The sequence below is a fragment of the Artibeus jamaicensis genome, unplaced genomic scaffold (assembly GCF_021234435.1).
Source record: "Artibeus jamaicensis isolate MK-2021 breed Jamaican fruit bat unplaced genomic scaffold, CSHL_Jam_final contig_465, whole genome shotgun sequence".
Taxonomy (NCBI): domain Eukaryota; kingdom Metazoa; phylum Chordata; class Mammalia; order Chiroptera; family Phyllostomidae; genus Artibeus; species Artibeus jamaicensis.
In genome coordinates, this window is record NW_026521843.1 from 21,791,632 (window position 1) to 22,079,989 (window position 288,358).

At 39.3% G+C, this 288,358-nt stretch overlaps 6 protein-coding genes and 1 non-coding gene across 10 annotated transcripts; 4 read left to right on the forward strand and 3 right to left on the reverse strand.

The window, feature by feature from the left end:
- Positions 1 to 5,042: 5,042 nt before the first annotated feature.
- Positions 5,043 to 25,179, reverse strand: SULT6B1 (sulfotransferase family 6B member 1). The gene is made up of 7 exons (XM_037165387.2): positions 25,080 to 25,179; positions 23,983 to 24,095; positions 21,554 to 21,643; positions 12,559 to 12,685; positions 10,120 to 10,214; positions 7,205 to 7,361; positions 5,043 to 5,173 (listed from the first exon to the last, which is right to left on the reverse strand). The coding sequence occupies exons 1-7, from the start codon at positions 25,162 to 25,164 to the stop codon at positions 5,043 to 5,045; spliced, it is 798 nt and encodes a 265-aa protein (XP_037021282.2). The 5' UTR covers positions 25,165 to 25,179.
- Positions 25,180 to 33,480: 8,301 nt separating this feature from the next.
- Positions 33,481 to 39,190, forward strand: CEBPZOS (CEBPZ opposite strand). Of its 3 annotated transcripts, none has more exons than XM_037165408.2 (5): positions 33,481 to 33,561; positions 36,279 to 36,394; positions 37,397 to 37,441; positions 37,863 to 37,947; positions 39,000 to 39,190. In XM_037165408.2, exons 2-4 carry the CDS (start codon positions 36,280 to 36,282, stop codon positions 37,943 to 37,945), a joined length of 243 nt encoding a protein of 80 aa, XP_037021303.2. In that variant the 5' UTR covers positions 33,481 to 33,561; position 36,279; the 3' UTR covers positions 37,946 to 37,947; positions 39,000 to 39,190. The 3 variants fall into 3 exon arrangements, with proteins under 3 accessions (XP_037021303.2, XP_053522976.1, XP_037021304.2); XM_053667001.1 differs by lacking the exon at positions 33,481 to 33,561 and adding an exon at positions 33,582 to 33,604; XM_037165409.2 differs by lacking the exon at positions 33,481 to 33,561 and adding an exon at positions 33,698 to 33,827.
- CEBPZ (CCAAT enhancer binding protein zeta) lies at positions 37,942 to 58,764 on the reverse strand. The gene is made up of 16 exons (XM_037165407.2): positions 58,559 to 58,764; positions 55,044 to 56,539; positions 50,511 to 50,742; positions 49,734 to 49,929; positions 48,101 to 48,189; positions 46,537 to 46,590; positions 45,897 to 45,999; positions 45,721 to 45,789; positions 44,236 to 44,302; positions 43,204 to 43,304; positions 42,520 to 42,577; positions 42,090 to 42,268; positions 41,608 to 41,697; positions 38,709 to 38,770; positions 38,535 to 38,616; positions 37,942 to 38,121 (listed from the first exon to the last, which is right to left on the reverse strand). Exons 1-16 carry the CDS (start codon positions 58,712 to 58,714, stop codon positions 37,982 to 37,984), a joined length of 3,174 nt encoding a protein of 1,057 aa, XP_037021302.2. The 5' UTR covers positions 58,715 to 58,764; the 3' UTR covers positions 37,942 to 37,981.
- Positions 58,765 to 58,817: 53 nt separating this feature from the next.
- Positions 58,818 to 73,698, forward strand: NDUFAF7 (NADH:ubiquinone oxidoreductase complex assembly factor 7). Its single transcript, XM_037165392.2, has 10 exons — positions 58,818 to 58,914; positions 59,222 to 59,385; positions 61,910 to 61,990; positions 63,155 to 63,265; positions 64,202 to 64,415; positions 65,674 to 65,732; positions 66,435 to 66,545; positions 68,992 to 69,135; positions 71,063 to 71,236; positions 71,953 to 73,698. Exons 1-10 carry the CDS (start codon positions 58,860 to 58,862, stop codon positions 72,166 to 72,168), a joined length of 1,329 nt encoding a protein of 442 aa, XP_037021287.2. The 5' UTR covers positions 58,818 to 58,859; the 3' UTR covers positions 72,169 to 73,698.
- Positions 73,699 to 73,798: 100 nt separating this feature from the next.
- Positions 73,799 to 138,735, reverse strand: PRKD3 (protein kinase D3). 2 transcript variants are annotated; one of them, XM_037165390.2, is made up of 19 exons: positions 138,589 to 138,735; positions 130,070 to 131,000; positions 113,512 to 113,650; positions 111,822 to 111,953; positions 110,461 to 110,618; positions 106,507 to 106,699; positions 103,041 to 103,118; positions 100,129 to 100,312; positions 98,640 to 98,763; positions 96,288 to 96,365; positions 94,817 to 95,093; positions 92,136 to 92,188; positions 90,601 to 90,673; positions 89,362 to 89,468; positions 86,182 to 86,343; positions 85,545 to 85,643; positions 83,066 to 83,333; positions 77,514 to 77,599; positions 73,799 to 76,639 (listed from the first exon to the last, which is right to left on the reverse strand). In XM_037165390.2, exons 2-19 carry the CDS (start codon positions 130,355 to 130,357, stop codon positions 76,466 to 76,468), a joined length of 2,673 nt encoding a protein of 890 aa, XP_037021285.2. In that variant the 5' UTR covers positions 130,358 to 131,000; positions 138,589 to 138,735; the 3' UTR covers positions 73,799 to 76,465. The 2 variants fall into 2 exon arrangements, with proteins under 2 accessions (XP_037021285.2, XP_037021286.2); XM_037165391.2 differs by lacking the exons at positions 130,070 to 131,000; positions 138,589 to 138,735 and adding an exon at positions 113,075 to 113,166 and having other exon boundaries at positions 113,512 to 113,594.
- A 20,389-nt stretch (positions 138,736 to 159,124) lies between these two features.
- On the forward strand, positions 159,125 to 185,196 carry QPCT (glutaminyl-peptide cyclotransferase). The gene is made up of 7 exons (XM_037165417.2): positions 159,125 to 159,253; positions 166,791 to 166,937; positions 172,645 to 172,923; positions 176,784 to 176,954; positions 179,335 to 179,434; positions 183,566 to 183,682; positions 184,872 to 185,196. The coding sequence occupies exons 1-7, from the start codon at positions 159,125 to 159,127 to the stop codon at positions 185,015 to 185,017; spliced, it is 1,089 nt and encodes a 362-aa protein (XP_037021312.2). The 3' UTR covers positions 185,018 to 185,196.
- A 93,689-nt stretch (positions 185,197 to 278,885) lies between these two features.
- LOC119063860 (U1 spliceosomal RNA) lies at positions 278,886 to 279,049 on the forward strand. Its single transcript, XR_005085256.2, has one exon. It is a non-coding gene; the product is annotated as a U1 spliceosomal RNA (small nuclear RNA).
- Positions 279,050 to 288,358: the final 9,309 nt, after the last annotated feature.

Consider the following 288,358-nt stretch of genomic DNA (forward strand, 5'->3'; position numbering starts at 1 on the left):
GCTTCCTGCTCCTATGACAATGGGCTCTGTCTCCACTAGAGGGCATAGAATTCCTTGGAACAGGAATTTGAAACTGTACCTGGATATTGCAGGTTCATCATGCCATTAAGTGGTCAAGAAAGTAAGGGGATTACTGAACTGGCTGGGGAGACCGATTTGAATTACCAAGGGGAAATAGTGATGCAACCACACAATGGAGTCAGGCACTTCTCTGGGGTTCCCTCTAGTAATCCTGTTTTCAGTGGTAAATGTTAATGGAAGTCCGAAGCTGCCCAACACAAGCAGGACTGTGAGGGACCTTCAGGTCCTTCAGGGTTGTTGATCTGTATCGCCCTACTAGCTGGGGAGGCACCTGAGGACAAAGGGAACAAATGAATAAGGAAGTTACAAACACCAACCATGGTCTCGTGATCAGTTGCAAAATAAAGGACCACAGAAGCTATGCATGGTTTTTTTTTTTTTACTTGCTTTGCTTTTGTATGTATTAATGAATTTTTTCTTTGCTTTCCTCTTTTCTTTTATATGAAAAGGGGGTTTCCCTTTCCATATAATGAGATCTGCTCATGGTAGTTAATTTTATAAGGCAGTCTTTACATGAGAGTGTCTTAGAGTGGAATTGTGAATAAAATACAAGAGGGAGGAACATCACATTACAATGGGTATAAAGATTTAAAGGCTAGGATGGGCATGTTTTCCTTTGAAGGAGTGAATGAGTTAGGTGGGAATATAGTGTTGTCTGCTTCAAAGATTATTGGTAGAAGGAGTGGACTGTACTAGATATTGTTCGTTTTTATTTAGCTTCCATTTACCACATTTTGCCATGTATAATACACACAGCTTGCCCAAATTTTTGAGGGGAAAATAAGGATGCACATTATACATGGTTAGTACCTGAAATACCTTGTATCTGTTCTTGTGTTTTGTAATTATTTGTTATATAAAATTTCTTGTACCATAATATATTCACAAACAAATGCTAAAATCCCTTTACAATACAAAAAAACAAGTATCTAAATACTAATTAATTAATTAATTAGTTAAAAAATTAAAATGAAATATTTTTTCCTGAAGTTTGGGCCAAAAACGGGGTGTGCATCATACATAGCAAAATACAGCATTCCCTTCTGTCTCATCATCTCCTGGATTGTAACATATACAAGGTTAACAACATATATTCCAAACTTCTATGCAGTTGAAGTTATGGGTATAGTTGGAGTTCTGCCCAGGACTGGTGAGCAATGGCATGAGATTTAGAAGATGGAAGTGAGGGGGGTAAGGCCATCGTTTTTGGCACAACAAGTTGACAAGCAAGTTCCCATGCTCCGGAGTGTTTGCAAGAGCTGGACGACAGGTTCCTTGTCATTTCTCCAAGGATCTGAGCATCTGTGGTGGCAGCAGTGGAAGTGGCAGGATCCTGAACTTTGGGTAGCAGCTGCCTCGGAGGTCTCCTGATTTCCATCCTGCCATTCATTGGAACGATTATGTGTTGATTTCCTGCCAAACCTTTTTGTTAGACATGTGTACCGTGGTTTGTGGTTCCTGTCCTGAACAAGGAGAAGCCTCTCTGGAAATGGAGCCTACCCCGAGGGATTATAGTTGAGAAGTGAAGATTAAAGATCACGTCCTTATTTGAGCCCCAGATCAAGTCTTACCCGGAGTCTAGCCCCATTCCAGACTCATCAGAGCTCCCTCTCTCCTTTTCTTTGTGTTTGATTTTTCTGATAAATACATCAGAAACATGATCTGATATACTACAGACACACTTTTGGGGGAAAAACCCCTTCATTCATTAATTTATTCAATAAAAATTTATTGAGTGCCTCCAATGTGAAGCACTGTGCTGGAAATACATCATGGCCAAAAATAACACTGTGTCCTTGAGTATTAATATAGAAATTAGTTTCCTAAGGACAGAGTGTTTATAGGAAGAAAGCAACTTTGTGTTTGATGGAATGGATATGTAGATAACATAGATACATAGACAGAGCAAAAGCATCTTTGATAACTTTTGTTAATTTTCAGTGATGGTCTCATTTAATATATAACTCCCTGTGAATTCCCATTTGATTATTGACCTATAGTTAGTGCCATAGATCTATTTTTTGATTTTCACACTCACAATGACTTTAGATTAAAGGTATAACAGTACAACTAATCACATACACATAAAAGAATCTTGCATGTATCAAGTATTTTTAATTTTGTAACTAGCAAATGTAACTTCCTACATTGGGAGATTGCTGAGTAATATAGCTTATAAACAGGAAGTGCAAAACCTCCAGCTTTGTTCTTCTTTCTCAAAATCACTGGCTATTTGGCACCTTTTATAGTTCCATATGAATTTAAGGATTTTTTTTCTGTTTCTGTGAAAAATGACATTGGAATTTGGATAAGGATAGCATTGAATCTGAAGAGTGCTTTGTGTACTGTGGCTATTTTAAGAATATTAATTCTTTCAATCCATGAACGTGGGACATCTTTCCATTTCTTTGGGCCATCTTCATTTTTTTCACCAATGTCTTCAGTTTTTATTGGAGAGATCTTTCACCTCCTTTGTTAAATTATCTCTATTTTATTATTTATGATGTTATTGCAAATGGGATTGTTTTAATTTCTTTCCTATAGTTTTTTATTATTGTATATAAATGCAACTGATTTTTATATTAATTTCTATCCTGTAACTTTAATGAATTCCTCTATTATTTCTAATAGGGGTTTTTTGTGGAGTCTTTAGGATTTTCCATACATAATAGTATATTATCTGCAAACTTCTTTTCTGATTTGGACAACTTTGATTTCTTTTTTCTTTCCTAATTGCTCTGGCTAGGACTTCTAGTACTATGTTGAGTAAAAGCATAAAGAGCTGGCATCCTTGCCTTTTTCTTGATGTTAGAGGAACATCTCTTAGTTTTTGTTAAGTATGATGTTATTCATGGCCTTATCATATGTGACTTTTATTATGTTGAAATACATTCTTTCTATACCCATTTGTTTAGAGATTTATTATGAATGTTGAAATTTGTCAAATGCTTTTCAGCATCTATTGAGATTGTCATATGGGTTTCAGTTTGTTGTTGTTGTTGTTGTTGTTTTAGAAAGAGGAGAAGGGAGTGAGAAAGGGAGAGAAACACTAATGTAAGAGAGAAACATCGATTCAGTCAGTTGAATTGATGTTTCTTGTACAATTCTTCTTGTACGTGCCCCTGGCCAGGGACTGAACCACAGCTAGGCATGTGCCTTGACTGGGAATCCAACCAGCAACCTTTTGCTTTGCAGGACAATTTCCAACCAACTGAGCCACACCAGTCAGGATCTCATATGGTTTTTATCCTTCATTTTGTTAATGTGGTGTATCACACTTATTGAACCATCCTTTCATTCTTCAAATGAACTGCACTTGATCCTTTCAATGTATTTTTTAATTCTGCTTGCTAATATTTTGTTGAGGATTTTTGCATCTATTTTCATCAGGGATATTGGCCTGTAATTTTCTTTTTTTATAGTGTCCTTGTCTGGCTGTAGTATCAGAGTAGTTTGGAAGAGTTCCTTCCTCTTCTATTTTTGGAAAGATTTCAAAAAGGATTAGTATTCATTTTTAAGTGTTTGGTAGAATTCATGAATGAAGCTCTCTGACCCTGGACTTTCTGTTGTTTTTACTAGTAATTGGTCTGTTTAGATTTCCTATTTCTTCATTATTCAGTCTTGGTAGGCTGTATATTTCTAAGAATTTTTTTCATTTTTTTTCTAGGTTGTCTAATTCGTTGTATAACTGTTTATAGTAGTTCCTTATGGTGCTTAGCATTTCTTTGTTGTCAGTTCTAATGTCTCCTCTTTCATTTGTAAATTTACTTCTTTAGTTCTTTCAGTTTAGTTTGTAAATTTCTCCCTATTTACAAATAACATTGCAATAAACATTTCTTTCATGTATTCTTATGCAAATGTGGGAAAATTTCTCTAGGGTTTTGCTTAGGTGTATAATTGCTGACCATAAAGTATATAGACCTATGACTTTACCAATTTTCTTTCCAAAATGTAAGAGTATACTTTTATTCCTCCTCTCCCATCCTTTGTGCCATTTTTGTCATACATTTACTTCTACATACATTATAAGCCACAAAGGGCATTGTTATTATTTTCACTTTGAATAGGCAATGATCTTGTAAAGAAATTTTAAAATAGTTCTTTTTTTTTTTTTTTTAAACATTTTATTTATTTATTTTTAGACAGAGGGGATGGGAAGGAGAAAGAGAGGGAGAGAAACATCAACATGCGGTTGCCTCTCATGTGTCCCCCACTGGGGACCCGGCCCGCAACCCAGGCATGTGCCCCAACTGGGAATCAAACCTGTGACCCCTTGCTTCACAGACCGATGCTCAATCCACTGAGCTACACCAGCCAGGGCTAAAATAGTTCTTAAATATACCCACATATTCACCATTACTCTTTATTCCTTTGTGTAGATTAAAATTTCCATCTTGTATCATGTTCCTTTTGCCTATACCCACTTTATCTAATATTTCTTTTTTTTAAATATTTTATTTATTTATTTATTCATTTATTTTAGAGAGGGGACAGGAGGGAGAAGTGAGGGAGAGAAACATCAGTGTGTGGTTGCCTCTTGCGCACCCCCTACTGGTGGCCTGTGCCCTAGACTGGGAATCAAACCAGTGACCCTTTGGTTCGTAGGCCAGCGCTCAATTTGCTGACCCACACCAACCAAGGCTCTAATATTTCTTATAGTGCACGTATGTTAGAGTATTTCTCCTAGTTTTTTAAATATATAAAATGCCTTTATTTTTATCTACATGTTTGATAGGTTTTTAAAATCCTTTTTCTAGATAACTGGTCTTAATTCAAAAAGTGAACAAACAAGCTTTTGCTGAAAAACTTTAAATATTATCATTATTGTTAGATTTGTATTTTTATCCCTATATGTTATTTACCATCATTATTTGCTTATTTGACCAATTTATTATTTAATTATTTAAATTCAGTTATTATTAAGGAAAATAAAGTACCCAAGCTTGAAGAACTGGCCAGAATCAAGCTTGGCAATATGATTCATACTTCAACTTTGCTCCTAGGGCTGTGCCTGCTAAGCACTCTTTGAATTTTTGATCCATTTCCTGGTTCTGAGTTTCATTGAACAGATGTTTCCAATCACCAACTTCACCTACAACAAAAAAAACAGTAGACTCAGACACTTGTTAGAATAGTTTTTCTTAATTTTACCATTTTGAAGTGTAGTGCTTCACTTTGAAATGAGAAAATGGACACATGAAAAATATAGGGTGTCTTAAAAAACTAATGTAGTTCCTCTTATAAAGTTAACCATATCCACTGAGGCTTCCCCATGTGTGGTGTGGCAGGTGACATGCTTTCTTTACATCACTGAGCGGACCTTGGGCTCAGTAACCCCCCATCTGCACCTCCCTCCCCACACTCATGACCTAAACGTCTAGTGTCTTTTCAGAGCCAGTTTATTCTTCTTTAAAGTCTTTTAAATACCTTAAATGCTCCTTGAGGAGTGATTAGTTTACAACAGGTTTCGTTTAAGACTTCAGATCCTGAAAATTTTGCACAAAAGTGATTATTTTGCCTGGGATTAGAATGTGTTTTCATACTTGCTTTTAAATGTAAAGGGAGTTACTTCTTCCTTTATCATCTTTTGATGATTTGGGTGGAGGTTATAAGTTCCTTGTTGCATAACCATTAAAATGTATGCTTATAAAAGAGGGTTTAAAGATCTAAAAAATGCTTAGCTATATGAAGGAAATAAAATAAAACACAGCTGTTTACACATGTCATAAACTGTGTAAAATATCACAGAATAAAGCTGGAAGAAATACGCCAAAAAGTTCAACCCGCCTCTGGTGAGGGAAATATGGATACTTTTTAATGCTTTTTCACATGTTCCAATGCTTTCTGAATTTTCTATAAGAAATAGTAGTAAAAATCTTGTTACCACATTATATACTTTAGGATTTTTCTATTCCATACAGTATTTGATTAACAATGTGTAGAAAAGTTGCATTTTTCCCCTCCTTAAAGCCATAAGACTAAGCATTAAAATCAGGATTAACATCAATCAGGAAGCAAACCAAAGTCAGAGTTACAATCAATGTTCCATTCACAGTGGATTTTAAAAATAGGTTTGTATTTGACAAAATGTATAGAGTTAGTCAACGAAACTTAAGTTCAAATCCTGACTCCATCATTTATGAGCTTCTGAGCATGCTGGCCACATTTGTAAAATGCAGGATTCAGTATCTTTTTTTTTGCTATAAAATTTAAGCCCAGCAAGGGCCAAATACATGAATAGATGCCTAATAATTGATAGCTATTGCCTATCAATTGTGTGCTGCCTCTAAATCACATTATACTTTCATTACATATGCAATAAAATAAACCAGCAATCCCTGAGCTATGCCATTATAAATTTCCACAGGGCATTGGAATACTATAATGAAATCATCAGTGCCAGGGACAACTAGTTGCCTATCCAATATCATTTTCTTTTTCTTCCTCACTTGCAAAACCTTAATTTTTTTTTAAATTTTACTTATTTATCTTTAGAGGGGAAGGAGAGAGGGAGAGAAACATCAATGTATGGTTGCCTCTAGTGCATCCCCTGCAGGGAACTGGCCTGCAGGGAACCTGCCTGCAACCCAGGCATGTGCCCTGACTGGGAATCGAACTGCAATCCTCTGGTTCACAGGCCCGTGCTCAATCCACTGAGCTACACCAGCCAGGGCTGCAAAACCCTAATTTTAATTGGGTTATGTGCCCACCTTTAGAAAACCACATTTCCCAGCCAAGGGTGCAGTGAGAGGTGGCCAGCAGACACAAGAAGTCACAGAATAGCGAGGCTTCCAGGAATGTTCTTAAAAGGGGTCTCACTCAGCTAATACGCAGGATTCTGTCTCTTGCCTTTCCTTTTTTATTTTAATGAAACAATCCTTTAATATTAACGTAATGGGGGAGCCCTAGCTGCGCCCTTGTCATCAGAAGGTGACAAGCAGAAAGGTAAAGAAAATTATTATTTTAAAAGACACCATAGGCTGCCAGTTCTGGCTCTGAACTATGGCCAGACTTCTTGTTGAGGGAGAGAAAAGGAAAAAACCTGTCATATTTGAGGAACAGTTGTATGAATGGCCTGTTACATGCCAACTGACGGGTGGCCTAGAAACCAACGCAGCTTCACCTTTGCGGAACAGAAACGGGCCCACGGCCCCGTGCGTCTCCCGGGACTTGGCTCTCATCGCCTGGAAGGTGCTCTGAGCAGAAACCGTCTGAATCTGCTCCCCAGTGAGCGAGAACCCAAAGAACTCAGCGATGTGTTCTATCCCAGCAGCCAGATTCTGAAAACAAAATGATAAAGCATAACCTTCTTTCTACATGAATAAGCAAAGACATAAACAAAGACAGATTTCTTAGACGGAATGGATTTATTAAGCCTGTTTAATTCATCTGTTTATCTCTTTACTCAGGTTTACTTTGATATCTCTGTATAAATAGTTGAGTGGTTTCTAGAAGATATTTTTTATCAATGTTACCTTATAGTTTAATTTATAACTCTTTTAAACTATTTAGGATATAAATAATGACATTAAACATTAATTAATAGGTTATCATTTTATTTAAGATGGTAGTCATTTTTTTTAAAGCACCAGTCTAATCTATCTAGCTGAGAAAATCAATGTATTCATATATGCTCATTTGAATTCTCTTTTCTTCTGAATCCTATTTATAGCTAGTGTTTAATATCATCAAGGAAGTATGATATTTAGAATCATAACAAATAGAAGGGATTTTTAAATTTATTTTTGTCTAAATACCCTCATAAATCATGAACCTCACCCTCACCCCCATCAGTATCCCCAACAGGGCAGGTTCATTACATTTCTTAAACTATATTCTACAAAAACACTCGTATACCTCAGGACGGTTATAGATGTTTCATGAAAAAAAAAGAAAAGAAGGGTGAATAGTTGAGGTCAAATAATCTTGGAACCTTTTGGGTTAAACAAAGGTAAGACCTTTTTTCCCCTACAGGGTCTCTCAGTCTTTAATATGCAAAATGCAGTGTGAATCTCCCAAAGGAGCAGACTATCTAATACAGCAGTTCCCAAATCAATCTGAACAAGCAACTTTCTTCCAACCCCCATGAGAAAAGACTAAATAACTATGTTCTTCCCTGTTATATAAATGCATCCCATAAATGGAAGAGTTACATTACATTATACTTTCCTTGGATAAGACAGGAGAGACTTGTGTTAAAAACACAATTTGGTTAGAGGACATTTGAGCATTTGACGCTCACCCTTCCCATTAACACACTTTCTTCGTGGAGGGGGGTGGCTGTTCCAGCACTCTGGTTACCTCCTGCCTCATTAGTCACTCCTGCTTAGTCTCCTTTGCTGATTCCTCCTCGTCGCCCCCGACTCTTTTGTCAGAGGGCTCCGGGCACAGTTCTGTCTTCTTCCTTCTCTATCCACATACATACATAAGTAGGTAATCTCAGGGCTGTGAATGCTGTCTATGGCCCAGTGATTCACAAATTTCTATCTGTAGGCCAGAGCTCTTGCCTTCAAGAGTTTTATGCCCAACTGCCTCCTTCACCTCTCCATTTGGTGACTAACACACATCTCAAACATAGCAAGCCCCAAAACAAACCCCAAGTCGTCCCCACAATCCTACTTCACCCGCCATCTCCTACTCAGATGATGGCAATTCAATCTTCCCAGTAAGCTAGGCCAGTAATATTGGAGTCTATTTTGATTCCTCTTTTTCTCTCACTACTCTTATCCCCATGCAATCTAGCAGCAAATCCTACTGGGTCTTCTTTCCATATACACTCAGAATGCAACCACTTTTCACCACCTCCGTTGCTTTTTCTGGTCTGAGCCACCATCTTCCTTGGCTGGCGCCACCTCAGTTTTCCCTGCACTGTCTTGGCCCCTCTCCAGTCTGATCTCACACACCAGGATGATCCTATTAAAAACGAAGCAGCTCCTATCGCTGTTCTGCTCGAATCCTAGAAGGACTTTCCATTCCACTCAGAGCGGAGGCCAAGGAGATGTCAGTCCTCTGTCCCGCCATTCCTCATACTCCACCCAGCATGGGCGGTGATCTTACAGGTTACTCTCCCCTTGCCTCCCTCCTGTCCGTTAATCATACAGGAAGTCCCCCCTCAGGGCCTTTACTCCAGTCATTCTCTCTACCTGTTCTTGTGCCAGTTACCCGCTTGGCTCATTCTCTCACTTCCTTCAGATCGTTCCTTAAATCCAATCCCTCCCGTGACATTTTCCGTGACCATCCTATTTTATACTGGGGTTTGTCCAGCATCCTAATCCCCCACCCCCAGGCATTTCCAATTTTCCTTAATCAGCTATACCATTTTTCCTTTTCTCCTCACATATTATATACCTTTTCATTGTTATTGTGTTTATTATTTGTCATTCTGTCTTTTTTTTCCTCCGGTGAGAATGTGAGCTTCTCGGGGCAGTGAGCTTTGGTCTCTCACTGGTATATCACAAGGGCGTAGAACACTGCCGAGCAATCACTCACTAAATGGTTATGAATAAACAATTATAAACTGCATGGAAAAATCAATTCACAGAAAAATACATGTTCAATTCAATCTCAGTTAAGACCTACCTATTGTTTTTCATATTTCTAATTTGGCCCATCTATCATAAAAGGAAAATAAAGCAGCAACTCTTAGTAATAAATAGCTAAGCATTATTTATTTCTGTTAAATAATCAACCTAAGCATTTATGCATTGTTTGTTTTTTTTCCCTAGCACTATATCATATACATGAAATATTCTGTTTTTCCAGCAGAAGTAAGGCCTGCTCGAGTGTGGTTGGTAGGGTAATAATAATATGGGTGTAATCATTTATAGCTTTAACTTGAACATTTCACCTAAAATGTCACATGATATGCTTGAATGTGATATCGTTATGTTACAGACTTACATGCCTATAATTTCATAATTAAAAAGGGGCATTCTTTATGCTAGACCCTGTGTGTGTTAATACAAGCAGACATGTTAAGTGCTCTGTGTTGTAGTTCATACTAAATTGTGTTATAGAATATCAATAATCATATCTTACCTCTTTCAGGTCTTCATATAATATGAGCTTAACATTTTCATCATCAAGATGTTTGTTCCAATTAATTGCAAAATCAAAATAGCTTCCCCAAGAAACTAAAAACGCAAGAAAAAAACTTCTTAAGGAACTCTAAATAACTGAGGTTAAAATGATAGATGGTTAATGTATGCGCTAAAACATAAGCTCTCTATATATGAGTGAGCTCCAACAACAGGTTTGGAAGTTATCACAAGTCCATGCTCCACGAGAATTGGCACAAGCCAGTCCTTGTATTGTATCAGATTTGTATTGTATTGTATCAGATCTGGCACAAGCCAGTCCTTGTATTGTATCAGATCTGATACAAGCCAGTCCTTGTATCAGATTTGTATTAATTTTATCTTTGTAAATAATAACACAACTAAGCAAGCTGTACATTGGTTTGATAAAAAACTACAGACATTCATGAATATTTAGGTGAATAAAATAATTCAGAAATAGTGAATGATACATGAAAACTGACAGTAATGCCAGAAAGAAATGATGAGACAGATGTTATCTAGACCAGTATCATCCAGTGAAACTTTAATGTAAGCCACACCTGTAATTAAATTTTTTAATTTTTTCCTAACCTTAAAATGTTTTAGTAGCCACAAGAAGAAAAGCCAAAAAGAAACATGTGGAATTGAAATTAATATTTTCTTTTATTGAGCTTCCTATATAGCCAAATATTATTACTTCAGCATGGAATCAACATCAAAATTACTAATGAGTCATTACACATATTTTTGTACTTTAAATCTTAAAGCCAGTAATTATTTTGTACTTATAGAGAATCTTAATTTGAATGCTAAGTTTTTACCTGAAACACTTGATACCTTTTTGGATTTCACAAAACTTATATTTGGAAAAGTGGATTCATACATTCGAGTTGTGCCAAACTAACTTAAAAAGTTTCCAGTAAATGCATGGAGCAGTTTTTAAATCTAAATTTAAAATAATTAAAATAGAATAAAATTTTTAAAATTCACTTCTCAATTGTGTCACCTTTCAAGTGCTCAATTCCCACACAAGGCTAGTGGCTACCATACTGGACAACATGGAGCGAGACAAGGACCAGCCGCGTTGCCTACTAACCGTGTGACTTGGAGCAACTCCCCAAACCTCTTTGTGCCTTCCTTTCCTCAGCTGTAAAGGGGTCTGGTGTATGAGGTTTCAATGATGAACACATGTCAAATGCCTAATTAATACTACGTGCCAATTCAATAAATTATGGCCATTATTATTTCATTAATAATAAAAATAATTTCATAATTACTATAGTTATCATCCTTATCATGAAACCCTTGTTTTCAGCCAGGCAGTTTCTACCTGTTTTATTTGTTGTGGCAAATATAATAAGTTTGTGACCCTTTATCCAATACACTCCCTTATTTGTTGCTAAACAAACCCCTTCTGTGACTCCCTTAGAAGAACTGTGATTGGTGACGTGATGGTCTGGCCAGTGAGACACAAACAGGAACCATGGATCGAGGGGTCTGCCGGAAAGCAATTGCTGTTCTAGTGAGCATTCTTCATGATTTGAAGGTGATGGTTAGAGAGACAGTAGCCAACTTGAGAGCACAGTGTAAAAAGCAACAGTGCGAGCCCAAGGGAGTATCAGAGGTTCTGGCCTTCCTCGCTGGGCTGCTGAACCAGTTGCCTACCTTCGGACTTCTTGTTAGGTGAGAAAAAGAAAACCTGATGTGTTTAGGCCACTGTGGTCAGGATTTCTGCTCTTCTAAATGTAGTATTAATTAACATGCATATACTTTACACTTCAATCTTTAGAGCAATCCAATGAGACAGGTACAATTTTTATGCCCGTTTGGTTAACGGGGAAATAGAGAGAGAGTGTAAGTAACCACTTTAAGCCCACACAGGTGGTAAGTTATGGGTATTGTACATTTCAAAGACAGTCTGACACTAGACCTTGCGTGGCCAAACAAAACCTATGCTGTCACACCTCCAGTAGGTCAGATACTCTTACGTGTGCTTTACCAGTAAGAAAACCAAAGTTCAGCCCTGGCTGGTGTGGCTCAGTGGATCGAGTGCAGCCCTGCGAACCAAAGGGTTGCTGGTTTAATTTCCGTCAAGGCACATGTCTGGGTTGCAGGCCAGATCCCCAGTAGGGGGCACGTGAGAGGCAACCACACATTGATGTTTCTCTCCCTCTCTTTCTTTCTCTCTTCCCCCCTCTCTAGGTATAAATAAATAAAACCTTAAAAAAAGAAAAAGAGTAATGTTATTGTGTGATGCACAGACTAGTTAGTTGTACTATAAAACTTCACTGAAAAGTTATTTCTGATTCCTGCATCCATCTTGATCTCCCTTCTTTCTTTACCCTAAAGCACACTTGAATTTTCTTATTTATGTAGTCATCTGTCAAAGTAAGAAGAATTCTTTCACCAAGAGCCATACCTTGTCCTTTCATGAACTGTCTGAAGAATTCATCCCAAGAGCCATAGCTTGGAATATCAGGGACGTCATTGTGGAAATGGAAGAAAGATACTGCTGTGTCTTTAGGGTTTCGGAATATCACCAACATCTAGGGAGATAAAACTAAGTTAACTGATTCGTGACATGTTTTGAACTTTGAAAAAGTGAATGGGTGAGCGACATCCTGTGTCCTTTTGTAGGCTGCATAGTTTTTTAACATATAGAGAAAGAGTGACGGTAAGAAACTGAGGAGTAGGAGGCGATAGCTGGGCATACCCCTGGAGACAGGGGAGAAAGAAGAAGAAAAAGAACAGCGGTGTTACAGGAGGGGACCTCTGGTCATGAGTTTAGCCAGTAAAGAGGCATACATAGAAAATGTACAAAAGGAATGAGGGCAAGCTCACAGGCCCATGATCTGAAAGGTTAAACCCCTAAACGAAGTGAAAGATGCAAAATACTATTAAGGACAGTTAAGATAACGGTTAAGTTGGGTGGGAGAAGATCAAAGAATGGCAGGCCCCCTCTCTGGGCCCCGAGGTGCGCCAATGGGTGATGCAGATGCAGCAGTACCTCTGATGTCCTACCTTAAACCTAACTTCTCTGACGAGGAGTGAGTTTATTCTTCTGAGTGAAAAGTGTGAAATACACATTGTAAAGAGAAAACTGAAACCCAAGCAAACCAAAAGATTACAGGAGAATTTCTGGCCACTCCAAGTGGATTTAGCTAGGCCTTCTGTCCTGACGTGACGAATTCCATAACAAGACTGAGGAGACTGCAGAATACAGTATTGAGCACTGTTAATGGTCACCGAGGAATCTGAGATGACACCCAAGTGCTTCAGGAGACTAGAAGTTGGCAGATGTCATTTCAGGGTCAGAAAGGATGTAGGCATGGATTTGGAAAGCACAAATTTGTGAACCTGACTTCCATTTGGAGGAGGTTTTCTAGAATTGACTGAAGTGGATGATTTAGGGCCACAGAAAAGAGGAAGAAGTAACCACCAGGGGCAATATGGGTTTCTCTAAGAATAAGGCACTGCTAACACCAAGTTTTTCCTAGACATACTCATAGTTTCTAAACTAGTTTCTACTTTAATTTCATAGTTTCTATTAAATTTGTTGCTAATTATTTCTCCCACAAAGTGGAACTCATAAGCTGAAAGAAGCAATTAGGCATATAAAACTCATGTGCAAAGGATATAATTAAGGTAAGCATGCCTAGAGGTTTTTTTATGGCATTTCCACTGTCCTGATAAGGCCATTATCATTTTAATGAGTTATTCGGGTAAATATAGAAGTGTATTTACCAAATTTGTAGATGACATGAAGCCGAGAAGGAATCGGGATCTCAAAACACCTTGTCAGTCTAAAGAAATGAACTAACGCCAGCAGGGTACAACTGAATGCCGATAAGCAAGCTGAGGTCTATGTCTTTCATTTAGATCCACAACACACCCCGACCCCTGAGTCCAGATATAGCAGATATTTGCCCCTTGCAGGTGTTATTTTGGGGCTCTGACTATCGCTCATTGGTTGCCTCGGCTTGTGGCAGTTACCACAAAGCCACAGATTTGAACAGCGAGGGCCAGCTGCAGTGTGGACAAGCCCCAGCCCGGCATCAACCGCTGCCCTTGGCTGCCTTTCTTTTCTTGCCCTTGCATTCTTGCAACAGTGAAACTGTTTCACTCCAAACCCAAATGTTTTATAAATTACTTCAGCTCTGTTTCTTATGTAATAATTAGAGGCCCCAAATCACCTAGATTTGTGATTATATTTAACCACATTAAACTGGAGAGATTATATGTTAAAGTGATATTTGGGCTTTGGGAGATTCTCAATACAAAGACTTATACAGAGCTGTCCAAAGCTGGCGTGAGTGATAGAGGGGCTGGATCATGGTCCAGACAGCCACTTAGTGGAATATGAACACTTCATGGGGATTGGAGTAGCAACCTTTAAGGTATTTTCCAATTCAAAGCTCCTAGAATCCTATACCCTGGCCACAAGGCACTAATGCTAAGCCTCCACTTCCCTAGTGATTTCTTTCCTCCTCCATTATTTCCCCTCCTTTCTCTTACCATTGTAGTTATCTTAGCTGTTTTCTTCCTTCCACTTTCTTTGCTATTATTATACTATCATCTCTGTTTTATTTGTGGCATTCAAGCATTTAAATCCTGGATTCGTAAGTTGGCAGCCAAGTAGGTGGGAGCGGGGTCTTGCTCTTGCACCCAACGCGGACACTTAGCTGATCTTCCAAAAAACAAAGTGAACAGTCCATGGGATCTTAGCTGATAGGAATTTCGGAAGCCAAAGCGTACAGAGGACACTTCAAAACGGGCGTTGAGGAGGTTTTATAAATGGATGGGAAAAGTCCCGGGAGGGGCACCTGCATCTGAGGAGAGCCTGGTCAGAGACAGCAGCCTAGCGGCTCCCTCCCCTCCCGTGAGGAGGCCCCAGGCCTGGGAGGGGAGCGACTTGGATACACAAAGTGGTCAGGAAGAACCAAGCAACACACACACACACACACACACACACACACACACACACACACACACACCTAGCAGCACGCCTATAGCTGCGGCGGGAGAATACCTGAGAGTGAGCCAGACACACACACACACACACACACACACACACACACACACACACACACACACCCTAGCAGCACGCCTATAGCTGCGGCGGGAGAATACCTGAGAGTGAGCCAGATACTGTCCGCATCTGGTTCTGGTGGAGGAGGAGGAGGGCCGTGACTGGCCCTGACTTTGATAAACTCTTGGCTTTTCGGAGAGGTGGAGGGTGTTGCAAATGGGACAGAGGCTCGGCGCTGCAGCGGGAGCGCACAGAGAGACTTTTTTTTTTCAAAGGGGAACTGAGGAAACCTGGGCAGGGACCCCAGCACGCAGCTGCCAGGCCAACAAGGGAGGACTGTGGGTGTAATTTACTCCCACTCAGCTGGGCAGATTGATTAGAGGTGCGAAGTGAGATGGTGCCTCGGACCCAGCCCGGTGCAGTGCTGCAGGGTGGAGGGGGCAGGCCACAGTGTGCCGTGAGGACGGTGGGCTGGGAACTGCGCACCCGAGATTATTTGAGGACAGACCGGGCCTCCTTCCTTGGTGGAACGTCCAGGAAGGGAAGATTGAGCCCAGCCCCCACCTCCTGCGAGAGCAGGGGAAGATCTGCAAAACTGGCTCAGTAGGCCTCGCAACTCTGCAGGGGGCATTTCCAAAAGAGTAAGACAGCAAGACAAATGCCCCAAAGGGCCCATTTTGAAGGACTCGCAGGGAGACAAAAAAACACTGGGTCCTAGGGCCTATTTCGCTGTGGCCGTCACAGCAGGGAGTTCAGAAAGTGTGCAGCAAGGGGCAGCAAGGCAGATTCAGGGCACCGCCAGCCCCGGCTGGCACACAGAGCTGCCCTCTACACCAAGCAGGAGAGAGCTGACACACACAGATTGTCCCCTACCCTGTGAAAGGGACAAATGTGTAATGAGAAACTATACAGTATTGGAAATAAACTGGGAAAGACTAAGGACGGAGGTGTAGGGGCAGGGGGAACACACCCACAATTTTCCTAGAAGATGGAACAGTGCCTCCCAGGGGAGACTCAGAGGCCTCACCCTCTGCATCGCAACAGAAGCTCCCTCTAGAGGCAGGTGAAGGAGATACAGGTGGTGTAGCCATAAGTTGGATGACCCACCCCAGGGCTCTGAGCTGATGGAAAACCAGAGACGGATCCAGAGAAAACTCGGAAGGCAAACACCAATGACTGAGACGAACTTCACCTCACTCTTCCTCAGAACTTGTGTTTTCTTCTTTTTTGCCTTTCACATAGCCTTTTAATATTGGGAAATATCCTCGCTTTGGGTGAGGACACCATGGTTATTGCTGTTCTTCCCCAACGGTATTCCTATTTGTTCACTACTTGTTTGCACTTCGAATCCCATTGGCTACTCTCCCCCTTGTCTCACTCCATGTTGCCTTCCCCCTGCCTTTGATCAGTTGAGTTAGGGATTCCCACCCCCTTTCTTAGCCTGGGTTCTATTTCTCACTCTTATTGGTATTTCTGCCCCCTCCTCTCAAAATCATTTTTATTTACTGCAGACATCTCATATTCACTTCTGTCTTTTGTATAATATTCTTCTTCCCTTTCCCCCTTTATTGATCTTTGCGCAGCTGTCACTGTTATTGACCCTGCTGTGGTTTTTCTGCAGTTCTGTTCCCATTGGTTCAATACCTTTTTATTTGTGTCAGACCTCATAGTATACTCTTCCCTTCTCTTGCTCTATTTTTGCCATCACCCTGCCCTGTTTCACTTACGTTTTAAATTTCATTCTCTGCCTTTTTTTTTTGCCTGGTTTCTATCCCTACTCTTATTATTTCTCCCCCACTCTTCCCACTCAAAATCATTTTCCCCCTTTAACACCCCATATTTCCTCTTTCCTACCTTATAATATTCTTAATCTCAACCTTTATTAATTTTCGCCCAATTGTTGTTGATATTGCTGATGTGGTAGGGGTTTTCTTATTGCTGTTGGCATGAGTTCAGTTTTCTGGCAATATTGTTTTGTTAACCAGCATGATATACACAAAGTACAACAGCATATAAGATATGGTGGGAGGTGTGACTACCAGTCAGCAAGCTGGAGGGGGGAACCCACCAATGAATGAGCCACCAACAAGAAAACCCACACAAACTGAATAATGGGCAACCCCAGAGCATCCAGATCAGGAGATCAAAGAAACTGCACCATTTAGGCCCCCAGCACTCCTGCCACAGAAGTACATCCCACAAAGACAGGCAGGCAAAGCAGAGCATCCTGAGATGCAGAAATAGATGCAGAAATAAACAAAAAGAGCCACCGGAAATGGGGAAGTAAAGGAAGAAGCCCCAGTTGAAAGTAATGGTGGAATCCACAGAAAAAGAGCTAAATGAAATTGAGGTGAGCAATCTATCAGATTTAGAATTTTAAAAAATGGTTATAAGGATAGTCAAGGAACTCACTGACAACTACAAGGAACTGAATGGGAATTATGGCAGCATGAAAAAGGACATAGACACTACAAACAAGAACCAGGGAGAAATGAAGAATATAATATTTGAAATGAATAATAGACTAGAAGGAATTAAAAACAGGCTGAATGAAGCTGAGAACCAAATCAGCAAGCTGGAAGGCAAGGTAGAAAGAGATACCCAGGCAGAGCAACAAAATGAAACAAACAAAAAAAAGACTCAAAAAAAAATGAGGATAGTTTAAGGGACTTCAGGACAACATGAAATGTAACATTTGCATCATAGGAATATCAGAAAAAATTACAAATAAACAACCTAACCCTACATCAACAAGAACTAGAGGAGCAACAACAAAGCCCAGAGTGAGTGGAAGGAAAAACATGATCAATATCAGAGCAGAATTAAATGACATAGAGACTAAAAGAATGATTCAAAGGATCAATAAATCCAGGAGCTTGTTCTTTGAAAAGATAAACAAAATCGACCAGATTCATCAAGAAAAAAAGAGAGGACCCAAATAATTAAGATCAGAAACAAAAGAGGAGAAATTGCAATTGATACCAGAGAAATACAAAGGATTATCAGAAACTGACAAACAACTATGTGCCAGGAAATGTGACAACCTGGGTGAAATGGACAAAGTTTTAGAAACTTATAATCTTCTAAAACAGAATCAAGAAGAAGCAGAAAGCTTGAATAGACAAATAACAACTTGTGAAATTGAAGCAGTAATCAAAAAACTCCCTGCACACAAAAGCCCTGGACCGGATGGCTACACAGGAGAATTTTACAACACATAGGAGGGAAGAGCTAACTCCTATCCTGCTCAAAGTATTCCAAAAAATTCAAGAAGAGGGAAGACTCCTAAACTCTTTTCATGAGGCCAGTATCGTCCTAATTCCAAAACCAGGTAAAAACACAACAAAGAAAAAAAACTACAGGCCAATATCTCTGATGAACATAGACACTAAAATCCTCAACAAAATATTGGCAAACTGAATCCAGCAATACATTAAAAAGATCAAACACCATGATCAAGTGGGATTCATCTCAGGGATACAAGGATGGTATAATATTTGCAAATCAAGAAACATAATAAGCATAAACAAAATGAAAGACAAAAATCACATGATCATATCAAAAGATGCTGAAACAGCACTGACTTATCATAAAAACACTCAACAAAGTAGGAGTAGAGGGAGCATTCCTCAACACAGTAAAGGCCATATACAAGAAAGCTATAGCCAAAATCATAGTCAATGGGCAAAAACTAAAAGCGTTCTCTTAGGCACAAGACAAGGATGTCTGCTTTCACCACCTCTATTCAACATAATATTGGAAGTTCTAGCCACAGTGATCAGACAAGAAATAGAAATAAAAATCATCCAAATTGGAAAGAAGTATAACTGATATTATTTGCAGATGACATGATAGTGTACAGAGAAAACACCATAGACTCCACCAAAAAGCGACCTGACCTATTAAATGAATTTGGCAAAATAGCGAGATACAAAGTCAATATTCAGAAATCAAAGGCATTTTTGTACACCAACAATGAAATATCAGAAACAGAAACTAGGAAAAAATCCCATTTTATACAGGAATAAGAAAAATGAAGTACCTAGGAATAAACCTAACCAAGGACGTAAAAGACCGGTACTCAGAAAACTTCACAACACTTTAGAAAAAATTAAGGAATACACAAATAAATGGAAGCATATACCATGTTCATGTTTGGGAAAATAACATTATCAAAATGTCCATAGTACCTAAAACAATTTATAGATTTAATGCAAAATACCAATTAACATATCTCACGGATATAAAACAAATATTTCAAAAACTTATATGGAACCATAAATGACCCCAGATAGCCTCACCAATTTTGAGAAAGAAGAGCAAAGTAGGAGGGATCATAATATTTGGTATCAAACTATACTACAAGGCCACTGTAGTCAAAACAGTCTGGTACTGGCATAAGAACAAAAGGATCAATGGAATTGAATAGAGAGCCCAGAAATAAATTCATGTCTCGACGGTCAATTAATATTTGACAAAGTGGGCAGGAGCATAAAATGGAGTAAAAATAGCTCCTTCAATAAATGGTGTTGGGATGCCAAAAAAAAAAAAAAAAAGAAGAAGAAACTACATCACCAACTTACACCATACATCAAAATAAACTCAAGATGAATAAAATACTGAAATACAAGTCATGACACCATAAAAGCACAACATAGGCAGTAAAACCTCAGATATCCCATATAGCAATATTTTTGCCAAAATATGTCCTAGGGCAAGGGCTATAAAGGAAAGAATAAACAAATGGGACTACATCAAATTAAAAAGCTTCTGCATGGCTAAAGAAAACATCGGCAAAATGAAAAGGGAACCAACTGTACAGGAAAACATATTTGCTAATGATACCTTGGACAAGGGTGTGATCTTCAAAATATATAAAGAACTAACATGACTCCACTCCAGGAAGACAACCCAATTAGAAAATGAGCAAAGGACCTAAACAGATACTTCTCCGAGGAGGACATACAGAAGGACCAGAGACATATGAAAGGATGCTCAGCACCACTAGCCATCAGAAAGATGCAAATGAAAATCACAATGAGATAACCGCTTCACATGGATCAGACTGGCCATTATTAATAAATCTACAAACAACAAGTGCTGGCGAGGATGTGGAGAAAAGAGAACCCTGGTTCACTGTTGGTGGGAGTGCAGACTGGTACAGCCACTGTGGAAAACAGTATGGAATTTCCTCAAAAAACTAAAGATGGAACCACTGTTTGATCCAGTGATCCCATTGCTGGGATTATACCCTAAGAACCCTGAATCACCAATTCAAAAGAACCTATGCACCCCAGTGTTCACAGCAGCATTATTTACAATAGCCAAGTGCTGGAAACAGCCAAGTGACCATCAGTAATGAGTGGATCAGAAATCTGTGGTACATTTACACACTGGAATTCTATGCAGCAGAGAGAAAGAAGGAGCTCCTACTCTTTGGGACAACACTGATGGAACTGGAGAGTATTACGCTAAGTGAAATAAGCCAGGAGGCGAAAGACGAATACCATATGATCTCACCTATAAGTGGAAGCTAATGAACAAAACAAAAAATGAGCCAAATAGAACCAGAGACATGGAGATAAGGGACAAATTGACAGTGATAAAAGAAATAGGGGGAGAGGAATAACGGGGAAGAAGGGGAACAGTCTAGTCAAGAAACATGAAAAAAGAACCCATGGACATGAACAGCAGGGTGGAAACTCAGGGAGAGGGTGGAGGGTGGGACAGTGTAGAACAGTGGGGGAAACTGGGACGACTGTAACTGAACGACAACAACAAAAAGAATTTAAATCCTTCTTCCAATTAATTTTCATCTTTGCTCTTGAGACAGAGGAAAGAGGTACCCTGAAACAAGGAAATGGGAAGAGACCAGGTGAAAACAAGAAGGACTGGGTAAAAACTAATAGGTGTAAAAACAGATCAATAATGTTTAATAAAACAAAATTTTTAAACAACTAAGAATAGCCAAAGCACATACAATTATTTACGCATGATATGAAGTTTGCTGTTATATGTGAAAATCAGAAAGGAAATACCAGACTTTAGATAAATAGTGCTCACCAGATATAACAAAAGGAATAATTTGAGCTCATTTTCCTAGGTTGTGTTCTTTTGGTAAATGCTAAATGTCCCAGAGCTGAAATCTTTTCACTATAAAACAGGTTTTTAAAATATGTATATGTTTTATATCATAGTTGATGATTCCACAAATGTGAATGTAACTATAACAGATATATCCAAAGAAAGAAACAAAGAATTACTTACATCTCACACTTCATTTACTAAAATTCTATGGTGAGTAGCAAACTCATAATATAGTTCAGAGCCAATCACTTTACATTAAAAACTTCAAACTGAAATACCACTAGGAAAGGACACTCACCTTGGCTTTATTCTTGACGATGGACCCAGGTAATTTGTCGTAATGGAGGTGAGTTGCCAAAATCCTTGGTGACGGAAACTGTTTCATTCTCTTGAAAATATATACAACAAGTTGAAAGCAAGTGTGTGTGTGTCTGTGTTTATAGTAAATTACTCCTAAGTTTCCTATATCAATGGTAGTGGGTTTGTTTTTTATTGTTGGTTTTTTTAGATTTTATTTATTTTTAGAGAGGGAAAAGAGAGGAAGAAAAGAGAGGGAGAGAAACACCAATGTGTGATTGCTTCTCACACCCCCACTGGGGACCTGGCCTGCAACCCAGGCATGTGCCCTGACTGGGAATCAAACCAGAGACCCTTTGGTTTGCAGGCTGGCACTCAATCCACTGAGCCACCAGCCAGGGCTGAATGACAGCTCTAAGCATTACTATTGCTGTGTCTTCTCCTCTTCCTCCTCCATTTTTTTTACTTCTATTTCCTTTGTGGGTACAAGGAATGGAGAATCATAAATGAATAGTTAGAATTTTCCTTTTGAACTTCCTTGTTGGATACTGCTTATCATTTTTTGGTTATTTTTTTAATTTACCTTTTCCCATAATAATGCCAAATATTTTGTTCAAGAAACCTCATAATGTGCAATCTACCTTTTCATTTAATTTGGATCTCTCTACATTCAAGGTTTTTAACAAAAATATTCAAGTCTTCCCATAGTTCCTTCAAATCCATTTTTCACATCTAGATCTATTTTGTTTTACAAACAAAACTCCATTCAATTAAATGCTCCAGCAGAACCTGAATGTGCATAGTCACTGAAATATCTGAGAAATAATTTATGAGAGAAATTCTTGTCAGTATAAGGACTCAGTGATTGATTCTTTTTCTTTTTTTTTTGTAAGATGCTTCTACTGATTGTTTTACTTATTATTTTATTTTATTTTTCAATTACAGCTTATATTTAATACTACTTTGTATTCATTTCAGGTGTACAGCATGGTGGGTAAATGATCATGTCCTTTACAAAATGATCTACCAGGAATTGCAAAAGTGAGTTGTAACCTGTTTGATCTGCCAAGGTTCAGGGTTTCATCTTGATATCAGATGTTTATTATATGTTATGTGGCAGGAAGGGGGAAGGTGTCAAATATTCATTTCCATGCTTGTAGACTAGGTTACTCACTACTTGGTAGCATAATTTTCAAGTGATAAAATGATACTCTGATATTTATAGGCAATTGTTGTGTAAAAACTTAGTGGAGATTTCAGCTCAAGCAAGGAGGCAAAAAATGAGGTTTAAAAAATTAAAAACAATTTAAATCAATGATATGGGCCCAACTGGTGACTAGGAGTCATACCACTTGGCTTACATAAAGTTGCACTTTGTAGATTTGGACATACTTCTGTAATCATTCACAGTAATCCTCTCAGGCAGACAACACGGTAACCCCCATTTTAGAGATTAACCATGGCTTTGAGGTTGTAAACCCTTTTCAAAAAGTCACACAGGTAGTAATTTTCAGATTAAGTGATAGAGTCCTTTTTCCACAAACTACATGTCCAAAAATCACACAAAGACATATGAGAAACAGTAAAGTTCCTAAAAGAATTAGAAAAATATCCAAGGGGAAAATGGGAGTTAAATGTAACAAAACTGGATAAACATGTAATATGTTCATGAAAATGTGTGATAGAATCATACTGTAAGCAATGCAAAGACTAGATATAGAGACATCTCATCTAAGAAAATACATGTATTTTAGAAAAGTTTTTTTGGAAAGTGAACTTTTATGTAGAGTTCACCCTCTCTCACTTCCATTTTAAAACAAAAGGCATATTGCATAGAAAAGTATCTGTGTTGTTAGGTATGATGAAATTACAAAAATACAAAAAATGTTTTTAAAACTACCTGGAGAAAAATATATAAACATTTCTGATAAACTACAGATATTCAAAGCCCAGATATCATACCGAGTTAAAACATTTTCCAGAAACCCTGGAACTGCAATCTTATGTCTCAATCTTATAGAACATTTTAATATTAGTTTAGATGATTTTAAAGTCTTCCTTTTTACTAAAGGGTTCTCTTTCTTTATTTCTTTCTCTTCTTCTTCATTTTTTAAAAAATAAGCTGGCTATACTGTGTAGAGGTTAAGAACCCTGATCAGGAAACTTGGGTTCAAATCTTAGCCCTGCCTTTTATTTCCCCTTGACCTTGAGCAAATGTCTAACAGTTTTACCTTTTGTAAAATGGTGATAAGATTATTCTGTAATAAAATGAAACAATCTCTGAAAAGTGCTGGGGATAGGATAAGCACACACTAAGTTCCAATAATTATTAGTATTATGCTTTCTGAACTCAAAGCTCAAAGATACTCAAACCAGAAGAAATCTTTCTCTGATAATTTGCTATAAATTTAAAGGTTATTTTGTACTAACCTGATATTTTTCTGGGTCCCCACATTCAAGAACCGGGAATTCTGGATATTCATACTTTTTTTTAGAATCAGCAAATATTAACTCCCTAATAATGTGAAGAATCCAGTTTGAACCTATAGGGAAAATCAGACATACAAAGCTCATTAAGGAGTCTTGATATAGTAATGACATGTTACTTTAGCAAGCCCATCCTAAAAATTAGAATCTGCCATCATTTCCTGATGTGTGTGGTCAGCTCTTCTGTGTTTGAAGCAACCTGGGCTGTGCAAAGGAACAAAGGCTTGTGGAAAACGTTATTTACTGACATTAATATAAATTCAACTTATCTCTCAGACTTCTCCTTTAATAAGAAATAGTACTTCTTTCTGAACCTACAATATGTTCTTTACAGAAACACATTATGCTGTGGCAATGACTGTTTAACATGCATCACGTGTTATTTTACATTAATGAACGTTTTCAATAGGAGTATATAACTTTGATCTTATAAAAACCCAGCATCAGTGAAGGGAAAAAATATGAAATCAGGTTGGCTTTAATAAACACTTAGAGATAAAATAACTGTTTAAAAACATCAAAAGTTGATGGTATGAAATTGGATAATTTATATTCTTAATATTTTATCCTCCATCGATGATCGACCATTGTAAGACTGGTTTGAGAAACTGGAGGGTTGATGTTGTATCCTGAAAAAGTAACTGATTACATGGAAATCACATAAATTATGGACGCAGCTGCGTTTTTACTTTGGTCCAAAATCAAGATGACAAACGACTACTACTCTCAGTGCTGCTTAGCAACTGGACTTCCCCGTCCTGTTTCTGTTTGCCGGCCCCTCTGAGCATCTGTCTCCTTCCACCCCAGCCCCAGACCAGCCCAGCCCACCCGCCTTGCTCCTGACACACAGGCCTCCTTCCTCAGACCCTGGGGGGTTTCTAAATCTAGCAGTTTCAGTTGGTGACTCTACATTCTGCACTTTGGCCCACCTTGGCCGTCCTCCGCACTGATTTCTGGCTGCCTTCCTGCCACCTTTGCCTCGCACCCTGCCCAACCTACTCACTGTGTAAAAGTGGCCTTGTAGAAAGCGAGTTATTTACCGCACTTCGGATAGGATGCTAGCACGATGTCATCACTTCGGGCTTCAAAGGCATCCAAGGCTTGGAACGTTTCTGAGGTGCACATGGTGACCGGGTAAGGAATCCCCTGATAGGTGAAAAACAAGCGAGAAAGTGCAGTTTCTTTGGATTTTTCCAGAGCTTCATCAATGTAGTCAATAAACTTGGACTTATCAGTGGCCATGCTGGCTGCCTGGTAATGAACCTGCTGTGTAGGGGCAGTGGTAGCTTTTAATGGAGCTTCTCAGGAGGTGGAAGAAAGCGCTCCTCCCGTTCAGATGAGGAGGAAGTCATTTAATTCTCATGCAGCCTCCCACCCCAGCCTTTGTGAATACCCACCTCTGACAAAAGGCAAACCACAGGTGCAAAACAGGCTGAGGATCAGGGAATATTACCCCAAGGGTAGATTATATTACCATTATAGGCACCCCTCCCAATGAAAGTAAGAATGGAATCTGTTAATAGACAATAATAGATATTGAATGTTGAACAAATAGTTATTTGATTGAATCAGGCATACAATATTCGTATTTGCAAAAAAGCAATTCATGGAATGAAACCTCAGCCCTGTCTTCAGTTGATAGCTTTGCACATACATCCCATGTGGCGTGACAAGGAAGTAATGGGGTGGAAGAGAGTCCATGATTTGGGGGCAATTTTAGACACTGGGCTCAGATCTGCCGTTTGCTGGCTCAATAAATTTAGAAGTCTAAAGACCTGAGGTCGAATCTTGGCTCTACCATATGCTAGTTGTGTTATTCTGAGCTCGTAATGAACTTGCAAGGGCCACGTGGAATGGAGATAATGACAGCTGCTCTTCCTGACCTGTTTAACAGTAGAGCTGTGTGGTTCAGAGAAGGAAGATGCTTTTGTCAAGGGGAACGGATGCACTGGTACTGCTGTGCTCCAAGCTCCTTCCCTGAAGGTCGAAGTTTCTAGAGTGAGACAGACGCTCACTCTCTGCTATCCAGCTTCTCCCCCACAGTCTCTTTTCTTTTCAGGGGTGTCCAACCTTTTGGCGTCTCTGGACCACACAGCTCCAGAAGACGTTGTCTGGCAGAAGAGTTGTCTTGGGCCACACATTAAATTCACAAACACTGACAAAAACTGATGAGCAAAAAAAAAGAAAAGGTTTAAAGTAAATTTATGATTTTGTGTTGAGCCACATTTGTAGCCATCCTGGGCCACAGGAGGCCCATAGGGCTGCATGGTGAACACCTCTGCATGTTTAGAGAAATTGAACTGTAGTCTTACCTCCTTTGCAGCTTGGTATGGCCCTGGGGCTGGTGGGAGTTGAGCAGAGATAATGCAAGCAACTCCTTGGTCTTGTCCTTATCACAGGGAGTTGATTGTTCTCTAATTCTTCTCTTTCCCCTTTCTCACATCTGCAGGACAGACAGATGCTAGCCAGCCAGATTTGCAAATTCAGAGAAAGACATTCTTCCAGGGGATGGTAGACCAAGACAGAAGGAACTTGGCTCACTGGACAACCTGATGAAATAAAGCCACTCTGCAAATAACCTACCTCCTTCTCACCAATATTTGAAAGAATACGATCATCTACCATGTGGGACCCACTGAATCTTTAGTGTCCTTGTTACAGTAATTTAGTCTATATTCTAATTACACTTTCTGGGTCAAAATTTACTCCTTGTCCTCTTCTTAACTCAAGTATCCTTGAACATACCCTTGTATATTGAGTTTTCTTCTTTCTCTACCATTTTCTTCTCCACATCATTCTTCTTATTCTTCCATTTTTATCCCCTCTAACCCCAGGGACATATATTTTTTGAAAACTATATTTACTTCTCTCTAACTAATGCTTAAAACTTAAGAAGTTAATTCCTAGGCTAAACCTTAAGAAGTTAACTCTTAGTTATGCATAGTTACTTAGCTGCTACAGTTACGTATGTATTGGTTAAAATGACAGCTAATATCATTGAATAATAGCTAACAAAAATGGATCACTTGTATGTACCAGACATCCTGCCAAGCTGGTAAGATTACATGGATGATTGAATGTAACTTCATATTCGTAACAGCCCTATGAATGAAACCAGTGTTAACTACTGTTACCATTCCCCAGGTAGGTTCATTGGAGTTTTACAGAGCTGAGTTGAGTTAGCTGTTGAAGGAGGTGGGCTTGGAAGGCAGGCTGAGTTTCCTGGCGAAAAGGCAATTGCAGCAAGATCCTTCTTAGAGGTCCCAGGTTTAGTTAGCGCCACTGCATTCCTGGCGCTTCTTCATCTGCTGCAAGAAACAAGGCCACAGGACTTTTTAAGGAAAAACAACTCTTACCTTCTGAGGAGAGACTTTTTTTTTGTGACCCCAAGGGAAAGAACTCTCCTGGATTCTAGAACATTTTATTTAATAATAGCATTTTGAGAAATCACTATGTCAAGTGTACACAGATTGTAAGATGCATTCCAATTTCAGAAATGGAAACATATGCAGCACAGAATTGAGCAAATGTTATATGTCACTGAAAGTATCTTACTGGTGGCTGTGGGAAGGCAACTTTTCATCTCCATTTTGAGAGGAAAGGAATAAGTATCTGGGTTTTGTTAAAATTGTGACTATTTTATTATTATTATTATTATTATTATTATTATTATTATTATTTTAGAGAGAGGGGGAAGGGAGGGAGAAAGAGAGGGAGAGAAACATTGATGTGAGAGAGAAACATTGATAGGTTGCCCTTCATACACGCCCCGATCAGGGACTGAATCCACAACCCAGGCATGTGCCCTGACCGGGAGTCAAACCAGTGACTTTGCTCTTTGCAGGATGATGTCTAAGTCACAGTGGTCAGGGCATGATTTTTTTTTTTTAAGTTTGTAAAAAGGTAAAACTAGAATGTGTGAGTGTCTATTTTTTAATTTCCATAGAGCACTTCCTCTTCAAGGTCTTATTACTTTATATAATAAGAAGATGGTATTCACTGGAGGTGGGCAGGTTGTGTATTTCAGAATTTCCTTGCCCCCAAAGAAAATGGGGTAGGACTGGACTTTCTGCCAAGCTGCTTAGTGGGATTGTACCTTCCATTATAAAGAGTCTTTGTTTCCCTGGGGAAGATAGAATTTAAGACATTAATCCGAACATTGTTATTGTCCTTTCTTTGGCACTTAGTGAGTAAAACATTAAAAAAGACAGTACGACTGGATCCTGTTCTGACACTAATGCCTGTAATTATAGGAGGATTCAGGGGCTGTTTTGAATTGTAATATCAGCTTTCATTCTTGTTTGTCTCCCTAAGCTCAGGGCAACCTGTCAACCTTATAATTCCATACACTCAACTCTAATTGTCTGGGATGCACGAGGGGAGGAAACAGTCGCATGAATAATAGCGAAATACCCAGGCTGCATGACGCATTTGCACTGGCGTGCCTTTGAGTGCAGGTGGGCCTCATGCTCTGTGAAGTCTCAGCTTGCTGTTCAGCTCCTGGGGCTATTCAGACCGGGGGCAAGTGGTCTCAGACAGTGCCGGCCTGACTTGGCTTCATGGCCTTGGTGGCAACAGCATAGGAGGCTTATTTAAAGCATTTTTCTTCAAGATTAAAGATTGTCCCTACTTACCTCCTTTCTGTTATTTTCTAGGCTATCAACTAAGAAAGAGAGAGAGAGAACAGGTGACAAAAAGAAAAAAAAGTCTAGGGTTATTGAACTCAAGTCCGATTAGTAAACCGGGAATCAAGTAGCATGTGGCTCTGGTGTGCCCACTGGTCCAAAGCTGGTTTTTCAGGGCAGGGAAATTGGCCCCTTCGATTCTGTCTTCCCGTCTGTGTAGTGGGGTGGGGTGCTTTTTCCCTCTGTTTTAGCAAAGGAAGTTCAGGATTGAAATTTACCTTGGAATCCTGCAGGTAGGGAGAAGGGTATATCCTCTTTGTAGTTTGGGAGTTTACTAAAACTGGCTCCCCTCTTCAGAAGTTGAATACCAGGAAGGCAGGATGGAGTCCAGGACATAGTGGATGCTGGACACATTCAGGATCTCAGGCTGTTTGTCTGGTAATGCTTTGTCCTTCTGGATAGAAGGCGATGGAGAACCCTTCCACTCCAGTGCTGCCAGCTGCCTGTGCAAGGGTCCTGCCCTCACTTCCCTGCCTTGGGCACAGTGTCCCCAGCAGCTGCAATGCTCCACTTCTCTGTGTGTCCTGTGGCCATCCAAGGGAAACCTGGGCCATTCCAAGATCCTGGGCTCTCTTGTCTGTAGGTGCCATTTGGCACCCAGCATCAGTGGGTCATCTACACAAATCTAGACTAATCTCTGTGGCCTCATGTCAGGTAATTAAACGAGCTTTACCTTGAGGATCCCAGCCAGGTTAGCTAGCTGCTCTCTCTCCAGGCCAGCAGTGAGAGAATGGACAGCAAGCGTCCTAGGTAGTGTTAATGTCGGATCACTGCGGCTGTTGTACCTGTGACCACTACAGAAGGCTGGGATTTTGGCCAGCTTCTGTGAGTGGGGTGGGGTGTAGCAAGGAGAATTTCCTGTTGACCACTTGCTTCCCTCTGCCAGAGTTAGCAAATCAGGATCAAACTGCGAAAACACAGCCCTCAAAGGGACACTTTTGGGAGGGGTACTGGAGAGTTGGAGGAGGATCAACTAGACTTCTGAATGGAGGAGCTTGAGCATTTGCCTCTGGGTTTGGGGCTGGAGCAGGTTAGTTACCCCTCACCCCAATTATGTGCACGCATAGCCCTCATGCCTGCTACTTTTCTCCACTTGACACTTGTGAGAATCAGTTCCAGTTTGAAAATCTGCTACCAGTCTCTCCCACCTGCCCTCAAAACCCTATGCCCTCTACCGCAATTCACTGATCAAAGATTGAATCAACTTGACCACAGCCTCCACTAGAGTCTAAACATTTCCTGCCCTAAACTTTGTGGCCAAATAATCCTTACCTCAAAACATATTTGTGAAATCTATAGTGGGGTACAGGATGTGTAAGAAATGAATATGAGGATGTCAAGTTTTGTGTGATACTGGGAAACGCCCACCCCAATTAAAAACCTCCCTTAAGTTATTTTATATATATTCCCCAGTGGAAATGATTGAGTTTCTGTGGAATTGTTTCAGTCTGTTATCAAGTTTTTTTTCCCTTTAGTCTGAACCATTTCAATGACCTTTTCATCTTGTTTTGTCATCCTGGTATCTTTAACACCAATGCTCTGGCATCTCAAACTGAAGCAGGGCCTGGCACACAATAAGTGATATATACAATGTACATCATGTCACTTAACTATATAATACATATTTTAAACAAATTGTTGAAGTAATAGGGGTGGCTTTTAAAATGAGAAATACTTATTGTGGGTGAATCCCCGAATGGGCTGAATCTCTAAAGACTGCAGAAGTCCTGGTTGGGGAGGAGAGGAGAGGAAACTCAACAGAGCAGGCAATGCCTCACAGTTCTGAAAAATGTTTGAGAAAAACGGGTTATGGCAGCAAAAACAATAACGGACAATAAAAAGAGATCTTATGAGGAAAGCTTGAGAGAAAGTCAGAGACTTAGCATTAATAGAATGGAGGTTCAGGCCAGACACAGTTTCAAAAGAGCAAACAGGAGCGGTCAGGAGACTGTACGTACCCAGGAGACTGTACTGTACTGTACGTACCTCTTCATAGAGGTCACCAGAAACGTTGACATAGTGGAAGAGGCTGGGGCTCTGGGTCTGCGTAGACCTGAATGATCTTGACTAATAATGACATTATTACCTTTAAATGAATATGGTTTACGTATCCACATTTCCCACTATTTATGATAGTTTAGTTGCGCAAATGAACCACATGTGGGGGTTGGATAAAAAAATTGGGGGCATCGACTTCTGCCAAGATGGAGGCATAGGTGGAGACGTTGTGCTTCCTCACACAACCAAGTTTAGAGACAACTAAATATTAGCAACAGAAAACATAGCTCGAACACAGAAAATTGAACTTTTCATAAATCTGATAACAATATATTCTTCAGCCTGACCAGTAAGAGGGGCAAAGCCAGCAGCTGGAGGAGCGGGGTTGCGCAGGAAAACTCGGTCAGATGAACTCAGGCGCACGGAATCCAGGTGCAGGGTTGGACCTGGTGGGCAACTCAGCGAGCGACCGCGGGGAAACAGCAAGGGAGCAGGGCTGCGGGTTGACTGTGGTCGCACATCCGTGCGTGGATAGACAAGCGAGGGAGTGGGCAATTGGACGGGAGCCAGCCGGCCCCAGTGGCGAGCGGCAGCGGAGGGCGCCGCCATTTCCCCGCTCTGACCCCGCCTCCACATACAGCGTCATAACGCAGCGACCTAAGAGGCCCTACCCCGTGAATCACCTGAGGCTCAGCTCCTCACCCAGTGGCAAGAAACGGCAGAGGGGGCCGCCATTTCCCTGCTCTGACCACGCCCCCACATACAGTGTCACAACCCAGCGTCCTGGGAGTCCGAGGCTCCCCTCCTTAACGGGCGTAAACAGACCAAAAATGGCTCAAGAAAATCTCAAAGCCCCAGAGCCTATAAATCTAAGCAATGAAGAAATAGCAAAACTCTCTGACACACAGTTTAAAACACTGGTGGTCAGGATCCTCACAGAACTGGTTGATTATAGCCACAAATTAGACAAACATATGAAGGCGAAACTAATTGAAATGAATGGAATTGCACAGGAAACCAATAGCGATGGAAAGGAAACTGGGACTCAAATCAATGGAGTGGACCAGAAGAAAGCAAATAATGGCCAAACAGAAAAGAGTGAAGAAGCAAGAATTCAAAAAAATGAGGAGAAGCTTAGGAACCTCCAGGTCATCTTTAAACGCTCCAACATCCGAATTATAGGGGTACCAGAAGAAGAAAAGGAACAGCCACCAGTGGAAAACTTATTTGAACAAATAATAAAGGAGAATTTCCCCAATCTGACAAAGGAAATAGACTTCCAGGAGATCCAGGAAGCTCAGAGAGTCCCAAAGAAGTTGGACCCAAGAAGAAACACACCAGGGCACATCATCATTACATTAGCCAAGATTAAAATGAAGGAGAGAATCCTACAAGCAGCAAGAGCTAAGGGGACAGTCACCTACAAAGGAGTTCCCATCAGACTGTCAGCGGATTTCTCAAAAGAGACCTTACAAGCAAGAAGGGGCTGGAAAGAGGTATTCCAAGTCATGAAATCCAAAGACCTACATCCAAGATTGCTCTATCCAGCAAAGCTATCATTTAGAATGGAAGGACAGATAAAGTGCTTCTCAGATAAGATCAAATTCAAGGAGTTCATCATCACCAAGCCCTTATTGTATGAAATGCTAAAGGGACTTACCTAAGAAAAAGAAGTTTAAAAAACATGAACAGTGAAAGAACAGCAAACTCACAGTTATTAACAACCATACCTAAAACAAAAGCAAACTAAAAGGACAGCTAGATCAGGAGCAGAAACATAGAAATGAAGATCTCAAGGAGGGTTAGCAACAGGGGAGTGGGAGGAGGAGAAGGTACAGAAAATAAGTAGCATAGACAGTAGATAGAAAATAGATGGGGGTCAAGAACAGTATGGGAAATATAGAATCTAAGGAACTTGAGACACATGGTCATAAACTAAAGGGGGGATAATGATGGGGATGGGGGGTAGGGTGGAGGGGAATGAAGGGGGGCATAGAACAACTGTAATGGCATAATCAATTTTAAAACTAAATAATTAAATAAAAAGAAAAAAAAAGAAAAATTGGGGGCATCAGGGAGTGCTTCTCAGAGGCACTTCCTTTACTTGGCACTGACAAAACCTGCACCAGCCATTACCCCTTCTCTCGAAGCTCATGGATCTCTCTGGTCTGAAGCAAGGCCCTAATTACTGTGAGCTTTTCATTAGTTATTTGCAGACATGTTTTGTTTTCCTCTAGATTACATCATCAGTGAAGGTAGATCTGTGCCTATTTGGGGTAGTCCAGGCTTTCTTTTGCACCTGGTGCCTTAATAGACCTTTATATTCCTTTTCTCCTCCTCCCCTTCCCCCTCTTCCTCCTCCTACCTTTTGGGCATTAGAGGCAGTGCTTCTCAAATTTTAATTTGCAATAGGGATCTGGCTAAAATGTAGATTTTGATCCAGTAGATCTGGGTTTCTAACAAGTGAAGCCAATATGCTGATTCTTGGACACTATCATACTTTGGGTTGAAGGGTGCAGAAAAGCGAGCATAGGCTTTGGAGTTGGCGTCCTTGGTTCAAATATGAGCTGTATCTTATTAGTTGTGCGATTGTGGGCAGGGTAAGCCTTTCCCCTTCTCTGTACAATGAGATATTCACAGCACAGACTTATTTTGAGGATTCAATAAAATAATCTATGTTGTCCGCAGTCAGAACAGGCTCCTAGCAAGAGTACAATAAATAATTACGGTGGGGGCGGGGCCAACGCCGGGAGGGGCGGGGCTCCGCCAGCGGAGCTCGAGCGCTGCGCTGCGTGAGCGCAATCCGGCCGAGACGGCGGCGCGGGGCTCTAGTTCGCAGGTGTGGCTTGGGCTACCCGGAGCCCGGAGTGCGGCAGGTTTTGGTGGGACGTCTTTATAGAGTTTTGGGGCCGCGCTCAACACACTCGGGTGTCACGGTCTCGTGTCCAAGGGAGCGAGCGCGGGACTAGCCCGAGTGTTTCCGGGTCGCTCCGACGTCTGGGCTGCGCGGCCGGGGTGGTGCAGGCCGGCCTGGAACTTCTCGGGATCCCGGGCCACTGAGAGTCGGGGGCTGCCACGGTGCACCGGGCTGCTGGGGTGATGACGGTGGGAGCTGAGCGCCTCGGTGACGCGGGGCGGCGAGGGGCCGAAAATCGTGGGTAGCCAGCCTGAGGGCCGCGGCCCTGGCGCCTCGCAGGTTGCTTTGTTCTTGACGGTGGGAACCAGAAAAAAACGGCTCTTGCTACTGAAACCCAGAGTCGAAGCTGAGAAAGCTTGTTCTGCAACATCTAAGCTGTTGAGAGACCTCGCTGTGTGGAATCATGTTGCCTGGACACACCGAGTCTGTCTGATTTCAAGCTTTGGTGCACAGATGCGGGGTTTCGGAGGCAACACTGACCTTTGTCTTAGCTTGTGCGCCTAGAGTGGGCCTCTCGGCCCCACGGGTGTTAACCCCGTGGCGCACAGCCCTGCTTTTCTGCGAGCCCGTCAGAGGGCGGCTTGGTTTTAAACTTCACCTAAGTTCCACCTTCAAAATCTCGGCTACTTGTGCTCCTCCTCTGCCAGTTAGTAATCTAGCTTTGTCCTGGACAGTATGGCTTTCGTGGTCTTAACAAATGGGCCTTATCAGTCGTTATAAACACCTCTCGTGAACTGAGGGACTTGGAATGTAAAATGTGTGTGTGTGTGAGAGAGAGACACACACACACACACATTTTCAAAAAAGGCGAATGGTTTATTTTACAGTGTTGGATTTTATTGCTTGAATCCTTAACCTCACCCTCTCCAACAAAACAAATCAAAACAAAGTTTTACTTGGAATTCTTACACTGTGGGTCCAGCTACAGACAGGCCTTGTTTTGTTCTTTTCACCTTTTGAACATTAAAATAACTCAGGAGAGCTCCCAGTACTGATCAGGATTTACTTACCGTCAGTAATGTCCAGCATTGTAGTAAATAGCAAAATAACTCTCCCTACCCACTCACCTGCCTGATGTTTGTAAGTTCTTCTCCTCCTTTATTTTTTTTTAACTTCCTCTGCTTTTCTTTTAGGGAAGAATAATAAAGTTTTAGTCTTTTAGTCCCCAGGGTGATCACATTATCAAAATGAGAGAAGGGAATTTTCGGAGCAAGGACACCTGATAACGATATTAGTAGGATAATCCTACAAAGGTAGGGTGTTTAGTTACCCCCACCCTTGGGCACTGTGAGGAGTCAGAGGTGAATGGAGTAAACGCTTGATTGTGAGCAGAGCTGGGACTGCTGAGTATTAGAGCACATACCATCTGTACAAGGGACAGAGAACTATGTGACAAAGAGCATGCATAGGATAATATCAAAATACTGAGATTAAAAACAACGGTTCTCTTGGAGGCAGAGTAAAAACTTGGGTTTACATTCATACATGCAGTAAGAGTCAGATATGCTATTTTCTTACTGTACAGCCCTTTAACTTGCTTAACTTTAGAGAAAGAATAAAGACTCAAATCTTCTCTTTTTTGATTAGCTTTTACTTTAACTTCAGGAAGAGAATCAAGATCTAAACTCTAGTCTTGCCACTTATTGGGTGATGTAGGTCGGGTTTTCTCCCTCATTTGGTCCTGTGGCTTCCTGTCTAAATGTTAATTGGAGTTACCTGCTAAAAGGCAAATTATTGGGACACCAACCCTGGAGTTGCTAAATCCGAGTCTGGGGATTGGGGAATTGCAGGTCGAGGCCCAGGAATGTGCATTTTAAGATGCTTTTGGGTGATGTAATGAGTTAGAATAGCAGCTATTCAGGAACAAGAACCTGTTACTGCTCAGCTTTGTATAAACTGCCTGGGCTGTGGCACAGAGTTCAATATACACTGTATAAATGAAAAGCTCCAGCTATAAACATGTACAACCACTTATAGAGTAACCTTACTTTTGTAGGGTATTTTACAAGCTTTCATGTACTGTTCCCAGTAGATCATACCTTAATTCCTAGTTCAGCTAAAGAATTATTTACTCTATCTCCCACTATTTTATATCCTTAGTTTTAAAATCGTAATTCCATAAATTTGTTTTTACAGTGCTTTCTTTTATTCTCCTCTCTGCTTTATCCAATCATGTCTTTGGTCCGTTTCGCCCCGAGGGTAGCGATTTTGAACACTTTTCATCTCATGGTACACATAAACTAATAAAATTCTGCAACACACCACAAGATACATTGTTGCCAATCTGACTAAAAAGGTGTAATTTATAGGTATGATTATTCATTCACACCAGATGGTTACTGTGTTAGCAGTTGTCATTTCTTTATTGGACAATTTTAGGGAGAAGAGGTCAGTGCCCCTGACTAAATAGTCAGTTATTGCACCTTAAATATTCTTGCAGCGCAGTTGAACATTGCTGCCCTCGGGCACAGAGATCGAAAACTAAGAAGGTGGGACTTCTCTAATACAAATAAGTAATCAGTGACTGGGTTTTTTTCCCTACACAGCTAACCATTCAAACTGTAGGAATTGATTTTTACAGATGCAGTACTACGTTTGAACATGCTCAGTTAGGTTTACATGTATTTGTTGTTAAGCAGAATGGCTCGCACTTTGGAACCACTGGCAAAGAAGATCTTTAAAGGAGTTTTAGTGGCTGAACTTTTGGGAGTTTTTGGAGCCTATGCTTTATTTAAAAAGATGGACACAAGCCAAGGTAATCATAGATCAGAAGTTATTTTGTGGGGGGTATGCAGTTTGCTGATGCATTTTTAGTGCTTAACATTTTTAGAGAAACTTTCAGATTCAGTATTAGACATCTTTATGGCCAAAAGAGGGAGTTAGGTATTATTGTAAAATTATTAATTTCCTCCTTAAAAATTAATGTTTGTAGACCAAAGATTTCACACTTCCCTCAAGTCTTACTAGTGGGGGGGGCGAAGAGTGGTGTCTTTAGTATGGCTTCTTTTGGGAGCACAGATGGAGCAAAAATGCACTTCGTTTGGCAGACCGAGTATAGTTGAATCGTCAAAATCATGTTTCCTAGGTTCACCGAGTTCTGTCTGCATCAGTACTGGGCACCAAAAACCCCCTCCATGACACATTGGCCATCATTGAAAGTGCTCTGACATTTTGTGGGGCTAAATTTTATATGAGCTCAAACATTTTTAATTAGGAAGCGCTACTTTCTCTCACCGAAGCAGTCCTGAGCGGTGGCCAAGTCTGAACGGTGTTTTATTTCTTGAAAGTACTTCACTGGACACTGTTCCATGATAACATTGGATATTTACAAAGTCTCCACACTTTTAAACTGTGTAAGTAAGGATATAAAGGAAAACATCCAAAACAGTACTTAAAAGCAAGTTAAAGTTTAAAATCAACTTAAAAAACTGGGAAGTCTTATTTCTAAATCCAAAACAAGTTAAAGTTGCATCCATAAAAATAATTCAGTTACATAAGGGTATTGCACATTAAAAAATTGCTTTTAAGTATTTCTAAATAACTTACATTGAATATACAGGCTAAAGTTACAAAATAACTACAGATGACTATATGTAAGGCAAGTACAATTAAGACCCAAAAGGATATAGTTCCTGGATTAAGAGAAGGACCTTAAGAAAAATTTCTAATCTGTGGAATTCCTATTTTATAGACCTATTTTTATGCGTTAATACCATGAATTTCTAATCCTGTCTAATTAAAACAATTTTTTCATCAGATTTCAGGCAAACAATGAGCAAGAAATTTCCCTCCATCTTAGAAGGTATGTTCCAGGGAACTTATTGATCCTATAGGTATTTATCTAAACTAAGTAATTATTTTCTTTATGATCAGTTAAGAGCTAAATGACTTTATTGTGTGATGTCAGTTTCCAAAAGGAGAAAGATACTCTTCATACCTGTTTTAGCTCCTTCTGAGAACACAGAGTAAGTTCTCACCAAGGGTAACTGAAATGAGAGCAGTGAGCTCATGGGCTGGATATTTGAGGTGGTGATGGAATCAAACCACAGCCTAACACTATGTAATCAGCACAGTATTTGCCTAATAAATACTGTTCATTATAGTGATGTAGGTGCTTCTACATGAAATATGTAGCAAGAAAGCAAATAAGCTTGATGTTTCTCAATATTGTTTAATTTTAACATTTTTACATAATTTTATAACTGACAAGTTTTTATTTATAGTTTACTACAAATCCATTGAATATTCTGGAATGTATGGAATCAGACAGCAAGATCAAGAAAAATGGCTGAACAACAAAAGTTAGGAGTAAGTAGAATTTTGTAATTTATTTGGAAAACACTCATTTTCTTTGCTTTTTAATTTTTTGAGTAGTTTTCGGTCTCCTCTTTTTGAAATTCTTCTTTTTCTTGATGATACTTTTCACATCTCTGTTGTGTAGCCAGTCATCACGTTCAGCCTCCCATCTAAGCTGTTTGACACCTGTGGGGGGGTGGGAGGAGAAAGATGAACACACCACACTGTAGACTCTCGGGAGGCCCCACGGAACAACCTACTGAGTAACAGGAACTTCTGGTCTGCCGGGGCCTACAGCTGTTTCCCACCCACTATGCGAATCCCCTGCTCATCGTCATTTTCCTTCTGTATTTAATATCAAAGATGACCATTTTATAAGTAAAAGACTAGGACAGGAAAGGAACAAATGCTCTGAAGATTTTATTTGCTCTAAACACTTTTACTAGAAAAGAACCAAAGCCAGTAACTATCAATGGTGGAAAAAATTAAAATGTCTATGAAGCATTTTTAAGGTCACTTAGCCAACTCATACTATATAATCTTCAGAAGTTCTAAGTATGGCTATTAAAAAGCTTCAACAAAAAATTCAAGCTACTTACTTGCATTGTCTTTGTTAGCCATGGCATTCATGCCAATGTAATCGAACTTGGATCCCATATTTTCATCCAACAGGTGGCCAAACTTAAAAAGGCAGGGGGGAGAAGATACACTTACTAGAAAACCTAAAACAATGTTGAAATAGGTAACTTCTTAAAATAGTATATTAGTCTTACCTCTTCAGCAGATACAAATAGGTTGGAGTCACTGAGATTTCTTTTCTTTTTTTTCCTGGGTCCTAAAAAGTATAAGCCAAGATTGTTAAATTGTAAATCCAATGATTTTTGAAAAATATAAACCTTTCAATACGGTTTTGTTAGAAAAATTATATTTGGGCTAAAATATACACTAGGTAGCTGGCACTTAAAAGGTAGAAATACATTTAAGAGTTAGTATACACTATCTTTTAAAAAGGTAGTGTTGTAATAGAACTGTTCATATGACTTTTATGTCTTCTTGCCTTTCAGGTTTGGCCACCGATCAAAGTTTACCCTATTTCATAGTATCAGGCAAGATTAAAATTCCAGAACTGACATGATGGATTTTGGAATATTTAAGGCAAAATGTAAATTCTAATTAAGCCAGAGGTTTTATTCTTTGGACTATTAAATACTGAAGGTATGTTTATTACATTATAAATAAAGTTTTGTTTATATCACTCAAAGTGGTTTTCCTTTAAACATACCTCACCTATCATTCTGAATATATAAACTTTTCCTAAATAGATGAAATAGTAAAACATCTGGTTTTAATACTTACTAAATTCTAATTCATACATTTAAAATCCACCTATCTAAAAATACATTAACTAAACGTTTTTTACCCATTTCCTGAAACAGTATTATGCAAACTCTTTGCATCTTTGATACCAATGTCTCTAGCACTACTGGAATCACCTTTATTTACTTCTATATTTTTTAAAGATCTTATTTATTTTTAGAGAGAGGGGAAGGGAGGGAAAAGGAGAGAAACATCAATGTGTGGTTGCCTCTAGCATACCCTCTACCGGGGACCTGGCCTGCAACCCCAGACAAGCCCTGACTAGGAAATGAACCGGTAACCTTTTGGTTCACAGGCCGGCACACAATCCACTGAACCACACCAGCCGGAGCCTGGAAATCACTTAAACAAAAAACCCCAGCTGTATTTAGGAATAAAATTTGCCATAAAATCCAGCTGTTTAAGTGTATAATCCAGTATGTTTCAGTAAATTTAGAGTTGTTCAGCTACAATTTTAGAGTATTTCCCTCAACTCCAAAAGATCTGTAATTCCCATTTGTAGCCACATGACCACACCCACGAAGGCTTTGCTTTTTTAAGTGGAATCACAGTGGTTTTCCGTATCTGGCTTCTTTCGCTATATGTAACAGTTCTCAGGCTCACCCACATGACAGCATTATCAGCATGTCTCTCCATTGTATTGCTGTGTAATGTCCCACTATGCAGGTAGACCATACTTTATTATCCAAGCATCAGTCAGTGGACTTTTGGGCTGTTCCCACTTTTTGGCTATTCTGAATAATGCTCTTATTAACAATTGTGTACAAGTCTTTGCATGAATATACCAGAGCCACTTTTAATAAAATCATTTCTAGAGCATTTCATCTCAATTTTTACCAAGGTGAAATGCATGTTATATTACTGAAGGACTGTACATGATGCTATCACTGAATGCTTTAGTTTAAGCTAAAATGCTCATTGGTATAGGATTAGAAAAGGGCTTTTTTTGGTTTTCATTCATCTTATAGGTATACACCTATAACTTCCATTAGTAAACACTTCTGCTGTACTGCCTTCTTAAAGACAGTTTCCTTTCTTTATGCAGCATTTGTCAATGTAAGGGAAACCCTTCAGGATCAGTGAAGTCTGTGTGAAATTCCTTTACTCCTTTGTTTTAACCAATTCTGTCATGTACACCTGAATTTGCATCCAAAACTATTATTGATTGAGATGTGAGATTCTTTCAGACTACCGTCTTCTGAAATAGTACTTTATTAAAAATAAGGTTGTTGAGAGAGAATTTTTTAATATGGCAGGCTCAGCAGGACTGGTGATAAAGCAACATTTCTAAGATGATTTTGAGGAAAACTTTGCCTTATATTTGAGCATATGACACTATTAAAGTGACATTACTCAATCAAAAAAAATCTGGAATGTATGTTACAATTTAAATATGTATCAGGTAAATCAATCTAAATAATGGAACTATTTGTTAGCAGTGTTTTATCAGCTTTTGGACCTGATAAAAATTTTGTAAGCATAAAAATCTCTTGAGAGACTACTACCAATATATAGCTTTTATTTTTATATATATTGTCAAATATTTAATGTCAAGTTTTTTAGTATTATTTAATTTTAATCAAGTATTGTTAAGTGTTTTAATTATTTTTAACTTTGCAAGTCTATTTTTATTCATCAACATTTACTAGTAAGCAGAATCCAAAGAGGCAAAGCATGAAAAAAACCTGCAAGCCTGCATATTTGTCCACAGGGTTATGGGATGAAGCATTTATTGTAGTGCTGTCTGTATTTTCATCAACAACTTATAGTTGTCACAAAGTGTTACATTAATATGGATAATCTGTTATGATATACTTTAAACAACGTTAGAGAACAAATTGACAGAGAGAATTCCTACGTGTTTTATGTAAGATATTTCTGAGATTAGAACTGCTTTGTCATGGCAACAAGATGACAGATCTCACAAAAAAAGAAAATGAAGTTAATGAAGAGCATGGATTTTCAGAAGGGTCAGGTGACAAAGAAAAAGAATTGGTTGAGAAAAGGCAAAAGGTGTTTATGGAAAATGTAGGGCTTAAATATAATTCAGTGATTTAAACATGAATGAATAAAATCATCTAAAGATATCCAGATGTGTGAATTTAGGAAGAGAAAATTGTTGAAGATATATGGGAAATAATTTTTACATATTAAAACATAAAACTTATTTTCCATTGTAAAAATAAACTAAATTGTACCCACCAATGATTTAGAAAAATTTCCAAAATAATAATGAGTAATATCTTTCATATATACACTGCTTATGTTTCAAAAAGAGTAAATGCACTTTCTTACCTTGAAATGATCCAGCAAAGTCAAAATCATTTGCGCCTTTCCTCTTGCTTTTCTTAGAATTGACTTTGGAGCTGACTTCATCATCAAGTTCTGTTACCAAAAAAAGTGCTATTAAGTAATTTAAAAACAGGACCACTCTAGGGTTAGGATGATGAATACCAACTTTTAGAAACTGCTAATTACTATTCTAATAATATTAAAAAAGCAACATAATGGCTCAACAGGTATCACACATATAGTCTAATTGTTGATTAAAATAAAAGTTCAAAACTCAGCACTCAACTGCTTTAAAAAACACCTTTCAGTTTCAAATGTGAGGGAGAAAAGGTCCTCTTTAAATGTCTGGCCTGAGTATTAATCTGAATACAGAGTAATATTAAAAAATATTCAACAGAAAAACAAGCCTATGCTGAAGAAGGAAGATATAGTTTGTTTCAGTCTTGCATTTAAAAAGAAGCCTCGCCAACCCCGAATGCCCTCACCCTCATCATCCAGCACATCCATGAATGTCCCTCCATCTTCATCCATTTCAGCAAATTCTTCATTCATACTTCCTAAAGAAACCTCATCATCATCCAAGTTATCAAGGTCATCGTCACTCTCTTCTGAATCTTCATCTTCTGGCTCACTTTTAGCTCCTTTTTTTTTCTTTTTCACATTGCTGAAGAAAAACAACTTGTAATGTAAAAGAGGAAGCTGTTTTTTAAAATGGGGTTTGATGACTACCAGGGTATGAGGCTACACACAGCTTTAAAAGAGTCACAGGAAGCTCAGAGCCTTTATTTAATATGCATTATAAAAGTCCCAAATGGAAGTACACGATCTATTTCCCGAGCTTATTCAAGAGGGACAATTTGGGAAATGCTGAGGAAACAGTGGAAAAAAAAAACATACGGAAGAAATGTATTTTACCCAGCAAAATCAAGATCATCCTTTCCAGGGGTGAAACAATTATCCTCTTCAAATGTATCTGCCAGAGAGCAATATACAAATTGGTAAGATATGGCAAAGAATAACGAAGTTGACATGTCTTCTAAATCAATTAACAGTCAAGATTCTTCTGTTCATGACAAACACCAAAATAAACCTAAGACTATACTGACCTTAATTAAATTCCTAAACTAAAATGGTTCCAGTTAATTTCAGGTTCTATCTACAGTTCTTTTATAGCAAGAGGGTAAATATCAAATAAAATATTTAGCAACTGCAGTCCTTTTTACTTTATTAGAGCTATTGAAGTGGACTTAATGTAAGTCTTTCTAATTTCCCATGTTTTTTGTTTCAGTCTAAATTTTAATCTAGCTCTATGCAGTATAAAGATAAAATAGTAGACTATTGCTACCAATAACGGAAGATTAGGAACATCAAACTGTCTCTCTTTTATAAAAGATTTGGCCTTAAGAATAAATATATTCATGCAAATAAAATTTTTTCTCCATGAATTGTCATGTGAATTATCATTATCCCACCAAAATATTTTTTAATTCTCCATTGTGATTTGCATGGTATTCTTAGTTAAGTGATTTTTTAAAACTAAGGTCGCTTCTACCACTAACGTAATAAATTATTTTGCACATTGAAGAGTCAACAAATTACCAATCATCTTTTCAAATTCCTCATCATCCACATCTTCTATACTTTCTTCGTCTGCATTCCGTTTTTGTTTCTCTTTAATGACAGCGATTTTTTTATAGTACCTAAAATAAAATTCATGTCACATATTTGATAATTTTACTAACTTTATTTATAGCCAAAGCACCTATGACCATTCACCAAAACAACTGTAAATGCTGTTAACTCTGTTGGATATAATTGACTAAAATTTGTATTTATTGTAGAAAAAAGTTGAATTCTACAAAAACAGTTGGAGACTTCTAAAATGTCAAGTATAAATTTTAAATATTCAGGTTTGGTTCCTCATAAAAACACCTCAACTCACCTTAATTAAACAGCACGTGTAAAAGGTTGTTTCAGGGTCAACAGTAATGATGAAGTATTAGAATATCACAAAATGTGCTGACTTCTATTCACAATATTGTATCAGACCTATTGTCATATTAGGATACAATAAAACTTGGCACTTTGCAGATGGGATCATGCCCTTAAAATTCTTCACGCAAAAAGCATCAATAGAGCAAATCAAATCAAACCAAAGTAACAGATGAGATACCAGTTCCTGTACGACTGTGAGGCATTTAGTAATAATAACAGGAGGTTCAGGACTTATCTCTATAGCAACAGTGAATCTTCCTAACTCTGCTTAGAGTCACATTTTGGACTAATTACTCATGATTTGTCTCTCATTATGTTAGAGTAATACAGATTTAAAGCCTCTTAGAAAATTACTGTATTAAAAAAAGGAAATTAAGATTAAGTTCCCTAAAGTCAAGATTCATAAAAACAAAAAATTACGCTAATTAAAAACAAAACCCCCAAATTTACTTGATTCAGTTCCACTTAGATAATCTTAGTATCAGCAAAATGACTGATTTACAAATTATCTTCACAAAAATGGATACTGGTATGTCCTTTGATCTTTTCAAGGTTGGCCTATGTTAACAGCATTTTAAGGATAATAAATTTTAAATTTTAACAGTTCCCCGAACAAAACCGTATTAAGTACATTACCTATAGAAAAACACTTGATCCACTGGTATTTGGCTTTCTTCTTTTGCAAGGAACTCCTTGCTGTTCACTAGAAAAATTCAGTTAAAAAATTGGATTTATTAAAGAAATCCTTTTAATGTTACTCAGGCTCAAAGACTAAATACAGCATACCTACACTCCTAAAGTCTCACAGTGTAAGGAAGGCAGGCGGATGGGAACCTAGGGTACAGAGGACAATTCCTGGGAAAGCCTGTGGCGTGGGGCCTGCATTCGAGACTGATCGGCGGCTACCAGGAAAAGTAGGTGTGCTAGCCACCTGCACATCGCAGTGAAAGGACAGGCTCCCTCACTGTCCTCCAACTGCATCCAGATCTGAATGCCGAGAGACAGAAAATCCTAAAAGTTCTCTTAATATAGAATCACTTAAAAACTTGCCATTTTCATCTCCAAAAAATGACAATGCCAGTCATTCTGGGAACAGAAAGCAAAGGCAAGCACAGAGTTATCCACACTTTTACTTAATGCCGAGGAAAACTGAAAAATGAGTAGGGAGTACAAGCACATTAGTTTTCTATCTTCAAAGTAAAAGCTTCTCATTCATCTTGAATAAAAGGGAATTTGGCTTCTAATTCTATTAACTTCAGGCAGGTCTTTTCACACCTCTGGACCTCTGTGAAGTAAGTTGAAAATGGTATGATTTATAAGGTGTGTCTTAGCCTTAGAACAGAAAGGAGCTGGGGTCTGGTTGCAAAGAAACGTTGGCTCTGAATAGAAAAACAAAGACTCAGACCCCAGGATGGGTAAATACCCATAGAAATAGTGTTACCACTCAATTAACATGTGTAACATGTTACCCATGTTACAGATGTTGGCTCTGTAACAAAACTGCGTGGGTTTCCTGCTAAGCTCATATTAGAGAGCTTAAGATGGTCCGAAGTGCAAAAGATAGTAAGTGCATAATATATACTGGGGCGGGGGGCAGGTGGTTCACTGATAAAGCCACAGGTGATACCAGGATGGCAAAATATTGATAACCGTTAATGGCCACTGGGGGAGAAATTACACATACTATTTATTTATTCACTTTGGATATGAGTGAAATTTTGTGTAATAAAGTTTTAAAAAAAGGTGCAATCAGACACAGTGGACTTAGAAATGCCTACACATTCTTGCGAATAAAAGATGGCTAATGTCTCTGGTGCTTACGTTTTATTCTAACTGGGGAACAAATGAACACACTTTATATGTTACTGACTTGTACTATCTTGTAAGTTTCAACTGTCCAGACTTTTTATAAACTATTATAGCCTTGACTAGTGTGGCTCAGTGGGTTGAGTGCCAGGCTGCAAGCCAAATGCTCACGTGGGGATGCGCAAGAGGCAACTAAGTGACATTTCTCTCACACATCAAAGTTTCTCCCCCTCTTTCTCCTTTCCTTCTCCTCTCTCAAATAAATAAATTAATACAATCTAAAACACTATTATAAAGTACTTTATAAACACTTACCAGCGAGACTATGACTATCCTTCATAAAATGTTTTCTTTTTGGCTGCATGACGACACTGTCCGTGTTTTCTGAAATGTAAAATCAAGACCATGTAATGTAAAACCTAGTCACATGTTCATACTGTTTATTAAATGTTAACACTGAAAACCAAATAATTCATCAAGTAGAAGCATACCTTTGCCTTTATGTGGCTTTGGATTTCGGTATACAAATCGATCCAAGAATCTCATTAGTGTAAAATCCTGCAGCGGGTCCCCTGAATACTGAATATAATTCCCCTGAAAGGTGAGGAGAATTTCAGGACTTAAATTATATGCATGCATTCAGATGAGGAAAAAACAGGAAACTGTAAGCATCTGCTACAATACATAGAAGGCAAAACTGCAATAAATGACTTCAAATATTTCTGTCATGCATATTACCCTTAAATAAATCAAACACACTCATACATATTCTATGACACATTGCTAATTATATGAGTAAGTAAATAATATTAATACTATAGGTCATTTAACCATTAACCAGGAACCAAGTGCTGTAGCAGCCAAGAGGAAATGAGAGGGCAACATTTCTCCAGGAGAAAAGCCAGAAGGTACTAAGTAACTGTGTGGTTTCCTAAAATCCTGTATTCCCATTCATCTCAGACTGGGAAGACTTAAATGCTGCTCTGTATTAAACAAGGCATTACTCCTTTACAAAGCAGGCAAATGGACATGATCTACCTGGTGGAGAAAATATTGTACAACCAGTTACTTATCATCTGAATCTAGATCACTTACTTTTCTTTAACGCTCTTTTGCATATTTTACACTTACTTGAAGGATAGTCTTTGCAAATAGAGCCACAGAGGGATGAAAATGTTCAGACAGCTAAAAAAAAGAAATGAATGAGGTCAATTCTTACTACAATAATTGATTATTTAAGGAAATCCAGAGACTTGTAAGTTAGGCCAATACATTAAGAGTGATTCTCAGTATTTTGGTCTCAGGGCTGCTTAAGCTTCCTTTATTTAAGTGGGATATATCTACTGTTATTTACCTAGTTAAAAATTACAACAGAAACATTTTAACTTGAAATAATAGTAAACCTATTACATATTAATAGCCTACTTAAAGTAACAATAAACCAAATATATATTAATAATATATTTCATGAAAACTTTTGAAGAACAAATAAGTATTAGTGAGAAGGGTTGCATTATTTGAGTTTTGTAAATCTACTTAATGTCTAGCTTAATAGAATACAATGGATTCTCACATCTGCTTCCACATTTTGTGTTATTTTAGTTGAAGTATATGAAGAAACTCTGGCCTCATACAGATATATAGTGGAAAAAAGAGGATTTACTAAGAGCCTTTCACAAAATTGTAGACTTTCTTCATGTTCAAGACAATGGCTCTCATATACCCAAGCCTGAATAACCAGAGTCTTGTTCAGCCAGTTTTTCATGAAAGTAGTTAACTGAGTTTCCAGCAACCACACAGACACTTGTCCTTGGGAGATGAGACAACCTTCACACTTAGGTACGCAGCAGGATGCATCGTGTGTTCTTGCTATATACACACGCAGAATATTAAAAACAAATGTACATTAGGATCAAGATAATAAAATCAATAATTTTTCCTGCCTCGTCATTCTCACATGATACTGGCTTTTTTTAAACTGAAGGTATGCGACAGTAAAGAATACAACAGATGCGAGTGTATCTTAGTGTTAGTCTTTGTCGTGCTAAGGCGGCAAGTTTCATCCGTCATTTCCTCTATACCATCCGTGCCACTGTGAACATAGTGACAAAGGTAAACGCTGTCTCAGTAAGATTCTGAAAGTAGCTATGACCTCGCAGACTTGCTGAAAAAGAGTTGGGGACCCCCAGGAATCTGTGCCCACACTTGAAGTGCCATGGTATAGGAAGACTTATTTGCTTTACAAGAAAAACCACAAAGTATGAACTATGCATTTATAAAGTAATTTGCAAAAAGTATTTTTATCACAGAACTTTACAGGGGTATCTAATGCATAAAGCAAAATTTACCTATTTTACAGAGCTGTTATATGCAATAATCTACCTAAAAAAGCAAACCTTACTTATAGCCATGTACAAACTCCTTATTTTGCATATACATTATTTAAGAATTTTCTGCATGTGAATGCAGAAAGGTATAAATATGGACATTAATGTTTATCGGAGGCAACAAGAAATATGGGTTATAAAGTATTACAGCTGATTGATATACTTCAAATTGCTTCCTTATGACAACTCATGTCTAAATAATAACTATATTAATTACTTGCAAGAAAAATGGATATTTCAAGGTGTCAAGTCCATGAGGACAAATATACCACACAAATGAATCGAAAGATAAAGTGAAATTATCTTACCTTTTTGAGTTCCCAAAAACTTGTATTTTCAGCTCCACAGAACAAAGGGTTTCTACTGAATGGATCATATGTGTTTAAGCGTTTGCCACCTGAGACCAACAAAAAAACCCAGAATTTCTCAGATGCTAATTCCTAGCCCAAGATTTAACTAAAGCCACTATCACTGATGTTGTTACCAAGCGATATAATTTCCAACATTCTTAATTAGGTATCCTATCTAGACTATAAACTCCAAATCCCTTCAAGAATTTATCTTGGTACCCACACTAACATTTGCCGTTGAATAAATCAGGCAGTGTTTTATCTAAACTACTAAAAGGTCCCCTTTGAAACTTCTCTCCTTTTAAAATAACAACAAAAAGTGCCCATTTCTCAATTATGTCGTAAGTGTTAAGATGGCAAATGACCTGAAGATGAAATAGATCTAAAGTCTTCTGGAACTTTAGAATGCTCTAAATATTTACCATTAGATTATGCCCCAAAACAATTCTCATTTGGAACAGGTTTTACATTTTCTTCATGTTTTCAGAAACTTGGGATTAAAATATGGAAAACAAAGACCTTTCAGAACATACTATCAACTGTCTATTTCACAATGTATGTGCAAATCATCCTTCTACAGAATTATTTCCAGTTTAGCCTTAGGACATTTCAAGGATTTCTTTTAAGAACTTTGCTTTGGAGGAACAAATAGGAAGCACACAGGGACGAGAACTAAGGGGGGTGGAAATGGGAGGGAGGTGGGGAGCACGGGGCGGGGTGGGTTGGGATGGGAGAAATAGACAAAAAACTGTACTTGAAAAATAACTAAATAAAATTAATTAAAATTAAAAAAAAAAAAAAAAAAGAACTTTGCTACCAGACTTGTCTCTGGTACTGCACAGACAAACCAAAATTTCGAGAGCTAAAGTAATCTGACCCCGAGCCCCACAAGTTTGAAGAAATAGATCTGGCCTATTTCTTGATTCTTAGGCTAATAATCTTTTCTTTACAGACTCAAATGAAGAGAATGCATTTCTAAGATTTCTTTTGCCCCTAGTATTCTATTAATAGACTTAATTCAATTTGTATATGTAAAGTTTCTATCTCACAGAAAATTTTCAATCCTGAAACATTATTTGAAGAAACTGTAGAGGGTGAATATGATGCTCACACAATAGAACCAAACTTCCACACAATTCACATCTAACCAATAATTTCGTTTATAAATAAAACTTTCATGTACACACATTTGGTATCTTCATGTATGTTCCATGTTTGAGGCCTTTACATACATACATATACAGATAAAGATCAAGAAACTAAAGCTGGTTCAGAGGTACCAACTTTTATTTTAATAGCTAAAGAAAATGAAGGTTTATTGTGCCTCTAACATGTCTACAGTTTTCTCCCTAAATCTTCGAAGTTCTGAAAGTATTTGCTTTAATTTCTAAGATTGAAATTATTTTAAAATATATATTTACCATCTGTGGTATCATTAATAAATAAATGATCCACTATATTAAACATGTACATCTAAGGTCTTGATTGTATCTGGTTATGAGACCTCCCATTTTTAAGAAAGCAGGATGAGGACTTCCAAGCCCCTCTTTTAAAAATTCAAGAGAATCATTTGAAGATTTAAAAAACTCACCTTTCAAATTATCAAAGTGTACCCACGATGCAGACTCTGCTTTTTGGGTTCCCGTATCACTTTCTGACACAGTTTCTTCTGTCTCAACGTTTTTCTCCGTGCCTTTTTCTTTATCTGTATCAGCATCTGCATCGGTAAATGTTTCTATGTCTTCGTCATCTCTTACGTCAATAAAATTTTCTTCATCATCAGACTCCTGAAAAAGTGATTTAATGAATCTGAGTCAATTAACTGGAAGTATGTACTCAATCACATGAGGTAGTTTTAAAGAAGAAATACACTTACTGCAATTCTGGTGAAACATGTATCAGGAAGATTGAGATCGAGGGAGGGGAGAATATATCTTTACTTCTTAATGTAACAGAGTTAAGTTTTGAGCCAAGAATCCCTGAGACTTTGGGACTTTATTACATAAAGACATTCAACCCTGGCATGTTTTAAATAACCCTATCAGGCAGGTGTTACGATGTTCATTTCGCAACCAAGGAAACGGGTTTAAGAGATCGAAATGAGTTCAAGAGATCCACTAGCTCTAGAACCATCCATAACTATCTCACATAATTGTAGTTCTGTGTAGTGCAGTTATTTTGAGTAACGGGTCAAGCAATACACCCGCCTAGTAAACTTGTACACTTGGGACTAAAGTCCAGGTCTGTCCGAGTGCAGGAAAAGTCTGACATGCTCCAAAAACCAAGAAAGTTACTGTCATTGAAGCAAAGTAGAAAAACAGCAACATACTTCAGAACCCACTCAATTTAAAAATGTTGTAAAATATACCGGATGATCTTCTAGTTGACTTCTTAAACCTGGTTTTGCTTTAAGGATCTCAGACACCAGATATAAAGCTCCACATATGAACGGTGGCATCTGTTCACAGGTAACTTGAAGTAACCTCTTCACGAAGGCCTTCACCCTGCGCAACACGATGTCAGCTTTCAGAGATTTGTAGACAAGGTTAAGAAACATGGCTTGCTTTGAACACACCATCAACCCTGGATCCAACATCTTCCTGTAAAACAAAAATAAGATCAAGCGTTTGTTTATTCATATAACATTTCTTCAACCAGCAGCCACATCTCAGAGGTAACTACTAACCTCATCTTAGTTAGGGATAACTTTCCTACTTATTTTAGAACAAGAGATCATTTCTGACAAGAGGTAAAGTGCAAGTCAATGACTGATACAGAACAAATGATGATGATAGGGGTGGGTGATCATAGGAACTCTTTGAGTTTTTTTTTAAACTCTTTCCCAAGTGGTTCTTCACACTCTAGACTAAGAGGGCACAGCCCTAACAGGGTAATTTTTATAGATACAGAACCACACATGAAAAGCTAATCCAAGACCAAACAATGAAGACTGACGGACGGGAGCAGCACACTGGATCTGGGTTCTCATCCTTGCGTCACTATCTACTAGCTGGGTGACCAGACACAGCCTCCTCCACATGTTTCCAGTGAGGACCACACAAGTATAGTAGAAAACTGAACTGTGAGGGCTTCAGAGAATCTTCAGTCCAACGTACTAGCTGTGTAGCATCCATACATACCATTCTCTCTGCCCAGAATGTTCTTCCCCAAGTGTCTTCATGCCCGCAGTATCTAAAACAGGTTCCTCCACTGTTCTCTGTTATCAGATACATATTTATGTCCTTCACAGTTTAACACAGTTACCTTTTTCTCCCTCCCATCCCAAGTCCCATGAACAGGGAGTGGGCCTGTGTTATTCACTGTTATAACCACAGTGCCTGGCACTTAATTTATTGAATGAATGAATGGTTCATTCTATGCTAAGTGGTTACACATCTCTAGTGATTGCAGATTGTTCACTCTCGTACTAGGAACCCAATCCAATTCTGGACAAAGTTTTACTAGAAAATCTCTCTCTTCTTAACCCACAGCTGAAATCCGCTCCTGTGTAATTTCCAATCATTACTACTGCCTCCTAAAATAACACAAAATAACCTACACAAGCAACAAAAGCAAAATAAGTGGAACTACATCCAACTCAAAAGCTTTTGCACAGCAAAGGAAACAATTGATAAAAAGGTAACCTATGGAGTGGGGGAAAAATAGTCGCAAACCATAATAATAGAGAGTTAATATAAAAATATATAAGGAATCTTGTTGAAGAGCAAAAAAAAAACAAACAAAACAACCAACTGATTTAAAAAGTGGGCCAAAGACCTCAATAACAACAAACATTTTCCCAAAGAAGAAAACCAGCCAACAGGTATGTGAAAAGGTACTCAACATGACTAATCATCAGGGAAATGCAAATCAAAACCACCTCACACCTGTTAGGGTGGCTGTTGTCAAAAAGGAGATAACAAACTTTGGTGAGGGTGGGGAGAACAGGGAATCCTTGCACACTGTTGGCAGGAATAGAAATTGGTGCAGCCATTATGAAGAACAGTACACAAGGTCCTCAGGAAACTAAAAACAGAACCACCACATGACCCAGCAGTCCTGTGTCTGGGTATGTACTCCCATGAAATGAAATCAGCATCTCGAAGAGGTTTCTGTGCTCCCATGCTGACGGCATTTTTCCCAAGAGCCAAAGTATGGAAGCAACCTGAGAGTCTGTCGACAGATGAATGGTAAAAACGTGATGTATACATACAATGGAATATTACTCAGCCGTGAGAAAGAAGAAAAGAAATCCTGTCGTTTGTATCACGGATGAACCTGTAGGACACATTATGCTAAGTGAAATAAGTCACAGAGACGGACAGCTACTGTATAACTTCACTTACATGCAAAATCTTTAAAAATAAAACTCGAACTTAAACAGAGAACACAGGTGGTTCGTAGCGGCAGGGGGTGGGTAGGATGGGGGGGATGTTGGTCAAAGGGCACAAACTTTCAGTAATGAGTTAAGTTCCGAGGGTCTAATGTACAGGATGGTGACTGTAGTTAATAAATACTACGCTATACACTTGACATTGATGAGATTAGATGTTAAGCATTCTCGCTACCAAAAAAAAAAAAAGTAGTAACTACGTGAGATGAGTGAGATGACAGATGTTGAGTACAGTAATCACTGCAATGTATATATGTATATGAACTCATCACATTTTACACTTTAAATCTATAGTTTTATTTGCTAATTATACTTCAATAAAGTTGGCAAAAAATAGTCTAATTATATTTTACATGACAGCCTTTCAAATATTTGACCCTATAAAGTTATAACATCTTCTCTCCCCAAAGTCTCCCTTCTGCAGGATTCTCAACTATCACCTTGTATAAATTTTAAATTCTCTCTTCATTTTAGTTGCTCGATCCTGGAGATGAGAGACGCTCCCACTGATCTGAATCTCCAGCCACAGACCAGCAGGGATTAAATGTTCTTCAGATACACTAACATGGAACCATTACTTCCTGTTCGAAATACTTCTACAACCTTTTCCCCATTAACACTAGAAATGAAGACATTTAATGCTGCGAAGCACGGTTACACTGCTCTGCATGCCCAGTTTCCCCATTTGTCAGTCCCATACTTCTAGCATCTATTGGTGATATTTTGACATCTTGCATTATTCAAGCTTCAATATTCAATCTTCACATTAAAATTTTTCAACTTTTTCATCCATTTTGCAACCTATTTTTAATTATTAAGTTCCATTACACATCCATGGAAACACTGAGGAGAGTTTACACAGCTTTATTTCCATTTGACAAGAGAGCATGTTCCTGAAGCTTTTCATAAAGCGCATTTTTGTAAACCAGTCATTTACTCATTCTTTTATCCCAAAACATTAGGGACTTTTTATTTAAAGGTTCTTAATAAAACCAAGAGGAAGTAAAGTCTTTTAAGAAGTCTTTTGAGCCCTCTGAGGAAATCCATCTGTAAGAGCCCTTGGCAAGCAGTAACTTAAAGAATTCAGGAACATACTTCCTCTCCAGAGATGTGAGACTGTTGTGCTCAACGCTGAGATGTTGAACAGCATTAGAAAAATGTTTTCTGATAGATTTCAAATGTTTTCTAAAAACTGTAAGTTCTTGCAACCCTCAAAAGTTACAAAAAACTAAAGATACTGAAATCATAACACTTTCAGCATTGGAATCTTTCAAAACTAAAAAAGTAAAGTTTTTATTACTTGAAAAAATTTTAGACTCTTAAGTTATGCATAAGCCTTGAAATTCTTTTTAGTGCCCCAGTGCCAACAGTACCATGAAACATCATGACCTCCAACACGAGTTAGGGGGACCTGCCACCTAATTCCATCTTGTATTGTCTGTGTTGACCTTGCACAAATTACTGAACCCAGAGTGGAGGGCCGTTAAGAGGATTAAACTGAAGAAAGCCATGTGAACAACATTACTAACAGCAGCAGCCAACACTTACAGAGAACTTGCATGTGTCAGGCACTGTTAAGTGCTTAACATCCATATGAAGATTACACGGGATAACATATATATTAACTCATTAATCTTATCAAGGCCCTCATCTTGTATTTCCTAACTGTGTAACCTTGGGAAAGTTTCATAATCTTCAAAATAACCCTCAGAGATAGGTTTCATTCTCCATTTTATAGACAAATAAACTGTAGCACAGTAAACAGGATTAATCATGTTTACCAATAGGGCTATAATGAGGATTAAGTAACTTGTCCAAAGTTACACAGCAAGCTAATGGCTGGGCCTCAAATTTAGACAGTGTGGCTTAGTCCAGGAGTTAACCACTACATTACATTTCTCAGAAGACAAGTGATTGAGAAATTACAAAACTTAGACAAAATGCAAAGCTTGTTGGTATACCTGACACACTGTTCAACAGATCATCCCTCAATGATGCACTGTAGGCCAATTGCAAAGTTCGGTAAACAAAATCTCAATTCCTCAATTTTGGAATTATTTTTCATACATGTGTATTTTTATACACGGGTAGTAGTAATTCTGTATCCATGTTTTTAATTCTTTTAATTTCATGTGTTAAAAGTGTAACTCTAGAAAGCAATGATATGCGTATGCAAAATAATTCTCTGAAATATGATCATTGGTTTTGTTTCTAAATACAAGTAAATAAAAAATTGAATTAAAAAATTAAAACGTAAGGTTTTTTCCCCCTGAAAGTTTGGGTCAAAAATGTGGGTGCACATTATACATGGGAGCATATTATACATGGTAAATACGGTAGTTGTCCAACAGGTAAATGAAGATTAAGTGGCTTGGTCAAAGGGAGTGAGTAGCAAGCCCAAGGGGAGCCTAAAATCCAGTTCCGTGAGTCTCTTCTCTTGCCCCACAGAGGGGCACCTGTGTGTATAACATTATTCCTCACAGTCTCATATTGGAAGGGATTACTTACCTGTATAATGCTGCGTAGTATCGATTCGATATTGTCTGCTGAGAATTCATTACTTGGAAAAGCAGCATTAAAGCCTGCACACTGGTATTAAAATTCACAATATGTAACACTTTAAACAGCGTATCAACCTGCTCCCTCACTTTGTCATCACCGGTCTGGGCGTAAGGGTAGGCCCTATTCACTCCTGTTAAGAGGGCACTAAGCATTTTTGATTCAATATCTTTTTTCTTGATACAAGTCCGAAAAAAACAAAAATAGAGAGTTATTAACTTGTTAGCCAGTTCACTTTCTTCATGGGAGAGAACCATTTGATTTAAAAAGCAAATTGCATAATATTGTGCTTTGGCGCTGATATTTGAGCGAAAGAGCAGTCTTTCTACTTCGCCACACACAACGCCTTTCATATTGGGATGTTTACAAAGCAACGTCTCTAACAGATGGGAGGCTTTCGTGGCTATTCTGTTCTGCGGATCTCCCAGTTTATTTACCACTTGCACAAGAAGTGCCTTTTCTTCCTCAGGTTTGTTACAGAGCAGCTCATGAGCCACTGAAAGGGCTCGGGTTTTGGTGGCTACTAATGAATCATGACTTAAAGTTTCTAGGACCTGCACAAATTCAGCCACTAAGTGTTTCAGCTGGTGTTCAAAATACCATAAGATCAACCTCCTGTCTCTCGAGTCCCTGTTGCCACTGGACAATTGTTCTAGTTTGTTGAAAGGATGCTGGCTGAAAATCCTTAGTTTTCGATGGTCTGGCAAAAGGTCTGTAATGAGTAACTCTTTGAAAGTATCCAAAGCCACAAGGCACTGCTGTTTGCTGCCCTTCTTTTTCACCAAGTTTACAAGAGTTTCTACAAACTGGAGTGTGTGAATAGCATCATCTTGAATAAGAAGAATCATGGCTGCCATCCTGTCACCCAGGGTCCCCGATGACACAATTGCCTTCATCCAGGTAGAAGAGGCTCCCTTTTGATTATTTGTCTTACTTTTGTATAAGTTAATTTCATGTTCATATAACTTCTGAGCCAAAGTTTTGTACTTAGACACAACATCCCGAGGCTGGGGTTCCAACGAATATTCACTGCTATACTCAAGATCATACCATTTGCCCCCAGGCTTCAGTAACAATGCCTGTCTCTCAAAAAACTCAAAGACGTCCTGTTGTCTGTCTTTCTTTACTTTTGGTACTGCATTGTTCTCATCAGAACGTTGTTCTGGTCTCCTCTTATTTTTCACCTTACTCGCTGATGTCCTTTCACTTTCCGCTGCATTTTGCTTTTTGTTACCTAATTTAGATACATTTGCTTTTTTGTTGGCATCTTCTTTGTTGGTTGGTTCATCTTCTTCAATTACGAAAGCTTTTGCATACTTGGCCAAACTCAGATTTTGAATAAATGCTTCCAATTCACCTTGTTGAAGGTCATCAATTGCTCCTTTTCTACCTCCATCCACAACTTCTTCATTCTCGTCCAAAGCAGCCAGCATAAGGTAATCTTGCTGCATAAAAACATAAAGTTCAAAATAAACTACAAATCCAACACTTTAGTTAAAACTTCAAAAGTTCATGTGAAACCTATGTATTTTTTCTTTTTTTAATTGTCATTCAAGGGCAGTTGCCTCCATTTTTACCCCACCATGCCCCCCTGGCCTTATCCACCCCCCCCTCCCACCCTGGAACCTATTACCTTTGGCTTTGTCCGTAAGTCCTTTATACATTTTCCTTGATGGCCCCCCATTATCCCCTATTATCCCTCTCCCCACTCCTCTCTGGTACCTGTCAGTTTGTTCCTTGAAACAAACTGTATCTTTGAAATCAAAACTGTCATGGTATTGCCTGGTCTCCCAAACTACACAAAAATAAATACTTGAGGGATCAGAGATTTAAATGTAAAAAAATAAAACCACAAAATAATGGGAGAAAGCACAACATAATTTTTAAAAGAATTCCAGAGTGGGGAAAACCTTTCCAAATTTGATGCAAAACTTAGGGCCCATAAAGGAAAGAATGGGCAAATTTATCACCCTCTCATACACAAATCAAAAGACAAATAATAAACTGGAAAATAATACTGGCAACTCATATCAAACTAATTTGGCTTAATAATTAATATAAAAGTTGCTACACGTCAGTTAAGGAAGTGACAAATAACCCAACAGAAATATATGAAGATATGAAAAGACGTTTAGAGAAATTCACATTAAAATCACAATATCTATTTTTTAATCTGTCAAATAAGCAAAGATCAAACTATGACAGGCAGTGTTAGGGAAGGAGGAGGGGACTCTTTTCACGGCTGATGGGAGTGCAAACTGGCAAAACCTCTAAGGAGGCAATTTGCCATCTTCAATCAAAATACACAGAAGGCACAAATCCTTTGTGTGGATGTGGAACCCAGCAGTTCCATTTCTACATATCTAGATTAAATCTACACTTACAAGTGTGAGAAAACATATTCAAGGTTATAGCTTAAGCATCATTACTGACAACTTACATATTCTACTAAACGGCTGATAGAAAATTAAGACAGACACAATGATTTATGCAGACATTAAACCAATGACAGAACTTTCCACTTTGATATGGAAGGACAGAAAAAAACGGATACAAAAATATTATACACAGATGTAGTATGGTGCCCTTTGTGTAAAAAATAACAGATGCGCGTGCACTTTCTTGGAAGATATGAAAGAAACTTATTGCATGGCTTGAGCTAAAAGTGGGGAAAAAGTGTTTCTCACTGTGTATTCATGTACCCTTTCCTTGAAAACGAAGCAAAACAAAACCTCTTTGCAGCATGTACATACATATTTAAAAATCAAACCCTCGCACAGAGGAACCTGGGAATCTGTTCCTGTAAGATACACTCCCCCTGCGTCTATTCCACGCCCCATCTCCAATTCCAGTCTCAAAACACTTAAAAAATAACCCAAATTCTTTCACGTATTTGCTCCAAATCCTCTAATGGTTTCGTCAAACTCAGAGTACAAGCCCACTCTCGTGCCTCGTTTCTTACTACTCTCTTCTTACCTCACTCCGCCTCAGCTAAACTGACATTTTTGTTGTTCCTGAAACGCCCTGGCTCAGTCCGTATTTTCCTGAAGGTTTTTTGCTCGAACATCTATCTATCTCAGTAATGGGTTCCCGGATCCCCTCAGCGTCCGACATACTATGTATTCAAAAGTCTGGTGACTGTTCCTTTCCCAAAATCAGGATGTAAATCCCAAGAACTTATTGAGTATACAGTGAGCATGTGCATGTACTCGGTGAGTACACAATACAAATACCAACACCACTCGAGTTCAAAACACTGATACCACGAGGTCAAGGCCAAAAACGTCAGGTCCTGTCTGACCTGATATACGTCAAACCAAATGAGAGGATCGTCTACATTCTAAGGCTATACCATAAAAAATGCTCGACTCGACCTTTATCTTGTAAAGAGCAATGGTAAAGAAGGGGTGCGAGACCACTCCGCAAGCCTCGGTGCCTCTTAACCTGTAGCCCAAGGCCATTACCTTGGTGCCTCCAAGTCGTAACACCTCCTCCATGGAGAACCCATTCTCGGCTTCATCGTTATCATCGTCGTCGTCCTCATCCGTCCCCTCTGCCCCCTGGGGAGGACCCCAGGGCCTCTTGGGGTGGAACTCCAAAGGTTTCTTGCCAGGCGCCATGGTTAGCAACGCACGCGGGAATTGTCAGGAGGTTCCTTCCGCTGGGCCTAGTGCCGTACTTCCGGCGAGTGTAATCCATCCCGGAAGTGGCTGTAATCCCCACCCCCGGGCGGCGAGCGGCTGGCGGCTGCTTGGCTAATTCAAAATGTGTGTCCTAGGGAAGGCCGGCGCAAGGTCGCTGTACGCTGCGGCGCGAGCGGGTAAGAGTTCGCCCCGACCGGACCCCGGTTGCCGAGGAAACCGCGAGGGGCGCCCAACTCAGTCCCGGGCGTCAGGGGCGCTTCGGCACGGATACAAGTTCAGCTTCCGACGGAAAATGGCTGTGAGGTCGACGGCAAAGTGCTCGCCTGCCTGCGCCCTGTGTGCGTGCTGCGGCTGGGACACTTGCTTTCCCGGCTTCGAACGAGTTTAAGCGTTGACGAAGCCAATTTGAAAGCTCTCAGACAGCTGTGCACATGTAAATACTAAGGTTTTTAATAGGTCCTATTTACTGGGTGTTTTTCGCAGTCATTCCCTGCCTTTGGAGAGGAAAATATTTCAGCTCCGGGAGAGACCCGGTAGAAAACAACCCTGTGACTCCGATGATGCGGCATCTTGTGTACAAAATCAAGTCTACTGGCCCCATCACTGTGGCTGAGTACATGAAGGAGGTCTTAACCAACCCTGCCAAGGTATGTGGGTCGGGACCCCGAGGACCGTGCCCGCTCTAGCAGGTTTGCGAGGTGCGAGTCTGGAGGGGAGCCTGAGCGTCTTCAGCCCAGGCTGCCAGGGTGCCTCCCAGGGGAAGAGCCACCCACAGGATTGGAGACGGATAAATTAATCTGTCAGCTGATTCGGGGCTGGATCATGTCAGCGGCAGGGCCAGTATACAGACGACAAATTTCAAAGCTGTTCAGGAGACAATGTAACCGATTGGATTTATGAGATGAGGGAAGGGTGACAGTTCGACCTGGGTTGATGGGAGATGGTAGAGTCATTTCTTTGGGATAAGGGAATGGAGGAAGAGAAAGAGAGCAATAGCCGACTTAGGAGGGAGGGGAAGGATAGAGTTCAGTCCGATATATGAATTTGAAGCTTAGGGACTCTGAGGTGGAAATAGGTGATTGGAAGTAGGAGTTTAGTGCCCGGAAAGTTGTCCGTATTGGGATGGCTTCAGCAGGCATTGGAAGCATATTCTGGTTTTTCTTTTCGAGAATGGAAGGCCTGGGTCTTTGCTCTTCTGTAATTCAGTATTGCAGCTTTCTGGCCTGTATTTCCTTGTCTGCTCCACAAAGCCACTCGTTGAAAGTCTGTAGTCCTTTTACTGTAGAATGTTTCACTATTTGCTGAGTTGAAATGTGAGGTCTGTGGAATCCGGGGGTTTGGTATGGCTTGTTGCAGGATGTGGTGGAGCACACACAGTCCACTGCCCAGAAGTTTAGGCAAGGCAGTTATTTTAGTTGACTTCTAACCAAACTTTAGCTTTTCTCTGTGAACACACCGGATGACCAGTAGCATCAGCAATACCTGTGACTTGAGTTAGCGTCAGTGCAACGACTGACATTGTCACCTCATGACAGTGATCAATCACAGCTGTCTCCACATACCATTGTGCTCGTCCGTGCTTCAGAACTTTGTTACTTATTCGACCTTTGGCGTGATTTTGGTTTTTAATGCTTATAAAGAAGCATATGTATTAACTGCATCACCAATTTATTTTTTAAATATTTGATAAGTATTTTTCAGATAATTTCCTTTGTAATCCTGTACGTTTTATGTCCTGTGCATTTGAACACATTCTCTAAAGGAGTCCACAGGCTTTACAATACTACCAAAGGGACTCATAACACTTAAAAAATGCTCCTGAAGTGCTTGCTTATGAAGGCAACGAGAAAGGCTAGTGGGTAGATGCTGCACGACCCTTACCTGAGGATATGTTTATTGATTGTAGAAAGAGAGAAAGGAGAGGAGAGAGAGACAGACAGACAGACATGGGTTGCCTCCTATACCCAGGCACCATCTGGGCATCAAACCGGCAACCTAGGTATGTGCCCTGACCAGGAATCGAACCTATAACCTTTCGGTGTATGGGATGACACTTCAACCAATTGAGCCATCAGGCAGGGAAAACATAATTTTTAAATTTAAATATGTTTCTAATGCTGAGAGGGAAAAGTTGAAGCTGTGAGAGAAAGGAAATCAGGTGATGAGAAAGGTACTGACTGGCTCATGAGAGCTGGGTGAGGAACTGTGACCGATCCAGAGCACAGGAGGGCTCGGGTTTGGATAAGAACCGAAGGGGCAGGCATTTCATATTTGAGTCCCAAGCAGGTGGAGGCCAGGTGGGGTCAGGAAGTTGAGAAGTTGTATTTAAATCCTGTGTGGGCAGGAACACAGGTCATCTGCCATGAGTAAGGTGGTAGAAGAAGGGGCATGAGGACCATAGGGAATTTTTAAACAATTCCTGAGTGTTTCTTGAAGGTCAGGCATTATGATAAAACTTGGGATATGAAAGTAAATATAGTCCTCTCCCGCAACTAACTGTGCCTTCTAGTGAAGAATGGACATATAAATAAATAAGCTCAGAAAAGGGAGCACTGGATTTAGTCTGAGGTTGGAAGGCTGGGGGAAGAAGAGATCAGAGAAGATGGCATTTCAGCAGGTTTGATGGATGCATATAAGATTGCCAGGAAGTAATGGAAAAGGAGAGCGGAAGGCGTTTCAGTGGCATGGATGTGTGGGCAACGAGGGCCGATTAAAAAATAAAACCCAGGCACTGTTGAGCTATGACATTCATATGGAGCATGCGTAAATCACAAGTATATGGCTTGATGAATTTTCACAAAGTGAATAAATACTCCATGGAACCCACACCCAGGTCAAAAACACCATGGCCAGCAGGCATGGCTAATTTGAAACAAAAAGTATGAGAATTTGGGGTGGGAACGTGATGGAAGCAGGGAAAGGGAAGGAGGGGGGAGGCAGAGATGGACACTGCATGGCATCTGGCTTTCTCGTCAAGAAGGCACTGGTTTTCCACCAGTTCTGCAAAATGACTGTCACTTTGTAAAATTTACCTTGCTTATTTAGAAGAGAGAACTTTCTTACTACAAAATTAATTATTTTGTTGTACACATTTTGTAAGATTCTGGAGGGGTGTTTAAGAAGCCTTATTTGCAAATTAATTTGTTTTTTCCACTTTCTCTTTTTACTCAGGGATATTATGTGCACCGTGACATGCTAGGAGAAAAAGGAGATTTTATTACTTCACCTGAAATAAGTCAGATCTTTGGGGAGGTAATATCAATCTAAACTGTAAAAGAAACTAGTATCACAAACATTTGAAAGCAGATTAAGGTGTCCTATTCTGTAATAGTATTTTACAGCTTTGTTTTTGTGATTCATCAAAAGTTTTAATTATTTAGTAATTTATATATTGAGGTAATAGAAAGGGAACAGAGGAAAGAAAGTGGTAAAATGGGCATTTGAAGAGTGTATACTTTGCTGTAGAAAAGGGTATGTAGAGGTAAGAGAGACACAAGGAAAGAGATGGAGGGAAAGAGGGAAGAAGAGAAGCGAACCAGATGACATAGGAGAATGGGAGAAGGACGGGAGGCAAAGGCAAAGGCGAGGAAAGGGGTAGAGTGTACCCCAGAAGGAATTGCGGGGCTCAGAGTGAGCTCTAAAGCCCCCTCCCCAAACATGATTTAGCCATAGTTACAGTAGACATCTCTCTGTAAGAAACTTCAGATTCTTTTTAAAAAATTCTACTTTATTTTCATATAGTAACCTTTGATCAGTTTAGAAATATGAAACAGTACATAAGAGGAAGGAGAATCCAGGTATTAAAAATACATTGCTTGTGTCTAAGAGCCATATAATTATTTTCTTGAAAGATTCGGCTTATTTTTAGAGCGAGGGGAAGGGAGGGAGAAAGAGAGGGAGAGAAACATCTGTGTGTGAGAGGAACGTCAACTGGTTGCCTCTCACATGCCCCCCAACTGGGGACCTTGCCTGCAGCCCAGGCATGTGACCTGACTGGGAATCAAACTGGCGGCCTTTCAGTTTGCAAGTTGACACCCAAGCCTCTGAACTATAGCAGTCAGGGCAAGCCATGTAATTATTGAAATCATATGAATGTGAAGAAATGGCCTAGTTATAAAATTATATTTCATATGTCTGTTTGCTTTCAAATACTAGTACCTTTCTGTAAGTGATGTTGTCTGTGTCATGGGACCTTTTGTAGTGGAGGGTGCCTTTCAACTATGTGCTGTAGTTATTTAAGCTTTCTAACTAGCATGTGTTGTAACACAGTCCCAATGAAGTTTCCTTTGTTAAATTTATATGGCTGTTTGTAAACATTTTGCTTTCTGACATAAAGTATGCATTTTCATGGAGTTTTATATTGTGGTATGCTTTTATACTTTACAATACTTCAATGTGTTTTCTTCCTTGTCACAGCTGCTAGGGATATGGTTTGTTAGTGAGTGGATGGCCAATGGAAAAAGCGCAGCTTTCCAGCTGGTAGAACTGGGCCCAGGGCGGGGTACCCTGGCAGAGGATATTCTGAGGGTAGGTAATAAATGAGTGTCTTCAAGTCTCGCGTATGTGTATCTGAGTTTGCAGATTGTTGATTTGCTTCACCTTCGGTCCCACCACTTTATTCTTGTATTTCTCAGCTAAAAGACAATGTCAGAGTACTATAGTGATTGATTAGTTGTTGTTTGTACAATTAAAATACAGCAGTGGAAGAGAATATAAAAGCTAAAACTATAAAACATTTAGAAGACATTACAGGAGATATTTGTCTTCTGAGTAGGGAAAGTGTTTTTAAATTATACATAAAACAGAAGCCATAAAAGAGAATATAGTAGTAATGTCTACTATATTAAAATTAAGAACTTTGTGTTCTTTAAAGAAACTAGGAACTCTTTGTTCTTCAAAGACACCATGGCGAGTGGTGAGACAAACCACAAGTTAGAGAAGTTATTTGCAATACATGTAACCAGCAAAGAACTAGTAGTCCTTTAAGTCAGTAAGCTGACAAAGAACTCACGAGAAAAACGAGGCCAAATATGTGAACAAGCCTGTCATGAAACTGAAAATCCAGATGGCCAGTAAAAACAAATTGCTCGGACTCATTGGGCGTCAGGGAAACGAAAGGTAGAATCTGCGAGATACTACAACGCCCTCGAAATTAGACAGTCTGACAACAGCAAGTGCTGGTGAGGATGGGGAAATCTTATTTTCACTCGTTAATCGCAACTCTAAATTTTATCATTAGGAAAGCAGATTGTGTCCTGCCCTTTTTTATATAGACTATGTTTAATAACTCCAGAAAGTTATGATTCTCATAGGCTTTTGGAGAGTGGTTTGTGTGAGAAACAAATTTCTCTGGAAGCAAGTATAACTTGTGCTGTGACGAGCAAATTATTGAGGCCAGTGGTTAGAAAATGTAAAATCTGCTCAACACGTATTTTTGCCATTTTTTCTTCTTTCTGTATGTAGGTGTTTAGCCAGCTTGGATCTGTGCTGAAAAACTGTGAGATTTCGATGCATCTAGTAGAGGTGAGCCAAAAATTAAGTGAGATTCAAGCGTTAACTCTGACTGAAGAGAAGGTTCCCTTAGAGCGAAGTGCTGGAGCCCCAGTATATATGAAAGGTGTTACTAAGTCTGGGATTCCAATTTCCTGGTACCGGGATCTGCAGGATGTTCCAAAAGGTAATGATTTTACATTGATGAATAAGAGAATTTTGATTATAGCCCCTCACAGTAGTGATAGGTAATCACAGCCTTGTAGAGCAATATACGGACTCTCCCAATTTAACAATGGTTCGATTTATAATTTTTCAATTTTACGATGGTGCAAAGGTGATACGCATTCATTAGAAACTGCACCTCAAGTTTTGAACTTTGATCTTTTCTGGGGCTGCTGACAGGCAGTACAATACTCTCTCATGCAGGGCAGCAGTAGTGAAATGATGTTGCCCAGTTGGATGCTAATGTAAGTGTGCTCAGCATGGTTAAAGAAGGCTGGGCTGAGCCGTGATGTTTGGTAGGTTAAGGGTACCAAGTGCATTTTTGACTTAATGAGGTTTATGAGGAGGTAACCCCAACAAAAGCTGAGAAATATCTGAAATAGATTGAGTTAGTACAGCCAGGTCCCTTACAAAAATAGTGAACTTCATTCTATAAAAAATCCACTGTAGCCCATACTGGTGTGGCTCAGTGGGTTGGGCGTTATCCCAAAAACCTACCGGTTGCCAGTTTGGGGCACAAGCCTGGATTGTGGGCCAGGCCCCTAGTTGGGGATGTGTGAGCGGCCACTGATCTCTGTTCCTTTCCTTGTCTCCCTCTAAAAATAAAAATAATTAGGAAAAAAACATTCTATTAGAAAATAAAATTGCCTACCATTAAGGAACAGTGAATTTCATGTAGTTTTGCCCTACCCCTAAGACAGTACTGCTGCCAAAGCAGCCCCCGGCAGCAGGGGCTGGAGGAAGCGGTGGTAGGTGGGTCTCGCTGCATTATCTCATCTTGAAGGTCGGTGCCTGTGCCCTTCAGGAACCTTCCATGACCCACTCCGGCTCAAACCTTAAATGGTCTGATCTGGGCAAGACACCTGGGCCATTCCTGGCCTTGGGTGATTTTGGGAAATTCAAGTCTTCTTTCAGCTACCAAGTTTGAGTTCTGATTTCTTTCAGGCCTAGTAATGAATAAGAAATTAAAATGATAGTCGAGATATTTGGCTCTGTGATCCTGGGGTGTGGAAAGCGAGAATAGTAGTAATTGACCCTCCATATTTTCCACAGAGTAGCTCTGCTGTGAAGAGCCTGGTAGTTCTGTGCTGGAGATGATTCTGGAAGCATCACGGGTTCCAGTACAAAGAACCAGGCATTTTTTTGGTTAATGTTCAAAAGAACCAATTCATTATCTTAAAAATGCTTAACCATTAATTTTCTCTTCCACTTTTAAATAGGATACAGCTTTTATCTCGCACATGAATTTTTTGATGTTCTTCCTATCCATAAGTTTCAGGTATGATGGAAAAAAAGTCATGTTTATAATTGACCAACAAGGGGGCTTGTGTTGTAAGAATGAATATTTTTGCTATTTAATTAGTATATAAACACTACTGGTTGAAGTTAACTGCATTTGGAATGCCTCGTGAATATAAATAATTGAAAAGCAATAATGAAATATTAAGTGGAATTCTTAATTCTCATAGGATAAGTATTAAGAATTCTTCATTCTCCTAAGATAAAGATGCATGAGAATGTAAGGTGGTAAATGGCTTTAGTACAATAAAGATCTTTCTTTAGCAAATATTTTTAAACTCCCAAGATTAAAATTTGTCTTTATTCCTTCTATGAGATTTAAGATTTGGTGGTAATGTATGTGTACTGATAACTTCTAAGGCTAAGAGTATGCATTACTATGTAATAATTTATTAGCAACAGCTTCTGATTAGTCTTCCCAAGTCTGTTTCCGGGTTGGAGGCGTGCTGCTCATTTTATCTTCCCGGGCTCTACCTCTTATCTCAGCTACATTATCCGTTTGTATCTAACAGCCTATTCGTATGGTTTAGGAGAAGTGAAGCCTCGAAATAATTTCAGGTGGTAAAGTGCTCTGTTATTTACCTGTCATATATGGTAAGAGGAGAACACTAATAGTATTTTTTGCTCAAGACAGTTTTGAGAACTTGCAAAAATTGGTTTTTGTGTGTTATTTTATGTTTAGAAAACCCCACAAGGATGGCGAGAAGTGTTGATTGATATCGACCCACAAGGTTCTGATAAACTGAGGTTTGTTTTGGCGCCTTGTGCCACCCCCGCAGAGGCCTTCATCCAGGTAAGAATACGTGTCTTCTTCTGTTTGCCAGCCAAGTCTTACTTTCTGAGTCCCTATTTTAGAGCTTCTTTACACAGGGGGACGGAGTCGCTCACAACATGTGAGATGGTTTTTATTAATAAGGAAAAGTGCAGAGGGTCTAGAGTCAGAAGAGTCATTTCTTAGCCGTGTGACTTTATCTGTAGTGAGAGATAAGTGGGACATGCTCACTCAGCAAGTCCCTTCTCCGTTTGCCTGTCAGAATTGTCTCTTTACAGGAAGGGTTTGATGTCTGTGAAAACAGTGTGGTACAGTGTATGGTAAAGTGACAACAAGAAGTGTTTCTTGAGTCCTTTGTGTGTATTACTCTGTATTTCCTCACTTCATTCTCAAAACAACTTCATTACTGGATAGAGTGTACGTTCTTTCTCTGTTTCCACCCAGATCCAAATTTGATTCTAGATTGCCAGAATAGTATTTGACTACTCTTGGCTCCAAGGAATAAATCACAAAGAGCTCATCATGAGGTTATGCATAAAGGTTAAAAAAAATCCTGTCCTTCTCAGGAGTGTTTGGGCTCTAGACTGTGTTTCGTTCCTTTCTTTTCCAGTTCAGAAAAGAAAGTTTCTACTTTTTAGAGCATAACTAAGAACTTGTAATCCAGAAGTTATCAGTTTTAAAGGTTTTATTTTTACTTATTTTTAGAGAGAAGGGAAGGAAGGGAGAAAGGGAGCAACATCCATGTGCGAGAGAAACATCGGCTGGTTTGCCTCTTGCATGTCCCCAACTGGGAACCAGGCCCGCAACACAGGCATGTGTGTGCCCTGACTGGGAATCGAACCAGCGATCTTTAAGTTTGAAGGCTGGCACTCAGGCCACTGAGACACACCAGCCAGGGCCAGAAGTTACCAGTTTCAAAAGCACAGGATCTTTGAAACATGAATCTATGAATTAAGTTGTCTTTGCAGAACATAAGCCTAGGCACTTGTGGACATTTCTATTTTTTTCATATTCTGGCTACTTAATTTTACCTGAATGAGAAACAAATTCATAAAGCTACCAAGAGCTAAGCCCCAGGTCCTGGGTCTTGTGATTCTGTTTAGTTCTTAACCCGAGTAGTACTCATTTATGAGAGAGGGAGTAATGCTTTCTCCTCGTGCGAACAGGGCAAATGGTAATAGACTCCATCATCTTGAAGATAGGCTAAGATAGTAAGAGTGCCAGCAAGGTGCACTGGGATGTGTCAGTTATGCCCAGAGGTTTGTAATTAAGCCACATTGACTTAATTTATCTGCACCTGAGGATATTTTATTACTGATTTTAGAGAGAGAGGAAGGCAGGAAGGGACACATTGATGTGAGAGAGGAACACTGACCGGTTGCCTTCATATACACCCTGACTGAGGATTGAACCTGCGACCTAGGTGTGTGCCCTGGCCTGGGACCGAAACCACAACATTTTTAGTCAGTGCTCCAACCAACTGAGCCACTGGGGCAGGGTGAAACACAGTAATTTATTTAATAGCACCGGGGCAAAACAAAACAAAAAGAAAAACCTAAAGAAAACAGGTAGCACCGGGGCTGAGTGGTTTATTCTTTCATTTAATCCTCACAAACCTAGTACACATGTGATGCGGGAGGGGACTCCAGGAGGTTAAGTAACCTGTCTCAGGCTAAGCAATGGGAAGAGCTGAGACCAGAAGCTGACTTTGTCTGACTTTGTGCCTGTTGGAACTGTGTCCCATTATAGGCAGAGACATCAGGGCAGGACAATACTTCATTTTCAGTGGGGTGTTAGGAGAGGGCAAGAGTCAGTGTACATTTTACTTACAAAGAAAAAGAAATTTTCCATTATCCTAGGAGCTAGTGAAATTTCATATATACTAGTCAAGTTGGCACATATTCACACTGCTGTTTCACTTTTAAGTGGATAGGCACTTATGGAGGATACTTAGTTAATACTCGAACACCTTGGGAAATAAAGGTCTCAGGCACATTGGTATTAATTCATAAGCTGATGTTTCTAGATACGAAGCATATCATTAGGATGCCTTTAGCTCCAACGGAAGGCATCATGATATACTTATTTAATATGGTCTGTTTTTGAAAATCGGCTTTACATCATCTGTTCATCGAGCACAATGTTTTGAGTACCTATTATGTGGCAGGCACTGGAGTGACAATGTACTTGGCCACCTGAAGGGTTGGGAGGTCACATGCATTTTTAAAAAAAGGATTCATGTTGAAATATCTTTGTAAGCTTAGTGCATGGCAACAAAAACCAAGGAGTTTTATATAATAAAGAGGATGTTGTGTGAAAAGTTGAGTGTAGAGAACGTGATTCCTATTGAGAACAAATTTATTTTTATTGTAGCTAAGTAATGCTCCCTGTAGAAAAACCAGAAAAACCCGGAAAACCCCAAGGAAATAGTTGAGTGATGCATTTTCTTTCAACTTTTCCTTACTAGCGTGATGAAGCAAGGGATCACGTGGAAGTGTGTCCCGACGCTGGTGTTATTATTCAGGAGCTATCTCAGCGCATTGCACTGATGGGAGGGGCTGCGCTGATTGCTGACTACGGTCACGATGGGACTAAGACAGACACCTTCAGAGTACGTATAACTCCATAGTGTGACTTCTCCAAAGTTGGCAGGTATGATTCATTTAGGTATCAGTTATTAGGGTTGAGGTCCATTCAAGGTCTTTATTTTTGCTTTCTGCAGTGTATATAGCACTGTTGTATTACATTATTTTATAATTAATATTAATTTATAATTACTCTTAATTCTAGATCTTATTCCTAAGCCTAAATCCACTGTCCAACTTGCCTTTGAACAGGGTCTGAATTGTCTACATTATTCCTTAAGTTGCAGAACCTGGGTCTGCATAGATCCTAATGAACATGTAAATCATACAAATGGAAAGACTTTCCTAAAGTTTTCTACCCTCTCTTCATTTAAAAAAATTTTTTTGGTACATCTTTGGAATTTTGACGTAGCTGCTATAATCAGACTTTTTCTACCAAATTTTCAACATCTTTTTTTCTTCTCCAGATGTGTTTTTTTATTCTTCCTAAACATCCATCCTTAAGTTCTTTGAATGTGATCAATTCTGTTGAATAAACTTTAACTGAAATACATTTAACTAGATGCCATTAGTCATTTTCTACATTTGTGGTTCTCAGTTTTTAACTTTATCATACCTAAGAAAAACCTGGGTATGTGTTTAAAATGCCGATTTCCTAGCCTCACCTTCACGATTCTGATTCAGTAGGTCTGGGTAGAGTCCAGGAACATAGAGGGTCTGTCCAGAAAGCATCCAGCCATGTATTATGAAAAAGAGACACATTTTTAGAAGAAGATACAAGAAACACTATATACAGGACAATGATGCCTCAGTCCCCTTCTAAGTAGGCATCTTCGGACCTCACACAGTTCTCCCAATCGCCATCAGCTGCCCCATTGTATTTTCCTGAATCTCATTAACAGTCTGAAATCTCTTCCCTTTCAAAGGTGATTTTAGTTTTGCGAAAAGCCAGAAGTCACAGGGTGCCAAGTCTGGGCTATAGGGGGCCTGAGCCACCTAGGTGATTAGATGTTTCACCAAAAACCTCTATACAAGACATGATGCATGAGCAGGCACGTCGTTATGATGAAGCTGCTGATCACCAGTTGCCCACAGCTGCAGCCTCCTGAATCATCCAAATTTCTGTGGGGGAGTGTTCAAGCTTAACACAAAATTTGATGCAGACTCATTGCTCTATTCACTTGTCATTTTGAATGCAATGGCCACACAGTACACATGCTCACTCAGTGGGAATCTCCTACCCTCACTGACTAGTACAGTGAAGTCATCATTGTTCACTCGTGTGCATTGCAGTTCAGTTCCCTTGTTGAGCACACTGCCAGGTTACATCCATGTCAAGCAGTTCTCATTATATCAACAGTGGTTGGACTTTTTCTGGACAGACCTTGTATTCTTAGGTGGTTCTGATGGGTTGATGGTTAAGACTTTGTAAAACACCATCTGAGAATTAATGAGGTCTCCTCTATCCATAGGCATTAATAAAAATGTTAAATGTGTTAAGGGCAGCAACATCTTCAGGTGCTCCAACACTGTCCTTTATATTGGGTTTTCCACACAGCATCTCATTGGAGGAAACGGGTGCTACTACAGTAAGAGTTTGTACCATTGACTTTGGCCAGCAGTGTCAAACTCATTTGCACCGGGGGCCACATCATCCTCGAGGCTTCCTTCAAAAGGCTGAATGTAATTTTAGGATTGTATAAATGTAACTACTCCCTATCTAGGGGCAAGGAGCTTGGCACTGCTGCCGGGTAGAAACAAGGTGCCGGGTGGATAAAACAAGGTGGAGGGTGGGATTCGGTCCTTGGGCCTTGTGTTTGCCACCTGTGCCTTAGGCCATATATTCCCTAACAGTTCTTATATAAAATGTGTTAAAATGATGGCATTTCTTTAATTTTGATAATAGCATGAAAGGATAAAAACTCATCACTTTATTTAAAAATTATGTTCAAGGGGTTTTGTGGCCACCAGCTTCATGATGTCTTAATTGCCCCAGGAACAGCAGACCTAACAGCTGATGTGGACTTCAGTTATTTGCGCAGAATGGTACAGGGAAGAGTGGCTTCTCTGGGCCCAGTAACACAACAAATGTTTTTAAAAAATATGGGCATTGATGTCCGGCTAAAGGTACGATTTATTTCTCTATCATTAAATATTTTTTAAAAGATTTTATTCATTTATCTTCAGAGGGTAAGAGAAGGAGAGAGGGAGAGAAACATCAATGTATGGTCGCTTCTCATGTGTCCCTGCTGGGAACAGCCCACAACCCAGGCATGTGCCATGACTGGGAATCGAACCTCGATCCTTTGGTTTGCGGGCCTGCCCGCAATCCACTGAGCTACACCAACCAGGGCTTCATTAAATATTTTAATTTCACAGTATTTCCAGCAAATATTTTAAATAAGTTTACCTGGCCTTAATGTTCTTGCAGTTAATCAGATCCCTGGCGTTCCATCCAGCCTTTTCAGTAGTACAGGACTTAGTTTCACCAGATGGCCTGCAGACTCTTGCATCTCCGTAAGATGTAGAGTTAAGATGTTCAAATAGTGTTCATGTCCATTAAGAAAACTTGACTGCAGTTAGAGGTATGAATTTTAGAACTGCCCCGAGGACATCTGAACCCTTCAGTGTGTTCAGACCTTCTGGGAATACTGGTTAAGCATACAAGTTCACAAGGTTGTGTCATAGCAACCTATGTTTTTATAGGGACCCATGATTTCCAGGCAGTTGGTTAGAAACCACAGTTCAAAAAGCACTGCTTTATTGAACAGCTGATTAGTATTGCTGCATCTAACTGGAAATCTTTTCTTCTGTTTTTACTAAGAATTTTTTTTTCTTTTCAGGTTCTTTTAGATAAATCAACTGAGCCATCTTTGAGGCAGCAATTACTTCAGGGGTATGATATGTTAACGAATCCCAAGAAGATGGGAGAAAGATTTAACTTTTTCGCCTTGCTGCCTCATCAGAGACTTTGTGGTAGAAGCCAACAGATAAATGCACGTCAGTCAAAACCCTCTCCATCACCTGTAGCTGGATTTAGTGAACTTGCTTGGCGGTGATAGTTCAAGTTTGGACTTTTTGTCCCCAAGTCTAAGAAACCAAAATAACGGGAATTAATTTCATGTATCACAGGTAAAATAAGTATTTTATCTCTTCAGTCAATAAAAATGGTCCATTTTATATACAGTACAACTGAACATTGATTTTTTTAAAGTTGTTTAACTGTGGGAATAATTGTGTGTTCTTAGAAACTGAATTTCCTTTATTAAGAAAAGCTAGTTGCTGTCTTTTTATTTTAAAAAGTAGACATGAACACTAATTGGCTCAATAAAAACTGGAAACAATCTAAATGGTCACTTACAGGGGACTGATTAAATAGAACTGTCCATGTATTATTTTAAAAAATGATGTAGTATGTTCTAACACGGAAAGATCTCTTAAGATTTATTAAGTGAAAAGAGTAGGTGCAAAATGTTTTAGAGTAATGATTCCATTTTTATTGAAAAAAAGCTATACTTAAATGCTTGTAGGTAACTCCATAGAAATGTGTATTTTAGTGAAGACTGGTTGTTTTCTGTTCTGTGATATTTAGTTGCATGTATAAAAGAAGGGATCCCCAATAATCATTATTAAATTTCCCAATCTGGAAGTGAGTTTTAGGGGTAGGAAGACACTGAATTTATTTGTTCTCCTTCGAGGTATTTGAATTTTTTACACCATGTGCTTCTGTGAATTTAGAATTTAAAATGTTTAATAATCACAGTAAAACCAGTAATGCTGACATGTACTTAAAATATGAGTTACATGTAGACTACCTAGGATGAATAATTTTCTAAATTGAACTGCTTCTCCCTTATTTTCAGATAAATGTCAAATTTTAGTCTATGAAGTTCTCATGTCTTGGTTCATAGAACTTTTATGTTAATACCAGACACGTCGGCTTTGTGAAGAACTGCTGTATGAACAACACAAATTTCCATGTGAGATTAAAGGAAAAGAGTATTAGCTATGTGTCCTGAACTTCTGGCGTAACTATATGGAAGGTCATTGGCAGAGTGATGAACTGCTGCTTTTTATTGGTTCTTTGGCCTGAGAACAGACTAGTGTTCTCTATCTCACTCTAAAGTAAAGGGTGACCGAAGCCTTATCTTCCAGATGCCGTCCAGCCTTGGGCCATCCCTAGTCATCCTTATTCTGCTTCCATATTTTTTTCCCCAAAGTCTTGGGACAATTTTTGTAAGATGAAAATGCCCATGGTTTGCTCTTCTCGGTTATTTAATAGTTTTTATAACTAAGGGGAAAGAGTCAGGCAATGCCTTGTATCTTAAAACCTAGGAAATTTACTTTGGTATTAGGTGTTTAACTTACTTAAGTTTCTGGCAGTTGCAGAAGTGGATTATTTGATGGAAGCTCCTGAAAATTTATAATTATTCCAGACTTTCATTCCAAGAAATAAGACCTCCAGATAATTACCTCAAATTGCATATAAGATTATAAAAATGAGTAGTTTTTTATTTTAGGCAGTTAAAAAAATCAGTGTTCTTAAATATAGCATTAGTTCCATTTACAAATACTATTTCCAAAATAGTTCTCTTACCAAGGCCTGAGAATATAATACAACCAAATAAAATTTTCTTTGGATACCTTGACTAGGAAGGTAGGCTCAGGTTTTCACATGGAAAAGCATGGTGATATGGAAATATATTTTATTATTAAGCTTCTTCGAGGATATTTACAAAAAGTGGGATGTAACAAAAAATATAAAAATGTACTGACAGTGTCATTATAGACTACTTTGTACATTATCAAATGTTTCTCACAATTATTTCTTATATAAACACGGCTTCAACACCCAAAAAAAGGTTATACAGGTTATACAGTATCTGGAGTAATCAGTTAACTCCAAATTATCTAACAGTGCCTTTACAAATTCAGGAAACTTCTTAGGCATTTAACAACAAAAACAGAAAGAGTGCAATTAACTTCATGGCTTGTAAAGTTTGATTATAACTCGTATAAGTATAGCCAACAAACACCATTCCAGTTAATTTTTACCTTATGCAGTAAAACCACAACAGAGTGCCTAGTGACTCAGAATTACTCCATTTTAGCACGTTCATACAAACAGACTTAGCAGAAATTTGGGGACACCGTCTTCTATCCTAACGAAAACACGTTTCTAAAAGGTTTTGCAGAAGTAACTATAGAGTTCAAATTCATATATGAGAATGAAATACTGAAAGACGTGAATGTCTCCTGGAGACAGAGGGACTCCAGAACCACACTGTTTGGGTTCAAATACTGTGTGACCTTCAGCAGGTAGTTTACTATCTGTCAGACGGGGTTCATTGTGCCACATAGCCCGTGGCAGCTGTGAGGATAAGGTAACAACTAAAGAGCTCAGAACATAACACTGCGTGTTTCCTGCTACTCTCTCTGGTATGTTTTCAGTCCTGGGTAAGGGAGTAGCTCCAGAGATCTCATGAGTCTTTGTTCATATACGACCAATCTTTTTCTTTGCTGCTTCTAATTCAGTGGGCAGTAATAGTTAAATTTACAGTTTTTAGTTTATTGACTATGTTCATATATATCTAACCTTCAAAACACTAAGGTAGAGGCAAGTATTACAATCTTCACTTTACAGACTGAGGAACTCGAGGCTCAAACTGTCACCTGGCCAGGCCTCCGAAGCTGCAAAAGGAGCCAAGACTTATAAGACTTAAACCCAGATCTTCTGATTCCAAATCTTTTTGCTCTTTTTGAGGGGAAAAAGTTAAACAAAAAGCTGTTAGATTTTGTAAGTCCCAGATATTAAACTTCTTTGGGGGGAGGAAACTATTAGTAACTTTTTAAAAAGTATGAAAAAGTCTAACCTCTTAAGTTACATATTATATCTGAGCAGAAAAAAATTTCTTTACCTGGCTACTGGAGCTGAAATGTTAGAGAGTATTTATTTAGTCGTTCATTTGCTCTCCTGAGAATATAGCCCTACCCTTATAAGTGTTTCATGCTCAACTCAAAGTGCTTAAAATAACTGATTTTAAAGACATTCTATGGCAGGAGGTGGGGGGGGTTCATGGTGGAGGGAGATAAGGGGAGAAAAAAAAGGGACAACTGTAATAAGCATAATCAATAAAATATACTTATAAAAAATAAAAACATTCCAGCTATCTCTAAAAGCCTTTCATTAATCTGAGGAATGGAAAAAAAGGACACTGCTTGCTATTCTTTCCTACAGTTTTAACTGACCCTGCACTGGCCTTATTAATTTCCTCCCTCAATGAGTCAACCCTGTGTAAATATAAATTGGGTAAGTCTGTTTAGGTCTGTACCCATTGAATGCTGGAACCTAGCTGTGGCAACACAACGGTGTCCGTGGGAACCTAAGTTGAGCTATGAGAAGATATACAGGGTCTGGCAGAAGTAATACCGTTCAGGGTGGTTGCTAGGGCACATGAATATCTTGTACAAGATGGACAGCAATTTGAATATTTCACCTAAAATGTCACATGGTGTGCTTGAGTGTGATATGTCACACAATTACATACTTATGATTTTGTAGTAGAAAATTCTAATGAAATGAAACGGGAGCATTATGTGTGCCAGACTCTGCATTGTACATAGTAATTCAACACAGACCAGCAGTTCCAATTCCTGGTTTGTAACGTCAGTTGTCCCAAATTATCCTGGAGGCTATTTTGTAACATACACAAGGAGGTGACAACTAAATTTTTATGTTGTAGAGAGGGTATGCAGAGTTTCAACTCTAAAAAGGTTAGGGCTCACTGTTGAGACTGAGTGATCTAAAAAAGAAAAAAAAAAGTCCAGCACTACTTTTGTAGGTCTGGTAAAAAACCCTCAACCCCTGGATGGTTAGTTAAACAAATGTTTCAAATCCTTACAGGAAATTGCATGCTGGCAGCCTCTGATAACACTTAAATGCAAATCTGTTTAGTCATCAACCATGTAACTTTTGTATGATTTGGTCAAGCTATGTAATAACTGGATTCTAGTTTGCCTTTTTGTACTTTTTGGAAAACAATACAAGAACAGGAAAGGGAAGATAAAAGTGCCACTGTTGCACTAAAGTGAAGGATTAGGAAAAAATACAAAAACCAGTTATTTCTTATGCTATAAAATTTATGAAAAGCTTCATCTTGGTTCCATTACATGATTTTATTACCTTCCGCTCTTGTACCTACTTAAAAACTACAGTATTGGTGTCACCGATTCCTTATCGTATTTCCTCATGCCTTTGCATTTTTGCAAATGATGACCTCCAACAACAGTTGTGCAACAAAATACCAGCCCATAAAATGAAATGCTTCCTTACTGAAGTTCTTAGGTCATTGATAATTAAGGATCTTCTTCCATATCGTCTGGATTGGGAGCCATGATGAAGTGCTTTGGGTATTCAAGGTTGTGTGTGTACGCATGTATTTCCCAGCGGGCATCATCACTTTCATGTGTAATGTAACGTTCTCCAATGCGAGTTTCAAATTCTCGAAGGTCAAGCCAAGTCTGGTAGTCCTGGAAAAGGAATGAAGTGATTATGAACCATAAAAGAAACAGTCCTGTCAACCCTTATTTTTTGCTTAGCACTCTAGTCACATAATTGGCAAACCCCTACTAACAAGTACTTGCTATAAATTCCATTTGTAATATTTTAAATTAGCAATGTTAAAGATAAATATGTTTTCAAATTGCATCTCTATGAGGAAATTACCTAGTTTCTAAAATTTAAAAAATATTGTCTCAGGGCTTCTGAGGTGGCTAATAACAATCACTTAAACATTTCGTTCTATATTTCAAGAGGCCTCCAACTTATTCCTTATAATAAAGGAAAGTGCTTAGTTAGAATCTATTATCAGAGTAATTTAATAATCCCTGAGAGTAACTATGGTTGCATTTTTTGAAGTCAATTCTACCTCTTACTCCCTTTAAAATTCTAAAGCTTCTCTCTTTACACTGAAGTTAGGGGGTAACTTTTTACCAGTCTACACAACAACTTCTGGAGGATTTAAGCCAAACATTTGAAGTGGCATTTCCGACCTTTCAATGCAAATGTAAACCTTTCAGTGGACATTTTAAAAGTAAAATATATCTGACAAAATAACATGTTATATTCATCTTACAAAAAGGTGAGATGAACACATAAAGCCCTATAAAAGGCTTTTATTCATTGCTTTTAGTTCTTGGGAGTTTAACTGGCTATCAGGTCTGCACGTGAATGGCATAGTGCAAAAATTCCAGAGACTTGGGCACGGTACAAACTAATCACTAGAGATCATTACATTGCTCTAAGAAGTGCAGAAATGGTTGATCTTAGGGTGATTTCATTAGGTAAAAGAAATCACAGTGATCTGTTCAAATGAGGATTGTCAAAGAGACAGACTTTTTTTACCTGTAGCCAGGGATGACTAAGAGATTTGTCCACACTGTAACGTTTCCTCATCTTCACCTGAAGTAGGTTGTTTATCAAATCAATTGCTAAGGGAAAGACAAATTTAGATACATGAATTTGGGCACACGAAACACCTCAAACCTGCAACTCTGCCTGGAAGGCACTTCTATCCACAGAAATAGAGCGTTATGGATTTTTTTCTCAAGGACTTGGGCTTTAAGCTACATACTGGTGATCCATAAATGTTTACTGAACTTAGAGTGTATTTGTTTTTTTAAGGAGGCAACATAGAATACAGATTAAAAGTATAGACTCTGATAGGAAGAAGTAACAATATTAAAATGTCCATACTACCCAAAGTAATCTATAAATTCAGCACAATTCCTATCAAAATACCCATGGTGTGTTTCACAGAACTAGGACATATATTCCAAAAATTTGTATGGAAACACAGAAGACTCCAAATAGTTCTCAGCAACCAGGAGAAAGAACAAGGTTGGAGGTACCACACTACTTGATAGCAAACTGTACTACAAGGTCCTAGTAATCGAAACGGTATGGTACCAGCACAAAAACAGACATAAATCAAAGGAACAGAATAGAGAGCCCCAAAATAAACCCATGCCTTTATGTGTAAATAATATTTGACAAAAGAGGAGAGAACATACAATGGGGTAAAGACAGTCTGTTCAGTAAATGGTGTTGAGAAAAGTGGACAGATACGTGTGACAAAATGAAACTAGACCACCTTCTTACACCGTAAGAATAAACTAAAAATGGATTGAATGCTGAAATGTAAGTCTCGAAACCATAAAAACTTTAGAAGACACAGCAGTAAAATCTCAAGACAATGCTCGTAACATTTTTTATCATGTATCTCCCTGGGCAAGGGAAACGAGTAAATAAACGAGACTACTTCAAACTAAAAGATTTTGCACAGCATAGGAAACCATCAACAAAATGAAAAGACAACCCACAATGGGAGAACACATTCACCAATAACATGAGGTCTGTCTGGAAAAAGTCCTACCACTGTTTATATAATGAGAACAGTTTGCTCGACATGCATGTAACCTGGCAGCCAAGGAGACTGGACTGCAATGCGAATGAATGAACAATGATGACTTCACACTACTGACTAGTCAGAGAGGGTAGGAGATGCCCACTGAGTGAGCATGTGTACTGTGTGGCCATTACATTCAAAATGACTGAGGAGTACAGCAATGAATCTGCACGAAATTTTGTGTTAAGCTTGAACTTTCCTCCACAGAAATTATTTGCACAATTCAGAAGGCCGCAGCTGTGGGCAACTGGTGATCGGCAGCTTCATCACAACAACGTGCCCGCTCATGCATCATATCTTGTACAGAGGTTTTTTGTGAAACATCAAACCACCCAGGTGACTCAGCCCCCCTACAGCCCAGACTTGGTGTCCTGTGACTTCTGGCTTTTCCCAAAACCAAAGTCACCTTTGAAAGGGAAGAGATTTCAGACCATTGATGAGATTCAGGAAAATACAATGGGGCAGCTGATGGCGATTGGGAGAACTGTGTGAGGTCCGAAGATGCCTACTTAAGAAGGGGACTGAGGCATCATTGTCCTGTGTACAGTGTTTCTTGTATCTTCTTCTAGAAATGTGTCTCTTTTTCATAATACATGGTTGGATACCTTCTGGACAGACCATGTACATCTGATGGGGTTAGTATCCAAAATTTATAAAGAACTTAAAAAACTCCACCAAAAAACCCAAACAATCCAATTTAAAAAATAGTCAAAGGACCCGAATAGAGGTATGTCCACTTCACCAAAGAGGACATACAGATGGCCAATAAACATGAAAAGATGATTAATGTCACTAATCATCAGAAATGCACATTAAAATCTTATCACCTCACAGCTGTCAAAATGGCTATCATCAGTAAATACACAGCAAGTGTTGGCATGGATGTGGAAAAAAGGGAACCCTTGTTCACTGTTGGTGAGAATGCAGACTGGTGCAGCTACTGTAGAAAATAGTACCCACTGTGGAAAACAGTATGGAGTAAATGAAATACAAAACTGTCTTATGACCCAGCAATTCCACTTCTGGGGAATATATCTGAAGAAACATGAAACAATGATTTGCCAGAACATAGGCACCTCTATATTCGCTGCAGTGTTATTTATAATAGTCAAGATCTGGAAACAGTCCAAGTGCCCACCAGTAGATGAGTAGATTAAAAAGCTGTGGTACATTCACACAATGGAATACTACTTGGCAGTAAAAACAAAGGAGTTCTTACCTTTTGCCACAGCATGGATGGACCTAGGTATTATGCTAAGTGAAACAAGCCAGCCAGAGAAAAAGAACACCATGTGGTTTCACCTACATGTGTACTCTAACAAAGTCAAATAGAAACAAACTAGATAAAGAGAATAGAATGACCGATGTTGGGGGTGGGGGGCAGTGCTGGGTGAAACAAGGGAAGGGATTAAGAAAGTTTTAAAAAAACCTCACAGCAAACAGACAATACAGTGGTCACCAGAGGGAGAAGGGGGCAGAGGTGGTGGAGGGAGGCAGAAGAGAGTAAGAGTGGGACAAACGGTGACAGGAGGAGACTGGACTTTTTAGATGGTGAACACGCAATACAAAACATGATGTAATATAGAAGTGTATGCTTGAAACCTACATAATTTTATTAACCAATGTGGCCCCAATGAATTTTTTAAAAAGCTCAGGAAAAAAAAAACTGCAGAATGGAGCCAGCCTGGCTGGTCTGAAGTCCTTCTTCCTCTTATTCTGTGATAGGGGATCAGTTACTATATATTCTGCCTTAGCTTCCTCATCTGTAAAATAAGATTGTTGAGAAAATGGCATTAGCCTAATACACGTAAAGGGCTTTTAATGGTACTTAGCACATGGTGCAGAATATTAACTTGATTTCAGTTTTTGAGTGGGTTTTTTGTCTCCCCCCCCCCCCAACAACTTGTTATTGCTTTCTAGTCTCTTGGCTTGGTCTAGAAAAGTTGCCAAAGCCATTACCTTGCCTCCAAAGATGGAGTTAGACTGAGGAGATAACTTACTGTATTTTGCCATGTATAATGCACAGTTTTTTGCCCAATTTTTTTCAGGGAAAAATAAGGATGTACATTATACCTGGGTATAATGACTAAATACCAAGGGAATAACAATCCCGTGTATAATATGCACAAAAACGTGGGTGTGCATTATGCATGGGATCACATTATACAAGGTGAAATACGGTAATACCAAAAGTTCATACTCAACAGGATTTTTTTTTGGTTAGGGTTATGGTTAAACTTAGCTTCAAGGTTAAAATGCTCGTATCAATTAGGATTAGGGAAAGGATTATGATTAAGTTAAGGGGTAGGGTTAGAGTAGGGTGTAGAGTTTGGGCTAGGGTAGGGGTTAAGGTTAGGTTTAGGGTTACGGAGAGACTGAGGATTAGGGTTAGACATAGGGTTAGGTTTGAGCTTATTATTAGAGTTACCATTAGGGTTAGAGCAGCTTTGAGCTCAAAACAGCATTAGCATTAATATAAGAGTTAGATCTAGATTTAGGATTAAAGTTATAGTTCAAGTCTGACTTAAGGTTAGGGTTAGAATTCGCTTTTAAGTTAGTGTGGTTATCAATTACAATTAGATTTAGTGTTCAGGGAGGGGCTAGGATTGGGTTAGGTTTTGCAACAGGATTAGGTTTGGTGTTTAGGTAAGGTTAGGGTTGTTTATCATTAGGGTTAGGATAAGAATTATCTATGAGATTATGGTTTGGGTTTATATTACGTTTTTAGGTTAGGGACCAGGAAAGGGCTAGGTGACCTTTAGGAATTGGTTTTGAGTCAGAGTAATTTTTAGAGTTAGTTTTAGGGTTGAATGATTAGTATTAATATTAGGGTTTGAGTTAGATTTGAGATTAGGGTTTGATTTTAAATTAGGTTTAGGGTTAGGATTATGGTTAGGGTAGGTTCAGGGTTAAGGTTAGGGTTATTAGGTTTTGAGTTACATACTCAGCAGGTCTTAACAAGTAAGTTCATGGTGTTCCGTATTTGGTGAAATCTTGACATATGTATTTTACCCAATTATTTGGATAAATGGACCAACTGCAAAACCAAAGCAAACATATTAACTACACTCTGCCTCTAGTTTTACATAAGAATACAACTGAAATACTGAGAAGGCCTGGACCCAGGGAAGAACAAAGTGGCATACACTATACTAGTTCCATTTCTCTTCTACATACCAGTGAACTAGCAAAGATTTTTCCGTACGAATTTTAATTATGGATTTCTCTTCAGTCTAAACACTTCAAAACTTTATTCATTGTTCTACTTTAAACAGTGGCCTACCATGTGCATTGGAATCACTTGAGGTATTTATTTAGAATGCATTTATTTAAAACATCATTGCAACTGGTGAATCTGAATCTCTGGGATAGAGCCAAAGGACGTTATAATCTCACCAAGCCTTTCCGATGTGAGAGGTCTACAGACCACGCTGCTGCAGGAGCTCTGAAATGGCTTTGGCCTCTAACCCCTTGCATGCACTTTTTCAGTCGGCCCTGCTTGTTACCAAGTGAGCCTGCTATGGTCTTACATGCTGTTCCCCGAACTTTTCCCATTTTAATAGACAATCTTTCTGCTTTGGTTGGATATTTTTGTGGAGTAACTAAAAAGACCCCCTTGTTCCCAGGGTTGGCTACATCCAGGTGGGGATACTCCCCAACAGTGGTTCTACTAAATTCTATGGGACTGCTAGATATGTTTGAAATGTATACTCTTCCTATCCATATCAGCAAACTAAAGACAGCCAACCAAGTCATTGCTGCTGGGCGCAGAACCAGGGGCAGAAAACTCAAAAGCCTCCACCAGGCAGGAAAAATACATGCCTAAAGCTTTCCAGTAGGGGTCCCCAGGAGAGCTGAAAACAAACTGGTGAGTATCTACTAACTATGAAGCTCATTCCAGATAGAAAAAATCTGAGTTCAGGATCTCCTTTCAAGGAGCCTACAATCTAGTTCTGAAGATACAAAAAGTGACTATGAAAAGATACAATAAAATATTTAAGGAAAAAATATGCCCAACTAGTAGCCAAAGTAGATCTTATACAGGTTAGAGGATGGGTTCAGGGAAGAGCCTGGTAGATGATCCACAGTTGAGGGGTCCCCAAAGTGGCAGGATTACAATAGTGGGGAGGAGGGGCTATAGGCAGGGGAAGGCCTCAGCAAAATGCAGAAAATAATTCAGAAGAGAGGACACAGCCAGGGGAGCAGTCTGGCTGGATCACAGACACAGCTGCAGCGTGGTTAGAGGGGGGCCAGCAATGTAACAGTAGTGTGACAGGGAAGGACAGCTGAGAGATTTCAGTGTTTTCAAAATGAGCCAGTTGAGACCTGGATTAATGCTATGCCTGGGAACCTAGAAAAGTGCTCAGAAATTGGTTAACTAAATTGAATTTGGAAGATGAATAGGAGATATAAAAAAGAGAAGTCAAAAAAGGCTGATGGAGTATCATAAAGATTTTTAGACTAAAAGGCACAGAGCTAATTTTTTTACCTTCACCAGAAATTTCTTTCCATGGATTTGGTGGGTACATAAATGCAGCATTTTGAATTTGGTCATTTATATCTTCATCTTCATTAAAGGGAAACGTGCCACTGAGGCTCACATAGACAATGACGCCCACTGACCACATATCTAGAGAACGGTTGTAACCTTTGCTTCTGAGAACTTCAGGAGCTAAGTAGGCTGGCGTTCCCACCACAGACCTCCTGAACGACTTTTCACCAATGATGCGCGCAAAGCCAAAGTCACACAGCTTCACCTGCAATTCAGAGGGTGGTGTGAGTTTCACAGGGTATCTATTTATGCACCTACATACACCAGTTCCTAATATGATAGTGTACTGTTTCAACACAGTTGCCAACTGTACTGATTATGAATGTGAAATAACTGTAGATAGGGAAATTATAAAATACATTTATAAGCTGTGATTCATTACTAACAGTGCATCTTTCAAAAAACCACTTTTGGATTCTAGCTTCCAGAATGCCAAATACCAGACTGGTATTTTAAGTGTTCAAAGTATTTTCATGAAATGGAGAATGCTGATCTTTTATCATTTGGAGTTTAAGATTACTTTTTCGTCATTTGTGGCAAGAATTATTGTTTCATTTTTGAATTCTCAGTGGACTCACAGTGCCTGGGCACATAAAAGTACCTAATAAATGTTTATTGAATGAAAAATAAGTTACGATATTTAAAAACTTACCCTTTATTTTGCTTAATCTTAGAATCTCTCTTCCCAAGGGTACTATATAAATTGGCAAGTAAATGAAATTTAAAATATACTTAAGAGGTTGCTTGAAAGAATAACAGTATTTTCTATGCCTGAGGAACAAATTATTGCTAATCAGATGTTTAGATTTTTAAGGTTGTATCTGAAGGCAGTCATGTCATTAACATGTCCATCTGGGAACGGAGTTCTGGAAGTGGGATAAGCCTGGCAAAGCTCAGAACACTTATCTTGCTGCCTTCTAGTAAGAGGTTCAGATTTTGGTGATGAATGATACATTCATGCTGAATAAGTGAATACCAAGCCTTTCCAGAGGAAATGCCCTGATTCATAAAATGTCTTCAGTATTTTGGGGATATGGACCTTCATACATGTTTTAGGATATGTGTTCTGTGTCACTGAATTTGGCCACTTCTCTATTTGAGCCTCCAAAGAACAAGACTACTGACCATGAAGAAATATGAACTATCCCTTTTATTTATTTATTTTTGTTAAAAGCCATAGTTTAGCTAATATAGTGATAAAGTAAAGACGACCTGGCAGTTTGGCAACTGAATAAAGAAGTATGGCCATGGATAGCACTTGAGCAAAAAAGACTACTATCAAGTAAAAGATGTTATTTTCCCTCCGTTCTTCGTGGAACAGTGGGTATTGCTAAAGCGGAAGCCATGAAGCTGGAGTTTTAGCCTTAGCTCTAAGAGTGTGCATCTTTGCCCATACTATTTTGAAGATCGAATGAGATGAAATATGAAAGCATTTTATTTAAAACATTGTACCAACTATTAGGGAATCCCTTTTGGACCTCATAGTGATAAGAATCACTTCTAATCAAATTAGCATTATAAAAGAAAGAATATGATTCTTCTTTAAAAAAGTGAAATAATTTTTAAAAATACCTTTTCTTTAAAAGGCAATTTGAGTTGAATTTACACAGTAACATAGCCATCTGCTGTTTTATTTTAGCCATTTGTCTAGTTGGACATGTTTTAAATGTACATTAAGAGTTTGGCAACAGATATTCTAGCTATTTGGAGGACTCATCAATGACATAATCATGAAAAATGTATGTACTACATACAACATAGATCCTCAGGAAAACTTCAAACTTTGGGTTATGATCCATTTTTAGGCTATGAAATAAATTTGGATCAAGACCAACATTTTTCAGTGACATGAAATCTGAGTGAAATCAGTGCATCATGCATAACGTGTACACACAATATCGTCATACGCATGCGAGTGCTGGTGGTGATGGGAAATGTCACCCTTATGTTAGTTTTGGTGGAACTGTTTACAATATAACATTCTAAAGAGCGAGAGGAGTTGGTTTACTGCCCACTAGATATCAATCTCTATTATCTCCAAAATCAAAGTTACCCTCCAGTTTGCTTTATTTCGTGGGGAGTTTGCCAGAGCAAGGAACACCTACCTACCAAGGTCATCCTCCCCCATTTCATTCCCAACCCACAGAGAAAGGTGAACTGTGAACAGTATGTGCAGGAGCTATTCCTTGGGATCTGGTTAAGTCTAAAAAGCCTTAATGAAAATAAACAATATAATTAGTAAAATCTAAATTCGAACTATTCAGGTACTAATCTTCGCTGGCAGTTAACAGGCTGAAAACCATTTCTGGAAAATGGTTATATATCTGAACCTATAGCACTGCCTCTCATTACACAGGTTTTCTGTAATGCAGTCAGCTACTTAAATGATACTGAGGGTTTGCAGAAAATATCTCACCTGAGGAAATGGCTCTGCTGATGCGAGTAGCACGTTTTCTGGCTTTAAATCACAGTGCACAATATTCTTAAAGTGTAGATTCCTCAGAGCAACAAGTATCTGTCACAGAAGGAATCAGATGTTTTTCAATGCCCGGAAAAGTTGTACCTAAACACTAATCCGACCCATTAAATGGTACAGTAATTTGAAAAGTCCACTGCAGGTCATCCACCAAAAGTGTTATTCTGTTCTTCAAGGTTAATAACTCCCACATTATGAAAAGGTAAAAATACACACAATGCTATTTCATTCTCTTAAGAATTAATCACAATATATTTAATAAAAAAATTAAAAAATAAAGTACATCACAGGGAAGACAGTCAATAATAGTCTAACAACTATGTATAGTATCACATGGGTACTAAACTTACCAGGGTGATCACTGTATAAGTTTATAAATGTCTAATCACTACATTGTACACATGGAACTAATAAAATACTTTATGTGAATTGTAATTTAAAAATTATAAAGAGAAAACAATGTTACCATAAAAGACAACTTTTGAAATAGGATAAAGTCAAAATTAAAATAAAAAACTAAGCAGTTATCTTTTACTGTCAGAAAAATTATTCTCTGGTTTTAAAAGAGTTAAAATACCTGTGTCACCATGAATTTAGTAATTCGTTCTGGAAGTCGACTTTTCTCACTGGACAGAATCATTTCCAACATATCTCCATGCAGCTTTTCCATTACTACAAAAACTCGTTCTGGGGTTTCAAACATACATTCCAGGTTTACAATCCCAGGATGGTGCAAATTCTGAAAAGTTGCAGGATTAATTGTATGGAATATATGGCACAGAAAGAAAAACAGCTTAGAAAAATAATGGAAGCAAAGGAAATAAAAAGCGTCATAGATAATGATTTTCCCAAGTCCTGGAGAGTTGAGCACTGAGGGGAAAGAATGCATCATCAGTAGAACCTGTAACTGCCTTTGTCCATTATCACCACTTTTCCTTTTCACCTTTTTAATCTTCTGATACTAACTTCATGCTGGCCATGAATAGGCACCAATTGCCAGATTTGAGTCAGTTACACATAGCTCTTTGGGGTCGGTATTTGTGAAGGTTTTTGCTCAAGAGATGGTTTTGTTTTTAAGGTACTTATTTACCTAAGTCTGGACTCCTTAATGTTGATTTGGTCCTCCCTGTTTTAGGCTCCACATCTCTGTATCTTCATCATCCTGTTCCTGGAGTACTACTGTGTTACCAGGGTTGGACAATACAAAGATGAATGTGACACTGTTTCTGCTAATAAAAAGCAACCTATCTTACTGGAGAAAAATAAAAATGTCCTCCACAGCAAATCTGAGAAGTTAGCCATGCTCGAAAACGTTCAATGGCTCTGTATTATTTCTGGGCATAAATCTAAATTCCTCTGCTTCAATTTTAAAATCTTAAAATATCTGGCTTCACTATCCCAATTCCATGTTAAATACTCTGTTTGCCCAAATGATTAAGCTCTTTATTTCTTATTAATAGAAATATATTTTTTCTTACGTTTCCCCCTTATTATTAGTATCTAATTATGCTAAGAAGGCAAACTTTTTTTTTGGCCTGTGAAATTGAACTCCATCTCTAAAATGTTTTTAAAATCTACCATCATCTCTCAATTCCCCCTGCAAGTGCCCTCATTTTAGCTCTCACATTACTTCTTTTCAGGAATACTGCAATTGTTTCCACTATACTTTACATGTGCAGCAATACTTAATCCACGGTACACCACATTATGTGTGTATGTATCTTACTCTGTAGCCTCATTAGCTTCCTGGGGGCAGAGACTGTGTCTTAATCATTTTTAACTCAATGTCTAAATTATGGTCATTTTTTTTAAAGAAATGTTTAAAAAAATGCAGAAGCACAAAATATTGTTTACTAATTGACTTAAAACAGCTTAACGTTCCAATCTGCTAATCAGCTTAAAACATCATGATATTTCAAGCAGCATTATACTTGAAGACATGCTATAATCACTCAATTCTATTCCCAGTTGGGCAATTTCAAGGAAAATAACGAGACAGATATACTGTAAAATAGTTTTTACATGTGCATTATTCAGTTACTGTGTCCCAGAATTGATAACACGGGTGAAAAGAGGTTCTGTGTTTGTAAGCAAAATGACATCAAGAAATCACGCTTTAGGAATATATCCTTAATATTTATTTTTTGCATATTAAGTTAGACAATGAGAAAGATTCCAAAGTAAGGTATGAAAAAAGATCTCTTAACAATGTATCCACTCCCTACTACAGAGTGAGAATGCTAATAATTTTCTAAGCTGGCTTTCCTTGCAGGAGGCAGCCTTGAAGTGAGCAAGGGAGCTTGGAGACCAGTCTTTGATTGTCACTCCTCTGAAAAAGAAGTGAGGCAAATGTTACTGCTAGTGGCCAATAATATAGTAAATATAAAGTTAATTACGTGTTTATAAATTTCTTACCTTCCTCTAGGAAGCACAAGTTCAGTGAGCTGTGTCTTCTTGAACTTCACCCACAAGCAGATGGGGCACTGACAGCATTAACTGTCATATCACCATGATTTCTCACATATTATGCAAAAGCTACATAACGAGTTAACAGAAACCTGCATATTATGATATTAAATATTAAAAAGATAAATATTTAAGATAAATAAGATAAACGTTTATCAAAAAATTAAAGATAAAAGCTAAATTGTGGTCTTCTAGATGACCCCCAAGAGACGTAAAAATGTTAAATGAAAATAACTTATAGATGGAGAGCAGATGACGGCTATTGGGGGGGTGGGGAGGCGGGGGGTGGAGGGACTGAGCAAAACGGAAAAAGGACGCATGGACATGAACAACAGTGACTGCTGGGGGAGGGGGATATAAGAGGACTAAATGGTAATGGAAAAAAATACAATAAAGATTAAATTTTAAAAAATTGAAAAGCAGCTTTGTATGTCAAAAAAACAAATTATTATTGCCCTTTCTCCGTAACAATCTAATTTTTTAAATAAACTGCAGTGGTTCTAATATTTTCCATTTAGCATATAAGGTACTATTCCCAAATGAAGGTGTACAACAGTTTAACTACAGGATACTGGCCAACTGTTAAGTTAGTAATGAAACCACTGACCTATCATGCCTATAAGGAACCTATTAGAATGTAACAGTGTAAGAACAGAAAGTTAATATTCATCATTTTCATTATTAAATAAAACCCACATGTTGCAAAAAAAAAAAATAGAATAGAGAGTAATTTATTTTATGGGATTTAAATCACTGCCAATATATATTTTAAAATATACCTTAATGAATTAAACTATTAAATCTTTAGAGTTTGACGTAATAACCAATACTACTTTTAAGAGGTAAACAATTCTTAAGCAGTCTTTACTTTTATAGTAACTGCTATAATAATCAAGCATCCCATCTATGAGAACTGGGTGGGTACAAAAATGACATAACCAAAAAATATGATAAATGTGTCAATTATTTTAAGCACCTGAATTAAGACTGATATTTTATTTTTTAAAGATTTTACTTATAAAAATAAGTTCTCAATAAATTACTACCATAACACAAAATAATGGCAGTCCATGTAACTCCTACCTTACTGTAATATAATTTTCCCTTTTTAAAAAAAACTGAAGGAGTTAATTCAGATGTGCACCCTGTCAGAGCCAAAAGGTCATATAACATGAGAGCAGAGCAAAACAAAACAACAGAAAACCCGAACCTTACAGGTACCAAATAGTCTGATTTAAAATTCATAAATTTAAACCCATACAAGACAACTTTTTGTATAGTTCTGTTTTACCTGTAAAATAGCCACTTCATTACGGAGTTGACTTTCCTGTTTTGTAGGAAATCTCATCTTATCAATTACTTTAATAGCCACATCCCTTCCAGTCTTTCTATGTTTTCCTAGTTAAAAAAAAGTATGGACAAGTAAGAAAAAGCAAATTGACAGCTCATACACAAAAGCTTATTGGAAAGTTGTTCACAGACACAAATTTATATAAATTTACTTTAAAAAATTTTAATTTTTAGAGAGAAGGGAGGAAGAGAGGAAGAGAAACATCAATGTGTGGTTGCCTCGTCTGTGCCCCTCCCAACCCACCCCACTGGGGACCTGGCCCACAACCCAGGAATGTGCCCTAACTGGGAATTGAACTGGCAACTCTTTAATTTGCAGGCCAGCACTCAATCCACAGAGCCACACATGCCAGGGCTAGATTTACTCTTAAGTTTCTTTTCTTGGGCTCATTTTTCTCTTTCTCCTTCACTAACTTTTAATTTTAAGAAATAAATTATGTTCTCCCCCTACAGAATTTGCGCCTTATAAAGGGTGTTTCATTATTTGAAATGGTAGGAAATTTGAATCAACTTTTTGGTGAAAAATAACCTAACTTATTAAGTAAATGAGTAACTTCCCTGACCTGGTATTCAGAGACTGTGTCAAGATGGAAACACTGTACCAATGAATTCATTTTATTCTAGGTTCACCGAATCATCGCTGAGTGATTTAACCACATATACGAGCAAGCCCTGAGGCAGTAAGGCCAACTAGGAGGTTACTGTAAATGTCTCAGCAAGTGATGACAGGGGTTTAACATTCCATTTCTTTTGTTAAGTGGATCACAGCTTAATGTACACACCCTTACATACATTAAGTTTAATACCAACAACCCTGTGAGCTATGCAGATCAGCTTTATTAACTCCACCAAACTGATAAAGATAATGAGGCACAGTGAGGTAATGACTTTGCCAATACCCTAAGTCACTGAGCAAACAGTAGACAAATGGCACTATTTGTGTGGAAAATCAGTAGGGCAAAAACTTCAATAAACAAGCCTATACAGCCCAACAAAAACCTCAAACCGCTTATTTTTCCCACACAAATATTTTTATGTATGAGCTACAGGAATAAAGCAAGGCTCCTGTGAAACTAATTTTCTAATTCTGTTAATGTGGTAAGATGTAATATCTGGCAGACGTAAAATTTCACAACTTTTCTACAGTATACACAATATTCAAATGATTTTAGTCACTTACCTCCGTAAACAATACCAAACTGGCCTGAACCAAGCACCTCATCTGCAAAGATCTGGTAAACAGTACTGATGTCCTATTTAAGAAAGAGGAAGCAGTAAGTATAATTTAACCTTTACAAAGCACTGTCAACACCTCTAACTCTTCATCCAAACACTTAAGTACACTTTCATTTTTATGACATAGGCAACTAATTTTCATAACAATATTTTATGAAACTGGCTTTCTATGTCCTAGAAAAGTAAGCCTAATTTTCATACTATCACTCTCAACGTGCAAGTACAATGAACTCTGGAGGAAGACCTTTGGGAACCCTGGCTTGTGTGGCTCAGTAGCTGAGTGCCCCCCTGGGAACCCAACGGTCACTGCTTCAATTCCCAGTCAGGGCACATGCCTAGGTTGAGAGCCAGGTCCCCCAGTAGGGGGCACACAAGAGGCAACTACACATTGATGTTTCTCTCCCTCTCTTTCTCCATCCCTTCCCCTTGGTAAAAATAAATAAATAAAATCTTAAAAAAAAACAAAAACCCTTGGGAAAAAATTCTTTGACTAAAAAAACTTAGACTGCCCTGGCTGGTGTAGCTCAGTGGATTGAGCGCGGGCCTGCCACCTAAAAGATCGTGGTTTGATTCCCAGTTGCGGCACATGCCTGGGTTGCAGGCCAGTTCCCAGCATGGGACACATGAGAGGCAACCATACATTAATATTTCTCTCCTTCTCTCCTTCCCTTCCCCTCTAAAGATAAATAAATAAAATATTTAAAAAAAAAAACAAAAAAAACTTAGACTTATTAAGTAGTGAATTAAAAAATAAATTAACATAAAAAATTAAGAACAAAGTTTTACCTATTTTACCATTATAGAAATGTTTAAAAAGAAAACTCAAAAGTTTCATATTATTAACATAGACTAATTTGGAAAGACTAATGAAAAGAGTATGTATGAGAAAAATCTATAACTTCAATCCACGTCACAATTTAATCCCTTCTTTCCCTCCCTCCCCTTTCCTTCCTTTTTTTTTTTTTTTAATTTTCTTAAACAATAGTGGTTGTCAGAAACTTCTGTGGGGGAGACACTCTCTAATGCTACTGATAGCTCTTCAGTCAAGGTCACTCTTCTGTTTGGGTATGTACTGCATTCTCCATGAAGTTCAGGACTATCTTGTTTAATTCCTAGCCAGCTCCTGTCTCATGGCAGTCACTCAAATAATTTAGTCTCCCAAGCCTCAATTTCTTCTTGGTAAAGTGGCTATATACTCAGAAATCTATCTCACTAGATTTCTGAGTATATAAAGTGTCAAGATGTCCAGTGCCTGACATACAATAATCAGCACGGCTAACCCTCGAACAATGTGAGGATAAGGGATGACAACCCCCATGCAACTGAAAATCAACATGTAACTTCTGACTCCCCCAAAACTTAACTACTTGTTGGCCCTTTGCAACTCAGGATTCAACCAACTGCAGAACAGAAATACTGTTTTTGCTCCACAGTTGGTTGAATCCATGGAGGTGAAACCTGAGGGTAATTTTTACTTACCACATTCTCCTGGATCTGACAATTAGATACAGAGATACTGGTAGACAAATCTTCTGTAAAATATAAAAATGATGTATGAGGAAAGAACAAAATTGATAGTATATGACTTAATAACATTAATATTTACTGATATGTGAATGAAATTAGTATATGAAATAGTATAAGAAATTTAAAACACTGGCTAACATGCAGTTAAAATAATATAAGTACATTTGTTAAAAAAAATTCACACATGCAACACTAATTCAGGAAGAGGGAACAGGTTCAATTATATATGGTACATCCATATGAAGGGATACTATCTAAACATTTAATAGTGTAGAGCTGTAAGTATCGAATCAAAAGGTATCCATGACATATCATTAAGTGCTAAAGGTAAGTTGCAGGGTAGTAGCATTTGAATGAAACAAACAAAAACAAGATTACTCTGGTGAGTGAGAGAGCCGGAGCTAGGGAACAAAGATTTTAGTCTTTATACATTTTTATACGGTAATTTTTAAAACATAAGAAGCATGTATGTTACTTTAATAAAAAATTTAAATATTAGGTAAATCAATATACTGACACTGAAATATATCTGACACATATTAAATAGTGGATAACAGTAAGTTACAAAAAGAACACAGAGTATGATGACATTTTTTATAAAAATATGATAATATAGTACAGGTAGTATAAGCACCTTCCCCCCTTCCTCCCCCAAACCAATAAATATACACCAAACTATTAATTGTTTTCAGAGGGGGAGATATGCAATTAGGAATGGAGGGATGTTTTATGTGTATAGGGAGCACTTTCTTTTATATATTTCTACAAAGTTTAAAGGTTTGTATTACTTGGGAAGTAAAGAAAGTATCAAGAAAAAGAGAAAGGGAGAACATGGAAAGTAAGCAAGAGACTAGATATCAAACATCCAGACCCTTAGTGACAACCAAAGAAACAAGATACAAAATTTCCTTTATAATTCTAAATATAAAAATATAAAACTTCATTAACAAGAAAATGTTAAGTAAAATATGGCTCAAAAATAAGAAATATGACTATGAAAACTCAATTTTAAGTCAATTTAAAAATATTTCAAATATTGATTAATGAAACAAAAAAGACAGAGCATCAACAAAATTAATGTGTTTAAAACTGCTTTTCAGTAGTCAGTTTCCTAGTTTAAATCAGTATTTAGTTTCAAAGGCCTTCCCAATCTAGCTCAATTGAGTTTTTTCCATTTTAAATCATTTTTATTTTCCAATTACACTTAACAACAATATTGTATTGGTTTCAGTGATTAAATATAATATTTCTTACAAAGTGATCATCCCAATAAATCTCTCACCCATCTGACACCATACATAGGAGAGATTTAAATGTAGAGGCCAAGATCACATAGCTCCTAAGTGGCAGAACTAGGGTTTCATTCTCCAGAATCCTCCCTCTTAACCCTTCTCCAGTTCTGCTTTTAGAAACCCTTAACCCTAGGGAGGAAGTCCCTAAATCCAATAATATGTATACCTTGTGTGTATGTGTGTGTATTACATAGAGGAAAAGGTCTATGATTTTAATTAAAATATACTTAAGTTCTGTCTAAAATCCCTCCAAACTTGAGGAGCACTGCGAACATCCATCCATTCACCCTTTGATGATATCAGACGCCAAACGTGTTCATGGTCATTACATTTCTCCCTTTGATCACACTGTCTCCTCGACTAGAGAACACTACCCCATCCACCTCTGCCATTTAGCCCTGCCTGTCCTCATCTACCTGAGACCCAAGCTCAAGGCCCAAATCAGGTTCTTCTACCAGGAAGGCTCTGTTTACTCTTCCAATCCACTTCGAGTAATGCGTCACTCATTTCTGCACTCTACTGCTTCATGCTACCATCCAACACTTGTGTATATGTCTTTTCTCCTTAAACAGCCTTTAAAATTTCTGGTTTTCTTTTGTATTCTAGCTCAGGACTTAGCATAATGCCAAGAATAGCTGCACAAAATACAGCTGAACTGAAATAAATTATACGTAGAAACTGGTTGATGTCTGTCTCAATTTAGCTATATTTATTTAGTAAATAAATTGTGTTTCCCCATAAGTAACACACCAGTGGAGGAAAAGTGCCATTCTACGATGGCTTTCTGATTTAGTGTTCAACTGAACCTTCACCAAATTTTGTTGGTGCCAAGGACATATGTTTCCATAATTTAAAAATATTTCCGAATGTTTTAATTCAGTTAAAAGAAATAGAGCATTTCTGACTTCACAGATTTCAAGAGCATGTGAACAAAACCATAACACTTTATAGCCTGTTATTAAACCAAAATACTAATACTAGTAGTTAATCCAACAATGATTCACGGATGGATGCTAAACACTGTTATATGTCCTCCTTCATTTAATACTGACCATTCTATAAAGTAATATTTTAGAATGGTACAGTACTTGTCAAAGATCACACAGTAAAAGTTGGCCAAGCCAGGGTTTAAATGTAGGGAGACAGACCCTGGAGCCTGGCTCTAGGGGACTTCATGTACACCTTATAGCCAACATAACTGTATAAAGGAATTAAACTTTAAGCTTTGTTAACACCAAACAAAGCTTAAAATGAGCATTAAAAATACAGAAGATATGACCACATCACAAAATGCTTAAGAACCGAAGGGAGAGAAAAGCCATCAACAAGCATACTGCTTACTGTGATCTTTCCCTTGTCCTGGAGAAGTGCAGACACTGGCTTGAGGAGTAACAGGCATGAGAGCCTGGCGAATTGCTTTTTCCCAGCTCTGTGCTACGTCAAGTCCAACTCCAGTGGCAGCAAGAACAGGATTGTGAGAGCTATCTCCAATGTTCTCACCAACAAAGTATACCATAGTATCAGTGATGATTTCAAAACAGTGTGGGCTGCTGCCTTGTGAAATGTTTGTGAGATCCTGTGGCGAGGATATGCGCAGAATTTCTGAAAGTGGAATTTCCTGAAGTAAAAATGAAGCATTAGAAAATATAAAACTTTGTTTTTATTTTCAATATACTAAACAATAAAAACAGGCATTTCTAATAAATGCTATTAATAAAACACGTATGTGGCCCATGGAACATACAGTCAAGTCTTGTGATAGTATTTTCCTTGAATCGATCGTCTGCACGCTCAGCAAGGCCAGAGGCAGAGCATGAAGTACCATAACTGTCAGTGATTCCCTATCGCAGGTCATTAGAATGCAAGGAGGGAGAGGATTTAAGAAGCCAATGGCTGCTGTAGACAATACATGTCACTTTCCAAATGTCATTAAATCAACTCAGCAACTACTTTTATACTGGCTGCTGGCTACAAGATACAAAATGGGCAAAAGTAGGTTTACAGTTGTTTGTATGGAAAATACAACAATAATTATTAAACAGTAACACAAGAATAAACCCTGTCTGCACACTCACAACTGTAAACCTACATTTGCCCCACACTGTAATTCCCCAAAAGAACAAAACAGACATAATAGCAGCAAATGAGAATGTCTGATTCTGTCCATAGCTGTAACAATCATTTACGGTTAGTCCACTCCCTAAGGCAAAAAAAAATTATCAAATAAATCCCAACTAACTTTAAGTCATTTGTTCTAGTCTCTTCCTGACCAATACAATTACAATCATGTTGGTGTCAGTCAGTGACATGGCAAAATGTGGAGCAAGCCAAGCACAGAATACTGTACAAAGTAGATGAAGAGCCAAAAGAAGCATCTGGGAATTGGGATTTAGGGTAAAATGGAAGGTAAGAGAAACAATACCATGCTGGCCTGTCTGGACACACAGTGATCAAGTGAGTTTCTGAACAGTTTAATCTAAATCACAGTACCAGAAGTAAAGCAGCAGCAACCTGACAGGCAAACCCAAAACAGAGACACACACACACACAAAACAGCCTTTGGTGGCGGAACTGCTGCGGGGAATGAGTGGGACGGGCAGGGGACAGGTACTTCAACAACAAGGAGCTGAACAGTGACTCCTAGAAACTATTAGGCAGAGTCGTAACAGGTATATTCCAATATAACAATTAATGAATATATTAATTGTTATATTCAAATATAACAATTAATATATTAGTACAAATATATTCAGATATATTTGGAAAACATACTATTTTAATGCACATATATTTAAAAATGTGAAATCTTTACCTTATAATACTTTGATCCAGATTCATTTTGAAACAATGTTAGACATTTGCTGTCAAGTCTCCAATAATGCCTCTTCCTCTAAAAAATAACATAAAACTGAAGTTCAAATAATGATTCCTCCCAAGTACCTTTCCTTTTCATTTCTATTCATAAATTTGTACTTTTTAATAGGTTTAAAATTCATGAGGTTCAAAATTCTGAAAATATAGAAGATACACAGTGAAACGTATACTCCCACCACCACTCCTACCCTTACACATAGACATCAATATTGCCAACTTTTGGGAATCCTTTTAGAGAACTTTATACGTGAACACACAAATATATGTGCATTACACACACACAGGCATGGAATTCACCTACTGGCTAAATTTCTAAAGGCTGGCTTGCTGGGCCAAAAGGTATGTTTACATGTAATTTTGCTTGACATTATTAAATTAACCTACATAAGATTTCACCCAATTTAAAGGTTAATCAGTAACACGAGTGCGTGTTTACTCACGCCTTTAAATATGCTGTATGTTATTAAACTGTCTGATGCTTGATATACTGATAAATAAAAACTGGTATTTAGTGAAAATTTAAGTTGTATCTTAAGATCGGTCTATGTTTAAGAGTCATTTGTATTTTCCTATCTGTGAACTCTGTTCGTAATTTTTTCACGTAGTAATATGTATTCAGGATTCCTCCATGTCTTTTCATGGCCTGACAGCTCATTGCTTTTTAGTGCTGAATAATATTTTGCTGTCTGAATGTACCACAGTTCACTTATTACTCACCTACTAAAGATTACTTCAATGCTTCCAAGCTTTGCAATTATGAATAAAGGTAATATAAACATCCATATGCAGGTTTTTGTATGGATATAAATTTACATCTTCTTACAGTAAACAACAAAGAGTGTGAAATTCTAGATCATATGATAAGAACATGTTTAGTTTTATAAGAAACTGCCAAACTGTCTTCTGAGGTGGCTGTACCAATCTGCATTGCCGTCAGCAATGAATGAAAAGTGCCTGTTGTTCTATATCCTCACCAGCATTTGGTGTGTCAGTGTTCTGGACTTCAACCATTTTAACAGGTGTATAGTGGTAGCTCATTTTAATCTGCATTTTCCTGACAACATATACTGTGGAGCGTCTTTTCCTGTACTCACTTGCCACCTGTGTACCTTTGTTGGTGAGGTATAGGTCAAGGTCCTGTGCCCATTTATAAAAAAATGTTTTTATCTGTCCTAGCTTGTGTGGCTCAGTGGACTGAGTGCCAGCCTGCAAATCAAAGGGTCACTGGTTCAATTCCCAGTCCAGGGCACATGCCTGGGTTGAGAGCCAGGCCCTGGTAGGGGGTGTGTGAGAGGCAACCACACACACTGATGTTTCTCCCCTTTCTCCCTCCTTTCCCCTCTCTAAAATAAATGAAAAAAATAAAAAGATTTTTTTATCTTCATCCAAGGATATGTTTGATTTGAGAGAGAAGAGAGACACTGATGTGACAGAGAAACATGATTGGCTGCCTCCCATTTATGCCCAACTGGGGATCGAACCCACAACCTAGGTATGTGTCCTGACTGGGAACCAAGCCTGCAACCTTCTGGTGTACGGGACAGTGCTCCAACCAACTGAGCCACCTGGCTAGGGCTGAGCCCATTTTTTAAATTGTAGTGTTTTCTTACACTTGAGTTTCAAGAGTTTTTTGCATATTTTGGAAAACGGTCTTTTATCAAATGTCTCTTGCAAATATTTTCTTCCAGTTTGTGGCTTGCCTTTCCATTCTCTCTCCTTTTTTTGTATGTGCTTTTCTTTTCTTTTTTAAAAATTTTTATTTAGTTATTTTTCAAGTACGGTTTTCTGCTTATTTCTCCCATTCCAGCCCACCCCTCCCCCATGCACCCCACCTCCCTCCATTCTCTTGACAAGTGTCTTCAGTAGAGCAGAATTTTTTAACTTTAATAAAGTACAGCTTATCAATGATTTCTTTCATAGGTTATACATTTGGTGGTGCAAAAGGTTATGCAAAGGGTCTATTCTTACACCCTTTAGACTCTACTGCTACACCAGTTCACAATACAGGAAATATTCTGCCTTTTAAAAATCTTTACAAATAATTTCAGGGGGAAAGGGGAAAGGTTTACAGGAACAAGTATAGAGGACACATGGACAAAAGCTAGCGGGGGTGAAAATGGGAGGGAGGGGGGAGGGCTGGGAGTAAGACAGAAAACTGTACTTGAACAACAATTAAAACTTAAAAAACCTTTACAAATATACATATGAGATTCTCATTTTGATTTAAAAACATACAATACAGAACATACCAAAGTTTCACTACCATATTTAAACGTCTGTGATTACTGACCAAGGTGTCCCTGCTGGTGTAATGGACCATCCATCCTTCCTTCACCATGGTGCTGCTCTTCCTCTTCGTGTGCTTGATGGACTGTACGACCCTCATCAGTGGAATATTATTGCTTGTGGAAGGACTAAAAAATATTTAATATTTATAATAAATATTGATAATTATAATTAGAAAATCATAAACATACTATAAGTTAATCAAGCCTTTTAAAAGATAATGAACTAAAAATTTTCAAAATATCTTAGGAAGACAAACAGTGGCTTCAGGAAATAAATTTATTGTTATGCTGATACACAGTTGATCTATAAAAGATTAAGATAACACTGTAAGTCCCGATTATTTGCCACAGGTATTTCTGGAGGTCACAAGGCACAAGGAAACAATGAACAGAGCAGAAGGAACCCTCCCCAGTTAGAAGATCTGGAGCCCAGGAGCGAGTCCCACTGGGGACCACTGTTGAGAAAGCGTCCTGTCCCAGGCAGCATGATAAATTAGTCAATTCACAACCAGGCAAAAGCAAGTATACCTAGACTCAAATCCTCGTGGCTCAAAAGTCAAGTTCTATTGTTTATGTTGATAGCAAAAAGTACTTCTGGAAGAAAATATTGAAAAGAGAATTATTTGCAGATATTAAGAAAACAGTGTAATGAGCCACAGTGGGTTACACTGAAACATAGGTAACAGTGCAGCTGGAAAAAAAGAGTAATTCGGGGAGTGTGTATGAAAAAAACACTGTTTTTGAATTTCGGTCTTGAACAGTTAAATCCTTTCTCTTAAATTTATGAAGTATTCCTGCTCAGGAAGCTACGTTTTCTCAACAGTCTCCAAACTGGGTAAACGAGTTGTAGTTAATAATGATAAGATAATAAGACCTGAATTTAAGGATAAGTCAAGCTGAATAAATGATAACACTGCCACGTGAGACTGATAAACGACCCATTTCTCTTAAATACATCTTTGTTGACAATGAGAAACAAAATTTGCCAAAATGTTACTATTCTACTATGAAGTAGTACATTCTACGGGGCTGTATATACAAAATACTGAATTTGTTACAAGATATTTAAAAGTTTTATAATCAAATACCATTTTTACAAAGTGCTAAAAGGCACATTCCTACTTTGTTTCCAACATCGGATAATCTACCGGTGTAAAGGCTGTGTGAAGCTGGTGGCTTTACCTGGTGCTTCAATTCTGGCAGCTACGGGAGCTGTTTCACAGCTAGATATCACATCTAGACTGTATTTAAATAAAGCATTTTTCTCTTTAAAAAAACAGAATTACCATACCTTTCCACCTTGAGTGGATGGCAAGGGTGACAATTTATTTCAGAAATACTGTGGTGCATGTGAAAGAATTAGCCGCAATTTATTTAGATTTTAAATTTGGTTCCACTTAAAGAGATGTGGATTTTTCCTCATTAATGAAACTCCTGGACCAACTCTGCATTTGGAAGTACAATAGCTTACAATACCTAAACGTGAATTACCTGATTGTTTTAACAGCTTCTTCATCTCTTTCCACATCAAGATCGGACGGATCCAGGAAGAACATTTTATCTTCTGGGGGAGATGGCTCTTCTGTGTCGTCCAAGCCCCTACTGCCATCACTGTTGATGTCACTACTGTCAATGTCCATCGGCACATCTGTATCTGCTCCCAGACTGGAAGGTTCTGGCAAAGTTTTAAATGAACGTCAGAGTATTATACTAATGAGATACCAATACATCTAAATGGAAACATTATTATTAAATATGAAAAAAAGTTTTAAAACTCTTAAATGAAAAGGCAGGAAATATCTTTATGATTTAGGATAAAGAAATATTTCTTAAGAAAGATAAAAATGCACAAACTATAAGGCAATAGAAGCAATTTATCTGATTATATTAGAATTTTACATTTCTGTATGACACAAGATACTAGAAGCAAAGTAAAAGATTTACCCACTACTATCATACTTGTGACCAACTGACTTTCTACAAGGGTCTAAGGCAATTCAGTATAAAAAGAATAAACAGTCTTTTCAATAAATGATACCAGGACAAGTGGAAAGCTACATGTAAAAAAGTGAAATTGGACCCCCTTCCTTAATAAAATACAAAAATGAACTTAAAGCAGATCACAGACCTAAATATAAGCTAAAATCTATAAAACTCTTAGAAGAAAACATAGGAACAAATCTTTGTGGCCACAGGTTAGGCAAAGCCTTCTTAGATATCTATAGCACCAAAAGCATAAGTGACAAAAGAAAAAATAAGTAAACTGAACTTTATCAAAATTAAAAACTTGTGTTCTGCAAATGATACCTCAAGAAAGTAAAAATACAGCCTACAGAATGAAAGTATTTGCAAATCACATTATCAATTAAGGAATTTGTATCCAGACAATTTAAAGAACTCTTACAATTCAATAATAAAGAGATAAGTAACCTAGGTAAATGGGCAAAATATCACAACAGATATTTTGCCAAAGCAGATGTAAAAATGACCAATAAGTACATGAAAGGTTGTACAGTAACAATTAGCCATTGGGGAAATGCAAATGAAAACCACAATGAAATATCGCTTCATGCTCACTACGAGAGCAATAATCAAAATAACACAGTAACAAGAGGTGGCGAGGATGAAGAGAAATTAGAATCCTTACACACTGCTGCTGGGAGCGTGTAATAGTACAGTTGCTTTGGAAAGCAGTTCAGTAGTCCTCCAAATGTTAAACACAGAGTTTATCCTGTGACTCAACAATTCCACTATAGATATCTACCCAAGTGAAATGAGAACACATGTCCACAGAAATTATGCTCAAATGTTCATAGCAGCATTATTCATAACGAATCCAAACTGGATACAACTCAAATGTTTATTGACTGGTGAATGGGTAAATAAAATGTAGTACTTTCATGCAGAGGAGTATTATCAATAAAAAATGTTACGATATGGCTAAACCCTGAAAACATTATGCTAAGTGAAAGAAACCACTCACAAAAGACTACATATTATATGATTCCATTTATATGAAATGTCTAGAATAAATAGACAAACCCATAAAGACAGAAATATGATTATAGTGCTTGCCAGGGGCTAGGAGGGAAAAGTGGATGGGAAATGGCCAGCAACTGGGTATGGAGTTCTTTTTTTCTGGGTGAGGAAAATGTTCTAACATTAGATTATAGTGACAGTTGTATAACTCTGTGAATAAACTAAGTGGGTGAACTGTAACATATACAACTTATATCTCAATAAAGCTGCTTAAGAAATGATAAGCCAGCAACTGAGAGGAGTTTGTATCACATATAACTGACAAAGAATTAGAATTATCAACTTCTGCAAATCAATAACTAATATACAAACAAAATAATGAACAAAACTTGCGAATAGGCAATTTATAGTGGAAAAAACCCTAAATAACCAGTAAACATTTGAAAGGTGCTCAAATTCATTAATTCATTTTAATGTGTAATCAGATAAATACACATTAAAATAAATGTAAATAGTATTTCATATACACTTGTCAACAAGTATAAAAGTACAAAAATACATGAAAAGACTTCGGTAATGTTGAAAAATGAGAAAACCAATCATGCTCTGTCAATGGTGTTATTAGCAACCATAAAAAACAGGCCTTAAGAGAAAATGATCAACCCTAAGGAGTTGTAATTTCCATCCCATATGCTTTTTGTCTTACAGAACTACTTACGTTCCATTTTTTACCAGTCATGGAAATGTTAAAGAAAAATTATGCTTAATGTTTAAAGTCATTACTCCATCTTTCCAAAAAAAGGTACTAATTACTTTGATTAATATAATCTTGAAAAGAGAAAAAATTGCCAAAGAAGAGGAAATGTTTAGCTAATGATTATTTAATGGAGAAAGAGATGGTGAAGCTATACAATATGTTCTAATAACTATGGACTAAGAAGTCACATCATATGGGTTCAAATCCCAACTCTACCACTTACTGGCTGTATTTTTCTTTGTGCCTAACTCATCTGTAAGTACTCCCCTCAAAGAGTTGTTAAGCGTAAATTTCAATATGTGTAATGAGTTTATGACATTCCTGGCATATAGAAAGTAGTCAATAAATGTTAAAACTACAAAATAGCTCTAGGAATAACAACAGGCTTTTAAACTATGTCTTTTTATATCTAAAGATGAAAGGAGATATACAGCACTATTTGCTATATTAGACTATAAAGTAGTAGGTGGCTAAAGGGAAGATGGGAAAGGATCATTAGTAATAAAAGTGTATCATTGCTGATCTCTGTATTTTGCTTGATTATTAAATCAGAAAAAAGTTGAAGTCAAAAAACAAAATATGTAAATATAACACCATGTAAAGATAATACAAAAAAGAACTGTGACCTTTTTTAATCTTTTATGAAAATTAAGAAAAAGAATTTTACCTCCATTGAAAGTAACCTCTCCAAGGCAGTCTCTTGGTACTTTTGATGCACAGCGTTTATGGCAGTTGAATTTGCAATCTAAAATAAAATATTCAGCTTATTAATTTATGTCAAAAGTCAGGCAATATCAGATATGATTAAAGACTTTCTTTAAATCACTCACAAATAGGGTATTAGAAATGCCAATGAGGATAAAATAAAGATTTCCTCTACTAAGAACTCAGGTCTTGGACTAAAGGTCTAGTTTCAAATTCTGAGGCCCCTTCTTACCAGTTATTTTAACTCCTCAGGGCTGTTTTTTTTTATCTGTAAAATTAAGTTAAAATGTTGCTGGCAAGTCCGTTTTCTTCCCTTAACCCACATTCATCTTGACAACTACCCCCAAAAGGTTTCTCAGGCTGATTCAATTCCTTTCCAATACATATTAGGCCTTACTTACAATGTCTATTTATTTATTAGGACCTAGTGCATATGCAGAAAAAGAGGCTGGGATCTCACTACCAGTTACTAGGAATCAGTGAGGGCTTTCCCATACAACCTTGTAAGGAAGAGCTGAGCTTCTCATGTACAAGGTCTTCCAGTAACACATAATGGTTCTTTCCAGCCTGCAAGAACCTCCAAGTTGACAGCACTACAAATCAGTCAGGTACAAGTGGTTCAGGGGTTCTTAAACTATGGTCCCCAGATCAGCAGCATCAACGTCATTTGAAAACTTGTTGGAAATGCATATTTTGGGGTCCCGCCCCAGAACTACTATATCAGCAGCTCTGGGAGTAGGGTAGAGAAATGTGTTTTTTAATAACTTCTTTAGGTAACACTGAAATTGAAAGACACTGCTGTAAACTACTGTCTAACACCACCTTTGAAATACATCTACCAGAAGTAACTGGGTAAAAGTGTAATGTCTGGTCCTGATTTAAAAGAAAAAGCCCTATCAAATTATTAATTTGGTGGATAATAAAACTCACATCATATAACACTGTCTTTTTATAATGAGAGGCCTTGGAAAAATGCGTACATATTAACATCTTGCATATATCTTTAAAAATTCATTTATTTATCTCATAAGTTTTACAAATTGTACAAGCTTCCCATTTTCCTTGTTTGCAAATAACAAGGTTTCCATTTTCTCTTTGAAAATGCAGAGCTACATTTGTGGCCCACCTGCAGCAAGTATGGAAGTCTTAATGGCAAGTGCTTTTATTTCTCTGTTCTCCTGCTCATGCTTTATTAATTTGTTTATGCTTTCTTATATTTTATATATATGCTCTCAAGTTGCCTTGCAGTCTTAATATAACAAAGTAAAAAATAAACAGATGACTGAGTTGTTCTAGGAATTGTACTGTTTTTTCAAATAACCCAGCATTACTGTTTTGTCTTAAAGACTAAATTATTTTTTTCATTGTTAGCTTTAAAAGTGAATGAAAATTGTAACTATTTTACTTGTTAAGCATTTTAATTCATATTATAAAACTACAAGAATCACTGAAGTAAATTCTGATTGATTTTGATTGATAAAATAACTATAACCAATAGAATCATAAAACATTATTCTTTTAGAGCTCTAAGAAATTAAACTAATAACCCAGTGACAGTTAACTGGTTTTAGTCCAAAATTCATTAATCTACATATTTATTTTAGTTCCTCTACAAAACACTGTACTTTTCTGCATATGGTTTTAGAATGTTTCTGTTCTGCTTAGCAGAGCAGCACGATTTCACTACATTCAATACGATTATCTGTTGGCTAGAATTTGTACATCTGTTATTAATGTTCTTTCCCAAAACATTCCTTAGTGGCTGCTTGCCAGTATACGTTAGTGTTGATATTTTAAAGCAGTAACATATATTAACTCATATTCAAAAGTAAGCTGTTGAAATAAAGTTTCAACATGTAATTACGCCTGCCGGATGGTTATTAGACACTTGACAACCAACTTACAACCTACTCTATATCTGGTGTTCCCCAATGCGGTCACGTTTTTATGTACTTAAGTTAAATTTGAATGCAAGTATTTGATTTTGTATTGTAAATAGGATTCATTGTTGCAAAGACCTCAAATATAATGTTTTATTTAAATAAAACTAGTTTTTTCAATTCCACAAATATTTCTACTGCGTAAAAAAGCATGGTACCAAGAACTGTTAAAATAATCACATGAAAAATAAGTGAGATTATAGAAAGGTAACACCATATCCTAATGACTAATAATACATTTAAATTCTGTTTTGGTTTTCATGCTACTGAACAGCACTGCTGAGAAGATGAGATTTAAAAAATATAAAATCATCTTTAAAAAGCATAAAAACAGTATGTAACTATAGAAAATTATTCCATTATTCTACTAAAAACATGGTTCATTAAAATGTTTCTGAAATACTATGGCAGTGTTTTGGGTTAGCATCCAAATATGGGTGACCCCTATTATAAGTGGCTTCTACTATCTTCTACCCATTTGGGGAATGACAGTGTTTGTACAGCTCTCCTAGCTACTTAATTTAAAACAAAAATAACAAAACTCTTGTAATGTGTGTATATTTAATGGAAAAGAAAAAGCATTATTTTTTATCTTAGGTAGTACCTGTTTTCGGAATTAGTAAGACTTAATTAAGCTCAAATATCAGCTTACCTGCCTACCAACTCTTCTGTATCACCAAGTATTAAACAGTCATACCTCAGATATCCAAATTCTAGTTTTTCTGTTTATATTCTATTTCTTTAGCATAGTTCCTGGTTCACAGTACACATTGAAAACAACAGTAGTTGTTAATAAATGTTTCTGCCTGTGGGTATCTTTTTAACTTATCAACTACAAAGCCAATTTCTTTGCTTAATACTTCTAAATATAAATACTGGGTTGGCCAAAAAGTCAGTATAGTCTTTCCACAAAATAAAAGGCACGTTTCTTCATTTTCACCTACAACTTTATTGATTTAGACAGTTGGAGTATGTTGGTTATCTCCCACATGGTATAACATTGATTCTTCTCAATTAATGTCTCGAGTTGATCTGTATCAACTTCAGCTGGTCTACCCAACCGTGGAGCATCGTCCAGCAAGAAACCTCCAGCAGGAAACTCCACAAAACTACCTCTGTCACGTTCAGTTAGTCACAGCACCTTCTCCATACACTGCACAAATCTTTTTTTGCATTTCATTTGCATTTTTACTCTTATTGAATAAAGCATAATATGCTAAAAATGCTGGTTATTTTCTTCCATCTTCAATATTTAAATGGCTACACAAAAATTCACCAATTTTGATAAGCTTTTTCAAATGTACACTGATGTGACAGCTGTCACGATACAATCTAACGGTACTGTTTCAAATGAAGTTAGAGACAAGTAAGCGCTACTAGAGCCATCTTATGGAAAAAAAACAAACTTTTTGACTAACCCAATATTTCAAACGCACATTTGCTAACAAAAACTTGTACATTTTAATTTAGAAAAATATCCCATCCTACCTTTACACTGCATTCCCTGGCGAAAGAGGCCTTTCAGTAACCGCTTGCAGTACTGACATATTGTGGGACGGGTGTAAGAGTGAACAGCAAATGTGTGCGGCACTTTTACTCTGCACATTACCATCTTCTCCATCCAGATCGGGCGACCACTCCAAGAAGGAATTCTCTTACTTGGTTCTTGGTGAACATGTGACTGAAACATACGTAACTTCCATAAGTCAATATTAAAAACAAAATATTAACAGCAGGGCTTGACCACAAATGTCATTTTTTTTTAAACACTACAGCCAAAAATCTAAAAATGTGGATCTCAGCAGTTTCCTTTGGAAGCTTAATTTACCAACTTTTGAATGAGAAAAGTGCAAACTTTTTTTTTTGCTATTTAGGATTTTTTTAAAAAGGATATTTTCATCCTCATATATGTACATTCATTGGCTAGCTATTATTTGTCAGGCACATATGGCATTTTTCAAATAAAAAACAAAGGGCTTAAAATCAATTTATAACAGATGTTCAAATTCTTCCAAAAACCTTACCAAAGAATTAATCACAGAAAAAGCAAATAAATTCAGAAAGTGTTACTGCTGTTCTTATTAAATTACTGAGCAAAATGTCTGAAAACATTTCATAACTAGTTTTTCAAATTTATTTTAAAAAATACTAAAATACATATGTACAAATTTAAGTCTAGTTAACAACGATGACACAAATAATGGCAGAGTCAAGACTAACTAAAGCAACTTTACCCCTAGTAATTAGGCTTTCAAAAGGTCCTTGATATTTTAAATGTGTCCCAGTTATTCAGATTTTCCTTTTTTTTGAGCAAGTAAAACAATTACAGAAGGCACTGACTGAAAATGTTTGTGTAACCTGAAGGATAAGTGTTTCTTGCAACTAGGGCTCTTTCTACACATACAAAAGTAGTAATCATACTAAATCATATGCGAGTTGAATGTGGCTCATCCTAGTCATTCCGTGTTCATTGATCACTATAGGCCAGGCCTAATACTATGCATAGGGGATACAAAAATAAGTATAGTCCATGTTGTCAAGCACAAAATCCAAATACCCATCTAGCTGCAGCACAGAATATATCGTAGCTGCATGCATCTTTGCTGCTAGAAATGAGGTCCTGAGACCTTTTTTACTAAATACTTGCCCGAGGATACATTTACTGATTTTAGAGAGAGAAGAAAGGAAGGGGAGGAAGGGAGGAAGGGAGGGAGGGAGGGAGGGAGACATTGGTGTGAGAGAGACAGATCAGTCAGCTGCTTCCCATGCACACCTCATCTGGGAAACCAAACATACAATCTACGTGCGTGCCTTGACCTGGTATTGAACCTGCAACCTTACGGTGCACGAGATGAAGCTGCATCCAACAAAGACACATGGCCAGGGCTAGGTCCTGAGATCTTTCATATGTTTTCTGTAAACTAGTAATGTCTGTTCCCTCATAAAAGTTGAGCCAATCTACATTGATATATCAACGAATGAAAGGAAAAGAAGCCAAAAGAACAAATAGAGAAGTGTGAGAGACAAATGAAATGAGCAGATGGGAAAAAAGATTTTTTGAAGAAAGTAGAAGGAAAAGAAGAAAAAAACAGGTGAATGAAGAAAAGCACTATAAAAAGAAAACAAATATAGCCTCTGATGGCTAGGTTTTCAATGATGAGCAGTGAAAAATTTTCTAAAATAAATTATGAAGTAGTTAAAAAAAAAGTACGAACAGAACGTCGAACCCAAACGGAACTGGTATGCTCTATGTACCTAAGGTGTCCTGCTCCTGTGTGGCACACCCTTCACCCACGCTGCTATTTACAGAGCATCTTCAGCCAAAGAAACACCACAGTGATTCTGCAAAGCTAACAAAGAAGCCAGTGGGAACCAGAAACAGATGTTTTAGGCCTTTGTTCATTCCTGGCTTCCAAGTCTAGTGGTGACTCAACACTCTGTCTCTTGCTCCTGCTCCTCCACTTTTAGTGTGTCTCAAGTTTAAAACACACAAGATGGAATAAGACTAATACAGCCAGTCACCATCAAATATATGGTCACCATCTTCCTATAAGGAAGAAAGTTCTGAACAGATCCCTTCATATACCAATGGCCAGTTCGTGACTGCCTTTTTTCAGGAGTCCTGCTGGGACTGCAGTTTTTGGGACATGGTACTGAGCATGTGTACAAGGACTGTGCCACGGCATGAAGTCGGGCATATGAGAACTTAGGAGGCACTTGCTGTGCAGCCAGTTGGAAATTAGTTCCTCTTCATCTCTGGTTCAAATTTGAGGCTTGTCCCTTCTCGTCATGCCATCTCCTCTGTTCCTCTGGACTGTCCTCTTTTCCCACTCTTCCTTCCCCGATTTTCCTCCCCGAGCTCTTCTCTCACTGTGCCTCATTCCTTTTACAGAGTGAGTGCAGGGACTGACATTCTGCTCTACAACTTCTACTTATTCTACAATACTCTACACAATCTTACCAATTCAAACGTGTCACTCTACTTCTTATACTTCCCTATGAAATTTCTATCTTCAGGACAAAATATAAACTAATGAATTAAAACATAATGCCTTCTTCATCTGCTCTGTCCTGTATTGCCTAATCTACTAATATCCAACTACGGGTAGCTGGCATACTAAAATCATTGTAGGGGTCTTAAAAGAACATATGTCTATCTTACAGTCTACATTCCCAGCTGAGTTTCCTGTGTTTATGTATAAAATGTGCTAACTTTGCTCTTATCAATCTTTTCCCAAGCTCCTGCATATGTTTATAACTCACTGTTCTCAGTTCCTTATGTGACAGGAATCTTCTACTTTAGGGCTAAGCAGCATGAAGATATAAAATTTTTTGTGAAAGAATTTCAGAAGCTTTTATTCTGTTTCCTCAGTTTACAAAATCTTGTGACTAGGGAATCAAGAGAACAGCCCAAGGGCTTGATTTTATCATTAATTTATAGAAGAACAAAGGTTTTATAGAAGCAACTAATTTAAACTGGGTCTATGAATGGAAATCATTTTAAGTTCTATCAAAAAAACAAGAAAGTTGTTTCTTTCTTCCCTGATCTACTACTACCTTTACACGTGAGAGATGCAATATATAAGAAAAAGCCATTGATTTAAAAATCATCAGTTGTGAATTAAATTATAATATTACTTCCTAATTTGTTCTATGACTTCCCTGAAGTCACTTGACCATTATGAGCCTCAACTTTCTCATGGTAAACAGATGTACTGATCAATATATCTCACTGGACCCCACCAAAGATCAGTGGGGTCCTTCACTCATTCATTCAACACGGAGTCATTATGTCACCTAGTAAGTACCAGGTATTGTACTGGGGGTGTGCTGGGCACCCAAAGACATGAGCACTGCTTTCTTTAAATAGATCATAAACTTCTTGAGGACAATCTAGTATACAAACACTGTACATACCATTAGGAGTCTTCAAAAGTACTATGGCATTCAGACAATAAAATAATTTCTTGATAAGAGGAAAATCAGGAAAGGTAGCTATTGACCTAGGTTTGGAAAACATATGTAGGGTAGAGAAGAGCGACAGTGGGAAGAGCAAGGATATGTTCAGGGAATGTTGAATAGTACAGATGTCAATAACGTAGAATATATAGAGGTTTTCTAATAGGGAGTTGTGTACTATATATTGTAATAAGAAGACCCAGATGTAATATGTAACATGAAGTAAAGTATGGAGACCAGAAGTTGGGATACTGGTTAAGAGGTAATGCAGTGAGGTCCAAGTGATAATGTGATCCCAAACTATATAGAATGTAGCTCATCACTATAGGTAAGCCCTATCTCCACAACACATTGTAAGACTCTTAATTGTAGGAATCTTATTATTCTTCAGTATAAAACTTATGTTCTAAAATGATGTCATATGTACTGTATAACATAAGGAATAACTAGTACGGTGCTGTTCTATTGCCTTAGAATACGTACCTCTTCAGTGGGAAGAGCTACACATTCGGTTTGTAGGGGTCTTGGGACTGAGAGACCAGGTCCTGGCAGAGACACATTTGACAAACGCCTCTTTCTTACTCCACTGCAGTTATTTGGAATCTTGAAGGCACATCGTTTATGATAATTTAATCCACAGCCTAAATGTATTTTAAAAGATTAAATACAGAAGCAGATTAAAAAACATTTTTACTTATATGTTACATAAAAAAACAGGTGCCTCTTTTATTTATTTTCTCTGGCAGCAATAGTAACCCTAATTAAGAACCCAGATGAGAGGCTAAAGTAAATCTAACAAATTCAAGAACAGGAAATGTATAAGGTTTATTTAGAAAGGTTAAGTTAGAGTGGTAGTTCTCCAATTGTGGTCCCGAAGTATGGCATCACCTGAAAATTTGTTAGAAATGTCAATTACCTGGCTCTACTTAGATCTACTAGATCAGAAATTCTGGGAGCAGGGCCTACCAAAGATGTTTTAACCAGTCCTCAAGGTGATTCTGATGCACGGTAAAGTACGAGAACTGCCAGCTTAAAGCACTTCAACAAAGTATGGCCTGTGCACCACATCCTTCCCATGACATGTGTAAATTATGTGAAATTCAAATTTCAGTGTTCATAAAGAATTTTGTTAGAATACAGCGTGCTCATCTTCTTCCACACTAATAATAGCAAAGTTAAGTAGTATCGAGAGACCATATATGGCCAGCAAAACTTAAAATATTTACTCTGGCTCTAATTGTGTTGACTTTTCCACTTTGAGTTAATTTTTTTCTTTTTTCTTTTAAATCCTCACTCAAGGATATACTTACTGATTTGAGAGAGAAACATCAATGTGAGAATCCCCTGATCAGGGATTGAACTTGCAACCTTTGGGGGGTATAATACAATACTCCAACCAAATGAGCTACCTGGCCAGGGCACCTTGGTGTTTCTTAAACAGATATTTGCACCTCATCCTATTCCCTAGCAATTCTAATTTAGAACAACTTTATTGTTGCATATAAAAGACTAATATTTCCTTTAAGAAAAAGGAAATTAATTATTTCTTGGGCCACAGCATAGCAACAAGTATTTTACCTGTATTACCTCATTTAACCATTTACTGTTCATGACACCAGAGAAGTATATTTTACAGATAGAGAAATGATCCTCAGACAGGTTTAGTAAGTTGCCCGAGAATATGACCAAGAAGGTGACAGAGGAAGGACTGGAGTCTAGATCTCTCCAATCCTCAACCTGGCTTACTTCCTGGTCACCAACTCGTGATCTGATTCTTTCATTGATGATCAGGGAATGCAAATGTGAAATCCTCTTTCAAATGACACAAAATTCAGAACACATACCTTCACATTTCAGTCCCTGACGTACCAGTCCCCAGAGCATCTCACCACAATAGTCACAAAAAGTAGGAGCTTTGTAAGAATGCACATAGAGAGTATGTGGACGAATCTGGAAATCTTCTACTGTGGCCAAGGCTTTTAGAAAAGAAAAATATTAAAATAAACCTTTTTATATTTGTACTTACTATGAGCTTAGGAACACTGATCATGATAATATTTTCTCTGAAATTTTTATCTGATCATAAAAATACAATTATTTTTGGCATTTAACATTATGGTTTTTAACCTCTATCTTTAGGAAGTTTATTAGCTTCAATTAATTCCAGCTCTAAAAGCAAGTCTGTAGGTAGATATTTTGACCTCCAAAAGCATTTTTTCATAGTGACAAGACTGGATTGCAAATAGTTGTTAGGTCTATTTTAGCCAATTAGAAGGGTTAAGTAAGTAAGTAGTAAATAAATAAACAGAATTGTGAAACCTGACCTCAATTTACAGTAGTGTTTCTATGAGAAAGGTACTCAGTTCTCACTCAAGCTCTCAGGGCGTGCTCTCTGACTATGGTGTTCTCCATAGTCCTAGTGGTTAAGAAAGAGTCTCCTCTCCCCTCTGTAAGCACCTGACCAGTAGACACCATCTCACCTACACCACAAGTCATTAGTATCCATTGTGGCCTGATGAAGAATCTGTAACAAAGAGGGAATGGGTGTGAACATGACCTCTAGGGAGGACAGAGTGTGATGCCCCTACAAAGGGAAGAGGAAGATAAGGACTGAGAAGTATTTAGATGTTTGGGGCTGTGGTATGGCAGATGAGTGATCGATGTAGGTGCTAGATAAATGGGAAGGACCAGGGACTTATGAAGAAAAGTGATGGTCAGAGAGGATCTCAAGAACAGGCTACAAAAATGAGTTTGAAAGAGGTAAAACCCGTGGTAGGACCCTGGACTCTTGGCTAGCTTTACTCTTTTCTTCCCTTCCTTCTCCTCCATCTTTTCTTTCCCTCCCTTCTTCTCATTCTTTTACTCCCTCCTTCTCTAAGTCCTTGCCAAACAAGGAATTTTGCAAGCCCACTATATGCATTCTTAGTTGCTTTACAATCCTCACTAACAATCCTATCCACCTTTAATTGGATGGTATCTGAAATATCAGGAGCTAAGGAACAATAAATGGCAAGAATGGGTGAGAGAGAGAAAGAAGAGAGGTAAGAAAATGTCCACTGAGAACAACAAGAAGCATGACTTAAGTCATGGAAACAACCAGCACTTTAGTTGCCTCTTCCACATCTTCATTACTTCTCTCTTTATTTTTCTGATTTTCTTTTCTGAACCCCAATTCTCTTCTTTCATACTCTTTACAAAAATGGAGAAAGGAGAACAGAATTTTAGTGTACTTATTTTATTTCTTTGATTCAATTCCTCTTCTGGTTCGACTGATAGTTCCCTTAGCTCAGTAACACTCAAATAAGTTAATTCAGGGCTTATTTTCCTACGTTCTCATCTGTAATATAATTTTTCTGAAAGTAAAAATCACATGATAACCATCATTTAGATGAAAGAAGTCAGCAACTATAGTATACGAAAGATAACTGAATTTAGCACTTAGTACAAAAAATAAGTCTTGTTGAAAACAAAAGGTAAAAATAAGGCTTGTTTTAAAAAGGTTTTTTAAAATTAAAAAAAAAACTATCTACTTACCTGAAAGAACAACTTCTACTAGGTCTCCTTCATGTATCTCATCTGCTGAGGTCATCAGCTGCAAAATATTTTCTGAGTTCATGTCATGACGAAAGAGAAGAATTTTGTCATACATGCCAAAGAATCCACACTCTGGAAACTGCAAGAAAGTGGTCTTGTATCAGTATAACTATGGCTTTCGATTTTTGTAAGTAAATGTCTCAATCTCACGAAAGAATTTTACATGTAGTTTTTGGATTAACACTGTCTACTTGCTAATAATTTTAGTAATATCTACAAGACCAATCATGCACTCTATTCAAGCATCCTGGTTAATTTTCAAGTTCAAAATAGAAAAGCAAACTTAAATATAACCACTGATTATCTCAAACTACATGTCTCTTAGAAATACAGGGTATCTTTATTCAGGTACACGTGGAGAATAGGCCTGAACTTACTGCTACTCACTCTCACACAGCCTGAAAGGAAAGCAGCTTTTCCTCTCCTCTACAACTGAGTTTCCCACATGGTTAGCTATTAGCCATGTGCAGTTACTTAAATTTAAGTTAACTAAAATTAAATTAAATCAGAAGTTGAGTTCCTACTAGCTATATTACATGTGCTCAATGGCCACATTAGCTACTGGCTACCTGTAGGGTAAGTGGAAGCAGTGTCCCCATAGCCTTAGAGAGACCTGGTAAGTAGTGTTCTCTTAGCCTTGAGGCTGGGTCCAATAAACTGTTTCCATAACACGAACTGGGCTCACATGCACAGAATTATGTTATGAAACATTCTGGCAGTTTGCTGGCTTTGTTCCCCTCTAGTACATAAACAAGTAAGGACTTCTCACTAGTTAGACTACATGCAAGGGGATGGGTGCCACGGTGGGCGCCACGCTAGGGAGCAAGGCCCATGATATGTACCACACAGAGACATGAAGAAGGACACACAGCCTGCAGTGTGCATGGCTCACCACCCATGAATAAAGTTGTGCCATTCATCCCAATGGCTCTGTGAATATTATTCCGACTGTGCGAATACCGTGGACCTGCCAGCCTTTGAATGGCTGCCAACAGAGTACCACTTTGAACAGTGCAGATACAGAACACTTCCATCATCACAGTACAATGAACAGTGCTGGCAGGTCAACAATTCCCAAACCACAGTTACAAAAGTTCCAACAATCCAATATTTTTGCTAAATGTACTGAAAGCCTCCAGCATTTATCTAGTATCTTCTTTAATCTACTCACTGTGATTACAAATACATGATTCATTGTGGCATCTTAGAAAAACAGAAACCTCTGGCCAGAGTAGCAGACTTGCAGACCTGTTCACATTTGCCCTTAAGTGTGTATTACATCACTGCATCTACATCTTGTGACTACAGTGCTGAGACACTTTAGGGATTCCAAGGACTAAAACATGAAGGTACGTGTTCTAAAATTATTTATAGTTAATAAAATCATTTCAGAGAAAATTTTAGGTAGTTTTATACAATAATTATATATAAAATTTAAATCAATTTTTAGACCATCTGCCTTGGGAAACACTGCTCTAGATATTTCAAGTTTATCTAATATTAGACTTGTATACTCTCATTTTGGCTCCTCAGAGAATATCCTTTAACAAGCTACACAGCATGTCACTGGCCTGAACAGAAGGGTCTGATAAGGAGCACTCACACTAAACTATAACTGCAGTTAGTGCAAGGATGTTGCTGAGGATATGGCTCACCTATTTGATATGATAGTCCTTTGTGAGGACCCGCGTAAGAAATTTCTCTGGATGGCTTTATAATAAGAACAATTTGATCAGGTAACTAATCATGTTTTCTTGTTTACTTTGCTCACAGCAAGAGTGAAGCCAAATCTGTGACCCACTTCTAGCATCAGGCTAGGTAGGATCTCATGACACGTGTTATAGGTAGAGATACCAACCTTGCCTTGGCTTAGTTTCTGACCTTAATTTTTCCATTAAAAATTCCTGTCTATGTCTCCAAAAAGGTGTTGATTTTTTTAAGTTACATTTTTTAAAGATTTTATTTATTTATTTTTAGAGAGAAGGGAAGGAAAGGAGAAAGAGAAGGAGAGAAACATCAAGGTGTGGTTGCCTCTTGCGGTGCCCCTACTGGGGACCTGGCCTGAAACCCAGGCATGTGCCCTGACTAGGAATTGAACTGGCAACCCTTTGCAGGCGAGCACTCAATCCACTGAGCCACACCAGCCAGGGCTAAATAAATTAAATTTTAAAAATTTAAAACAATCACTTTATTAGAAGAGTTTATTTGTATTTTTTAAATCCTGGGTAAACAGTGGAAAATACAGAAATATTAGAAATAATAAAGAAATTTTTATAGTACCAGTTATTCTTTCAATGATTTATTACCATTAATATTTATAAAATTTCACTGCACTGGCTGGTGTGGTTCAGTGGATTGAGCACTGGCCAGACAACTAAAAGGTCACAGGTTCCATCCCCAGTCAGGGTACATGCCGGGGTTCTGAGACAAGTCAGGCCCCCCCACTAGGGGGCGTGCAAGAGCCAACAACACATTGAGGTTTCTCTTCCTCTTTTTCTCTTTCCCTTCCCCCTCTCTAAAAGTAAATAAATACAATACTCTTGAAAAATATTTATAAATTTTCATAATTGCTTAAATATATATCTAACACTAAGAATTTTCAAAGAAAAGAGGGAAATAGAATCTAAAACTTTATTTAAAAAATTTAAAGACTTTATTTACTTATTTTTAGAGAAAAGGAGAGATAAAGAGGAGAGAAACATCAATGTGTGTTTGCCTCTCTTGCACCCCCAACTGGGGACCTGGCCTGCAACCCAGGCATGTGCCCTAATTGGGAATTCAACGGGTGACCTTTGGTTTGCAGGCCAGCTCTCAATCTACTGTGCCACCCCAGCTGGGGCTGTTAAATTTTTTATTATTGAATTCTACAACATCCAATAGGGTATAAAGCGTACCTATAACTTGGTTGTAACAACCGTCAAGGATTAGTAAGAAAAGATTCCACATTTCATCCTTATAAAAATAAAATCTCTAAAAATATTTTTATTAATAAAACCCACTTAAAAAATCTCATTTTTCACATGTTTGCTAAATGCAAGGCACTGGTCCTGCAGTTTGTGGAGACAAAACAGTCCTTGTCTTCCAGGAACTTACAATGTAATCAGAAGATGGAAATAAACATAAATATTACACAACATGATAAGGGAACTGACAAAAATGAAAAATAAACAAAATTCTGGAAGATAGAACAAAAAGCTTTAACTGGGAAGGTGGAATACCACTTTAACAGTGATACCTGAGTAGAACCATAAAGAAGAGAGAAGCAGGATTTCCAAGGGCAGAAAGTGAAAGTGAAGCATAAAGGTCATGGTTGAGAAAATACAAGGTAAATGGGAGAAGGTGAGCGGACCTTTGACTGAAGAAGCAAAAAGGGTAAAAATGCACAGAGCCAACAGAGCTAGATTTAAGCTTTGCCACCTATTAACCACAGCACCACAGATAACCTGCTTGCCCTCTATATGGTCAGTTTTTGTCTATAAATTGAGAATAACAAGACGATGGCTATACAAGGTCCTTGTAAAAATAAAATTACATGATAGCTATAAAACACTCAGCACTGTGATCCATTCATACGAGTGGTTCATACTATTATCCTCCATCCAAGGGTGAGGGACAATGGTCCCAGAACAAGGTAGTAACATGATCAAATCTGTACTTTAAGTAGATAATGCTGACAGCACTGTGTAGCAGAAACTGGAACAGGAAGAGTCAGAGCAAGCTCCTGAGGAAGACTAAAGCTACTTACTGGTCAGGAAAGAGGTATACGGGTCTGGTTTATACAGTAAGAAAGTGGCAAGACAACAAGGAATGCTTTTCCTTAGAAACTATCTTTGGTAAATTACATAGATCATCACTATAGTAGGTCCTTGAATAATGCCATTTCGTTATGACGATGAGATGCTGTAATTTAATACATGAGATGAGAAATTTAACTCTATAATTTATATATATATTAAAATATATAATGGGTAGAAAGTGGTTTCATTATATATTGTTTTATTTAAAGACAATGAACCTATCAAGTGATGATTTACTGTATTTAATTTATTCTCCTAGGACAGTAGTTCTCAACTGGGGCAATTCTGTCCCCCAGAAGATATGTGGCAATGTCTTGAGACACTTTTGATTATTACGTCTTGAGGTACTGGCATCCAATGGATAGAGGCCAAAGATGCTGTTAAACGGCCTACAATGCACAGCAAAGCCCAAAGGACAAACAACTGTCTCACCGAAAATGCTGATGGTACTGAAGCTGAGAAACACTGCTCTAGGGAATAAGAGAAGGAGAGCAGAGAGAAACTGGAAAATGTGGAAGGAAGCTGACAAACTTCTGAGACTAGACATGCACATGTTTCCTCCCCTAGCCTACCTCAGCCTTGATTAAAAGACGAAATGAATTTCTACCCTTCTATCAGGGTAGAAGCAAAATAGGCCTTTAATCTGGCTTCTTTCCAAATTCCCTAGGCTTTTCTGGATTTGCTTTTCACAGACTGTGCCAATGACTACTCTTGACTGTGCAAAATGAAGTCTTTTCCCAGTCCACATGGAAAATTAATGGAACTTTATCATAAAGGCATCAAATTCCCACCTTTTATGAGTTCTCTTTGCATACTTCAGACTCTGTCTTTGCTTTGCATTAAGGATGGCTTCAAGAATAAAAAAAATCATCTCATCTTTCAATAACCATATTAGAAGTTACTTTTTAAGTTATTCACTCACACTTGTTATAAGTTAAACGTTGTAATACTTGCAAATATAACTCCTTTGAGTAACATTATATGTTGAGAGTTCTTTATGTAAACAGTTTAAAGTTCATGTCATTAAAATCCTATCAGTAAAATGTCAATGAGGTAGGAAGTTTTCAAGTTTTTAATTCTATGTGGTAAAATACAATTTTTACTTGTTAATAAAGTAGCTTCACAATCTAACATTATCTGAACAAATAATTTATCACTATATATCTTTTAAAAAAGGAGCATGAGTTTTATTCTCAGTACAATGAACCTTGAAGAATTGTAATGTACATTTAGTTTACTTGAAGAAAAACCTAATTGAAGTATAACGAGTAAGTGCACTAATCTTAATTAGAAGAGAGATAAACTACACACACACACATACACACACATGCATACCCACAACCACCACCCAGGTCAAGATGTAAACATTCTCAGCATTACAGGTTTCTTTCTATTCATAGAATTTTAGAAGTTGAAGATGAAAATCATCTTTAAATTTGACGCCAAATGAATCTTCACAGTACATCTTTCGCAAAAACCAGATCATAGTAAGTCGGCTCCACGAGGGCAAAGGCCTTCTCTTTTCATGTTCCCTACGGAATGAGTCCATTAGCACCTAGAACTTGGTATTTGACAGGTACTTACTAAAAACGGTTGTTGGCTATTTTTTTCTTTTACTGGCTCTAGAGAGAGAAGAAGGGAGTCAGAAAGACAGGGAGAGAATTGTCCATGTGAAGAGAAACACTGACTGGCTGCCCTCTGCACACGCCCCAAATGGGGACTGAACCCACAACTCAGAGACGTGCCCTGACTGGGAGTCGAACCTGCGATCTCTCAGTGCGCAGGACAATGCCCAACCAACTAAGCCACACTGCTCAGGGCCAAAGTTGTTAGATAATGAGCAAAGTTAACTAGTTTAATACCAACTTATTTCCCAGGAACAAATATAATATTAATTTAACATCATTTCTAGGAAAGAATTAAAGAATAACTTCAATGATTCTGTTTCTAAATACTAACCAAAGGCATAGTGTATAGATGAGTCAATGAGAAAATTACTTGACATGGACTCTGAATGTATTCTGAACTTCCATCATTAATCTCCAAGCCAGAATTTTCTAGATATACCAGGAGCGCTTCATTTAACATTTGCTATCTCTCTTTGACACAGACCAGAGAAATGTTTAATTTTCCTCCCTCCTTTTTATTAGTTCCGAGTACCTTTAATTCAAACTTCCTGGAATTTTGAATTAGGTAAAGACCTTGGCTAGGTCTTTACCTGAATATCCAGCAGAATTAAAAACAAAAACAAAATGAAACACTTCTTCCAGCCTGAGCCTCCAGATTATTTACGACTGCCTGACACTGTTTTGCCAAAACAAAAAGGGCTAGGGTGAAGAGTAGGTTGACACTTAGCCTTGCAACCCAGCTGTAGTAGAAAGAACAAGACAGAAAAAAAAAAAACCCCACCCATAATTACAACTAGTTTCTAGAAAACAAAAGAAACAGCTGGGATTTTTGCTTTTCTTTGGAAGGACCTGAAAATTACACCCAACCCATGTCTGCAAAGACAATGTATTTGGTCAAAGAATAGACCAAAACACTTCTGAATAAGGATACATACGCAAAGAGTCTTTAGGTCTAGTGTCATGGAAATGGTGAAAACTAAGAACAAATGTTTTAAATTAGCTTAAAACACACAGTCAACTTTAGTTAGAATCATTTCATTTCCAGTAAACACCATTATAGCTTAAAATAAATTGCTATCTGGCAATTTCCTTTCCCACCCTAATTACATGTACTGTGTTCATTCAATAAATTAACACAGTAGCAGCGGCATCACAGTGTTATTTTCTAAGCCTTTTGGCAATATGAAAGCAAAAAGGTGGGAAACTAATGTTCACTGAGCAGAGCTATTATGCATGAGGTACTGTAAGGCACCGGGTATAGGTGATCTCATTTAATTTTCTCAAAATTCCTAAAACAATCTCAGTTCTCAAATAAAAGGAACAGCTGAGCTCTATTTTTTAATAGTTTGTCATATGCCAAATACTAAAATCAAAAGGCAAGAGTAAAGCAATGTCAGCATGTTGGAAGAATGCTATAGATGCTTTGTACTTAATTAAATTTCAGGAACCCACAGGACCAATGGTCTTTCCAGATTTAAAGAGAATTAAAACCTAACTATTACTACTTGGGAGCATTAATTATGTGCCAGACCCTGTATCAAGGGCTTTGCATTTAATCTCTATAGTTTTTAAATGGAGATAAACATCATAATACAGATCAGAATCAAAAGTCTTGATCGGACTCGAGAGTTCTGGCCAAGATGGAGGTGTAGGTAGAAACCCTTTACTACCTCGCCCAACCAAAAGGAGGATAACAACCACTCTAAAATCAATAAACAACCAGAAGCACCAGAAAATCAAATTGTATGGAACTCTGACAACCAAGGAATTAAAGAAAAAATCAATCAGAACAACCAGACTGGTAGGTGGAGGGCTTACAGGAAGGGCTGATTTAGGAAGGGCTGACTTAAATGGAAACAGACTCAGAGTTGATACAGAGGTTGCTACATTGGGAGAAACTCCTAGTTGCACACAAGAGTCTGAGGGAACACTAACTAGTGCGCTAGGGACAAGCAGAGCAGCTGCACTGTTCCCTCTCTGGCCCCTCCCCGACAGGGGCACTGCAGTGCAGCAAAGAGGGTTGCCCTGCCCCGTGAATACCTAAGGCCCCACCCCCTTACAACTTACCAGGTGCGCTGAGACAAAGAAGTATATCCCAAATGAAAGAACAGAGCATAACCTCAAAGAAGGAACTAAAACAATGAGGACACAGCCAACCTATCTGATGGACAGTTTAAAGCCCCGGTAATCAAAATGCTCACAGATTTGATTGAGCTTTGTTGAAAAATGAAAAAACAAATGAAAGATAACCAAAATGAAATTTAAAAAAATATTCAGGGAACCAACAGTGACAGGAAAGAAACCAGGACTCGAGGCAACAATTTGGAACAAAAGGAAAAAATAAATATCCAATGGGAACAGAATGAAGAAACAAAAATTCCAAAAAGTGAAGAGTCTTACAAATCTCTGGGACAAGCTGAAACACCCCAATATACAAATTATAGGGGTGCCTGAAGGAGAAGAACAACAGCAAGAAATTTAAAACTTCTTTGAACAAATAATGAAGGAAAACTTCCCCAATCTGGCAAAGGAAACAGACTTCCAGGAAGTCCAGGAAGCGCAGAGAGTCCCAAAGAAGTGGGACCCAAAGAGGAACACACCAAGGCACATCATCATTAAGTTACCCAAGATTAAACATAAAGAGAAAATCCTGGAGGAAACAAGGGGAAAGGAAAGCGGTACCTACGAAGGAGTTCCCATCAGACTGTCAGCTGATTTCTCAAAAGAAACCTTGCAGACAAGGAGGGGCTAGAAAGAAGTATTTGAAGTCATGAAAGGCAAGGACCTAACATCCAAGATTGCTGTATCAACCAAAGCTTTCATTTAGAATGGAAGGGCAGATAAACTGCTTCTCAGATAAGGTCAAGTTAAAGGAGTTCATCATCACCAAGTCATTATTAAATAAAATGTTAAAGAGACTTATCTAAGAAAAAGAAGATAAAAAATATGAACAGAAAAATGACAACAAACTCACAGCTATCAACAAATGAACCTAAAAGAAAACAAAAACAAAAACTAAGCGAACAACCAGAACAGAAACAGAATCAGAGCAATAGACTTCACATGGAGGGATTTCAGTGGGGAGTGGGAAGGAAGGAATGGGGGGGGGGGAGTACAGGGAAGAAGAAGTATAATTAGTAGACATAAAATAGATAGAGAGAGATAAAAATGGTACAGGAAACAGAAAACTCAAAGAACTTGCATGTATAAGCCATAGACATGAACTAAGGAGGAAGGATGCTGGAGGGTTGGGAGGGCAGGGAGGAGGGGGGATAAAGGGAGAAAAAAATGGAAAAACTGCAATAGCATAATCAATTAAAAATACTTAAAAAAAAATCAAGTGACTAGGAAAGGGTCTATAATCACAAAACAAGAAGATGGCACAATCATATCACTACCTGGGTGTGTCTGATTTGAAAACACTGCTACTTCTTTTTTTGCAGGGAGAGGGATTATTCCTTTTCTTTTAAGACATAACCAATAACAAAAAAATAGTACAAGTGTGAACATTAACATAAGTAATTTTGACATTGGAAATCCATGCACAAATAATCACTGTAAAACAGGCAGGCCTTTTGGCCTATTCCCTCAATTCTGATTTGCTATTTGTAATATGACTCTCTGGATTAGCCTCCTAGGAGAGATGTGATCAGCCAGTTTCTGCCTGGCTCAATCACAGCTCTCTCTACCTGCTGCTTAGATCTGTCTGCTTTCTTGGTTCTCCTGATTGCCAGTCCCACTAGTGCTTTGGCTTTTATCAGTATAAAAAGCACTGCCTTCAGCCTTAAACTCCTAGAAGGCAGAGATCCTAATTTGTTGCTAAGTTTGTCTTGTAAACCAACATGAAAATATAGGAATCTAATAATATATATAGGTTAAAATTTTACATCGTGTTTAACTATATCCATATTTATAATGGAAACTATGTGCTATTCTTTTTAAAAAATTTTTTTTAAGATTTTAAAATTTATTTTCAGAGAAAAGGAGGAAGAAAGAGAGGGAGAGAAACATCAGTGTGTGGTTGCCTCTCATACACCCCCAACTGGGGACCTAGCCTGCACCCCAGGCATGTACCCCGACTGGGAATCAAACTGGTGACCCTCTGGTTTGCAGGCCAGCACTCAATATATTGAGCCACCCCAGCCAGGGCCTATGTGCTATTCTTAAAAAAAAACACGCCCAAGCTAAACAAAATATCTTATTTTAAAGCTTTCAAGCTTTCCAGAAGAGATTCATACTCACTAATTCAGTAAGATCCTGCAATAGTATAAACAGAAGTTTTCAATTTCTCCAAACTTTAGAAATTCTATTTCTATATATCAGTTAATCTAGGGATTTTTTAACTTCAGCATAACTGACATTTTGGGCCAGGTAATTTTCTAAAAATTTATTGATTTTAGAGAGAGGAAGGGGGAAAAGAAGAAGAGGAAGAAAAGGAAGAGAGAGAGAGAGAGAGAGAGAGAGAGAGAGAGAGAGAGAGAGAGAAAGAAACAGCGCTCTGCTATTCCACACATCCCTGCATTCATTGGTTGTTTCCTATACGTGCCCTGACTGGAGATCCGCAAGCCTGGTGTTTCTGGATGACGTCCCAACCAATGACACAGTCAGCTGGGGCTGGGACAGGTAATTCTTTGTTTGGGGGGACTCTCCTGTGCATTGTAGCAGCATCCCTGCCTTCCTGCCCTCTACCCACTAGACATCAGTAGCACTCATTCCCCCTCCTCCCAGTTGCTCATAAGGGTCAAAATAACCCCAGTGGAGAACTGCTGGTTTAATTTAATCTTATGCATTAAAACTGGATACTAAGTTTATAGTGTTTGCCAATAAAATAGTCCAAAGTCTTAAGGAAAAATAAGGAAGAAGGAAACCCTACCATTTGGGACAGCATGGATAGATCTTAAGGACATCATGCTAAGTCAGGCAGAGAGTGAACAACTGAGAATTTCGGAGTCTTCTAGAAGAACCTGGCCTTCTGCACAATCACAGAAAGAGCTCTACAAATTAAATACAACTATCTCCTCTTTTCTAAAGTTTGCTTAATGCCACTTCACTTTTATGAGAGACCAACATTAGTACCTGTTTTCACTAACTGAAAGGTATCAGAGGAGGATTTTCCCCTTTACAAAAAAAGGTGAAAAGTGAAAATAGCATTTGCTGGTTGTTTTGCAGCAAGATGTTAAAGAGGCAGAACAGACTGGCACCAAGCTCCCTCTACACTCAGCACTGTAGCACCCGGCTACCACAGCTCTGACTGTGTCTCTGCTGTATCTAGATTTATTTTGTGCCTTTGTTAGCAAAATGGGTACCCAAAGTCTCAGGGAACTCCTAAGGGTGTTATTCTTAGTGTAAAGCTGGACATAATTTAGCATTCCAATTGCAGTGAGTGAAATTCAGTACATTGTACATGCACTGGATTCAGGTCTGGAATGTTTGACATTTTTTCTTCAGAAATTAATGGTAAATGCTTCTTTATCTTACACTATTCAGATATGAAAGGTTTCATAGGAACACTCTACTTTTAGACAGTGGGGAAACCTGCATTTAACAATCTGAACTGCTAGTGGGAATGGGTTGGGCACATCTAACACTACTGCTGCTTATCTGCTCCTTTCTTTGCAGTTCTAACACCTATAAATCATTTCATCAATGAATTAGCACTATCAATTATTTGCAGTATCAAGTATCACATTTTTAGCAGTTAAAAGCAGGTAAAATGTGCCCTTTAACAAATTTTTACTGAGTGTAAAGCATTTAGGGACAGAAAGATGAGTAAGATACCACCAATCTCAATGTAGCCTAACTATTGGGAGTGTTTCGCATCTTCCACCAAAAAAATAGGAAGCTAAATTTTAGGCTTAAGCTAACAACAACAAGAACAACAAAAGAAACTCTACCTACTCCACCCTCAGGATGTGTCATGAAAATTGGACTGAATTCAAAGAGTGACCACTTCTGGTCACATTCAAGTTTTAAGCAAAACTCGGCTATAAATAATCTGTTGGTTTCAGAGATACACAACTACCGTCTGATCTAGAAACCCCACTTCTCAGTGTGCATCCAGAAGGAAACGAAGTCATTATCTCGAATCAATATCTGAACCCCCGTGCTCACCGTGGCATTATTTACAATAGCCAAGACATGGAAACAACCTAAGTGCACAATGATGGATAAAACCCATAAACAGTAGAATATTATTCAGACATTAAAAATAAGGAAATCCCCCCATTTGGGATGACACAGATGGATCGTATGGACATCATGCTAAGTGAAACAAATCATGCAGAGAAAGACAAACATTGTATGATCTCGCTTATATATGGAATCTACAAAAACCAAATGCACAGAAACAGAGAAGACTGGTGGTTACCAGAGGGAGGGTAGCGGGTAGGGGAATACATGAAGGTGGTTAGAGGTGCAAACTTTCAGTTATAAGATCAACAAGCTCTGGCAATGTTTGTAATGTACAGAAAGGTGACTACAGTAACAAAAGAAAGCAAAAACATAAAATACATGGAATCTACGTTTGGCATCACCACTAGTAGGTTACAAATACATTTTAAAAAATCTAAAATATGATTAAAATACAATTACAGTTGGGTAGCCCTCCAGGCTTATCTCACTTTTAGAGGTCTCTCCTCAGGCCCTCCAAACTAAGAGATCTGTTCATTACTCTTCTGTCTTGTTAGTGTGTCTTTAGAAAGACAGAGTTGGAAAGACCCACTTGACCAGCAATGATTCCATTTTAAGAGTCTCTGCAGAACACTACGGTCCCAATGTATATCCTTGAGCCAAATCTTTACGTGAAAAACACTTCTTTGACCATTTTAAAACTGTCTAGCACACAGGAACTCTATCTTATTGGATAAATTTTGATAAAAATCAGTCCTATTATCTCCCCCAGGAAAACTTTACTTTCTGGATTTTCCATCTTGGTTACCAGTGTTGCCAGCCATCTGGGCTTCCTGTCTTTCACCCTTTGCTCTTCTCCCATATTCCACAGGATACCAAGTTCTACCAACGGTACTTTCCCAACCCCCTTCAACTATATATATCATCACCCTCCAACTGCTTCAGTTCAGGTCTTTATTATACTGGCTTCCTAGCTAATCTCCCAACTTTATCTCACACTTAGTTGCCATATTTTAGTTCTCCAAAATACCTGTATTTTTGGAGAACTAAATCATGCCACTTTGCTGCACAAGGACCTTAGTTATACCTCTACTCTTAGACGAATGAAGTGCGGACCTTTTCTTTTTTTTTTTTTTTTTTTTTTTTTTTTTTAAAGATTTTATTTATTTATCTTTAAAGGGGAAGGGAAGGAGAGAGGGAGAGAAACATCAATGTATGGTTGCCTTTCGTGCGTCCCCTGCTGGGAACTGGCCTGCAGGGAACCGGCCTGCAACCTAGGCATGTGCCCTGACTGGGAATCGAACCGCGATTGTCTGGGTCACAGGCCCGTGCTCAATCCACTGAGCTACACCAGCCAGGGCAGTGCGGACCTTTTCATTGGGAAGACAGAGACAGCGTGATGCAGCAAAAGGAGTGTACAGACAGGTTTTTGACCTAAAACACACCTGTGTTTGAATTTTGACTTTTAGCAACTAATTTAAATGTCTCTGGAATTCAGTCCTACTTTGTTTATTTAACAGAGACTGTATCCTCTACAAACTTTCAACTCACTGCTCCTTCCCTTGGATGAGGAGCATCAGTGACCCCTGAGGGCAAAACAGAAAGGCAGACCCATCCCAGGCCTCCCGGTTCAAAATCTGTGTTTTAGTAGAATCACAAAATAATTGGCATGGAGATTAAAGTTTCAGATGCACCACAAATTACTGTATCGTATGTTATCAATCATAACTTCCTATTTCCCTCTTCTAGTTCTTTGCTTATCCTGATTCTTTTGTTAAGAATGTATTCTTCACTCCCAAATTAGTGAAATCATGCTCAATTTTCAAGTATCAAGTTAAAGGCTACTTTCTGTATGAAACCTTCCATACCTTATCAACCCAAGAAGAGCACTTTTTACTTTAACTTCCCTTTCTAATTTTCATGTTTTATGTATTGGTGAACAGGTTTCCCTCACTAGACGAGAAACTTTTTGAGGGAAGGGCCAATGTCTGGTTAATCTTTCTATTATCTAAAATTTAACTAATGTCCTATCTTTACGAGGTTCAGATAAATGTGTTTAATGACTGAAAATAGATCTGGGAAAGCTGGTATGCCCGCAAGAGTCCTAGGAATTAACCTGGAGCTGTACATATGTAGGTACAAGAATCAGACGTCTTGTGAGCAAGTGTCCAAGACGAGAGAAAGGTATATCTGACATGTTTTTTCTGTTTTCCCGATGAATTAGGGATCTGCGAAACCTCTCTATAAAACTCCAGAATCTGAGCTGATCTGCTTAAGATTTCTTTCCATTGAAGACTTAGAGCAGGTCACCTCTTGAAACTCCTTTCTCCGTCTCCAGCAGTGATAACCAAATTCAGGTTAAATGACTCAGAATCTCACAGCTGAAAACACACTAGAAATCATCTCAATCATTGGACAGATCTGGAAGCTGTGATGTAGGGAAGTGAAATCACTTGTCCCAAGTTCAACCAGCATGGCCCTGTAGGTTTGGTGTCCGGCAGAGCAAAGTGTTGCAATTTCGATTCCTGGTCAGGGCACATGCCTGGATTGTAGGCCAAGTCCCCAGTTCAGGGTGCACAACAGGCAACCGATAGATGTTTGTTCCTCTTTCTACATCCCTTCCCCTCTCTCTAAAAAAATTTTTCTTAAAGTTAGTTGTAAAAAACAAAAGTTAAACCGTACATAAATAATAGAACTGACCTAGTTCTGAGCTCCATACTCTTTTGCACTTAAGTGAGCATTCTAGCACGTCAAAAGGAATGTGTCAAATAACATTATATGTATATTATACATTTTTTTGCCAAACACATCCCCATGTCACTACGATATTGGTTCAAATTCGATTCACTGTGATACTCATTTTATTCTGTACCCATAATCAATGGTTCTATTTTAATGTGTATAAAGTTTACCCTGAATTAGCTTATTTGAGCTATATCCTCTTTATTTCCTTGGTATCACTGTAAGTTTTCATGGATTGTGACTTTAATCTAGTTTTCCAAGAGGTTAACCCATCTGCCCTACTTCTCACATCTCCATTAACGATGAAGATGAAGTAACATGAATTCTAAAATAATCCTGTAGAAAATCAGTATACCTCTGTATAAGGAGTAAGTGATTTAAAACTGAATAACACCAAAACACTGGTTATGAGTTTCTATGAGCCCAAATAAAAAGGAAACATTTAAATTAAAATCTTACCTTTAAGTAAAAAGTATAACCTAGTTGCAAAAATATGTTAACAACCTCTGTAACGTTTAATGAAAGGGAAATTAAAAGCAAAAATACTTAAGACAGTAGGTCGTTTTACAGATCTATGAAGGAGACTGGACTACAAATGGACTACAGTGAAATAGAAACGTCCAGATAAAACACAGGAGGCATAGGGCATCTTCACAAAGCACGCAACATTTTTTTTTGACTGTTAATTACTTCTATATCAGAAGATAAGGACAAACAATATAAGGTATAAAAAACTGAAACAAAAACCATAAGATGAGGAGCCTGAATCCAAATATATTAACCTCACTGATATGATTTTTAAGGCAAAGTATTATTATGAATAAGATGGCAATACATTATCTATCAATAACTGAATCTAAAAATCAAAATAAACAAGCAGAACAGAAACAGACTCACAGGCACAGAGAACATTTTGATGGTTGCCAGATGGGAGGGGAAATGGGGGAGGTATGAAAAAGGTGAATGGATTTAGAAGTACAAATAGGTAGTTACAGAATAGTCACGGGGATATAAAGTATGGCACAGGGAATATAGTCAATAATATTCTAATAACTATGTATAGTATCAGATGGGTATGAGATTTATGGAGATGATCACTTAGTAAGTTATATAATGTCTAATCACTGGTGTGTACACCTGAAACCAATACAAGGTCTGGCACAAATAATGCCCCCTTTTATTACAGAATATATTTTTACAAAACCATAGCATGTAATTCTGTAACAAAACAATATCACACTCAAGCACACCGTAAGACATTTTAGGTGAAATGTTCAAATTAAAGCTATAAATTATTACACCCATATTATTACCATACCAACCACTCAAGCAGGCGTTACTTCTGCCAGACCCTGTATAATACTGCTTGTCAAGTGTAACTGAAAACTAAAAAATTAAAAAGTAAAGTATACTAATTTCTTTGAAACGAATTTGAACCATATGCTTGATCCATTAAAAATAAAATGTAACCATTTCACACTTCCCATATACTTATAGTTTTATAATAAAATAGAGAACATAGCAACAATCATCAAATTGAGATTATTAAAGGCACTTATCTAAGGTTCCTTAAAACACAGTATGCTATAGGGCAGAAGGTGGGTGGATGGGAAACAAAATTACCCTCAATTTTCAAAATTTCATGTATTCTGTCACATATTCAAATTCAATTACTTGTTTTTTAAGAGAGAAAAAGATATGATTCACTCACATGAAATGGCAGTGTAGATGAAATCAGGATCTAAAAGGAAGGAAAAGTAACAAAAAGAAAAAGAGAAAGAAAGGCGGGCAGAACATGGGGCACCTAGGAAGACCAAGGGGTGGACCTGGAACTGAGGCGCAGTGTGTCCCAGCCTTTTGGCAAAGCCACCTTGACACCCTGTGCTACCTCCTGTTTTCTCTGAAATCAAATGAGAGTTCTTAATTCTCTTGACTTTATGCTGATTTTTCTGCTCTTAAAGCAATTAAATAAGCAGTATTTTAAAGCTGGGAGACAGACTCCAGTTGTTAAGACTATGAAACTTCAGACTTTATAGACTCAAAGACTACCAGGACTCTTCTAACAAGGCTCAGAATTTAGAGTCCTCATATAAAAAAGTAATTTATCCATATGTGCTAACTTACTGTTGCATGTAAGATTCATAAAAAAACCTTAAAAACATTAATTAGAAAAACTACTGACATAAACAGCACGCAAAGTACCTTCTGATAAACAATGGAGCACACGAGATCCTTGACAGCAGATAAAGAAAGTTCCTGAGCTTCGATGGTAACACTCTCTCGTGTAAGGCCAATCTGCAGCAGAAATGAAACCGTATGCACTGAACCTCTGGAGTTGTTGAGCGAAGGTGCACTGAAGCTTCCATTAGAAAGTCGAGCAGAGAGTCCTGTCTTAGGACTTGAACATGAAGAAGGAGTTGGAAGCACAGCAGGTAGAGTTGCAGGTAATACAGACTTCTGGGCTGATGGAGGGGAATTGTTTGCAGACATCTGCCTTTCTTTAATCTTTTAAAATAGTTGTCAATTCTTTTTCTTTTTCAATGGTTATGAAGAGGCTTTTAAAATCTTAGCAGGAAAAGAATGACTGTACTTTTAGATTTAATTGAAAACTTATTTCCTCTTGTAAGCTACTCATGCTGATGACTGCAAGTTCTACAACTGTGAAATGAATTCACAAAAGGTCCTACTTCCGTTATTATCAGTCCCATCAAAAGAGAGTCTTGGCTTTAGGACCACAACCAGAGATTTGGAAAGGATTTAACATCATTGAATTATCCTCATCAGAAAAGAGTTGACATTGCTTATTTTCTAAACTTCTTCGTTTACTTCCTCTTAAGTTTTATTCTTGTCTCTCTCTTTTAATTTCAGAAAATACATACTGAATAAAAGTTGTTTTTTGTCAGGATGAAATCCTCCCAGTTAAAAAAAAACAGGTGTTTAGGATTGATCGATTCAGTGCTTATCCTTTGGTTCACTGACTTGATGGGATACTTTCTCAAATGTCCACATTTTCATTTTTAAGGGGGGTAAATATTTCCATTATGAAGTACAAAGATTTTTAAAATAGTACAGGCGTATTTCATTTGATGAATGGGTCCATCAAAAAAAGTCGATTGTTTGAGATGTAGTCAGCCTGAAAGAAAATTTTAAAATACTTTTAGTATTTTATACTCATTTGACATTATTTTAAAAATGCAAGAATCCCTGTAATTTTTAAAATAATAATCTTTGGTTATGTGTTTATAATTCACCAATATATCCTAATTGGTAGACCATTTTTTTTGGTTTAGTTATCAGAGCCCCCCCCCCTTTTTTTTTACTATACATGTAACTTCAGGGAGAGCCACCTGCTTAAAAATAATATTAATATCCCAGCATTCCTCACTAATACCTAAAATTGGAAGATTACACACTTCTATTTCACAATACTTGTGTGTTGTTTATTTCACAACACACAACCGAGTTATAAAGAGAAAAACAGAAGGGACAAAAAAGAAAAGTAAAACTGACACTGTCATAGAAATAAAATATGTACCACTCTGCCCTACAAAAGATAGATAATACTGTCCTAACAGACAAATTAAGAATATTCCTTTTTTATATTAAAAGTCTAATTCTGCCAAAATATAATTCTTGACTTGCTTTGTTGACAGATTTCTTTCAGAAGTCTAAGGAAGCTGGCGGGGATATACTACACAGTTATATGGTCAATGAAAAATGTGAAAAACATACTTACGTCACGAACTTAGCAAAAAGTGATCTCATAATAAGACTTCAAAGAGTAAAAACAAAACAAAACAAAAAACCCCTAGACACCTTTACATCTGTATCACACTTTTATAAAAGGACAGTTTAAAACATAAAAAGGACGACCCCACCCCCTGATGGCTAAGTGAAACAGCTCACAACAGATGGACCATTTTAAATTCCATCTCCGTACCTGTAAACAATTCCAAAGATAAAAACGAGTGAAGCATCCAGTGTGGTTACAGAATGACTCTCTGGAGAGCAATTAATGGGGCTAAATTAATTAGGATGAACATAACAGAACAGCAAAAACATACAGATATAGTACCAGGAATGAGAAGAAAAACTAAGGCTTGGGGGAAAAATGCCTAAAGATAACAAAAGCTTTTATAGTTACATTCGAATGAATGATTATTATCCCACCTTATATGGTACAGCACTTAAACATTTCAAATGTTTTGTGTACTTTATCTCACACTATCTCTTTGGAATCTGACAGGGCAAACATCATTTTTGCAGATGAGAAAACTGAAGCACAAGCAGATAAAACAACTTGTGCACCATGGCTATTAAGAGGTGGGAGGGCATTCAGGCCCGATTTCATAAAACACACTATTTCTCAAAGAGAACAAGGAACTGAGAGAATCACTGCTCAGAGAGGATGTCGTTAAGGTTGAGAGAACACACAGAGAAGGCAGAATTGCTCAACTTGTATTTTGTTTATCTTTTCTCAGCTTTTCAACTACAGTTATAGAAGAGCATTGAGAACTGAAACCTAAGCCTGGTGAATAAGAGAGACTAAAACAACTTTATATGGGTGTGAATCGCCAGGTCCAGATGCAATCCATCCCATACTGCTAAAGCAATAAACACATGTAATCACAAAGTTGCCTGCTAGAACCACGGAGAAACAGCTCAGAAAGAGAGAAATAACCATGGCCTGGAGATGATGGGTCAGAGCTGCTTTCAATCTTGTGGGCTGGGGAAGAGGGGAAGCAGATTTCAGAAGTTATAAACATGTACATTTAATATTAATCCTTAGTCAAATCTGAGAATATATTATGTATGAAATGGTTTTTGAATACCTAGGGAAGAATGTAATGATTACCAGATATTAACATGAATGAAAACACAACGTCAAATCAACTGCATTTTTATCTTGAAAAAAATGTTTACTAGATTTCTTAGATGATGGAAATAATAACGGCTCACAGTTACTGAGTTTTATCTGCCAGACACTGTTCTAAGCACTTGATATTACCTCCTTCAACCCTCACAACAGCCTGTTTTATGGTTGAGAAAACAGAGGCTTAGAGATTACTCACCCAAGATCACACAACTGGCAAAGCAAGAAAAAAGTGTATTCTGACCACAACAGTACTCGAGATGGTTTTCCATGTGACTTTTGTACATATGTTGCTTGAGTGTGAGTTGGGTCAGTTTGCTGCTCTATAGTAACTTGGATGAGAGAAGTCGTTAGGAAGTGCCTTGGAAGTCTGTCCTTGGCCCTATATTGTTTTATATTATTCATAAGATAAAGATGGAAGACATGCTTATAAAATCCTCAGATTCTACAATCCGGGACAAATAAACTCAAATTAAAGTGAAATGTACCAAGGATGAATGTAAAGCTTTGCAGTTAGTTTCAAAAAGTTAAATTTGCAGGGGTGGAGGTGGAAGAAGGTATAAGGGGGATAAACGGTAATGAAAAAAATACTATAAAAATATCAGAAAAGTTACATGGGCAGTTCAGAAATGGAGAAATAAATGCTGACTTAGAAGCTGTTCATTAGAGGAATATAACAGAAGGTGGCCTAAACCCTCAGGTCACCAAGAACACACCGGCATAGATGTGTATACTGGTCACCAGGCAGTCTACTTTACCATGTATTCACAGTCCACATTTCCTAGAGCTTTATTGATTTTTAATTAAAAAAAATTTTTATCCTCACCTGAGGACATTTTTTCATTGCTTTTAGAGAGAGAGGGTGGGAGAGAAAGAGAGAGAGAGAGCGCGACACATCAACGTGAGACAGAAACATTGATTGGTTGCCTCCACATGCACCATGATCAGGGCTCGAACCTGCAACCTAAGTATGTGTCCTGACCAGGGAATCCACCGCCTTTTCATTTACAGGAGGACACTTGAACCAACTGAACCATACTGGCCAGGACAAAGCTACATTGATTTTTAAAAATAAGAGAATGTCATGTGACAAAATATGCTTAACAAAACCGAACAGAATGGTCTTCAAATATCTGAAAAGGTGGTTTATTCAGCATCACCGCAGAGGGCAGAAGTAAAATGAAGACAACAGCACCACTTACTTACCTCACAGGTTGTTGTGAGGACTGAGCTACGGCATGTAAATACCTACAAAAGCACATGGCTCACAGTAAGTACTCAGTAAGTTCTGGCAATTTTCATAGTGTTTAGATGAAGGCATTAGCAATTATGCTATTTTACACTAAATAGCATACTAAATGCTATTTACACTAAATCAAGATATGATACATCATTAAACTTTTGCAACAACCCTAAGAGACTTGTTTAATTCCATTTTACAGAAAAGGAATCAGAATTTCAGAGAAGTTGCTGCTTGCCCATGACTACATAGCTAGTAAGTGATGGAACTGCAATTCAAGCAAAACCTACCGGTATGTTCTTTCTACTACTTCATCCCACTTCCAACAACCTAACAATGGAACAGGTTTTTTTTGTGAGGTAATGAGCTCCTTAACATACCTGATTCGATAGTTTCAAAAAACTGAACTGTCATTAAAATAGCAGTAAAATATCTATGCGTGTTAAATACTATAAAATACAAGATAATGCTGGGTTCAATAACAATAATAATAATAATATATATTTGATAGATGTCTTCCCACTAAATTTCCATTTTATTGTATCTATTAGAATTAGCCAAATAATAGTAACTGTCTAGTAATACAATTGACTAACTTATCAGAATTACTGATAACTATTAATAAACTAGGTAAATGTTATACTTTTGAAAAAATATTTTAAAAAGTTTCAGCATGAACACAAATAGAATAAGTTAAATGAGCTGGCATATTAGTTTCTGCCCACTCATCCCATCTGGTTTTTCCTCTCCTGGTTTTATGAAACTCTGATTCGCTATGTAAGTAATACAATAAGATGTAGGGTGTAAAGTATTAAAACTAAATGTGGAAAAAATCTAAAAGCTCTAATTTATTTTGTCTTTATGCCTTAATTAGAAAACTGAGACAACAGTACACATCTTACTAATTTATAAATTATATATCAATTACATATAGGTTTCTAACATCTATGAATTGGCAAGCATTTCTAATATGCTTATTTGGAACGTACTGAATATTCTTTTGGGGAGTTTTCAGTCCCATGTACCATTCAAATGAGGTCATATAATCTGTCACCACTGTGGAATGAAATAAAAAGATAGACTACCTTGAGCCCCACCTGCCCTATTATTATAGACAAGATAAAACTAAGGCCCTGGAGTGTAGGGCACTTAACTGAGGGTTACTGCTTCACGGTAACATCCCAAGTTGATCTTTCTCTCCCTCACCTCCCCCTACGGATACATTATCTCTTAGCAAAGCTTCTAATTAGAAGAAGCTCTAACAGCAGCATTTTTGTTCAACAAATATTTACTGAGTGTCTGTTATTTGCCAGACCATTATGAGACACTGAGATTATAGAGCAGTGACCAAAACAGGTATGGCTCCTGCTCTTTTTGGAGCTTACAGTGTGATGTGGGCCACACGCATTACACAAATATTCACATAAACAGCAAGGTAATTACAAATGATAAAAAGTGACATGACTGAGTACGATGCTGAGAGGACCTATTTTTAACTGGGGTCTCAGGTAAGGTGTGCCTTTACGGAAGTGTTACTTAGGCCGAGCCCTAAAGGATAAGTAGGAGTCAGGGAAGCAGAGTGAAGCAAAGAGGATTCTAGGAAGACAAAACAAATACTTCAAAAGAAAGCTCATTATTTAGCTTAGCCAGTGTTCTATCTGTCCTCAGTAAAGGCTAAAGTGAAAAGGTAAAATGCTTTTTTTATTCAGAATACCATATTCACCATGACTCCATACCAGTAATGGGTTTTTTCCAATTTAGTTTTGTGTGCTAGGAATGCAAATGAATAGTCTTTTTTTTTTCTCCTGTTGATATGTACAAGTATTCTTTCAGCATATAAAAAAGCATGTGACCTTTTTAAATGTAATACTGACCAGTGTCCTGAAGTCAATGTTCATGTTTTGCTATGATCTAGGCTTGACTTTACTCAATAATCCTGATGCTGCTTTTACATTGCATATTGTATAAAAATACTCAAATAACTTTGTTGTTGGTTTTTAAAAAGCACAGTTTGGCCCTGACCAATGTGGCTCAGTTAACTGGGCATTGTCCTGCAAAGCCAAGGGTCACTGGTTTGATTCCCAGTCAGAGCACATGCCTGCCTCGGCTGTACATTTGGTCCCAGGTCAGTTGCCTGTGAGAGGCAACCAATCGATGTTTCTCTCCCCCTTTCTCCCTTCCTTTTCCTCTCTCTAAAAACAAATAAATAAAAAGCATAGTTTGTAGCAATCCTTACATTAATCTATTTTCAAAAAGATAACTATTACCTTAGATTTGCATAACAGTTTTTCTGTTAAGAGCTCAGCATCTGACTAAATTGTTTCCACCAAAATCCTGCTCATGTGGAGCAAGGGTATTTGAATCTCAGTCTTTCCACTGTCAGAGATAACATACAGAGAGCTCACCAGATCTGCCCTCTGCCCAGGCTCTGAGATGTTTATCCAGTAATGAGATTACAGCTGCCCGTCTGGCAACGTTGTATGAATCTATGTTGGGCTTGAAGGATCTTCATCACCAATCTTTGCATCAGTGGTATCTAAGAAACCTGATTGGCTGATAGCAGATGAACCATTTCTCTCACATACTGCCACTATAAACAAACCACAGAAGTGGAGACAACTTTTTTCTACTCTGTATTAAAATTAAAGCATTTCCCAAGTACATTACCTCAGGTTTTTTCCACTAATGAGACAATTGCTCCAAAGAGGCACACATACAAGTTCAATTTGAATTACATAATCAGAGAAAGTATCAGCACAGAACATTTTGGATCATAAGCATGATTGTTAGATAGAATTAAAACTTCTATTAACAAATAATTTCCCCATATTTCAAGTTCTAGTAACAGTAGCCTCTTTTTAAAAATGAGCAATTAACTCTAATATGGTAAGATTTTCATCAACTTTAGAATGTCCTTTTAAAAATAAGAAAAACATTGTCCCTTACAAAAGTGCATTTAAATGACTGACCACTATTCATTTTTCCTGCATGTGTTTTTTTTTCAATTCTTATGTAGTTTTTAAAACTTAATACCCCAAAACGAGATCAGACTCTTTTTTATTTGAGTGTGGCAGTGTTTAAATTAAAAACAATCCAGTAAGAGAGAAATTTTCTATTTTAAAGAGGTCACTTGATAAAACCGAAAGCTTACAAAATCTGTATATTTAAAAGACTCACTACTAACTGGGATGCCTAAAAAAATTAAGTTTCAAGATATAAACCAGTGAACATTCTTGAACTCGAGTCACCTAAAAAGTTAAATGCTATCTACCAAATCATTAAACCTAGGGTGGTAACTGCCTCGTCAAATACCCCACGTTCGTCTTGATCAGGCAGGCTTACCACGTCTCCATTACCTACTGAAGCAAAACCGAACACGAAGGCTTTTTAAACACTTGTATCAAAACTTGTAACTTCCTTTTGTCTGAATTTCCAAGCTTGTTCTCAATCCAGATCCTAACGGAGGAGTATAAGGTAAAACTGTCCTAGACCTGGGTAGGGTACCTATGGATGCCGTTAGCAGCACATCCATTGATATTTCCAGCCCTCTTTGCAGCAGAAGTTGATCTAAGCAAAATCAGTCGCTAAACAAGTAAGGAAGAACTTCAGCGTTAAGTACAATGTCGAAGCAGTTTACGAATATTATGGCAGTAATATTTTCTAGGGTACAAATTAAGGCATTTAAAAGTTTGTTTCATCTAAGACTAAAGCTCATAAAGTCTGGGTCGCACAAAGTAATAGTTCAGGGTGGAACTTATCCTTTCTAATCAAAGATGACACTGATAGTCTTATTTCCTGTGGGGTTGGGTGTGGTTGAAGAGACAGTTACATCCCAACCATCAATCTGTGTACGGAAAAGTCTGCAGGTCTCACACACGTCTGCCACTTGATTTACACTCGTGCCTGCACTCGGCAGGGCCTCTGCTTCTGATTGCGACGACTTCAAACAAAATATCCAACGGGCAACCAAGTGGTATGGGGTTATTTTTATTGCTGAAAGGAATGGTTGTACTCCTCAGTGTTTCAACCTAAGAACCCCCCCGCCGCCCCGGGTCAGAACAACTCGGAGCAAGGCAGCAACTTGCAAAAAGTAAACAGTCAGGAAACTGGGGTGGGGGGGGTTGCGATCTCCAAGCACCATCTCCTTACCCCGTGGAGACCCGTACGAGGCAGAGAGGTGAAAAGAAAAAGGCTCCCCCGCAATTCCGCGGCTTTACTGCCGCCGCTCCGGCGTAGGGAGCTTGTCTGGGGACCGGGAACAGACGGTGACCACCGGGCCGGACGCGGTGGTCGCCCGCGGAGCGCGGTCCAAGTTGGCCTCCGCGCCCACGCCGGAACTTGGCCTCATCTGGCGGCCGCAGCGGCGCCCCCAACCGCCTCGGCGTGCGCCGCCCGCGCCTCCCGCGCCGCGCTCCGCCAATTTCCCGCCCAGCCCCGGCGGCCGCCGCCCAACCCCGCGCGGGACCCTGGTCCCGCCTCGGCCACCGCCGCAGCCTGAGGGCGGGTGGGGGAGGGGCCGCCTCCGCCGCACCCCACGGGCCGCGAGAACAAAGCGGCGGCGCTAACTTTTTCGGTGTCTGCTCCGCGCTCCCTGCGGCGACTACTTACAGAGGCGGGCTCCGCCGGCCGTGAGAAACTCCGCGCCCGCCAGCGTTCCGGTCGCAGACCAGGCGCCAGCGAGGTTTCACGCGCCTCGCAGGATCCCGCCCGCCGCTGGTACCCCTTCCTCCCTCCGCCTCCTCCCTCCGCCCCGTCCCGTCCAGAGGCCCGGGGGCGGGGGGCCCGGGCGTGCGGGGCGGGGGCGCGCGGGGGGCGGGGGCGCGCCGCCAGCGCGGAGCCTGCCGGGAGCTGTAGTTTCCCGGCGGGCGCGAGCCGGCGGCAGTCGCGCGTGGGTGTCCCTCTTGGTCTTCGCTCAGCTCAGGGGCAGCGGGACCCCTTGCTTTTCGGGGGGCTCGTTCTGCGCCCTCCGCGGTCGAGGCGTCTCTGTGAGCGCGGGGCGCCACCGTGTATTCAAACCAAGTTACCCACGGTGCTGGATGCCAGTCTTTGCCGCCGAGCTGCCTTTCTCTCTTTTGTCGTCCGCTCTGGCGGAGGTGATGGTGGCAAGGAAGCGAGAGGTGACGACTTGCACCGGGGACTTGTAAGGAGTCCAGGCAGATAACAGTTTCCGTCCCGAAGTTTTCTTTGCCCTGCTCCCCACATTTCCGTCCCTCCTGCCGGCCCTGCAGGGGGCCGCTGGCGGAGCGCTTCCCCATTCCGCACCTGGCCAGATGCATCTAGAGCCCGTCACTTAATGCAGAGGGGCTACGTTCAGTGTGTTTTGTGTTTCCTGCTTGGCCATCTTTAAATTCGAGTGTGTTCCCCTACGTCAAAGCTAAGTGCAGCCAAGAATCGGGAGCCCAGGCTCCCTTCCACCTGCTTGGAAACACGGTGGAAGGTCCGGCGAGGGGGGCGGAGGTGGAATACCCGGTGAGGAACTGAAGGGAAGATGCGCTCAGTGTTAAATGACAGACTTTTTACTCGAGAGAAGCCTGAGCAGCCGCCAGCCATGGTCCCAGAAACGACCTAATTCTCTCCTTATGTCAAAGTGTTTTCCCAAAGTACTGAAGTAAGATGTACTGTAACAAGCGATGGGTGACAGTCAACAATCCTTCCACCCTCAATCAGAGGTCAAGAGGGCAGTTTTTGAGCAGAGAAAGGAAAGTTAAGTGGATCTCTACTTTTTAATACCAACTCATCAATCTCCATGACTGTTGGAAGATTTAAAGTTAAGAAATGGGAATTTTAAAAATGATTTTATATCAAAGGTGGGACAAGTAAAATCGTGTGTAACGCTGATCCTACTCCGAAGCTACGTTTTTCAAAAGTCATTTCTGAAACATTCTCAGGAATGGGAAACTGCTAAATGGCTCACATCCAGTACTATCCATCTATCTAATTCAATCTATTACATCTTACACTTTGTCGTCTTGTGCCATTCTTTCACTGTGAAATTGAAAGTAAATTCACTCGTTTGCATTCTTTTTTTTTAAAGAATGCTCTTACCTAACTTTGCCTTTTTCTTCCTTCCACTTCCCAACAGACATTTTAGTCCAGCCCCAAATATCCTCTCTCAGCCAGATTCCCAGGACCTCATTGGAGCTGTCGGTACAGCCAGTCCCATCTCACTAGTGACTTCCATTTTCTCCCCTGGTCCTTAAAGAGACAGATGTTACTCTCCTGGAAGTAACTTTTCTAAAAGAATCAAGCTGTTATTATATACAGGCGTAAGGATTTGCCTATGTGTCTGAGAATTCCACATAACACCTCTCTTTTCTTTACTTGCATTTATCATTGGCTTTATGTACTTTACCATTAGATTATATACTATGCTGTAATTATATCTGCAAATATGAGCATATTTATATATCTAAAATACATATGCAGACACATTTATACGGTGAACCAAAGAGATGTGTTAAGGATGTTTCAAGTCAAAGGAGGATTAGAAAAATCTGATAACTAGAGGGAGAGATTACAGCATATGCTCTACCTATGATTTCATTTGGTGCCCTCAAAGTTAAAACTCAGGTAATTGGCAATAAAAACCCCAAATATCTTCCTCATCCTCTGTAATTCCTGTTTATTTTTGTGGCTGCGAATAGTATGTTTCTCCAACAAAGAGAAGGTAATACATACATGTACTTCTGGATCTCATTTTAATTGAGCATTAATGAAAAAATCCTTCCTTTGAAATACTGTAAACTGATAACATATTTAAAAAGTGGCCTGAGAAAGTAAAAAGATGCGAGAGATGTGGATAGGGAACTGATACTAGAATTAATTTTCACACCAGTGCTGACCAGAACAGAGGAATTAAGGAAGTGGATTCCCTCATTTGAAGTCTGGAAACTGTACCAAGCCCTCAAAGGCCAGTTGAAAGGGAAAGAGTAGGATGGGAATTTGAAGACAAAGTTCAATGTAGTCTCTGCCATTTAGTAGCTGCATGGTACTTAATCTCACTAAGAATCAATTTCCTTACCTGTGAAAGGAGGGGGAGATAATTGCCTACTCCATTAGGTTGTATGAGAATTAAATGGAAAAACAAAGTTCATCCTAATGCACTGCACATGTAAAGGGCATTAAAGGTAGTCTACCTGGTTGTGAGTCATCATTTACTGTTTAACAAGCTGTGTCACCATAAGCAGGTTAACCTCTGTGTGCTTCAGTCTCATCATCAGTTAACTTAGATGTTAGTAGTCCTTACCACATGGGTTGTATAAGGACTGAACGAGATAACACATGGGGAAACATTTTAAAAAATTCACACGGCGAATGCTCAATAAATGTTAGCTATTATTATTCGCATAAAACAGTTGTAGGTTCCAGGTCTCCACATCTCCTCCTGTCCTGGCAACACAGAGAAAGAAACAGTACTAAGCTTCATTCTATAGAGGAAAATTTAAAATAATAACCAAGAGTCGAAAAGGAACAGGAATCCCTTTGGCCATAGAAAGAATTCCTCTTCACTTCATCAAAGGAAGATCCTACCACATCGACCCTCAGCTGACCAGAAGGCCTCACCATTACATTTTCTACACTGAGAACTTCAAGTGTTCCCATGTAGGACAAATCCCTGAAGGGTCTATGATTGTGGGTTTTATTGCTAAAATAGTTAGACTAGAATGACCTGAGCATTTGACTATAATTTGTACTCTGATCGTACACCTCAAATTCCAAAATCTCAAGTATCTCTAGAAAGAATTGTGACCTTAAACCCTAGGCTTTAAATTGTCTCAAAGTTCCTTAAATGATGATGGACTGTTTAGATGCAGGCGAATCAATGTTAATTTAGTTTGTCTTTTTGCCTAGACTTCCCTGGAAACTTTGCAGTCCTTGATGTATTGATTCAATAATCATTTTTTTTTGAGAGGATGCTATGTATGCACAAGGCTCTTAATAGATCTACAGGTAAAACAAATGTTCTCAGGAACCTAAACTTTATTAAATAAAATATGGGAAAATCTCTAATACAGAGAAGAGAATGGGAGGCAAAATAAATAGTTGGCAGATGTCAGAGAGGACAAGACAGACCCCTGACCTGGAGAAGGATAAATGCATGTGGAAAGAGATCATTTTAGCTGGGCTTTGAAGAAAGAGTAGGATCTGGAAATATGGGGAGAAGAATGGGAGATGAAAGAAAATTCTAGGTGAAGCAACAGTGGGCAAAGGCACATGGGTGTGAAACTCTGGGCACATTTGTGAACCAAGTGGTTTCAGTTAGGTTGAGCCATTGGGGTGTTTTCTTCACAATTTTTAAAAATCGAGATGCAATTAATAAACTATAAAGTCCACCCTTTTAAAGTATGCAATTTACTAGTTTTTAATATATTTATAAAGTTACACAATACCACGCTATCTAATCTCAGAATAGCTTTATCACCCCCCAAAACAAACCCCATAAACCCTAGAGCAGTTGCTTTCCATTGCCCCCAGAGGTGGCCAGCTTACCCTGTGGGCTCCCACTGGAGACACAGGTGCTTGCAGTTGGAAGCCCTCAGGTGGGCAGGCACCTGAGTGCTGAGTATGGAGGGGATACTAACAAGACATCTGCTATATCTGCTACATATGGCTTCAGTCTGTATCTCTAGCCTTGATCTCTTTCTGTAACCACCTGAATATCCCACAGAAAGATCACAAATTCAGTGTGTCTCTAACTGAACTCATCTTTTCTTCTTCCTGAATGTATATCCAATCCTAGTGCATACTCCCACCATCTATTTAGTCATCCAAGACAGAAACTTCTTCGTCAGTCTAAACTCCTTTTCCCTTGTTCTCCAAATCTAATTGGTGACTAAATCCCATCAATTTCATACCATTGCTTTCCTGTGTGGTATACCATTTCTTCTCTCTTTTTTTAAATTATATTTTATTGATTATGCTATTACAGTTGTCCTCGTTTTACCCCCTTAATTCCCCTCCACTTAGCACCCCCTAGTCACTCAGGCAAACCCCCCCATTGTACATGTCCATGGGTCATGTGTATAAATTCTTTGGTTACTCTAGTTCCTACACTGTACTTTACATCCCCATGGATATTCTGTAACTACCTATTTGTACTTCTTAATCCCCTCACCTCTTCAACAATACCCCACACACCCCTCCCACCTGGCAACCATCCAAAGCTCTGCATCCTGGGTCAGTGGATTGAGTGCCACCTGCAAACCATGGGTTGCCAGTTCTATTCCTGGCCTAGGGCACATGCCTGGGTTGTCAGCAAGTTCCCTAGTAGGGGGTGCATGAGAAGCAACCACACATTGATGTTTCTCTTCCTCTTTCTCTCCCTTTCCCTCTCTAAAAATAAATAAATAAAATCTTTTAAAAATGCTCTTCGTATTCATGATTCTGACTTTGTTCTTTATTGTTCGCTGTTCAGTTTGTTTTTTAGATTCAATTGTTGATGGTATTTTTTCCATTTTATCGTACATAGTTTTGATCTTCTTTTTCTTAAATAGTCCCTTTAACATTTCATATAATCATGGTTTGGTGATGATGAACTCCTTTAGTTTTTTTCTTGTCTGGGAAGCTCTTTATCTGCCCTTCGATTCTAAATGATAGCTTTTTGGGGTAGAGCAATTTAGGCTGTAGGACCCTACTTTTCATGACTTTGAATATTTCTTGCAGATTCCTTCTAGCCTGCAAAGTTTCTTTTGAGAAATCATCTGACAGTTTTATGGGATCTCCCACCCCCATAGGTAACTAATTGCTTTTCCCTTACTGCTTTTAAGATTCTGTCTTTATCTTTAACCTTTGGCATTTTAATTATGATGTGTCTTGGAGTGGGCCTCTTTGCATCCATCTTGTTTGGGACTCTCTGTGCTTCCTGGACTTGCATGTCTATTTTCTTCACCAAATTAGAAAAGTTTTCTTTCATTATTTTTTCAAATAGATTTTTAATTCCTTGCTCTTTCTCTTCTTTTTCTGGCACCCCTATGATGTGAATGTTAGACCTCTTGAAGTTGTCCCAAAGGCTGTTTACACTATCCTAATTTTTTGGATTTGTTTTTGTTCTTGTTGTTTTGATTGGCTGTTTTTTGCTTTATTTTCTAAATAATTGATTTGATTCTTGGCTTCATTCACTCTACTGTTGTTTCCCTGTAAATTGTTCCTTATTTCACTCAGTGTATCTTTCGTTTCTGACTGGATCTTTTTTATGATGTTGAGGTCCTTGCTGAGTTCCTTGAGCATCCTTATAACCAGTGTTTTGAACTCTGCATCTGATAGATTGCTTATCTCCTATTGTTTAGCTCTTTTTCTGGAGTTTTGATCCATTCTTTCATTTGGGCTGTGTTTCTTTCTCTCCTTGTTTTGGCAGCCTCTCTGTGCTCATTTCTATATATTAGGTAGGGTTGCTCTGACTCCAGGTCTTGGTAGTGTTGCCTAATGTAGTAGGTGTCCTGTAGGGTCCAGTGGCACAGTCTCCTCTATCACCCAAGCTGGGTACTCAAGTTGCACACCTCACATGGACTGATTACACACTCTGCTTGTGGATGAGCCTTGATTGCTGTTGGCAGAACAATGGGAGGGATTTACTGAGGCCAGTCAGCTGCAATGGGAAGGATTGGCTGTAACCAATTACTGCCCTACCTGGAGGATCGACTGTGCAGGGGTAGGGTGGTGGTGCTCTGACCTGGTCTGCAGCTGTTCACTGGGTATGCTGGCCCGGAAGTCCCCTGGGTGGTACAGGCCAAGGCTAGTCCCAACCTGTGTTTCACCCGAAGCCACCCTACCTCAGCTATGAAGCAATCTGAGCTGACTGCTACTTGTTCTAGGCTTAGAGATTCCCAGGCAAAGCCAAGCTGTGAGTCTAGACCAGCTGCTGCTAGTGCTGGGCCCCGGGCTCACTGAGGCCAGCTGTTGCTTGTTTGAGAGGATTTAGGAAGTTGTGCCTCATGAGCCAAGACCAGCCATTCAAATGGAGAAGCAGCTCGGGTGGGGTTGGGTAGGGCAGAGTCTTGGGGGATCTCCAAGGTGTGTTAAACAGTGTTAGCCAGGTTGATGGTGTCTCAGATAGGGCACCAGGTTGTCAGCTCTGTGGCAGGAGGGTTTAGGAAAGGGGCAATGGCCTCTGCTTGCCTTGACGCCAGGCCCTTCAGTTTCTCCCTGTGTGCCACTGGTCTCTTTCAAACTGCTACCCCAGTGCTGGAGCTCAGAGGGAGTGAGTCTAAGCAGGTATGTCCATGTGTGGGTTCTTCAAGAGGAACTGCTTGGGGCTCCAGAAGTTTCTTCCTCCAACTCAATCCCCACTGGTTTTTGCAGCCAGAAGCTGTGGAGACTTATCTTCCTGGCACTGGAACCTTGGACTGTGGGGCCTTGTGTGGAGCTAGGACTCCTCAATCCCAAGATATTCCTCCCAAATTTTTATCCACCACACATGGGTGAGGGACCAGCCTGTTCTGTGTCTGCACCCCTCCTATGAGTTTGGATGGATGTGGTTTCTTCAATTCTGTAGTTGTCAGACTTCCATTCAACTCCATTGTTGATGGTTCTGAGTGATGGTTGTTCTATATTTCAGTTATAACTTTGATGTGGTTGTGTAAAGAGGTGAGTCATGTCTGCCTATGCCGCCATCTTGACCGGAAGCCCTCCCCTTTCTTCTCTTTTCCCCTATTGTCATCTAGTTCGGGTCTTTTATGATCTCACCTGATCTACTGAAATGATGATCTAAAAGATTTCCCTGCCTTGAATCTTCTCTTCATTAATCCACTCTCCACTCTGCCATCGGAATGATAGTTCTAAAACACGGAATTGATCCCATGATTCCCTGAGCCTAAAATCCTCAACTGCTCACCAATGCCTTTCTTGTGCTGACTTTAGAGCATGGCATGCCCCCTTCATTGTGCCTCTTCCTACTTCCTCACATTGCTAACCCCCATTCTTCATGTATCTGGAACCTCAAGCAGTGGTGGACTGTTAGCAGTTCCCTATTGTGCTTTTTTTCATGCAATACCCGTCTCCCTCTTTTCCGCCTGGTAAATAAATCAGATTCACACAATTCAAGTTCTCTTCTGTGATGCCCTTCCTGTCCACTTCAGGCCTGATAGGAATATCATTCCTTTCTTTGTGCTCCACATGCGGTCCTTCCATAGCACCTGTGACACTTCTTTACACTACTCTCTCCCTTCACTAAACTGTAAGCTCCTTGAGCACAGGGGTCATATCTAATTTATCCTTATGTTCCTTATAGAATGCTTTGCACAGTTTTAGTTTCCCCCTGATGTGGTTGAATAGTAGAAATCTGGGAGTCTTTGCATAGGGTGGAGAATGAAACTACGGGAAGGGGTCAATTACCCTGCAGAAATGCAAGGGGCAAGAATTGCATCCATTGAGGTTGTACTGTGCTGAAGGATGCAGGCTTTTGTTTGACTGTAGAGCTTTTGTGCTTTTCATTAATCCTGTAAGTACTAAAGGAGGTCTGTTCTATTTGGAGCTGGTGGGATAGGTGTCAGGAGAAGACTGAGGGCCAAAGCCAAACTGCCATGAACTGAAGAGATAAATGGAAGACAAGAACACTGGTGGTCCTCAGATTTTCAGATTTGAAGGACCGATATATTTACAAAAAAATTGAAACTTGAATTGCCAATTTCTTCTTTTGCCAGTTAAAAACATTAAAATAAAGCAAGACCTCAAGCCCTTGTGGATGTGGCTCAATTGTTTGGGCATTGTCCTGCAAACTGAAAGGTCATATGTTTGATTCACAGTCAGGACACATGCCTTTTTTGTGAGTGGGTCCCCAGTCGGAGCAAGTGCAAGAGGCAACCAGTCATGTTCCTCTCCCTCTCTTTCCCTCTCTCTAGAATCAATAAAAGAAAAAAATCTTTAAAAAAGCAAGACCTCAAAATTGCTAATCATTAGGGAAATATAAATCAAAGCTACAGTGAGAGACTACTGTACACCCAACAGGATAGCTACTATAAAAAAAAACCAGAAAAACAATAACAAAAAAAGCAAACAAAAAAACCCCAGAAAAACAGTAAGCATTGGCAGGAATGTGAAGAACTTGGAACCCTATGCACAATAGATAGGAATGTACAATGGTACAGCTTGTATGAAAAACAGTATAGCATTTCCTCAAAAATTAAGAATAGACTTTTCATATGGTTCATCAATTCCACTTCTAGGTATACAAGTATACCTAAAAGAATTGAAAGCAGATCTTGAAAAGATATTTGAACATCTATGTTCATTAGCAGCATAAGCTATTCAAGTGTCCATAGATGGATGAATGGATAAGCAAAATGTGGTGTGAACATACAATGGAATACTAGTCAGTTTTTAAAAGGGAGGAAATTCTGATACATGAATGAATCTTGAGGACATCATGCTAAGTGAAATAAGCCAGTCACAAAATTACAAATACTGTTTTATGTGAGGTACCTGAAATAATTAAATGCATAGAGACAGAAAGTAAAATGGCAGTTGCCGCAGGCTAGAAGGAGGAGCGAATTGGATTTATCATTTAATGGGTGTAGAGTTTCAGTTTTGCCAGATGACAAGAGTTCTGGATATTGATGGTGGTGCTGGTTATATATCAACATGAATATATTTAATGCCACTAAACTGTACTCTTGAAGTGGTTAAGATGATAAATTTTATGTTATGTGTCTTTTACCACAAAAACACTCAGTATTTTAATTAGGATAGTTAAAAACTATTATGTAATTTAAAAAAATGTAATGTCAAATATGAAGGAAGACTATAAGAATAATCTTTCTGATTAAATATAACTACCTTATTAACAAAACACAGTTTTCTTAATTTTCTCATTTTGTAACAGACTAAGTCCTGGACAGCCATTACTATGGAACTGGAATTTAGGATAATTGTATTAATTACATTAAAATGTAAGCAAAAAGCAAGAGGACAATAATCAAAGAAGGTAGCAGAGTCAACAGAAGAACATGTGTACCTGTCATTATTGATTAGGCTGTAATATTACACACTATGATGAGTTAGATATTCTTTATATTTCTGTCAGGCAGTACTTTGGATAATCATGCATTTGTTTTCAGACATTTAGTACAAGGCTTGTCCAGAAAGTATCCAGCCACATACTGTGAAAAATACACTTCTTTCTTCTTTTTTTATAGTTGTTCAATTACAGTTGACCCCATTTCTTCCATTATTCTCCCCTGCCATACCCCGCTCCCACCTCCCACATTCAATCCTTTCCACCCATTGTCTTTGTCCATTGGTCTTTTATGCACGTTCCTTGACAGCCCTTTCTCTTCTTTCCCCTGTTATCCTTTTCCTGAAAAATAGACACATTTCTTGAAGAAGATATAAGAAATATTGTACTTAGGACAATGATATCTTAGTCCCCTTCAAAGTAGGCATCTTTGAACCTCACACAGTTCTCCCAAATGCCACCAGCTGCCCATTGTATTTTCCTGAATCTCACTGATGGTCTGCAATCTCTTCCCTTTCAAATGTGATTTTAGTTTTGGGAAAAGCCAGAAGTCACAGGGCACCAAATCTGGGCTGTAAGGGGTGAGTCACCTGGGTGATTTCATGTTTCACCAAAACACTGCACGAGACTGATGTATGAGCAGGCACATTGTTGTGATGGAGCTGCCAATCACCAGTTGGCCACAGCCGTGGCCTTCTGAATCACCTGAATAGTTTCTGCAGAGGAATGTTCAAGCTTAACACAAAATTTGATGCAGATTTATTACTCAACTTGCTCAGTGATTTTGAATGCTATGGCCACACAGTACCCATGCTCACTCAGTGGAGTCTACCACCCCCACTGACTAGTACAGTGAAGTAGTCATTGTTCATGCATGTGCATTCCAGTCCACTCTCCTTGGCTGCAGGTTATATCAATGTTGTGCAAATCATTTTCATATTAGCAAAGGTTGGACTTTTTCCAGACAGACCTTGTGTTTTATTGAAAATATACAATAGTATGCTGCCAGTTCCCTGTTCTTGTAAGGATTATGTTTTCCAGTCTTTTACAAATGTAAAGTATATGCTACAGATGTGTGTGTGCGAACTATAGAACAATTGTTATGTAATTAGCTGCGTTATTAAATAAACATAAGAAATACTAACACACAGAGATGGTGGCTATCATCTAACCACCATGCCTTATTTCCCTCATATTTTCAATCTCTAAAAGTCCTAAATAATAATCTTTACTGTACATTATATGTGCGATATGATCCTGAATGTCATGTAATTTCTGTCTGAACCGTTAGCTTGTTTTCTGATTGGTGGCATTTTCTCTGATCTAAGAGTAGAATTGAAAGAAGGGGACCATTTTGCTTCAGAGTGGGATGAAGATGCAGTTTTCCTATGGCCACTTCTTTGCTTAGGAAATTTCCTCCCAGTCCACTTTCTAAAGTTACAATTTTGTTTCTTCCTAATTTGAAATGCAGATGTTAAGTCTAAACTGTTAGATTTTCTTGGAAATTTAAACAAATACATTGTGAAAAGAAATTAATATTTTTTGCTTTCTTACAGATCTCTAAATTTGAACTTTAGTCTTCCCCATAATAGATATGTGACTCACTGAGTGAAAATCACAAAAGAGCAAGGTTTGGCCGGTGACAGAAGGCGATTAGTCTTACTAAAATTGCATGCTGAGTAATTTAGCTCCTTTTTTAAGGGAGGTTTAGGTACACTCTTGACCTGGTGCTGCTGATGAACTCTGTTGAAATGCTTTTTCAAACATTAAAATTGAAGGTGGATTAGTTCATTTTATTTTAAAGTCTGGACAGTGGAGTATATATAAACTGTTGGGTTGAAAGGATTTTTTATGACCACAATGTGTACTGTCTTTACAAAAACAGTTAAAATACTTTGCTAATGCTTTCAGGTATATAAATAAAACAAACAGCATAAATTTATCCTAATTTTAAGCAGAAATAAGGGAATATATATATATATTTATGAACATATGTGGTTTAAGGCAGAATTTAGATTATGATATTATGTTGCAACTTTCTAATACTATTATTAATAGCTATGTGTGGCACAACTTGTTTTTTTTTAAAGGACTGTTGCTATTTTCTGTGAATTTGTGTCATTTTTATTTGCTTTTTAAAAATTCTATTTTTGAATCCTGTGGAGAGAGATTCTAGAGCCGTTCTTCCTCTTTTACTTGAGGCTGCTGTGCCTAATCTGAATCTTGAAAACAAACAATTTTTTTTGGTATGACTTAAAAATCACTCTTGAAACAATTGGTCTTACACGAAAAGTCAGAAAGGGCCTAATGAACAATCATAATACTGCATCAAGCTTACAAAATGGAGGGACAGGGTACTTTTACAGTGAAGCGTGATTACAATCTGTGTAGTCTGATCAGTAGAAAACCTCACAATTTCCTATTATTGAAACACAAATAAAATATAATACCTTGGAAAATATAATACCCATAAATGGTCCCCAAACAAAAGACAACAAAGTACCTCCATCTTGACTTTAGATTGCATTAATTTACATGTCAGTATTTACATTTTTGGGGAAAAAATTCACTTTTCCCCCTTTTAACAGATATGGTATTAGACATCTGATTAAAGGAGAGCGATATAAAGTGAGTATTTCTGCTTAAAACAGGGAAATAAAATAATTTCATAGCCGTCTGGTTTTATAGTCAGCAGAAACTTGCCTCAGCCTATATCACACATGAGATTTTACTCACCACTGAAATTTTCTCCTTTGAAACTGGAAAAACCTGTAGGTTTGAGTGAAAGCACACTGGCTGCCGCTGCATGGGCTTTGCGTGCGGCCTGGGCAGGCTGCTCAACTTCCCTGTGCTGTAATTTTCTTGTCGGCAATGAGGATACTAATAATATCTCTCACCGTGCTAATTTATACAATTAGAGGATCTTTAAAAACGTATTATTGACACATCTAACATCCTTGCTCATATTTTTAACTTACATCATAAAAATTTAGCCATTAACTTTGAATGGAAAGAAGTTTTTAAGCTAACAGCTTTTTGTCTTTCACATATCATTATTAATATTGAAGTGCACGTATATTCCAGAAATTGATGCCTTGATCTTAAAAAGTACAAAATAAGTTTAATAGAGGAAAAATTTTTTAAGATTTTATTTCTTTACTTTTATTTAACTAATTTTTAAAAATATTTTATTTATCTATTTTAGAGAGATGGGGAAGGGAGGGAGAAAGAGAGGGAGTGAAACATCAATGTGTGGTTGCTTCTAGCACATCCCATACTGGGGACATGGCCTGCAACCCAGGCATGTGCCCTGACTGGGAATCAAACCAGCAATGTTTTGGTTTGCAGACCTGAGCTCAATTCACTGAGCTACACCAGCCAGGACATATTTATTTACTTTTAGAGATAGGGGGAGGGAGGAAGAGAGGGAGAGAAACATGGATGTGTGAGAGAAGTATCCATCAGTTGCCTCTTGCACATGCGCCAACCAGGGACCCGGCCCACCACGCAGTCACGTGCCCTGACCAGGAGAGCCAGTGACCTTTCCCTTTGCGGGGTGACTTTCAACCAAGTGAGCCACACCAGTCAGGGGGAGACAACATTTTCTGAATAAAAAAGTAAAAAGTGTATCTAAATATACATATAGTATATACATGTATGTATATATGTATGTGTGTATATCTTCTTCATAACAATCGACTGAAACTTTACATTACAGTCAATTTTGGTATTGCATAGATCAGAGCTGTCTTTTCTGTGAATTGTAAGGAGATGAAGTTTCTCTTTGGTTCTTCTCTTTTGATTCTCTGTATTTTCATCTCTGAGTGAATTAGGGCTCATTTCTTTGAATCTTAAAGGCTTTGGTTTTCAGAGCCCACAGAGAAAAATCAAATTTAAAAAATTTGCCCTGCCTGGTGTGGCGCCGCAGATTGAGCGCTGTCCTGAAAACCAAAAGGTCTCAGATTCCATTCCCAGTCAGGGAACATGCCTCCCTGCCGCCCAGGTTCCCAGCTGGCGGTGTGCCAGAGGCAACAAATTGATGTATCTCTCGCATATTGCTGTTTCTCTCCCTCTCTTTCTCCCTCCTTCCTCCTCTCTCTAAGAAGAAAATAAATAAAATCTTAAAAGAAAAATTACAACAAAGTCAAGAAGGGAAAGGAATTTTGGTTGGAGGCAGGATTAGTGTGGGGGAAAGGAATCAGGGTTTATGAGGCTGTTCTCACCTACTTTCAGAGAGTGAACTGTTATTTTACAGGGCTGGGAAGGAGAGGGTCAGAAAACCAGGGGAAAGGAGATTTTTCCCCCTAACTTTTATGGCCACCTTGACTTGAGCTCTGATCTGTGGTAAAGGATTTGGGAAGATTTACATGAAATCTGGATTCCTGAGATGTCTAGGGAATGGCAAAAGTCTGACTCTGTATTGCAGAAGCAAACATTTAAATTTTTCATGCCATTATTGAAAGCAGCGGTGGACAGATTTGGGTAGGGTTATAATGTGGGCCTCTTTATATTCTCCGTGGCTGTTTCAAGGACAAATGGCAAGGTGTTTCAGTTTGATGCTTCTGCAGAGGCAAGAAGTGAAAGGAAAGTTGGGAGATTTGAATCTAAACTGCCTGGTCCATAATTCGTCTGGGGTCAGTCCACTTTACCAATCTTTTTTTACGTTTACCCTCAGGGCCTTACAAAATAACTGCTATACAATATGATTACTAATGTTATCATTAACCCACTATGTGGTTTTGCTAATGTATTTCTCAGAGTGTGTGGTGAATGCCGTGGTTCTAAGGCCTGCTGGAATCACCCAGAGAATTTTAAAGACACCTCATGTCCAGGCCACACACAAGACTAATTTTATCAGCACCTCTGGAGGTGGCACTTGGTCATCATTATTTTTAAAAAAAAGAAAGAAATAAAAGCTTTCTAAATGATTCCATTGGCTTAATGTACTATCTCTCCTAGGTAAAATAGTTTACCATGCATCTCTAACAGTTGAGGTGCTTTTCCTTGAGACAGTTGTCCTTCAGAATGTGGCAGAAGCACTTTATTTGTACCTCCCAGTTTGTCATGCAGAATATTAAAATATTAATTCTCTCAACTTCCGCTTTCATTCGAGATGGAGTAGCAGGCTGGATTATCATGTCATCTTGAAAAAATCTAACAATGATGTTCAAATATTGGAAAGCAGGCATTACAGGAGAGTGACAAAAGAGGGAAATGAATGTCATGAGCCAGACACTTTCCCCAGCGTGCTGTCTCTTGAGAGGGTTTCCAGGATGCTGTGCAGGCAGGAGGAATCCAGACAAGGCTGGGGGTCTCTGTGAAATGGAAAGACAGAGTTGAGAACACGGGGAGGTCAGGTGGCTGTAATTCGCATAACAGAATATGGGTGGAGAGAGCGGGATTCATGAAGAGAGCACTTCAGAGATCAGTAAATGTTTCTTTGTAGGTCTCTTCAGCTGAATGTGGATTCTGCGTATGCATGCGAGGAAACTAACCAAGGTGGAGGAATAAACTACCAAAAAGGAGCAGACAGAACAAGCCTCAGAGCATAGACGGGGTCAGGAATAGTTTGTGTTTCCACCAGTCAGAGCGGGAACATCTCAAAATACAAGGGGCAAAATGTAGACTACCCAAAGGGTATTGCTTCAGCGGGGGGGTCAAGTTATACCTCTGCTCCAGCCAAACAAAATCTAAAAGCAACCCTTCAAAGGATCAAACTATTTCTAACTCAACTGGGTCTCCGAACAAAGATCAATAATATTTAAACAAAATACAAGTATGCCCAGCACTCCAAAAAGTAAAATTCACATCTTGTATTTAATTAAAAAAACCCACCAGGCATGCAAAGAAGTAGATCCATACAATCCATAATCAGAAGAAAAATTCATCAATAGAAACAGCCACATACCCACCCACCCACCCACCCCCAAAAGAAACATATAGAAATAACACAGATGATAGATAAGAAGAGTAAAACAGTTGTCATAATTATATTCCATATGTTCAAAAAGGTAAAGGAAAGGTTGAGCATGTTAAAAAAAGACATGGGTAGTTTAAAGAAATTCTGAATCAAACATCTAGAGAAAGCAAAAAGCAATGTCTGTGACAAAAATACACCAGATGGAATTAACAACCATTGGACACTGCAAAAGAAAAGATTAGTGAACTTGAAAACATAGAAATAGAAAATTATGCAAATGAATAGACAAAGAAAAGAAAACAAAAAATAGAGCACTGGTGAACTGTAGGAAAACTTTAAAGACTTAGCATATATATATAATTGGAGCCCCCAAAGGAGGAGGAGGAATACAAATACTTTAAGAAATAATGGCTAAAATGTTTCCAAATTTGATGAAAACTTAAAACCCACTGATCCAAGAAACTTTATGAACCTCAAGCACAAGAACATAAAGAAAACTTCACCAAGGCATATCATAGATGAATTGCTCAAAAACTGGGATAAAGAGACAAATCTGAAGACAGACTGAGGCACATTACATGCAGCAGAACAAAGATTAGGATGGCAGCCAACTTCCCATCAGAAACAAAACAAGCAACAAGACATTGTATCAACAGCTTTAAAGTACAAACAGAAAAAATATCTGTGAACATAGAATTCTGCAGAGAAACTATCTCTCCCAACAAACAAAAAGGCAAAATAATTTTTTTCCAGCATATAAAAATTTCTACCATAAATGTTAGAAAATGTTAAAGGACATCCTTTAGGCAGAAGGAAAATAATACCAGATGGACATACTCACCTACACAAAAACAGGGAAAGCATCAGTAAAAATAAAGACAAGTAAATTTTAAAAAACTTTAAAAAATCTTATTTTAACAGACTCTTTGAAAAATAATTGTTTCATGTGAAAACAATATCTTGTAGGGTTAGTAACATTTTTAGAAGTAAAATATATGACAAAACTAAGAAAGGAAATAGTATACGATTGTAAGGTTCATGTACTATGCATTAAGTGATATAACAATTCTTGATGGTAGATAGTGGTACACAAAAGATGTATACTATAAACAAACACCGACAATAAAACATAGACATAGCTGAAAGTTAACAAAGAAGATAAAATGGGATAGTAAAAATGATCACCTAATCCAAGATAAAAAAGAAAAAGTGGTAACAAAGAACAAAGAACAGATTGAACAAGTTGAAAACAAATAGCAGATTGGTACATTTACATTCAACCATATCAACAATCACATTAAATATAAATAGTCTAAACACCCCATTTGAAAGCCAGAGATTGCCCAACTGGATTAAAAAAGCAAGAACTAACTATATGCTGCCTATAAGAAACCCACTCTATATAGGTTTATAAGAAAACTGTTCAAAATTAAAAAGGATGAAAAAAATTTATACCTTGCTAATGCTAATCAAAAGAAAATTGGAGTGGCTATATTAATACTAGAAAAAAAAGTAGATTTCAGAGTAAAGAATATTATCAAATATAAAGAGGTTTATTTTACAATGATAAAGTGGTCAAATTGTCAAAAGAAAATTTCTATCCTAAACCTGTATTCATTTAATTAAAAATATAAAAATATATTACATAAAAGTTAATAGAACCAAGAGAAATAGGCAAATCCACAATTATAGTCAGAGATGTTAACACCACTCAATCAATAATCTTATCTTAGTAATCAATCTTAGTAATCAATAGAACAAGTAGAGAGAAAACCAATTATTATACAGAGGATCAGGGGAATATCACCAACTACCTTGACCTAATTGACATTTATAGAACATTCTTCCAATAACAGAAGAATACACATTCTTTTCATGTACAGAAGGAATATTTACCCACCTGGATCATATTCTGGGCTATAAAACAATTCTCAAAAACATTTTAAAGGATTCATCCATACCAAGTCCATTCCCTGACCAACATGGAATTAAATTTGACATTGATACTAAAAAGATAGAAAAATCCATAAATATTTAGCATCCAAATAACACAATTAAATAACCCATGGGTAAGAAATGGATATATTCATTCTCTTGATTGTGGTGATAGTTTCATGGGTGTAAATATATTAAAACTCATTGGGTGGTGTACTTTAAATATGTTGAGTTTAATGTATTTTAATTATATCTCAATAAAGTTAAACAAGACATGTACTCAGGGTTGAAATTTAATAATAACCACAATTTTTATTGCTTCATCAACAATATTCTTATTGTTGAGACTGGTTCTTTTTCTATTATCATCTTGTCTGTCTTCGTTCCCTCTCTTTCTCCGTTTGCCTGCAATGCATGGCAGTGAAGAACATAATAAATACAAGTACAGTTTCGCGTTCTGTCTTGATAAGTGCTAAGGTGCCAGAGTTTCATCCATCAATGTTTTTGTAACATCAGTGCAAAGTTAATACCATGAGAAAAGCAAATCTTGCTCTGGTATTATTATAAAAATTGATCTGACCTTGCACGCAGCATCCTGGGGACTCCCTGGGGGGCCATGGACCACATTTTGAGAACTGCTGTTTTAATAGAAACTTCTGGTCATTACTACTTTAGTCCAATGGTGTCACTTTACAGGTGGGACTTGATGTATGAATATTTTATCGTGGCAACTGTGTGGGGAAGATCTTCTTAGCAGTTGGGTCCTTAATGTGCTTTAAATCACAGAGTAGAGTCTACACAATAATAAAGATGATGACGTCTCCTATTTGACAAGGGCTGTCACTGTAGATTTTAACATTTTTTTCCATAGTGAAAAACAGGGCCTGGACTTGTTTAATTAGATGGAATAGTCATGGGTTATCCTCTATAGGAAGAGTTTAAAGAAAGGAAAAGTTTCTGGATTTCTGAGAGTTTCCAGAATGAAGGAGGAGACAAAAGAAGAATGAGTGAAGGAAAGGGGGAAAAGGGCATGTAGTACATGAGGCACAAGACAAGATAGGAATAAAGTAGGTAGGGATACGTCATAAGAAGAGTTCTGTTGGATTCGTAGACTTACAGAAAGTGGTCAGGAAAGCCCTGACCATTTACTAAACACCATTTACTAAAATCAGCTGCTTGTGCAAAATGTTTTAGATTTGTACAAGGTACATTATACAAATGCATTAGTGGTAGATACTGCTCAGATCCCCCTGCAGGGAAGGACTCTGCTCCTGCTGCTAGAGTGTTGTTGGCAGCTGGCCTCCAGCTGTCAGGTCCTTTGGCTGCCGAGAGCTGCTTGCAGGAAGTCACCCCCTGGAGGTGGGGGTACAAAGCCCCAGCCATCCCAACTCACCCTGGGACAACTCTGACAAGCTACTTCAGATCCAGGGCTCCCCTTGGGGTTGGGTGAGGCTGTGGAGAGGGGCCCACTTCCCTGCTAAATTTGCTGCCTGGCCAGTCCTGTTCCTCTCTCTCCCTCCCTCAGGGGTTTGTCCCAAGGGCACTCCCTGATACACATCCTGAATGCTAAACTCCGGCTCAGAGCCTGCTTCCTGTAGATCCCAAACTGCAACAGCATCTTATTGACTTAAATATAACCAAACTTGGTGAAGCCTCCAGAATGGAAAATCATCATCAAACTATGTGTTAACATTTTAACTCAAGCATTTCCTTATTTCTTTTTCTGAATTGCTTATACTTAGCACGATATCTTTAATATTTTATTTCATATAGGTTTGCTATTTCCACACACACTCCCCACTTTTTATAGGAATCATATTATAGAAAGATAATAGGGTAAGAAAACAGGCTGTTTGTTACCCAGACATTCAGTAAACTCACTAGTTCAAGGTTGGTCTAAGCAACAAGAGTGGAAATAATTGGGACATGTGATAGTGGTTTTGTTCTGAGTATTATAACAACAGAAAGTTCTGAAGTGGTTCAATCATGAGAACTCCATGAATGTAATGAAGAAGCTATTTAATTTTGTTACAGCTTTAAGAATCCAATTGTCACTTAAAACTCATGGACATGAACAAGGTTGATAATTCTGAACATCAGGAAAGTAGGTACTTCCACCCTGTTTTCCCCTGTAGCTCCAGAGGAGGGCACAACAGTGTATTTCCAGAGCAGCCCTATCTTTTTAAACTCACTCTAACAGCCAAGCCCAAGAAAACAGAGTCCATAGACGTTCTGGCTGACTCCGTTACCTCCAGACATCCGCTGTCTGGGAACAGGTCGGTTTCAGTGTCCTGCTCTGATTTTCCTGGGATGGATACATTACTAGGACGTGACTCAGCATAGGCCACGCCCTGATTCTCACAGTGGAAGGAAAAGAGAATGGGGAAATAATTGTCCTGACCACTTAGATCAGAAACCTACAAACCGAATTGAGATATTGTTTTTTTTCCCTCCACCAGGATTATCTTGATAACAGTGATCTTTGATGTGACAAAGTCAATTCAGTTGTATCTAGCTTTTCCTTACTGGGGCCTGCATTAGAGAGGATGACTGCTTAAAGGGTCGCTGTGGACGTGGTAGATCTTATTTCAGGTAATTACTTCAACCACACCTCTCAGTTGGGGAGTATGACGGTCATCTTTTTAGAAGGCAAGGTAACTATTGGTGAGAAAAAAGAGAAAAGGTATTGAGGCTTCCCCCTCCTCTATGCAAAGCCAGAACCAGAACCAGAACCCTTAAACAGAACTTGTTCTGGTTCCGGCTTTGCATGGAGGAGCGGGGAGCCTCAGTTTCCACATCTCTAAAACGGAGTTGCTGTGTACCACACACGATTGAGAACATTAAATCAGGGGGCAGGGGGAAAGCACCCCGGACCGTGCTCGTAGGGAGGCCTCAGTAAACGCCATTCCCCGTGGGAAGAAGAGCTGTGGGCAACCACTCCATAACCGCACAGGGGCTTGATGAAGCCCTGCGCCCCTTTCCATTCCCAGGGATGGCACTGGAGATGGTAACAATGCCTCTTCTCCGTCTCCTCCTCTCTTCCTCTCCAAGACAAGGAAGTAGCCAGCTCAGTTCCCTAGGATTCGGAAGCTTGTGCCTCCCAGAACAGCCCAGCCCGGGGGTTGCTAAGGTCCAGGATGAGGGGGGTGGGGTGGGGAGCTGTAGCCTGCGCTGAAGCCTGCGCAGCGCAGTAGGGAGGCGACCCAGAGCGGTGGGGGTGGGGTGGGGGGGCGGGCGTAGTGGAACCCAAGGGTGGAGAAGAGGAAAAGAGAAGGACGCGCGTTCTCGGGCTCGTGACCGCCGGCGGCCCAGGGAACCCGCGCCCAGACATCCTCGGAGAGATGGCAGGCGGCTGCGCCCCGCGTGTCCTGAGCACCCGCCACCTGCTGCTGCTGCTGCTGCTGCTGGCCACCCTGCCCCTGGCAACCCGGGGGATCAGTCGAGGCGCGGCAGCCTGGACCCAGGAGAAGGTGAGGAACCGCCGTTGCGCGTCTGTACCTGGGCGGCTCTTGCCAGGTGCAGGGATCTGGGGCCGGGCGAGCCCCACCTAGGCAGGGAGGGAGGAGGGTTGAGCGGTGATCCCGGCCCACGCAGCCGTGCCTTCTCGGGCACCCAGAGGAGTCGAGAGTCTGCGTCCTCGCTGGGGTGCCTCTCTGGCCTCGCAGACCACTAGGCAGCTGGGTGATGTCACCGGCCTCCCTTTGGCTGTGTCTGATGCCGGTACTGACAGGCGCAGGAAGTGTATCTCGCCTGCGGTGGCCGGCTGGGAGAGGAGAGCGCAAAGCCCACTGCCCGCTTGGGACCCGCCAGGCCAGGGGTCGCCCCACTCCCATCCGCCTCGGTGCGGACGCACCTGGGGGTGTGCCCACGCTCCCCCACCGCTGCGTCCCAGGACACCTCGGGGATGTTGAAGTTTCCTTGTGTTACTGTTATTCCTTTCTATATTTTTAAGCGGGCTCCAAATCAAGGAACTTAACTGAAGAACTGCCTTACTTACACTTTTTTTTGTCTTAAAAGCGAGTTAAACGCAATTGTCAGAGCAGTGTATTTAGTTGCAGGTGAAAATTTCATAAAAGGAACTTAGAATAAAAGTGCTTTGCAAGTGCCCTATGTGTGAAGTAAGTAGCTCACAATTATTTCCCTTTCTTGTGTAACAGTTTTAAAATCATGAAATTGCTAGGGGTTTGTGCAAATGTTAATGGTATTGAAGTAGAATAGTATATTCTTTTTTTTTTTTTTACATTTTATTTATTTATCTTTAGAGGGGAAGGGAAGAGGAGAGGGAGAGAAACATCAATGTATGGTTGCCTTCGTATGGCCCCTGCTGGGAACTGGCCTGCAACCCGGTATGTGCCCTGACTGGGAATTGAACTGCGATTGTCTGGTTTGCAGGCCTGCACTCAATCCACTGAGCTACACCAGCCAGGGCCTAGTATATTCTTAAAGATACCAAAAAAGCAGCAAAGTAAAGAGATACAAACTTTGCAAGTGTTGTTGAAGAGATCTTTTAAATGCTTGCAATATGCCTGTATTTACTCACACGTTTGAAATACCGAGCACACTGGGGAAGGCACAGGTCCTTTCTCTGGGCCGGTTCCCTAATCACGTGCCTGTGCAGATGAACAGCCGCTTTGGTTCCCTGCCTCAGGCTTAATTAGGCCTTGTCCACGTGGAGACCATCAGCCACAGGGAGCTGGGTGGGGACGCAGGAAGTCAACTCAAGAATAACTTCATTATAAGAACAACAACTTTGTCAGTAAGTGTAATGTTCATTGAGGAACATTGAGGTACATGCACAAATCCTTTCCTTCGCTTCACTGTGAGTACCTTCCTGCTCAGAAACGGGAAGAGCACGTGGCGAACCAGAAGGTGGAGCCACTCCAAGCCTGTCTTCCAGATCCATCTAAGTGGACCCGAGAGAGAGAAAGATGGGAATACTTTCAATGAGATGCTCTGAAGGGATCATTTGTAGGCAGGTTGTACTCGTGGGTGGCAGAAGGTGCTGGATTCTTAAAGTGCTTAAACACACGAGAATTTAACTTTTGGGAAATGTCTTTTAAAGTACAAGTCTCCGTTATATCTATTTTAAGAAGCTCCTAATCACTGCTGTTTGGGGGAACGGGATGCTTTCTGGGAAGATGGTGCAAGCAAAGGAGCAAATGGCCAAATCGACTGCAGTGATTCCTGATTCCTGGTCTCCTCCCTCCTTTCTCTGTAGGCCTTCATAAAGTCCTCCATGTGGCCAGTACAGTTTGCAGCCTGGAAATCAAATTAGTCACCATTAAAATACATGCCTTCCCGCCTTCTGTGGCATATATATTCTAATCCTGTGAGGTGTGCTCTTGGTACACTGGTCTGCCAAAAGGTGAGGCGTGGTAAAGCATCGATTTTGAAATCCATTTTCTTGGCTGTGAAATAAAGGTGGGTCTCTTCCAGTGGCATGTAATATGTAAAAACGATTCAAATCTAGTTTATGGTGTGTTCCAAAGATTGTGACTTTGATTATTTGAAACTTGCAAGCAATTTCTCCATAGAAGCAATATTATGGACCTCACAGTGCCCCTGTGAGGGTACATTTATCCCCAATTTACAGATGAAGAGACTCGGCCACGATTACACCAGTGAATTGAAGAGCCCTCATCTTCTTTCTTCCTCCACTTTCCTCTGCAGGGTAGATGGGTCCTGGCCCATGATTCGGGAACAGTGACCAACTAGGGAAGGAGTGTGGGGCTGTAGGGAGGATCGAGGGCCAGAAGAAGAGCTTATTTCCCCCTCTTTGGGTCGGGTGGGCCTTAAATGGAATTCCAAAGTAGGTCATTTGTTTTTGGAATTTTCTCTGCTCTCACTCCCCATTTCTCCCCTTGCTTATTCTTTATAGAGCTTAAAGTTCATTATTCTTGGGGTTAGCCCATATTCCCAAATTGCTTCTTTTGAATCCTGCCTTCCCCAGTCTCCCATCTTACTACCAACTTCCTTCAGTACAACCTTGCCAACCAGCTATTAAAAGGAATCTCATGAAATCGGTCTTCTCTTAGGTATGAAACTGTTGAGGGCTTCATATATTTTTAAAGGGAAGCTATTAGTTCCAACACATTGAAAAGTATGGCTTCTCTTGAAGTCTCCCCATTGTAAAGTTCACATGTGCTCATTTTAGAAAACTAGGAAAATACAGAAAAGTACACTAAAAAGAAAACTATTATCACCCATAATCCCACATTCAGGGATCATTGCTGTTAACCATTTTGGTGTTTTAATTTCTTCTCTCTCTCTCTCTCTCTGTCTCTCTCTTTCTCTCCCAGTTCAGGTCATACTAGGGGTGGGGGGACATATTCTTTGAACAGAGCAACCACATATAGGGGAGTTGTCCTCACCTAGGAGTCCTCCTTCAAGGTCAGCGCTGGCGAGCTGTTACTGCTCTCCCCGGCATTTCACATTCCTCTGCTTCTAGCACCACATGTATTCTAAAAGTTCTTAGGGTTCCCCATTTCCATGGCTCTTAGTCATCCATCTTCCCCTCTGCCTACCATGATTCTTATGGAAAGAGCAACAGAGCCTTCAAGGCAGGCAGGGTCAGGGAGGTCAGTGGTAGGCTGGGTGTTGGTGGAGGAAAAAGATAAAATATCCCACTTTGAGCTTTTACTGCAGTAAGTACTATGACATCCCTTTTAGAGATAAGGAAACTTGCCCTGGTCACAGCTCTTAAGTCAGGGGGCTGGAATTTGAGTCTCAATGTTCGAAGCCTGCACTGCTTTGCTTTTAGTTAGATGCCTGCTCACATTGAAAGAAGATGTAACGTTATCTTATTTGGGCCCTATTCCACACTGCATTTGTAATGTCAGTGGCATCCCAGCAGTTCGGTAAATGCTGGCTGGGATGAATTTACAGGTAGGCACAGGTGTTAACCTGAGTGCCGTTGGGAGATTCTCATATGGGATGGAAACTGGAATTGAATTGGCTGAGCTTCTGTAACGATCTCCCTTTAATTCAGTGATTTGGAACCTCAAATCCCTCTGCAAGCTGGGCCAGCTCTACCAATTATGTAATTAAACCCCCCTTTGGCTGGGCACCATGTGATTAGCCTGGAGGAGCTGCTTCAGGATATCTGGTTCACAACTTTTTAGCTGAAAGATTTTCATCACCCGAAGCAGATTTATTGTCCTTTCTGCATGGGTGAAAAGACAAGGCAGGAGCTGTCACAGAGACTCATTCTTCTGAGAATTCCTGTACCAATAGAAAATTGGCCACAGGTCTTTTAACTGAACTGAACCTAGAATAATTTGGGCTTTTGCACTTAACATTGGCTAAACACTCTTTCTGCCTCATTCACTTTGCTCACGCCCAGCCCACACTTTCTCCCCAGGTTTCTCCTCTTTTTCCTTCCTCTCATCTCCACGTAGATATTTATGTTTATTGAGTTCAGAGAGTGAGTCTCCAGAAAAATTGAATGAGTGCCATTTAGGTTAGAGAAGTCAAGGGCTTCTTCATACAGGACTTTAATGAATAGAAGGACTTAAGTCTTTAACTGTGGTTGTCTCCCCTCTCTATCCCTCACTGACTGGGCAGCTTTTCTCTCTGTGATGTCACAGGGACATCTTTCCTCCCAGTGAAATAAAGAGAGGGGAGGGTTTTTTATGGAAGTACATTAATTAAATGGTTGAGCCCAGGAGACTCAAGAATCCATGCAAGACTCCGTATTCAGGAGCATCGATGGACCTGTTTGCAGAACTTACCCTTTATTCGTCCATTAAACAGTTTTTGGGTGATATTTGTCAACTGTGTTACATCTAAAGATCCTGGACAGTTATTTGTTTTGTTTCTCCTTTTTTTCCCCCGAAGTCCCTTAAGAGCCCTTTCAAGACTCCATAAATTGCCCATTAAAACATGAGCTTGAGTTCCTTTTGCTGTGGACATGACCTCATGCACAGCGACCAGGTAGAGTGTAGGATGGCAAAAATATCAATCATTAGAAAAGAAGTCACAGTTTAAACAGGTTTTGAAACAGTGGTTCTTTAAAAAAAGATTTTATTTATTCATTTTAGAGAGATAGGGAAGGGAGGAAGAGAGAGAGGGAGTGAAACATCAATGTGTGGTTGCCTCTAGCACACCCCATACTGGGAACTGGCCTACAACCCAGGCATGTGCCATGACTGAGAATCAAACCGGCAATGCTTTGGTTCATAGGTCTGAGCTCAATCCACTGAGCTACACCAGCCAGGGCCAAAACAGGGGTTCTTGATTATCACAATGACTGCCCTGGGCCAACCCAGCTCTAAATCATCACAAGCACTGACCATCAAAAATTCAAAAAGAACAAAGCTCACCGACATTGAACTACAGCATTTCCTGGTCATTTGCCACAGGTAGACAGCCACCTGTCTCTTCTGTCTTTATAATCGTTTGTGCGCTCAACTAACTTGATGTTTATGACAGCAAAAAGCCTATTTTACTTTAGTAGGTAAACACAGTCTTAGTGAAGATAGTTTTAGAAAGATAATCACCTGTCACTTCCTTATTTGATGAATTCATCCAATATTTATTGAGTGCTCTATATGAGCTAGGAAAAGAGTGGAAAATAAGAGAGTTTGCCCTCACGGAGCTGACACCTTGTATGAAATCAGACATTAGACAAGTAAAAACTGAAGGAAGTGGCCTCTGTGCTACCACCAGGTGAAGAGGAAGGGAAAAGGTGCCACAGATACGAAGGCCCCAGTGGAGGACAGCGTGACACTGCTTTGGGGCCTGGGAGGGTGCCAGAGTGACTGAAGCCTGGTGAGCTGGGTTAAGTGGCCCTGCCTGGGGCATGTGGGTCAGCAGGAGAGACCAGATAAACTCTCGTTGGCTGTTGGCTGGGTTAAATAATAATTAACCATGTAGGTCTTCCGACTTTTCGACGCTATTTCCTTCTTTTCCCTTCTTCCATTTGCAGTGGTTTGCCTTTTAGCTTTAGCTTTCTTCTCAATGTGCTGTTTAGAAGTTAACATGGATGAACTTGGGCGGTAGAGGTACCAAGTAATTTAAAGGCTGCAGGGGCAAATTTATTAAGAAAATGTATTTTAAAATGTATTACCAATAAACAAACACAAACCTTAAGATGTTCAGGCACAGCATCAACATTTGGGAGTAAATGGGAAGTGCATAGATGGGGGAGGGAGGCGGGGCTGAACTAGCACCGGGTTGGGAATCCACAGAACTGGGATCTTTCCATGGACTTACCAGGAACTCTCCTACCACCGCGGAAAAATCAGCTGGTTTCCGCGAACTTCAGTTCCCACTAACATAAATTAAGGAGGTTGATCTAGATCATCTCTAAATGGTTTTTCCAGCTCTCACCCCTTTTGTGTTTGATAGAAGGCAATAAAACCAAAACTTATTGAATATTTACTCTGGCAGTTTACATGTAAGATGGGGATGTTATTACCTCCATTATACAGATGAGGAAATTGAGCCTTAGTGAGATCAAGTAACCTCACGAGAGGTACAGCTAGTAAGCGGTGAGGGGGCTGCGTTGAGGGGGTTTGTCTGAACCCACACCCCAGGCCTTTTGCGTGATGATACCAAAGAGTAACGCTGAGACATATCCAAGTGTAGATGAATGTAAGTAATTAGGCAATGAGTATTCTCGAATTCCAGAGTTTCTCACCAGCCACATATGGAGTATTCAACATGGAATGAGATACCTATGTGATTACTTCAACATATTCAATAAACACTGGTCCCTGCAAAGACTGTATAGTAGACAAGTCTGCCCCAATTTCCGTTTTGCACTCCAAGAACTTAATGGTTCTATGTTACCTTCATCATCCCCCTTGGGGAAGAAATCATCTGATCAACCCATTCACTTCCCTGTGGGGAGGAGTAATATTCCGTCATTGAGTATCTGACAAGCCTGTGATGAATGAACGATTCGTTGCTGCTGGTATCAAAAGTACGGAGTAATATCCAAATTACAAATTTGAATGTTATGTTTATGTATCTGTTTAAGTTTCACTTAACTAATATATCAGTGTACCTAAAAATGTGAACATTAACAGAATATTAAAATAATTTTAACTGAAGATAAAAAGTGTATTATTTTTTGGGTTACAGAATCATCAAGCTCTGGCTGGAAAGAATTGTAACACTCATGTAGATTAGAGCTATTCAAGAGAAATAAACAATGAGAAGCATATATGAAACTTAAAAATTTCTAGTAGCCATATTAAAATGTAAAAAGCAATAGGTGAAAATAATTTTGATATATTTTGTATAACTCAATATATCAAAAAATTAACATTTCTATATATCATCATATAAAAATCATTAATGAGACATTTTACAACTTTTTCATTTAAAATCTTTGAAATCTAATGTGCATATTATACTTAAAATACATCTCAATTTGACCACTACATTTCAAGGGCTTCATTGTCATAAGTGGCTGGTCACTACTGTATTGGACAGTGCAGATGTAGCTTAAATTCCCTTATTAGTTTTTGAGGGTAATGAGAAGTTAAGGGACCTACCTAGGGTCATACAACCTGTAAAAGGCAGCAACCAGGTTTGAATCCAGCTTCTCTGATTCCAAGACAGTGCTCATTTGGTAACACCACACTGTCTTTTTAAAAGCAATGATGTTAATAGAATATATTGTTTTGTTGTCTGTAGTTTTTAAAGTATTGAGGTTTCTTAAGAACAGGATATCTATAACTGATATTTTAAAATCTTAGTTTTACAAAGCAATTGTACCAGAAGTTATTAAAGCTTACACAGGAAATAAGTATTAAATATTAATTTTTAGGTTCAAAGCATTATAGTAACTTTGTTTTTAAAGTAAGCTGCCAAACAATTAGTTTAACTTTTAAGATCTAAGGGGTCAATTTTTAATTTGACTCGTTTAATGTGCCTTGTATAACAAGAGCTATCATTTCAAGGTTGAAAGCCAATATTGTTCAATTGCAAATGTCTCAAGGTAAGTCTTAAACATACTATAAAATGATAGTCAGTTAAATAATGCTGTTTAATCCTCAGAATTATCACCAACCAGCCGTTCTGAACTCATCATCTCTTAAGCAAGTTGCAGGAGGCACCAGCATTTCTGGAATGTGGCAAAATGACTTACGACCCCTGCTGATAGAGCGATACCCAGGATCCCCTGGGAGCTATGCTGTTCGTCAGGTGAGCACGCAGCATGCAAACCTGAGGGCTCTCTAATACTTTGCTCTCACGTGAGAGATAACACATCCAAAGTTCAGAGTTATTTAATTTTTAGATCTGTATTCTAATCTTTCGTTCACCAAAATAAGCAACCAGGGAAACCAAACAACTGAGAGTAAATGTCTGTTTTGTTGAGCGTTACATGTTAATAAATCCATTTACATGTGAAATCTCTGTGTGGGGTACAACATCATCCTAAGTGTTCAACTCGTGATCATTTCTATAACAACCAACCCCTTGGACCCAAACATTAACAGCTGAGAACATTCTTGCTTGATGGTTCTGGACTGAGAGCGGGTCGCTGTCCTATCAGGCCTTCATTCCCCTTTGGGAAATTGCATCCTCCCTGGAGGGAGGGCGAAGATCAGCTGCTTTTTCCAGTGCAGTGCTTCTCAAGCCACTGACTCTGGCCCATGGCAATAAATAAATAAATAAGCAAACATTTTATTTATATATTTATATTAAATATGTACATGTAAAATGCCACATATATGTGGCATTTATATACACAAACATAAAAATGCATATATACATATATAATGCCTTATATCTGTATCTATATCTAAATGGCATTTTATACACACAAATATAATAAGCCACAGGCTGGGCTAGACCTTGAATGTTGCTTTGCCTCCTTAGTGCTCTCTACCCTGAATGACTGTTTTTTTTCTTCCCCAAACTAGTCTCATTTCAAGGGGCAGCTTAAGAAGCAGTGACGGAGACTGGCCCATCATCCCCTCTGAGAGTAATCCACCTGCCTAACTCTTCAGGGGCCAGGGCTGTGACAGAGTGACCCCTGCAAAGCCAGCAGCACAGCTGTCAGGCCAGCCGCCGTTTTACCCAGTACACAGCTTCCACCCCTCAAGCCTAGCCCAGACAGCCACTGTCTGTTACCCCATTAGCTGCTTGCCTTCCATCCAAACAGTTCCTGCTTCTCTAAGGAATTAGATGGTGGAGGCCTGAAGAACACCTTAGTTGTTTCTACCTTCTAGGCTGAATAACTAATAATAATGATGATGGTGGACTTTCACCAAGCACTGTTTTGAGGTCAGACACAGTATGGAGTCCTTTGTGGGGATGATCTCATTCAGCCCTCACAACAATGCTACCATGTGAGTGTTACAGATTAAGACCCAAACGAATTGGCTCAAGGTTATACCCTTACCAGTGATAAGGCCAGATCGTGGACCCAAATCGGACTGCTTGACTTTTCCATCTTACCCCGGAGAAGGGATGCTCGGGGGAGCCAGCTCGGCGGTGTGTGCTCACAAGTGTCTGGCTGTGCATCTACTCGTGCCTGTTCCGGAGAGCGAGGCACATACTACTCATTTTACTGGTACTCCCTGGGCCTCATCTCCTGAGTATTTTTTTGTTTTTGAAGCTCTGGGTACTCATTGGGGCTTTCCAAAATCCTCAGTTCCTCATTAGAGATTATCTAGGTCTCTTATACTCAATTCAACCTTTTTCATTTCCTCATACCATTTGCTCCTTAGGGTGTACATACCCAGAAACACACATACACACTCAGAGCTGAGGTCCCCCACCTGGGACCTCTACAAAAAGACTACAAACACAACTATTGCTATGTTGACCTTTACCTAGCTTTAACAGACTATACAGCACCAATAACATGCACAGATACTATGTGATTAAAATACAAATCCGTTCTAAAGTGTTACTGTAATATTTTCTATGTCATATCAGGTGGTGACAAATGAGAAACTTACTGACAATTTTTTAAAATGTGTTGAGCCTAACAGGGTGGTTGTGTTAGAAATCTCACTTAAGTGGTTCGATATTATAAGTTTTTGAGAAGAAAATCACCATGAGGTTTTTTTTTTTTAAGATTCTATTTATTCTTAGAGGAGAAGGGAAGAGGTTGAGAGGGAGAGAAACATGGGTCGGTTGCCCTTCCCACATGCCCTGACAAGGACCATGTCTGCTGCCCAGGCACGCCCTGACCAGAATAGAACAGGTGACCTTTCACTTTGCGGGATGACGCACAACCAACTGAGCCATGCCCGCCAGGGCTGCGCCACGAGTTTTCAGACAGCTGCCTGCTAAGCTGTGAAAGATAAAGGGTTTCCACTTTTGATGATCAGGTGCATGGCCCATGAGTTATTACGAGGGAACTAGACTAATGATCTTTATTTGAATTAGTACCCTTTACTCAGAGCTAATTTTAAACAAGAATGGTGGAAATTTTATTTTTTTCCTCTAAGGCCTGTGTGAGCCCTAAGCTAGATTTTTTATAATTTACAGAGTTTCAGCATTGTAACTAGGCAGGACTCTCAAATCTAAAAAAAATGTGGACTTGATATAAAATTAGTGAATTACTTTTGGTAGTTCTCAGTGATGTTCATTGCTGTGGAGATTCCCTTTCAGAGAGGGATATATGAACAAGATCCCTTAGTTTGCATTTTTATTATCTCTGACCAATGAACCAGAAGGTGCCTGTTGGATTTTTAGAATATTTGTATTTGAGGAGATAATTTATTGGTAAAGTAAATAATTTGAAGCCATTAAATCAGGGGTTAATTATTTTAGTGATTTCTAGCTGAGATAGGAAAAATATAAATTAAAAAATCAGGATGATAAAGTCTCACGAAAGAGCAAACCAGAAACTGTCTAAAAGAGGCAAACTAGAAATTTCAGGGTGAAAGTCCCTGATAAATGCTGAGTGCATCAGAGAAGCTGACAGGTATGGGCTTCTTTTGTAAAAGGCACGTGTGGCCCAGTGAAGGGCCCTTTGGAGAGAGCCCTCAGCTGGGACACAGAGACTAGTAAGTGATGCACCCAGGGAGGAAGAGGTGTGTGAAGTCCCCGGTGGCAGGATTCAGCATCCTGACAAGGGTCTGTCTGCAAGTTTAATGCAAATACAGCAGAATCTGCTTCCTCCTAAAAGACCTAGTCTACTAATGGCATTGTTTCTCAGAACCTGGACACGAGGATTTAAGTTGATAAATTAGAACCAGGATCGTTCACTAATGTTAACCAAAATTCTCCCCACCTCCCCCAACCCTGGAGTCATATTTGCCTTTATCTTTTTTCTCTTCCCCACCTCTCCAACCCCATCTCTTTGTCTCTCTCTCCTGGTCTCCACCTCTCTTTGTATCCTTTTCTTTCTCTCTCTACTCAGTCTCTGTCTATGTCTTTATTTCCCCCCGTATCCATCCATTCATCCCTTTTTCCTTCTCTCTTCCCCATTTGAAAAATAGGTGTATAATAATCCACAATAGAGCCTGCATTCTAAATTGCATTTGAGTATGGCTGGTGGGCCCAGGCTTTTGCTCCCCGAAGTGAGGGAAGCACAGCAGCTTTAGACTCAACGCCCCTCCCACCCCCAACACTGCCAAGCACCCCCCACCGAGGGGCATTCTAGTGAGAAGAGCAGCAGTTTTGGGAGCCTACTCCACAGAATTGTAGTGTGAGCTTGCAGATTAAGTCTGAAAGCCAAAAGCAAAACAATGAGGGATATTTGTGATGTAACTAGATTATGCAGCCAGTTTGATTGTTTATAAAGAAATTAGTTGCTAAGACAAATAAAAAATATTTATACTGAATAAAAAAGATTATTTTAGGGCAAATTCTTTCTGGGGCATTTGCCGATGCTTTTGAGGATTTTACTGTCAATGTAGACATCAGAAATTATCATGACTGGTTTAGTAGTTGAGAAAGGAGTTTGTGTGCAAGACTTCAGCAGAGCAAAGCTAACATATATATTTTTAAATCCCAATTCCTTTTGTAAGCATGAAGTCTGCTATTGTTCCTGAAGATATTTTATGGAGCAGTTCATCATCTGGATACCAGATGTTTTGGAATACATGCCTTTTTTTTTTAGATGACCCCTTTTATGGAAAAATTTTTTTCCTCAAGTCTAGAGATAACTTATTTTCATATTCTGTGTAAAGCTTGTCTTAGATGCACAGTGCTTTATCTCTATCCAGACTACTAATGTTCTATGCCATATAATTTTATATATTCTCACTGAGAATAATTTATAATTAAGGATAGAAATATTTTTAAAGAATGAAAAAATAATTTGTTAATTCAGTCGACCCATATTTACTGATGGTCAACTGTGAGCAATGCCCAATCCTAAGAATTGTGGAGAATAACAGAATAAATGAGATGGAAATGATGGTTTCAAAAAGATTCCAAGCCTTTCCTTCTGTTACATGAAAAGACAACTTGTCAACCTTCTCTTTTCAAAAGACAACTTCTCTTTTCAAGAGAAAAAGGTAAGGTACTGTGTATGTGTGCTACTTAGGCCGCAGTCCGCCTCCCTGCAGAAAGCAGAACGTGGGTAGCTGGAGAATTGCGTGTTTATTTGGCTTTTGCAGGACTGACTGTGGAGTCGCTGTCCCCCCCTGGTTTAGTTCTTCTCTTCCTGGAGGCTTCCTGCCACGGTTTTTCCAAGGCCCTTGCCTACGTGTCATGTCACATTAGGGCAGGAGGCCACACAAGGCTTGGCAAGGCTGGGATATTTTGTATTTCCTTGGGAGAAAAAAACATCTCCCATTCTTTTCCACTTATGTTATTTGTTTATCATCTCAAGGTCCATCCTCACCGATGTTAATTGTGGAACAGATTGCTGGTTATGTGGATGGTTAGTTTGTTAGTTGACTAAAGAAAAAACCTTTAAGGCAACCTACAAAGATGTAAATATTTCACGATAAAGTAAAGTAAATGGAACCCAGTGAGAAAAATGAGGTAAAGGGGAAATAAAGGCAGGAAAGGGCAGATGGAGCAGCAAGGAACTCACCCGTCAGTTCTCACAGCATGAATTCGAGATTCTTGAAGAAGACCCTTCCAGTCCCTAGGATGAAGTTTCTTTTCCCTCTGCTACTTTAGCTCATCATTTGCTATGTTGTGTATAAGGCCTCCTAAAATAACCAAGTGAGATGAGAAAATTGATTTTTAAAAATTTTTATCAGCATGTGCAATAGGTCTGGACCCTCCTTGAGTGCAGAAGGGAAACTGCTTGACAGTTACTGTGGTTCAGAGTTGCCTAGTGATTCTTGGCATTGGCAGGACCTCACATATCCCCCAACCATCCCCTTGTTGTGGGACTCTTTATATTATCCCTAGCAGGGGAGCATCAGTGTCTTTTGTTGGTGTTCATTATATTTGGTGGACTTGGGGCACATGCTCCATACTGGGGACCTGAAGAGCTACCACGTTCAGTGCTTGTCTTCAAAAAGTGTAGCGTAGAAGTTGACATCAGTAGGTCCCTGTATGTCTGATTTCTCAAACATGCCCTCTTAGCCTCCTAGAAAAATCGAAAGCGTACTGTAGACACACTGAGCTGGATCTCTGTCTCCTGACATGTAGAAAGGTTCACGTTAGATTGTTAAGTGAGACAAATAGGATTCAATTCCTATAAAAAATGCACCCCTCTGTCAAATATATGTGTTTGTGTGTTAATATATATTTATATAAACAAAGGGGAGATAGACATCAGACTCTTAACATTAATAATATTAACAATGGGCAGGGGGAATATTGGGGGAAAGAGTGAGGATTACCTTTTACTTTACACATCCTTGCTATTAATTTAAAAAGGCATGTATTGCATTCATTTGAAAGGTAGTCCATAAAAATTTTAAACTATATTGAACAAACAAAACCTGTCTCAATCTGAAGTTTTGTTTTTTGTTTTGATCAGCACATCATGCAGAGAATTCAGAGACTTCAAGCTGACTGGGTCTTGGAAGTAGACACTTTCTTGGGTCAGACACCCTATGGGTACCGGTCTTTCTCAAATATCATCAGCACCCTCAATCCCACTGCTAAACGACACTTGGTCCTCGCCTGTCACTACGACTCCAAGTTTTTTCCTCATTGGGACAACAGGGTGTTCGTGGGAGCCACTGACTCAGCCGTGCCGTGTGCGATGATGTTGGAACTTGCTCGTGCCTTGGACAAACAACTCCTTTCCTTGAAGGTATCTTGTAGATTCGTGGGATAAAACACATTAGAGTAACTCAGAGTGAATTTTAGAGTGCTTGGGAGGGTGAGAAGGCCATTTTGAAATGTAGATTTTCAGTGCATTTTGTATTAATTGTTTGCAAAATTGTGTGAGTTTGAGTGAATATTAATTGGCAGATTACATCATTAGCCTAAGGTATATGACAGTAAATTCGTTAATTGACACCTGAATTCATTAGTTTTGAATGCACATTAAGTTAAGTGCAAATTTCATTGTGAAAAATGGAGACGGCGGAAGGTTGATACAGGGATCTGTGTGAGCACTCTGTTTATTTCTTCTTGTTATGGAGCCCCGAACATCAGAACCTTCTGATCTGAGAGGTGGTGGCTCCCCAGAGTGAGTAATTCAGACATGTAAAGAGGAAAAGCATGAAGCAAAAATGCATTATTGTTATTATCTGTGAATCTCGGCTCAATTTTATGCAGCATAGCAGAGCTTTTGTTGTGTTCTCAGCTCAGAATACTTCAGGGACTCTCAGATGTTATTTCAGTCTCTGTGTTATTGAGGGTATAGTGGAAAAAAGTGCTGAACTAGATGAAGACATTTTGTTCAGATATCACTCATAACCAAGTAAACACAACAAAGCAAAAACAAAAAACTTTGTTCACAGGCAACGAATGCCTTTTTTCCCCTCAGAGCTTTATGAAGGGGCCAGCCTTTGGTACAATGGGGATAAAGAAGTAAAAGGTTTATCTTGTAATGGAAGGAATAGAGATATTTGGTGCTATTTTTGCTGGATATGCTGAACTTGAAGAAAGCAAGAATTGTTTATAAGCTGTCGGTATCCTTTTCACTGTTTTTTCATTTTGTTTTCTGAACCTTCTGTGATGTTTTTGTCCCCTGCTCCACCCTGCTTTTTTTCTTTGTATGAATTCTTTTTTTTAAATACAATTTTTATTATATTTCTCCCATTGCCATTTAGCTTCTTTGTAACCTTCTGCCCCCAGCTTTCACCACCCTGTTGTCCGTGTCTATGAGTCCTTTTTCTTTTTTTTTTTGCTCAGTCCTTCCACCCCCTAACTCTAGCTGCTTTTCTTTCCCAGCAATTGAGTGAGGGAGTTCAGAAGCTGATATAAGTTTCATTTTTTCATATTTCCATTCTAGTGTAAGGACATGAGATGAAGTCTGACTTAGAGGCACAGGCTGTGACGTGGCCGTGTTTTCTCTGGGGGAGCTCTTTTGCCTTTCCTTGTAGTTCATACTTGCTTTTGGTAGAAAGGGCTGAGTGAGTTGTTGGGTAGCATTTCCCATTAAAAACACAACATGAGTTCTCTTATTCTTGCAAATAGAGGTAAACAGCGATGTAGACAATTTTTTTTAAAGGGCTAGTTTTGGATACAAACATTGAGAGTAACAGATTTTTTCTTTCAGTTTAACTTAATCAGTATGAAGAAGTTATTTTAAGTTCTTCAGCTGTCATGGATGAGGTAGGTGGTGGTGGAATGTGACCTGGAGAGGACCGGAGAGTAGGCTGGGTTATTGTTCCTGCTCTTTGCAGCTCTCCCTGCTCCAGTAATAAGGTTATATTAACATTTTTTGCCTTATTACTTTGCTGTGCTCTCCACCTGTAGCAGATTGTACTTTATCGTTCCTCGACTCTGGGCTTGGTTATTTGACATGTCTTGGCCAATGGGATGCTCGTCCATGTGACAAAGCAGAGGCCAGAAATCTACTTGTACAGTTGGGCTTGCTCCCTCTTGCTCTTGCCACCACCAGGAGAAGGGCATGCCCTGCCAGTCCCCAAGGAGGAGAAGAGTCATGTGAGCAGAGCCAACCGGGATGACTGCAGAGTGAAGCAGAGCTCCTCCAGCCCAAACCAGCCTCGATCAGCTGTCCCCCAGCTGCCCCATGGACCCCGGAGGACACATGATTGTTGTTTTAAGCCACTGAGTTTACGGTGGTGTTAGCTGAGATGGTGTTGGATGGGGAAAGACTGCAGATAATTCACCAACTACGTTGACGTAGTTGGTAATCAGGCATTTATTGTATTGTCTTGAAGAAAGACTGGAAGACCTTCACAAATCATACCACACAGATAGTGAGGAAGGCAGAAGAGAAGCAGGGGGCTGGGAAGGAGAGTGTACATAAATATAAGGAGCACTTAGATAGGCAGGTTTCCACCCCACACCTGGCAAATAGATGCGTACCCCACCTGTGTTCTTGTGGGAGAGGAGAAAATGTTTTTTTTTCTGGAGAAATTGAACCAGGGAGGTTCTGGATGTGTGGGGACACCAGCTAAAGAGGAGGGCAGTGGTGAAGTACCTCATGGAAATCAAGGAGATTAGGTGAACAGGGGGGGGGTCCCTAGCCTTTTCCCCACCTCCAGCATGGGAAAGGCAGTGGCTAGCTTATACCCAGCACATGGGAAACTGGAGGATCCTTCTCTGGAGAACATAAACCATCCCTGTGAAAGTACCACCTGGGCCTGGATTGCCCTGAAGTGAGGCCAACCATGTGTGTCCCTAATCAGTGTTACAGGACCTTATTCTTTCATATGAATGAACACAAAGGATGACCAGTCATTTGAGGACAGTCTCCAGCACAAAAGAAAACAAGCAAAGCAAATAATGCAAATTGAAAAATGAACTCAAAGGAAACAGAGTACAAGGAGCAGAAGATAACTTGAAGGGCAGTTTTTAATATCCTTAGAGAGATAAGAGGAGAAGTTACATCTCTAACAGGTGAAGGAAACATCAGAGTCAGTTTGGTCCAATGGGAATACATTCCCTCAATACTTTAGTGAGGCGCAGAGAGCAAATGGTTGTATGTTTTTCTCCAGCCAAGTTTAGCTGCATGAGTGCAGACACAAAAGAGGCAGAGAGTTCGACTTGGGGTTATGTTTTTGCCCTGTGAGTTTGACCAAGGCTTGGGAGGTGAGTGTGCTTTCAAGGGAGTGATTACAATGATTGACTCTGGAATTTAAGCAGAATATGAAGTAAGGACATCGTGGGGGTGAAGGACTCTGAAAAAAATGAACGATTCCATGGATTAGGGATTCCAGTGGGGCTGATGGATTGTGGAGATCAGGTTACCGGCAGGACTAATCTGAAAGGTGGGAGTTGTCAGAAAGTGAAAAGTCATCAGAACCCTGCTCACACTCCTAAATTCTCCTGAAATACTCGTGCATGAAGTCTTCTTCGACACCCCAAGGATTCAATCTCTTATTCTATCCAGTTCCCAGATGAGTTTCATTTTACGTTTGTGACCCTTGGCCATGCTCATGTATTTCTTTTATCTTTCCTACCCCCAACTGAAGTGTAGGTTTCTTCAAGGGGCGAGGCTGCAAGTATTACTCTTTGTGTCTCTGTTGCATTCCTAGGCAGATCCTCGAACCTAGACTCACTAGAAAGATTGCAGACAAATCAGGGGAGAAGCAAAAATGATACCCAGTTATTCAGGTTGGGTTTCTTGGGATGCACAGTCTGACATTGAATTTAGCATTTAGGTCATTTCGTAGGGAGGGGCCTGGGCTCAACATCTGTGGCAAGGGGAGAGAAAGGGAATTAGGCAGAAGAAGTCCAGCTGCCATGCGGGTATGATGGCTTCAGCCAAACTCTGAGGATCTCTGGAGGTGGTGTGGCCTTTTAAAATTCTCTGAAGAGTTAGAAAAAAATCTATGACTTCTATTTTTAGGGGAAGTGGGTAAAGGTGAGATTTATATAGGGGTAGCCTATGAGAGGTGTGATGATTTTTGGAGAGGAAGTGGTGCAAAATAGATTTTGGCGTAGTTTTACTCACTTTGTTATTTTCCTTTTCTTCACTCATAGGAAAGTGTGCTATTTTTCTAACCAGCCATTATGCCATCTTTTTACCAGAATGTTTCCAAGCCAGACCTGTCACTCCAGCTGATTTTCTTCGACGGGGAAGAGGCTTTCCTTCACTGGTCTCCCCAGGACTCTCTGTATGGGTCCCGTCACTTAGCTACGAAGATGGCATCGACCCCCCACCCCCCTGGAGCGAGGGACACCAACCAACTTCACGGCATGGTTAGTCCGGGTAGTATCTGTGGCACTGTGGCTGCAGGCTCTGCCTCACAGGAAGCCAAAACTAAAGCCAATTAAAGACCTAAAAGTACCACAGCATCCTTGGAGCAGAGTGTTTATAATAGAACATTCCTTGGCAGGCGCTGGGTTTTTGAGGAATCCCAGAGCTAAAAAGAATGATTCTGGGTTAGCAGTTACTTACATTTGAGCTTAATTAAAATATTATTAAATCTTTTCTAAATTAAATAGTATTACAATATTATTTTGCTTTTTTAATTAAACCATTTTATTGATATAAAAATCAATGGAAAGTTTAAAATTTAAATTATTTTTTCAAAAATGTAAAAAGGTTTAATTACAAGAATATGAAACATCTAATTAAGGAGACGCCAGATTCAGTTTGGTGCAATGGGGCACATTCCCCCGGGCTGTGTGGGGGTGGAGAGTGTCCCTTCTCTGAGGCCTTGCTAGAGCCTGGAGGGTCCAGATGAAGCTGGAGTGGGACGTGGTATGAGGATGGGAGTGAGGAATTTCCTCAGTGGCTTCAGAGCGTTGTACTGACTCCAAGTGTGTATGTGACATTTTGATGTGTCTGTTCCGACATGGTGTTTTTGACATGGGGGTGGAGACATTTTGATGCTGCATTTGCTCTTATTACCAAGTGATGGACGCAATACCCGTTCCCATTTTCATCTCCATTTTTGGACCCACACCCCAACTCCAGTTCCTCACCCTGCTCTTGAATTCTTCCCATATTTGACCTTTACTCAGTCATGGGTCCTTACTAACTCCAGCTTGGGACTTCATGCCACCCTCGAATCCTCATTCTTTTCTGTGCATTGCTGATCCTTGCCCTGTGAACTGCAAGCCTATTCCTATCCCTTCCACTCATCCCAGTCCTGTGTCCTACCCTCCGAGTCCGCATGGCCACATTAAATGTCCTCTATGACTCTGGCACATCCCATGTTGGCATTCTCTCCATCCTATGGCGTGGGCAGCTCGTAATGGATCAGGGGAATATGGTCAGCACCTCATTCAGTCACTTGCACCCAAGTGGCTAAAAAGGATTCAGAAGAAGAGGAGAGACCTGGCTGATCAGTAGGAAGAACAAAGGTATTTATCCGTCCAAATATAGAATCCATAGTGATGGTTAAGACCATGTTTTCCCCCTGGAAACAAAGTCTTAATAGCTTATCTAACCTTGTGAATATATTCTGATTTCAAACAAGCCTGTTTTCCTAGTGAATACAGGGATGGGAAACAGTAGGTTTAGAGTTGTGAGTGACATGCTTTTGAGTTAATAAAGCTATTGTAACAATCATAACCTGCATGTTTTTTCCCACACGAACAACTGTAAACCTACTTTTATCCACCCCTGTATATTTAATCATTCATGAATTAATAGATACTATGAGTTTAAGATCACAGATTACAAATATTTACCTACCATGTGCCCAAATCTACACTAGATATTTACCACACATTACCTCATCTATACAAACCAGGAGTTCTTAATCCAGAGGTTAGTCTTCAGGGAGTCCCCAAGTCTGTTGATGTTTTATGGCTCAAACACTTTAAGGGGCACTAATTTAATGTAGAGCTTATGACCTGAATGGAACTTTAGAGATCAGCAAGTATGAGCTTCTGGTTTGACAGAAGGGAAATGGGGATCCCAAGACATAAATAAGGTCCTATAGCTCCTACTCAAGGAATATTCTGATATGCTGCTTTGCGAAATACCATATTTTTCAGACTATAAGATGCACTCACTCCTCACCCCCCAAATCTGGGAGGAATAATGGTTGTTGCTGCTGCTGTTGAGTTCTGTTTACATTTACATTGGTGAAATATTGTGTTATTTATGTTATTAAATATTTCACCCCATTTTTGGCTTCAAATTTTTTTCCTCCTCTAAAACCTAGGTGTGTCTTATGGTCAGAAAAAGACAGTAAATAGTTACTAAACGTCCTCCTTGAGGCGGTTGTGCCACTGTAGACAAAGGATTCCATGGCTCTCCCTGATGGACTAGAAGACCAGGCAGGCTGGGGCTCCCATCTGAGAATCAAGTTAAATGTACTCTTTTTAAATCTATGAAATGCTTGTCCAAATGTGATCTTTATACCTTACCCTTAGGGATATTCTTCTGGGATTCCAGGCACAAAGAATCTACACTTTGCCATTTAATAGAAATCAAGATACAATAAGTTTTTCCAAATTGTTAGCTTACCATGTTATTCAACCTTTTGTTTATTTGTACAGCTGCCTAGGTTATTCTTAATTATTAAACTGCCATTAGTTTTGACTGATTGGTGTTGTTTTTTCCATCGATGAGTATGAAGTGTGTTTTGATGGCAGTGATGAAGTAATATTTTTTCTCCCTTAGGATTTATTAGTCTTATTAGACTTAATTGGAGCACCAAACCCAACATTTCCTAATCTTTTCCCCAACTCTGCCAGATGGTTTTACAGACTTCAAGCAATTGGTAAGCACCACTGTTATTAACGAGCCAACCAGGTTTCTTCTTCCTGACAAACACTACATTTTAAACTTCAAAATTTATGATTTAAGTATATGGCTTGAATATATAACATACTTTACTGGATTTTTTCTTGCTTTATGAATTAGTTAATTGTTCCTATTCATCTCTTTTAGTAGGCCCACTTTATTTTCCTGCATGAAACTGCATATTGATAGGAAATCGCACTAATTTTTTATTAGCATCTATTTAGAAATGGTTTGAAAATATTTTCCAAGAGTCCTGTTTGAAGTATATGGAATGTGTTTCTAAGGAAAACTTTACTAAGCAAAGCATGTTGGCTAATGAGGAATGTTATGTTTTTAAAGTGATACCAGAAGATATTTAGTTTTTCCTTCCTTTTCATCCCTTTGTCATCTTCTATTTCCTGCCTCTTCCAGACATGATTTTCTTGTAAATCTAGTACAGTCCCTGCCTATTTTGCAAAAGAGTAAGAGATCGAGATGCAAGAGAATGCCAAGATCCTTCAAGAGTCGTTTAAGAGAGTAGGTGTAGCGTCAAATCAATGAGAGCAGATGAGGCCAGGTCAGGCCAGGCCAGGCAAAGAAACAGAGATTTCTGTGGCTCAAGAGCAAGGCTCAGGGCTTAGAGAAGGAAAAGGAGAGTAACTTCTTTCCCTCATATCTCCACTCTTCCCCTCCCCCAAACACAAATATCCCTCCCCTATCTACCCACACAGCAAAAAAAAAAAAAGCAGTTGACATCAGGGAGAGATGAAAATGAGATAGGCTTTTGTTTATAAAACCTAGGCCAGGAGGTCTGCTTTGGAGGCAAGAACTTCAGGCTAGAAATTCCTTTGTAGCCACACAAATTCTTGGAGCAGTATTGTGTTGTTTTAGTTGTAAGCAGTGAGAAAAGTACTGCCATCTCAACTCATACTTTTGCCATGAGTTCAGAGTTTGACAATAAGCAGATCTGGAATACTACAGGAGAAACTTTGACCTGAACCTCAGATACTTGCCTTTGGCAAATTTCAGTTTCTAGTTGGAAAGAATTGCTATTATGGTAAGATTTTTGGATCTCTTTCTTATAGCATATTTTCCTTACTTTAATGGTAGCCTCAAAAAAAATGAGTTTGGCCTTCATTTAAGGATTTTGTGCACTTATTTTGTCTCCCAGAATGAATTTATATCAGTACCTTGCACCTTCATGTATTTTTAACCCGTTGTGCTGCCCCTCCTCCTGGCACTTACACTTCAAGCCATATCTGATTGTGTAAAGAAAAGTTATATCCTAAGGTGAAAGAATTCTAAGTGCCAATAAACACAGTGTGTCTTGGGGGAGGTAAGGGCGTTCTCCATGTTCCTAACATATCACATATTCATGCTTACCACTTGGTCTAGTTTTACACTTTAAATTTAGCACTTAAAAAGTCCCCAGCTATCCTGATGAGTTTTATTCAGTTGTCTTATATCCTTCTTGTGACCTCTTATCATCTTGGAATGTAGAACTTATGCTGTAAGGAAGCATGTAACCTAATACATGGGTTCCATGATACAAGATGATGAGTGATGGAATGCGGGCCAATGGTTCTCAAACTATAGTGTGCTTCACCTGGAGGGCTTTTTACAACACAAACTGCCAGACTCCACCCCCAGAGTTCCCGAATCAGTGAGTATGAAGTGGGACCAGGTAATCTACATTTTTAACAAGCTGCCAGATGATGCTGATAGCCCTGGTCAGAGACTGCACTTTGAGAACCACTAATGCAGGTCACAGCAGGTAACCCTTTTCCATGGAGTGGCCATTCAGTACACTTTATCCCTATCTCCTTTTAAGGTATTCTTTTTTTTCATGTTATTTACCTTTACTATTACTAAATCTTTAGTACCTGAAAGGTATAAACATGGATCCAATGGAAGAAAATATGAACTAAAACCAAACTATTGCATATGCACATAAACAGACTGACTTTTGTTCTCATTTTCCGTCTCTCTGAAGGGAGCATCAGGGATAGTCATTCTGACATGGAACTGAGTTGAGAATACTTCCATCATAGAAGAAATTCCTAGAGGAAGGAGACAATCATTGGGACCTTAAGTAGGCATGGGGAGATATGTTTGTAAGAAGTTAAGGTTTTAATAAAGAGAATGAGCCTGGTGAGAAGCAAGCCATAGACATAGTAGACGGAGGCTTTACTGAGAAATCGAAAAAGGAAAAAAAAAAAAGAACTTCAGCAAACAAAATGAATTCGTTGTGAATTTGGTAGCACAGTCTAAGAAATGATTGATAATTTCTCACGGGCTAATGGATGGTTGGTACAAAGGATGTTACATACATTTATTTCCTCCATTTAAGTTTCTCACTCCTCTAAATACTAAGGAAGACATGGAAAAGGGGAAATAATATTAGATGCTGAAACAGAAGAACACTAGGAAGTCATCTCAAAACCAAGGAGGTGAATAATTTATGGTTTCTGGGACCAGCCGATGATACATAATCGGGACTTGTTCATGCCGGTAAATATGTTCATGAACTCCCAAGCTCAGAAGCGCTGGTGATCTTGTGCAGGAAACATGAAAATCCTTCTTGTGGCAGTCAGAAGGATGGCCTTTTCTGATTTTTTCCCATTTCTCTGTCTCAGATATCCTTTGTGTTGACCTTGCTTGGCTCTAACTTTTGCTGAGTCGTTGTACAGACGTGGATCATGTGAAAGAGAATAGTGTGAAACCAAGAGCACAGAAAGAGTCTGACTTTTGTTCTGATCTTCAGTGTGTCTGAAGGGAATGCGAAGGTGCATTTGCAGCTGCAGAGTCAGTCACCTCCATGTAGCAGTTCAGAGAAGCTAACGGGTCTCTCTGGCTTGACCGTGGCCACCATTTTTTTCATAAACTGCCCGCCACCTCAACTCAGCAGTTTTTTGAGAAAACCTTTCCACTGAGGATAGTCACACAATCCCTGTCTCTTACGGAGGTGATATCTGTTATAATCTTAAACAGTTCAGAAGCTTCAGGTGTTCCATCCTGACCAGCCCTTGGTCCACAGCCAGGCCTTGTCACTGCCGTTGCAGGACAGCCCTATCCGGTGAGAGCAGTAAAACTCGGAGTAGCTGTGAGGCATGGCAAAGGGCAGCCCACTTTTTGTGTGTTTATCTTCAGCATGGTTGAGCTCTCAGCAATACAGAAAGAGTCACAGTCCTGCCAGCTCTTGTTCTCTTCTTAGGGTTGGTGGCATTTGTCCCCTTACCATTTCCATTTTCCAGTTTTGTTACAAAGCTCATGACAGAATTTTTCAGCCACATGCTGCAGAGTTTCTACAAGCTTCCCCTTCTGAGCTTGGAGAGATTGCAGCTGTTGAGAGAGATTCCCTAATCTTTCTTCCATTTTAGAAAAGCTATCTGAGTATTGGAGAGTTGGTAGAACTGAAAAAAACACAAACCCCGGTACTGCCAGGCCTATCAGCAGCACCAGGCACAAAAGGAGCAGGGTCAAGGCCACTGGACACCACGCTGGAGAGGGAGGCCAGTACTCCGTGTGGCCACGCTCAGGATGATGAGATGTAGTAGGGGCTCAAGAGGGCAGGCTCATGGTGGTGTCCCCCATCAGCATCCAGTATGTTCCTCATGCTGCTGTACTTGGGCTGCATTGGGATTCCTGCAGAGGTGAGGGTGAGCTGTTGTTGGATTACCCCAAATGCTTCGCTTCTATGAGACAGTTCAGAAACCAAGGCACTGAAAGGCATTCCTAATGTTCTTCTCTCCCAGCAAGTAGCAGGAAAGCCTTTTCCTTATAGTATTCTTCATACAGGATCTTGGATCTATAAATATCTACATCTGTGTTTTCTTCTCCAATTTTTTTCTGGTTTTCTCATTTTTTATCTCACCATTGTTCTACTGAGTTTCTACTTCTAAGGATGTTCTCACTTGTAAAGATACAGCCACATGTGACCGTTCACACTCCAGAACTACTAAAAAATGTACACACCCATGTTCAGCTCAGATGTTGATTGTCATGTGCTCACTGATGCATTTTTTAAAAACAATGGCCACATGTGCTAAGATTTGAAACTCCTTATGCATTCTGTGTATTGATCAGATAAAAACTAGATACTCATCTACTGTTTAATTGTCATCTGCAGAACATGAACTCCATGGATTAGGTTTGCTCAAGGACCATTCTTTGGAGAGGCAATATTTCCAGAATCACGGTTATAGAGGTGTGATTCAGGATGACCATATTCCATTTTTAAGAAAAGGTAATGTGTGTGTACATGTATGTGTACATGTGCGTGTGCATTTTAACCTATTGTATTTTATGTGCTTTTGCAATAATCTAGAAGAGAAACCACTGAATGTAATTAATTGAATAATTAAGTCATCCAACAATTGGCTTATGGCTTCTATTTTCTCATGAAAGGGATTTGGGATTCTTATTTTTTTATCCTACACCTAGAGTATGTGTGAAAGCTCATGTTCCATTGACTGTGCCTTCACTTTCATAGAGGCAGACTATTCTTACGTTCTGTGTTACTCTGATGTTTTCTGATGAATAAGGAAGTGCTATCTTTGATGTCAATGGTGCAAGTTTAAATGAATGCAAGGACTCTTGCAGTATCCTCCCCATTGATTTCCAGTGTTTGTTTGCTCTTGCTTCCCTAGTATTTACATAGGAAGAAGAGTTATCTTATCAGTTTATGTTACTTTCCTACTTCAAAGCTCTGATGGCTTGCTATCATGTAGAATAAGACTGAAAATCTTTACCATGACCTGCAAGGGCCTCCATTTTCTGACTCTTTTCTCCTTCTTCAACATCACCTGCTACATCTGTCTCCAATCAGTATTGCTCCCATCCAGCCACACAGGGCTCCTTTGCTGTTCCTCAAGCTGGCCAAACTCACTCCTACCCCAGGTCCTTTGCACTTGCTGATATTGCTGCCCGGAATGCTCTTCTCCAGATTTTTGCACAGCTTCTGTTCCTCTGTTGCATGTCTCAGTTTAAGTGTTAGCCTCTCACAAAGGCTTTCCCTGACCTTAAATACCTCTCTCTTGCTATCTGTCTCTCATTCTCTGTGTCCTCATGTTTATCCTTTACGATGTTTATCACTTTCTAACATTATTTTTTATATTTGTTTACTTGCTTATTTCTCTACCAGAATGTAAGCTCCATATGAGCAGGGCCTTGCCTTTTTACTGATGAAACCTCAACTTCTAGAATAGAGACTGGTACATATTCAGTGGTTTCTAATTATTTACTGAGTTAACAATTGTTTAATGAGTGAAAGACCTTGGAGTACAAGAGTAAGATGTAAGCCATACACAGAAGATGATGAGTTTTCAGCTGTGTTTATGTGGACGGTACAGAGCGCCCATGCAGCCTCCTGCTTGCCAGGTGACATTCTCTAGTTTAAATATGCACTTAATTAACAGTTGGTTCTTTCTTATTAGGTGTTCCAATTTTGCATCTGGTAGCATTTCCTTTCCCTGAAGTCTGGCATACCATGGATGACAATGAAGAAAATTTGGATGAAGCAACCATTGACAATCTCAACAAAATCATACAAGTCTTTGTGTTGGAATATCTGCATTTGTAATATTCTCAGTTAGTTATGGTAATTGCACCTACTAGTGGATTTGAAAGTCAAGGTACAATTTAAAATACATAATCTGACTCCAGATCAATGCTGTGTGGACATTTCTATCCCAGGGATTCATTGTGTAGGTAGCTTTGAATATGTAATTAATAAATACTAGATTTACATTATGTCTTTAATTTCCTGTTAATTTTTATCTAGAAATACAAAGGGGCAATGTAAGGAAAACAGAAACTATGAACCCGGATTGGGTTTATATACTCAGTACCACAGTCTTCTGAACAGAACTTAAATATAATCATAATGTGTAATATGTAGCCTTGATTTAATGATTTCTTATTACTGGGGAACCTATTGCATATAATACAAAAACAGAGATGCAGTTTGAAGATTCTCATATTTCTTTGAGAAATCTTTATAGGGTTTATATCATTAACATTAATTCAGAATTACATGCCATGTTGTGAATTTTTTGTAGAAATGAAAAACTTTAGAATTTAAAGTACAGTTCAACTTTTATAGAGTATTACAAATTTAACATTTTTATTTTAAAAATGATATAGTCAGTAAAAAAAAAAGAAAATGGTAACAGAAGAAAACTCTACTGCCCTTATGTTAATAGAATCTTTATTCAATCTTTAGTTTTTCCTCACGCATTTTCAGTGCAGATTTTTAAGAATGTAGTCTCCCCAGACAACAACTCCACTACCTAAACGGAAAAGATTGACAACCAAACTCTGAACTGGGTATATAGGGGGAGGGAGAGGAAGAGATTAGGTTGCCCAGCTTACAAAGAAGCGCAGATTACTTGCACTCCCCCCCCTCAGCCAGGTGTAAGGTTCCCAACAATAATCAAACTGTGTGTTCGGAAGATTTTGTCCTTTTTTTCTGTTCAGTTATATATGTAACTACCCGCATTTACTTGCTGCTTTGGTCTTGGGTTGGGATGAAGACAGGAAAAGATGGTTGAGTGTGGCCTCCGCAGTCAATAGTAAGTGACGGAGCCGTGGCCCCGTAGTTATAATTTTTGCATAAGTAAATGATATGCTATTTAAGTTGGGTTAATTAATTTTAGCATATTGTTTTCAGCTGATTCATGGGAGCAAAATTGCTTGGGTGGAAACATGTAGGAATTCATGGATTTTTCTTTAGTCGTAGGAAACAATTATCTAGAAATACAAATTTGATCTGTTACACAATTAGGAAATTGATTCTGCCATATAGATGTAGCTGGGGCCTCTGTTCTTCATATGCTCTCTGTTCTGAGAGGACAATTAATAAATACTCACTGAGTTAATGTTCTGGGGCCAGGCAGGGCTGCAGACACATCAGCTGAGTGGGGAAACAATGGCAGCTTCAAGTTCAATGACCAAGGGCATCACTGAGAAAAGAATTTACCAAAACGTACTTTCCAGGTTAAAAAAAATTAGTGTAATTTCAGCTATATAATTATATAAAAGTCTATAACCATATGTACATATGTATAGAACATTATCAGTAATTTCATGTTTGTACATTTTACAGAATTAGAGTTTTCAAGAATCTCTTTTTATTTTATAAATCTGCTTCTGAAATTATGTAGAGGATGCCATGCCTTTGTAAGTTAAATACTATTGTGAACTAACATCAAGTACTGCCCATGTCAGGCAGTGTCGTGTGTGTTTTTATGAACTTATTCCTCACAACAATCCTAGGGGGCAGGCAGTACGATGAACCCTATTTTATGGGGTATTTTATGGTGCAGAGAGTGTCTTCTTCAAGGCCACGCAGCTCATAAGTGGCAATGGTGGGACTTGAACACAAGCAGTCTGGCTCCAACTTCACAGAATATGCTTAATGACCAATGCAAAGCAACGGTTGTGTCTTGAATCCCCATAGGTCCCTCACTTCATGTGGGAGAGCATTTGTTAAACACTGCGATCAGGATTCAGCCGACAGCATTAGGCTCCAGAGGCACGCCATCTGCACGCAGAATTGTTTCTCTGCCGCAGCAGAAGCTGTTTTGACATCAGCATGGGTATGACAGAAATGAACATGAGTGCTTCCAGGCCTAAAGGCTCTAAACCATAAAGCAGGATTAAGGGAGGCTGAGTTTTCTGGATTAACTCCTGGATAAGATAAAGCATTTGAAAGGAATTCAGGAAAACAATTTTTTTTAAACACCGGAAAAGAAATGATTTCATGGATGATACTGAAGCAGAATGAAAACTTTTAATAAGGAGCCTAAACATGAGTTGCCATTAATACAAATGGAATTATAAGCCTAAAGAATTAGTTCCTTTTGAAGCAGAATGAAATTAATAGGAGATCTACTACAATCTGTTGAGGGTGGTATTAGTTGAATTATTTTTAGAGGAGGAAGTTGGAGGAGATGTTGAAATGAGGTAAAGGGAGAAATAAAAACATAAACAGCTTAATCCACTGAAGGTTTCCTTCCTTCCAAATGGCCCATCCTAAAATTCTGTTCACTAAGAGTTTGCAATAATATAAGAAAAGCAACCATGATGCTGTACAGGGAAACATTTTAAGGTATTAATATGAATATTAGTCTCTGAAATATATTCTGTGTAATTCATGCCAGCCAGAAATATTACTTTAAAAAAATTATAGCTGCTGAGGCCGTGCTCTATAAACATTATGTTGCATTTGGAATTTTTCTATGTGCATTTTGGAGCCTTTCAGTGCTCCTAAGAGAACAATTTGTATGGTTTGTCTATTACTGTCAACTCTGCAATACATGGGGCTGTTTTTCTTTTCCAAGAGCAATGAGTTCAAAGGCGAATAGTCATAAAAGTACATTCATAGGCTTGGCATCTAAAAAAATCACGGGCCTGTTAACTGCAGCTTGAGCGTTGCGGCTGGAAGAGAAAAGACAGATCCTTTAGAATGGAGACATGCTTTAGATGGGGAAGTGGTTGTCACAGAACAAAGCAGCCCATGTTTCCAGATCCAACTCCAAACCCTTAAACGGTTTCTTTCAAGGACCTTCTCTCTCCCATCAAAGAGGTACATTCATTACGGTGCTGCAGCAAAATCAAGTGAACATCGAACATTCGCGACGTCAACCTGGCCCAGCTGGAGGTGATTACCTACTTTCAGGAAGGGCGGACGGACAAAACGCGAGACACTTCTCTCTCTCCAACCTACAGACAGCCCCACCTGAGGCTTGGCCGTGGCATCAGCTGCTGAAAGTAAGATCTCAATGTCTTTGCAAGCCTGAAATCGGAGGAATGATGGTGGGGGATGAAGGACGTAAAGAGAAGATGGGGCAGACTATCCGTGGCAGCCAGGGTAATTCAAAGCAAAGCTCACATAGAACATTTGGGGAAATTACTTGCATTTGCTTTTCATGAAGGCCTGGGTCTGTGCTCTCGTAGCCGACCTCTGGCTTCAAAGATGAATGTATGAAAGAGTGAGGTTTCACTCTGAGTTTCAGGGCCACGCTCTATGTCGTCTGAAGCTCCAAAAGTAGTTTTGAAGTGGTTTAACTGTCTCCCCTTACTTCTGCCTTCGGCCTCACTTCTCTGACTTGCCTGGTACCTCTCTCTCCGCCTTCAAATAGCCAAACGACTGCTTTGTTGTCAGGCAGACACCAACCTGTGCAGTCATCACCGCCACGTTTCACTGGAAGGGCTGCGGTGGAGAGAGGGTGTTAGCCGGGCGAGCCGGTGGGGCGGTACAGCGCGCCCCTCGAATCCTCCTAAACGTGGAAATCGCCCCCAGGATCTTGGCACTACATCCAACAGCAATAATTTATGGCAGTTATGAAGAGAGCTGAGATGAAAGAGCCGTCTGTGTCCCCCTGCCCGGGTCTGGTTGGCGAGCCCGTGCACTGTGAAGTCATCTCGCTGTGCTCGGATTTCAAAGGCAGCACATGGAACGCAGCCCGCTCGGCAGCTCTGAGTCTGCCAGTGCGGAGATCAGACCATTTCAGACCATTTGTTCGAGTTCTACTGTCGAGAGCACACAGATGCCAAGGAGAGGGGAAAAAATGGGTTGAAACAAAAGAAAACGAAACAAAAAAATTCGCAAAGATGACAGAGGTAACACGAAGAATAGAGTTTACAACTGATAAATTAGAGAATATAGAACCTTTATTCTCTTACATTTACCGAGCACCATGGGGCACGAGAGGTTCTCGGCGTTCAAGGATTTCACATTTGTGGTTTTGGCTAACAAAGAGTAACACGTAATAAATTACTCAAGCTGAGATTGGCATGGAAATGAGTCTAGCCAATGGCCAGCCACCAAATTCATTGTTGTTCTCTAGTCATCCATGCAGTTAACACTTGGGAAGTAATAAAACCCACTTGTTTGTGAAAAATGACCCCCCACCTCTCCCCGCCCCTCCCCCCGCACTTTCTAAGCCCACCTCTCTTGCTGGAGATGTGATGAAAGACGTCTAGAAAAAGAATGGTGACACAGAGTAGCTTTATAAGTGATTTTAATTCTTCATTGACAGATGAATTAAAAGTATGAAAAGACTGTTTTAAAAATTTTGGGGTTTTTGAAACCGTCTTTTTCGGGGACAAATGATATTCAAAAGCATTTAGGGTGTTTCCCTTGGGAATGTGAAGAATCCATTTTAGGTTAATGCTCAAGTTAATTCACACGAGTGACTGATCACAACGGCCCTTTGATCAGTTTACCCATCCACATGGCTGTATATCAGTGCCTTCATTTTCAAAGTAAGAGAACACAGAGACTAACTTATCCTCAGCTGGTGCCCAGACTAGACTCTAGGGGGCTTCATTTCTGGTACATTACATGGCTAATTTCAGCCCAGTTAGGAAGGGCCTCGGAGATTTTCTAGTTGATTTGTTCTAAACCAAGGGGAGTACATGCCCCCCTAGGGGGCAGTGGGATGTGTGTGTGTCTGTCCAGCGGGACAGGTGGTGGATCTTTGGTGTCATAACTGAAGGGTGCTTCTAGCATTTTGTTTGCAGAAACAAAAATAAATGTTCAGAGCAGTTTGCACAATAAACAATTGTCTCAGCAAATGCCATTCAGGCCTCCATTGAGAACCGCTGACTAGATTTCAGCATCCTCGTTCTAAAGGTTCAGATACCAAGATCCAGAGAGGATGGATCATTTAAGATTTTCCTGGTTATAAGTGACAAAACACCTAATTCAACTCTGTCCAATAAAAAAGGAAATTTACTTCATGTCTCTGGGTCAGGCACAGCTGAATCCAGAACCCTACCTGTTCCTATCTTTCTGCTCTGCCCTCCCCTGAGTCGACGCTAAATTTAGGTAAGCTTTTCATCCTGGGGGCAAGTTGAATGGTAGTGGCCTCAGGCTCACGTCTCCACAACCCCGATTTTAGTAAAAGGAGAGTATCCTGTCCAACAGTTCCTCAGTTTCCTAGGCCTGACTGCCATTGGTCCGAGTGGGGCTGTAGGTCCATTCGACTGAGTCTCTGGGCCGGGGAACGCAATGCACTGACGGACTCTGGCCTGTGGCGCATGCGTACCCCGATAGATCGGGGACGGGTTAGCTTCACCAGACCACAGGCATGAAGGTGGGACGGGGATCCCCAAAGGGAGGTCTAGAGAAAGGATGTTGTGCAGACAAGAGTGACAAAGTTCACAGCAAGCGAGTAGGGTGACTTATGCAAAAACCTAAAGGCATGGTACCACGCTGCCTTCATTCTTATCTTATGCAGGATGTAGCATTATCTTGTTCCCTTTACTCCAACAAAGTTCTTAAAAGAGGGTCAAAACCTTGGAAAAGAAGCACAGGAGTTATAAGAGTAGGTTATGCCTCAGGCTTTAAAAGATCTGGATTGGAAGATTTCTAAATGTAGCTGCTCATGCTTCATTTTCTTGTAGATGGATCCTGGCGCTGGACATGAGAATCTGTCTAAGGAAAACAGTTGCTTCCCCCATGCTCAGATTTTCCTAAGGATCATGATGTTTCTGCCCTAGACTTATGTAGCAAGTACGCAGAGCTCAAAAACTACATCCAAAGGAAGGGCATCTTTGGATACCTAAGCTTTTTAGCATTTCATCTTGGCAGAAAGACAGAGAGATTCCAGTATCTGGAAACACCCAAGAAATTGAGGATACTCAGATAAGGACCAGGAAAGGTAACTTGCTTGGCTACAGGAGGCTGGCAGTCATGGATGAAACCTTTTTCCAGATTACACCTGAGGACAGACTGTGAAGCTGATGAAGATCAAGGTGGGTAAGAGAAGGAAGAGTTTGCTGACTCACTGTGAACTTTCAGTCCAGATGGTCTCGAAATCAAAGCATTTAGGGAAGCACTTGATCAACTAGATGTTTCTTACACCACTCCTCTAAGGCCCATAAATGTTATCAAGCACATGCAGAGAGCCATCTAGGTCATGTGCTTCCATCAAGATCAGAGCATGGGAGGAGTCTGAACTGAAATGACTATTCAGGGGCTGGGACCAAGAAAGAGGAATCCAAGTATTTTAGAGTTGAAAGAATCCTCAGAAATGATCACCCTCAGCTTTAGCTTCTTCCCTGGGGGAAGTGCTTCAGAGAGAGTCCCTTCCTTCATTCTGGTCCCTTTCCTAGTGACAGAATATATTCCAACAGTTTTTTCAAAGTTTTGTGTTTGAAGTCATAGAACCCTTTCTTCAGAGGAAATCTTACACAAACCCCCAAAACTAAAAGAGGAGGGGGTGTGGTTGAAGCAGGGAGAGAGGCCTGGAACCCTGTCGGCTAAGCCTTATTCAACCCCACTCCACCTTCCCTACCCACCCCCACTGCCCCGACCCACAGTCTCTGCGCCTGCCCCACCCTCCTGGGGACTCCATGAAACCTAGGGCTTTGCAGAAAGAACATGGCTTGAACTCTGATTTAATTCTCAGTCTCCTTTCGCTCAGTTCTCAAAGTGATTTGGCTGATCACTTACCCACTGGCTTGTAGGTCCCTACTTTCTCCTGGTTCTGCCACCTCACCAATCTCTCATTCTGTCTTGCATCGTTCTTGTGTTCCCTGACTCCTAAAAGTGGGGGTGTTCTTGGGTTTAGTTTTTAGACCTCTTTTCCAACTATACTCCCTTCCTGGGTAAGCTCATCCAGTCCCACAGCTCTAAAATTAAGTGCAGATGGCCATCAAATTTATATCTCCAGTCCCAACCTCTCCTTGAACTCTAGACATCTCCACTGGGATGTCCCAAAGACACCTCACATGAAGACATGCAAAAATGAACCACGGTTACATGCATTCCCCCCACATCTCAGTAAATGAAAAATTTTGACCCAGTTGCTGACTCCTCTCTCTCAGTTCGGGGCATCCGCAAGTCCTGTCGTGCTCTTTTATGCTATGTCCTGATCTGTCCACTTCAGGGCGCTACTCCTGTTACCGAACAAGAGGTCCGAGGGAGGGGCAATACAATATTCGGCCCACCTAGGGATGCCCAAAACTGCTATACCACAGGGGCCCCTCCCCAAAAAACAAAATACTAATATCTACTGGGCTCTTCTGTCCGCCGCCAATTGGAAAGACATCTCTCAATGCCAGAGATTTGTGAAAAGGAAACAAAACGTTTATTTAATGCTATTCAGGCCTAACGCCTCCACTAAAATATCGAAGTCCTTTAGGGTATACACCTACACCCACACAGCTCTCCCTTCTCCCACTGTCCCAACTCCAGGTACCGTAAATCAGGAAAAGAGCACACGTCTGTGTTTCAGGCCACTGGCACTGTCAGCTGTGTCACCTGTGTCAGCAGGATCTTGAGTTAATCCAAAGTACTGCGGTACCCTCTCATGGTCCACTGGCAAGAGTCCTTTGTACCCAGTTCCAGTCAAAGTCTCTCTTGCTTTTCAGGCCCCGCGGCCAAAGGGGGCACCCCAAAGCTACATGGGCCTCTTCTACCAAAGCTGCAGGAGTCCGCACTCCACCAAAAGCATGTGGCTTTCTTCTTCACCTGGCTGCAGGGATCTCCATTCTGCCCCAAACGGCGTGGCCCTCTCCTCACCTGGGCAGTTATCCCCTCATGTCCTGGAGCCAGTCTTTTCCAAGATCTCACCTAGGCCTTCTCACTCAGGAGCGCAGCCCCTAGTTTCCATCTTGAGTCCCAGTCCACTCCATTCTCTCTGGCTCCAAACTTGGCCACAGCTATTTAACATATCTATGAAACCAGTGAAAGGTTATAGATATATTAAATAACCATTCCAGAGGTTAGCTGCAAAACTGTTGCTATGAAAAACAGCTTTCGGTGGCCTGGCTCCATTCCTTCCTTCCCCTGGTGGGGGGGGGGGAGGACATCCTATATGTCTCTCCATTATTCCTATACACACTCTGAATTCTGGACACCATTCCAAATCCCTTTCCTGGGGGCCCCCCTGGCTGCACCCTATATCACTCCTACTCTGGGTCACATCACCATAATCTCTCGCCTGACCTTCCTTAGTCCCCTCTCCATGCAGGAGCCAGGGCCACCGTTTTACATTACAGCTTGGTGATATTACTGCTGGAGCAACCCCTCCCCTCCCAGCCCCCAGTGGTTTCTCATTTCACTTGAAATAGAATCCGGTGCCTTTGTCATGGCTGGCTAGATTTTACATGATCTGGCCTCTCTACCTTTCTGATTTTGCCACACTCTTCCTCACTCACCTCACTCTGATCACATGGGCCTTCTGACCTTTCCCAAACTGGCTGAGCTTGTTCTGGAATTACCCAGGAGCTGTGCAGCAGGAGATCAAAGCTCAGAAGCCGGGCAGGAGCCTGAGGCGAGGTTGTGAGCTGTCTGTGCCTGCACTCCTTTTCCAGGGCCAGCCTGAGGGGCAGCCATCCATTTCTAGCAGGTTCTGAGAGTGCTGCCCTCAGGGGAGTGGCTGACTTAGAACAGCAAGATTCAACGGGTCCAGAGAACTCCCTGGGTGTGTCTCTTGCCTCCCTCTACCTCTCTCCTTTCACAGAAAGACATTTTAAGAAATGCCAAGGAAAAGAGGTGAGAAATATGGGATATGAAATAAAGTGGAATGAAGAATCCCAGTATTGAGTATTTTTCAGCACTGGGTAAAATTTTGGGGTGAGATGTAGATGTGGGTGAAGAGTGAAAGGCCAGAAGAAATCTGACAGAGGAGAGAGCAGAGGGAGGGGGTTGAGGTTCCTTCGGGTGTAAGTGAGAAACTTGCCCTCAGACCCTCAGCATGGTCACCAGATCTCCTTTGGGCTTCTATGTACCAGCAAGGCCTTTGGGTTTAGCTGTTTCCTCCTTGGTAACAAAGAGGCGCTCTCCCCGCTCCCCGGCCCGTAATTTGCATAGAAAGCTCTAAAGCATCATCAAAGAGTTTCTGACTCATCGCCCGGCCCCCTCCTACATCTGTCAGCTGGGGAAACTCCAGGTGGTGAAGTTCCGTTTCCTGCTTCCCTGACCGTTCCACCCTGGGAGGTGGGCGGGCTCTCCATCCTCACGATCCCACACCCTCTCCCTTCTTCCTGTTTCTCTCCACCAAACTATATTTCCATTTTGAGCTGAAAGTGATGGGTAGCAGGGTTTATTAAAAACACACACACAAAAAAACATTTTTTAATCAAGAGATTAATTAAACTCTGATGAGTGGCGTTTCAAACACGAGTCAGTGTGTAGATCAGATGGTAGAGTTCTGTGTTCTCAAAACCACAAAAATTAATTCCTCGACATTGTTTCCTCCTTCAGGCAACTTCTGCATGTTGCCCATGAGGAGACAGAGTAGGATCCTTGTAGGGACAAGAGGTTACAAGGCTCAAGTTGTAGAATGAATGCTCTGGGTCCCCAGATGTATCTGTCTTCGTCCCCGGGTTCAGTGCAGCCGCTTCTCCACACTGTTGAGCACCCACAAGCTGTGTGATTGCCCCGGGCAGCGGGCTTGAGCGCACTGTCATTCTGTGTTCTGAAAGCATTGGGTATGGCACAGTCTGTGGGCTCTGTTTGGATTGGCAGCTGTCCCTGTGGACATGGGGCGTATCAAAGCAGCAGACCGGCCGACCGTCTGAGACGTTTTCCTGATGTCAGGGCTACTGATCTGGCTGCTGCCAGATGGACACAATACTCATGGAGAGAAGGCTTGAAGCAGTCGGGCCGTCAATGCAGAGGAAAAAGCATTCAAAGGTGTTTCAAATTGATTCAGAGAATCAGAGAAGAAAGTTAGTGGAGAACAGAATTTTCTCTGCACCCACTGAAATTAGAAACTATCTTACTGCACTTTCTCAGTTCTCCAGCTCACTGGTGGCTCTTTTCCAGTCTTGTTTGCTGATTTTTCTTTGTCTCCAGAGGGGTTAATGCTGAAAGGCCTCAGGGCTCAGTCCCTGGCCTCTTCCCTTCTCTGTCTCAGTTCCTTGCTGACCTCATTCAGCTCCATCTTTAAACACCACCCATATGTTGATGACTCCCAGAGCTCTCTACCACCTTCTGGTCTCCTGTTATCCAACTGCCCACTAAACAGCTCCACTTGCAGGTCATGTTCAACAAGCCCCCGCCTACCTCCTGATCTCCTTACACACCTGGACCACAGGCCATCTTCTTCATCTCAGCTGCCAGTAGGTAACTTCCTTCTTTCCATAGCTCAGCCAAAAACATAAGAGCCACGCTTGACTCCTCATCTTCTTTCACATCCTACCTCCAATTAGTCAGGAACTAGCCAAGTAAGGTCTATGTTCAAAGTACATCCAGAGTCCAATCACCTTTTGCCACCTTCTGCTGTCCAAGCCATCATTATCCCCTGCCTCCATCAGTGTAAGAGCCTCTCATATCCTTACCTAGTCTTCCTGCTTCTACTCTACCCCTGCAGTCTATGTTAATGCAGCAGCAAGAGCGATCCTTTAAGAAAGTGAGTCAGATTGTGTCATCTTTTGCTCAAAACCCTGTAAGAGTTTCTCATGTCACTAAGAGGAAATGTCAGCATCCTTACAGTGGCCAGCTTGACCCTCTGTGGTCTGTCCCCGAACACCACTCTCACCTCATCTCTAGTCAGACTCCCCCTTTGCTCACTCTGCCCCAGCAATGCTGGCCACCTTGCTGCTTCTGGAACGTGCCAGACTGGGTTCTACCTCAGGACTCTGACAGAGGCCGTCCCCTCTGCCTGGAGTACTTCCCCCCCAGATCCCTTCCTGGCTAATTTCTTTATCTTCGAATCCTTGGTCAAACGTAACTTTTCAGTAAAGTCTTCCTTGACCCCCTACTTAAAATGTTAACCCTGATCTCTCTCAGTCTGTTCTCCTTTTTCTTTTGCCACCCCTCTTACATGCTGTACAGTTTACTGTTTAATATGTTTGCTTTTTATGATCTGCTTTTAGAATGCAGGCTCCATAAAGGCAGGAACCTTTGTTGATTTGAACCATGACTGGTACATAGTAGGTTTTATTAAATGAATGAATGAATGAGTGAATGAATGAATGGATGTGATGGGCTCACAGACAGCCTTCCAAGGCAGCCGTGTGAAAGGCAGGCAGTAGGTACCATAGAGACCTTAGGTTGTAGACAGGTCCACACCAAGGATCAGAAAGATTCAAGGTGGTAATTGGAGCCAATGTTGTGAGCCAGAATTGCATGAGTAGCCATCTGGAGTGTGTTGCATGGACACTGATAATAAGCCAACCTGATTAAAAGAAAAATCTGTGATCCTGCTAGTTAGTCCTATGTGGAGGCATGACTTCTAAATTAGTCTTTTTTGTCACCTTGGTTATTGGGAAGCTACACTGTACTTCATGGTGCAAAAAATCTAATACGTGTTTTGATTAGGATATGGAAATGGGTACTGGATTGTGGTTTTTCTTTTTCACGCAGATGTACAAAGTGGAAGGGAAAGTGAACATTTCGGGGGAAATGCGACACTCATAGAATTGGAGCTGGAGTGAGCTAAGTGGGACATTTTCTGGTGCTGAGTTCTCTACCCACACACAGACTACAGCCACTCTGTCAGGGGCTGAGGTGCAGCACCAGGGAAGTGACGGTTGGTGTTGGGAAAGAGCAAATTATTTGATTAGCTCAGGACCACAACCAGGAGGGATGCCCCGGACCTTTTCCATCTTTCTGCCTCCTGTCCCTTTCATGCTCAAAGGTCCTAGTAAAGATGATAAATTTGGGGGGCACCCTACACCTAGGGCCCCAAGTGGGTGGTGACCTTGCAGCCCTCCTACTGGTGACCTCTCTGCTCCCCCCCCCCATTGGCTTTGGCCTCCTGGGTCAGAACCTAATTGTGTAGAAGTCAACTTCCCCCAGAAGTTCAAAGTTTCACTCAGTTCTGGCTGTGTAATTTGGCCTTTGGATAATAGGGTGGATCCAAAAGGTTTTGGTCACCAACAGAGAATGGAGCCGACTGAGGACAGAAGCCACGGCCTGCTCCTGGGGACCGGGACCCACACAATGGGCTAATTGTGCGGTGGATCTTCATGTCCTGGGAGGGGACGTCTGCAGCTGTTTTGGTGGTTACGTGGTCAAGTCATGTCGCCTCTCTGGGCCTTGGTGTCCTCATCTGCCAATGACAGGGATTCAGCCTAATGATCTGTTGGTTTCCCTGCAAGTGCTAAGATTCTGTGCAGCAGGAGGACACTGTTTGAGTGTGGCTTTAGGAGTCAGAGCTGAGTTCAGATCCTGGCTCTGCAAGGTGAGAGGTGTTCCATATTGAGCAGGTTATAAACTCAGTTTTCTCATGGGCAAAATGAGGATTACATTCACTCACTGGCTTTTTGTAATGATTAAATGATATAATATGTAAGAAAACACCTTGTGAAGCCTGGCACATAATCACTTCATGGAGGATGGTGGCTGCCATGACCTCGTGTGTGATTTGCATGGGATTGCTTTCGAAACGCGTTATCTTACATGTAGCTCTCAGCTGTGGGGGGTCAGCTGGGTGGCTACTGTCATCTCTATTTTATCAATGAGAAGAATCGAAGCTCAGAGAAGTCTGATGACTTCACGGAGCTGGTGTGCGAGAGCACCAGGGCTTTGCCAGATGTGGGGGGCAGGGAGCAAGGCTTGGGGGAAACAGCCAGACATTCATTGAGGAGATACAGCTGTACTCACCCACCCAGCAGGACAGACCTTTACTCGCCACCATTTATGTAAGACAATTCTCTAGTTAATACAAAAGGAGAGCCAGGGAGAACAAAACGTTTTCTCCTTTTCAGACAATGTGATAGGCTCATTCTTTTTCTCTTTTTTGATGAATTGGACACATCGCAATTTGTACGTTTAAGCTGTATGGCATGTTACTTTGATACACTTATATGGTATTGTAAAATGATCGTCATCGAAGCAATGTTTATCACATTACATCACTGCCTCAATATTTGCTATCACAGGCCATCCTCATTACACGGTGCATTAGATCTCTACGTGTAGCATTGTGCTTTTGTTCTGCTGTTCCACTGTCCTGCAGGGTCAGGTGCAGCTAACGCCACCGTGGGGTCACACTGGTTCACATGCCACCCGCCTGCCTTTCTGCTTGAGGTCCTGAGATCCGAGTCTCAACTATTCATCTCCGAGCTTCACCACTGCCCTATTGGTGTTTGTCCTGGGGCTGCTGATCTCTCTTAAAATGGCATTGAGACTGTTCTTATTAAAAAAGATACCTTTCAAGGAGAATATATCTTAAATATGCTCACCACACACACACAAAGTATAAGGGGGTGGGGTTCCCTCAAAACCAGAATTTATAAAAAATTGTGTATTTATTTTTACATGTTTAAAATCCAGTCACCTTCAAAGAACTCTCCATTTGATACAATATTGAGACATTTTTTCTAACGACTCAAAACAGTTTTTTAACTTGTTGATTTTGATGTCTTTTAGTGTTTCTGCCAGTTTTTTTGTGTCACCCCTTCCCCATAAACAAAACATTCTTTTTGAGGACTTTTTTCATCCAGAGAAATAAAAAAATTTCTAAGGGTGAGATTGGTTGAGTAGGGAGGGTGAGGCATGGGGGTCATGTTGTTTTTGGTCAAAAACTGCTGAACACTCAACGCGGCATGGTCAGGTGTGCTCATAAATCACCCTTCATGAAATGGGCAAAAGTGTCGAAAGAGTCTTCGGAAAAATTCACTGAAGCTGAACATAGCCTCTCACAACAACGCCAGCTGGTACAGTGATACAGATGGGTTCCTAGAACCCATCTAGGAGGGGAAGCCTGTACTACAATGGGACCACCCTCCAGAAGATAATGCTGTATTTTGGGGTGCCCCCCTCATAATTGAGGCAATAGAAGTGTTAACTAACCTCATTGTGGTAATTATTTTGCAGTATGTATGTATATAAAATCATTAAGTTTTATACCTTAAACGTATACAATATTATGTGTCAATTACCAGTATATCTCAATAAAGCTAGATAAAATTAAAAAAATTTTTATTCCTTTACTTTCTATTAATTAAGGTAACACATAGTTAATGCATAAAAGTTGAAAAATACAGACATGTATAAAAAAGAAAACATTAATCTCATAAATGACCACCATCAACATTTTCTACATTTCATTTCAGATTTCTTTCTGTAGCATGTGCATACACCAATTTTGCAAAATCATAATGCTTTATTTGTTTTGTTTTATAACTTTTATTTCATACTTAAAATCTTTATGTGAGACTTTCTTCATGTTATTAAAGTGATTTGAAAATAGAGCTTCGGATGGATCGTCCATGATAGGCATGTACAAAAGTTCATTTAACCCACTCCCCACTCTGGGTCACCAAGTTCTTCCAACATTCCGTTTTTATAAATAATACCTAATGAAAACTTGCGCATGTAAATCTTTGTCCCCATCTCTGATATTTCTTTGACAACATTTTCTTTGTAAGAGGGCAGAGGGAGTAAATAGCAAAATTTAATCCATGTTGGGAGCAGGTGAGCTACCGAAGTGCCCTTTGCAATGGCCTCGTGCGGCCAGTAGGTGTCGCCTTCGCTTCACAGTTTTTCCTCTCAGCTATTTTCCTCTGGGTGGGTTTTGAAAGCTCGGAAAGAAAAAATTTGAGTCAATGGAGTTCCACTCCCAATATTAAAGTCTCCCACAAGGGACACCAACCAACAGTGCCTGAGGGCTGCAGGCCTGGCTGTTCTGCTTTCTCTGTTGGGTTGATTCCCTCCAACCCAGTGGCATGTTTACACTGCCCTGATTCTGAGAAAAAGGGTTCAGTCTGGATGGCTGGCAGAACTCCATTCTTTCAGACTCTCCAGGAAAAAACATACAAAAGTGTGAAAAACAAAACCACACCACTGCTTACTGAGTGCTTTCTCAAAGCATGGAGTAATTCAAAATCCGCAACAATATGAAAAGATAAGTATTCTTATCAACCCTTTTTCCAGATCAGGAAAATGAGGCTCAGCCATGCTAACTTGGCTGAAGGGCCAAAGCTAATTAATGCTAAGAAAGCATTCAAACCCAGGTACATTTGTTTCTGAAGCCTGTGATTTTAACAATGTTTTGGGGCTCCTTACAAATACCGATTCTGAGGCCCCACTGGGCCAGAATAGCCTGGCAGAGGGCCCTAAAATTTGCGTTTAAACAACTTCTTGGGAGATTCGTATATGGATTAAAGGGAGTTGCTGATTTCATCTGTTCTATGACCAACCGAACCAGCTGGAGGTCATGACCAGAGAGGCTGGGTTGGCTTTGAGCAAGCTGGGCCTTGAGTCATTTGGCCCCTGTTTTAAGTCAGCAGCAAAGGTCTTGAAATACAATTCTCTAGAGTTGGCATGTCAGAGAGCACATGATTTATTTTGAAATTGAGAGTTTTGTTGCCTCGGCAACTACTTCCCTTTCTTTTGCTGAAAAAAGATTCTCTGAAACTCTTCATTCCTTCACAGAGCAGCAGAGTGGTTTACCAGGTCACTTACGCTTGAAGTCTCAGTCCCTTCCTCTGAAAAATGGGCACCATTGCCCCACATCAGAGGGCTGAGGAGAGTAGTAAGTTAGTAACAGTGGAAGGGAGATATCCAGCATTGTCCTCATTGTAGATGTTTAGAAAATGACAGAAAAAAAGGCATTTAATTAAATAACAGAGACAAACAGTTCTTTGAAACATAGATAAGTGTAATTTTTCTACCTATTTTAAAACAGCTTTACTGAGTTATATTTACATATATCGTAAAGGTCACCCATTAGTGTCCCGTTCAATACTTTTTAGTAAATTTACTGAGCTGTGCAACCACAGTGACAATCGGTGTAGAACACTGCGTCAGTTTTCTCCATTTCCGGTCGTTCACCTCCTGCCTCGAGCAACCACTGATCTGCTTTCTGTCTCCACAGAGGGTTCCGCTTCTGAAATTTCGTATAAATGGAATCATACCACATGTAGTCTATATGTCTGGTTTCTTTACTTGGATAGTGTTTTCATGTTGTAGCTCATATCAGTAGTTCTTTCCTTGTTATTGCTGGGTAATATTTCATTTTATGGATAGGCTACATCTTCTTTATCCATTCTTGACTCTATCATTTTGTCCAAATTCTCACCAGTATTTGTTAATGTCTTTTTTTTTCTTTGGAGTATAGCTTGTTGTAGTGGGTGTCTAGAAGTATTACAATGTGGTTTTCATTTTCATTTTGCCAATGACTAATGATGTTGATTATCTTTTTGTGCACTTTTTACGCATTTGTATATTCTTAAAATAAAATGTCCATTCAGAAACTTTTGCCCACTTTAAAATTGCGCAGTTTGACTTATTATCGAGTTGTAATAGTTTTTATATATCCTACACACAAATACTTTACCAGATATATTATTTGCAAACATTTATCCCCTGCCCAGTATGTGGCTTTATTGATGCAGCTTTTTTTGAAAACACATTTAAAATTTTCAAATGTTGAGGAACTTTGTTTATATATCTAAGTAGAAGGCAATGGATCAAGTATAGTTATACCAATGTCACTCAATTCTCTGAACTCTTCCTAATGTGTAGGCTATTGTGCGGACTATTATTAAAAGTACTTTGGCTTCCAGTGCATGTCGGTCTCCCACCCTTGAACAAAGGCATGTCAAGCATTGAAAAAAAAAAGTACTTTGAATGTTTTGTATCATTTGACAACTTAATTAGTTCACCTAAATTTCTCAAAGTTTTATTGAGATATAACTTGCTTACTATAAATTGGTCATTTTAACACCATAGTTCAGCGGTTGGAACACAGCCGCAGGGGCACGCAGTCTTCCCTGGCACCCACTCGTGGAACATTCTCTTCAGCACAGAGGGAAACTCTGTACCCATCACCAGTCATCCCCCATTCCCTTCTCCCCCAGCCCCTGTTGACAACAAATCTATTTTTTGACTGCTTGAATTTGTCAGTTCTGGACATTTTCATATAAATGGAGTCATATACTATGTGGGTTTTTGTGACTAACTTCTTTCATGTACAATGTTTTTAATGTTTAGTCCTGTTGTGGTGTGTATCCGTACTTTATTCCTTTTTATGACTAGATAATATTCCACCACACGGATATACCATATTTTGTCTCTCTATTCATCCGTCATTGGACATTTGGATTGCTTCTAGTTTTAGTCTATTACGAATATTGCTGTTATGAGTATTTGAGTGCAAGATTTTGTATGGAGACATGTTTTCAGTTCTTCTGGTTTCTTGTCTAGGAGTAGCATTGCTGAGTAATGCGGTAACTCTATTGAAATTTTTGAGGAGTTGCCAAATTGTTTTCAAAAGCAGCTGTGCTATTTTACATTCCCATCAGGAATACTGAGGATTGCTGTGTTCTGCATTCTACCAACCCTTGTTATTATCTGTCTTTTTGATCACAGCCATTCTAATAGGTGAGAAACACTTTCATTGTGGTTGGGTTTTACTGACGACAAATGATATGGAGCATCTTCATGTCTTATTGAAAGGATAGTGTATATACATACATCCTCTATATATTTCCATTTATGTATCTATTTATACACATCCTTGGAAAAATGTCTATACACCTCTTTGGTCCACTTTATAATTAATTTATGTTTTTTTATTATTTAGTTGCAAGAATTACTTAGATAGTTTGAATATAGTTTTTACCTGAATTAGTTGTCTTTTCATTTATCTATCTACCTATCTATCTATCTATGTATTTATTTTTATGCAACCAACTTCTATTGACTTGGCATGGTATTCATTAATGTGTTTTGCAAGCATGTCAGTAATACATTTTGCTAATTTTATTATTTCAAAATTGTAACTTACACAGGAAAATGATTTAACATGGCTAGTTTGATTTTTATTTTTATTATTTTTATTTTTTTAAACTTTTTTATTGATTATGCCATTACATTTGCTCTATTCCCCCCTCCGTTCCCCTCCACCCTGCATACCCCTCCCCCCACCATTTCCCCCTTTAGTTCATGAACACGTGTCTCAAATTCTTTAGATTCTTTATTTCCCCTACTATTCTTACCCACCCCGTATCTATTTTCTATATACTGTCTATGCTACTTATTTTCTGTACCTTCTCCCCCCTTCTCCTTCTCCCACTCCTCTGTTGCTAATCCTCCAGGTGATCTTCATTTCTATGGTTCACTCCTGATCCAGCTGTCCTCTTAATTTGCTTTTGTTTTAGGTGTGGTTGTTGATAACTGTGAGTTTGCTGTCCTTTCACTGTTAAACTTTTTTATCTTCTTTTTCTTAGGTAAGTTCCTTTAACATTTCATATAATAAGGGCTTGGTGATGATGAACTCCTTGATCTTATCTGAGAAGCACTTTTGCTGGATAGAGCAATCTTGGTTGTAGGTCTTTGGTTTTCATGACTTGGAATACCTCTTTCCAGCCCCTTCTTGCCTGTAAGGTCTCTTTTGAGAAATCCGCTGATAGTCTGATGGGAATTCCTTTGTAGGTGACTGTCCCCTTATCTCTTGCTGCTTCTAGGATTATCTCCTTCATTTGAATCTTGGCTAATATAATGATGATGTCCCTTGGTGTGTTTCTTCTTGGGTCCAACTTCTTTGGGACTCTCTGAGCTTCCTGGATTTCCTGGAAGTCTATTTCCTTTGTTAGCTTGAAGAAGTTCTCCTTTATTATTTGTTCAAATAAGGTTTCCACTCGTGACTCTTCCCCTTCTAGCACCCCTATAATTCGGATGTTGGAACGTTTAAAGATGTCCTGGAGGTTCCTGAGCCTCTCCTCATTTTTTTGAATTCTTGTTTCTTCATTCTTTTCTGTTTGATCATTTTTTTCTTCCTTCTGGTCCACTCCATTGATTTGAGTCCCAATCTCCTTTCCATTACTATTGGTTTCCTTTGCATTACCATTCATTTCAATTAGTTTAGCTTTCATATGTTTCTCTAATTTGTGACTAAAATCAACCAGTTCTGTGAGGATCCTAATAACCAGTGTTTTGAACTGTGCATCTGAAAGTTTGGCTATTTCTTCATTGCTTAGATTTATTGGCTCTGGGGCTCTGAGTTGTTCTTGAGCCATTTTTGGTCAGTTTGCACTGTTAAGTAAGAGGAGCGAAGCCTTCATTATTTACTAGGGCGGGGCCGCCCAGGTCGCTGGTTTGTGACGCTGGGTGTGGGGGCGGGGTCAGAGAGAGAGCAATGGCGGTCCTCTCTGATAGCCCAGTCCGTCGGGTCCCACAACTCGCCCGGCCTGTTTATCCTATTGGAATTGTGCGAGCCTGCTGCCCTGCGCCTTGTGGTCTCAATGGTCGCCTCTTCACTGGTTTATCTGCACGCAGATGCGCAACCTACAGCAGACAGCCAGCCCGCCTCTTCCCTGTGTGCTCCCGCAGCTAGCCCGTGATCCGTGCCTTCCGCTGCTTGTGCACCACCAGGTCAGGGATCTTTTTGGGTCAACCCGCTCCGCTGCTGGCTTCGCCCCTCTTACCCGTTTAGCTGAGCATTTCATTTTTTTTTTCCGGACTCCGTATTGTCGATTTTCTGTGTGGTTTGGTTGTGTTTATTGTTGTTAAAAATAGTTGTTCTTAGATTTGGTTGTGCACAGAAACAAGGTATTTCCACCTACGCCTCCATCTTGGCGGAAGTCCTTGCTAGTCTGATTTTTAAAATCCCCTTTATTTCTAGATTTATTTAGATATAGTTGATATATAATATTGTGTAAAATTAAGGAATCAAAGGTGATGATTTGATACATGCATACAGAGTGGGGCAAAAGTAGGTTTACAGTTGTGAGGACACAAAGCAGAGTTTGTTCTTATATTATTATTTATTAATTGTTGTATTATTTTCCATATGAACCACTGAATACTCACTTTTGCCCCACCCTGCATGTTGTAGAATGTTTACCACAATCAGATTAGTTAACATGTTAAAACATCCTAGAAGAAAACATGGTAGGCTCCTTCACATTAATCTAAATGATTTTAGATCTGACATTTAAAGCAAAGGCCACAAAAACGAACATTGACAAGTGGCACTTCATCAAACTAAAAGGCTCTGTACAGCCAAGAAAACTACGAAAAAATGAAAAGGTAACATATGGAATGGGAGAAGATACTTGCAAATTATGTATCTGAAAGAGGTTAATATCCAAAATATATAAAGAACTCATACAACTCAAAAGCAAAACATCCCAGTCAATCCACTTTGAAAATGGACAGAGGAACTGAATAGACATTTTCCCATGGAAGACAGGCCAATGGCCAACAGGCCCATGACCAGGTGTGCAGCATTCCAAATCATCAGGGAAATGCAAACACAAACCACAGCGAGACATCACCTCACACCTGTCAGAATGGGCATAATGAAAGAGACAAGAACCTACAGGTGCTGACGAGGATGTGGAGCAGAGAGATGCCCTGGGCTCTGTCAGTGGGAAGGTCAGTTTCCCCGTGGAAAACAGTGTAGAGATTCCTCAAAAAGCTAGAAACAGAACTATCACATGACCCAGCAATTCCACTTCTGCACATTTACCCACAGTAAGTAAAAACACTTATTTGAAAAGATATATGTACACCTGGTGTTCACTGCAGCATTATTTATAACAGCCAAGATACAGAAACGACTCGATAGCTGATGGCTGCTGTATTGGTTTCTGAGGGGCTGCTGGAAAGAAGTCGCACGAGGAGAGTGGCTTAAAATAACACGCATTCATTCCTTCACGTTCTGGAGGCTGGAAGTCTGAAACAAAGGTGTTGGTATGGCTGTCCTCTCTCTGAACCTTCTGGGGGAGAGCCATCATTGCCTCTATAGCTTTTTGGTGGCCCCAGGTGTCCCTTGGCTCGTGGCGGCATCACCCCAATTTCTGCTTCTGTCATCATCTTCCCTCTGTGTCTGTGCTCATTTTTTCTTATAAAGACACCGATCACATTGGGTCAGGGGCCCACTCTGCTCTAGTTTGACCTCATCTTAACTAGTTCCATCAGTAATAACCCTATTTTCATGGAAGGTCATTCTAGGATACTAGGGGTTAGGAGTTCAACATATCTTTGGGGGGAAATACAGTTCGACCCATAATGGCTGTTGAATATCCTAGAGTTCCCTGGTAGGAGGGAAGGAAAGATAATGCAGTGACTCTGCGTTTCCAAGTTGTGGGTTGGAGGTGGATGCAAAGTATGAGAATGGAGTGGGGCTGGCACTCTAAGTTAGGACATGAACTTGAAGACCCGGAAAAATACTGTGGCGAATTAAGGGAGAGAGAATTTGTCCATTTCTGATACTAGTCATTGTGTTAATATTAAACTGGATGTTTTTGTTAATTAAGCTCTTAGAGTCCGGGAAATTTGGTTTGCAGGTGGGTGAGTGGGGGAGTGGGGCCTGCTGCTGCCTGGTCTGTTGGGTGGGTGCAGCATTCTGGTTGGTTCCACTTCAGTTGTTAAATCTTTTAAATCCCGCCCTTGGGAATGGCTACTTAAATGAACCATTGCTCTAAGTAGTGAGGAGGAAGAGTCAGCACAGACAAATTTTTGAAAAAAATATGGGTGGTCCAAGGAAAATGGTTATAGTAATTTGATGGGAAAGTGTGGTGAATTTAGGTTAGTTTTAAATTTTATTAATGTTTGTACTTTTACTTTTAAAATGTTGTGGTTTGAATGTATTTAATTGTCCAACAGGAGGGCCTGAGGCCATGCTGTGCACAGGACATTTTGGGATCAGGCACATCTGTGCCAGGCTGACCCTGGAAGGGAGCTAAGTGTTCCTATTTGGGAAATTATTTTACTCCAGGTCCGACGCTTCTCAGACTGTCCTCCTGGCTCTTAGGGTGGCTGGGACGAGTGCCCTCACTTGGGGCTGCTTTCTTGGTTTGGAATCCATCCGGCCATCTGGTAGGTAAGGAGATGATGGCTTTCTCCCCATGGGGTCAGCTGCCCCCAGGCGCACACACAAGCCACGGCCAGAGGCCAGCAACTTGGGAGGGGCCAGGCCATGCTTGATTCCCCTTCTTTCTTTCTGTCCCTTAGTGGCCAGCTGACCTACTTTGCAATGGGAATAAAGACCCATTGATTTAACAATATTTTTACTAGTATAATTTTATCAAAGAGTTTTATGCTTCCTGGTTAATACAATTTATTTTCAAATTACATTTGCTTCCTTCTAGTAACTTCAGGCTTAGTTTGTTTTATATTTTTAGTTCTTTGGGGGGGTGAAGTTAGGTGGTTTGAGGTCTTTCTTTTTGTCTAATATAGACACTTATCACCATAAGCTTCTGTCTTCAGATGGCTCTCGCTGCATCCCAGAGTTGGAGTTTTTTCATTTTCACATGAATCAAGATATGGTTTGATTTTCCTGTTGATTTCTTCTTTGACTCATTGATTATTCAGGAGCATATAGTTTAATCTCCACATACGTGTGAATTTTTCTTCTCGGAGTTGATTTCTAGTTTCACACCATTGGTAGTTTCTGGATTCTTGTTAGAAGTAATTGTTGTGTATAGCTGTGTATTTGGTGTGATGGGAGGAGGGAAGTTTAGGGACCTCCTGTGTTGTCATCTTGATTCCTGGTAACTTCTGAGTTCATCTTATCCTTTTCTATAACGGAATTAACACATTATAATTAGAGAAATTTTTGAAGATTAATTAATAGAGAAAACATTATTCCAAATATTACCATCTAGAGAAAACTATAGCTAACAGTCCAGTATGTTTCTTGCCAGACCCTTTATTTGCATTGTTAATATAATTGTTATCATACTGCATATATAAAATTTCCTCTTGCCTTATAAACTTTGTTATAGCACAAACACTCCATGTTACAGCAAGTTTGATACAAACACTTTAATGGCGTCACAGTATTTCATCATGTGAATGTGTGGTGTTTACATGACCATTCACTACTTTTACCAACAAAGTTGTGAACACTGCCAAGGACATCTTTGTGCTGTGTGGATGGGATAGTTAGACAACATGATAGCAGTACACATGTGTATATCTGTGTTGACAGCAATGTTCTCTAAGGGTTATACCAACTTAGAAGTGGAGTCCACATGTTTCAGGCTAGTTCCTTAGGTTTTTCAGAGTTAATGTCTCACAGGGCTCTGATTATGCCTGGGATCTGAATGAATTAGGGTGGGAGAGAGCAAAGGGACAGTGGAGACTATTTACTAGTTAGCCATATTTTCTTAAAGATTTGCTTGGGCCACACAAAACACCATGCGTCTTGTGGATCTTGTGCTCAGGGGGCTGGAGGTGAAATGTCACTGGCCCTCAATTTCCCTAGTGCCTTTTTAGAGAGAAATTAGACTTAGTATTTGTCCCTTTAACAGTGAGTTGTCTTGGATTGATAAAAGAAATGGAAGAAAACATAAGTAAATGAAAAGATCTCCCATGTTCATGAATCAGAAGAGTTGGTATCATGGAAATGTTTATACTATCCAAAACCATCTATAGATTCAATGCCATCCCTATCAAAATTCCAATGGCATTCATTACAGAAGTAGAAAAAAAATTCTAAATTTGTACGGGACCACAAAAGAGCCAAAATAGCCAAAGCAATCTTGAGAAAGAAGAACAAAGCTGGTGGCATCACACTTCCTGGTTTCAAACTATGTTACAAAGCTATAGAAATCAAAACAGTATGGTACTGTCATGAAAAGAGACATATAAACCAACACAACGAAACATGCATATATGTCAACTAATACTTGACAAGGGAGTCAAGAATACTTAATGAGAAAAGGAGAGGCTCTTTAATAAATGGTGTCAGGAAAACGATCTTCTCATTCCAGAGAATGGAATCAGACCCCTATATTGAACTGATCACAAAAATTAACTTGAAGTAGATTAAGGATTTAAATGTAAGGCCTGAACTGTAAAACCCCTGAAACAAGACATAGTGAGAAGCCCCTTAACAGTGCAGCATTATTCACAATAGCCAAGACACGAAAACAACCTAAGTGTCCATTGAAGGATGATAGATCAATATGTGGGAGTCTACATACATAATTCATTCATAAGAGAAGGAAATCCTGCTATTTGTAATACTCTGATGGATCTTGAGAGCAGTAAGTGAAACCAGCCAGACCAAGACAAATGATCTCACATATATGTGGAATCTAAAAACATTGAGCTCATAGAAACAGAGAGTAGAATGGTGGCTGTCAGAGGCTCAGCGGCTCAGGACATGGAGATGTTGGTCAAAGGTGCAAACTTTCAGCTAGAAAAAATAAATTCTGGGGATTTAGTGTACAGTGTAGTGACTGTAGTTAATGCTGTATTGTGTATCTGCAAGTTGCTATGAGCTTTAGTGTTATTTCCATAACAACCACCACAACAAAATTATAAGTATGTGAGGCGAAGGGTGTGTTAACTAAACTTATTGTGGTAAACATTTAATAATATATATGTGTATCAAACCATTACATTGTATAGTTTATCTTACACAATGTTATATTCTACTTATATCTCAATAGACCTGGAAAAAGAAAACGAAAGAAAGAAAGAAAGAAAGAAAGAAAGAAAGAAAGAAAGAAAGAAAGAAAGAAAGAAAGAAAAAAGGAAAGAAAGAGAAAGAAAGACAACAAGCCAGCGAAGTGTCTCTGAGTGTTGCCCAGTCTAGTAGGAAGTGTGAATGGCTGCTGCAGTGTTTCTGTCTCTCTGTCTAAAGGATGAACTTTAAAGAGTTACTCTGAGAAATCACCACTAGGAGATGCTCATGATTCAAAGTTGTCACAGCAAATCTTGGTGATTTTTGTTCTGCGTTTATCTGAGCTTTGCAGGTTCCTTTTGTTCTACACCCATAGAGAATTGAGATCAAATATCTGTTTCTCAGATCCCATTAGCACCCTGAAGTGAAATAAGGGTGATCATGCCCAAAGGAAATGGCAACCCAGACTACCTGTGATAAGGGTAATTATATGTGCTGCATTTGATTCTTTTCAGGGAGACATGAACATTTCACCTTCCTCTGTTCCAGAAGAGGCTGGTGATAATGGCCACGTGACTGGTAACATGTATTGCATTTTCACTTCCCACCAGGCACCAAGCTAGTGACTATATTCTTTATCACATTTAACTCCCATGTACGCTCTCTCAGTTCACCGACACACTGTTCTTATCCCCATTCTGCAATTTCAGAGGAAATGGAAGCATAGAGAGGTTATCCACCTACCAAGTGGTTGAGCTGAGATTTAAACTCAAAGCCTTGGACCCTCCTGTGGCTCATCTAACCCCTTAAGTATAAGGAGGTTAAACTATAAACGATGCTTCCTGGTCATTATCCCAGCTTGACAGATGAGAATCCCTCTGACAGAGGTCAGACCAGTTAAGGGACTTGTCCCTGGTCCCAGCTGTCATGGAAGGAAGCCTAGACTGTGTTCCTTCTTCCTGTCCAGAGGGTTTCCCTTCTTTATCTTGCAAGCTTAGCATTTGCAAAAGGCCGGGAATACGAAAGAGGAAGAAGTGGGGCTCCTCGGGTGGGGACACACAGAGGGGACCTTAACAGGAAGAAAACTCTAGTAGGCTGCCAGATGTCACACCCTCCTGCCACTAGGTTCTTCTGGGCTGCGGCCACTTTGACTCTGCTTGGGTCGTGGGGCTGATTGGATGGAGACTGTCTGCATTTTGGGTGCAGGGTAGAGCAAACCAGGGTGGACGGGACCCATAGTGTTATCCTGACTTTGGAACTGTTTGGTCATCTGTCAACAGTAGGTGGCAGCAGTCCCTTCCTGCAGGAGCAGGTGCTTTGGTTTCTTCTGTTACTCTCAGTTTAGTCCTTGGCAGTGTTGAAATGCAAAGTGATCTTACAATCTTATTCCTGTGTTTGTATAGATTTGTTTTTTCTCTGGCCACGCTTCTGTCCCTTAGCCGCTTGTCTTCAAGACAGAGGCTCACAGCTGTCACTTGCACAACCTTTCCGCTTATTCACACCCCCAGCCCACCCCTGTCTTCGTGGGCAGCAGCTGCCTTTGCGTGGAACTTCGCCCTCACAGATTCAGGACTTTAAAGCTCAGCAGGGCTGTGGAGGCCTCCTCCTGCTGGGGGTTAAGACACTGTCCCCAGGAGTCTCTGTCTGCAATATGCAGTGCTGAACTGTGGGGACAGATGGCACATTGACCTCTCCAGGGGCGGATGAGGGGCCAGACCAGCTAGTTGAAATCCTCAGGAACTGTGAATGAGTGAGTGCTCTGTGATAGGGGTGAAAGAATTCTGGGCAGTGGGAGGGTCGGGACAAGGGAGACCCCCCCCCCCCCAGTATTCTACGCAAAAGACATGCAATGAAGAATGAATGGGAAAACCAGGCTCTGAATCTTCCTTTCTGCCTCTCCTCCCTCCCTCCTTCCCTTTCTTTCTTCCCTTTTTTCTAATAGCCTTATGGGCCCACAAGCACACATTTCATTTGTAGTTAGCAGTCTGGCGATCCTTTGTAGTACCTGGGCTAAAAAGAAACCGGATTGGGAAATGCTCGTAAAGCCAGAGTTAGAACAGAGCTGGCTCAATCAGTGTGCGCACCCTTCTGGCCACCAGCTTTCTTTCCTGAAAATTTGAGATTTGGACAAGAACTTTTGGAAGTTTTAAGAGTTATTAATTCTAACATTTTATTTTTGGGGAAAAGGTGGGAATTTCAAACTGACATCTTGGGGAAAACACTGATACAAATTGTTTTAAACACAGTGTGGAGAAGGGTGTTGGGTCCTTCATCTCCAGGGTCGTCATGGATGCATAGAGTGAGACTCTTGTCAAGACCACCTACATGGTGTGACCCACCGTAGGGCTTCTGAACTGACTGCACACAGAATACTTTACAGACTTGTGTGGTAATTGCACAAAGCTGACCATTAATAACCTGCTGGGGCCTGCTTGTATGTCTTAAACACTCTAAAGACAAATAAATTGTCACAGTGGTCTATATTTGGTGACCCCCTTTTTTTCCATCCCTGTGTACAGAGCTGAACTGAGCTGGCTGCTTGCTCTTGGTGCAAATATAATAGCCCAATTGTCCCCGCACGCCGGGGGGGGGGGTGGGCTCTGGAGCACACCCAGAGCCCTGCGGGGACCAGCAGAAGGAAGGTGGCTGTTTGGACATTTCGTCTGTAGTGGAGACAAGTTAATGATCCTGCTTGGGGCGTTGCAGAGTTTATTTAATGATGAAATTGGCCCCAAATTCTCCACCGGGTCTTGTAAGTTTTGTGCAGCGCAAGCCGGGGCAGAAATGCTGTGAAACACGCATCCGTGAGGTGTGTTAGCCTGTGAGGAAATGGCAAATCCTCTCTGTGATTTGAAAATACCATTTGAAAAGTTGTGCCCAAAGGTTTTTTTTTTCCTAACCCAGGGCCTATAAAGCAGAAAAGCAAAATGGTGGCTTAATCCATGACTACACTTGTCAAAACAACTGATTAAAGAGTGAAGAATTCATCATTAATGTCATGTGGATAAAGAGAATGCAGCTCTCTGACTGAATTATACACACACATATTTTACCGAATTCAGTCAAACTGATTCATGTTGATGCAGCCTAAATAGGCCATTGGCCTGAAACGCAGTCAGTAAATTGGATGTGAAAGTCTTGAATAAAACAATGTGCATTCTCCAAATATCAGCTTCCTAACATCATGACTCTGGCGGGTATTGCATTTCTAGTTTTGTTGGAGTTGCTGACAAACCTCAGTGTTGCCAAGGGGATGGGGCTGTTGCTAGGAGGACATCTCTGAACCTGCGGACAGACTCCTGGGGTGTTAGTAAGTATGAGTGACAGGGAAATTGAAAAGAATGGGAGTGTCACCATCTGATGACAGCAGCTACTAGCACCTTACATCAATAGGCCTCTCCTTTCAAGTCTAGAGTGTTCTGCAGGTGTTCTTTCATTAGCTAATTAGTTAAGCCAATGAGGGGGGTTCTGGAAAGAAAGGAAGGTGGGGTCAGAATCCCTTTGTATGCGTTTCATTTTCTGTTCCTTCCGGTTGATGAGGACAAGAGTGCGGACAAGTAGGTCGTCAGAAGGATGCATCTCAGCAGAGTGTGAGGAGCAGAGTCATTTGCCCTTCCTTGTGGGTTCCACCCTCATTAGACATGTGGAGGCTGGCTGTCTCTGGAATCCCAGGGGGGCTCTGCAGAGGAAAGGTTCACTCTAGAAGGGAGATCGAATGGGCTGGGCCAGCAAAGTCTTGTGTTAAATGTGCATGTGGGGACCCCACTCCTTTAAAATGTATAAAGAGATTGCCTTGAAAATATATTGTCCTGTGAAGCTACAGGGGATTAGGCAAAAGCATCGGTGACTTAGATGTATTTTGGGCAAACAGTGGAGCAGGGCAGAGCCTTCAGAGGAAGCAGGGACTGGGTCAGGAAGTAGGGACATCTGTGGAAAGAATAGACCAAAAAAGAGGCGAGGGAAGAATATACCACCAAGAGTGAACCTTATTGTGAACTGTGGGCCTTAGATAACAATAAAGTATCAGTATTGGCTTACTGATAATAACAGGTATATGCAAAATGTTGGTAAGGAAAACTGGAGAGGTAGGTATATGAGAACTGTGTACTTTCCCCCCTGATTATTCCCTTCCCCAATTCTATGAGAGAGAGAGAATGTTGTAGGGAAATTGAGCAGAGCCCTTGCGCTAAGCTAATCAGTGCAGTCTCTAGTTGAGTTAAAGTAGAAAGAAGGAGAGAAGTGTCAGAATACATTGAACAGAGAGAGCAAGACCCACCCTTAAAGTCGGGAGAAAACACACACCAGTCAGAATCTCCGCAGGATCCAGGGAGGTGGGGCTGCAGCAGCATGGGTGCACTTGGAGAGAAGGCTCAGCCTGGTCTCAAAGAGGGGCAGCATCCTCTGAGCCTGGGTAAGAACTAGACCTAAGGAGCAGACTAAGGGGAGGGTGTGGGAAGGTCCAATGAATAACAACTGTGACACTGATAACTTATTAAGTGCTAAATACACTCTTTTAAGGCATTATTTTATTTACTTTCCTTAGCAACTTCCTACAGTGGGCAGCATTATTCATGCCCACTTCTGAGATGAAGAAGCTGAGGCTGGGGAGGCCGAATAACTTCCCCAGGTTCACACGGCTTGCAGGTGTCGGGTCCAGGCTTTGAAACCAGTTTGGCTAATGCCATGGGTTGGCTCCTCACCTTTGTGCTTTCTTCTCCGAGAGCGGCTTTCTGAAGAGTTTCTTGCTTCAGCAGTGGTACTTTAATCTCTTAGTTAAAATGACTGTCATGCACTTACACTTTTAACATTTGCCTCCGTAATGAGTTCCTACCACACCACACGCTCCCTTACTCTACGAAAACCCCAGTTGTCTGATGACATTTTTCTTGCTGTGCTGGAGAGAAATACAAAGGCTGAGCTTGATATTCTGTTAGAGAAAAAAAGTCAAGGACAGTGACTTTTTTCCTTATTGCAAAATCAATCCTTGTTCGTTATAACTAATTTAGAAATGATAAGCACAAATAATATCGCTCCTAACTCAAAGGGGGAACAAGAATCCATCTGAGAGTGACGTGCAGCTGAGTGCAATGCACAGATGCACTAAGCCTGCCATGTGCCAGGCACAAGGCCAGGTGCCCGGGAAGAAAAATTAAACCCGACCCAGGCCCCGGTCTACAGGAGGTCGTGATCATGACAGACATGTAAAAACAAAGAGCTCCACTTTATGTGTTAAATAAACTTGAAACCCTGTTGAATCCCTACATCTCCTCCAGTTCGCACCACCTCTGCCTCCAGAGAGCTCACTCCAGGGGCTGGAGGCACTGCCTCTTCTAGAAGGCAATGGAATACTGAGTCTCAGCTGCCAAGCCCTCTTTTTGAGCCGATACCCTGTTGGTTTTTGTACACTGCGTAAAAATGGCCCACATGAGGAAATCAAATCTGCGTGAAAAGCCAAACCCACACACACTCCCAGCATCATGCAAAGCATGAAGCACATTACTGCCTTTGGTCTTAGAGAGACATAGGAAGGAAGCGACTCACACACTGATGGATCCAGCCTCAAGCAACTCTGGGTCTGGAGTCCTGTTCTGCCCCAGTTATGAGGAAGACAGGCTGGGTCCTTGGGGAGCTAAGCGGTGGGACAGCAACACCCAGCTATGGAGTTCCTAGGTGATCTGGGCTTAGTTGGTCCACCACGCCTCCCACAGAGGCCCAGATGAATTATCACAGACTTGTGGTGACTCAGGGAGTTGTGTGCTTCAGTGACGTGGCGGGGTGAATGTGAGTTTTCCTTCAGAGTTCATGGGGGCGCTGACTGAACAGGTCAGCTATGTGCAATCTATAACAATGCATCCAGATGTCAGTCTTGGCGCTACACAAGCAAGAAGGCCTGTCAGTACACACTGGACACATATATTGTTGTCAGACTTGGGTGGTTGCTAACTCCTCCTAGCTCATCACCCACAATTCGGAAGGATGCCACTCATCTCAAATAATTTATTTAGCAATGTTATATGTCCACTATGTGTCAGACACAGTTCTGGGCATTGGAGACATAGCAATGGGTAACAATGTAAACCACTGTGCATGTCAATTACGCTTCAATAAAGTGGTTTTTTTCTTCAGTACAGTGTGAGGCATTAGAGAGAGAGAGAATATCAGTGAAATGTGTCGAATGTCAGATGATAAGTGACAGTGGGAGAGGACTGCTGTGGGCAGGGCTAAGGCTGCAATTTTCAATACGAAGGCACCTAATGGAGGTGATTGAGTGAGTCACGTGACTTGTGGAAGCGTGTTCTAGGCAGAGGAAAGAGTAAAGTCCAAATGAAGAAACAGCAAGGGTCACTGAACAAGGGTGAGTGACGGAGAGGCAAGGAAAGGGAGATGAGGTCAGAGAGGTCATGCAAGGCCAGACTGGCCCTGGCTTTTCCTATGAGGGAGAGAGGAAGCAGCTGCAAAGTCTGGGCAGGGAAATGACATGATCTGACTTTTTTAGGTGGATAATTCTGGATGCTTTGCTGAGAAAAGACTCTAGGGGGAGCAGGGTAGAAGTAAAGAGATCAGTTAGAGGATACGGCACCCACAAATGACAAGTGATGGTTACTTGGACCAAGATGGTAGCATTGGACGTGGTAACAAGTAGTTGAATCCTAGATACGTTTTGTAAGTTGTGTCAATAGGACTCCATGAGAGATTGGATGCAGGATATTAGAGAAAGAGAAGAGTCAGGTATCTGAGCTACAGGAACGATAGAATCGGCATTAACCGAGATGGGGCAGAATGGGGAGGAGCACGCCGGAGGGCAAATATCAGAAGCTTAGTGTTGAACGTGTAAGTTTGAGATGTTTATTAGGCATCTAAGTGGTGATGGGTATTTTATACAAGTCTGGAGTTCAGGGGACAGGTCTGGGCAGGGTCTAAGTCATACTTTGCCAGAGACAGAGCGGGATATTTACAAGTCTGGATGAGATCAGCGCAGTGGTGAGTGTAAGTAGTGAGAAGCCAGAGCAGAGTTCTGGGGCTCTGTCCTCACTCCCGCTAATGGAGGACTTGATGGGGGCAGGTTGTCCTACTGTTTTGTAGTAGGTCTGCAGGACTAAGAATAGATACAGCTTTTATCATCTACTTGCCAGAATGGTTATTTCAGCACAGAATGTCAGATTTGGTTGGAACATTAGAGATCATTTCAGGTAGAACTGCCTTATTTTGGAGAACTGAGGTCTGAAGAAGAGAAGTGAATTGTTCCCTGTAGATTATCTCTTTTGTGGCTCCTAGATGTGGAGGTGATGTGTGTGTGTGTGTGTGTGTGTGTGTGTGTGTGTGTTGTGGTAGGGAGGGCAGTGCTCCTCACGTGTTGGGTGACTTCTCCCATTGGCTGAGCCAGTAAGCGACCCTGCCTTCACTCACGGTGGGCCCTCCAGAGTCCACGGATCTGGGAAATGGAGGTCAGGCTATGGAGCTCAGACTATGGAGATCAAACTTTAAATTTTGCTTGTGTCCTCCCCCGCCCTTTTTTTTTGAGGTGCCAGCACTCTTAGATTTTATAACAAATTACCTTTAAGAGATGATTAGGTCTTATATCTTAAGTGCTTGTGTGGGATTATCGTACTTTCTGTGCTGGTTCTTCCAAGGACATTTGCACTGGAGACCTTATATCTTCCATGGTGGAAGGAAGGGCTTTGCACCGTGGTATGGTTGGTAGAAGTAGATACCGTGAAGATTAAGAGGATAGGTTTTGGAAACAAAATGGTTGGTTTTAAACCTCGCCCCTGCCATTTACTATGTGCGAGATCTTTGGCAAGTCCTGTAGCCTTAATCTTTGGTTTCCTGTGAAGGGTTGGTAAGAAGATTAAATGAGATAATACTTGTTTAAAACACAGCACGGTGCCTGGTGCATGATGGCTTATGAATTAAATCTGTGGTGGAAGGAACTACCATTCTACCTGCCAAGAGGCTGGTCTGCAGCCTGGTCTGCAGCTGGCATGCACGGTGATTGTTGTGTGCTGGCACGCGTGTGGGGTGGGTGTTGCTCACGGTCTGGAGGCTCAGGAGAGTCTGGAGGCTCAGGAGAGACACGGATCTTAACTAGCGCCTCTGACGATGGATTGAATGATTTTTTTCATTGAGAACCAGAAGCCTACCAAAAAAATCTTATTTAAGCCGCTCTTTTTTTAAAAGCCATCAATTCATTTTGAAGAATGCATATTAGCAAGAAATTTGACATTTCTTGTTTGAATTAATTAACTCTCCATTTCGAAGAATCTTTAAATAGAAAATATGTGCATCACATTTTTAACAGAAGCCCTAAAAGTATAAGCCATTAATTTACCTCTGACTTCCACTGCCTGAGAGGTAGAGGAAAAGAGACAAACTTTGCTTGATTTATTGATTTATATATTTTAGTCAGAACTAAAAATGGCCTTTTGATATGATTACTGGTCTCTTTACCATTTCTAATGCAGACGATTCTCATGAGGAATTTATTTTCTCAGTTTTATCCATCAGTTTTAAAGCAAAAATGGTTAAATAGTGAATGGGTTTCTGAACCTAGTAAACCCGTTAAACTGTTAGGACTGTGACAATGACAGCAGTTGCAACACACAGAGAATTTTGTCTTCTGGGGAGCTCACAGCTGGTTTATTTTGAGTTTACCAAGTTTTCAAACATTCTGTTGAAGTTGATTTAAATTGTCCTATTTATTTTCCCAAGTGTACATGTTTGTGTGTTTGTCTTTGTGGCTGTTGTCAGGTTAAAATTCATCACCGATCCCTTTGTCAGGGAAGGCCTCAGTTCTGTGTCTCTGAGGTGACCGTGATGACCGAGCTCATGGTGGTGATGTTAAATGACTAAACATTCCAGTTAAGAGGCAGAAGTCAGAATAGATAAAAAAAAGCAAGACCCAATTCTGTCTGATGAGGAAAGATGCACTTGAAATATAAAGATCCAGACAGCTTGAGAATAATTGGATGAATAATTGGAGGTGGTTGTATTAATACCAGATAAAGTAGACTTCAAGAAAAAGAGTATTGCTAGAGCTAAAAAGGAATGATAAAGAAAACAAAACAAACAAAAATGTGTATGTGCCTAAAAACAGCCTCAAAATATATGAAGCAAAAATTGACAACATGGAAAGATAATTCCAGAATTTTAGTAGGACAATTACAAAAGAAACATTTATTTTAGTGTATAATACACATGTGTTTCATTGTACATGGGATGTTTGCCAATATACACCATATTGGGGCCATATAAAAAGCCTTAATAAGCTTACAAGGACTGAAATAGTATAGGGATTTTCTCTGACTATAATGAAATTAATTAGAAACCAATAACATTAAGATATCTGGATGAATCCCAAATATTTTGCAATTAAAAAACATTTTAAAACATTAATGGGTCAAAGATGAATTCACAAAGTAAATTAGAAGATATTTTAAACTCAGTAATAATGAAACTACAATATATAAAAATTTGTGAGATGCAGCTAAAGAAGTGTTTAGAGGGAAATGTGTAGCTTTAAATGCTTAAAGTAGAGAAGAGAAAAGAACAATGACTTATGGTTTCCCCTCGAGGCACTAGGGAGAGAGAGCAAAGTAAGTCCAAAGGATGAGAGAGGAAGGAAATAATAAAGATAAGAGCAACAAAACAGAAACAAATAATTCGAAAGTAGGTCCTTTGAAAAGACCAACAGAACAAATCTTTAGTTAGACTGATGGAGAAAAAGAACATTAATCCCCAATACTGGGAAGAAAAGAGGACTTATCACTATAGATCTTACAGCTATTAAAGGGATGATAAGAGAGTATTGTGGACAAATGTATGCCAAAAAATGAGGTCATTTAGGTGAAGTAGACAAAGTCCTTGAAATCTCGATATAGGATAAAACAGAAATCCTGAGTAGCCTCATTAGCAAATAGTGAATTTGACTCATTATCAAAAACTTTCATTCAATGAAAACTTCAGACTCATCATTTCATTAGTAAATTCCATGGATTATTCAAAGGAAAAATAATTCAAACTCTTTTGGAGAATAGAGGGGAAGAGAGTACCTTCCAGCTCAGTTTCTGAGGCTAGTATAATGCCAATACCAAAGCATGACTAAGAGAAAAAAATATATAAACCACTATTCCTCACAAATCTAGCTTCAAAAATCCTTAAAAATATTGAATAAACTAAATTCGACACTACAGGGGTGGGCAGATCTGGAAAGAGACATAAAGGTTATGATTGTTGCAATAGTTTATTAACTCTGAATACTGTCACAGTGCAACCATAAACCTACTTTTGCCTACCCCTGTGTACAAAAAGGATAATACAAAAACATTTTTTTGTAGAAATTGAATTGTTGATTCTAAAGTTTAGAAATGCAAATACCTTAAAACAGCCCAAGCAAATAAGAAAAAAAAAACCAAAAACAAAACAAAGTTCAAGTTCTTATGCTGCCTGATTTTAAGACTTACCATAAAGTTATGGTTTTTGAGAAAACATAGCCATATAGATCAGCAAAAGTAAAATAGGTCAAGAGAAGAGACTAGAGGCCAGAAATAATCCCACACCTGTGTGTTCAATTGATTTTCAACAAACGGTGCTTGAGTAACTGGTCTCCACATGAAAAAAGAAAACGTCATTCTTTATTTTACTATACATACAAATGAATGCAAAATCAATCACAGACCTAATTGTACAAGCCAATACTACATTAAAAAATGTAAAAGAAAAAAATGGGATAAAAATTTGTGACTTTGGGCAGGCAAGAATCCCTTATATACAACATATGAAGTGCAAACCACAAAAGAAAAAAATATGATAAATTGTATTTCATTAAAAGAAAAAAAACTTCTGTTCACCCACAGACACCATTAAAAGCATAAACATGTAAGTAGTGGAAAGGAAGAAAATATTTGCATATATATGACAAAGAACTCAATTTCAGAATATATACAGAATTTTTTTTTACAACTAAATAAGACACACAGCTCAGTTTTAAAATGAGCAAGACATTTGCACATATAAATGTAAAATGATTCAACTATTTTGGAAGAGTATGGCAGTTTTTTAAAAAGTTAAACATATACTTACTTTACAAACCAGAATTCCTCCCTTAGGAATTTACCAAAGAGACATAAAAATTTGTGTGCACAAAAAGATTTGTACACAAATATTCATGGCATCATTATTCATGAGAGTTCAAAAAGTTGAAAACAACCCAAGTGCCCATCAATATTTGCTGATTGGACAAAAAAAGTGATATATCAATGTGATGAAAAAGTACTTAGCAATTGAATAGAATGAGCTACTGATAAATGTAGTAATATGAATGAATTTTAAGTCATGCTGAGTGAAAGAAGCCAGATACAAGAGTGTATACTGTATACTGTATGATTCCATATATAAACAATTCTAGAAAATGCAAAGAAATCTATAGAGATGAAAAGTAAATCAGTGGAGTCTGGGGTGGAAAAAAGGAAGAATCTTTTGAGGATGATGAAAATGTTTTGTAGTTTTGGTATAGCAGTGTTTTCATGTGTGTATACACTTGTCAAAAGTTATCATTTCTATACTTTAAATAGATGCAGTTTATAGTATTTCACTAGGTTTGATATAAAGAAAGAAATTCTTTAAAGTGAGAAGAAGAAGGGGTTGACAAGGAGTGCAATTAGTAGTGCAATTAATTTATAAAAGAGGAAATGAATAAGTATCCTTTTTAGTCCTTTAAAGAATAATTTATTTTCATTTTCTACCACTGATACTATGGAGTTTCAAGGATAGTTAAACTAATGAATCACCATCTCTGTCAACATTATAAACAAAACCCCAGTGTTAATTTGAAAACTCCAGAGTGAAAAAACATTGGTAATTAAAACCAATTGACCTTTTACAAACTGAAAATAAAGGTTAAATACCCTGAAATGAATTATTTGCATAAATTTTCACTTTCAAACCCTTTTCATCCTTTTCATGTCCTAATGAATATATTATCTTAGGGGCCCCACTCAGGAATTTAAAAAAATTATTATGTGATCTTTATATTTTATATAAAAGATTTAAAGTGAAAATATTCACAATCAATTTTCTAAACCATAAAATCTGAGAAGACTGTTCTCTGGAGGATTGTCCTCCATTCAGACATGAGCCATAAGTTCGGGGGTTCCCAAGGCTGCTCTCGTTTCAGACCAGCCGGCTACAAATGTATGGTCCCCACAGACTCCCTTGGGTTTGATAATCTACTAGAATGACTCATAAAACTCAGAAAAGCATTTATAGTGTTTTTGCAACAAAAGGATAAAAATTAGAACCAGGCACAGAAATTGATGCAAAGGTGTAAGTCTGGGAGGGTTCCAAAATGGTGCTTTTTGTCACCCCCAGGGAGGTGTTACAATACTGGCACTGAAGAGTGACAATACTCAAAGGACATTGCCAACCAGGTGAGCCCACCTGAGCTTAGTGTGAGCGCTGTGCAGGGAAGAGCAGAGTCTCAGCTCTGCACCACAAATGTGCAGCCGCTTCCTCTCAGACGGCTTTTTGGGGGGTTGATTTAATGTTATTTCATAAGTCAAATGTGGCCATGGACTCTGGTGGCTGTGTTATTTTAGCTTGTTTCCCCCTTTGTTTTTTTGTAATAAACTCTAATTTCTGTTCAGACTCCATCTTCTCAGTCCTCCATCCTGTACATACCTCAGTTTCTGGGACAGAGGTATGTATGTTGTGCTTTGGTATTATTGAGGTTTGGATCTTATTTGTAACCTCTCTGTACTCATTGGTTGGTCTGATTTGGGAAGTACTTGTCCCCAGTATTTAGAGTTGTCTTTCTGCCATTACTTTATATAGGGAGGAGCAAAAATATGTCTACAGTTGTTTGTATGAAAAATAATACATTAATTAATAAATATTAATACAAGGACAGACTGTGTTTTACCTACTTACAATTGTAAAGCTACATTTGCCTCACCCTGTACAAATAGATCATCTTGTTTATGGCTAATGCTTATTGCCTAGTCTCATGGTCCTTCCTCCCCACAAGGAAAACTACTGGCTTCCTTATTATAAATTTCTCCATAGATAGCATGAGTATAGATTAGAACATTTCTAAAATATTTTATTGTTAAAATATGACTTTTATTTGATAAATCTTCAAACAAGTAAGCAAAAAAAAAAAAAAGGGAAGGAAATAAAAAAATTCCTCCACTTAGAGTTGACCACCATCAATTCAGCATCAACCCTTACAGTCTCCTTTGTATGTGTATTTATTCTTTCAATAAACACTGAGTCCACTGCATTTACAGAAATGAATCACTCTGCAAACGCAGTTTTGTAATTCGCTTTTTTACTTAACCATATGTTGTAAACAATTTTCCACAGAGAAAGTTAAAAGGAAGGTTCTTCCTTTGGGCCTGGCACTTTTTCTCAGGGATGCGTTCTTTCACGAAAACTTACGTTCCGTAGAGAGATCTTTGTTTTCCATCTCTAAATTTGCTTATTCCAGCAAGCCCATTTGTTAAAAATTATGAACAGAAGGATCGAAAGAAGAGAGATCTTTCTTTCCATTTAAGAACCACATAAAAATGCTCTGAATGTATATTGGACATTATCATCTGCTTCACAGATTTCTTTGGCTGGTATCCATTTAATTGTTTTGCTCTGGGCCGCATGAACTCGGTGAAACCCTCAGCTCGCCTTCCCTGGGAAGATGTGGTAGAAGGGAGAGGAGAGGTGGTGGAAGGTGGGAGCTGGGGGCAAGGAGAAGAGTTGAGAGTCACCACACTGGTTCCTCATCCACGGACTGGGGTCAAGTGAATGAATGTCAGCATTATTCTGATGAATCACACTTTGAGAAGATTTGCTATGGAGGCAAATAGACCTTTCTCTTCAATCTAAATGGCCAAATGTAGGCTATTTTTTTCGGAGGGCAGTGCTTTTTGCAGAATACTAACAGGTGGTTCTACACACATAGCAAAAAAAGGGTTCTGCAAGCAAGCAAACCCAGGAAATGCTGTATTTTAGATAAACACAGTTCTTTAATACAGGACCTTTCAGAGCATTTAGCACGGTATTATGCACCGTGACTCTCCGAGGGAGGGAAGCGGTCAACTTTTCTTAAACTCACACACTCTGTCTTTTGAAGTTGGGTGTACACACGTTACAACTTTGGAAAATGCTAGTCTTAAAAGTGCAGTTCTCTACTGATACTGAATCAGAAAAAAACCAAAAGTGGTTCCATTGTTCTACTTAGGGTTGGGGTGTAATCTTGTCATTTGCCCTTCCAGAGGGCACTCCAGTGAAGAGCTACCTGTTCATTGGGAGGAGGGATGTGACAGAAGTCGTTCGTGGGGATTTTAAGTGAGTAACTCTAAGCCGAGATGCTTTCCTGAGCAATCTTTGATTAAAGTTGGTTCTCCCCTATCTTGCTTAGTTGAGAAGTTAGCAAAGTAACAGGTGCTGGCCGAGAGGTGAAAAGCGTGTTTATAGGTCTGTTTCCTCCGTTTCTATTCCTCAATCTCTTCTTTATGGGGGGCTGTCATCCTGGAATGAGACCAGTGTAGCCCTTCTTCCTAGAGCCAGCAAAAGGGCTCCCCAGTCGCCCTCCTGACCAATCCACTCTTCCCGGAATCGGTGATTTACTGCCCCAGGCTGAGCTGGGGCAAGTTCTTAACGAGCCTTAAGGCCTGGGGCTGTGCTTGGAGCTGTCTTCAACCGTAACTATTCTTATAAAAAAAATTTACCAGAAAACTAAGACCCCAGAAGAGGACCTCTGTTGGAGGAGTGGTGGGTGTTTAAAAAAGGCGGCAGGGCAGCATTCCTAGTCATCCATAAATTAAAACAAACAAAAGAAAATCACATCCAACTGTAGTCAATTGCTCCTGTAAGAGAAGGAGTGTAATTCAGAGAGGTTTATGTATTTTGGCGGAGGACAGACTGTGTGGGGGAGTTTAAAAGCATAGAATAACATGACCAGGAACCAGCTCCAGCCGCTGGCCAGCTCATGCTTTCTCACTCTATCCAGCTCATGTGTCTTGAGCCAATTTTTTTTCCTCCTTCTTTATCCCTATTTGATCTCTCCCATGTCTGAGACTCCAGGGGGTGTTAAAAGAAGGGCTGGATGTGTCCACGATAATATCTTACATTTCATTATCAAGAACCATTTCAAACAACAGCATATATTATATTCTGTCTTATTATACCTAGCCTGTGAACGAGCATAGGATTTATCCCCATTTCATTGATGAGGAACTGGGTGGGGCCTAGAGACAAGCCTCAGAAATCATAAGACAAGTGAATGGCAGAACCAGGAGGGAGTTCTGGATTCCCAGCTGGGGGTCCAGGCTTTTCTGATCTAGGGCCCTCTGGGTGGTCACACTGGCCTCTGAGCTTTGACATCTTTAATGAAAAAAAAAAACCAAACCAAAACAAAGCAAAACTAATCTTTGGTCACAATAATCCACCCACTGCATGTTGAATCAAGATCATGAAGCGTGCTAATTAGAAAGCTTCTTTGAGTCAGTGCTCAGCACCAGGGTTGGAGTTGGGCTTGTGGAAATAAACAGAGGCTACCCGAATGAGAACAGGCCAAGGCTGTTTATTCAGACCTTGCTATCATAAGGGAATCTTTCACCTGGATTTAGCAGACACTTGATTAATAATTGGTATGGGGTAAGATGGCAGGGATTTTGAATGCCATTCTTAGGAGCTTGGATTTTATTGGTGTGGGAAGCCTTATGTTTTTGAACAGGATCTGAAATGATCAGGGCTGCATACTTCAGATTACTCTGGCAGAAGGACGTGTGTTGCCTTTGAAAAACAAGGCAAGTTTTAAGCTGGGGAACCTAGCCTTATAACTGTTTTCAACAAAGAAGGATGAAGTTTGAACAGAAGTCAACACGTCCTTTGGAAGGCAGCTGTCGATACACTCCAAATTAAATGTTTTTAGGACATGGGCCTTTTATGGGCGCATAAATCATGAACCTACTTTAGATCTCACAGGGGGTTTCTGAAGCCATTCCTCAAGCTCAGCTGTGAGCCCAGGAGGAGCCATCAATAGCTAGTTTTAAAATGCAGCTGATAACAGGTAAGAAAGAGTCACAGGGAGAGCTACAGGAGTGAAGGCAGGAAGTACCAACTTAGCAAAGAAAGGCAGGTTGGTTCGTTTGGCAAAGGGCAGCAGGGCAGGGTGGATCAGTACAGCGAAATGAAAGGGGAAACTTAAAATAATTTTATCATAATATGTCCTTGAAACCTTGGATTATAACTTTAAACATATTTAAAATTATGCAAAGATTTGATACATTGGTATTGATTTAAAATCCTGGTGTTTGGAATAAATAGCTACTCTTAAGTTATTTGCTTATAAGTGTTTTAGAAACTTTAAAAGAAGCACGTGATCTCTGATCCAGTTTGTGAATTAACCTTAGTGAAACAATCAGATGAATTTTCAAAAGTGTGTGCATAAGGATGTTTTTCACAACATTATTTATATTAGTGAAAAAGAGACACAATAAGAAAATACATACATTATGATGTATTTAAACTATGTCATTGGGCAGCCTTAAAAATGGTATTACATGTTGGCTTGTAAATACATTCATGATATGGTGTGAAGTTTTAAAGAAAGGAGATGTACAAACTATGCATATGTTTCCATTCTAGCAAATATATATATATATATATGAACTAAATACATATCTGCACATATATTTAGTTATATGTATATTTTCCAGATTTTTATACATAGGAACATTAAGAATATTATATACATGTGTATGTATAAACATCTGGAAACCACATAGCAAATACTAACAGGTCTTATCTAGGCTGTTTGATATGATTTCTTATATTCTCTTCTTTAAATATGTTGTATTTCCTACTTTTTTTGGCTATGAGAAAATAGATATTCATTTAAAGGGTTTACTTCTGTAAAAAGAAATGGGGTGATTTGATTGTCCTAGAACTTTTTGGCATAAAATAAATGCTATTTACTCTCTACTATACATATATACATATTTATAATATACAAATGCTTATAAATTACATAAGTTTATATAGAGTGTATGTTTGAGTTCCAGTAACTAAATATGCACATCTATCTATAAAAAGGCTATACTTTCTGATGTGGTTAGACTTCCTTTTGTAAGAAGACTGAGTAACTCTGTATAATGGAGTGTTTTTCCATACAGATTACAGTCCCTTTCAGGTAGGAAAATCACTACCTCAACCCTTGGATCTTTCAACCCGATCTTTGGAGGGTGGTTGCATAGCAACTGCTGTAGGTGTAAATGACTAGTCTTGGTTCTCTGGGGGAATCTATTGATTTGTACGATAAAACTGTGCATTCAGATCCTCTGCTGGTGATAATAGGATAAAAAAGCTGCCTGAGCTAGGGCCTTTTAGGAGCCCTTTGAAAAAAGACATTTGGGTGAAGGACATTCAGTTTGTTCCACTGGAGACAGTGCATCGAATACAAGGCAGCTGTGAACACTGAAATTCAAGGACGCGACTTCCAGAATGAATCATTTCCTTGCTTTCCATCAACTTTTACCGAGTTCTTACGAGGCACCAGACATTGTACTGGTCATATGTGGTTTCCACCATCTGGGGGCTTGTACTCAAGTAAGAAAAACACAAAAATTCATAACTTTAATACCTGAAGCAAGAGACAGAAACATGTACAGAGGTATTATGGGACACTAAGAAAGAGTATCTAATGCCATCTGGGGACTGTTCCCTAATCAGTTCTTGAGCAGTGACTGTGTGCTGTGGCACTGCAGGGACAAAAATGAATAAGGCCTGGCTCTTGGCCATAAGGATTTTACAGTCTTAGAGGGGAGACAGAAAAAAATTTTAATCTCATACAATGTGGTAAATGCTCAGCTAGCACAAGGTTTAAAATATGAGAGCACAGAGATGGGGATTAAGGAATGATTAATGCCTATTTAATACTGTGCTGTTTACAGAGCCCTTGAAACATACATTACCTCACTTGATGCTTATGAACAGGTTGGATTCATCTCTCTTCCACTGATGAGGAAACTGAGGCTTGAAGATGTTGTAACTTGTCTAAGGTTGGTGTATTAGTAACAAAATACCATTGACTGGGTGGCTTAAACCACAGACATTTATCTTCTCACAGTTCTGGAGACTAGAAGTCTCAGATTAAGGTCCAGAAGGGTCAGTTCCTGATGAGGACCCTTTTCCTGGCTTGCAGAGAGTGGTCTTCTTGTTGTGTCCTCACATGGCAGAGAGAAAGTGACCAAGCTTACTGGTGTCTCTCCTCCTCCTCCTCCTCCTTGTCCTTCCCCTTTCCCCTCCCCCTCCCCTTCCTCCTCTTCTTCTTCTTCTTCCTTCTTCCTTCTTCCTTCTTCCTTCTTCCTCCTCCTCCTCCTCCTCTTCCCCTTCTTCTTCTTCTAAATCCTCTCCTGAGGATATGTTTATTGATTTGAGAGAGAGAGATAGAGAGAGAGACCATCGGGGTGACAAAAACATCCATCCAGAAACATGAAACATGTCCGGACTAGGGATGGAACCCATAACCTGATGTCTCTTCTTTGGAGGACACTAATCTTATCAGACCAGAGCCCTACCCTTCTGACCTCATTTAATATTCATTATTTCCTTAGAGGATCTAGCTCCAAATATCGTCACACTGGGGACTTAAGGCTTCACCATATAAATTATGGGGGACATAAAACTTTAGCTGATAACACTGTGAACTTAGGGCTTCAGCTTCCAAATCATGTGTGTGTGTGTGTGTTTTATAAACTGTGCTAGATCTCAAAGGCATTTTTACCAATGTCATGACTCAGTGGCTCCCTCAGAAGGAGCTCTGACATTTGGAATCTCTGGTTATATCCCCTCCTCCAGCTTGTCTTCAGGACTGACTTTCCACAGTGCCCTGGCCTTATGCACAATCCATCAGTACTCATTTGGGGCTTGTCACTTCGAACTGCTCGTTTTAAGGAAGGGCTGGGATGGTAGGTTCAGATTAGGACCTAGAGGCCGGCTCTGTTTTAAAAGAGGAGGATGCCTGGGGGGGTTCCCATTGGCCAGTCCCAGATGAGGTGGCAGCCTGCTCCAGGACCACTTGGGGGAGGTGGAGGTGGAGGTTGGCCAAGAGCAGCAGTGAAGGCCACAGAGCCCGAAAAAGGGCATTTTGCTGCTGCCCCATATCATGCACCCCTTTCTCTTACCCCTTTTCAGATAGCAAGATGTTTCTTCCTGCTGGTGTGGGGCTGATGTTTCCCCTTCTTGGCCTCTTCCAGCCTCATGATCTTCAAACCTGACTACACATTCAAATGACCAGGGGAACAATTTATATAATATTAGTGCTCTGGTCCCATCCTCAGAGATTCTGACTTAACTGGGGCATGACTTAGGCTTTCTATTTTTTAAAGCGTCTCAAATGACTTCAACATGAGCCCAAGGAAGACGATCAGACACAGTCCCTCTGCTCCTTTTTGGTGGGTTTGGGGCATATGCTCCTGACACTGTGATTCCTGAGCTCCTGACAGTCTTGTCTACTTTGGTCCTCCCCAGATCTGTGGAGTAGGTAGGTGTCACAACTTTAACGATGAAAAGTTGGGACTGCATTTGACCTTTTAGTTGTGAGTCCTTGACTGGTGGGCAGAAGTCACAGGTAGAAAGAAAAGCCAAGAGGAAATCAGGAAGGAATGACTTCAGGTTCCTTGGCTGATTTGGGCAGACACAGATTCATTCATTTATTCACTGAACAAATATTTACTGAACATCTCCTATGTACCAGATGTTGAGCTAAGAGCTAGCCCTTGGCAAGTGCCAGGGGCTGTTGATAGTGGCACCAGCAGGCCACCTCCAGCCATGTGCCATGGCTTTTTGGAGAAGTGTGCATTGTCAGAGGGCAGTAGAACAAAGAAAATGTGCTGTCGGGTGTCTTTTCTTTTGTCTACATGACTCCTAAAGGGAAAGAATGAAACAAGTTTGTTTTTCTATTTAAGATTAAGCCTCATCAGAATCTGTAATCCTGTTGGGATGAAGGTTTACACATTGCAAAAAAGGGTCAGTGGAACAGGTTTAAACTATGACTTGGTGACCAGGAAAAGAGAACACATAGCTTTAGACTCATGAATTCCACTCTGACAAAACTGACCACTCTGATACCCCCAGATGTCCATTCATCTCTGCTCAGGGACATTCCACTAAACAAAGCCAGTTGATAGTTCACATTCTGAAGATTTTTCAAATATTATTACTACGGCATTTTCCATTGTTTTGTTTTAATTGAAGAGGGTTTTTACTTAAGACATAGAGGTCATAAGTTTTATATCCTTAGGCTTGATTTAAAACCGAACCATGGTGGGTAGTAAACAGTAGTCTCATTTTCTTGTAACAATAGTTTGTGACACTGTGGTAACCAACTAAACTGGGCAGCCGAACATAACAGAAAGTGTGTGGTTTTGGGTTTTAAACAAACCGAAATATGAATCCTGTCAGTTACACGGTTGGGACCTAGGACAAGTTACACAATCATTTGAGCTTCTATTTCTCCAACTTTAAAATGAAGATAGCAACATAATAAATCACATACATGCCTTGAACAGTGCCTACCATGTAGTTAGTTTTCCATGAATATTTCTTTCTCTTTCTGAAATGCCACGACACATCCATCCACAGCCTCAGGGCCCAGGAGTGAGGAGACACAGAGCACGTGGAACATCTTAGTGGAGATTCTACTTTGGGAAAAAAGACCACATAATTCCTACCATGAATTATGAATATCAAAGGAAGCCACATAGCATATTTCTCTTATGTATAAATTACATTTGATTTATATGTTCATGAATAGTCAAATGGTAGGCAGCTACAATGGCTTTATGTTAAGTAATAAGAAAAGCAATAACACCTGTCAATAGAGCCTTATCTATGAGCCCAGCACTTCCCACGTGCTGCCTTACCCTCACCACTCTCAGAAGGAGGTGTTATCATTCTATTTATAAACAAGGAAATGAAAGACTGGATCATTTGTCTTTCCCAAAGTCACACAACCAGTGACAGAGTTGGGATTGCAAACCAAGGGTTGTCAGTAAATCTTGGAAGATGGTGGCCATTATACCAATAATTCAGAATTAATAGATAATATTCTTTCTTGACAAAACTCAATCATGAGGTTAGCATTCCAGTACCAATATGTTGGAACTTGCTGAACAAATAGAATCAGTGCTTGCAACTAGCGAGTGCTCAGCTGTCCAAGAGGATTATTTCCCGAAATAGGGGTGTAAAGTGGGTAAATGGAGTAACGTTTCCTAATGTGACGGAGCTGTTTGGGACCATGGCATCTACAATGCAATGATTACTCACTAATAATTTCAACGTTTGCTTTATAGTTTGTTGAATGAATGGACCAGTATTTCCTTAATTGTTTTGCCTGTTTGAAAACAATTGTCAAGGAAATAATTGTTGGGCATTTTGGTTGAGTGAAATTTTTCCATGTCACCATTGGGGTCTTTTGAGTACTTTCCTGAAGACTTATTTTGGTTTCTTTAAGTGTTTGTAAGTGTAACTGTTGGTTGACATGTACAGCATTTTGACATTTATGTTGTAATGACAGGCACATGTAAAGGCTTTAAGATCCATAGCAAGGCTAGAATTCATCCAATGAATATGCTGTGCAACAACAGAATATGCAATTCCTAATGATAAAAGAGTCTTAATAATTATTCTGTAGTCAGTCTCATGCTTTCAACTAATCTTTAACAAACATGAGTTTAATTCTTATTAAGAGCAGAAAGCTTGGAATCCTTTCAGGTCTCCCTTCATACTTATCGTTAAGAATTTAATCTTTTTCTGAGTATCAGTCTGTAGTTGGTTATGTTTTCTCCATTTATATGCATTTATCCGGGTCAAAATGTGGTTAGAGTGATGACATACAAAGGAAATTCAGGGCTCTTGACACAGAGCCAGAGGCCTGAATAAACATTCCTGTGTCTGAGATTTTGGGGTTGGGGAAGGTCTCTGGACTTGTCCCCTCAAAATGTCAGGAGCTTACTACATTTCCTAGAAAAATGTGCCTTTGGTGATAAAAAATACATAGTGATCATTACATGGACATTTGAAATATCTGGCTCTTTTAAAATTAGACAGATGATGTTAAAAGTTTATTGGTGGTGTCGATAAAGGGAAGAGTGGTTGGTGAATGAGATCTTAATAACAGTTCTTTACTGAGGCAAACAAAACCCAAAGACAACATTTGGGCAAATACTATTGAAAGCACAGCAACACAAAACCCACAGGGCTCCATAAGAATACAACCAAAACCAGACTCCAGCCCTCCTGGCTTACATAATTCCAGAAAAGATTGTAGGGGATTAATAGGCGGCGTAAGTTGTCCATGGCCAAGAGAACTGACAAGGTCAAACCTCTAGGAGTCCTCACATTTCTGGTTTCCCACTAGATTTCATCTGCTGTTTCAAGCAGTAGGATCTGGCAAGAGGGACACAAAAGACTCTGTGATTCAACTTTCAGAAGAGCTGGGGGGAGAAGCAAAGCCAGCCTCCCTGTTAATAATCTGTGCTTTTAGACCACAGTGTGAGAATTTGGAGATCTGAGGGCAGGAGGAGGCTGCGGCAGGAATCTTGGCCTGGTATCAGTTTTAGGGAGTTTTGCATGAAGGTATTTACTTTTGGAAGATAATATTAGCTCACTTATTTCCTATGGAAACTGGAAAATAAACACTTCCTTTAAAATAAACACATGCACATACTTAACTTCTATTTGTACTCTTCCCCTGGCTAGTGACTGAGAAAAGTGAGTTTGTGTGCCCACGCGTGTGTGCTTCTTTGTGGCTACATTTTTGGTTTGCTTTGACTTATTTCGTGCTGGCTGCCAAGCAGACAGGCACGGACAGATTTTGATCAGGGTGAAGGCAGTTTGCCCATTATCTGCCATGGTGGGACTTATGCCTACCCGTGGGCAGGCCTCCCTGAAGTTCAGCTTGTCTGTCAAAATGCTGATGCAGCAAGATTGATGGAGTTTGTGGTGGAATTCTTTTTCAAAGTCTGCTTGGGCCAGCTCCTGGTCTAGTGCCATGTCTTACATAATAATGTACATCATGAACTTCACTGAGAAAGGAAAAACAGGCCTGTGTTTCCGAAGTGCCCTTCAGCTCTGGGAAGTCCTGTTTGCCCATATACTTTGGGTAAAATTCTTTTTACAGTAGCCTCGGAATGGGTCCAGGGTGCAGAAAAGAAGGATGTATTGTGCTTGTGGGTTTAGCAGTTTATCTATCACCACTCCTGTGAAAGAGCCAGGCCGTCTCACTGGTGATTAATTCAATTCTGGGGTAACGGAGTCCCTTCGTATGGGTTTTAGTCGGTCTCAACTGAAAGAAGGTGTGCCGATTTCTACACAGTAGCAGTGGGCCTGATAAAAGGGGAATAGTTGTAGGCTTAGTAAAAAGAATGATGATATTATACCCACTCCTCCCATTGATCTTGAGCACTATCTCAAGTGTGACATTGCTGGGGGTGTTATACCCATTACTGGCACTACGTATCAAATCACGCCACAATTTCTGCAGGTCAGACATCTGGAAAGGGCTCTGATGGGTGGTTCTGGCATGGGGTCTCACAAGGGGTTGTAGTCAGGCAGTGGCTGGAGCTGGAGTGACAGGAGCCTTGAGGAGCTCGAGTCCAGCTGGGCACCTCTCTCTCCCCCCTCCCTCCCTCTGTGTAATGTCAGTGCTTCTCCGAGTGGTCTTTCCACCTGGGATAATTTGGGATTCCTCACAGCATGGTGGCCTCAGAGAGATGGATTGATTACATGGTAACTCAGGGATGGCGCTAATGCTTCAATGAGCCCCTTTGAATTCTCCAAATTTGTTATTTCTGTTCAACATCGTTTTGACTATTCTAGGTATTTTGCATTATATCACTGTAAGTTTTAAAATAGTCTGTCAATTTCTTTTTAAAAAAACTTCTTGGTATTCTGATTGGAGTTGTGTTGACTCTATAGATTGATTCAAGGAAAAGTAACTTACAATGTGAGTCTTTTGATTCATAAACATGGTATGTCTTTCTATTTGTTTAGGGCTTTAAAATTTTTCTCAAATGGTTAAGTAGTTTTTAGCATAGAAATCTTACATAATGAAAAAAATTTATATCTAAGTATTTTATGCTTTTTTGGATACTATTATAAATGGTATTATTTTGGGGAGTAGTTTAGTGGTGATTTTGACTCAGGCTCTGTTCAGAATTTTCTGTAAAGATATTGGTTAAGGCTGCAGTCATCTGAACACTTGTCTGGTGCTGGAGGATCTGCTTCCACACTCAGTCACTTGATTTTTGGTCGGAGGTTTTGTTCCTCATCACAGGGGCCTTGGCTTCTTCTTAATGATGTGACAGCTAATCCCTAGGGACACACACACACACACACACAGAGAACTTCTGTATTGCTTTCTGTTTTCTAGTTTGTTGATTTCTGCTCTTATTATTTCCTTATGCACTTAAGGTTTAATTTAGGTAGTTGTAGCTTATTCAGTTGGAATTTTAGAGTATTGAATTTAAAATTGTGTTCTTTCTCATGTGAACACTTAAAGCTATGCATTTTCCTTTAAGCACTGCTGTAGCTGCATCCTACACATTTTGATATGCTGTGTATTTGTTATCATTCAGTTAAAAATATTTATAAATTTCCCTTTTATTCTTCTTTGACCCATGGCTTATTTAGAATTATTTTATTTTAAAAATATTTTATTTATTTATTTTTAGAGAGGAAAAGGGAGAAAGAGAGGGAGAGAAACATCAATGTGTGGTTGCCTCTTGAGTGCCCCCCACTGGGGACCTGGCTCAAAACCCAGGCATATGCCCTGACTGGGAATAAAACTGGTGACCCTTTGGTTCACAATCTGGTGCTTAATTCATTGAGCTACACCAGCCAGGGCTAGAAGTATTTTATATAATTTCAAAAGTTGTGGGGAACCGCCAGTTACATTTTAGCTATTCAATTCTAATTTTTTTCATTGTGCTCAGAGAATATACTTGGCATGATTAATTCTTTAAAATGTATTGAGACTTTTTTTATGACCACCAGAGGTCTATCTGCCTTGGTGAATGTTTCATTTGAACCTAAAAAGAATGTATGTTTGACCATGTTACGTGTAGTGCTTAAAAATATATCAATTAAGTGATGTTGTTTGATTGAATTTTCAGGTCCTCTATATCCTTACTGTCTTAAAAACCTACTTGTTCTATCAGCCACTAAGAAAGGAGTGTTGAAATCTTTGTTTCCATGTAGGTTTTTTAATTTTTCCCTTCTGTTAGTTTTTCTCTCTATATTTTGAAGCTCTTTGATTAGATGCATACACTTTTAGGGCTGCTATGCCTTCATGAAGATTGACACATTGTCATGAGAAAACGTATCTGTTTCTATCTGCTGATCTTTCTTGTCTTGATGTCTACTCTGAAATTAATATATTTTCTCCAGCTTTTTTATGATTAGAATATATGCTTGGCATATATCCTTTTATCTGTTTATAATTAATATTGCTGTTTCAATGTGTTTGAAATATTTTTTTCTCATAGACAGGGTATAATTTGGGTCTTTTTAAAAAATTTATCTGATGATTTGTAATTATAGTGCTTAGGCCATTTATATTTAATGTGTTATTAATATACTTGGATTGAAGTTTGTCATCTTGTTATTTATTTTCTATTTGTCTCGTACTCCCCCCCCCATTTCCTCTTTTCCCGAGTCTTTTGGATTAATTTAGCATTTGTTTTATTTCTAATATTGGCTAATATTTATACTTTTATTTTCGTGGTGGTCATTCTAGTGTTTACAACATGCGTCTTTAAGCCATCATAGTCTGCTTTCCAGTAATAGACTACCTCTTTATATATAATGTAAAAAGATCGAAGTGTTATACTTTCATTTCTCCCCCTCATCCTTTCTGTTATAGTTGTCATAGCTTCTACTTATACGTGTATTATCAAAATACAGTTATCATTTTTGCTTTAAATTATGTTATTTTTTAAAGAAACTTAAAAATGAAACAAATCTCTTTTATATTTGCTTGCACACTTAACCCTTTTCGGAGTTCTTTATTCCTTTTGTAAATCTGAGTTTCCATCTGTTATCATTTTCCTTCAGTCTGAAGAACTTCCTTTCACATTTATTGTAGAAGAACTTCCTTTTAAATTTATTGCAGTAGAGGTCCGCTAATCATAAATTCTCTCGGCCTGTGTTTGTATGAAAATATCTTAATTTTGCTTTTGTTTTTAACAATATTTTTTTGTGGATGGAGAATTCTAGGTCTACTTTTTTTCTTCCTTTCAATACATTTAAGGATGCCATTTTTGTTTTTTTGGCTTACTTAGTTTCTGATATAAAGTCAATGATTTTCTTTGTTCTTCTGTGTCAATTGTATGGTTTTTTTTCTCTCTCTGGCTACTTTCAGTGCTTTTTCTCTGTTCCTAGTTTTCAGCTATTCTAATATGATGTATCTTAATGTGTTTTTCTTTGTGTTTTTACAGTGTGAGCTGTGTTGACACTCTTGAACCTTTAGGCATATATATATATGTCCAGTTTTGAACATTTTTGGCCATTATTTTACATAATTTCTATTTCTTTTTTAAATTTAAATTATTTTACTGTTGTTCAATTATAGTTGTTCATATTTTCTTTACCCCCTCCAAACCCACCTCTCTCCCTTGCTTCCACCCTCCCCCTGGGTTTTGTCCATGTGTCCTTTATAGCAGTTCCTGAAAACCCATCTCCCCACTGTCTCCTCCTCTCTCCCCTCTGGATATTGTTAGGCTGTTCTTAATTTCAATGACTCTGGTTATATTTTGTTTGCTTTTTTCTTTTGTCAATTATGTTCCTGTCAGGGGAGATCATATGGTATTTGTCCGTCACTGCCTGGCTTATTTCACTTAGCGTGATGCTTTCCAGTTCCATCCATGCTGTGGCAAAGGGTATAAGCTCCTTTTTTCTCTCTGCTACGTACAATTCCATTGTGTAAATGTACCATAGTTTTTTTATCCACTCATCTGCTGATGGGCACTTAGGTTGCTTCCAACACTTGTCTATTGTAAATTGTGCTGCTATGAACATTAGGGTGTATAGGTTCTTCTGAATTGGTGTTTCAGGATTCTTGGGGTATAATCCCAGCAGTGGAATTTCTGGGTCAAAGGGCAGTTCCATTTTTAGTTTTCTGAGGAAATTCCATACTGTTTTCCACAGTGGCTGCACCAGTCTGCATTCCCACCAACAGTGAACCAGGGTTCTCTTTCCTCCCCAACCTCTCCAACACTTGTTTGTTGATTTGTTTATATTGGCCATTCTGACTGGTGTGAGGCGGTATCTCATTGTGGTTTTAATTTGCATATACAATTTCTATTTCTATGTCTTCATGATTAGTAATATTTTCTTTTCTAGTGTGCAATCTGTTGCTACTCTTATCTGGTAAAATTTTTATTTTGAATATTGTATTTTTCAGTTCTAGAAGTTCCACTTGGTTCTCTTTCATATCCTTGATTTATACTTTCATTTATATTTCCTTTCATTTTAATTTACTTTTAAATTTTTGAACGTATAAAATGTCATTTTACTCATCTTTGTGAATACTGTTACCTATGGAATTTCTGTATATGTTTCTATTGAGAAAATTTTGGGGGTACGACAATTCCCATTTTCTTGCTTCTTAGCAGGGTTGGTTATTTTTGAGAGGATACTGGACACTGTGAATGTCACATGGTTGGGTGAATTCTGGTATCTTCTTTTCATGGTTGTGGACTTTATTTTGGCAGGCAGCTCAATTACCTGTAGATCACCTTGATCCTTTTGAGGTTTTCTTTTCTTTTTTTTTTTTTTTTGAATTTTACTGTTGTTCAAGTACAGTTGTCAAAGGTATGTTTTTTAGTTCAGGTCTGTAGCAGCTTTACTCAGTACAGTTTAGCTCCCATACTTTGGAGTTTCTTCTAAATGCCCTGCTTGTTCAATGAGATTTCTCCACCATAACTGGTTAGAACTTGGATGTCTCCCAGCACTGTATGAGTTCTGGGAATATTTCAGCTTATAGCTCCTTGTTAGTTGTTCTTTTGCTCATAGATGTTTTTTGCCTGGCTTCGTGGTGTCTTACCACATGTATGCAGAACTGGATATTCTGCCAAAGACTCAAGGGCCACCTAGGCGGGTTGCTGGAGCTACTTCTCTTTGTAACTCTCTCCTCTCTGATACTTTGCTTTTAAAATTCAAGCTGTCTAAACTCTTCAAACTGTAATATAATTTCTTTAATCGAGTGAGATCTTGTGTTCTACCTGGGTTCTTCTTTTACACATTCTAGTCTCCAGGTAGAAAGCTGGGGCATTTTTAGGGCCAATATCATTTGTCCCTCCTGCTTTCAGGGATCAAGTCCTGTGCTGTATGCAGTCCATGTTGGAAAAGAGGTGTTTCATAGAATTTGTCCTTTTTAAAAAAGTAGTTTGTAGTGAGAAGGCAAGTTTGTAGTGTAGTTTGTAGTGAGAAGTTAGTAGTTCATAGTGAGAAAGCAAGTCTGTATTATATCCTGATAGAAGAAGGTATAAAATTGAATTTTAAGGCAAATATAATAGTCTTTTCCATCACTTTTTGTAGCCACATATATAATCTTGTCTGATGACTGGTTAACCGAAAAAATCCTCTGAGCTCAATTTTTAGAAATTAAGAATTTCTAATAAAAGCACTAGACTCTTAGAGTTGTATTAATTTGATGTGCCCTTTGCCCACTGGGCAGGATTCCAAAATGATTTGGGAGGAAACTTGGCTTTAATTTCTTTAACAAATATCAAAATATCCTTCATTTTTCTCACTCATTCTGTTCTTGTCTACAAAAAATGAATTCAAAAGTGCTGGAAGAGAGACACATCCGTTATAAAGAATCCTGCTGCTTTGGATTGCCAGTTACTATGCACAAACGTACGTTACATACCTTTATCCTATATTAGTGTGGTATACAAAGAACGGTCTCATTGCTCTCTTGGCTAGCCCTGCGGTTTTATGTTCCCATAGCTTGGAAGCCATGACTTAGAAAAAACCATGGTACCTGGCTGACAAGTCAGTTGAGATCAATGTGCTAACCATACACTGGCAGGTGGCCTGGTCTGCAAGCTGGGTTCTGAGAAATGATAAATACAGAGGCCTCAAAGACAGATCACCCCTATCTCCAGACTCTGTAAGTTCTGGAATCAGAATCTGGAGCAAATTCATCGCTCACTATTTTCACTGGAAATGGACCAAAGAAATGGCCAAAGGCTCTTTCTGTGTCTAACACCCATTGCACAGTGCAACATTGTTTGTCAGGCTCTTTAAGTTCTTTATCTTGGTGCTTTGGGAAGTTAAATACACATACATACATTATCTATCTATCTAAATATATGTGCGCTATAGATGTACATATTCTATTCATAGCTCATATATTATAGAGATGAAGCTAGTGTAAGATAGTTTCTCAATTACCTCATCTGTAATGTACGGATAATATTAATTGCTACTGCAAAGGGCAGAAGAATGTGATGGATTAATACACGTAAATAACCTAGGGCCTAGTACATAGAAGCTTAGCTCAATATGTTTTTACTACTGCTGCTGATTACTATGTGTGATAGATGCAAGTGAGTGCTTCTTGGTTACTCCAAGACTCATTTTATAGAGAGTGCTATGAACTTGGCCACACTCTGGACTTGGTTTAACTTTTTGTTGTGGCATTTGCCTGTAAACTCTATTTAGCAGATATTTTATTTTTTGTTTATTATTATAACATATATTTTAGAAACACAGTTTGATGGTTGAGGCAACCTGAGAACTCAGCTTTCTCTACCAACACCAAGTAGAGAAGTGAGGTAAGAAAATTCAAATTAAGGTGTGGTCATTCACAGATGTGGTGGAGAAGCAGAATTTTTACTTCGTAGGTGTGGTTCTCTTGTCTAAGATTTGGATCCAGGTGTGATAGGCAAGAGCGGCATTGTAACATGTTGAGTGGGAAAGGCAAAACAAGTTGAAAGGCATCATAGAAGACACCAGGTTTACTTTAAAGAGAAGGAACCTGGAAACACATCACTGACTGTGCTGATCAGTTACCTATTGCCTGAGCCTCAAACCCTCGGTGCTATGCTCTGTTCTGTGATGTTTAGGACTCTGTCAAACATAATCCCAGACAATGGTGCTTGTTAACTTCCTATTGGGTTCTGTTAATTTCCATCTCTTGAGGGAGACAGGAGGTAGAAGCTGGGGAACAAAGACTTCCTTTCTGATTTCTATTTGGTCTTTGGTTTCTTTTAGCTTTGTCAAAACCAGCCATATCTAACTTGCTCAGAAATATCACTGGTGGCCAGGTATTTCTCCTTCCTCAGGGCCATGGGACTCCCCTGCGATTCAGAGATTCTATCAGCAGCCAGGAAGCACCACCTCCTCAGAGGACTAAGCCCCAGCTTTTTAGTGGGTAACCCTTTTCTGAGCTTCTCGGTTTTGAAAATCCCAACTTCTTTCTTTTCTCCACCTAGTCCTGAGGTTTGTATAGTCTTCCTTTGTTGTCATCTCCAGCTTATTTTAATTCTGTCTTTTGTTCTTTTGTTTCTCTAGTACCTGTGAAACCAATCCTCTAATTAAACCCTCTCTGTTTAAATGTCTGTTGTAATTTCCCCTTCCTTCCTTCATTTCTTCCCTCCTTCCTTCCTTCCTTCCTCCCTTCCCTATGTCCATGGATAGACTGATTCTAATAGAAACAGTCCTATTAAACAAACTATATAAATAATCAAATTCTTGAATTGGTAATGACCTTGACCTTGAATGTACCACTGAACTCCTTTCCAAAGGAAAATAGGGTACTTTTATTAGTCTATAGCATGCAGTGGCATAATCATTAACTTATTAATTATGGTCACTTGGAATAAAATTCTTATTAAAGTAAGTTCTTGGGGACAAAGTGACTTGTTGCACTTGAGTATTATGTAGTAATAATGACTGCAAGGACTGTGGGATGAGATAGTTTTTTCAGTCTGCAATAGAGAAATAACAAAAAGAAAATGACAAGCTCAGGTTTTAAAACTCTCAGCCTATGCTAGAGAATCAGACAATTCCTGTGGTTGCCTTATAAAAGATCATTATGTTTTCCATAGTGGTGGAATAGTATTATTAAAAGCCAAATTCAAAATTTAATTGTGTGAATTGCAGAATTACGGTGCAAATGGAAACTACAGACTTGCCACATTTCTTAAGTGAAAGTGAGAGATTTGATCGGGAAGGAGTGGGACCTTGGGATTTGGAATAAAGATATTCTGGGTGGACTCAGAAAAAGGTGAAAATTTTGAACCCCTCCCAAGTGTTCCTGAGCCTTCCTTGCTAGCAGAATGAATCTCTTCTTCCAAGTTTGAGATGATCTCCCCCTTGCCTGAAAACACTGTTTAATCTCATCTGTTGTTTTGTGAGAGACAACCCCATCAATACCACTTTTCATTGCCTTTAGAGTTACGACAGATCCCATCATGTAAAGGAGTACACGTGTAAATCTGACCTGTGAAGAGTAAGTATGTACTTCCAGAAACCTGTTGAGTATGGAATATGTGTGGGAATAAATTCTAAGTGTATTAGACCAAGGAGAATATAATGTAATATGAAGTTAGGCTGAATTTATTGATGTGGGTGGATTTATCCGAGATTCTGGCCTGAAATGTGTTGGCTTAACTAGCAGGGTGATTGATTGGTTGACCGAAACTTGGACTAAACAGTGGCCTACATTCTGTTAAGCTCAGATGTCAGAACTTGTAGAGCAGGTCAACAAATTATGGTTCATGGGTCAAACTTGCCAGCTAAGAGTGTTTTTTTTTACATTTTAAAGGGATATAATAAAAGGAGGAAGGAGGGAAGGAGAAGAGGAAGAGGGGGAGGAGAAAAGGGAGAGTATGTGGAGGAGGAGAAGGAGAGCCCTTATTTGGCCTGCATAGCCACCAAAATGTATACTATCTGGATTTTTATAGAAAAAGTTGAGTTCCCCTGAGATAGAAAAGGAATGAAAGGTTTAAGTTGGTAGGAATAATGAAATAGTGTTACTGTGTGCACCTTCTCTACCTCTTTCAAGTGTGTTTACAGCCATGGCCCATGTGGCCTCAGGCAGAACTTAACTGTGGACAAGTGGACTCACTCACTCCTCAGTGTTTGCATTGAAGGGAGGTGGAGGACATGGGCTATTAAATCCCAGTGAACCTTTGGATAAAGACCAGTTATCTGTTGGGGCTTTTCCTCCTCTAGGAGACATGGCTTCCTGGAGGAAGAGAAGACAGACATCACTGGGACCCATGCTACCAAACACCTTATTCAGACTGCGGTAAATGCTTCTAAGATAAAGTTGTCAGGCATAGCTCCGCACACCTCCTTAATCAGTACTGGGGCTGACAAAGTGATTGCTGATTGGGTGATTGGTTTCCATGGTTACCACAAAATTCTTTTTTTGGGAGAAATTCCATTCCTTTTCTAGCTTACCTTTTTCAACTCATGCACTTTTTAAAAAGCAATGTTTGTAGTTCCTGCCACTCCAGTGTCAACGAGAGAATTTATTTTATAATGTGTATGACCTGGCAAATTCTCTACAGAAAAAAAGAGCATTGTTGTTGGAATGAAGTCATCTGTTTGGAGAGCAAAGCCTCAAGTATCATTTAAGGGGCGGGAACCCAGTGCCCTCTGCCTGTTCAGCCCTTTGGCACACAGAGCCATGTCAAAACCTGTTTCCAGAGCAACCGATTTCTTCCCTGAAACTACTTGGCAGCTCTTCTCCCTGAGGGTAAGTTCTTTCAAGGCCCTAGTTTTAAGGCTGATTGTCCCTGGTGGAAATCAAGATCATTGCCAGCAAAAGAAATCAGCAATACCTTAAAGTGGGCTCGTCCGATAAATGTTTTTGGTCTACAAGTCAAGGTGTGTGTTTGGGGGTTGGTCTCTATTTGACGTCCCCATAATCTTTGGAACATGTAGATGGTCAAGACAATATCTGGTCTTTGAGGTTATTTCTCGAGTAGTATTTTATCTGAATATATAACGCTGAGAAGACAGTTTATATTCATGCGTTTACCCCAATTCAGTACTGAGTAAATAGCAATTCATTACAGACCTTTTTTCTAACAGTGGTGTCTTGGGAAAGAGAAGGCTAGGCCTTCTTTTGACTTTTTAAAAAGTCTTTTCAGAAAACCACGATGAAAGCTTAATTTAAAAATAAATGTTGAGGCTAAAATGCTGGGTCAAAACTAACAAAAGTGGAATTTAATATAAGTGTAAAAATCCTGTGATTAGGTTAAAAAATCAGTTTCCTAAATAACTTCCAGGTGGGGAAACTCTCTATTTCAGTCACAGGGAATCTTTTTCTATTAAGAGAAACTGACTTGTACCACTTCTTCTACCCTCCCTGCCCGCCTCCTCCAAAAGCTGGTCTTGGGTCATGTGCAAACAAAGAATAATTTAAATCTCATTTTTAAAAAGATTAAACAGAATACTTCATTGTTGAATGGTATTCATTAATTAAGAGCTAAAGAGTAAGTGCATTTTAACTCTACAGCTGAACTAACAAAATTTGATATTTAGGCTGTTAAAACCTAAAATCCAGGTCAATCATTAAAAATAAAATTGAACACATACAGAAAGTAAAAACATAACTGAGAAAATGCAAGTGGCTACACAGAGACGAGAAGGCACTGAGGTCCCACGAGTGAAGTATGTTTGATAACCTTAGGTCACTTGATTAAACCCAGGATGGTTGTGGCATTTGTGGGGCTGAAAGGACATGGGCTCTATTAGGTCAGATGAAGATGGCTGCAGCCAGTTGAAACAAAGCCCCATCTGGAAGGCCATGCATGGCTGGTCTGGAACAGGCCTTTCACCTGCCATGGTGTGTTACAGTTTCAAAGCACCTTCACCTTCATTATCTCTCTCACTTTTCCTGCCTGGTCATTAAAAGTCTTAGAGAAGAAATTGCTTTAAGCTCTCAGAGCCAATTAGCAGCAATGCTAGGGACTGGTCTCCCAGGCCCTTGCTTTTTTGTATTAGTGACCTCCCCGAGTAGACTGCACCCTTCAAAAGGTGGTTATCTTACCTGGGAAATGTGAATCCCAATTTCTACCTTGAATTAAAATTGGCTGGAAGTATAAATGGGGGTTGAGCATCTCCCTATTCGGTCCCTACTCTTCCTTGGGATAGTCTGAAAGCTGCTTCTTAAGTCACCTGGGCCCCCGATTCTTATTTCCTTTCAGTGAGTTCTCCAGATGGAGGGAGTTGGCAGCAGCACCTGGGGCTTTGGAATTGCTGAGGCTTTGCTGCCCCTTCTTGAACTAACAGAGCATGGGATACTCTTTCAGGAAGCAGTGGGATCCACAGAAGCTGTCACTCCTAAACTTAGGAGCAAATGCCCTGGTCTTTCCAGAGAGCAGAACTTCTATGGGTACTGAGTTAGGGGAATGTCTGTCTTTTTAGTTCTTCCTCCCTATTCTCTCTTCTCATATCACCCCCCATCCCCCATCATTGCTTACATTTCTAATCCAGAATGTCTTGTCTTTGTATACCTGGTAGTACTGCCTCCTTGGCAGCAGCCAAGTACTCATGAACACTTACACTCTTGGCTTTGTGGTTCTCGGTCACATAACCTCATAGATGGTCTTGCTTTGCCTTCCCATGATGTCATCCCTGGCCCGTGTAGGGGCAAATCTCAACCTGTCAAGCCAGTCCTGCTGGGTTGCCGACTCATTTATTTAATTACTCACTTCAACACTACTCTTCCGCTCCCACCTCTCGACTTCAGCCGTATGTCATCCTATATCTCTGTGCTACAGAAACTTAAGTGCCAGACTGACACTGCATGGATTCAGTTTACTGAATCATTACAATACTAAAAAGTGTTTATTAAGTGCCTAATTGTGCAGGGCACTCTATAAAAAGGGCTGGTGGTGATGTGAAAATAATAATATCCCTTACATTTTATGACAATGAATGCTGTCATAACCATGATCTCCTTTAATACATCAACTCCAGCTACTTACACCTTACACATCTGTCCATGTGGGATGCCTTTGGCCGACCCAGGGCACTGCTTACGGGAAGGACTCCCAAGTCTTGTGGACAAAGGAGCTATACAAAGGATCTCGAGTAACAATCAATTGAAAACCTTTGATATTTCTCTCCCCCTGATTTAGAGTTGGAACACCATCGTAGGGAAATAGAGGATAGGGAGGAGGCAATAGTTATCCCTCCAGTTTTGGACCGTGAGAAGGTAGTGGCTTGGAGGAAGGGGAACAAGTGTGGCACAATGTAACTTTCTAGGCCTGGTCCTATGTCGAATATCCAAATAGTCCATGGAAAAATTATTCTGCAGGTTAAACATATCTTTAGTGAGATGTTAATAAGTGTGGCACAACAAAAGCCACCCATAGTCAAAGAAATCAGGAAAAAAGACACCCATAACCCACGTTAGCATGGGCTCTGAGAAACCTGCAGCAAAAGAGAGTTAAACCTCATCTGATCCTGTTTCCTGAAAGTATTGGATCATGGGACCATTTTGGAGAGGAGCACCTGAGAGCATCTGTGTATCGCTAGTAGTGTCTGACAAACTCGTTTTGAGAAATAACGTTGCACTTGACCAAATTTTGTAATGGAGGGAGATATAGTATGGAAAGAAATGGTTTTGAGAATAAGGAGGAAACAGCAGAGCCTGCTAGGAGAGGCAGGGGCACTGGAGTAGAGGGGGTGAGGCCTTCGCTGTTGTTGGCCACGGTGAGGGACTGCCTCTAACCTTTGTTATCTCATTGTGAGTTTTCTTCTAGGAAGGAAGGATTGTTTTTTTCTGTCAAAGTACACTATCAATTTAAGGAGAAAGTTAGAAGATTCTAGGGTTGGATCCTGGCAGAGATCATCAATGGCTTTGAACTGACACTTTGGATTTCTTGGCTGTGTGTGTGGCCAGGAAGCACGTACTCATTAGAAACTCCATTATTGAACTTTCACCTACTTTTAGGAATCCTTTTCCAGTTTTTCATGATTTTCCCTGGAGGAGGTTTGGGATCAGGCTGCTGCCAACCTACCAGATGACATGCACCCAAAGCTGCTATTTCTGGAAACTCTTGACCATATAAAAATACCTAAAATATTTTTTTCCTTGTCAAAATATAAGACCTGGTCTTAGTGAGATTTTAATCACAAGTTGATTTTGCTTGGAAAGGCCCCAATATTTGTTCTGTTTTTCAGGACACACTTTGAAGTTCAGTTCCAGGGGTTTAGCCCGTGTTCTTCAACAAATAACCTGGGTGTTTGAATGGTGCTCCTAACTTTCTGAAACAGCACTAAAGGATGTTATTTTTTGGTGTGACTGGGAATAAAAATACCTTGTTAAACTTCTGAACCATACGCCTGTGCCTAGAGCTAGCTGGGCAGATAGGGAGAGAAAATGCCTTTTTGGGGGGGGGTGGGACAGGAGGAGGGTAGTACCAAGTCAAGTTTTGTCCCAGCACAGTTTTGCTTTGTTTGAAGACATGTGTTAGACAAGATGAGTATTTAGGCAATAATAGAGATTCTTTGAGAATCAAATATTTACACTTTGAACTAGCTATAGAAATATTTACTGATTTCTGTGATGTTAGCTTATTCTCTGTTATTCATTGTATTTAATTAATGCTTTTGTTCTTGGAAATGAAGTTTGAGCTAATATATGAAATGTATAAATAATTAATGTTATGGAAGATATTTTCAACCTGTAAAGTAAGTTTTCCATTGAGAAAGGTTTACGAATAATTTCAAAGAAATCTGAGGCTCATTTAAAACTTTAGAATAAATTTTGGCGGTAAGAAAAACAGTTTTTTTAAAAAGATGCTTTCATTGGATTATCTCTTTATATGAAGGTTAAGACTTCCAGAAAAGGGCTGAAACATCTTATAGTTAAAATCTATTTTGATTACCTTTGATTTGAATTCATTGCTTTTAATTTACCATTTTTATGCTATGATTTTTATATGGGCAAATGAAGGGTATTCTGACTGTCAACATTTTGACATTTTTATTAGAGAAATTTGAAAATCACTGTTCATGCCAACTTCATGAGCCTCTGGAGCTTCAAAGGAAAGAGTCTGCAATATCCTAGCCATACAACATCTCAAGAAGGACTTACACTTATCCTTAAAAATGAAGTTTCATTCGGTATATGTTTGGCTAACATATTGCAGTACTAAAAAGTTGTGCAGACAAGCATTTTGAACAGATTATTCTACCAATTTAAAAGTGATTATATAACATCTGTGAACTCAGTGTACATTTCAAGAAAAATGTTGTTGGCTTTGTCTTTATGCTCAAGTCATACCTTAAGCAATAAAACCCAGAGATGTCCTTCTGAGCTGTCATTATTCATTCCTCAACTATACTGCATCCCTTTCATGTTTCAGGGCAATGACAGTGTGTGAATGAAGTTAGAATTTCATGTAGTATAGATTTTGATGAAAAAAGATAATAGCATTTTTCCAATCTCTCTTTTTGTTCAAGGACCAATTTCATTTGCTGTGTTCTTTCAAACCAGAATCTCCAAATCCTCAGTACAAATGGCAGTTACATGTTAAAAACAGAAGCTGATTTCAGATTCCTTGAAATTTACTCCAAGGATGAGCCTACTTGGGCAGTTTTGTGTATACACGCACAGTTATGTCCATGGGGGTGATTTTCTGGTAGGGCAGTAATTTGGTAGAATTTCAGGGTTTATAGACCACTGCTGTTCCCTCTATCAACTAAAACAACAACAACAGAGCAGATTGTTCTGTAGGTAATAGGAAACATTCCATGTTAGCTTCTGGGGTCGTCAAATGTTAAGCAGAAGCCTAGTTTTGGTCCCCCTTTTTGTTGAATGGATGAACAAATGGATACTGAAAAGCTTTTTTCTATCAGAGCCTAGCTGTAGAGAAGCTGACTTAGTCAATGTGCTGAAAATAAATTTGCAAAGAACCAGTATTACTGCTTTGTCATATATAGCACATCGACTGCTGTGTCTCAGAGGTCCTCACTCACTGTTCCTGCTGCCCTCACCTTAATCCAGACCCTTATCACCTTATACCAAACCTACCAAAACTTCCTAGCTGGTCCCCTGCCTCCAGCCTCTTGTATCTTCTGGTCTACAGTGGGTCTAGCTGACTGAAATGTTATCTTTCCTCCTAAAATGTCACGTTCATCTTGTTGATCCTTTTGCAAAGACCTGCAGTAGCCCACCTCCCCCAGGCTCATTAAGCTGAAACACCTTATTCTATGTAGTCGGTGGTATGAATTCACTTTCTCTGCTTTGGCCCTGTGCTCTTTTCATGCCTGCCCATCTTTTTATGGGGTAGGGGTGGGGTGGAGGAGAGATCAAGTTTTTATTCATCAAGCAATGTGATAATATGTATTAGGTCTCAAAACTTTCCCACTCTTAAAATAATTTCTCCCAGAGGAAAAATTTAATATGCAAAGATAGCCATTGTAGTTATTTATATAATTAAAAGTTATGACCTAACTGTTCAGCAAAGGAGAATCAAGTATGGCACATTTCTAAAGCATGGACAATAAAAATGGTGTGTACTAAGTTGCCAACATGAGAAAATACATTACAATAAGAGAGAAAAACACCAAACTCTCTATACAGTATAAGCACAGATATTTGAAAAAAATAGACCCCTCCTCCTCCAAAATCCATATTCTAAGACTGTCAAGAGAGATTATCTATGAGTGATGGGATTATGATATATTTATCATATATATTTATTTGATATATATGATAAATATATATTTTATATATTAATTTTTTACATTGTTTAGTGTTGTTAATATTTTAATCAGGAAAAAGCTTTACTTATTTAAAAAATATCTTTTAACGCTTTTGATGATAACAAGGGCAATTCCCATCCATTGCTAAAATTTCAGACAACACAGAAATTTATACATTTTGTTAAAAGCAAAAACCACCCCTACCGTCAATTAAAAAATTCATCTAGAGAAAGTCATTGTTTCTCCCAAGTTTATTCTGATAACAGATGACACCCAATAGCAGTAAACCCTTGTTTTTCCCCATGGGACCGGGCCCGAGGCTGGCTGTGGGCACACTCCTCATGCCTCTCACTCTCCATCTCGGGCTAACGGAGCAGCCCCGCTCAGGGACCTCACAGCAGAGGAGAGGAGCTGGAGGCTGACCCCGCACCACGCCATCACATTTAAAGCATTAGCTTGGACAGATGGCACCTGTGCTCATATTCTATTGCAACGTGACTGTGGCAGGGAAGTATACCCCACCCACAGCAGGAAGGGAGCGTTATCTACCATAACCACCAGCAACGAGCAGTGTTTTGGTGTATAGAACCATGCAGACTTGAATTTTAATGTGCAAGGACATGTACACACACACAAACTCATTTACTAATGGAATGGCTCATGCTGTAAAGTTATTTGCCAAGTGTTTTTTTTGTCAATAAAATACTTTATTATTCTTAAATAAAGTGATATAAATATATGCTTAATTATCATTTTTGTTCTCACTGTGCCAATTATTACATTCTGCACAAATTTATAATACATATAGTTTCTCATAATGATTTATATTATTTTATTTTATTTTTATTTTTTAAATAATTTTATTTAGTTATTTTTCAAGTACAATTTTTTGTCTATTTCTCCCATCCCAGCCCACCCCGCCCCATGCTCCCCACCTCCCTCCCATTTCCACCCCCCTTAGTTCTCATCCCTGTGTCCTGCATATTTGTTCCTCCAAATCCCTCCCCCTTTTTCCCCCTTAAATTTCCTTCCCTCTTCCCTCTGGTCACTGTCCCCTTGTCCTCTATTTCAGTGTCTTGGTTTTTATTCTGCTTGCTTGTTTGTTTTGTTTTTTAGCTTTCTGTTAAAGGTGAGATCATATGGTATTTGTCTTTCAACACCTTTGCCAAGTGTTTTTGATGAACACCTTTGTAAATCTATATCTATATTTTTACATGTTCATTTTAATTGACTACCTGTATTCCAATTTATAGACATGGTGTGATTTCCTTGATTTATCTTCCTGTGTATGTATATTTAGGTGATTTCCTTTTTTCTCTCTTGAAAAAACAAGATGCCTCAAATTTCATGTTATATGTATAATTGTGTGCATGTGTTTTAAAGATTTTATTTATTTATTTTTAGAGAGAGGAGAAGGAAAGGAGAAAGAGAGAAAGAGAAACTTCAGTGTGTAGTTGCCTCCTACTGGGGACCTGGCCTGCAACCCAGGCATGTGCCCTGGCTGGGAATCAAACCAGCGACTGTTTGGTCACAGGCCGGCACTCAATCCACTGAGCTACACCAGCCAGGCATGTGTGTGTGTGTGTTTTGTTATCTCAATTATATTGCACATTTTTGGAGGACAGGGACTATTCATTGGGATATTTTATTTTCCAAAATCAACTTTTTTTCCCCCTACCTCAACACTCAGGCAAGTACTATAATTCCCATTCCCCAGAGGAAGTACAAGAGGAGGGGATAGGCTGGGAGTGCACTGTCTGGGTTTTGTTTCGAAAACATTAAAGCCCAGAGATGAGAGAGAATTCCCAAGCATAGAAGCAGCAAAGGAGAGAGGGGGACTTCTTTCCAACTGTAGGAAACGAGTCCTTTGGACTGGAGAGCAGGCAGGGAGTGGTCCAGGGGGTGCACCCTGCCTCCGGCAGTGCAAAGGCCCTGCGACCAGAAAGCGGGGCCTGCAGGGAGCGCCGGGGCTTGAGCCTCACCCTGGCAGGTGTGAGAGGGAATGGCCCTCACACCGGCTTGTTTCCGGTATGCTTAAACTCTTTTTTAAAGAAGAAATTAACATCCTTTAAAGTGTAGGAGATTTACTGGACCACATTCCTACATAGAAACTCTTGACAGGGTTGAACATTTCCCATTCCCTTTGGATGGGGTATGCGTGCTCCCGACTCCCACAGTCTCCTTCGCTCTGGAGCAGCCATCCTCCTCCACCTGGCTTTGCTTATTTCTAGGCTTGAAGCCTGGTCTAAGCAGCCTCTCAGAAGCCTTCTGTGCCCCCACCAGGAATTAGAAACAGCAGCACTCCAACAGGCAGCTCACTGTCACTTGTATGGGCCATTGGTATGACGACCTGGGACTCTCTCCCAAAGCCTTCAGCATTCAACACAACTTGGGGGTAGAGGCGAGGGCTGGAAATGATTGAGGATAAGTTTCCTGTGATCCCTTTGGGGTGAGGCTCAAACAGAAATTAAGTTATTTACAGAAAGAAGAGCTCTGCCGTTTCTTACACACTTGAGCTTGTGTATCACGCTTCACAGCCTGTTCACACTTTAAAATTTCATTACGTGTTTACTGAGGGCTTGTTATGAACAGGAGCTATACAGGCATTGGGAATATAACTGTGACTACAACAAAACTCCTCTCTTTATGGAGCTTATACCCCACCAGAGAGATGGTGCCTGTCTGGACAGGAGAAGCATTTGATGTGGTTCATGGCTCCCTCTTTCTCAGAACACATCTCTCCTTCGGCTTCCAGAGCATGCACACACCTGGCCTTCCTTCTTCTCACTGGCTGCTCCTTCTTGTCTTCTTGTCTGGTTCCTCCTAGTCTTTCTAGCTTGTTACTGTTGGAGAACTGATAAGTCAATCTACATGCATTTCTTCTCCCTTATTACACTTTCTCTGGGTTATTATTTAGCCTGCTAGTTTTAAGTAGCATTGATTGACGAATGCCTCCAGCCTAGATTGCTCCAGTGAAGTCGACTACAATTGTCTCCTCAGCCTCATCACCCGGATGTCTAGTAGGCATTTCAAGTCTGACATGACCCTGTTCTTCTCAAAAAGGCTTGCTCACATCAGTTAGTGGCACTCCACTCACCTGAGGACTTTTTCACACTAGTTAGTGGCAGTCCACCTATTTGGTTGCCCAGGCCCAACAACCTGGAATTGTTCTTGAAAACTCCCTTACAAACATCACATTCAAGCTATCTCACAATTTTTTAATGACTCTACCTTCCAGATGTGTCCAGGATCCCAACCACCTCCCAACACTTGCTCTGCTATCACTTTGGTCCAGGCCATGGGTCACTTTCACCCAGATTATTGCAGTAGCCTCCTTTGCTGGGCTTTCTGCTTTTGTCCCTACAGTCTGTTTCCACACTGCTCTCAGAGTGATTAACACATACCAGCCCCCAGCTGTTAACACATAGGTCCTACCATGTCTGAAACTCTAAAACCCTCAATGGTTTCCCTTTTCCCTCAGATTAAGAGCTGAGGGATGACCCATGAGGCCCTGTATTATCATTACCTCTCTGATCTCGTTGCTGGTCCATCACTGTCACCTTCCCTCAATTTACTCTAGTTATATGGCTTTCTTGCCCTTCCCTGGAACCTTGCACTTGTTATCCTTTTGCTCCAAACTCTTCCTTCAGATACTGTACCTTCTCCGAGAGGCCTCCCCATGTTTATCATTGGAGTAAGCCACTCCACAAAACCACTTATTGCCCCACTACACTTACCAATACCTAAACACTGTGCATCTTATTTATTTTATTAGTTGTTTTTTTGCTGCATTCCCAATGCCCACATTGTGTTCAAGAAATATTTGTTGGATGAATGAACAAATGGATGAATCTCAGAGGACAATGTACCTGAATTGATAAGGGGGTACAGGGAAAAAGTACGTTTGCTTATTTCATACTCACTCATTGAAAACCTGTTATGTGTTAGGCAGTGTGGTCATTCCTGGAGAAACAAGAGAGAATGAGACTGTCCCCTCTGCGGCCCCAGTGTGAGTGGTGACATGGCTTTGCTTATTCAGTCTTCCCGACAGGTCAAGCTGGTTTATCTGAGTAGTATTGCCGAGGGAGCTGAGGGACAAGTTTTGTCATTTTTTCCCCTTTAGAATATCTAAGGAACGGTATTGAGTGCTTCTAGACACTCTTTTTAGAAATTAGATTTCATAAAACTTTTCTGTCTGTCTAGTGGAGCTAGAGGGGGTCAGGAATAAGAAAGAGACCAACTTGCAATAAACCAGTTTTACTATTAGAATATCATAACTGCTTTGGTGGCTAGATTTGTGAAAATGAAATTTGCGGATTACTTTTTCATTTAAATATGTCCTTATGAGCTTATTTTTCCATTTCTGGGATAATTCAGATGTGGTTGAATTGTATTCTTTGCAAAGGGCAGGCCAGGGTGTGTTTGAATATGAATTTTAAAGGGAGCTTCTTACCAGCACTATAGCTCTGGGTCAAATGTAGGGTTGAGTAAAATGGTTGATTCAGAATTATTTTATGTTGAAATGTGTTTTTCAAATGTTATTTTAAAGAAACTTAGGAAAAGCCCACAACATGACAGGGGATCGGACTGCTCGTCACGCATCTGTGTGGGACTCCAAAACATGAAGTCAAAGTTCTCGGTCAGAAAGAGATTGTGAAGATGGCGATCTATACCCTTCATAAAAACACCGCTCTAGAACACTGAGAGTCATGTTGTAAACAGCAGGGTGCTCCGTTAGGCAGAAACCACCACTGGGGGAGGAGCAGTAGGGTCCTTTTGTACATCCGCAATGCTAAGTTAACTCTAGTAGTAAGGATTTTTTGTAAACGTAACAAACAAGCCAGAAACAATTAACCTCTCTCTGCAAAGCCACTGGCACCAGCCTTGCCCTCATTCTTTCCCATGATGCTGTATCAAAGGGTCTCTGACATTTTACAGAAAAATACAAAATTTCAGAAGACTCAGGTAAAATTTTGGTGGAAAAAAACTAACAAAGGCTTTAATCTCAGACCCTGGGAGGTGTCTCGCCTCTGTAAGTAAAAGCAGATTTGATATCATTCCTTGAATTAAAACCATCTGATGCACAAAATCCCTTCTCAGTTGCCCTGAATAACTTATTTTCCAACTCTGTCTTCAAACAGTTTGTCTTCCAATAAAGCATGTTATCATTTGCTCAGAAGACTGATAACCCAAGAGTCGTGAATAATGGAAAAATGACAAAATGTGCTATACATAATCAGTTGGCAAAGGGAGGAGAAATAACAGCTGCTTGACTGTTGTAACATATATTTTTAAACTGTATTTGTAAGTCAGTATGGATGCCAAGTCACAAATTTTTTCCAACAGTCTCATGATGGCTTAAGGCCATGCAGATAGGGGTTTTTTGGTGGCTGTCCTCTACCCATGAACCTTTGGCTTTGGGAAGATATTGGGTGAAGGGAGAGGGGCATTTGTAGAGCCACTGCTGTTCAGGGTCCTAGACTCTCCAAAGCAAATGGCAACTAGAACTAGACAGAGGTATTATTTACGGACACATTTTTGTCAGCTGTTTAGTGTCAATGTCCATGAATGATAAATGCAGGTAGGCAGTGACTTACGGGGGGGGGGGGGGAGAAGGGAATCAATGTCATTTATGGCGAAAAAATCAATTTATGGGAAAAATCAAAGTTGATCACTAAATTCTGATAAATATTTTATGTAATAATGGAACTTGATCTTTTCAGGGCTCTGAATGATCATTTTGCAAGATAAAATGTTTTTGGAGGACAATGTTGGTACGGTGACAAGTTGAAATTCTAGCTCTCCTTCTTATTGGTTCCTCTTATGTTGGCAAGAGATCTAACCTTGAGGAACTTGTTTTCTTATCTAAAACATGAACACCATAACACTTATTTTTAGTTTTAATTCTTTTCTACATTTTTTATTGTTGTTCAAATACAGTTGTCTCCATTTTCCCCCACTACTCCCCCCATAACATCTTATATATGAGGTTCTATTAAAGTGAGTTGATGGATGTATAAGTGATTTGTTGACTTTGTTTATTAAAGTTTCAAAATTATGGAATCGAAATATATAGAGAATAATCTAATATATGCCCATATGCTAACCACTAGGTTTAAAAACTAGTAACATTTGACTTATTTTTATATTTTTAAGAAACAAAACATTAGCAGTACAGTTAATTGCTTCTTATTCCATCCTTTGCCTCCCTTTACAGAATTAGCTAGTATTCTGAAGTTGGTTTATATCTTTCCCATTCATATATATATATATATATATATTTTAAATATCTTTATTGATTATGCCATTACAGTTATATTTCCCCCCTTTATTCCCCTCCACTCTGCACACCCCTCCCCCACCATCCCCCCTTTAGTTTATGAACACGTGTCTCAAATTCTTTAGATTCTATATTTCCCATACTATTCTTGCCCTCCCCCCTATCTATTTTCTACCTACTGTCTATGCTACTTATTTTCTGTACCTTCTCCCCCCTTCTCCTTCTCCCACTCCCCTGTTGCTAACCCTCCATGTGATCTTCATTTCTATGGTTCTGCTCCTGATCTAACTGTCCTCTTAGTTTGTTTTTGTTTTAGGTGTGGTTATTAGTAACTGTGAGTTTGCTGTCCTTTCACTGTTCATCTTTTTTATCTTCTTTTTCTTAGATAAGTCCCTTTAACATTTCATATAATAAGGGCTTGGTGGTGATGAACTCCTTGAATTTGATCTTATCTGAGAAGCACTTTATCTGTCCTTCCATTCTAAATGAACACTTTGCTGGATAGATCAATCTTGGATGTAGGTCTTTGGATTTCATGACTTGGAATACTTCTTTCCAGCCCCTTCTTGCCTGTAAGGTCTCTTTTGGGAAATCTGCTGACAGTCTGATGGGAACTCCTTTGTAGGTGACTGTCCCCTTATCTCTTACTGCTTCTAGAATTCTATTTCATTTTAATCTTGGCTAATGTAATTCTCATGTGCCTTGGTGTGTTCCTTCTTGGGTCCAACTTCTTTGGGACTCTCTGAGCTTCCTGGATTTCCTGGAAGTCTATTTCCTTTGCCAGATTGGGGAAATTCTCCTTTATTATTTGTTCAAATAGGTTTTCCACTCGTGGGTGTTCCTCTTCCCCTTCTGGTACCCCTATAATTCGGATGTTGGAATGTTTAAAGATGTCCTGGAGGTTCCAAAGCCTCTCCTCATTTTTTTGAATTCTTGTTTCTTCATCCTTTTCTGTTTGGTCATTTTTTCCCTCTTTCTAGTCCACTCCTTTGATTTGAATCCCAGTTTCCTTTCCATTACTATTGGTTTCCTGTGCATTACCATTCATTTCAATTAGTTTAGCTTCCATATGTTCCTCTAATTTGTGACTAAAATCAACCAGTTCTGTGAGCATCCTGATCACGAGTGTTTTGAACTGTGCATCTGAAAGTTTGGCTATTTCTTCATCACTTAGATTTATCGGCTCTGGGGTTCTGAGTTGTTCTTGAGCCATGTTTTGATCTGTGTGTGCCTGTTACGTACAAGGAGGTGTTCACCAGGACAGGCGCTACCCAGGTCGCTGGTTTGTGATGCTGTATGTGGGGGCGGGGTCAGAGAGGGACAATGGTGGTCCCCTCTGCCACTTTCTGCCGCTGGTGTCTCACCACTGCTAGCTCCTTCACCAGTTTATCTGCGCGCGAATGTGTGACCACGGTGTGCCCTCAGTGGGTCCGCCGCCTTGCACCCTCGGTGAATCCGCTCACTTCTCCACACCTGGGATCTGCCTACAGCTGCCGGCTTGCCTGGGTTGCGTGCCCAGGTTCGGTGGATCTTTCCTGCCTGACCCTGCTCTGCCACTGGCTCTGCCCCTCTTACCGGTTTGGCTGAAGGTTTAGTTGTTGTCAGACTTTTGTGTAGTTCAATTTTCTGTGGTTTGGCTGTGTTTTTGTTGCTAAAACTTTGTTGTTTTTGAACTTGGTTGTGTGAGAGGGCGCAGTGCTTCCACCTACACCTCCATCTTGGCGGAAGTCCCATATTTTTATATTTATTATGTAGGTATGTATCCCTTAACAATACGTGGTATTGTTTTGCAAGTTGTACATATTTATAATTATAGTTATATTGTACATAAAATAGTTTTAAATCTTTTTGCAATTGCTTTCATGCAACATTGATTTTAAGAATTAGCCATGTTCATACATTAACAATGTATTCAAGCTACTATCTAATATCCCATTATATGTAATAATTCATTTCCTCAGTGATAACATTTGAGCCTGCTTCTAAATTTTTGCTTCAGACAAGGTCTCAATGAATATCCTTTCACATCTCTTCTTGGGTGCATGTGAGATGGTTTCTGTGTGGGTTTTCTGCTTAGAAGTAAAATTTTGGGCCAGAGGTTCTGGGCTCCTTCAGCTTTGCTAGATATTGCCAAATTGCTCCTTGGTCTTTGTAGCTGCTACATAGGAGAGTTCCAGTTTCTCCATTTCCTCAACAATTAGTATTTTAAACATCTTGTTTTATGTCTCACATCAATTTGCATTTCCTTACTAGCTACTGAGGCTGAGAAATTTTAGGTGTTCTAGTTTTCAGTGACTTGTCTGTTCATACTCTTTATCCACTTTATTACTGTATTCTTTATATTTTTCTTACAAATTAATAAGAATTATATTTACCTTTTAATTGATGTGTTAAATAGCTCTTCCCAAGTATGTGGTTTGTGTTTTAACTTAGTTTATGGTATCTTATGTCACAAAAATTTTAGTTGTCAATATAATCAAATTCAATTTTATCAAAAAGGGAAATCATCTTTAACTTTTGACATTTTAATTGTGATGTATCTTAGTATGTTCCTCTTTGGGTCCATCTTATTTGGGACTCTGCTTTCTGGACTTGTATGTCCATTTCCTTCACCAAATTAGAAAATTTTTCCTTCATTATTTTTTCAAATAAGCTTTTAATTTGTTGCTTTTTCTCTTCCCCTTCCGTTACCTCTATGATTCAAATGTTGATACTTTTGGAGATGTCCTAGAGGCTCCTTAGTCTATCCTCATTTTGGGGGGGTTCCTTTTTCTTCTTGCTGTTCTGATTAAATTTTTTTTTGATCCTTACGTTCCAAATCATTGATTTGATTCTTAGGTTCGTCTCTTCCATTGTTGAAGATAAAGAGAGAATATTAAAAGCAGCAAGAGAAAAGCAGATAGTTACCTACAGAGGAGTTCCCATTAGACTATCAGCTGCTTTCTCAAAAGAAACTTTGCAGGCTAAAAGGGACTGGCAAGAAGTATTCAACATGATGAAAAGCAAGGACTTACAACCTAGATTACTCTATCCAGCAAAGTTATCATTCAGAATTGAAGGGCAGATAAACTGCTTACCAGACAAGGTAAAAATCTAAAAAAGTTCATCATCATCAAGCCATTATTATATGAAATGTTAAAGGTACTTAATTTAAGAAAAAGAAGAAGATCAGAATGATAAACATTAAAATGGCAATGAATTCACAACTATCAACAATTGAATGTAAAAAACAAACTAAGAAAACAAGTAGAACAGAAACATAGATATAGAGATCATTTGGAGGGTTATCAGTTAGGAGGGGGAGGAGTAAGAATGGGAGAAAAGGTGCAGAGATTATATACTTCTTAGTGGTAGAAGTCTATCTTGCCTACTTCTGGTAGGTACAAAATAGACAGGGGGATGTTAAGAATAGTTTAGGAAATGAAGAGGCCAAAGAACTTATATGCATGACCCTTGGAGAGGGGGATTGCTGGAGGTAATGGAGGTACCATGTGGACGGGGGCAAAAAAGAAAAAATTAGGACAACTGTAACAGCATAATCAATAAAATATATATAAAAAAAAAGAAATCAACCTTTTTCTTTAATGATGTTTTGGGAAATTTTGGGGCATTTCTTTTGGGAAACTATATATTTCAAAGTTCTAATATTTACATCTATGTTTTTAATTTGTGTATGAAGTAAGGTTAAAATAAGTTCTATGTTTTTTTTTCATATGGACAGACATAGTTGCAACAACTTACGTTGTATAGTTCATCCTTTTCCAGTGACTTTTAATAATACCTCATATACGTGTGGTTTTCACTCCCCTGCACTTTCATTTCTACTTCATTGGCCCATTTTCTTTTTCTTTGGACAAATACCACATTTTCTTAAAGTTAATATGACTTTGTTTGTTCTCATACTTGCATATCTTCTCAGTCATTAAATGTCTGACCATTCTTGGCCCTTTTCTTTTCCATATGACTTTCATCAACTTGTAAAATTCTGCAAAACACCCTGTGGCAATTTGATATAAATTGCACTAAAATTTATAGATCTGTATGCATAGAAATGATATCTTAATGATATTGAACCCCATCCATTACCATTATATATTTTTGCCATTTATTTTTATTTTTTTGTTATTCAGTGATATATTCAAATTTTCTCCAAAGATGTTGAGCAGCTTACATTACATATATTACCTATTACTTAATGTTTTTTTGTTGGCTTTGTTGCTATGAATGAATCCTTTTTTAAAAATTACTTCCCTGGTTGTGGCTCAGCTTGCTGAAGTTCCAATTATTTGTGTGTTTTCTTGTATTTCTCTGTATAATTACATTGTTGGCAAATAATGCTAACTTTATTATTTTTTTAATTATTAATTTCTTACTTATTTTTTCTTATCTATCTACAATGGCTAGAACTACCAATATTATGATAACCAGAAAGGGCAATAATAGACATCCTCATCTTATTCTCAATCTTAAATAAATTGCTTTTAATATTTTACAATTAAATATGATGTTCACTATAATGAAGCACTGAGCATTAGATTAAGGTTATTTTCTTCTACTCCTAATTTGCTAAGAGTATGTTTTTCTTTTTTTATAATGAACCAATGTCAAAATTCATTGGATGTCTTTTGGGGACATGTATTAGAATAATTTCATGGGTTTTCTTTTTTAAGGGGTAAGTTATATTAATAGATTATCAATAGTTGCATCATCCTTGCACATCTGGGCTAGAACTTACTTGGTGATAATTTCACACATGTGTGTACACACAACTGGATTTATTTTGCTAGTATTTTATTTGGAATTCTTATATCTATATCATCAATGAGATTAGGCAGTGATTTTTTTTTTGTCCACACAATATTTAGCTAGTTTTAGTATTAAAGTTATATTAGCTTCATAAAATGAGCAGTGGACCTTTCTCTCTTTTTCTGAACTCTGACTCATTTGTATAAAATATAAATTATCTGCTATTTGAAGATTTGGTAAAGGTTGCTTATATAACTGGGGTATTTTGTGTGTGTCTGTGGTTAGATCTTAAACTACTTGTAACTTTTAAACTTTATGTAGGGTTATGCTGATTTTCTATGCTTTCATCTTTAGTCAATGTTAGTAATTTATATTTTCTAGAATTTTCTTTCAAGTTTGACGTTTATTAGCATAAAGTTACATATTGTTATTACATGCTTTAAAAAAACCACCATCTGTCTATACTTCTTTCCCTTCTTTATTCCTAATATTTATTCTCAATCTTTTTTCTTTTTACCTTAATCCGTCTTCCAGAGATTTCTATTTCCTTTGTGTGGTTATTTCCTAAAAAGATCAGTTTTTGTTATACTAATCAATTCTAATACATCTTCGTTTTCTTTTCCTACTAAGTTCTGCTTTTATATTTGTTATTTCTTTCAGGCTCACTCTGTTGTTTTTCTCACTTCTTAAGTTGCTGGGCTCTTAACTGTTCTTTCTCCCCCCTTAGATTTGTATTTAAACATATATACATTTCCTTTTAAAGAATACTTAGGTTACTTCTCCTGGGTTTTATGTTTTCGTTGTTATTCAGTTTCAATATTAAAAATTTCCAACATGATATCTTAATTGATTGTTATGACATCTTCATTGTTTATGAATGATTTAGAAGAATGTTTTTAAATTTCTAAATGCATATTTTCACCTATCTTTTAGTTGTTGGTTTTTAATTTCATAATCATTTAAATTTTATGTTTCTTTTAGATTGTTATCTATTCTCTTACCTAGTTCTAGGATTCCTAATTGACCCTGCTTGTCTTGTCTGTTGGAAACCCCATGATTTTAATGGTCCAGCATCTGTCTTTATGTTAATTTCTCAGCTTGATATTCCTTCATGGATAGGTAGTATAAGTTTAACCCTCACATCTACCTATGTCACAGGTTTGAAACTTTTCTTTTGCACATGAACTTTCTCCTCTTTTTAGAACCCTTGTGGATGACAAGCTGTCCCTTTACTGCCCTGGACTGGGAAAGGCTGCCCTTCTGGAGTCTTTATTTTGCAGGAGACTCAGTTCTACTCTCTGCTCTATCATAGAATTTTAAAAAGTGCTGTATGTTTCTGGGTGGACACTCCAGTCCCAGCCAGGACAGCTTCTGCGCCAAGGAGGCCCTCGGTGTGCACGCTTACCACTCTAGTGTTGAGTACTCCATTTCCGCAGTTCCCTTCTGAGACCAGCTATATACTAAAAACAGTTTTAGCTATATTTTAGAATTTCTAATTTCCTAAGAGTGGGAGGTGACGCATTGTCAGGAAAGCCAAACTTGTTATAACCAACGTACAATTGTACACATGTAAGCCAGAGATATACTATTTATCTGGTACTGCAAACTATCATTCCTAAAGTAAATTATTTTTGTAAATAATTATTTCCATGCATTAGCTTTGCTGAAAACAGGGCACACACAATTATTTTAAATTAAATTCACTTAGAGAGGGGAAATCTAAGTATGAACTGCAATTTCCTTCTGAGGTTGTCATAAAGCCTTGGAAAAAAGGATGATTCCTGGCTGCAGGGAGAAAACATAATTCTATGTACTGCTGATTTATAGGAATCTTTACATTTACATCATTGTTAATTCTCTGGACCACAATCAATCAGACCCTGCTGGAGAATGGAAAGCCAAGAAGCTCAAAGGAACGTGTACAGTTTTGTATGTCTAAAATGGTGGATTTTGGCATTTTGATAGATTGACAAGCTTTGCACTTGTCTGATTTTTTACTGAGTCCATAGATAGGGGCTTCTTTCCCAAATGGAGAATACTAAGAATTTATTTCCTAAAAAACAATGTTATCCCCATCCTAGGCCTAATTCTCTCTGACAGAATGAAGTTTTTATAAGCAGTAGAGATTTTTATTGGTTGGCCAGAGTGCATGTCTATTAAAATTCTGAAATATTAACTGATACATTCAACTTAATATGGATCCTCTCTTGTGTTTAAAATGTTTATTACTCCCAGATTTTTATTTTGCATTGTTATAGAAACTCATTTCAAAAAAAAGAAAGAGCAGTTAGTAAACTCAGATTATTTCATACCAGAATTGTTTATTGTTCCGTTGTAGAGGTAAGTGGACAGTTTAGGAAAAATTAGTAACTTGATTATATGAGTTGATGCTTGAAGGTATTTCCAGGCTTCAGGTACCGACTGTAATCAGCAATATACTAGCAAGTTTGAAAATTCATACATCAGTGCATTTAAAAGCTAGCTATCCTCTAAGTAATTGGTGAAAGAAATATAAACAGTATCCTAACTAATAAATATCAAATTGTTGTTCCCAGTTTTTGACAGTGATGAATATTTAGTCATCCCAAAGAGAGTGAGTATGGATGGGTCTTACCTTCTGTTAAAGCTTTTTTCCCATTCAACCAAAGGACTTTAGAGTAGATTGGGGTGAAAGTGGAGACTAGGCTAGTCAACCATCGCTGTCACAAGACAAGCTCACATTTTCTTAAGTGGTCAGCCCTAAAGCATTAGTAAATAATTTAAAAATAAACATGAGAGCAATGATTTCACTCAAAAGATAAACAATCTAACAATTGGTCCTAGAGAATCTTCTTGACACTTTCTACTTATTCAATATTTCAATTCTAGAGTAATTACACTGAATTCATAATGTATAGTTATTCAAATGTTTGTAGCACTCTACATGTTGATTGGTGCGGGTAATTCCTGTTCCTATAATACATTCATTAGCATTAGGTAGAAGTTATTTTTAATCACTTTCTCAAAGATACCTATCACAACGGTTATGGAGAGAATTAGAGTGTGGGTTCAAATCCAAGTCTGCCCCTGTCCGGTGGTTATCCTGGACAAAACTGCTTCGGTGTCTTGTTTTGTAAAATGCACATAACAGTACCACCCTCACTGGGGAAAAAAAAAAACCTGGGTAGTTGGGAGGATGAGAATACACATCAAAAGTGAACACTCAGTTTCAGCCACTGTTATTTAGATATGAAGACATTCTGCATGGAGACACACTTAAAGTATACAACTCTTAACAACACATTAATGATCGAAACTGTACTACCATGCTTTTGGGGAGGGGGGGAATGTGACTTTTCAGGTGAGAAAGCAAATGATCTAAGTTGATGATTCTATGGGGAAATAGATAATGCTTCTCTTTTCAGGTATTTCAGCCTCTTTAAGAGTGAACCTTAGACAACTAAATTTGAATTTTAAGTCTAGTTGTACTTTGTTCATTGCTCATCTTTCTATTCCAAAATTTAATAAAACAAATCTGATTTGTCACATCTGGGCAAGAAGACCGTAAACATCAATTGTGTTTTTTATTCATACTGCCTTGTCCAATTCCTTTAATTGCCTTTGCAATGTCATTTTGCTGCTTTTTTTTTTTTTTTCGCTGTTCAGGACCAAGGCTTTTCCAACTGGAACAATCCACTCTGGCTTTTGAAATACTAGCTTTCCAACTGGTAATGGAATACACAAAGCCTGTGCTTATGAATTTCTGGTTTGTATTAGACCATCATGGTTTATTGTTCTGAAGGCTCTTGAAGGAGGGTTCCAACTCCTGGTGCCATGCCACCTCTCCAGGGTGACACCTGTGCCTTTAAGAGGGCTGTTCAATTGACCTTCTTCCTTTTAGAAATCACTTGGGTAAATCTTTAGATACAGTTCATCACCATCATGTATCAAGTGAAGATACTCTGAATCCCTTGAAAGCATGCATAAAATATATAATTGACCTTGGACATGAGCACAAATAATTTACTGGTATGTATTTGTTTTAGTAGCCCACAACCCACTTCGCCAGGCTGCAGTCTATACTCCACAGATGCTGGTAAGACTCACATATTTTCATTGGTTCACGGTAGTTCTAAGTCAGTGGCTACTTCTAAAGCTTTTTTTTTTTCAGTCAAAAAGTAATGAGACAGAGTAAAGGATCTTTTATTGATTCTACTGTTGACTTCTCTGACAGTGGTTTCCATTTACTCTCTGGGCTGATCTGGTGGTGTTCATTAGACCTCCTCTTAGCTCTTGGCCATCCAGACCCTCCACATCTGAGTTTTTCACACTTACCTTTGTCACCCTCCTAGCAACATTTTTTTCCCCTCTGCAGCCAGAGGATCAGCCTTCACGTTAGTTGTCCCTATTTGTGACCTCATACTCTGTCCGAGGCTCACCTTCCCTGGTCCCAGCTCTGTACTACCATCTATAGCTCCCCTCTGACCTCTTAGTCTAACTTTTTAAAGAGTCCCTTAGACCTGATGGGTCATGCTCACTCCCCAACTCCTTGAGAAGTTTGTCACACCCAGTTCCACTGACCTAGACATTCCTGTTTATTGAAACTAATCTGTGTACACAGTGAAGAACATCTCAAATATTGCTTTGAATTCCCAGCATTCCCAGTGTGATTACTGGTGCCCCCCACTCCTTCTCTGGTCCATCTTAGTTGGACTGTAAAGACAAAAGTAGACTTTTATTTCTTTGGCATCTCATGTTTAAAAACTCCTCCTCCATCCATATATATATATATATATATATATATATAGTTCATTGCCTTATCTGCATGTGGTGTGTCTTTGTTTTCAAGTGACTGTTAGAGTACGTATTAAACTTTTTATCATTGAAGGCAATGTAATCAGATGTGTTCTTTCAAATGTAGCATAAAAGCAATATATTGTCTTGACTTCTTGCCTTCTCATTATATAAAGCTCTAGAAAGAAAGTGGAGAGGCCGGAAAAGCTTGTCTTGAGAAAGTCAAGGATGGGCTGTGGGGATATGTGGATACCAGTATAGAAACACCAAAAGGGATAAAAGATTTTCCAACTATATGACGTTTCCACATCTTCTTGTTCTTTTCTTTCTTCACAGTGTTTGCCTCCTCAAAATAAACCATCACAAGCAAAAGAGAGTTGTTGGTATTTTGTTTAAGGAGGCACCTTACTAAGTTTTTTGATTTACATATATAGGTATCTCAATTCAGTTTTCCTGAGTCTCAAACTATAAGATCAGAGTTCTGAAAAGAGTGAATGAATTAATTTGACTGCAGTGTGCCTGTGTAATCTGCCAATGTATAGCAATTTATGAATATTGCAATTATTCATAGCTATTTAAGGACAGAGAATATTCCAAACATGCTTAACTAATCCATCATCCATGAAAAACTGTATGTATTTGGATGATTCCTGGGGTAATAGCATTCTCCATTCCACATGTTGGAAGATGCTTTCTTGAGAGCTTCAGTCTGTTGCAGAATCTCTGCTGGCCAACCCCAGTGACATCTGTTCACTACTGGACAGAGGTTCTTTGTATCCAAAATGGTCCTTCTTAACTTTACTATCCTTGGGATTAGAGAGAAAAGGAAAGAGAAAGCTAGTTCGTATTTACTTGTCAGGCTGGGCACAGTTCCATGAGGCGCTTTGTATTAAACTTCTGGAAAAAAACATTTTTTGTGATGCTCCTTGTAGGAAGTTGGGATAGTTAGGGAGTGACTTGATGACTGTTGATGTCTGTGGTTGTTTTAACCTTGAAAGTCTGTAAATGTGCTATGATTGCAAACCTCAATACCATTTTTTAGAATTTCTTCATCGATGCATTTAATAGAAATGTACCGAGTGCCAGTGTCATGCAGGCACAGTGCTTGGTGCAAGGGGGATGGTGAGAAGCAAAACAGCCTAACCTCATGGGCCTTATGTTACAGTGGGGGACACAGGTGGTAGTACAATGATTAAATAGTTTCATGCACACACAAGCTAAGAAGGAAAATTCCAGAGTACTCTAAGAGTGCTCATGTAAGGGCAGTTGGAGAAATCTTTGGGGGACTGAGGTTTGAGCTGAGGCATGAAGGAGGTGGCATTAATCAGTCTGGTGGAGGTGTGGGTGGATAAGGGAACAAGACATCGATGTTCAACTTGACTAGGTGCACTGTTTGGTCAATGCCAGTCAAGATAATACAAGTCTAGAAGTATTTTTTTAGATATGATTGACTTTTAAATCAATAGACTTCAATTCAAGCAGATTATCCTCCGTAATGTGGGTGGGTCTCATCCACTCAGTTGAAGGCCTTAAAAGCAAAGAGGTCTCCCAAAGAGGAAGGTCTGAGAATTCTGCCTCCAGACTCCAGACTGCAACACAGAAATTCTGCCTGAGTTTATAGCCTTTGGGCTCAAGATTGTACCACCAACTCTTGCTGGAGTTTCCAGCCTGCTGGCTTGCCCTGGGCACTTGCCAGCTCCTGCAATCGTGGGGACCAGTCCTTGAAAATAAATCCCTCTCTTTCTCTCTTTAGATAGGTACATACACACATGCATAGATAGATAGATATAGATGTAGATACAAGCCTCCTATTGGTTCTGTTCCTCTGGCGAACACTAACTAAAACAGGAAGTGAAGAAGACTGGTAAAAGGAACCACATGCACAGAAGCTCTGAGGTGGAAGGGGGCTGGCATTTGAGGAAATAAAAGGTGGGCAGCTAGTGGCTGGAGGAGTAACCAGGCCAGCATTTTATGTTGTGAATTCCTTTATGAAAAGCTAGACTTTAAACACAGCTGCAAACATGAACTCCTTGAATTCATATAAGACGCTATTGTTTTAAATTCACTCACTCTTCAAATTTTTAAATTATTAAGTGTTTACATATTATGCATTCTTATAATTTTCTTACCACCATGTAAGGTTTCCATAAGTCACTTGACATATACATTATATATTTTAGAATAAATACATAGTAATAATTTTATTCTTTTCCCTTTTCTTATGTCTCCCTTTTCCTTTCTGTACAGTGCATTGGCTCCCTGGATATTTCTTCCTTTGATCTTCAAATGACTTGTGCACGTGAGCATTTCTGCTGTCTTAGTCTTGGGGTCTAACTTTATACTTTGGTTCCACAGTGAATCCACTCCAAATTGACTTGGCTCCCCACATCCTTCACTATGTACTTTGTTCTGAGACCCTGACTTTCTTTTGACAAATTATCTATCGCTCCTTCTGAACTGTTTTGGGGATCCACTAGTAAAGGTGCCTTCCTTTCCTTAAGATTAAATGTGGGGTGTGGGCATTTGAGCCTTTGAACCAGCAATGGCTGGAGCTGGTCATCCACATGGTGAAGATGGAGAGGTGGCCCAGTGGTTTCCCTAGGTCCTCAGCTCTGCCCCAGTTTTTATCCTTTCCAAAAATCGGCTTTTCACTTTTTCCTTAAATGCTGTAAGCTATCCCATTTACCCTCGTGAAGTCCTTCTCTACATAAGTAAGCCAGAAACAGTTTCTGTGGCTTGTGCCCCAGGGAGCCTATAGCTCCAGCAGGAAAGAAGAAAGTCAAAGAGTTGGGTATGGCTGGAGAGCACAGTGTGTGTGGGAATAGTTGGAAATGAGGCAGTTTGGGGCCAGGTTTTCGAGGGTGACAGAAAGAGACCTCAAAGAACTGAGAAGTAAAGCTGTATTCTGAGAGAATGTGGTGGAATGTGTTCTCCGTTATTGAGAAATGAAGCAAGAGCCAGTTGGGCCCATCAGTGAGTTCACTGTTGAGCAGTTCCAGAATCTCTCCTGAATTCCATGGGAGAGGCAAACTCAGGGAGATGGCGTGAACTCTGTGCAGAATGTGGGAACCTAATCTTCTGGTTTGTGTCAGCAGAAAACGGCTGGTTAGATGGGGTTGTAGAAAATAGAAGTCCAATGAGATGACGTCATGGACGTGAGCTCCCTGTAGGTGGTACAGGGACCTGCAGTGACATGGAGCAGCCTGGTGGTCACAGACAGAAATATCACCTGCTTAAGGCCCCAAGTGGCCAAACAACTCACTCTCCTGAGCAAACTCCAGGACCATAAAAAACCTTATTATGAAATATCTATTCATGTAACTATGTTTCCGGGGGAGGAATATGAAGCTCAGGCCAAAATGAGGATTAGGGCTTGTCTAGCAGATATGCTTCAATGAAAATTAATATGCTGACAATTTTGGTTCCTACATGAATCTTGCGGGATTAGTTAACGTGGGTCCACTGCTGAGATACCGACTGAATTTCTGAGTTTATGAATCTGAGGGTCACACTGTAGGCTGCGGTGAATTCATTAACTCATACAACATTATGAAGCCAAAACTTCTTTGCACTTCCATAAAACCACATTTAAAAAAAAATTCCATCTTATATGCAAAAGTCGGCTACCCAACAAGGGTTGTTTGGGAAGGGAGTGACATGATCAGATTAGAAAGACTCCTGACACCAAGGCAGAGAGACTCTGAAAGAAAGAAGACCAGGTAGAAGGTTGGTATGGAGGCTGTGGGGAAGCTCAAGAAATCTGAACTCAGGCAACGACAGTGAGGCCAGGGGATGGGGGAAGATGCCAGCTGCTGGACTGAACTAGGGTCCTTAGATCTCCATGACCTGTTGGATATAGAGAATGTTTTATTTGTCATTCTTTCCTTTTATTAAGTAACGTTATCTGAATTTCCAAAAATAATGCTATAATAGTTAAATTATGACAGCATGAAAAACAGAATCTGAGTTAAATTAGTGCAAGGTCAGCCCAGCGCACTCAACCACAAATTCCCTGAGGTTTAGCAACATATTGGATAAAGTGAAATTAATCCTTCAGAGCCACAAGTTGACATATGCAGATGCTATGAATCCATAAACTATACTGTGAGCACTAGAAAAGGAAGCTAAAAAATGCAAGTGAACACATCTGTATTCTGTCCTGCAAGTAAAGCCTAGTTCATGATGTCGTTTTCTTTTGTAGTCTTGAACTAGGAGGACGCTCTGAAACGATCACATTGTTGACCTTTACAATCCAACATGTTGTTGACTCTGCCCCTCTACAAACCTGAAGCTTTGCATCAGGTCACGGTTTGCTGTGATTCATTATCCTAAATTTAGAAAAAGTTGTGATTCTAACAGCAAGTGACAAAAACCAGAGAATTTCAAGTTCTTGTTGGCTGCCCTGGGCTACATTCATTCCCCTTCAGATGAAGTCGAAGCTGCCAGCTGCATTAATAAAAATGACCAGCCTGTTAGGAGAAGAATAACTAGGAGGTGCTGCAGATAAGAAGTTACAGGGGATTAAAACTCTCCTCTACTTTTGACTTCATAGTTAAAATATTTCTTTGTTGTAAATATCTTTAAAAGCAAGACCCACGAGTGCATTTTGTGACTTTTTACTAGTTTTCATGAAATAAAGTGTTGTGTGGTTATGTGATGGATTCAGGACCATTACTGTTGTTAGTCTTGATGTCAGAGAGCAGACTTTAGTGTGAAATAGTTGCAGATTTGCCAATAAGTCATAGAATACAGTAGTTCCTATGTGACTCTGGAGCCCTGGCCACACGTTTTGAAAACTGGACCTCGCTAATGGTTGAAAGAACCAGAAATCTGTCTCATCTGATTCCATTGGGCTTATCAGCACCTCACTTTCAGAGGTACAAAGGAGACTGTGTGCTGCTGAGCTGATAGGTTCCACTGGAGGGAATGTGCATGGCAGGGAATGTGCCAACAGACTTAGAAAAGAAAACAGAAAGGCAGTGTAGACACTGTCAAAATGAAGTGCCATGTTTTTGTTCACTCTATGGGGCCATGTGTTGATGCTGAACAGATCCAGGGATGTCAAAGTGCTAGCTTTGCTATTTTTAAATGAGTGCCTCCTCTCTCCTTTATATTCTCTTCTGATTAGCAATCCTGTGTTTAATGCTTCAAATTATAAGAAGCTTGATTTTAGTAGGAAATGGTACATGCTTCTCGATCTGGGATAATAAAAAGTATATCTATTTTTCTATGTTGAGATGTGGATGCAGACAGAAATCATGGTGGGGGCCCAGTTTCTGGGACTTTAATCCCCAGTTCAAAGGTCTCAACTTTTTTGCATTCAATACAAACAGTTGAATGCTGGCAACTTTTATGGGAAAATTTCCAAACATTAAACAGTTAATGTTACCTATTCCTACTATAAAACTATGTTTTATAGCTTCTCTAGAACCATCAAGAGAAATTATTGCAATAGTCATTGTCAGCCTTCAGCATGGTGATGCTGGTCCAGTAGGTTTACTGTCCTGCCCATAGTCTCCTATATAGTCTTGAGGAGAGGATCTCACATTTCCAGTAAACACACTTTCTCTCTTTGATTACTCTGCTTCTTAACACTTGTTCTTAACTTGTTACACGCAGCTCTGCACCCCACACTGCAAACCCACAGATCTTAACATTCCATCTGGCACACATTGTCGGAATTATAAGTTTTACACTGTTGTAGCAAAAATAAATTTTATATGGAGATGAAAACTTGGCAGCATATTTATGTGGCTCTGGAGCATGCCTTGGCATACTGCTTTTGCACAATATTGGCACCTCGCATGATCTTAAGCAAGTCACAGAAACTTTGTGCCTCGATTTCTCCTCCTGCAAAATCTGAGTAAATTTGGTTTCTGTGGAAATATCAGTGAAAGCATTGTGAGCTCTCTAAAGGTAATTGGCTATGTAACCTTGCTGCAGGTTGGATTCTCCAGGAAACTGACTCTGAGATGGGGATGAGCACACAAGAAGGGTCTTGGGGAGTAACATCTTGGGATCAAGAAGTGTCAAAGAAATGGAACAAAAAGGACATGGCAGGAGGAGAGAGTGGCTGTGGTCCCATCTAATAAGGGCTCAGCTAACTCTGTGGGAAGCGCTGAGGCTGGCCTGGCCCTTTAGATTTGTGCCAAGTTGGAGTGAGGGGGAAAATTCTTTATCTAGGTTGACCAGTCATTGAAGATAGCTTGCCCTATGAAGGGGCAGTCAGTGACTTTGAGTGAGCTGGATCTCTTCTGTTGAAGCATTTCCCAGAGAGGACTCTCAGCTGAGAGCTGTCCTCCCACAATCTTCCCAGGAGGCAGGGAATCAATTTTTTACTCCTAAAGTGGGGATAGGTCTACCCAGCACAGCATGCACAACAAAAACCAAGCAGGAAGCAGCATACGTGAACAACCCTGCTTTCCTTTATGGTGTTCGGTGGTTTCCACTGAAGACAGAATTATGACATCATTGGTTAGAGTGGGAATGCCTTTTCTTTACTGCCAGCACTGTCACGCAAAGTTCCAGGGCGCTGTGATGCTGTAGGTCTGGCTTCAAAGTTCTATCAGGGGAACTGCTGAAGGATTCTTACTTGAATTGGGTTGATCTTCTTGCTTTCAATAAGCCTTGTCTTCTTTGTGCACTCAGTACTATGTGATTTGGCTATACCTCCTCTGTAATGTTCAGAGTAGAACATTTATAACCTTATATCTCTCAAGTCTATTATTTATGTAAAAATGACCAGGTGTTTGAAAGAGAGCATTGCATTTAATTGATATATCTTCTGAGTCTTATAAGGTAAGACAGTACTCCCAATCTCTCCCCTTTTATGGCCTTAATGTTTTAAAGAGAATAGGTCAGATGTCATGCAGACTGTCTCTTATTCTGGATGTGCCTAATTGTTTCCTCATAATGTTGTTTAACTTGTTCCTCTTCAAGGTAGGAAATTAGATAGATTTAAAGGCTTGATGAGATTTAGGTTAAACATCTTGGTAAGAATACTTGATTCTATTTGTTTTGGAAAAGAAAAGTTGTACAATGCATTTTGGAGTTCTAAAATACAAGAAGAAAAATTAATAGAATTTAGGGGAAATGGATTATTTTAAAATTATAGTTGGAAGATAAAAACTCCTCTCTCAGCAACTGATAGAACAACAAGGCAAAAAAAAATCAGTAGATATGTAAGGAATGTAAATGAGGCTACCGAGTACCTTGACCTAGTTGATATTTGTAAAACATTAACACCTCAACACCTGAGAGTAACCATTCTCTTCAAATGCATACAGAATGCTCATCAAGATGGATTATATTTTGAACAATAAAAAAGCTTCTAAAAATCAAAAAGGATTGAAATTATTCAGACTATAATCTCTGATCATAGAGTCAATAAATTATAAGTCAACAATAATAAGATATTTAGAAAACCCCTAATATTTTGAAAGTTAAAAAACACTTCTAAGTAATTTATGGGTAAAATAAATCACAAAAGAAATTAGACAATATTTTAAACTAATTAGTGAAACAAAAGTACAACCTATCAAAATTTGTAGGAAGCAGCTAATGCAATGCTTATAGGAAAATTTATAGCTTTAAATGCTTATATTAGGATAAAAAAGTCAAATAATAATGAAGGACCCAATTTAAAAAGGATAGAAAAAGAATGAAGAAACTCAAAGTCAGGAGAAAGACAGAATTTTAAAAAGATAAGAGTGTAAATGAGAAGAAAAGAAAAACATGGCCACTGCAGATCTTATCCTATGTTGGTGGGAGTGTATGACGGTGCAGTCACTCTGGGAAAAAGTCTGGAAGTTCCTTATAAACTGAATATAAACCTCCCTTGAACCCAACAATTCTCTTCTAAGCATTTATCCAAGAGAAATGGAAACATGTTCACAAAAATAATTTGTACAAGAATTTTTATACAAGTTTTATTTATAAGAGCCAAAATGAACTACTAATACATCCAATAATATGGATGATTCTCAAAAGCATTATTCTGAGTGGCAGAAGCTAATTCCAAAAAAGTATATCCTGTATAATTCTATTTATGGGAAGTTCTAGAATGAGCAAAACTAATCTATGGTGAAAACTTTGGAACAGTGCTTGTCTCTGGGGGCAAGGAGGTGGGGGAGGGGACTGACTGGGAGGGTTCATGAAAGAACATCCCAGTAATGATATGGACTTGGGCCATATACATGTATCAATTTGTTAAAACTGACCAAATGTATGATTTAATATCTGTGCATTTCATTTTATGTACATTTTTTCATCAAAAGAAAAAATTATAAACAAATATTGAACTCTGTTTAATAATTTCCATGCAGAATATTTAAGGGTAAACTGTACTGATGAATGTCACATTTGAAACATGTCAAAAAATAAGATGGATGGGTAGGTAAAGAATGCATACAGATAGATATAAACATGTGGTATAACAAGTATAAGAAAAAATTAATGGTACTATCTGTGGGTGTGTAAGTGCACTGTAAAATTCTTTCAATTTTTCCCTTAGAAAATTTTCATATGAAGTGTTGGGGTAAAGACATTTTGAAGACAATTAGGGGAAGTTCAATAAGGACTTGGACATTAGGTGACATTAAGGAATTATTTTTACCCAGTTTTCTTTGGTGTTTTAGTGGCATTGTGGTAATGCATGAGAGCTTATTCTTAGGACAAGCGAGTTAAAATATTTAGTAGTTAAGTGTCATGATGTCAGTAACTCACTTGGAAATGATTCAACAAAAATTGAGCTAATAGGAAAAGTAAAGCAAAATGTTAACAGTTGTTTAGATGCATCATTACTTGGCTGTTCATTCATTGTCCTTTCCTTTCATTATAAAATTTTGAAAACGTAAACAGTAGAAGAAAGGAGATACTATATCAAAGGACAGAGAATAAAAAGAATGGAAACTCTACACCTGAGAGGTCTACAGTTTCCAGTATTTCTTCAAAAGGACCAACTTTAGATGGGTAGCTGTAAGGGTCTGTTTATTGCTGGACCTGGTTCAGAAGGCATTAGCGTTCTCTTCCTGCCTTCTGTCTTATTTTATTTCTCTGGACCATTCTTCCTTCAGAGTTTGAATGTGAACATCTGTATTCATGACCTTAACTTTTTGTCCTGATTCTAGACTACATCCTTTATGAATTTAATGCTGTGTCTTTTTCACCACAAATTAAGACCTGGGTTTTTAGATTCAACCTAGTCAGTGACCCTTCATGCCTAAACTTACTTCACTAGCGATCCATTAGACACTTGGCAAAAAATTTACTGTCGAAAAGAAATGCGGCAAGAAAAGTAGGCCTAACACAGCAAGGTATCTGTAATTGTTGAGGCTTAGCTTTTATTGAATGACCGTACCCTGAGAAATGACATAGAAACAGACTGTGCATACAACTCTGGGCCTGGGGAGGAGCCGGGGAGACATGTTCTCACGAAGACCACCAAGCTATGATGACTGGGAGTGTATTGGGAAGCAGCATTTGGCTCTCTTCTGGGTCTCATTTTATGTTTGTGTCTGTGTCTGGGTACATTTATGGCTTATTTGGGTCTCCTTCAGGAACTGGAAGGCTTTCTTTGGGGAAATCATGCTTTGCTTCATTTCCCTGGAAATTCCTCAGCTAACATGTTTTCCTATTATGGAATCTAGCTCCCTAAGGATTTTTTTTGGCTGAAAACAGATAAATTTCTTGATAAAAATGTAAATAGAGTGAATCTCCAAGTATCTCAAGCTGCCTTCATTTCAATTCCCTGTATGATTCTGATGAAAATTCAATTCCCTATATAACTCTGATGGAATAGTACACTAGATACTCTAGATGAGTGGGCCCTGAATGTTAACTGTCCCCAAGGATTTCACGGAGAGCTCTTCTAAATTTAGATTCTTGGATCCACCTAAAAATCTACAGAATCAGGATCCCTGGTCAACGGGCCCTAGAAATTATTATTTATTTCTTTTTAAGTTCAGCTATCCAAATTACTCAAATGGTAAGCATGTTTGTAGACTTACAGACCAGTGTCTCTCGAATTTTAACGCATGTATGAATCACCAGGCTATCTTGTTAAAATTCAGAATCTGATTCAGTAGGTCTGAGGCAGAGCTCAAGATTCTGTATTTTTAACAGCACTCCCTGGTGCTGCGCTGGTTTGCAGATCATCCTGTGAGTAGCGAGGAACTAGATTATATCCAGAAAATTTCCCCCTGCAATCCTGGTCACAGCTTCCTATTCCAGAGAGTCTGTTTAGCCAGCATTCAGCATGTGAGAAACTTTCTTCTCATTTCCTTTCTTGATATCTCTTTGCTTTGAAATGTTGCTTGAACAGTTGCTAACTCAGATTAGGTTAACCATCCACTTTGGTTTTCCCAGCAGGGCCCTAGTGTGCCTGTTGTCCTTGTAAATTACTAAAAGTTCCTTCATTTGAAAGATAAATTATAAGGTAGCTCTTTGAAACCCATAAGCACCGAGATGTGATATGTTATAATGCATAGAATACAGGTTGTGTAAGATCAAATTCTGGCTCCATTTCATACTACATCTACAACTGTCGAGTAAGCCAAGCCTGTTATCTCATGTATAAACCAGAAGAGGTTTACTATGAGGATTTATAGAAATGATATAAGAAGCTTCTAGCACAGTGACTGGCATAAAGTAGGGACTCATTTATTTAGGCCCCTATTTCTTACAGTCAGTGAAGAAACATCTAGTCTACTTTGGCATAATAAAAATACAGTGCTACTGTCAAGCTAGGGTCAGAAGCGGCTGTAGTATTAAGGTGATGCACTTGTAGTTGAAAATATACTTGTATTTTTGTGTGACCTTCATTAGCTGCCTATGGAACATATCTCTGAACCTATGTGATTGCTATGTTATTCTGTGTACTTCAGTGCTAGGTTGATAAACCTAAATAAATCCTGAATGAGGGAAATAAAGATATTAGCTTTTATTGAATTTCAACTAGGTACCAGATGGAGGGAATTCCAAGTTGGAAGAATCAGTAACATCACTGAAGGACAAGGTATAGAAAAGTTTCACCCACCTATAAACAGAAAGTTTTCACAGGTTTCCTCAGTAAACCTCTACATCCAGTATTTTAGACTTAAAAACTTCATTAAAACACTTTGATATGACTAAAAAAAAACACGGGAAAAAAGGTGGATGGGAATAGAGAAAACTTGGTACCTTGGTCACACTCTTACTCCAGTAGAATGCCCATGAAAATGCACCCAGACTTTGAGGAAATTTGAACAAGATGGGATTGATGATTGGCTTCTGGAATCCTCACAAATCAGCTATGCAGGTTCACCTGAATCATTTCATTAACCTTGCAGTATCATGACAGAGTATTTTAAAAAAATTAGAAATTTCAGCATACAATTTGAGTGTATGGCAGACTTTTCACTTATTAGGAATTTGTGTGGGTCAGGCTCATGCAGTATGTGCATTATCTTATTGAATATCCAAAATAACTACATGAGATCAATGGTATTATCATCTTCATTTGATAGGTGAGGAAAACTGAGACAGGAAATTTAGTTTCACGCAAGGTCCCAACGTAAGTGAGAGATAGAACTGAGATCTGAACTTGGGTATGTCTAACTTGGAGGTCCTTATTCTTCACCACCACCTATGGCAGGGGCATCTAACTTATTTTCACCGGGGGCCACATCAGCCTCGCAGTTGCCTTCAAAGGGCTGAATGTAACTTTAGGACTGTATAAATGTGACTACTCCTTAACAGTTAAGCGAGAGCTCGGTGCTGCCACCAGGTAGAAACAAGGTGCCAGGCCAGATAAAAGAAGGTGGAGGGCTGGATTTGCCCCTTGGGCCTTATTTTTGCCACCTGACCTATGGCTTCTGTGTGTTAATTAATGCTCCCATTCTTTCCACACTTCAAAAACATTTTATTACCCTATGGTCCAATGTGCTCAAGCTTGCACTGGGCTCAGGAGCTGGGACTATGTGAGATACATCTAAATATGGAGCAAAGACAGCAATCCCTTGCATGACCTGGAGTTGGGACAATTAGACAAAGTATTAATTTATTTTACAACTTCATTGAGGTACAACTGAAGTACACTGAGCTGCACATGTTTAGATTGTATGATTTTGCACAGCTTTAACAATGTATACACCCATGAAACCATCACAATAATCAAGGTACCAATTATTTCTATTCCTTTAAATTTTCTTCCAGCTCCTTTGTAATCTGTTCTTACCTCTATCAAGATCCAATAGAAACTACTGATCTGCTTCCTGTCACTGGAGGTTAGTTGACATGTTTTTTTAAGAATTTCATATAACTAGAAGCATATGGAATATACTCCTTTTCATCATGCTTCTTTCACTGGGCATAATGATTGTGAGATTCATTGGAAATTTCTATTTGTTGAGCATGCCAATATTTTAATTTTATTGCTGAGTAGTTTTACATTATGTGGGCAAACCACAAGGTGTTTAATCACTTACATATTGATGGGCATTCACGTTGCTCTCATTTGACTCTTACAAATAAGGTCACTATGAATATTTGTATACAAGTCTTGCTGTGGATATATTTTCATTTCTCTTGGGTAAAAACCTAGGAGTGGACTAGCTAAATGGGATGATAGGAATATGTTCAACTTTTAAAGAAACTACTAAGATATTTTCTAAAATGGTTGTAGTATTTTACATTCTCATCAACAGTATTCCACATCCTCACCAGCCCCTGGTATTGTTGGTTTAAAATACATGCACACATACACACACACACACACACACACACACAAGGGAAGACTCCCCCAAAGCAGCATTTATTTATTAAAAAACTGTGTATTTATCCCTAGATGTTTAAACTTCAGTCACCTTCAAAGTACTCTCCATTTGATGCAATATTCCTGTAGAGATATTTTTTCCAACTGCTCAGAATACTTTTTGAACTCATCGATTGTGATGTCTTTCTGCCATATTTTGTTTTACCTCTTCCAACTTAGCTAAACATTTCCCTTTGAGGACTTTTCTCAACTGAGGGGAAAAAAGTTGCTTGGGCTGAGATGGGGTGAATAGGGAGGGTGGGACACAGGGATCAGGCTGTCTTGGTTAAAAACTGCTGAACACTCAGCACTGTGTGGGCAGGTGCATTCACAGATCACCCATCATGAAATGGGCAAACATATTGAAAGAGTCTCCCCCCCAAATTTATTGAAGCCGAACAGAGCCTCTCACAACAATGCCAGCTGGTACACTGATACAGATGGGTTCCCAGAACACTCACCTAATGGGAGAAGCCTATACTTCTGGAAGCAACCCTCCAGACAAATCCAGACAAAGTTTGTCTAGATTCCATACAAATCCAGGAGATGAGCTCATAGCTAAGAACATGTCAGTGGTAGTTAATCAGCCCTGAGGTTTGTAAGAAAGTCCATCAAGGCAGCATAGAGGCAGACACCAGACTGTGCCCCACCCCTCCCCACTCCAGCCATGTGGGCAAGGTGAAACACAGAAGATGAAGATCTGGGTAGCACTGGGGTTTTTCAGCTTTTATATACTAACTACTCATGCTGTCTTTATATATATTTAAATAAAATTGTTCTCAGAAAAACACATAGTCAGAGTATAGCTAAAGATTTTTTGTTAGACCAAGGGATGGGAGCTCTTGTTCAGAGGAACTTCACAGTAAAGTCACTATTTAATTAAACTAATTACCTGTGGAACTTGTAGAAAGAAGGACATAGGACCTAGGTACAATATAGCATAAAACTTTACTATTCAGAAACTATATATATATATATATATATATATATATATATATATCCATCCAGAATTATCTTTATATAATATATAACCATTTATTATATATAATATATATATATATATATATATATGCCATTCTAATTTATGTATAGTGGTATCTCCTTACAAAATGTAATACAATTTTTTTTTGCTGTATATATCTAGCAAAAGGCAAACAGGACCATTCTTTAATGGTGTTTACAACAAAGGGCAAATACATAGACTATAATATGCTGAGGAAGATAGATTTTTTATTGCTAGTTAACTGTTTTATGCCTAGTGAATATTGATATATATAACTTCTCAATTCTGAGCTTTATTCTTGTAAAATCTCAAACCCAGATTAGCACAGAAACTTGATCTGGCAATGAGAATTGGCTAAGATAGTAGAAAGTCATTGAGAACTAATATGCTTGCAGAATCGTGAAACATCAGATTGTGTTGCCACTGAAGGTCAGGGAGGTTGTCTTTTTGGAGATCTGACATAGGTTAAGACTATTTTGTAGACTCTTAGATAATTATTTCAATCATTGGCTCAAGAATCCTGTATGCCTACTTCCAACTGAGGGAAGAGACATCTGAAGGCGTGTGACCTTTTAGCTAAGGTGCCAAAGAAAACTCATTTGAGAAAGTCCGAAACTGTGGGAGTAAATACATGAAATTTGAATCAGACAAATATGCATGCCATTATGGCTTTATAGTTGATGGTTTCCACTTTTGAGCCTCAGTTTCTTCTGTATCTACTCACAAAAATCTTTATAAAAATTAAATGGACAATATATGTGAACCCTTTGACATACAGTAATAATTAAGTCAATATGTCTTTATTTTCCATAGGTCAGTATTTAAAACATTAAAATAGTATGTTCCGTACTTACCTGGCAGGGGAGATACCATAATCACGAAGGTGGTTTTCCCAGGGTGAGGCTCATCCATTGCACTCTGGCTGTGCTGACCCCTGCGATTTCCCCAAACTTGGGAAACTCAACTGCATAGTTTGCAGTAGTGGGGGACTGTGTTCATGCTCTCCCCTGGTTAAAAGAAAACAAAAACAAAAACAGTAGGTTCATCATTTTTTGAGAATTATTTTTTTTTTAAGTTGAAACTTCTTTGGCAGACCATTTTTCTTGCATTTGTGTGATTAGTTAAGCATTGCATTGGTCTCTCCTCTGGATATAAAGTCCATGAAGATAGCAAACTTGTCTACCTGGCCCATAGTAGTATTCCCAGATGTTAGCATAGAAGTTGGTACTCAGTAAGCAATAATATTTATTCCTTAAATAAGTGAATAAATGTTGCTTGAAAGTCATTCCTATAAACTGTTGGTCTCTGGAAATCTTCTTAATTGCCTGTTTTTCCTCAAGAGAGGCCAAGATACCAGAATGCATTCCAATCAGCAAAGGCAACGAAAGTGAAAAAACATACACAGATGGCCAGAGGCAATTCAACTCATTCTTCTTTATTTCAGAAAATAACTCCCCAAATAAAGGGTTTTTTTTTTTGATAGGGCTATTTTGTCCCATGAGAAGGTTAATGGTTAAATCAAAAAAGTCTTGGTTATGAATGTCGTAACAATCCTCTTTTGCATGTTTATTATGAATGGTCAAGCAATTTCTTTTTCTGCTGTCAATTTCTTCAAGTGCAGTGGCTCTTCAACTTTGTCAAAGTACTTGATGTACTCATATAACACAACCAAAGTTAGGCCCTGTCTGTAAAGTTGAGAGCTATTGAGATTGTGGCTTTTTAAAACATTTTAAAAAACCCACTTTGAATGACTGCACGCAAATCTGAACCCACAGGAATGACACAATGGAAGAACTGCGTGTGCACAGTGACTGACATCGGAGAGGCCCTCTTTGGGGCCCTTGGGGACGGTGACAGGAGGTGAATGCAGCTAGCTGGCTTCTCGGCTGGCGTGCTCAGTCAATTAATGACAAGGTGCAGCTGGCAGCTGAATTTTCCCCTTCCATTTCCTGTCAAGAAAATGTATATTTAAGAAAGAAAGTTGGGAGGAAAGAAAGGCAAAAACTACAAAAAAAAAGGGAACAAGAAGGGAGCCTACTTTATTGATTCCCTGCCCCCCACAATTTGCTCTTAAAAAAAAAAAGAAATACATGCAAGAATGTGTTTTTGGAACCAACTGAAAAAAACGTGTGTGTCTATTCCCAGTAAGACTTGAACCAGGTTTGAGATAATATTAAGTTTAGTTGACAGCTTTTCAGCAGAAGGGCTAAAAATTCAAATCCTCAGTTCTTACTACAAGTGGAGTTTTTCTTTAAAATTGTCAAATAAATATGTTTGGGGAAGATGATAATTAGGAGTGAACAGATGGCCATTTTTAGCTGAGATATTAAGTCTAGTTGTTTAATAGAATCATTTGCCTGTTGAAGTCAATAGGTGTGATGTAGTTAGTATACTGGTTGGCAAGACATCAAAATTGTCAAAGCTAATTAGGAACTGTGATATAGATTCTGGTTCCTTTTATGGTTTTTTGGAGTGGGGAAGTGTTACAGTGGGGAGGAAGATTTCAACACCATGCTGTGCTGGGCCAAAACCCTATGCTGAGGCTCTGTAGACTCAAGGATGCAAAACCAGAAATATTTCCAACCAACAGCATGGTGGTCGAAGGAAAAGGGCACTGGATACTCACTTCTACTTCCACTTTGCTCCTCCATCACCCTGTGACCTACGCAGGCCCCTGAATCCCTCTGGTTTGAAGTCCTCATTTTTCAAATGGAGAAGTGTTGTGATTAAAATGCAATTCAGTTGATTTCCAAAGCATTGTCCAGCTGGGAAGTTGTTACTAGATCAAAGGACACTTCTATGCCTTTGTGTATTGTGGACACTTTTCTGTCTTCTTTTTAGCTGAGTGCAAACTATTACTGGAATATTTCAAGTGTCGGGGTTGCAATTTGCGTCTTTCTCCTTTATGGACTTTGGTATTTTGATTTAAAAGCCTAGGGATGTGTGAGCTACAGATTTCAGACACATCCAGGAGATGAGCTCATAGCTAAGAACATGTCAGTGGTAGTTAATCAGCCCTGAGGTTTGTAAGAAAGTCCATCAAGGCAGCATAGAGGCAGCCACCAGAATGTGCCCCACCCCTCCCCACCCCAGCCACGTGGACGAGGTGAAACACAGAAGACGAAGATCTGGGTAGCACTGGGGTTTTTCAGCTTTTATATACTAACTACTCATGCTGTCTTTACATATATTTAAATAAAATTGTTCTCAGAAAAACGTGTAGTCAGAGTGTGGCTAAAGATTTTTTGTTAGACAAAAGATAGGAGCTCTTGTTCAGGGGAACTTCACAGCAAAGACACTATTTAATGAAACTAATTACCTGTGGAACTTGTAGAAAGAAGGACATAGGATCTAGGTGCAATATAACATAAAACATTACTATTTAGAAACTTTTACTATTCAGAAACAGTAATACAACTATCAATGACTGAATCAAAACACAAAATGAAAACAACCTAAGCAAACAAGTAGAACAGGAACAGAATCACAGAACTGGAGATCACATGGAGGATTATCAGTGGGAAGGGGGAAGGGGAGAATTGGGGGAAAGGTACAGAGAATAAAAAGCATAAATGGTAGGTACAAAATAGACAAGGGGAGGTTAAGAGTAGTATAGGAACTGGGGAAGTCAAATAACATATATATGACCCACGGACAGGAACTAAGGGGGGGTTGGTGGTGGAATGGGGGACAAGGTGGAGTGGAATAGAGGGGAGAAGAAAATGGGACAACTGTAACAGCATAATCAATAAAATATACTTAAAAGAAGAGAAACAATATTAGGTATCATTTCACTAAAGGAGAAGGAAGGTGATGTCTTCACAAGTCCAGTATTTGCCAAATATGTAAGTCACCTATGGGAAAAGTATTTATGATCGTTATTACCTCCAACATCTTAGACCCATTATCATGCAATGCACATTCCTGCAACCATTGTAAGGACTGAGGTCTGCTTTTTAACTACTGGACGCTCATGGACTCGGGGCCAGAGAACAGCTTCCCGGAGAGGGAGCATGAGACCTGCGAGAGGACAGCACACCCTGACACACAGCCCTCCGTTTCCACAGAAAAAGTCGGACCCGCCTCACATTGTTCTCACTCAGTCGTGGCTGAACCAGGTCGGGCACTGGACTCCCTCATCCAGACTCCTTGGATGCTTCTGTCTGAGTCTGAACCGTTGGCCAGATGGATTATAAGCCTGCCTCGGGTGGTATTTCTTAAGGTTTTAATTAGACCTGGATTTATCAAATGCATGGCTGGTGCCCAGAATCAGGCAAGGACGAGAAGCCTTCCCAGCAAGCATTTTCATCTCTCATAATCAATGTCAAAACACTTCATGCTTTGTATACAATTCGTCTGACTAATGAGTGCATCTGAAACTTAGAAATCCCTTTTTATTTACTTTAGAACAAGATTTCCTCATTCCATAATTTCTGAGCCTCTTCATGGAGCTACCCAGTAGCTTGGGTTATAGAAGGGATGATAGAGGGTGTGGAGAAGGTGGTAGCTGCTGTTTGGAAATCGGAGGTGATTGAAAAAACAAATGGAAATATCAAATTTTCAGAACGGAGTTTCTTTATTATCTATATAAATTCTTCACTGGGACTGTGTGTTGAATGTGCCAAAAGCAACCAGGTATGGAATGTAAACAGGATTGAGAATCTTACCAAGTAAAAAATGCATATGTAGAGAAATAGGCCTTATTAGTAAATATATCTTAAATAATCATGGATCATTATAATTAAAAAACTAAATATGCACTAAAACGTTTGAAGCGGGTATGTCTGTGGTCATCTGAACTCATGACTGCTGATTTCTAACGGCCACATTTGTGTATGGCTGCCTCCGGCTGGTCCTCGGGGGCCCACATTCTTCCCTGACCACTTTATCTAAAAAAACTTATATTTCAAAAAGCCCCTACCTGTCTAGTCCAGGGTACAAAAGGACAGTAATGGCAGAGACCACAGTGTGTGCCTTTCTTTCCTTTATTGTTAATACTGCTTCAGTTGTAGGTGGGTTCCTGATTGCCCAAATAGAGCCTGCACTTTCTAGATGTCCTTGTGCTTGGCTGTGGTGTGTGACTAAGTTTGGGTCAATGGGAAGTGAGAGGAATGAATGTATACCATGTGTGGGTCACCTTCTTAATGATGAGCCACTTGCCCTGGGCGTTCTCTGTTTCTTTCCCACAGGCTGAAAGGCAGATGTGGTGGTGGTGAGCTGCCCCAACCATGTGCGTGAGGGCAACGCCCTAGGGCTTGGACGGGGTGGTTGAAGGAGCCTTGGTCTTGGAAGCCCTTACAGATGGAGCCACCTTCTGGCACTGGACAGGGCACCTCTGGGAGCAATATATATATAAAATGTACTTTTATTTAATTTGAGCATCTGTATCTCTAATGTCTTTGTTCTTGAAATTTAGTTGTTCCTTAAGTAATACACTCTCTACTCCATCCCTTTATTTTATTTTCTCTGTAACAGTTACCAGTATCTTTATTTTATTTATCTGTTTACTTGTCTATTATCTTTCTCCCTTTGCTAGAATGAAATTTCCATGAGAACAGAAACCTTGTGTTAACTCTAAATCCTTGGGGCTAGAAGAGAGCTTGGTACATTGTAGGTGCTCAATAAACACTTGTGGATTAACCGATGAATTAGTTGTAATTAGGTAAGTAATAATTAGTGCATTAGTTATGAGTACATTTGAATGGATTGTTATAAGGCTACTGAGGTGACAACTGACTGTGTGTAAGGATGTGGGTCCGATTTGGGCTACATCATCTTTCAGTAGGAAAGTCAAATTGTTCTATCTTGTGCCCCATCGAAGCTTCAGCAATAAGAAGCTAAGGTCTAGGGCTCATTTGAAAGTGGCAATTATTTAACTCTTCTGTTACTTCATATGGGATAGTTTGGTGGGATAGGAGGAGATGAAAAGAGGGAAAAGTGTGAGCAAAGTGGCCAGGTGACCAAGGTGAAGGGATTAAGAGGTAGAAATTGGTGGTTACAGAACAGTCTTGGGGTGTAAATGCTAATGTTGTGATAACTCTGTATGGGGCCAGGTGGGTACTAGAAATATCGGTGGTGGGGGGTACCACTCTGTGGAGTACATGATTGGTTAACCACCACGCTGTTCATCTGAAGCTAATGTAGAATAATATTAAATGTAAACTATAGTTGAAAAATAAAATAAATAATTACCTTTAAAAAAGTAGCATTCTTTTTCTATCTAAACTTGAGGGCCATGAGTAGGGCACCTAAATAATTTGGTGGCTGAATTGCACACTTTGGGGGTGCTATGAATAATTCAGCTGGAACAGTAGGGGCAAAGAGGGACTGCTTCAGGCTGTCCCAACCATGCTCAGGGATTTAACGAGCGACAAGCTCACCAGGAAACCCAGAAGTCATCCAGAGTTTTCTCCTGGGACTGGATGTTTTGCTGACACATGAGTAAGTCCCTCAACATATCAGCTTTCAAAATGTTTAGCATCCAGAATAATCCCACTTCAACTGATTTATGAACACAAAGTAAAAGTTGACCAGTAGGCTGCAATATATATATTTTTAAATTATTGATTAAGCTTTTAGGATTAGAAAGGACTTCAGTGAAGCAAAATTGTTTGAAAAGATTTAATTTTAAATATAATCTGGAGGCCGAAAGAACACATTTTAGGATATCTGCTGAAAGGAGCAGCTGTCCATTCTCAGGAGAAATAAACACGTTGAACAGGAGGTCATGGAAATGGACATGATATGAACACAAAAAAGATGTGATAAGCAGGATGCTATGGAAATAATCTGCAAAAGGAAAGAAAGATGTACAAGGTCTGTCCAGAAAAAGTCCCGCCATTGTTAATATAAGAATAGTATGTGCAACATCGATGTCCTGGCAGCCAAGGAGAGTGGACTGGAACATGCGTGTGTGAACAATGACAACCTCACTGTACTACTCAGTGGGGGTGGTAAATGCCAGGGAGTGAGCATGTACACTGTGCGGCCATCACATTCAAAATGACTGAGCCAGTAGAGCAAAATGGCTGAGCGCATCTGCATCAAATTTTGTGTTAAGCTTGAACATTGGAAACTATTTGCATGATTCAGAAGGCTGCAGCTGCGGGCAACTGGTGATTGGCAGCTTCATTACGATAGTGCGCCCACTCATGCTTCACATCTTGTGCAGTTTTTTTGCAAGACATCAAATCGCCCAGATGACTCAGCCCCCTGCAACCCAGACTTGGTGCTCTGTGACTTCTGGCTTTTCCCAAAACTAAAATCACCTTTGAAAGGGAAGAGCTTTCAGACCATTGATGAGATTCAGGAAAATACGACAGAGTAGCCAATGGTTATTGGGAGAACTGTGTGAGGTCCCAAGGTGCCTACTTGGAAGGGGACTGAGGCTTCATTGTCCTATGTACAATGTTTCTTGTAAATGTCTCTATTTTTCATATTACATGGCTGGATACATTCTGGAAAGATCTCATATACATAATGAGAAGTTTAGTAAGGCATCAAAACCATAGTGATTAGTTATGAGTTACAGTGGAGCACAGGGGATTTTTTAAATATTTATTTTTACTGTTCATGCTATTACAGCTGTCTCTATTTCACCCCCCATTGCCCACCTGCACCCAGCCCTCACCCCCCTTCCCTCAGGCCATCACCACACTGTTGTCTGTGGCTATGGGTTATGTACATATGACCTTTGAGCCACAGATTTTTTTGAGTAGATCCTCAGCAGGCTTATGATATATATAGTGAGATAACAGAGCAGTGGGATTTATTCAGTCATTCATTCCACATATATTTATTGAGGGCCTACTATCTACTTGGTGATGAGCTTGTTGGGGGAAGGGGATTAGCCCTTTATCTAGTGCAGGATCAATGTCAAAACATCTCATATGCTCAAAGAGTGGTCACATATTCATACGTGGTAATCACACAAGAGATGTACAAATGAGGAACTTAGACAGGAATAATGTTTACAACTAAGTCAGTAAGAAGGGGAAGCCGCAGAGGAGTACGGTGCCATGGTAACACTTATTTACCCAGCACGTCTGTTCTGGGAGCTTTTTATATTACAAGGAGCAATGCATTCTCTCTCACAATGAATCAGGATGCAGTCCGACTCCTATAGGGCCGTATTCATAATGTGGTGAGATAGTTTATATCTGGAATTTACTAACTAGTTAAAGTCAGTAAAATCCTTTATTCTGAGTTTCACTATAATTGGCAGGAAGAACAATAAAACAAATGAGAACTTGCTTGATCTTGAATAAAGAAGAATGGTTGAGAGGAAACTAAGAAAGGCAGACTGAGGTTGAGTAAAATCCTACTCAGTTTTAGGGGAAATGATTGATTTTAGAGAAGGCTTCAGGTTACGGTGGTTCTCAAACTTAACCATGCATATGAACATGCTAGTACATTTTAAATGCAGATTTCTGGGCCCATTTCCACAGATTCAGGTTCAGTGAGTATAGGACTAGATGTAGAAAACTGCATTTTCAGTAAGCTTCCTGGGTGATTTTTGAACAAACCATTCTTTTGGAAAATTTTTATTTTAATTGTTTAAGTACAGTTTTCTGCCTTTTACCCCCATCCCAGTCCACCCCCAATTCCTCTCCACCTCCCTCCCATTTCCACCTGCCCTCGTTATTGTCCATGTGTCCTTTACATTTGTTCCTGCAAACACTTCCCCCTGAAATTCCCTCCCCTCTACCCTCTGGTCACTGTCAGCCTGTTCTCAATTTCAGTGTCTTTGGTTATATTTTGCTGGTTTGAACAAGCTGTTCTTGAATCACGCCTTGAAGGACCACTGCCTAGAAAAACCACCTTGACCACCTGGAAGTTTCTGATGGGATTGCAGAGACCTGAGGGAAGTTTCGGGAAGCAACCTGGCACAAGCCTCCAGAAGACAAGATGCTGCTTTAGTTTTCCATCCCTAATTAATAGTATCTGGAGCGCACAGTAGCTGGCATGTGATTTAGAGCTATTTTAAACAAGACAAAACAAATGATGTGCAGCTGCAAATCAGTACCTTGAAATATAAATTCAGCTGCAGTTTGCGTTCAATTTCTTACAGATGTGCATAGCAATATGTAAGCCCATAATGCTGGAGTGTTGACCTGTAAGAATCTGACAAGGGCAGCCTGTGCTGGGGCACATGTGACCGTTACTATTTCTCAAAGTTATAACCATGTAAATATGCAACATGACCAAACATAAAGAGCCTCAGCATTTCAACCATGCTTGTATTTTGCTGGCTTTAGCACAAATTTACCCGTGAATATATTGTCTATGCTTTTTTATTTCTCTTTATGGGCAATTTGATAGTCACTATATTACATTAAAATTACATCACAGCAATCTTAATTTCCCAATACTTGTTTGCTATTTAGTAAAATATTCTAGTGGAGATATTTGCAGAGAATGACTGTGGCTGATCGGAAATTCCTTTGGGGCTCATCAGTCTTCGCCTCACCTCGCGGAGCTGCTGAGTATACCTGTAGTCGTCTTTATGAAGTGCATTCTCAAACTTCGAAATGTATCACAATTCCTTGGCTGGTATTTGTGTAAAATACAGCTACCCAGGCCTCACATGCAGATATGCTGATTCAGGCATGGAGTGGAGTTGAAGAATGAGCATTTTTAAACAAGATCTGTGCATGATTCTGAGCAGGTGGTCTACTGATTCCCCTCTGAATAAACCATTAGATGAGTACAACAGGGAGATATAAAGAGTCAAAATTATGGTCTTTGTGACTTGATGCACATAAATAGAAGAGAGAAGATAAAGACATTTGTTAATTGCAAGTGATCCAGAAACCCTTAATGCCCCAGATTTATTGAGCACCTGCTATGTTCCAGGCACAGGTCTTCACTCACTCATGTCTCAGAGTTAGGTTCTGTTACTATCTTCATGTACAATTAAATTGAGGCAGAGAGAGGTTTATTGTCTTGCTTAGAATACCTTAATAATAGCTATTAAGTAACATGGTTGGATTTGAGCAGGCAGTTCTTCCCCCAAGCACTTATTCTAACCCCAACACTGTGCAGCCTCTGGCTAGTGTGCTTTGCTTTCAGAATTTAAACTTGCCAAGTACATAAACCGGGATTTGTTAGGGGTATGTGTATGAAAATTTGTAGGACAAATAGCATTTTCTCAGAGTTTTCCTTTAAAAATGAATTTTTATTTTTAATGAAAAGAATTAATTTGATAGTATTTGTATTTAAAAAATATACACTGTAGTAACTGTAGCAGGCAAGGTCTTCTGGGAAGAAGATAGGGTAATGAGAAAGAGTTGGTCCTGGTCCAGGACAATATACTGGGC

Coding starts and splice junctions, on each gene's coding strand:
- CEBPZ (XM_037165407.2), bottom strand. CDS start 58,714: ATGGCGCCTGGCAAGAAACCTTTGGAGTTCCACCCCAAGAGGCCCTGG. Junction 50,743..55,043: donor TACTACGCAGCATTATACAG/GTAAGTAATCCC, acceptor TTTGTTTTACAG/GAAGATGTTGGATCCAGGGT. Junction 46,591..48,100: donor GTTTTTGGGAACTCAAAAAG/GTAAGATAATTT, acceptor TCTTTTTTTTAG/CTGTCTGAACATTTTCATCC.
- PRKD3 (XM_037165390.2), bottom strand. CDS start 130,357: ATGTCTGCAAACAATTCCCCTCCATCAGCCCAGAAGTCTGTATTACCT. Junction 83,334..85,544: donor CAGCAGAGCCATTTCCTCAG/GTGAGATATTTT, acceptor TCTGAATTGCAG/GTGAAGCTGTGTGACTTTGG. Junction 76,640..77,513: donor TTAGTCATCCCTGGCTACAG/GTAAAAAAAGTC, acceptor TTCCTTTTCCAG/GACTACCAGACTTGGCTTGA.
- QPCT (XM_037165417.2), top strand. CDS start 159,125: ATGGCAGGCGGCTGCGCCCCGCGTGTCCTGAGCACCCGCCACCTGCTG. Junction 166,938..172,644: donor GGAGCTATGCTGTTCGTCAG/GTGAGCACGCAG, acceptor TGTTTTGATCAG/CACATCATGCAGAGAATTCA. Junction 183,683..184,871: donor TATTCCATTTTTAAGAAAAG/GTAATGTGTGTG, acceptor CTTTCTTATTAG/GTGTTCCAATTTTGCATCTG.
- NDUFAF7 (XM_037165392.2), top strand. CDS start 58,860: ATGTGTGTCCTAGGGAAGGCCGGCGCAAGGTCGCTGTACGCTGCGGCG. Junction 59,386..61,909: donor TCTTAACCAACCCTGCCAAG/GTATGTGGGTCG, acceptor CTTTTTACTCAG/GGATATTATGTGCACCGTGA. Junction 69,136..71,062: donor CTAAGACAGACACCTTCAGA/GTACGTATAACT, acceptor ATTATGTTCAAG/GGGTTTTGTGGCCACCAGCT.
- CEBPZOS (XM_037165408.2), top strand. CDS start 36,280: ATGGCTCGCACTTTGGAACCACTGGCAAAGAAGATCTTTAAAGGAGTT. Junction 36,395..37,396: donor AAAGATGGACACAAGCCAAG/GTAATCATAGAT, acceptor TTTTTTCATCAG/ATTTCAGGCAAACAATGAGC. Junction 37,442..37,862: donor ATTTCCCTCCATCTTAGAAG/GTATGTTCCAGG, acceptor TTTTATTTATAG/TTTACTACAAATCCATTGAA.
- SULT6B1 (XM_037165387.2), bottom strand. CDS start 25,164: ATGTGCACCTCAGAAACGTTCCAAGCCTTGGATGCCTTTGAAGCCCGA. Junction 21,644..23,982: donor GGGACCCAGAAAAATATCAG/GTTAGTACAAAA, acceptor TATATTTTCAAG/AGAATGAAACAGTTTCCGTC. Junction 7,362..10,119: donor TATATGAAGACCTGAAAGAG/GTAAGATATGAT, acceptor TTTTGTTTTCAG/AATCTGGCTGCTGGGATAGA.